This window comes from Anastrepha obliqua, chromosome 2 (assembly GCF_027943255.1).
Source record: "Anastrepha obliqua isolate idAnaObli1 chromosome 2, idAnaObli1_1.0, whole genome shotgun sequence".
Lineage (NCBI taxonomy): Eukaryota > Metazoa > Arthropoda > Insecta > Diptera > Tephritidae > Anastrepha > Anastrepha obliqua.
Genome location: NC_072893.1, coordinates 105,788,952 through 106,077,309, shown reverse-complemented (window position 1 = coordinate 106,077,309; position 288,358 = coordinate 105,788,952). Strand labels below are relative to the sequence as shown.

The following is a 288,358-nucleotide window of genomic DNA, read 5'->3' as shown; positions in this document are numbered from 1 at the left end:
ATGATACAAGCACTAGTGGGAAAAAAACTATCAATGGCGAGTACGGAGGATATCGTTGTGAATCCGCTCCATTGTTATAGGATAGTTGAATTTTTAACAGTGTTTACTGCGATTGCAGATATCGTAATCTGCAGATCTTGCAAACAAAAAATAACATTTTTGGAGAGCGGGCATCGAGGCTTCGGATTTCAAATTGTAGTATCGTGTATGTGCGGTCGAAGAGAAATTAATTCGGGACCGTTAATAAACACCGGTTTTGAAATCAATAGACGGCTTGTGTTTGTCATGAGACTTCTTGGTGTTGCACGAGAAGGGATCAATCTGTTTTGTGGACTTATGGATATGGGTCAAGGTTTATCGAAGTCATCATACGAAAATATAGTGCGGCATGTTCTATCGGCGTCGGAATCAATGTTCGAAACCACCACTAAAAAAGCAGTGGAAGAAGAGAAAGTAAAAAACTTGGAAAATGAAAGAATTGAAACGCATTTGAAAGTTTCCGGCGATGGATCATGGAAAAAACGTGGTTACACTTCGCTGTTCGGTGTAACGACACTCATTGGGTACTACACAGGCAAGATCGTTGATCTTATTGTCAAAAGTGCATACTGTCAGGCATGTGACCAAAAGAAAAAAATACTTGACGACGACGCATTTGAGGAGTGGTACGAAGAACATAAAGATTCTTGCTCCTCGAATCACGAAGGCTCCGCAGGGAAAATGGAGGTGGATTCCATTGTGGAAATGTTTTTGAGTTCCGTTGCCAAGTTTGGTGTAAAATTTTTGAATTACATCGGTGATGGCGATTCAAAAACATTTGCAGGTATTTTAAAGATTAATCCATACGGTGACGAATTTCCTGTTGTGAAAAATGAGTGCGTGGGACACGTCCAAAAACGTATGGGTACCCGACTCCGAAACATCTGCATTCTGTCCAAAACATCTGCATTCTGGGAAAAAAATCGTTGAAATTGCCGCCTACCTGGCTGTAGGAATTTTCAACGAAGGTTATTCTGCGATTTTGACTACCATGCAGTTACTGGAGTTGAGTATCGGCCAACAATGCAAGCTGTTTGTTGATAAGGTGGACGCGCAACGGCTCGACAGAGAAAACAGGCGCACGTCATTATCAAGCAAGGAAGCTCGTACAACAAGAAGACTTGATCAATTACAACAAAATGAATTTTTTGAGGCAGAGGAAGGACTGCTATATGGTCCAGGAATAGCTGACTAGGAGGTTATTGGTGTAAGTAATCACAAATGTATAATTTTTCCTATCGAAAACTTTGAAGCGCGTTTTCTCGGCTTTTCATTTTCCCGATTTTACCTAATTTATGTACACGATTGCAAAAAAACTAAACGAGCTATCCATTTCATTCAAAATGCGTTATCTTCAGTATTGTTTTCTCTTCTATGTGAACTAAAAAAACATCCAAAAACTTTTTTTAAGCGACTTTTTTACCCAGTTGAAAAGTTTTTTTTTTCCTTGAAAACCCACTTTTTTTTCTACCTTCCCCAAAAATTCGAATTTTACGTGTTTCTTCCAATTTTCTTAGTTCACATCGAAGATACATAATTACATCAAAATTAATAATCTTTTTTTTTTTTTGTAACTAACTAACTGTAGATATTAAACGTGCTTGGAACGAGATTTCCTTGAACTACATAGATTCCTTGCATAATTCTATAAAGGACCGGATTTTTTAAGTTATTACTAACAAAGGAGGCAGTACTCATTACTGAAATTATTTTTTTTTTATTTCAAATCAATCAAATAGTAATTTAAGTTAAAATCCAAATACTTTTCTTATAAAAATTAAAAAGCCAAAGTGCGTATATTCTAATGACCAAGAAAAATTCGCCTTATTTTGAGTAGCTTTAAGAAAATGTTTGAAAAACACAATTTTGTTAAATATGTATAATCATTTGAATATTATATTTAAGGGGTAACACCACTGTACACGCGTAAAATAAACCCGATTTTTAAAGAATTTTTTTGTATAGAAGGAAAGGGAAAACCATCACTCTGATTTGGGAAGTTATTACTTATATACTAAAATACAAAACTACAAAGTTTGATCGAAAAATTTTACAAAATGGCGGCATTGGAGACATTTTTGTAATGTGGTTTCTCTTGAAGGAGCTCCGCGGCACGCAGCACAGAGGGTGCAAATTTTAATCTGGAAGAAAGAAACATTTTTTTCTTAATCTAGATAAGAATAGCTAGAGAAACACGTAGGGGATTTAAAAAATATTTATTTTTGTGGAATTAGCAAGCATTTGAAGGAAAAAACTCTATTTTGGACTAAAAAAACGGCACTTAAATAATTATAACAATCGTTTAAATTAATCTATCGAAAATCCCCTACGCTCTTCTCTTAAGAAGGTTATTATACAGACGTAGTGAAAAACCTGATTAAAAATATTTAAAATTGTTTGAGTTATGCTGCGTGCCAATTTCAGAAAACGTGTTTTGAGAAAAACGCGTTTAAAGTTTGGAAATTTGGAGAAGTCGTTAGGTAGCAGTCACTAACGCTTGGTTAAAAGCTTAAAATATTTATGAAATAAACTTCGGTAACGTATAAAACTTTTTGTTCTGTATTTTAAAAGGTTCAAAGAATTTTTTAAGCTTATAAAAAAAAAATCAATTTTTTGAAATTTCTACAGTGGTGTTACCCCTTAAAGTATCATTAAATAAGAAATGTTTTTGCATATCAACTTCTTTTCTATCGTCCTTTAATAAATAAATATGAAGCAAAGTTGTATGCAACTAAACGTGCGTCTAACCAAAGACCAGCAGTGTATATCCAGAGGGCCATACTAGGGCTGAGGCCCCAGGATCTCCCTAGTAATTGTTTGGTTGTCCACAAGCAGTGTTACGTTACGGAAAAATGTTAATTATCACTAAAGAATTTCACTGTCACTAAATATTCAGCGATAATGAAATTCGTGTTTTAACTACCACTGAAAAAGTAGTGGCAGTGAAACGTTTATTGCATTCATTTTTCTGCGCACTATTCCGACCCTGCTTTGGATAAGTAGACACAACAACAACCAAGATAATCAAAATTATTAAAACACATTGCCACGTATTAGGATAAATATTTTAATAGCTCTAATTTATTCAACATAGTCTAAAACTGCTTGTTTGCATACATACATGCATACATACATACATATGGCTCTTTATATGATTAAACAAACGAAATGCGCGTACATACGTATTTAATAGAACACTAAGGCATCATCGTCAACGCTGGCAGACTGAGTTGGATTTTGGGTAACACGCTCCTAGCTGTGGGGTAGATGATGGAGGAAAAAGTAAAACCAAATTACAATAAATAAAACCAAGGAAAAATTTAAAACTTCGGCAAATCGCACGATTAATCTTTAATACAAACATTTAAAATAAATATAAATGTGACATGAAAATGTATTTATAGTTAAAAAATATGTAGTAATTCAAAATTTATGTAAAATATTTATGTATACAAACTAAATTAGGAAATGTTTTTAGGAAGAAAAGAATATTTAAAGTATGATACATTTACGATTTATTTATGCAGGTATGAAGTTAAAAATTAGGTAAATGGCTATAACCACGGATACATACAAACGCAGTTTTGCTTTTATGCTTTTTAAACGTAACCCAATTATACGAAAAATTTATATATATTAAACTTAACTTAGTTAGGATGCTGGTTTATAATAACAATTTACAAAGAATGATATAAGTTTACAATTTAAGTTGTGATTACGCTATGCTACATGCAGGTTCCAATCGAACCCAAGTCATATTTATGTGTACATACATACGTATAGTATAGCACAATCTGCGTGTGTTACGTTAATATGTATGTAAGTAGACAAGTTCATATTTAAGGAGATTATAAATGTTTCGACTCAACGAAATTTGTATTTTACTCTCGTATGATGCATTTGTCTTAAACGAACAATCAAAAATTAATTTTGTTTGTTTTAATTATACAATTATTTTACAATGATTTGCAGCTAAAAGTGTTTGCAGCAGGCAGTTCGTTGCGCGCAAACTAAAACGTTGTCCCAAAGCATACAATCATTCACGCACACTCATACAACGATGAACATTGCAAGGGAATGAATAATTTCTCTGCTGAAGAATTTAGTATTAATGGATAATAAGGATACAGAATCTTTAAAAGAAGAGGTTGTTGGCGGGACGGCCATTGCTTAAAAATAAATCACAATTAACATGTTGCCAAGTGAATGATATGAATGATTGGAGTTTTAAGTTATTGAATGTATGAAAATCGGCAGCCAAAACTTAATGCAACAATAATTTCTTGGGCAGTTGGGTATGCTATGCATTGCATTGGTCTTCGCTGCGCCACCACGTGGGCGCGCCTTGGAGTTTGGCTGTTGAATGCGAATGCGCTCAGCAATGCTAATATTTATGTATATGCTTTCAATTATTCGTCGAACATTCACTTTTAGCTATATAACATTTTCTGGCATTCTTTTGGTATTTTCTTCTTTTTTATTTGCTGGGTTATGTTACACTCCTATTTTGCGGTAGAATGTTTTTGAGCGATCGCCATCAAACAACAGCTCACGCACTGTACAAAAATAAAAAAATCACGCTTTGCATGAGTTATAACTATTCATAGTTGCTCGTTTGATTAATTTACATAATTTAACATACACTTTAATTTTAGCAGACAAGTGAAGTGGCCACTTCTCACATCTGTCCACATATGTGCGGAGTTAGTCATCATTTAACTTTAGATTTGCTATGCATTTTCTTTCAATTTTGCTAAATTCAAATATTTTGATATTTTTAAAGGCTGTCACCCAGGCTTATGTACAACTCTATTTATTTTAATTAATTATTGTATCATTGCAAGCGCTTTCTTTTTACTAATAAAATTCTTCAATTGACATTACGGCCGATTAGTAGTAAAAATATAATTATTATAAACTATTGCAGCTGCTGCGACTCAGTTGGTTGTTTTAGTGCAGTTTTTTTTTATTTTTGATACCTGATATATGTATAACCAGCTAATTTATACAAATTGCGGCATAAGAGCGCTTGAATAAAAGAAGATCTAACCTCTAAGAAGTTGGTTTTCAGCAGTCGAATTGGAACTTATGCAGTTCTTTCATGCATACATATGTGAGGTTACGTACAAACATCCCATACGTCAAATAAGTTTCGGAAGTATTTTCATCAAAATTAACGCTGTTTTTTAGTTAATCAACAGAATTTGCGTATTGAAACAATTATTGATTTGCATAAAAGGTCGCACGCACAGAAATATTTAATTTTGAGCTTTCAAAAACTAGTCATTTTAATCCTTTCAGCTTTATAAATTTCATTCAATTTTTTTTAGTGTTTGTGAGCACTAAAGTTTGGTGTTTTTAAGTGAACAGTTTGAGAATATACACAGCATTGTTTATAACAAAATAAAATAGCTTTGAAATTTTTTATAAAATTACATTTTCATTCAATTTTCTATTTGTAAAGCATTTCAAAAGTGTTTATTACTAATACGGTTGTTGACAAATCTGTACATTACAAAACGTTGGCAACTCAGTTTACGAATTATTATTAATATTATTTGTACATAAACGGAAACTCGTACGCTTTTCTAAGCACACAACTGAGGGCAGTTAAGAACAAAAAAATGAGTTGTAATTTTTTCCATTTGCATTTACAGCTAAGTTTTATTTTTGGCAATCATTTTGAACTAAAACTATGTTTTTGTACAATTTTTTTAATTCAATTATTGCTTGTAATTTAAATCAACTAGTTTTCTTCATACACAAATAGCGGCTAATGTTGGCTTCATTCAATTTAAAAAACGAAAAATAAGTTACTTAATTCTAGACTTTTATACAAAAGATATCATCAATTCATAGCCAATAGTCCCTGTCCTGTCCCGGCAATGGATGCGCTTAAATGACGTAGGCTACTACGAAAAACAAATGTAGAATACAATGCAGTAAGTATGTAAATGAATGTGTCTCGTATCTGCTATAAGTTACTGTAAATGTGGACTTAGTAAAATAAAAACATAGCTTTCCAATTATATAACGCTGATAGTGTGCGGTGACGCGTTCATCAACCCGGTTTCAATAAAACAAAAAGAATTATACGAGCATGAGCACGAGCGATTTTCTCAATTCAATAACAAATTTTATGTATAGTGACTTATGTATATAGGCTGTAGCTGTTATTTAATAGCTTAGAAATAGCAATTTAAAAAAAACCAAAACGTTCCTTGTGATTTATTAGCAAATGCTTTTAAGGCATTCAGTGGAAATGCGTGCTTCGTATTTTAATTCGAAATTAATGAATATTTTCTGGCGAACTTATTATATTAATGCTTCACTTTTCACTTCGCTCATTTCATAACATTCATATTACACAGAGTTTCTGCCCATTTAATTGAAATATTAATACTCCATTTCATAATCGTTGCCTAAGTATGTAGAATTTAAAGAACTATTTCGTTTTCTGCTGTAATCAATACAACAATATATAGTCAATACAACAATTTATATGTAAAAAAACGTATTTAGTTTATGTTCACAAATTTTAATTAAAATACTATTTTTCTGCACTTTCCATTAATTTAAGCTAAGTTTGCCAAAAAAAAAAAACTACATATAATATAATATTCGTTCAATATCTGTACCTGTATCTATATGTTTTACAAACGTCTGAGGAAAGCTGAACAGCCGCACGGAAAATCAATTCATTTGACTTTCTTATCTAATCTAACAAAGTGCATTCACCTTGGTTACACGTTGCAGTAAGCAATGAAATCAGCTTTTTCTTACAGCAAAATTGCAAGGGTAAATGTGTTACCCATATGTAATATGTGTAAGTGTACTTATTTCTTATTATTTCCAATTTATTTTAGGTACCGCCATTCTTAATTATTACATAATTTAATTAATATTCACTCTTTTTCTACATAAATTTTCTTATATTTTTCATCAGTAATTTATTTAGTTTTTCTCTTTTTTTTTGGGATTTGGGATTTCTTTTCATATTTTTGCTTTATGTTTTTATCATATAAACAGTCTCCTTTGTTATATATTTTATCCTTATTACCATAATTCTTAGTTATTATTTATTTAATAATGCATTCCTATTTTTGCAATTACTATCACGACTTTAAATTGTTTTTTTTTTTTTTTGTTTATGTTTAAGTATTTAAGTAGTCCCTTGTGGTGTTGTGTGTAATTTGATTTGCTTTGCTTTCCATTGGTTATTTATTACATTTTTAAGTAAAAAGAGATTTTCATTTGTATTTGCGTATTTTTAATTTAATCTAGTTAGTTGGGGCTGAGTGTCTGTCTGAAGTCTCTGTTGTATACTTGGCTGGGTTGTTGTTTGGACTGCGCTGCGTGTATAACTCTTAGCATACAACAACAGCACTTTTAGCTGCACTTCATATGTATATGTACTATAGACGGCGCGTTTTTGCTGCTGTTTACGACGTCAAAGGCGACATGCCGATTTGACGTGGATCTGTTGGCGCAACAGCACCCAACTCCAAATTCTTAATGAGTAAATGTAGCCAGTGTTTCGTGGATTTGTCATCCTGTAGACATACCGAAAATGTCGCATCACGCAGCTGATCTGGAAGACATTGTCGCAAAGCCTCACGTGCTCTATAAGATACAAGGAAAATATTTCACATCATTTGATTTCATTGTGCAAATATTGTACGGCACAAACCTGGGATTGTCGGAAAGACGCAAGTAACAACGTACGACATGCTTCAGCAAACGTGCAGAGGGCTCCTTGGCAAGTTGTATTACCATTTTGCCCTGAAATTACAAATTAGTTAGTTAGCGTCTGGTGTGCTCTTGCGAAAAAAAACTCATATTAAATAGTACCAAAATAATAGCAACATGCGAAAACCGCTCATACGTTTGACAAATATACGAAAGTCCGCTCTCGTCCAACAATATTTTTTGCAGGATAAATGTGGCTACAGTTTTGCTCAGTTCCGAGCCGGTTTCCATTATTCGCAGACACAGTGGAATGATTTCTGTTGCTAAAAGGAAAGTTATCACTTCTTGCTCATCAGCCTGGTGGATGGGAAGTGTAAAAGAGCAACATTAAGTTTAAAAATTTATACAAATTTGCTTACGCTGCAACTCACCTTAACTAGTGCGCCAATTACGCCTAAACTTGTTAGCCTAAGGTATTCGAATGGCCGTGTTTTAGATGTGGTTTGTAAAAATGGATACAGGAACAATGGTATTTGTGCCTGAAGGAACACTGTACGCGTCTCCGGGTGCGATGCGACGCATTGCAGCAACGATAACGCACTGCAGACACGATTTGATTGATGCGCAGTGAGTGTGGCAGGATTAATCGATGGATAAATGTTAATTATCTCTTGTAGTAGGGCGGCAGTAGTGCCAAAGCTATGCCATAGCATTGGCGCCAGATCTGTCACTGTTTCACGTTTCTTACTCAATTCGAGTAAAGCGGTTTCGCGGCTCTCGGGATGGGCCAATTCGTTGATCCATTGAAATACCTGTATTAGGCGGAGACGCAAATAAAAGAATATGAGATTAGAAAAACTAAATATATACTTAGTTTTTAGAGTTACACATATTTTTATATGATATATATTTATGTATATAAGTATACAAGAAGAAAAACTACAGGGTGGCACAAAATGAGAGATGGGGGAGATTTATACTTTTTGCAAATGGCGTCATACGTCAATCTATTTGACACTTGTGAATTAGACAGCTGCAGTATACAAACAGACAAGCAGTGGTGCCCGTATAGGCCAAAAAAAATATTATTTTAATTTTTATTTATTAAAAGTTATTCAAAAACACAATAGAAACGTATTGAAAGGAAACGGAACTAAGGCATTTGAACTAAGAAGTACTAAGTTAGAGCCAAAGTGGTGGCAAAAAGTCTACAGAAGTCAACGGGATAGCCGTGCACGCACGGTCAGCCAAAGCGAGGTGTTTTTCGTGCAATTCACTTTCATCGTATTCACGTTTTCGTATTTTTATTCTGCACCAGTATTCAAGTGAATGACCAAAGAAAATTGCTCGTTTAAACGTCAAAAACACCCAAGGAACACCACAAAAATGTCATTGTATAAATGCACGAAGATATTCGAAGACTTCTTTAAAAATGCCACAGAGGTAATAAAAACCACTTCTAACTTTTTTCTACAAAATATCGTGACCTGCCGCTTCATGTAACTTTCTGCATAGAAACAAAAGACGTAAAATATTTACATATAAAAAATATTTAATATTATATAATAATTAATATTTCTAAATAAATATAATAAATAAATAATAAACTAGCAGCATTGAAAATATGAAATGATCAGTGATCACACATTTGGAGTGAAGTACTTCTTGTCCACCCTGCAACTGGAGCAATCATAGTAAGGATGACAAAATCAACATATTCGGGTACTTTGAAATAACTGAACAACCGATTGATTTGCTACCGTGCAACCAATGGGAATGGTAGCAGCCCTTCGACCTGTTTACCTGTTACACCAATCTGGTGAGGTCTTTATGAGAGGAGAGACGGTATTTTATATTGTTCCCCTTTCGACAAGAGAATGATATGTTATCCGTCTCCTTTAATTCTGTGCCGTAAACTTACATTTTTTTATTGTGGGCCATTTTAGAAAAATTTTAACTCTACACTTTCAAGATGCCTCAATACACCAACCAGGCAATTGAGTTTTGATATCGGGGGAACGAAGAAGAATGCACTCGACAAATTATTTATTTTGTGCAGAAATCTCGTTAAATGTTTAGTCATCTAAGATGAAGCCAAAAAAGCAAAACAGTCGACAAAATGTTGTTTTTTGCTTCAACTTGCTTTTAGAAAACCTAACAGAATATTAAAAGTAGCTATCAAAATGATAAATATGCGCATATTTTTATATCATACATGGCAGTACATAGGTACATGCATGCATATATAAATATGTATATATGCTTATATGAACATACCAAGCCATTATGTAATAATTGTTTTTCTTCGGAACGCACAACTTCTTACGAGTATTTTGAATTCTTCCAAATATAAATCACGCACAAAATAATTACCTTATGCGTATATACACATATTTCCATACATACATACTCATAATGTTTTTGTGGTACTTGTTTTCTTGCCTGAATACTAACCAAAAACAAAATTAAAGTATACTGTACGTGCATAAATATGTATGTGTGTACATATGTAATTTGTTGTTTGTGAGCCCAAATGTGTGAATCATGTGAAGTCAACAGAACAAGAAGAAAAAAACACAAAAGAAAACTCAAAAATAGCGACTGGTTGGCTGAATATTTGTTAAGTGGGAGCAGATGCAGTGATATCAACTTGCCGATAAGAAGAAGAAAACCAGTTATTTGAGTTGCTCACAAACAAGAGAATTAGAGCAGGAGCATATACATATGTACATACATAGGTATTTACACATATGTAAGTATGGATGTGCATATACTGGTCTCCAAATACTGCACTTATGTATATATACATATATCAATTTGAGAACTGCAATTTCGTGGAGAGACAACTATCAAAGGAAGGATTTATCTTAACTAGCCTAAAAGGATTAATTAGCAAAATAAATCAAATCAGCGGAAAGAAGTTCGAAGCAATGATGAATTCATGTCCTAAAGCGGCAAATGAGTCTATTAGGAAAGCCCAGACATAATTTTGTGAGACTGGTTGACAATATTACTGGGTAATTCGAATTGGTGCAAAGGAAATTGGTTCGATTAATCCTTCAACGCCTTACAGTTTCCGACCAATGCGCAATAATGTTAAGAAAAATATTGTTAAGAATCAATATAAATTGTGAGCGACGTTAAATTTGTACAATATTATAGCAAACCTCCATTCCCAGTTCTTTTCTTAAATTTCATTGTACTTTTCTTAAATTTACGGTTTGATTTTTCATAAAAAAAAAAGTTAGATATATGAAGTGCTATTTATTTGTAAATGCTTAATTAAAAATGCCTAAGGCAAACTGTGCCATTTGCAGAAAACTTTGGACTGATGTTGGTGATTTGCTTCATGTACCAGCGGAGCTGTACACAGGATTGAACATAGTTGGAGGAAGTATCCTACGATGGACTGGGTTGAACTGAAAAAATGCTTCCCTTATTTGAAAGAATATCTCAAGTGTTTAATGGCGAACTAGTTTCTGGCACTTAAAGCTTATCCGAGAAATGATTATGGCACAAACATGAAGTAGGCCTTCTAATATATAAAGTACATACATATATAATATTAATATCTCAAATCAGAGATACGCTAATATCAAACCCCGAAAAAATATAGTTGTTTTGGATCCCTAGCCATATTGGAATACATGGAAACACCCTAGCAGACGCAGCAGCAAAACTTGCCAGCAAATCGCCGTTACACAACTTTAACAAGATCGACCTAAAAAACGCAACCAACAAAACAAATCGACAACAAATGTCACAACGATGGCAAAACATAAACCATTATTATAAATGCATTAACCCAAGCTTCATCCCTCCAATCTTCCCAGCAACAATCACAAGGCGAGACATACTCGTGTCTCCTTCTCCTTCTCCTATCGTCCCCTTAGTATAACAATAGCCTATATGCTCATAGGCTATTATTTTTTTATTGAATTTTTGGATTCTCCATCGTCGATTTTATATGTGGTCAAAATTTTGTCAAATTCTAGTTCCACAAAGTGGGTCAAAACGTCAGTCAAAAAATAATAAATATTTACAGACATAACGAGATTTGAGTGAGAGCTACTTTCGACAAAAAGTTTGAAATTCATTTTCTCAAAACATCAAACAATTTATAGGCTATTTTAATACTAAGGGGACGATATATACCCGTTTTCGGCTTGGACATACACGCCTGACCCAGGGCAGCAACTTCTTTCGAAACAATAATCCACAAAACCATGTTTCTCAATTCTGCAACGAAACATCATTACAAATTGTGAAGCATTGTATTCAATAAGGCAATCAACATCAAGCCACACAATAGAAGAACTCCTGTCCGAAGTAAACGCAGAAAACATTAATAGTTTTATACACTTTATTTGCAAAATTAATTTGTACTTTGAAATATAAATGATACATGAATATGCATGATAGCCGCTAATACTTTAAAATCATTGAGATTGTAATTCATTACTTTTCCAATTTTAAATAAAAAAAAAAAAACAAAAAAAAATCTATTTTCCCTTGCAGGATGTATTGTAGCATAGTCTTTAAATAAGAGATTAAAAAACTATAGTGCACTCAGTAAGTCCCCACAGACTCTTATTTCATTATATGATAGCTGTTTTTTACCAGTGTTTTGAATCCTTAGTTGGATCTCTTATCTAGAATGCGAAGATTAGGCATGCAAAGGGTCATATCGTTATCTGAGATGTCAATGGTTTATCTTTGTGTGATTTAAGAGAGGTGTCCGTTAGGTGAGAGTACACTGTATATAACTCATTCAGTCACAATTTGAAATTTTATTAAATTATTTCAATGTTCTATGTGTTGCAGCATAAGAGGCATAAACCGTTCTATCTCGCTCCAGAAATAATAAATCACGACTCCGCGTGTTTTGTTTTTTGTGAAATGTAAAAACAAATGCGCTCTAAAACTTGAGAATAGTTTTGTTGTGGGTGTAGCAGCATAAACATTCCCCATACAATTACAGGGAATTCTGCTGCACTCCAGTCTTTGTCCGGTTATAAATCGGGGTAACGTAGAACCGACTTCTGTGGGATAATCAATTACACTACTGATGATATCAAAGTTAAAGCAGAGTGAAAGAATACTCCTTCTACATATTTTGTAACATCAAATTTATTAAGGCAGATCAACAAGATTAGGTGATCTGAGAAAAACAAAAAAAATTCTTTGGAATCCGTTCAAGTATATTTATATCGCAATGGTGATGCGGCCTCCATATAAAGGCAGCTTACTCCAACTTAGATCATGCAAGTGAGGTAAAAAATAACTAGCGTATATGGATCAATAAAGTCGAAAGCGAAGCGCCGAATAAAGGCAAATGTAGAATATGACTCAGAAATTATGTATAATTTAAATGACTCCAAGGTAGGAATTTTGAATCATTAATTACACAAAGAACCGAAACTTCATTCATAACGTTGAAACGCGATTCCTTAATTAAATAGGCAGCAAATATTTGTCTAAACATAAAAACCATAACTGAACCATTCATACTTATATTTTCCTATTTGTGTTGCAGCATAAGAGGCATAAACCGTTCTATCTCGCTCCAGAAATAATAAATCACGACTCCGCGTGTTTTGTTTTTTGTGAAATGTAAAAACAAATGCGCTCTAAAACTTGAGAATAGTTTTGTTGTGGGTGTAGCAGCATAAACATTCCCCATACAATTACAGGGAATTCTGCTGCACTCCAGTCTTTGTCCGGTTATAAATCGGGGTAACGTAGAACCGACTTCTGTGGGATAATCAATTACACTACTGATGATATCAAAGTTAAAGCAGAGTGAAAGAATACTCCTTCTACATATTTTGTAACATCAAATTTATTAAGGCAGATCAACAAGATTAGGTGATCTGAGAAAAACAAAAAAAATTCTTTGGAATCCGTTCAAGTATATTTATATCGCAATGGTGATGCGGCCTCCATATAAAGGCAGCTTACTCCAACTTAGATCATGCAAGTGAGGTAAAAAATAACTAGCGTATATGGATCAATAAAGTCGAAAGCGAAGCGCCGAATAAAGGCAAATGTAGAATATGACTCAGAAATTATGTATAATTTAAATGACTCCAAGGTAGGAATTTTGAATCATTAATTACACAAAGAACCGAAACTTCATTCATAACGTTGAAACGCGATTCCTTAATTAAATAGGCAGCAAATATTTGTCTAAACATAAAAACCATAACTGAACCATTCATACTTATATTTTCCTATAGTGCACTCAGTAAGTCCCCACAGACTCTTATTTCATTATATGATAGCTGTTTTTTACCAGTGTTTTGAATCCTTAGTTGGATCTCTTATCTAGAATGCGAAGATTAGGCATGCAAAGGGTCATATCGTTATCTGAGATGTCAATGGTTTATCTTTGTGTGATTTAAGAGAGGTGTCCGTTAGGTGAGAGTACACTGTATATAACTCATTCAGTCACAATTTGAAATTTTATTAAATTATTTCAATGTTCTATGTGTTGCAGCATAAGAGGCATAAACCGTTCTATCTCGCTCCAGAAATAATAAATCACGACTCCGCGTGTTTTGTTTTTTGTGAAATGTAAAAACAAATGCGCTCTAAAACTTGAGAATAGTTTTGTTGTGGGTGTAGCAGCATAAACATTCCCCATACAATTACAGGGAATTCTGCTGCACTCCAGTCTTTGTCCGGTTATAAATCGGGGTAACGTAGAACCGACTTCTGTGGGATAATCAATTACACTACTGATGATATCAAAGTTAAAGCAGAGTGAAAGAATACTCCTTCTACATATTTTGTAACATCAAATTTATTAAGGCAGATCAACAAGATTAGGTGATCTGAGAAAAACAAAAAAAATTCTTTGGAATCCGTTCAAGTATATTTATATCGCAATGGTGATGCGGCCTCCATATAAAGGCAGCTTACTCCAACTTAGATCATGCAAGTGAGGTAAAAAATAACTAGCGTATATGGATCAATAAAGTCGAAAGCGAAGCGCCGAATAAAGGCAAATGTAGAATATGACTCAGAAATTATGTATAATTTAAATGACTCCAAGGTAGGAATTTTGAATCATTAATTACACAAAGAACCGAAACTTCATTCATAACGTTGAAACGCGATTCCTTAATTAAATAGGCAGCAAATATTTGTCTAAACATAAAAACCATAACTGAACCATTCATACTTATATTTTCCTATTTGAAAACGCAATTCATTGTTTATATAGCTGAACTTCTAGCTTCAACATTACTTCTAGCACTATATTATCTTCAGACTTAAACATTGTGATTAAGAATTAACAAATTCATTTGTTATATTTCATTTTCGTAACATAAGCTGTACTAAATTGAATTTACTATAGAACAATTTTAAAGCCGTAAATAACAGTCAAAATAATTTTTTTTATCAAAACTTTATCTTGGAAATAAATATTAAAAAAAAAATAGTTTTGTGAGTCCCAAAACTCGTATTACATCCATATATTGTTTCAATTTTGTCATACACATGTACAATCAATCCTCAACCTCAACCTCAACTATGTATAAAAAACAATAAAAAAAAATTATTTATTAATGCGATAAAAACAGAAGTTTTTGTGTTCGCCCGAATTCATTTAGAACGCAATTTATACCTGAGTCCATGTGTCTGTGCCTGTACCTACATACATACATGACTGCGCGTTCATACATTCATAGATATACATACATACGAGTATATGCATGAATCTAAATAACTACATATGTATGTGCCTACTTAAATTAACATTTTTATACGTTCATTTGTGCACGTTAGGTAAGTTATATAAAACGAAATAATAACAAAAAATGATTGCTGTGTTATTGGTAAACAAAATCTGATTGCTGCTGGCCTTTCATTTTTACTCATTTCAGTACTTACGCTTATGTGTAAATGGATTTTTTCGCAATTTCGGCTTTAATTGTATGCAGAATTCACGATTTTCAATTTGTTTTTAAAAACCGGAGCACATTGGAAAAAAACGTATTTTTAAGAGTTATGAAAACAAGTAGTATTCCAGAAAAGGAAGCAGTAATATTCATTTTAGAATTATTTCGCATCCATCAGTGACATGCATATGTATACACATAGTATGTACGAGGGCGCGTCAATAAGTCCGTGACTTTTTGTATTTCTGACCTCTTTACTGAAAAAGATATACTGTTCCTGTCAATAGGCATCTGTCAGTCGACTCCTGTCAAAATTTGAACGTGCTGCGTCAGTTAGTTTGTGTTTTACAGCTACCTTTATCAGACTACCCAGTAATTTGAGGAGAAAACGGAAAAAACTGAATTTCGTGTGCTTAGTAAGCCAATTCACCCTTAGAAACCCACTGTTTCGACTGTTGTTTGGTCTCTGGTGTGTGGTGATGGATCCATGTTTCGTCCACGGTTACAAAACGGCGCAAAAACTCCTTCATATTGCGATTAAACAACGCCAAACCTTTCTGTGAAGTTGTTACACGATTGCGTTTGTGGTCGACTGTGAATTACTGGGTAGTCTGATAAAGGTACCTGTAAAACACAAACTAACTGACGCAGCACGTTCAAATTTTGACAGGAGTCAACTGACAGATGCTTGTTGACAGGAGCAGCTCTAGGACACGATCATTCTGAATCAATTAATGCCAGATATTGTTAGTGTTGCAACAGTTCATCAAGCCCTGCCAGTGCGATGCAGTCACCGCTCGTGAAAGTACACCGACTTTATCCTTCTCCGTTTTGAGTTTTGGTCTCGAAATATTACTGACGAGTCTCGACCACACAGTCATCTAGTAGCGCGGAATAGCTAACTGTATCGAAAGCTTTTGATAAGTCTAGCGCTACTGGGACAGTCCTCAATTTTAGTAAAGCCCGCGAATTATCGGTGTATTTATGGTGCTATGTTGTTGTTGTTGTAGCAGCATACACATTCCCCATACATATATGGGGAATGAAGGTGGTTCCGGCGCCGGCGCACACCGCCTTCCTCAGCACCTCTGCATTGGTGGCTCATTTGGCTCATTACTTTTCAATCAAACCCTGTATGCCGATGAGTATCCGGTGTCAGGTGTTTCGTAAAGAACAAGGATAGGACGGTCTCGAGCGCCTTCACTACTGGGGAAAGGAGAGTTATCGGGTTAGATAAGTTTCGCCTTAGCGGATGTCCTGATGGCCACCTAGGCTTCATCGCTGGAGAAAACAACCGCATCTCTACACCGAAGAATACAATATAAAGTTTCGTCTAGTTTTCGTGAGCAGTAAAGTCCTCTCTCGACGAACAAAACTAACACTCTACAAGACTCTCATCATGCCCGTCCTAACGTATGGCGCAGAAGCTTGGACGATGACAACATCCGATGAAGCGACGCTTGGAGTGTTCGAGAGAAAGATTTTGCGTAAGATTTTTGGACCTTTGCACGTTGGCAACGGCGAATATCGCAGACGATGGAACGATGAGCTGTATGAGCTTTACGACGACATAGACATAGCGCAGCGAATAAAGATCCAGCGGCTTCGTTGGCTGGGTCATGTCGTCCGAATGGATACAAACGCTCCGGCTTTGAAAGTATTCGATGCGGTACCAGCTGGTGGGAGCAGAGGAAGAGGAAGGCCTCCTCTGCGTTGGAAAGATCAGGTGGAGAAGGACTTGGCTTCACTTGGTGTGTCCAATTGGCGCCGGTTAGCACGAGAAAGAAACGACTGGCGCGCTTTGTTAATCTCGGCCAAAATCGCGTAAGCGGTTATCGCGCCAATTAAGAAGAAGAAGAAAGTTTCGTCTAAAAAAGGTTCACATTACTTCGTTCCGATTAAACACAACCACCAAAAGTGCTTCGGCGAGTTCGAAAGGGGCCTTGGGCGGACCAGCGCCTGCTCACACCAAAGATTAAGTGGCAGGACTTAAGATGATTTATTAATTTAGTCCACTTGTGAGATTCTTAATCAGAGTTTCGCCGGGATCAACCTGGCGTAGGTGGTCACGCTCGTTTGCTAAAATGGCTGTTTCCGCTGGAAAATTAGGACGAATGACCAACGGGAATGACGCGAGTCGTGATAACCTTGTGAAATTTACGTTAGCGGTTGCGCGAGCAGAGCTCTATAATATGGGGGCAATCTAGTCACTTGTCCAACATCTAGTGATGATAGACCATCTCCAAAGACCATGAGGTCCACTCCCTGTGAGTCTTAAGACCTCTGAGCAGGTCATTGGGCCAGCGCACTAGAGAGAAATTTAAACTCGATGTCCAGAAAATTCGATGTCAATTCGTTAAACAATTTTTAATAGTGTATTAAATAAATAATTAAATCATTACGATAAATAATTATTGAAAAAAAACAGAAATAAAATTAATAAAAAAAATGTAAAAAAAATTAAAACAAATATAAAAAAATTAAAAAAAACACGCGCTAAACAAAAGCTGTTGTTCTAATTACTATTACATTTCTTTATTTCCGACGGTATGTGAACATTTAATGCCACTTACGTCACATTCGTGAGCATTTTTATATAAATATGTAAATTCACGTGTGACTTAAGACATTTTAAAAGGTGGGATTACAATAAAAACTCACACTTATTAATCCAATGACAAAAGTTTACGCTTTCTAATACATATAAAAATAGTATTTGTTTTTTTTTTTTTCTTTTTTGGATAAGCTGTTTATAACACAACTGGGTTTGCCCTAGTTAATTAAATACAGTTTCAAGAAAATATTATGGACCTAAGTTTCAAGTCGACTCCGAACGGCAGAAGGTTTTTTATGAGGAGCTTTTTCAGGGCAGAAACACACTCAAATGTTTGCCATTGTCTGCCGAAGAGCGACCGCCATAAAAAAAACTGTTGGGTCACAACCACAAAAACTTGCAATTCTTCAGGATGTTACTCAGGCCGAGTTTCATAAATTTAAAAGCGAAATCCAAAAGAGGTTTCTCATAAAAACTATATACCAGTCGGTGACATTCAATTTTAGGTTGTTGTTGTTATTGCAGCAGCCTAAAAATTCCCCATACATGTACGGACATAAATCCGGATCGTTCCGTTAACGTAGAACTGCCTGTCGTGGGGCTCTACATTTGTTATAAACAGATAAGTTCTCATAACACATCTTGGAGAGAAAAACTCAGCTAAAACCATACATTATATGCTACGCATTATTTTTATTACTAATTAGAATTCATTCGTTACATTTTCATGATGGTTTTCTTTAGAATATTGACTTTGATGTATCACAGTATCACATAGAAAACAGAAGCATGTATGAATATATGTGTGCACTTGCATTCCGTTGTTAATTGTGGTTTGACGATATTTTTCAGTATCTTTATGTGGTCGCGATAGTTTCCATTTCGCATAAACTTATGCATGTGTGTATGTACATATGTACATAATGTCAAGTGATGTGTTGTGGGCCAATGTACGACCTTGTCGTCCGTCATCGCACCACTAAACAGCACCAACCCAACCAAGTACATAACATTGGTCTGTAGTACATAGAGAAAACAAATATTGCTGCTCTCTACCTATTATCGAAGGTTCTTTCATTCATTTTACTACTCGGTAAACCGACCACATACTTCATGTGCTGGTTCCTTCTCAAATTTCGTACGAAGTATTTTTCTATTATTGAAGTCTAGAAGTATAAGAATGTTGCTGACATCTGAACAAATACGTATGTATATATACGTGCATTTATGTATATGTAGGCCAATTCATTTTTTTTAGAAAAGTATTATTTACAAACTTGTTGGATTATATAGAACTGTGCTTCTAAAACTTCGCTTAATTTTATTCAAATTTATAAAGATTTATGGCGTTGGTATTTTTTACAAGACTGTAAAAAGTAACGGCCAAGAACTATCACGTCAGCAGAATTTCCCAAACATTTATGGGGGATGTTTATGTTGTTATAACAGGAACAAATGTATAACGGATTTACTCCAATTAGTTAATCTCCTTCGTATTTGCTTTGAACTTCACTCATCGTTTGGTACCTGCTTATTTTATATTATTGTTATTGATGTTATAGCAGCATAAAAAATCCCCATAAATGATTTGGGAATGCTGTTATATTATTTATACTGTCGTAGAATATTTAGCTCTTTTTTTTAATGAAAGCAAACTATTGATGAAATATAGTTTACATTTATTTCCTTTGCCTATCTTTTAATTTACTTCACATCATAAAGATCCTGTTTTCTAAATATTACTTCTTTTTTCCTTTAACTATGCCTGTGTATTCCTTATACTACAGTGGTGGCCTTATAATTAGAAACGATGTGCTAAGAAAAATAAAATCACTGTGCATATTTTTGGAAGACGTGCACTGTGAATTATGAGCACCGTTATTCTTAGAATAGGCGATGAACATTGTAGTTAGAAAAACACGTTGATATTTGATGGTTGATTCCTGAAAAAATTCACATTGTTTCTCTGATTGTGTTTCTTTTCTATATTTATCTTGGAGTTAGTGTTAAAGTAAGTATACTGAAAAAATCCATAGATTAGCTTTTCTAATTTTAGTTCATCTCAATTGTTAGAATGGGTAAGAAAAAGTCATGCTCCCCGAAATTGAGGGAGCTAATTGTACTGGCGGCCGCCGTAGCCGAATGGGTTGGTGCGTGATTACCATTCGGAATTCACAGAGAGGTTGTTGGTTCGAATCTCGGTGAAAGCATAATTAATAAAAACATTTTTCTAATAGCGGTCGCCCCTTGGCAGGCAATGGCAAACCTCCGAGTGTATTTCTGCCATGAAAAAGCTCCTCATAAAAATATCTGCCGTTCGGAGTCGGCTTGAAACTGTAGGTCCCTCCATTTGTGGAACAACATCAAGACGCACACCACAAGTAGGAGGAGGAGCTCGGCCAAACACCTAACAGAAGTGTAAGCGCCAATTATTTTTTTTTTTTTTTATAATTGTACAGTGTAACAAAAACGAAAAAATTTCAATTTCGGCTATCGCACAAAGGTTTGGCTGCTCCAAAAAAATGGTATTCGGAGCAATTCATTTGTACAAAAAAACGAGGAACTTTGAAACCCCAGCCAGGAAGTCTAGACCTCGAAAAACAACTCCATCGGATGATAGGCATATTTGTAGGACCAGCAAGAACAACCCGTTCATGTCTTCGCATGATATAAAAGCCGAAGTTGCAGAGCAATTAAACGTAGAAGTCTCCGCTCGGACGATAAGAAGACGCTTACAAGAGGCGGGACTACGTGGGTGCATCGCACAAAAAAAACCGCATGTGTCAAAAAAAAAAAATATTATGAAGCGGTTACGATTTGCTAAGGAAATGCTCAAAAAAGATTCAAGATTCTGGAATAGAGTTCTCTGACGAACGAGTGACGAATCGAAATTCAATTTATTCCAATCTGCTGGGAAAACATATGTGAGACGTCCTCCAGGCAAAGCTTTGGACCCCAGGTATACTGTGAAAACAGTGAAACACGGAGGCGGATCTATTATGGTCTGGGGAGCATTTTCTTGGAGTGGCGTGGGCCCAATTGTGCGGAATCATGGCCCAACAACAATATAAAAGCATTCTGGAAAATGTAATGGAATCATATTCCTTTGAGAACATGCCGGTTCACTACATTTTCCAGCATGACAATGATCCAAAGTACTCTACACGGTTAGTAAAGCGTGGCTTTTGGATCAAAATATTGATGTTTTGGACTGGCCACCGCAAAGTCCTGATCTCAACCCAATTGAGAACTTATGGGCAATTGTGAATCGAGATCTCAAGGACAAAAGTCCGAGAAATAATAATGAATTGTTTCAATTGGTGCAGCGAAGCTGGGAGAGCATATCTGTTGAAAGATTCCAAAATTTAATACAAAGCTTGCCGAGAAGACTGCAAAATGTTATAAAAAATAAGGGTTACCCCACAAAATATTAAAATTATGCTAATTTTGTTGAACTTTTTGAAGATATTTTTGAGTTTTCCTTGTCGTTTCTAATTATTTGACCAAGATGAATTTGTGTTTAGAATTAAGTTTATTTTTTTTTTTTTAGGATTGTAGTAATGGTGAACATTTTTTATGTTAAACTGAAAGACTACCTGTTTTTGTATTATTTCCAATAAAAAAAAATGATGTGGCGAAATAAATTTTAAAATTGTATTAGTAAAATCAAATTCTGCTATCTCGTTTCTAATTATAAGGCCACCACTGTATATAGGCGTCTTCCTCCAAGGAGCATCTCCATTTGAAACCTCATTCCTAAATTGAAACCTAAATATTCTTGATCAGAATGTTTGTTGAATTTTTTATATTATATATTCGTTTGTACGTAACTTCAGAAAGTCTGACCAATAGAAAATCGATTGTCATTCTAGTGGTCATTTGTTATTTATACAAGCAAGTTAAGATATTTGGACTAAATTTAATGTATACATAATTTTTTTAATTGAAAAATTTTAAGTTTTGAAGTAAATTCATCTAGTCGTCGAAAATTAGCAAGAACATTTGGCAGACCAAAATAAGAGTCTAATTATGTTTTAGTCTCATAAAAAAATTTTCGACCATAATTTTTAAAATTTTCATACTTTAGCCACGGGGGTGAAAGGGATGCACCGGGATATATCGTATTATACAAATTTCATATTTTAAAATTATATTCGAATCTACCATAAAGCATTGATACGTGTTTATAAAGTTCTAGTACTTCTTTTCTAGCTGAACTGCTGCTCGAATTCCTCGAAATATAAAATTTGTGGACCGTACAAACTTCCTGTTTGTTGACGATTAGCACAATTTGCGAAACAAAGAGAATCTTGTCTACAAACAAATGCAATAACAACTTTATATACGCAAATAAAAGTTGTGAAGAAATGAAATAAAAAAAACGAAAAACGAGGAAACTATTAAAGCGAAATTTAATGATATCGGTGTTTATCTCTACACCGTGCATATTTCCTAGGTAAGCGGGTATGAATAGGAATACATATAAATCATATATATATATATATATATATATAGCTATGTATGTATATAATAGCAATGAAGACATATTCCTTTCGTGTACTTAGGATTTTCATAAAAGAAACATCAAAAGACCTGTGCTATGCTTATAAGAAATGACGAACACTACAGACACATGTATGCAAACGACAAAAATACCTGGCAACCAGGCAGATGTCATTCATTAATGACCAGTTACAAATATACATGCATACATATACATATTGACGTTGGTAAATGTTTACCATTGCCACACACACTTTGCTGGACATTTTATAAGGAAATGGTTTGAAATATGTACAAAATGCATGTATTTACATACATGCGGTCAAGTAATTAAAATTAATAACCCGTCGAACTTACCCTTTCCTGTTCGGTTGATGGAGTCATGCAGGCGGGACTAGGTTGAGCACTCATTATAATTTTTGGATTTTATTTATCGATTCCACGTTAAAGATTATTCACTGGTGAAGTGTGGCTGTAAAAATTTTCAAACGAATAACTGCTTATTATTTGCTTTTCTCTTTTGCGAAATACATATGCTGAGCAGTCGGCTGTGTTCGCTTTGAAAACGCGAAAATGCTCACAAATATGGCGGCGGCACCCGAATTGAAAAGAAATTTTTATTGTATACATATATATATCACGGCAATATTGGTAAATTAATAAAAACGTAAAGCTAAAAAGTAGCAATTTATTTTCGGGAAATCTAATTTTTTATTTAAATTTGCATAGGAACTCGGTATCGCCAAATAAATGAAATTCTTTTTTATTCCATTTCTTTCTTTCTCGACCACTTGCTTTATCGCACTTCGCAATCACGTCAAACACACACACAATACCATTAGTGACTGAGCACAAATTTGCAATTTCCACAAATTTTAAATTTTAACTTACTTGTACTTATTAAATTCTCAATATATAACACTTATTTTATCAAAAGTTAGTTTTTATATTAGTTTTTCGGACCGAACTTTGTGAAAACACAGCAATTTCTGAAAGCGAAAAAATTCAGTTCTCGTTCCCAACTAGACCAACACTTTGTGACAGTATTGACTACCCCTAAAGACGTTATACCCTTTGGGGGAATTTTATATAAGAGTGGCGCATTTTCAGCTGGACTAAAAAACACAGAAATGTTTTTGTACATGATTGAAAGAAATGAGGTTACGATAAATTTGTTGAATGAAAGAAGAAAAATACAAACAGCTAACATATTCGACTCGAGATAGACCTTTGCTTTTGTTTCTGTTCTGTTGAAGAATGGCCAAAAATTCTAAAATATACTTAATTAAGTTTTTGAAATTACTAAAATATGTTCAATATATGCATATACAGAATTCATTACAATAATGTAAAACTTCTTCCGAATAAAAATTAAGTGTCTGCAACCTCTGTGAAGATAGCAATGCATTCAAGCCATTTGCACTTTCAATGTTTCAATGTTTTTGACTTCGTCGAATAGTGATTTACTCTTCCCTTATGTTGGGAACCCGTGGGTACAGCTTATATCAGATGTATCCTGCTAGGTTCCCCAAACAGTAAAATTGAGACCACTATAACAACTTAGTCATTTGGAACAAAAAATTTAATTATTGTTGCATTAATAATGGGCATAAACTAACTAAGTAACGGCTCTTAACTCATTAAATATTTGCTCCGCCCAGGTCACTAACAACAGCGGCAACATTGTAACCGAGTTATGTTATGTTATGTTATGTTATGTTATGTTATGTTATGTTATGTTATGTTATGTTATGTTATGTTATGTTATGTTATGTTATGTTATGTTATGTTATGTTATGTTATGTTATGTTATGTTATGTTATGTTATGAAAATATCTATCAAACAAATAAAATTAAAATTTTCTTTTGAAAAATTCAACCATTCCATCAATATTTTCTTATGACGTTATCACGTTAAACTATCGTCAGTAAACCGACTTTACAGACAACCTCTTTTTATTCCAACCTACTCTTGCAATGATGAAAGTCTTCCATAAATTGGACAGCAAGCATCGCGTATAGGTGAAATAATAATAATAATTATTATTATTAAATATTTTATGTATCTACATGTATTTGATACGTTTTTAATTCAGTGGATTTATAAATCTTATTTTAAATAATCTGTTAATTTGTATTGAATGTGTAAATGCTTTGTATGCATGGGAGTTTTCACAGAGGCTGCGCTCACTTAATTTTTATCCCAAAGTGGTTTTACTTTATTTAAATGAATTATAGAACACCGAATTCCATATATTGAACATTTCTAAGAATCCGAAGCTCTTTGCTTCTTTTTTCTTCTTTTTTCAATCGCGTAATTTGTCTAACTTTAAGCAGCAATGATAAGGTATTTTTATCTGGCCAAGAACTGTCACTCCCACCGGTTTTATGTTGTTGTTGTTGTATCAGCATACACATTCCTCATACTTACATACAGGGAATGCTGCTGGAGTGACAGTCCTTGGTCGGATATAAAGCCGGGTCGTTCCGATAACGTAGAGCCGACTGTCGTGGAAACGCCCACCGGTTTTACGTTACCTACGGTATTGCATTGGTAGGTAACTGAAACATAATTTTAAGCATTGTCAACCTCATCACTGTAATTAATTTTTTTGGCAAACGTTTATTAGAAGAATAACAAAATGAGAGCCTCAAAATTTAATGAATTAAAATAATTTAAGGGGGGAGATACATGTAAAATGTTGAAAAAAAATTTTTTTTTTCCCCATAATATGTTAGTATAGACCTTTCAGAATATGTTACCAAATTTTTAGAACATAATTTTCAGTATTTCTCATATTATAGAGCGTAAACCGTGACAACTCTATTCTTTGCCTTCCAGCTCTGGGACTTTTTAGTCACGTTTTTCTCAAAACTATATTTCTCGGATTGGCGTACACGATAACTCGAAAAGTTATTGACCGATCTTCCTGAAATTTTGCACACATCTTTCTAATGATATTACTTTCTATGTGAACCTACAAGTTTCCAAAAATTTTTTGAGAAAATAATTTTTATAGAGCAAAACAACATGAAAAATTAGGGCCAAAATTCATTTTATTTTTTTTAAGCATTGTATTTCGTGAATTTTTAATTTTTTTTAATTTTTTTAGGTTCACCGACAAATTATGACATTAATAAACACAAAAATATTTGTTTTTTGGTTTTCAGATCACTAGAAACGATGCTAGAATGCCCGCCGATTAAAAAGCCTCGCTCCGACCTTCACAGGAAGAATTTCACGTATACCCGCCATTTTAAATTATTATAATCAAAACATTTTTTTTGTATTATTTTAATATTTAAACAAAATACATGCCAATTTTTAAAAACATATAATGACTCTTTAATAAAAAAAATAAATCACAAACATCAAGTAAAATTTAAGCATATACATGTATCTCCCCCCTTAATACTATTGAACTTCTACTGTGAATGCTGTTCTCTGCGTATAATTATTCGCCGCTGTCTCGTCTCTGATGGGCACAACAACAAAATAACGAAAAATTAAAATGCAGATTGGACGAAAACCATAAGCAAACAAAAAGTGGAAAAGATTGAAAGAAGGGAAGAAGACTGAAAGAAAATATAAAAAAAGAATCAAACCGAGAACCTCCTGTTTTTGGTGACGAATCAAAGAAGTGAAACGCATACTGCATTGTTTTCGAATACATTGATTATAAATGTACAACAAAGAAAATTGTTGCAAATATTAAAAGCAAATTTTACTACGACCAGTTCGTTTAAGCAGAAGGCATACTAACGGTTCTTGTGCTTTGGTTCGGCGCAAGCCATAAATAACAGCAACCAAAACGTACAGTGCAACACAATAATAGAAGCATTTTAGTGCCCCTTGTAATTACTCTAATCCATCGACTGGTGAAGAAAAGTGTATAAAGTTCAATTTAAGAAAAGCTAAAAATATAGAAAAATGAAGATAACTGTGACTACGCTGACAGATAGCGTGTTTTTCTTGGACGTTTCCGAAGAACTGGAACTGGAAAACTTCAAGGCGTTCTGTGAAGTTGAGTCCGGCTTGCCCAGTGCAGAGATCATGATTGTATTCAATGGAGCTCCATTATTGGATGACAAAAAATCGCTCAAATATTTTGGCATTAAAGATGGTGACTGTGTTATAATACAACGTCTACCAATTGCACGTTCCGGAGGCACTCCAGCAGTTGGCGGTCTAGGTAAGTGAATAGGTTCTTATTTCTACATATGAACAATTGCAGTCCAGTTATGGTTGGTAGATCCGGCCAGCGCTGTTGCATGTTTTTCTGTATAAGTGGGTCAATGAGCTCAAGCACCCCATACTTCCCCACGGCACTGTTGTCGTTAATCTGTTTTTTTTTTCACTCCAAGCGTGTGCGACCAAACACAAATGGCGTTGCTGCGTTTACTTTTACTGAAAATACATACAATAAGCTGTCAGACGCATTTGAATTGATCGTAACCTGCGTATGTACATACAGATATACTCGTACATATTTATGAGGCGATACAATTCCACAATGCACAATTCTTGCTGTCATCAGGCAATCATACCTACGTACATATGTGTTAAATGCGACCTCGTAAAGATAAAAATAATTTGGCATAATATGAGTGCAATGGACATTTTTTGCATATAAAAGATCTTGTTGAAAATTATACACGTCAAGGACAAATGCCGAATTGCATTGTCTTTATTATTTAGGCTTAAAATTAGCTTTGGCTAATACTAAATATTTTGGCTAATAGTTTTTGGAAAATTCTACGTATAGGCTCATTATTCCACCAGTGTAGTACTTCCACATTCCCCACCAAAAAAGAAGCTTCAGGTGTATTTTTTCAGTTTTCTATTGAATTCAGATATACTCCAGTGTATTTTTTCAGTTTTCTATTGAATTCAGATATACTCCATTCGAAAAGTTCTGCAGAGACCGAAGCAAATTATAAGCTGAGGGTACAAAGTCTGGACTGTAAGGTGAAAGCATGAAAAGTTTCAGGCAAACTCTTTCAGTGTCTGTCGGGTCACCGAAGTTGATCGGGTAAAGTTCAAAAGCTTCAGAATTGTTCTTAACCGCCTTCTCAGCAAAAAGGAGTCCATAAGACTCATAATGAAATTCCGATATATTTACATTAAATAATTAATAATAATAAAGAAGACCTGCAAATCAGAATATTTTGCTGTTAAAGCAACTTAACAAACATTGCAGCGATTTAAGAAACAATTTTTGCCACAGGGTTGGACTTAATCCACTTTGGTCAAAAGCCTATTTCAAACGTCCCTTTTGAATTAGATGTACGTTTGTCTGTATTTTAAAATTTTAGTAAAAAATGCTTCATAGCAAGCCATTTATTGTTCGAATTTTTTTAAATAAAACATTTCTTTTTCAATTTTTTAAAATCCTCTGCTTCTTCCTTCGGGAAATCAAATGCAGCCTCGTCAATTAGTAGCTTAGATTTCAGCAATATTCGAGTACCCGGTTCAAGTGGTAGTGGTAGTGGTGGAACTGGACTGGCACCGGGTTATCGTCCGGCACCCACCGGTATGGATTACTCCGATTCTGATGAATTTAATGTTAACTACGATGATGATCCGGCTGCAGTGCGTCAAATGTTTCTATCAAATCCGGAATCCTTATCATTGCTCAAACAGAACAATCCAAAATTGGCTGATGCATTACTATCGGGAAATTTGGAAAATTTCGCCAAGGTATTGCGCGATCAAATCGATTTGAGAAAACAACGTCAGCTACAACGCTTACGTATGTTAAACGCGGATCCCTTCGATGAGGAGGCACAACGTCTTATTGCCGAGGAGATTAAACAAAAAAACATTCAGGATAATATGGCCGCAGCTATTGAATACAATCCCGAAATCTTTGGCACTGTCACTATGCTGTAAGCAATAGACCCACCATCATTTACAGCATCTGTTAAAAATTACTATTTTTTTTTATTTCCAGATACATTCATTGCCGAGTCAATGGTGTACCAGTAAAAGCGTTCGTCGATTCAGGTGCGCAAACTACAATTATGAGTGCAGCATGCGCAGAACGCTGCAATGTGAATAGACTTATCGACACTAGGTAGGCATTGGAACTTAATTTTTAGAATACCGAATTTCGATGTTGCGTTTCGTCCGATGTCTCCGTAACTGAATGTTGAAGTTGCGAAAGTTGAAATAAAATTTTCTCCAAAGCTATTGAAGACCAGAAACTCAGCGATAGACATACCAGCAACATCGCAATTCTGCGTACTACTCTCTGAACCTTTAAACGGGTTGAACCAAACGCACTCGTGGCCTATGAGTTCGTATATTTGGCTTATTGTACTTTTCTTGCAGGTGGAATGGTGTCGCCAAAGGAGTTGGTACTCAACGTATCATTGGGCGGATACACATGGTTCAGTTACAGATTGAAAGCGACCATCTAACTTCGAGTTTTTCAGTTTTGGAAAAACAACCTATGGATATGTTGCTCGGACTAGATATGCTGAAGCGTCATCAGGTATCTGGACTTAAATATTCCGATTGCCATTAATTGTTTTTCTAATGCTGGATTTGTAATATCCATTTTTCATTGATACATTTCGTTTTTGGTTTTTCGCAGTGTAACATTGATTTGCAGCGCAATGTGCTGCGTATAGGTACTACCGGTACCGAGACCCCATTCTTGGCCGAAAATGAACTACCAGATTGCGCACGACTCACCGGTAATTCCGAGGAGGAATTAAAACTGTTGGAGCAATCAGCTAGTGAGGCCGAGTCGCGGGCCATACAGCAAGCAATTGAACAAAGCAAAAAGGATGCAGGTACTAATCGCTAATTTAACTAAATCCTAATTTAAATTTACAGCAAACAAATAATACAATAACAACTTTTTTCATAGCATCAACTTCAAAGAGATCTCAAGGTGGTACCGCTAATGATGTTTCAGCGAATGATACCTTCACTGAGAGTGATGTTGCCGATTTGGTGAAGCTTGGTTATAAGCGTGATGATGTGATTGCTGAATTGCGTCGGCATAACGGAAATAAAACGCAAGCAACTGCGGCGCTTATTGCTAAGTCATTGAAATTTTGAGAAGACCTTGGCGTCGTCACCACTGTCGCCGCCCTAAAATTATAGATCACAACGGAAAAATAACACAAAGAAAATACAACGCAATTTTAAGCAAAAAAATTTTAGAATATCCATGCCGCTATTTACATACATTATATGTTTACATATATAAGTAATATACATATATGTATATACGCAAAATTATCATTAGATGTCGACAGAACATTATCAACAAAGAGTATCAACATTTAGAAAAAAGCGGATGCTTGGGAATGGATTAAGCCTACCACAAATACAAACTACCTCAGGCTAGAGCATTTCTTATTTTATACACATGGAATGGATGAAGACTGCTAAGGATTTGTGGGGGAAAAAACCACGAGACTCGCTTGCATTGAGGATAGTACTACAAGAAAGGGGCAATCAATACTAGACATTGAATTAATGAATGCGAACTGTCATCGAGGAAACATTGGTGTATGAAGGACTGTAAATTACTTTTTATAACATCATTTTTGGGTATAGTTTAGTGAAAGAAAAATTTATCGTATATGAGGGGTTAAAAAAGGCAAGAATAGCATGGCAATACGCAAAGTAAAATGGAATTACTAATAAATAAAGAAAATAAAGGTGAAATTTGAATAGACCAAACTTTTATTGAAATGGGTTTTTGGCATGAAGGGTTAATTCGTTAATACCAACATTACAATAGAGATGGGACGTAGTGTTTTTAGAGCAACTGATCAGTGTCTTTCGGCGAGAAGGTTGAATTAGTGAGTTCTCCCATCAGTCGGTTCTACGTTACCGGATTTAAATACGCTTAAGGCCAGGTTACCCTTGATTTGTGTGCTTTTTTAAATAAACTTTATTCATAGTACAAAATATATTTATTAATCAATTTTTTTACATGTGAAAAAACAAATATTAAATTGCTTAAAAAAAATTTTTTTTTTTTTTTTTTCAAATGGTGGCTTTCAAAATGGCTGCTAAATTTTAGCTGATTCGTAGTTGGATGCCATCATATCTCGAAAACGAATTATCTGAAAGTAAAAAATCAAACGGTTTCATCTTCTGTATTGAATTGGTTATGACCGCAAGCAGAATCACAAACATTTATTGTTATTTAAAAAAGTTATAAACAATTAAAAGTGAAAAAATAGTGGCAAAAAATTCAAAAGTCCGCCATTTTGTTTTTTTTTTTATTAAAAATATTTGATTCTGCATCTTCCAAGCGGAGATGTATGCCATCCGTCTATGTGCAGAGATAAACTTAGACAGGAATGTCCGGAATGAGCGATTTCCCATGCTGAGTGACCGTCAGGCGGCACTCATGGTCCTATTGTCCTGTGAGATCAAATCCTCGCTGGTACTTGAGTGTATCGAGAAACTTAATCTACTAAAAATGCACAATTGCATCCGGTAAATTTGGGTCCCAGGACATAGAGGTATAACTGGGAACGAAGTAGCGGACGCATTGGCGAGAGAGGATGCGGCCTCGCCTTTAATAGGACCCGAGCCCTTCCTCACCATGGGACAACACACCATCAAGGAGAAGCTCAGGAGTGAAGAACTAGGGCTAAGGAAGGTTTGCTGGCAGCAAACTGTGGGACTACGCCAGGCGAAATCCTTACTGGGAGTGTGCAACCAAAAGAGGTTAAAAAACTCATAACCCTCCCAAAGGATAATCTGCGAATGCTCACGGGCATCCTCTCCGGCCACTGCAAACTGCGAAGTCATCTGCACATGATCGGGATTGGGTCTACGGACTCTTGCCGTTTCTGCGACCAATCCCAGGAGACTCCAATGCACCTTCTTCTGGAATGCAGCGCTGTAGCGCGGAGAAGGTTGAAATCTCATCCAATTGCAGCCAGAAGGAAGACATATACGTGCCTCAACACAGCTTCACCGTGCTTTCACAGCCATACGTGCCTTAACACAGCTTCGTCATCCCAGCCGCCTCCCAGGCACGTCAGGAGACACCTCTTAGACTACGCTGAAGAAATCCAGGACAAAACTGACCGCAACCTACTGGACCGGACAGTATTTAGACAGTCAATAAACGACATCCACCGGGAGACCGTTACCACCTTCATGAACTCCCGTCCTGTGAATGCCGTAATCGGAGTCCAACCACCACCTATTGCAGATGAAGAGCTCCAGCTTCCCCGTGAGACTCGTGTAACACTGGCACAATTACGTTCTGGATACTGTAGCAGGTTAAACTCCTACTTATCCAGAATCGACCCCGACATATGTCCGGCATGTGAAGGCACCCCGCACAACACTAACCACCTTTTCACATGCCCCCTAAAACCGACTCATCTAACCCCCCTCTCCCTCTGGACCCAACCTGTCGAAACAGCATGTTTCATGGGCCTACCCCTATATGAGCTAGACTAAGACGACCAATAATATGCCTACACAGACAGGGCTACCTATGCTGTTAAAACAACAACAGCTTAACCCTGAGTTTAATAAGAGATCTGGGTCTGGATAAGGTACTGTGATGAGTAGAGGGCACAAAAGACCATGAGGACGAAGCACAAACCTCATTCATATATCTTTCTATCTATGGGAAATGTTTATGCTGTTACAACAACAATCTCTTAACAGCTGCTTTTCCAATTTTAAGCCACTTTACATCTAAAAATTATAATATATCCCCGTGCCTAAATAAATCACTAGCCACATGTAAATTGACCAGCAATTTTTTCATTATGAATTCTTAATAGCTAATAAGAACTTGTAAGATTTAAAGAGCAGAAAGGGACGCAATAATTTTGGGCGAGTAATTGCTCACATAGAGCCGAAAATTTCATTACATATTACTTGATCTCCCAGCCAGCAATGACGAATGCTATATTTACTAATTCATGTTATTACCTCTTTGGATGTGCCCATGTTTTGCCTTCTAAATCTTACAACTTTTTTTATAGCAATAAATTTACTAAATAATATTCACCTCAATCTCTAATTTCATTACTGCTATAATGCTGCACAAAAGCGCAGAATATACTCGTATAACTAGACAATTTTTCCCAAACGTATGTGTATTGCGACTTAACATCTCTAACGCCACCCCATATATCGAATGTCTTCCGACATCTTTTGAATTTCCAGATCCTAAATCTACACATTTTTTGTTTCGTTCATTCGATATTTTTGAAAAGAGACACTACGGTAAGTTATGTTTCCTTCACTAAATTAATCATTACATAATATTAGTTACATATTTTTTATATGGTGATACCATCAATTCTACTCCCACTTTATTAAAAACATATGTACATACACACATAAATATGTATGTGCACATTACACTAGTCCTACTTTTTTGTTGTTTTGTATTTTATTTATAAAATTTTGTTCTATACTCTTGAATCGCTTTAATATGCATAGTTATTGAGTTTCTGCCTGCCAAAATTTCTTTTTATAGATGCTTCCACAATTCGGTCAGTAATAATTGAATAATGGAGTTATAATTTTTTTGTTGTTTATATGCGACTTCAGCATATCTGGAGAATATTTTTAAAAATAAATATACAAGCGATGTTGAATCGAAAGATGGAAAACACAAATTTACACTGCTGTCGCTGACTATTCATCCTCCTCATCTTCTTCCTCGAGGTCATTGTGTGCAAGAGCACGTTCACCTCTATGATTGAACTCTTTTTCGGGATCAAATTGCATGCCTTCTTGATCACCGTCCGCGTCCTCATCATCGTCACCACCAACTTCTTGATTCTCAGCTTCAGCACGCTCCAGGCGACGCGCCAAATCGGCTTCATCAATAGCTGTAACAAGTTTCGGCGGCATTATTACTTTGAATTCTCCTTCAGACTCAATGATCTTATTGCGAATGTTTTCAATAGCATTTTCGAGAGCTTTTAATCCTTCGGCTTTTTTAGTTGTCGATGTTGTCATTACATACCTTCATTGAAGATGTATAAAATTTTTTTTTTTTATTTTGTATTGCCTTAGTTATAATATTTTCATAATACTTACAATGGAGGTGCAATTAAATTGATGCGAATAGGCAGTTCGTCTGAGCTTAGGTCCAAACCAGTCTTTAGCGCAGCCTTAACAGCGTCGATGCCCTCATAACCATAACAAGAGCATTCAATATCGGCGCGAATTTTTACAGTAGGAGAAACCAGTTTGCGCTTGATGTTATTCAGCAGCACTTCCTTTGTGTGTTCATCCAAACCACATTCATCGAAAACTGATGGATCTGTAACAGATTGTTTGAAGATGTCATAGGCCACAGTCTTGCTATTATATTTTTTCTCGAAGTGCCAAGCTGTCTTCAAATATAGCTCTTCCAATTTTTCGCTTGAACCATACTCTAGAATATCGGCCACATGCCGTAGTAAAGAATTGACTGCCTTCGCTTTTGCAAATCGTTCGGAGCATTTCTCAACATCCTCCGCCGAGACGCGACGTTTGGACAAATCAATATAACCCTTCTCTTTGTCTACACGTATCACTACCACCGGTTCTGTTTTGCCAACTCGAATCAATTTATTAATGGAACGAATACGACGCCGAGACAACTCCGACAACAGAATCATTCCTTCTATGTTGTTGTATTCCAACAGATGTACGTAAGCACCCATTTCAGCAATGGATAGTACATTCACCATAACAACATCTTCCACCTCAGGGTATTTGTCACTATAAAAACGTGAAGTCAACGCCATTTTTGCGATATCTATCTGTCTCTGTAGTAATTTTTACTCAAATTTGACTAAAATAAACTTTAAATTTCAATTTTCGTGAAATTCACAGCAAAAACGTGTACACTTTTTGATCAATGAGTGTGTAAAAGGAATGTGTCAAAATGTTGGCGGCGGCATTTGACATTTATCTGTATTTGTTTTGTCATCTTTGTCGTCAGAGCTACCAAATCATTTTAGTTTATTCAATTTTTAATTTTATTTTTACTAGCGAAACAGATCGGTGTTTTTTCTTTATTTGGGGCATATGGAAAAATTTATCAGAATATAATAATAAACTTGACTTCCTCAACCGTAACCTATCCTCGTTATTTAACATGCATGTTCCGCTTCGTTCTGTAAATGTTTTAAATAGTTCATGTCCTTGGTACAACTCGAAAGTTCGAGCTGCCATTAGAAAGCGCAACAAGTATTATGCTAAGTGGAGAAAAAACTTGACGGATACTTCTTGGCGCCGGTACAAGGAAATCCGAAATGAAACCACTGCAATAATACGACAAGCGAAACGTTGGTACAGTTACTCAAAACTTGATCCACCACTTCCAACAAGAGAACTGTGGCGCAACCTAAAAAAAGAGGTTGTCTGTAAAGTCGGTTTACTGACGATAGTTTAACGTGATAACGTCATAAGAAAATACTAATTGAATGGTTGCATTTTTCAAAAGAAAATTTTAATTTTATTTGTTTGATAGATATTTTGTATGGATATAGAGAATGAGTTAACATTAACATAACATAATATCCTTTAACATAACATAACATAACATAACATAACTAACATAACATGACATAATATAACATAACATAACATAACATAACATAACATAACATAACATAACATAACATAACATAACGTAACATAACATAACATAACATAACATAACATAACATAACATAACATAACATAACATAACATAACATAACATAACATAACATAACATAACATAACATAACATAACATAACATAACATAACATAATATAACATAACATAACATAACATAACATAACATAACATAACATAACATAACATAACATAACAGAACAAAACATAACATAACATAACATAACATAACATAACATAACATAATATAACATAAATTAACATAACATAACATAACATAACATAACATAACATAACATAACATAACATAACATAAGATAACATAACATAACATAACATGACATAACATAACATAACATAACATAACATAACATAACATAACATAACATAACATAACATAACATAACATACCATAACATAACATAACATAACATAACATAACATAACATGCTGTTCAAGCAAGGTAACGACGCATGAGCAAGATAACGACGCATTTTTTGGTGCGTGCAGCCGGCTACATAGAATTATAAGACGTTGTCACGTCAAAAAATAATAATAACATTAAAACAACAGGTATTATTAACAAACTTGGTTTTATTTTAAGTTCTTCAAGTAAATCAAATTAATAATAATCAATAAGAAGGCATATGCAAATACAAATACGTGAATTTATATACATATGTACATATGCGCATATACATACACATATACGCTCACTTAAGTAGGAGAGAGCAAGATGTGGAACGTTGCCGTTCGTTTGCTTTGTTTGCTTTGCCGTTCGTTCCGCGCTTTCGCTTCCAGTTCGTTCAAGGTAACGACAATGAACAAGGTAACGGCAATGAGCAAGGTAACACTAATGAGCAAGGTAACGACACATTTTTTCGTGCGTGCAGCCTGTTAAATCGAATTATAAGACGTTATCACGTCAAATAATTAACCAACAATGAATAATAACCAGAAAAAGTTATTTTATAACAATGAAAGCAAAATAAGAAATAATTACAAAAATTCTTATGTGATTATTTCGTGTTATGAAGGAGAAGCATATTTAACCTGGAAGAAAGTAAGTCCTTGTAAAAGTTTATATGAACCTGTGAATGTTTTTATAAAATATCTTAAATATTATAATTATATTATTATTGTCATCGAACACAATCCTGCTAGGCAGACTCCCAGTGCCCTGGTGAAGAGTGTGTTCACCACAATCAACAATTACAGATACTTAGCAGACGAGCTGCTGCAATATTGCAGAAGATATTTCACCACAAATGTGTTGCTTGAAAGTATGAAAACTTGGACCAGAAACTATGTTTCATTTGAACTTATTTTACACTAAATTTAATAAAGCTAATCTTCAAAGTAGTATTTATTAAATGAAAACATACGTTTTCTTTTCCATTTCAGAAAAGCAGTGAACATAGAAGGTTTTGAAGTTCATAGCGCTGTAAAATGCCTAAATACAGTTGAGAGTAAATTAATTTATACCTACAGACTCACATAAGGAAGACAATGCTTCTTAAAGTAAAAATGCAGTAAAATTCGTCCCCTTTGATAGTTAATGACGGCGGGTCTAGTGAAGGTATGACAAAATAGTGGTCATTGGGTGACCAAATACCCACCTCAGGCAGAGAACAAAGCCTTGCAACTAAGCTCATCGTGGTAGAGCGAGTACAATGAGTCATAACCACGTTAAGTTTCTTTTAGAAGAGCGTCAAGTAGGTTCTTAAATCTGGAACTTTTTCTGAATACAATACCGGACATTGTAGTCTTCGTTATTATTTCGGAAACTAGGATTAGTGGATTCAAGCGTTGTTGTTGTTGTTGTTGTAGCAGCATAAACATTCCCCATATTTACATACGGGGACTGCTACTGGAGTGACAGTCCTTGGCCGGATATAAATGCGGGTCGTTTCGGTAACGTAGAACCGACTGTCGTGGAAACGTAAATGAAATGTTGTGAATTCAAGCGTCGTTCGCTTTTGTGAGATGTTCAACGATGTGACAACAAATCACCTCCTCTTTGAATACGCAGCTTTAGCAATACGAAGACTTGCTCACCTCGGAGGTGTGGCACTGCATCCATCAGTAATATGGAACAAAAAGTCCGAGAAATTACTAAATTCATTAGAAGCCTTTAATTATAGACTTACGGTTCAGAACAAAGACCATATCAGAGGTTGCAGTGTACTATGACCCAACGGTACTAAATTATATATCTGCTTTGTGGGGGGAAAACATAAAATCGGAGCCCAAAACGAGATAGAGCATCGTTAATCCGCAGCACTGACTATCCAAATCCAAAGAAATACACCAAATAGTTTACTAGTCAAAATTTTAAAATTTTACATACTTACAATCATCGAATTCATGCTAACAAATGTGAGTTTCCATGCCCCTTAATATTTAATATAAGATATCTGACACAGTGCTTCTCCTCGGCTCATACCTACTTACGCAGATTCCGGCAGTTCTAGAAGATTGTTGTGATTTCTCACATTTAAGAGGTGCATGCGCACAAGGTAATCAGTTTTGCGTTGAACGCGTGAGCGTGTAAACGTACGAGGTGATTAAACACTGAAATTAAATAAAGCATAATGTAATATTCGTATTACGTATATCACAACCGTCGAGGCGATGTCAGAGTTGACGTCATAGATAAATAAATGCACAGCTGGGACAACAGGATACACGTACGTATACCACAGTGAGGCGCAGAGAGGTATCCGGAAAGAGAGACACGTGTAACACTGGCACAATTACGTTCTGGATACTGTAGCAGGTTAAACTCCTACTTATCCAGAATCGACCCCGACATATGTACCAAACATATGTCCGGCATGTGAAGGCACCCCGCACGACACTAACCACCTTTTCACATGCCCCCTAAAACCGACTCATCTAACCCTCCTCTCCCTCTGGACCCATCCTGTCGAAACAGCATGTTTCCTGGGCCTACCTCTAGATGAGCTAGTCGAAGATGACCGGTGATATGCCCGACACTGGCGGGGCTACTATTATTGTTAACAAACAAACAAGGCATATGGAAACAGGCTTAAGTCGATGCAGTGTTAACTCCATCTTTCTATGGCACTGTACCTTTCCCAATATTTAAGCTTCAGTTAGAAACAACAGCATAAAAAAATCACTTTAGTACTGCCGGCAATGGCTGCCAGAAGATAAATGACACTTTTCGAGAATACCAAACAGAAATTGGGAAAAAGCAGATTTTCAGGCATTCACAATGGGTATACGAGATTAGGACACGAACGGACAGCATACTCAACACCGAAGAGAACGTTTGAAACATTTCCTTCGCACCGGCACAAAAAATAGTAGGTCTCTTGAACAAGCCGTACACAAAATCCATCGAGAGTTATATGCGAGTCATTATCTCAATGACACGACTCAGCGCGTATATGGCTTTCTTCTGGCTGCAATTGAACGCTATAGCGCTGCATTCAAAGAGAAGGTATATATGAGTCTCCGGGGATTGTGCAAATAACTACGCAGTCTGTAATGGTCCGTGAGCATTCTCAGTTTATCCTTGTGTAGAGTTATATGTTTTTGACGTGATAACGTCTTATAATTCGATTTAGCCGGCTGCTCGCACGAAAAAATGTGTCGTTACCTTGCTCAATAGTGTTACCTTGCTCATTTGTCGTTACCTTGCTCATTTGTCGTTACGAACGGCAACGTTCGACATCTTGCTCTCTCCTACTTAAGTGAGCGTATATATGTATGTATATGCGCATATGTACATATATAAATTCACGTTTTTGTATTTGCATATGCCTTCTTATTGATTATTATTAATTTGATTTACTTGAAGAATTTAAAATAAAACCAAGTTTGTTAATAATACCTGTTGTTTTAATGTTATTATTATTTTTTGACGTGATAACGTCTTATAATTTTATGTAGCCGGCTGCACGCACCAAAAAATGCGTCGTTATCGTGCTCATGCGTCGTTACCTTGCTTGAACAGCATGTTATGTTATGTTATGTTATGTTATGTTATGTTATGCTATGTTATGTTATGTTATGTTATGTTATGTTATGTTATGTTAAGTTATGTTATGTTATGTTATGTTATGTTATGTTATGTTATGTTATATTATGTTATGTTATGTTATGTTATGTTATGTTATGTTATGTTATGTTATGTTATGTTATGTTATGTTATGTTATGTTATGTTAAAGTATACTATGTTATGTTAATGTTAACTCATTCTCTATATCCATACAAAATATCTATCAAACAAATAAAATTAAAATTTTCTTTTGAAAAATGCAACCATTCAATCAGTATTTTCTTATGACGTTATCACGTTAAACTATCGTCAGTAAACCGACTTTACAGACAACCTCTTTTTTTTTAACCCCTTTTGGTTGTACCCCCCATAGTTTGGTGCTAGCTAACCTCCCTTATCATTAGCACTTCACTATTAAGTTTCTCCTTGATGGTGAGTTGTCCCATAGTAAGGAAGGGCTCGGGACCTATTAATTATGTGTGCAATGTGTCCACTACTACGTTCCCAGTTATGCCCCATGTCCTAGGACTCCTAGAGGATTCAGTTTCTTCATACACTCAAGGACTGGTGAGGGCTTAATCTCCTAGCATGACAGTGCCTTGAGTGCCACCTGACTGTGGCTCAGAATGGCAATCCGCTCATTCCGAAAATTTCTGTAAGTTGATCTCTGCACATAGATAGATGGAAGATGCTTGGAAAACTACCCACTCGCACAGAACGCTTGGTTCTGGAACCATATATTCCAGCGCCTATGCCTTCTGGTGTCTTCAAGTCATCTGTGTACCAGTGCAGGGTGCACTCTTGGGGTTTCCTTTCAAATACTGGTGAACTTCCGTTTTTCCTTGTCGTCCAGTTCAATACTGAAATTCTTTTCGGATTTGATTTGATATCATCTCTGGCCAGCTGGGTAAGTGGGAGCTGCATATTCAGCAATTCCATTTTCTTAGATGACCTCTTTCATCTTTTATCGAAGCCTACTTGTTTATAGCTTTTGGAATAAGGTCGTTGGTAAAAAAATTCACCACAGGCAACCTAGCACTGAAAAACTGGCGCTAAATAGCCTAGACAAAAAAAATTGCTACACCAATTGTGAACTATTGGCAGCTCTGCTGGTATATGGTAAACGTTCTGGCATAATTAGTAGTAGTATTGCCAACTTCAACATGAAGTCTGCTTTACAGTAACAAAAAGTTGAAAGCAAACATTAAACATTAAAATAAAAAAGGCACTTTTCGATTGAAAAATCGGTCAAAATCAAAGCAACGAAAAATAAAATGATTGCGTCACTGATTGTGCATTATTTGAAACGTTTTTAACTCTAAAACAAATTTTTTCTCCCGTTAAAAATCTTGTACTTTTTTCTACAGTAAGCCGGTAAAAGCAACAAAATTTCGCTGAAATAAATTGGAAAATTTGGCGTGCACTTTGCGCGAGTGTAGCGATTCTGATAGGAGGGGGGCAGAGATTGGCAAAACTAAACTGGAAAAGTGAAAAAGTATAGTGCAACAAAGTTGGGTGAAGTGAAGACGAAAGAAAGACGTGGGTAGTCGTAAACAAAAACAGTGCATTCGTTGCAGTTTGATACAGAGAAGCTTGTAATCACGTAGTTTCGATACTCTGCACCACGATTCAGCCAGCGGCCGGTATTCGCGAACGTGTTCCGTTGACAAAAATATTGCCGCCTCTATTGCTCACACGGAAGTCGAAGCGGCGGAAGTGTGTATATCCAAGCGGGAGCACATTAGTGCGCGTCTATTAATTCGTTTTGTTTTGATAGTTTTCGCTTAGCGGTGCGTGCATAGGTAAGAGTGAGACAATACCATAATCGTAGGGTGCACACTTTGACAGCGAAACAGAGTGGAAACGTCGTAAAAGGCAGAAAGAAATTCGCCTTAACTAGGACGGACTTTTTTCGCTTAGACCATTTTGAAAAAATAAAACATGGCTGGTAGAGGCAGCATCGATCATTCAAGGTAAATATTTTATAAAAATCAGATATTTTAAGAAGATTTCGTGTGTTTAAATTGCAAAAAAGTGTGTTAATATGTTTTTGTGATACAATGCATTCAAGATTAAGTTAGAATGTGCTTTAATGTAGGGTGAAATTGTGAAGAAGTCATTAGATATTTTCACACTGGCTACGGACTGGGACCAGTAGAGAAAAGGCGACGTCTTCGTCGACCGCACAAGGCAAGTGATTGTATGATGATTTACTGTCGCCAATTTAGGAAGCATGGATGAGTAAATTGGTTATATAAAAATTAATTAAAATGCGCGGGGAGTTACAAACAACAATTAAAAGTATAGAAAACGTGTATATTTTCATTCATTGAAAAAAAAAGAGTAGTTGTGTGTAGTATTCGATGAGAATACAAATCGGCGGTGGAGCATGTGCAAAACATAGCGGATGCATAAATGTCAAATAACGCGCAACGCAGTCGGCATTTGGCCGACGTCACCCTATCGCTGCTTAGGTTGATATAAAGGTTTGGCGATAGGCTAGGTGACGTCGTCGACAGAGGTTATGGTGACGCCGATTTGGCTATAACACATATCCTGTCAGCAATGTGGAGAGATGATATTAACGTGTATATGTGTTTTGACCTAACATATCGGAGCTAACTTCCATGTTAAAAATAAAACGTGCTTTGAAATGCCTATGATGAAAGGGGTGCGGGGGCTTAATTAAATTAATAGTTCTATATAAGTAAAAACTATACTTTTTAAGAATTTGAGCACAGAGGCTTTATATATAAAATACTCAAATATTTATGTAATAGAGGCGCTGAAATATTCACCTACATATGTACATATGTACATTTAAAAGCGCAAAGAAAAATTAACGTAAATATGATTAATAAGCCAAAAGAACTGCTTATTAAAAATATATTTAATTTGACCTTTAAGAGGTCACATTTTTTCAATGAAGTTCGAGAAGCATTAAACACACCCCCTTAGGATTTTTAAAAAATTCCAAAAACCAAGTATCTTTAATGTTGTATGTACATAGTAATATCTGCTATCCTTCTTTTGAAGGAACTTTGGAGACCGTCCAGGAAAGCAATTACCAACGGAGCCTCCATTCATTGCATATGTAGGAAACTTGCCACAGGGACTAGTACAAGGCGATGTGATTAAAATTTTCCAAGATTTCGAGGTAAAAAATGTACGTTTGGTTAAAGACCGAGAAACGGATCAATTCAAAGGATTCTGTTACGTGGAATTTGAAACGTTGGATAACCTAGAACGCGCTTTGGAATGCGACGGACGCATTAAATTAGATGACTTATCTGCACCGTTAAGAATTGATATAGCCGATCGCAGGAAAAACGAACGGTTTGTGAATTTAACAACGATTAATTGTTTATGTTAATGTATATCTTACGATGATGTGCTTTGCAGGGGTGGAGCTACCGGTGGTGGCGGTTTCAACAAACGAGGCCCGCCCAGACAAGGTGGTGCTACCGGGGGCAGCGGTGGTGGTGGTGGTGGCAATCACCAATTCAATCGTGGTGCCGGTGGTGGTAATCGTGGAGATAATAGAGGTTCGTACAATGATAATTATGGTCACAACGATAGAAATCGCGGCGGAGGCGGCGGCGGCAGCGGTGGTGGTGGTGGCATGAATAGAGGATACAACGGTAAATAAAGTACACAGGCCACAGTGAATGCATTCGTTTTCTCCGATAACTCCTAAATATGTTCTGTCTCCATTATTCCTATAACTATAATCTGCTAATTTTCTATTTTGCTTATTTGTTCCATTTATAACCATGTTACAGCTTTGCCCCACAACCAACACCCATACGTATAACACCCGTAGTTGCCTCTTCCAAATCCATTTCTCGAATACGTCTTTCGTTTTAATTTTTTTCTCGGACACAAAACACAAAGTTTGATATTAATAGTTCTCGAATTTATTTACACATTTTAAGAAGTTTTGAACACAGCTAAAATAGTATCTTGGACTTTTTGTATTAACACATTTCAGATCGTCCAGCGAATCGTGGTCGTTATGGCAATTTCAACAATGATGATCGTTTCGAGCGAAATCATGATCGCAATAATCGCGAAGGAAGCTTTGGCGCTCAAAGTCGAGATGGCGGAAACGATCGCTACAACAATTTCAGTCGTAATAGAGGTGAACGCGAGCGTACACACTTTAATCCCAGTCATAATGAAAGACCCGCACCGGCTCCGGCTCCGTTAGGCAGTATAGGTAAGCCCTAGATTTGCATTGTTTATTTTTCCAATTGCAAAATTAAGCGTTCTGGGGTTGTCTGTTGCTGCAATCTGTGGTTGTCGAGATATTGCTGCAACTGTAGATGGGGCAGTCCTTTAGGATGTGTTCTATACTAAGCGGTGTATTACATTGCATTTGTATTAAATTCCCGTTTATTCGGCGTTAAAAATACTACCTTTTGGTGTTTCTATAAATCTCTTTTAATATTTTTAACAATAATTGAATTTAATGTTTTTGTAATAATTGAAAAGAAATACTTAGAATGGAGTGCACTGTAGAATTAAATTATCTGGTTAATAGTTCTCGGGCAAGAAATTATCTACTCTTTCAGAGATTCTTCTATGAAGGAAGTATGATGCTAATTTTAAAAATATTTTCGGTGTACAATATCGTGTAGCTCCTTTATCGGGATGTTCAGAAACAGTTATGTAATGCTTTAGACGGCTCAAGTTTTCCTTTATTTCGTTCCTAATAGATGACAAGGTGTATTTTATGTACAGGGTGGGGCAAACTCGATTCCCTAATGTAAACTGGCCATAATTTTTGACGTAGACGTAAATGCGGCTTAAAGTATGACATTTTAAAAAGTAGACGTCAGTAGAATTGTAACCATGTCGCAGTATACACCTGTCGAACGTTCTGAAATCGTCGAACTTTACATTAAGAATCAGAACTCAATTATTCTGACTCAACGCGCGTTTCGTGTAAAATTTCCTCGGAAAAAAGCACCTGATCCTAAGACAATTCGTGCATTATATGCTAAATTTAAATCTACTGGTATTCTCAGTAATGTGCCACGTCCAATTATACACCACAGAGCTAGATCAAACATCAATATCACCATTGCACAGGAGCTTTTGCAGGAGCTTTTTTTCCAAGTCGATTAGTGTCAAAAAAAGGTGATTTTGACTGGCCGCCGCGTTCACCTGACTTAACTGCTCCCGACTTTTTTCTGTGGGGATATTTAAAGGGAAAGGTTTACACTAACCAGCCGAAGACACTTACAGTTTTAAAAGAAAATATTCGACAAGAAATTGCAGCCATAGGACCAGACACATTAAAAAAAGTCATGGAAAATGCAAAAAAACGAGCTCAACTTTGCGTTAAAGAAAAAGGCAAACATTTGCGTGACATCATATTTCACACATAGTGTAATCGAATTCTATCGATTAACATTAGTTAACAAAACCGATTAAACTTAAATCTGTTGTATATTTTTCACATAATATGAAAAAAAAAAATAGGGAATGGAGTTTGCCCCTCACTGTACATACACAAGGCAATGAATATTGCAGAGTCTGATTTTGCACGCATCTCCCGAATAGTGAACAGAATTATCTTAAGTGGATCAAAGTGATTTAAGAATTTTAGTGGATTTATTTGTAGAAGCTATTTTTAAGTGGCAAACAACTTCATTGATTGGTGTGCTTATTATGCAGCCTGCTTCAACAGATGGCGTCGACTCAGATACTGCAACCCGTGCTATCTCAGAACCTTTGTTAGGTGTTTGACCAAGCTCATCCTTCAACTTGTGGTATGTGTCTTGATGTTATTCCACAAATGGAGGGACCTAAAGTTTTATGTCACATCGAACGGTAGATTATTTTTTATGAGAATCTTTTTCACAGCAAAAATACCCTGGAAGGGTTGCAATTGCTTACCGAGGTGCGAGAGGTTAGAAAAAAGTTTTCCTAGCATTTGATGTTTCATACTCACTGTTGGTTTCGAAACCGTGCTCTCCCGAATAGTAATCACGCACAACCGTAATCAGCTACGGCGGCCACCACTCCCAAGTGATATCTTTGGTTTTTTCATGTGCTGAAACAGCTCGACCTTTAGAGATCGCTTCCGTAAATCAGAATGGGACATAGCGTTCTTACTGCATAACGTAAAATAGTATAATATCCGTTAATTATACGAAGGACTGATGACAGCAACACCTTTGTAGAATGATACGACACGTACGTTGTATCAAGAGACACTGATCTCACCTGTCTAGCACCCAACTATTGGAGAGTGAGAACTCGTAGTCGTCTAATCTAATGACCAGAAGCTATATTGCTTACCGGGCAAATACGTTCGACCTAAATTCGGCCTTAAATTTTTTATAAAAAAAATATTTTTCGGTGAGAAAAAATCTTCGATTAATTACTAAAAAATATATTTAATTCATGGAAAAAAAGGCACATTTTTATGATTTTTTTTTTTTGATGACACAGTTAAAATTTATTCGTCAAATCTTTTACTACATAAAACTATAGCATTTGAAGTATATTTTGTGAAATTTTCATCCAAAAATATTTAAAAATACGGCAATGGCAGAAATTATTCGGACGCATCTCAAAAAAAGTAGTTTTGCGGTGCCCCTCATAACTCGGTGTTAAATCATCTGAAATCAAAAAACCAAAGTTATTTCGTTAGATAATCGTTTTCTCCGGGTAACGCCGAGAGGGTTTTTTGAAATTAAAAATTTTTCGATTTTTGGGAACACGTTAAAGTCAAAAACACGATTTTCGCGTAAAAAATCGGTGAATTAGTTACCGTAAAAACAAAAGTAGCAACAAATTCGAAAAAAACTCTTCGGCGTTACCTTGTAAAACATCTACAGAAAAAGTGTTCAAAATTTCAAAAGGATCGGTGCAGTAGTTTCAAAGTTATGAGGGGCACCGACTTTGAAAACGTAAGTTGTGGGAAAAACGCTTTACCGCTAACGCTAAACGCGGTTGAGCCAGGTAGGTAGCAACACTTACATGGCTGTATCTTTGTAAGTTTTGCTCCGATTCATCTAAAATTTTCACAGAATATTCTTGAAAGGTTCATCATTTAAAAAATCAAATAAAAAAAATGCAAAAAAAAAATTTTAAAATGTTTTATGAGTTTTAACCTACTGAAATAAAAATATTAAAGCTTACCTCAGGTATGAATGAACCGTGGAACCAATCTTTAAAAATAGCCGCAGTCATTCATGCGGGTTTCGAATGTCGATAATGCACTGGACAGTCAAAACCTTTAAAATAGCGGGGATTTTTAGTCTTTCCGACTACAAGAAGCTTGAGTTGATGAGTTCCTGACGCATTTGAACAACACAAGAAAGTTACTCTTTGCTTTTCCATCTTTGCACCTGGGGCAGTTTTTTTCTAACGATGACACATACGTCTTTTGTGGCAAAAATTTCCAGTATAAATCGGATTCATCGGCGTTGTATAGTTTCTCACGACTTAATCCAAGCTCCTCCATTTTCATCTTTAACGCCTTTTTGAATGGGTCAACTAACTGGGGCTGTGAAGATAGTTTTTCTCCAGAAACTTGGAGCAACCGACCACCATATCTCTTTTTAAAATTTTGAAGCCATCCATCACTGGCATTGAATTCAAGGCAATTTTCTTTAATTTTAAAATGAAGGTCTTTTGCTTTTTCTTTTAACATAAGCCCGCTAACCGGGAGCTTTTTGTCTCTTATATTCAAAAACCATCGATACAGAGATTTTTCCATCTTTGGGTACTCTGAATGACGTAAAGTTTTCCTCTTTCCAGGATCGATAAAAGTATTTTTGACATATTTAGAGATAGCATTTTTATTTTTATTAATTCCGCATATTTTAGACTTTCTCACTCCATATTTACGCGATAAATTACCCTTTAACCCTTTCGCAAATATTCCACAATATCTGATTTTTTCTCTTAAGGTCAAAAACTTATGCTTTTTTGTGTGCATTTTTTAAACTGATTAATATTAAGTTTTTTTGCAAGAAAATGAAGTACCATTTATGCTCGCATGAAATGACCAACTTACGATGTTGAAAATTCGTATTGACGACTGAAAATAGGAGAAGGCAAAGCATGTAAATGTGTATGCGAGTCAACGCAAGCATTTCTCAGCGACGGTTTTGTTCATTTTAAATTTTATTAACTAGGGGATTCCCCGATTTATTAGGCTCATGAAATTCGATAAAAATTTGAAAATCAATAATGTTCATATTTTAGAGTTTTTTCCACAAGTTCATATTTTAGAGTACTCAATGGAAGCGAAAAAGTGTTCATATTTTGGGGTGTTCATATATTAGGGTGTTCATATTATAGCGAGTGCACTGTATTCTTAAATATATGTACATTAAGAAAAAAAAAATTAGAAAAAATCGATTTTTTGAAAATTCTAACTGTATATAACCCCATAAGGCACGTAATTACTACAGTGGTCATCCTACATAGGCTTTACAACTATATAAAACTCTCCCGTAACGAAAAATTCGTCAGACAGAAAGCAAACTGAAACGGTTCTACGGAAAGCATAAACACTAAAATGAATTTTTTTCCACCATCCGAAGTATTATCAATGCAGGAGCCGCTCGTTTGATCCCACTTGATCGAATATTTAAAACTCGCTTTCAACTCCTAGCTGGTGTTATGACACACGCAGTTGATTGTGGTTTTAGATGCGGTTAACCACTTTCGAAAACCTGGATTTATCCTTTCGTTGGTCGGCTGCCATTAAAACCAGCTATTATTTTAGTAGTTTCAATCTTCTCTGTCGAGCAAAAGTCTAGATTATGAATTGCTTATGCCTGAAATGGAGTTAAGGGGGGAGCCTGGTTTATAAGGTCAAAAAAATCATTTTTTTTTTTTTCGTTTTAAGCGATTCCTAATATATTTCCGAATATTCACACAAAGTTACAGAGCTTAATTCTCAATATTTCCGTAGATATAAAGCCAAAGGTAGGCGAGCGTTAGGTAGTTACGCTGTGACCGGACAGCTATAGTACAAACTTTATCTTCTTTTCTCGACTTTTCATTTTTATGATTTCTTTGAATTGGCATACATGAATGAAAAAAAACTAATGAACCTTTTGAAATGAATCATAGCTTGTTCCCTTCAGTATTAAATTCTCTTCTATTTGAACTAACAAAATTAAAAAAAAATTTTTCAAAAATTTTTATACCAAATTGAAGTGAATTTTTTTTTTATAGAAAGGTGTTTTTTTCTTTAAAACCTCCAAAAAGTTGAAATTTTGGAATTTCTCTCAGTTTTCTTAGTTCATCTAGAATAAAAAATCATGATAATTAGAAATCCATTTGAATTTTTTGCTTTAGATAATAATTACGAGCTGTATCTTGTACGCCAGCTGGAAACTCCAGCGTTGCAGCGCTCTACTAATTTCTATGTTAAACATTTTTTTCAACTTATTTTAACCAGTACAAAAATTTTTTATACTTTTTAAATGTTCATTAAAAGATAGAAAAAACTTTGCAGTGCTAAATAAATTTTTTCCTTAAAAAAAAAAAAAAATCGCAAAGTGATGCAATTTTTAATTATATATTGATATCGAGGCAGTTTCTCTTAGGGCGCCACCGTGGTAACCATTCTAACAAAGCTCTACTTCGAATCGAACAGCCACTCCAATAAGTGAGGGACCTTCTCGGACTGTTTACATCCCAAAGATATAAGGTACCTTGGTTGGGTATTTAACAATCCTCTACAACAACAAAAACAACGAGCGCCTGGATAAAATGCAAATGCAGTCAACCGTAGTGCGTGTACGTTAAAAATAAGAAGAGCATACTTTTGTGCGAAGAACTCGTGATTATGGGTTAATATAGAACGAAACTTCAAAAGCGAATGGTATAGTTAAAAGTGGTTGTTGTTGTAGATACTTACTAACGCTATCAGTGCGGTGTAGTCATCGGTCGTCTTCGTCTAACTCATCTAATGGATATCCAGAAAATGTACTGTTTCGACAGGTTGGGTCCAGAGGGAGAGGGGTGTTAGGTCAGTAGGTTTGATAGGGCATGTGAATAGGTGGTTAGTGTCGTGCAATGTGCCTCCAAATGCTGGAAATATATTGGGTATGTCGAAGTCGATTCTGGATAAGAGTTTAACTTATTACAATATCCAGCTCGCAATTCGGCCGAAGTTACGCGGGCCTCGCGAGGCAGCTGAAGCGCTTCGTCTGCAATAGGTGGTGGTTTGATTCAGATAACGGTATTAAGGGCACGTGAGTTTAGGAAGGTGGTAAGGGTGTCCCGATGAATTTCGTTTAATGTTTGTCTGTATATGGTCCGGTCCATTAGTTGTTAATTGTATTTTGCCCTGCATCTCGTCAGTGTAGTTGAAGAGATGCCTCGTGACGTGCCTGAGAGGTGGCTCAGACTCATTACCATGGCAGCGGGTTCTACCTTACCGGAATGACTCGGGCTTTTCCCGACCAAGGTCTGCCGCCCCAGTATACTAAATCTGTCTAGTGCACCGTACCTCAGATGTTCTTCTTCTTCATCGGCGTATCCATGCTGGATGTCCACGATTACATACAAACGTTATAGTGGTCTTAGCCAAATGGCTAAGTTAAATATTAGACCTGCCTAAAATATCTGTGGTGGGGACTATATATGTATTGTATATTTATATGGCGTTACCATTCTCGACAGTTGTTGATGGAACAACATCAAACAGTATTAAACATTTTATTGTGAAAGCTGTTGAAGGAACAGTCCTTGGCCAGTCCCGGAACGTAGCGTAGGCGTCTATATGACTAATACTATTTCCGTTTCGTCAAAACTTACTGAAGTAGCCCGTTTATTAAGTTTTTAGTACATATGTATATACGATTTGTATGATTTGGTAGTACAAAAACTGCAACTGATCTAAAATCATGCCAAAGGAAGTACTGTTGTATTTCTCGTTTGGGAAGATCTATTTTGTTTTTGTTCTCTAAGGTGTATCTCGTTTGTTCCTCCGAAATCATGTCAAAAGGATTACACTTTTATTTCAAGCATTGGGAGATTCCACTTCCACTTTACAGATGCCAATATTCGGCAAGGTAACGAAGCAATTGCCGCCGCTGTAGCCGAATGTGTTGGTGCGTGACTACCATTTGGAGGTGCGTAGATTTGAATGCCTGTGCATGAAAGACTAAATGATAAAAAATTTTTGTCTGTCGCGGCAGGCAATGGGAAACCTCCGAGGGTATTTCTGGTATGAAAAAGCTCGTCATAAAAAAATATCTGCTGTTCGCAGTCGGCTTGAAACTGTAGGTCCCCCCATTTGTGGAACAACATCAAGAAGCACACTACAAATAGGAGGATGAGCTCGGCCAAACATGCAATAAAGGGTGTAAGAGCCTTGGGCTAAAAATTCCCATTCCCACCCTCTTTTTCAGTTAATACTAACCTTAAAAAGTCAGCTGTTAAAATTTCATTACATTCTATTCATTAGCTCGTGAGTTATTGTGCTAAGAGTGACGCTACTTTTATTATTTTCAAAATAATGGAACGAAAAGAATTTTGTGTTTTAATTTCTTCTTCTTGTTGGGGAAAAATACCTTTCAAGCGAAACAATAGTTTGAGAAGTGTTATAGGGACTCCGCTCCATCAGAAACAAGAATGGTTTGCTGAGTTCAAACGTGGTCGTATGATAATGCACAACCCAGTGGGCGTCCAAATGAGGCGGTAACACCAACAAAAATTGTTTTGAATGATCGAAAGTTGCGTTAGTTAACTGGCATCGTAAAGATATCAGAAGAACGATTTGGCTTTATACGAGTATTGCATGAGCATTTGACTATGAGAAAGCTCTGTTGTTGTTGTTGTTGTTGTTGTTTTTGTAGCAGTATCTTTGCCCTGTCAGTGTAGTGTAATCACCGGTCATCTTCGTCTAGCTCATCTAACGGTAGGCCCAGGAAACTGGCTGTTTCGGCGGGTTGGGTCCAGAGGGAGAGAGGTGTTGGATGGGTGGGTTTGATGGGGCATGTGAAAAGGTGGTTAGTGTCGTGCAGGGTGCCTTCACATGCCGGACATACATATGTTTAGTATGTCGGGGTCGATTCTGAATAAGTAGGAGTTTAACCTGCTACAGTATCCAGAACGTAATTGTGCAGAGGTTACGCGGGACTCTCGGGGAAGCTGGAGCTCTTCGTCTGCAATTGGTGGTGGTTGGACTCCGATAACGGCATTCGGGGGTCGGGAGCTTAAGAAGGTGGTAAGGGTCTCCCGATGAATGTCGTTTATGGCCTGTCTGTACACTGTCCGATCCTGGAGTGGTCGGTCTGTTTTGTCCAGGATCTCGTCCACGTAGTTGAGGAAGTGCCTCCTGATGTGCCTGGGAGGTGGCTCAGGCTCAAGCAAGTGTCTGCATGGGTGATACCCTGGCAGAAACTGCTTGCTGAGCAGTTTGTTATGCTCCTTCACAGGGAGCATGTGAGTCTCGTCGTGCAGGTGTTGTATGGGGGACATCAGGAGACATCCTGTCGCGGTCCTAATTGCAGTATTTTGGCAGGTCTGGAGCTTCGTCCACTGCGTATCACTAGTTCCAGGCGACCAAACAGGCGCAGCATAGTTCAGAACCGGTCGGCCTATTGCTTTGAAAGTCGACAGCAACATTTCTTTGTCTTTGCCCCAAGTGCTGCCGTCAAGCGACTTGAGGACCTTGTTGCGATTCTGTACTCTCGTTGCAATAGCGGTTGTATGCGCTGAGAAGGAGAGCAAGCTGTCAAAGGTGACTCCCAATATTCTGGGGTTGTTTACCGTCGGTATTGGGGTATCATCGACGTGTACCTAAGGTTGCAGCTGCAGACCTCCTTTGTCCAGGTGGTAAAAAGGGTCGCCGTGGATTTAGTGGGAGAAAGTTGTAGGTTTCTCGCAGTGAAGAAGCGATAAAGGCGGGCGAGGTAGTCGTTTACTTTTGTGCATAGGCCATCAATGTCATTGGCCGACGCCATTATCGTGCAGTTGTCGGCGTATGAGACCAGTGAGACTCCCTCTTATTCCCATGGCAGCCGGTTCTACGTACCGGAATGACTCGGGTTTTTCCCGACCAAGGGCTGCCGCCCCAGTATACTAGCCCTGTCTAGTGTAACTCATATCATCCCCCGCCTTACGTCACAGGAGCAAACTCCCGCAGCAATCCTGCTCCAAATACTTCTCCTCAGAGCTGGAATCGAATCCAACCCTGGGCCAGAAGTATTCTACTGCTGCGTCTGCCACAAACGGCTTCACCCGAACTCAACCTCGGTTAGGTGCAACAAGTGCAACGGGTGGAGCCACCTTAAGACCTGCTCGGGTCTTAAGTCACATAGGGAGTGGTCCACACGGTATGTGGCCAAGTGTTGCTCCCGCCAGCAGGCGACTAATGCCTCCACGGCTAACACACCCCCTGATAGGCCGGCACCACCAACCGCCACCACCACAAACACCTCCACGGTGAGGAGCCTATCGGAGCAACACAACTCCCCCTCAACCCCTCCCCTTCCTTCCAGCTCCAACCCCAGTGCGGGGACAAACCAGCAGCTCCTGGTCCCCCGCACAGTCTGTTCCGTGTGTCAGGCCGTAATACCTCGGAATCTGGTAACAGTCCAGTGCAATTCCTGCAATGGCTGGTGCCATTTTCGGAGATGTTCCGGCCTGCGCACCACCCGTGAGTGGACAACTGCCTACGTTGCCCCCTGCTGCAGAGCTCTGCACCCACAACCGCCCCCGGAGGCGCGGCCGCCCATCACCATCAGGCCGCAACAGCCACAGTGGATTGCGCAGCAGGCCCAACGCAGACAACACCACGCGTCCCTCACCCCCCGGATTACACTGACCTCGCCGAGAAGCTTCAAGCTTCTCCAACTAAACTGCAACGGACTTATGAGCAAGGTCGACGAGATAGTCGACTTTATGAACCGGCACAGTATCAAGATAGCTGCGGTCCAAGAAACAAAGTTGCACGCTAGGTCATCTCTGATCACCAGGGATGGCTACAACGTGCACAGACGTGATCGCGAGCGAGACAATGGTGGTGGCCTAGCGTTTATAGTCCACCACACTGTGCAGTATCGTCTTATCGATGAAGGAATCGACCCCAGGGACAGCACCTTAGAATGTCAAGGCATAGCTGTCCGGTCAGGCGATTCCGAGCTCGAAATATTTAACATATATATACCCCCTGTCACCTGCTGCCCGGCAGGATATCACCCTGATATAGGTGCGCTCCTCAGAGGTGAAAACCGATTGGTTGTAGGTGACTTTAATGCGCATCACGATCTTTGGCATTCAAGCCTGCCAAATGATCGTAGGGGACAGCAACTGGCAGAGCAGATAGACGACTCGACATTCAGCACAGTGAACGACGACGCCCCCACCAGGGTAGTGAGCAATTGCAGCAGCTCGCCTGACCTAACAATTGCTAGCGCTGGTCTGATAAATAGCATAACGTGGCGACCTATGCTATCGCTTGCATCAGACCACTTGCCCATTATCGTCTCGATCGAGAGACCTGCCGATTTCGTTTCCGCGAATCACCGGTCCTATTTTAACTTTAAAAAAGCTAATTGGGCCGGCTTCACGGAATTTACTGAGGACACCTTCGCCGCTCTTCCCATCCCCACTGATGTGCGCGTAGGCGAACGCGCATTCCGCAAGGTGCTCACAGCTGCTGCGGCTCGCTTCATCCCTGCTGGAAGTTATAAGGACATTCGTCCTCATTTCCCAGCCGAAGCAGCCAGTTTAGCGAACGAGCGTGATCACCTACGCCAGGCCGATCCCGGGGATCCCCGCATAAGGGATCTCAATTTGGAGATCCGGCAACTGGTAAACCAGCATAAGCGGACCAAATGGGTTGAGCACCTGAAGACCTGCAACCTCACCTCTGGGGTGAGTAAGCTCTGGTCCACCGTTAGGTCTCTGTCAAACCCGACGAAGCACAACGACAAGGTGGCCATCACCTTCAACGGTTGCACTTCGTCGGACCCGAAGCGATGCGCGAGCTACTTTAGCCGGCTTTTTATATTGCATCCTCCGGGCGACAGAACCAAGCGTCGTGCTACCAGAAGGCTGCACAAACTGAAGAACAACAGTGCGCCACTTACTTTCTCCAGTGATGAGGTTCAGGTGGCCATCAAGAGTTCGAAATCATCGAAAGCCATTGGCCCTGACGGCTTAAACGCGCTGATGCTGAAGCATCTGGGACCCCTGGGAGTAGGATTTCTCACAAGGGTTTTCAATCTGTCCATGGCCACTCTCATCATCCCTGAAAAGTGGAAAGCAGGGAGAGTGGTCCCACTACTGAAACCTGGGAAACCCGCCAACCAAGGGGAGTCTTATCGGCCGATAACTCTCCTTTCCCCAGTAGTGAAGACACTTGAAGCCCTCCTACTCCCACTCTTTACGAAACACCTGGCCCCAGCCCCACATCAGCACGGTTTCCGACGAGTGCACAGCACCACCACTGCACTCACCGCCATAAACGCCCAGATAAATCGCGGGCTTAACCAAAACCGCCCCTGCGAGAGGACTGTCCTAGTAGCGTTGGACTTGAAAAAGGCTTTCGACACAGTCAGCCACTCCACGCTACTAGATGACATTTATCAGTCGACACTCCCGCCAGGGCTGAAGAGGTGGTCCGCGAACTACCTGAGCGGTCGGCACTCGTCAGTGATTTTTCGAGATCAAATGTCAAAGCAGAGGAAGATTAAGCAAGGCGTACCGCAGGGTGGTGTCCTTTCACCCTTGCTTTTTAACTTCTACATCTCGAAGCTCCCCCAACCACCAGCGGGAGTTTCCCTGATCTCATACGCTGACGATTGCTCGATAATGGCGTCGGGCAATGACATCGATGGCCTGTGTTCCAAAGTGAACGTCTACCTCACCGACCTTTCTCGCTTTTTCACTGCGAGGAATCTACAACTTTCCCCCACCAAGTCCACGGCGACCCTTTTCACCACCTGGACAAAGGAGGTCAAGCTGCCCCTTAAGGTAAAAGTCGACGACACACCAATTCCGACTGTGAATAACCCCAAAATTTTGGGTGTAACCTTTGACAGCTTGCTCTCCTTCTCTGCGCATACAACCGCAATTGCCACTAAAGTCCAAAATCGCAACAAGGTCCTCAAATCGCTGGCCGGCAGCACTTGGGGCAAAGACAAAGAACTGTTGCTTTCGACATTTAAGGCAATTGGCCGGCCGGTTCTCAACTATGCTGCGCCTGTCTGGTCGCCTGGAACTAGTGATTCGCAGTGGACTAAGCTACAGACCTGTCAAAATACCGCCATTCGGACAGCGACCGGGTGCCTCCTGATGTCACCTATACAACATCTTCACAACGAGGCACAAATGCTCCCAGTTGCGGAGCACAATAAATTGCTCAGCAAGCAGTTCCTGCTCGGATGTTACCGCAGGTCTCATCCCTGCAGACACCTGCTTGAGCCCGAGCCGCCTCCCAGGCACGTCAGGAGACACCTCTTTGACTACGCTGGCGATATCCAGGACAAGACCGACCGTAACCTACTGGACCGGACAGTATTTCGACAGTCTATAAACGACATTCACCGGGAGACCGTTACCACCTTCTTAAACTCCCGTCTTGTGAATGCCGTAATTGGAGTCCAACCACCACCCATCGCAGATGAAGAGCTCCAGCTTCCCCGTGAGACCCGTGTAACATTGGCACAACTACGTTCTGGATACTGTAGCAGGTTAAACTCCTACTTATCCAGAATCGACCCCGACATACCAAACACATGTCCGGCATGCGAAGGTACCCCGCACGACACTAACCACCTCTTCACATGCCCCCTCAAACCGACTCATCTAACCCCCCTCTCCCTCTGGACCCAACCCGTCGAAACAGCATGTTTCCTGGGCCTACCCCTAGATGAGCCAGACGACGACGAACGATGATATGACTACACTGACAGGGTTACCTATGCTGTTAACAACAACAACAACAACACTCCCTCTGGTGGCTGGGGGAGTTTCGAAATGTAGAAATTGAAAAACAAGGGTGAAAGGACACCACCCTGCGGTACTCCCTGCTTTATTTTTTTTTTCAAAGTGGGTGCCGCGTTTGCTCATTTTCAAGACAATGCACCGTGTCACACGTCATTCAAAACAATGGCAAAACGACATGAATTGAGCTTCAAATTGCTCCCACCGTATTCGCCAGAATTGTCTCCCAGCGACTACTGGCAGTTCGCAGACCTAAGCAATGCTCGTCGGTAAGACATTTCGCTCAAATGAAGAGGTTATCGCTGAAACCGAGGCCTTTTTTGAGGCAAAAGATAAATCGTTCTATAAAAGTGGTATTGAAATGTTAGAGTGGCGCTGGAATGATTGCGTTGTTCTTAATGGAAATTACGTTGATAAATAAAACTAATTTTGAACAAAAAAAAACATGTCCTCTTTGTTGGGCCCAGGACTTTTCAGTCCAAGTATTGAATGAAAATGAAAAATGAAATGAAATCGTTGACTTTCTTAATTTGTTTATGACAATTAGAGTTGAGCAAGATCTTTTACAATAAATGTTGCATAAAAAAATATGGACACATTTTTTTAGTAAATCTAAGTAATTTTTTGAATTGAATTTTTTTTTTGTAGATGACAGCGAGAGGCCACGGTTAAATTTGAAACCACGAACCATTCAAGCGCCCATCAATGCGCTGGCAGAGACAAAGCAGGCGGCTGCGATCTTTGGCAATGCCAAGCCTCGCGAAGAGAAATTCAAGGAACCAGAGAACGATACTAAGGAGCACGACGATGTAGATGAATAAAGAGAGAGTGAGAAGAGAGTCGTTTTGTCGTATAATTGAAATAAAAAAGAAAACTAAAAGCAGTAAACAGAAAGAAAACCAGACAAAGAATAAAACTTCAATACAAATTGCTATAAACATTAAAAACTTTATATGATAAAACTTAGCAGCAGTAACATCAGCAAATAGCAAATGCAAACATCAAAAATAAAATCATTTTTTTTTCTCAAGTGGCATCTTTTGCGAAAATGGAAGTGAAAATAAAAGGGGAAAAGGATATTTGATTAAAGCGGACAAGGAGAAAAAACGTGCGAATTGAAATAAATAAAGAAAAAACGAGCGAAAAGTAATTGTGCAACACGAGTAAAGACTCTCAAACAAAATAAATAAATAAAAGAAAAGAAAATTACTAAAACTAAATTGACGTTAACGCGAAAATAGAAAGCATCAGCATCGACTGACTGAGAGCAAAAGCAAAGTTAATATTACAGAGCGAAAACACGAAGTTAACGGGCGCGAGTGAATTTAACAAGGGACTTGTTAAACAAGCTAGCTAGCAGGCCTAGTAAAGTCTAGTGGGTTTGGTATTGTGGGAAACGAAGCGACGCGTGGGTGGCGATTGCGGACATAACATTCGTTTGCGGACATTGTAAAACTTGTGACGGCAAAGAGTTTAAGGCAGAGAGGAAAGGTGTATGCAAATGAAAATCGAAATTAATTGGAATTAAACAACTAGATATTTTAAAATAAAGGAGTAATGCAACAAAAAAACTGAATAATTTAAAACTTAATGCAAAGCGGAACGCAAAATATAAAAAAGCCTATGTTAAGAATATATTTAAATAAACTTATTAATACTATACACATATATTATAGAGTTCTAGACTACCACAGATAACTGAAAAGCGGAAAGCGAAAAGAAAAAAGAAAAAGAGTAAAAAGCAATAAGATGGAAAAATTTGAGTAAATTAAAGAAATTAAAGTAAAAACCCGATCCGAGGTAGAAAAAGCAGTCAAAATAAATAATTAATCCCTTCCCTCCTCAAATTAGAAAAAGAAAAAAGGCAATTAACATAAAAGCAAAGCGCTACACACGTTAAGGAAAAAACACACGCATACATAACAACAAATTATATTAATTATATTTAAATTTAATATAAATATATGTAATAAACTACTCTAATATAAATATTTGCATCATACATACAAACAAAAACATATTATATTACATTTTACATGTGACCACAGTAAGAACTGTGACTAAACGACTTGAATGTGAAAACAAATAACAGTAAAGTAATAAAGTAAATAGAAACAGCAGAACATCGTATTGTCCACACAGAACGAATTACAGAGCAGAAAGAAGTTGAAAATTGAAGGAGAGGAGGAAAATATAACTAAATAGAAAAACTAAAAGAAGAGCGAAAAACAGTAAAGTAACTAGAGAGAGGGTCTTTTAGTAGAGCAGTTAAGAAAACAGTGAACAGATAAATATTTGAATAAGAGAAATTCAAGCTTGCTAGCCTTAAGCTCAGCTCTAAACAAAATCAGTAATTTCTGAAACTATATATCATCCCTTCTGATTTTTAAACTACCAAAATACGGTTACATTTGCCAATAAATATAAATAAATAGTTTTTTTACTATATCAAAGCTGCTTGCTAAATCCTTTTTTTACTCAATCGCAATTGTTTCTGTGCGCCTCCGCAGGATTTGAAATTTGTCACTATCTTCCGCCTGGCTTTTGCCAAACACCGGGCAGCAAATAAATACAATACAAGTTATTGCAGCCGACAATTAAAAAACTCCCAGTGCTATTGCCAATAAAACTTCGTCAGCAAACCAGTCACATTTTCGGGAGTACTCTGCTTATATATACTTCGAGTCTTACTCAGCCTGCAATATATCTACACATGCGTTTATATATTTACATAATTACAAAATAAGAGAATACACAAACGTTTTTATTATACAGTTTAACTACAAAATTATTATTTGTATTAAGTATACCGGAACGCTCACCCGAGACCCCGATTAAAGATTTGTTTTCTACTTGCGCACATCCCATTAACCCTCGCGTTTGTTTCCCACTATTTACACCATTAAATCCGATCCACTTTATGCGGCTGTTCCTTTTATTTGTCTAATCATCCACTTTGCACTCTTGCTATCTCTGAGTTGTAGTTTATTATATATATATATTTTTTTTTTAATTTTATATACTTGTTTATGCATGTTTGCAGCGCGTTTTTGTTATAATAAAAATTATGATTTTTTATTTACATTTTTAATTTCACTCGAATTAGAGGCAAAAACGAAGCAAGTAATATTAAATTTGCATAATTCAAAAACAAAGAAAATATTATATAAAAGTAAAAGATAAAGTTAAAGAAAGCAAAGAAAATATTTAAAAATAAAACAAAAGGCAAATATAAACGCATAAAAAAAATTTTGTACACAGACCAAAGGCGAAAACAGCAGACGGTAAATCAGTATAAAATTTAATTACATAAAAATTAATACTTAATTATTATTAATGGTAATAATTAATGGTAATTATTAAAGTAAAGTAAAGAAGAAAGAAAAATACAAAAACACGACAAAAAGTAAAAAACGCAAAAAATTAAGCAAAATAATAAAAATAACAATAAAAGAAACTATATTGAATAATTACTTTTATATAAGTATATTTAAATATACAAAAAGGATGCATACAATTATTAATTTTATGTTTACTAAATTAATAAATACAATAATTCAAAATAAATCAAATATTCTATTCTTTTTAATAACATTGAGGAAGAAAAATTATGAAAATGTGCAGAGTGGGGTGAAGTCCAGGCGAATCTATAAAAATTGGTATCGGTAAATCAACTGATTTGTTTTTTTCATTCGCCGTATCTACAGCGGTGGACAGATAAATAGCACAAATGTTAACCTTATATGTTAAGTTAAGGGGGTGGTAGGGTTTAGCGCTAAAAAAAAACACTTTTTTTGAATTTTTTACAGAAATATGGCTTAAGATACTTTAATAAAATCAGTTGCATGTTATTGTACATCTTTTCAATAACTTTTTAAAAAATATTAATAATAAAATATTGACAAATAAGCCCATGACAGGGTTTTTTTTGATTAAGAAAACGTGTGCCAAATTTAAAAAGAATCGGTTGAATAGTTTCGGAGTTGTGATTGGCACCGACTTTTAAGAAGTCGTTTCGGGAAATTATCGATGCTCCGCATTCGAGGTAGAGTGCCTACAAAGGCTATAACTTTGAGAGTTCTGTTCCGATCCACTTAAAATTTTGACACAACATCCTTGAAATGATTTACTATAAGATGAGTGAAGAAAAAAAATTTCGATTTTGTGACCCTATCATTGGTCCATATTTCTTTAAAAATGAAGCCGGCCATAATGTTACAGTCAATGGAGAGCGCTATAGAGCCATGATTAATGACTTTTTCGTGCCTGAGGTGGACGATGTTGATGTGGACGACCTTTGGTTCCAACAAGACGGCGCTACATGCCATACAGCCAACGCAACAATCGATTTATTGAAGGAAACTTTTGGTGAGCGCATTATCTCGCGCCGTGGACTTGTGGCGTGGCCTCCAAGATCGTGCGATATAACACCGCTGGACTATTTCTTGTGGGGCTATGTGAAGTCGCTTGTCTACGCAGATAAGCCCGAGACGATTGACGTCTTGGAAGAGAATATTCGGCGCGTTATTGCTGACATACGGCCCCAATTGCTGCAAAAAGTGGTCGAAAATTGGGCCTCTCGGCTGGAATTTATTCGAGCCAGCCGCGACGGTCACTTGCCCGAAATCTAAATTCTTGGCCATAACATTAAATTATATACGTTTTATTTCATCTTGAAAACCTAACCTCTAAAAAAACACCCTTTATACCGTATGAGTCAAAACGGAAAAATCTATTCAGAAATAGCTGAAATGATGATGTGCTCTCGGAAAATGGTTTATAATGCCCTTAATTTAGTTAAGAAAGATTCATCCTATATAAGCAAAAAACGGAAAGAAAACCAAAGGCGCGAAAAACTGATGTTAATGTGGATAGAGCAATAATACGCAAGAGCAGAGCAGATCCTTTTAAGTCGGCCCGGCAAATAATGCTTGAAATAAATCAATAATCTCTGGTCTACAGGTGTCCAGAAAGCTTGTAGAAATGCGACTTAACGAAGCCCAGCTGTTGCATAAGCAGAAAACCCCACTCCTCTCAAAAAGACATATCAAACACCGATTTGCCTTTGCAAAAGCCCACAAAGACAAATCTATTCAGTTTTGGAAAAACATACTTTGAATCGACGAAACCAAAATAAATAGGATGGGACCAGATAAGAAAACTATTGTACGTCGTCCAAAAATCAAGCGCTAAATCTTAAGTTCACAAAAAAGACGACTAAACACGGTGGCGGAAGCATCATGGTTTGGGGAGCTTTTTCCTGGCCGATTGTTCGCGTGGTTGGTAAAATGGATAGATTTCAATATCTGGACATACTCCAAAATAAAATGGAGCCATTTGTGTTTGAGTTTATGTCATTAAATTGGACATTTATGCAGGACAATGATCCAAAGCATACTGCAAAGACAGTAAAGCAATGGCTCAGAAGAGAAAAAATTAATGTACTGGATTGGCTGGCGCAGAGCCCTGATCTCAATCCAATAGAAAATTTGTGGAATGACGTCAAGGTCAAAATCGCTAACAAAAATTTTTATGATTTATGGGCCGCAGTTGAGGAGGCTTGGTACTCGATTCCAAAGGAAAGATGCCATAAGCTTGTAGAAAGCATGGAGCGACGGCTTGAAGAAGTAATCAAAAACGGTGGATATAGTACAAAATATATAGTACAAATACTTATAACTTTACCTATCTGATTTGTTTACTATTTTTGCTTTTATTTGGAATTTTTTAGGATGCGCTTTTTATGTGTCGTTATCAACGGTCTCGTAAATTAAATCAGAACTGAAATTCTTTTTGACGATTTTTTTGTTTTAAAGTGGAAGTAAATTGTTTATTTTTTATGTTGCTTTTTCCCCAATAAAAAAAATTATTTAAAAACATATTCAACTCTTTGCTTTCAAAGTCTAAATGTGCTATTTATATGACCATGGCTGTATGTGGCTGTCAGTACGGAATGAAGTAAGATGAATTCATTCTTTGTTTTCTACTTATACTTTTCCAATACTTTGCCGAGACAATGAAACAAGGTGTATTTCAAGGTGAATTGAGTACCTTAGGTGGCGCCTTGGCGCGATTTTGACAATTCTGATCCCAGCTCCCTTCGCAATACAAAACAAATGAAAAAAAGTAGGAGAAATTACATGTTTGTGAAAATCATTGAATGTCTTGGTAATATTCTGATTTGTGAGATTTCAACTGACCAAACTTATGAAAATTAAGTGCCGTGTCTGCAAATTGTGAAAGCACAAATTAATATAATATAAAGGCTCCAAGTGCAGCTTGTTTGCGTATTAATCCGTATATATAATTTATTGTGTTTGGTTGTTTCCCTTGCTTTCGCCTACTCTTCTTCTTCATACACAAATAATTCTCCTTTCCTTTTGTTTGTTAATTCATCGACTCTTACGACACAGCGAGTTCGGAAGGCGCAATATCTTCTATCGTTTTTGGGTGGATTTATTATAGGTGATGGCATCCACCCAGCTGACTTTTTCGCCGCAGTGCAGAATAACGTCTAAGTGGCTTGTTTTACTTACATTCGTGCTTATGTGTTAACTGTGTATATTTTAAATAGCGAAAGAAAATTTCGAGTGACAAAATTTATAAATAATATAAAAAAATATGAAAAAGTGTGCATTGTGTTTAAAACAGGGAAAGAGGGGTAAAGGTCCCTTTTTTTTGGCGTTCCTGCTGAGGGACCAAAACGGCAACTGTGGATCAATGCATGCCGAATGCAGCTTCGACGCAATTACGTGATATGTGTGCACTATTTGCGGTCACATTTATTCGAATGGTGATAAATACATATTATATATCACCTCTAGTTTGCGTCTTCCTTAACACAGGCCGACAGCATCTCAGACCCAGAAACCAGACTATATACTTCCGAAGGTTTATGATGCGCTGAATCCAAATCTGGCCTCAGAATTGCTTTATCAGCTCTGGTTTTCGAGATATCCTAACCTAAAAGTGCAAAAACCACCGTTTTTGTCCTTATTTGAGGTTATGTAACCTTGCAGATGTTTTCTTTCACCAAAATTAAAGGATGGCATCTTCAAACACAAGCCTTCTTTTTTCAAATGGCGTTGAGTTTGCTCAAATATCACTTTTTTTCGCTGAGATATCGCATTTTGAAATTTTCATGTTTCTAAATTTTCCTACACCTGAAAATTGATTGAGATAACATAGACATGATATAGTCGATTATTAATTTTCTTGAATTGAGTCTTATTTTTCTTAAAATTTTGTCTCACACCATAAGTGTGCTAACTCACCAAACCCACACAGCCCTAACCCCTAGAAACCACCCCTACCATACCGTAAGCAGGCTAACCCACTTAACCCTGGAGACAGTGAGTTTAATCACATATCTTTCTTGAAAAAAATCTTATTTTTCTTGATGTCTCACAACACAAGTAGGCTTAACCACTTAACTCCTAATCCACCAACCCCCACGTATCTCCTAATCCCTAGAAACCATCCCTACCAAAACAAATTTCAAAATGCGATATCTCAGCGAAAAAAAATGATATTTGAGCAAACTCAACGCCATTTGAAAAAAGAAGGCTTGTTTTTAAGGATCCCATCCTTTAATTTTGGTGAAAGAAAACATCTGCAAGGTTACATAACCTCAAATATGCGCAAAAACGGTGTTTTTTGCACCAACCACGAAAACCAGAGCTGATAGAGCAATTCTGAGGCCAGATTTGGATTCAGCGCATCATAAACCTTCGGAAATATATAGTCTGGTTTCTGGGTCTGAATGTTGGTTAAATTTTGTCGGCCTGTGTAATAAAGTCGCCTTGCAATGAAACGTACAAATCATTGTTGTTGGTCAAATGCCACTACCTTGAATGAATGCGGTTGAAGTTCATAGAGTTGTATTTCAATTGCTGCTAAAGTTATCAATGACATGTAACTGTCAAAATATTCAGAAGATCTGCCATTTCAACATGCAACATAGTTGATGTTGCATCAGCGGACAGTAGTATCCAACTACAAACAAATGAAGGGTGTCCGCATGGTCTTACCACCCCTCCTGTGGAGCGTAGTAGTTGACGTCTTGTTTCACTTGCTGGTGAACAACGGCATCCTCTGTCAAGGATACGATGTAATGCTCCTTCGATAGGTTAACATACACTGTTTGATCCAACTTCATTCAACAACACAACCGCACGAGAGGTAAGTCCGTACAATAATACATACTTGGTTCACCATAATACATGATTCGCGGATACACTTTCTGAAGTCTGTTCTACCAAACATACTGATTTTGCTCAAAGATGATAGATTATCAGGTTTGGCCTTCAGCTATGGTGAAGAATGACATTGAGCGAGAAACTTCGGCTGCCACATCACCGAGTACGGCAGCCGAATTCTGTCCCCTCATTTCACACGTATTCACACACTCGCCCATTCAGTCGTTGTTCAGACGGCAACGAAGTGTCATTAGTTGATTTTTTTCTTATATCACTAACACCATCTCAGTTTTTTGTAAACACATCTCCTGTTTCGTCAGCCTATCAGCTGATTCTGTAAAATTCGCTGAGAGCCAGATAAAGGTCTGTTATTGGCCACACGCTCTCAATTTTTTTCACCATGACACGTTGCGTAATATTTTAGTGGACCGTTTCTAATACTCTTTTGCGAATTTTATTTTGACATCGACTTGTTTCTTGTCGACTTCCTGTTTTTGTTTTTAATTTTTCAGCTGGTACTCAAGCACTACTATTTTAATTGGAATAAAATGCATTACTAACAAAGGAGGAATGACGCATACTGATAAGACCAGAACACATCGAGCTTCTGAGAATAAACTCCTCTGGTTAAAATGAACAGAAGTCGTTCGCAGTAGCTCCTCATGGAGAGCAGAAGCGAACGGTATAAACTATGAGGCATACAACCTAGCCCGAAATTTGAATATCTCAACGCAGTCACTAATCAGTTTTCTGTGATGATCAGATTTCGATGTACTTGGGCTTAAGAAGGAATATTTTCAAAACCTTTTTGTACAATTTTTTTATTCATCCTTTGTGATACTGTTGCAAGGGAAAAAGGGAGATGAACCAGGAAAAGAAAGGAAAGGTGAAGGAAACTGCTGCAACAACAAAAACAGCTAAATCTTAGCCTCGCGAGAGCAGTACAGATGAGAAGCTGAAATGATTCCTCCTCATTCTCCATACAGCTGCTGCAAAATGACGGCGGGATAATCAAAAAGAACAGAAATAAAATGTGAGAGTTTAAGCTATGTTAGGATAGAAATTCACTTAAGCACCTCAGATCCACTCGTTGCCAGAAGGATCTTGCGACCTAGATGTTCTTCCTTTGTTGACGCGTAAGTGGTAATAACAAAAAATATAAATCGTAAAAATTTCACCCGAAAAGAAAAAGAAACAAAAATATACGAAATTTCCTCGGCGGTTGTTGTAGCAGCATAAACATTCCCCATACATGTAGGGCAATGCTGCTGGAGTGACAGGACTTGACCGGATATAAATTCGGGTTGTTCCGTTAACGTGGAATCTACTATGGTGGGAACGGAAACTCCTCATTTCATAATTTTTAGTTGAATTGAATCAAACAACACCGTAAAAGTTACGGCAATCGCTCAAATTTGTCGAGTCCAAATATAAAGCGTTTTTCAGTAAGAGCGCTTCAACTTTTGAACTTTTTTGAATAAAACACAAACGGTTTGACTTTTTTAACTAATTTTTTTTTTATTATCGAGTTTGAACATATACATTTAAGTATAAAATTCGATTTCTTTTGCATGACCACCGCGTGCACGTTTTACGAAGTCCAATCGTTGAACCCAATTTTCGACCACTCTTTTGCATAAATCGGCCGAAATTCCAGCAATTTCGCGTTCAATATTGGCTCTGAGCTCACAAATCGTCGCCGGCTTGTTACTGTAGACCAATGACTTCACATAACCCCAAAGAAAATAGTCTAGAGGCGTCAAATCACACGAGCGCGGCGGCCATTCGACCGGTCCATTTCTGGAATAAATGCGCTCATCGAACTTACTCTTCAACAAATCAATTATAGCGTGTGCTTTGTGGCTTGTGGCCCCGTCCTGTTGAAACCACATGTCGTCTAAGTCCATATCATTCAATTGCGGCCAAAAATAATCGTTTATCATGTCGCGGTATCGATTTCCATTCACAGTAACGTGGCGATCGTTCTCGTCAACGAAAAAAATATGGGCCAATTACGCCGCCGGCATGTAAACCGCACCAAACAGTGATTTTTTCGGGATGCATTGGTTTTTCGGCAATCACTCTTGGATTATCATTCGCCCAAATGCGGCAATTATGCTTATTGACGAATCCACTGAGGTGAAAATGTGTCTCATCACCGTTTTCATAATAAGGCTGAGTAACTTTAACGCGTTGCTCAAGTGCGTAGCGTTCCATGATGAAATGTATACTAATGAAGTTTACAAATGACAAGCGAAAAATAAAAAATATTGCGTCGTTCGCCCTCCCTATCGGAAAAAAGTTGAAGCGCACCTATTGAAAAACGCGTTAGGTTTGAGTAGGATGAGGAATAAAGAACGAGCAGGTATTAGATGCAGTGCCAGCTGGTGGTAGCAGAGGAAGGTCTCCTCTCCGTTGGAAAGATCAGATCAGATTTGCTATTTAGTTATGGTGAAGAGATTTTTAGAGGTGTACTAACTAACAGACCGTTACTCGGTTCTGAGCGAATTTTACAGGTATGCCGACGTCATTCGTTTTGTGTTTCACAAAATTTAGCTTTAGCTTAGTGTTTTTTTCAGTGTTTCAGTTTCACTTAGAAGGAAAGATATTCGGTTGATGGTCGGCATCATTACAGGACACAACCCATGGGGTCAGCATATGACCACCATTGGAATCATCGAGAACCCGGTATGCCTGTCATGCTTGGAGGAGGCGGATAGCACTGAGCACTTTCTCTGTGAGTGTCCTGCCTTTGCTAGAGCAAGGCTACGAGTATAGGGTTCCGTTGGCATGAGAATGAGTAATAGTTGTTCTCTAAAACTGGAGGATATTTACAGATTTGCCAAAGAATCTGGAAAATTTTCATAGGACTAACTATCTCTATCTCTGTCTCTATTTTCTCCTATCTCTTTCTCTGATACTTTTCTTCTTCCCTCCTTGACTATCTACCCCCATTTCCAGAGCTATAAATACAATGGGCTCTTTAGCCTGAGTGTTTTAGGAGCCACCAAATCTCCTGGTGCTCCTTGGCTCGACCTTTTCAAATTTCAATTTCAATAGTGAAACACAAAAAGAATGACGTAGAGTCCAAAGTTCCCCTCACATTTTTTTACCATACCAAACCTGGTATCTATCATCCTTGGCTATTTAGTTATACATACTGAAAAAAAATTGTGAGAGGAACTTTGGCTGCCACGTCACTTAAGAGGGTTGACAGCCGAGCTATGCACGATTATTTCACACGTATTCACACACTTATCCATTCAGTCGTTGTTCAGACCGCAACGAAGTGTCATTGGATGATGTTTTTCGTATATCAAACCCGACCTCAGTTGTTTTGTATACACCTCCCCTATTTCATCAGCCTATCAGCTGATTCTATCAAACTTGCTTAGAGCCGAATAACGGTCTACTAAGTAAAAATAAAAATAAACTGTTTTCACCAAGTGATTCGCGATCTATCACAATAGGCTCAAACCATTGATTATTGAGATGTCTCCGTTACCTTTATTTATATAATAGTCTAATAGTCTCTAGGTTAAGTATAAAAGTACGTTCACACGCCCAGTGATTAGCAATAAATCCACAAAAATAAATCTACCCGTTCGCATAAGGCAGATTAGCTGCATAATTCACAGTCAGCTTCCAAGACTGTTTTGACAGGCTTTTTTTCATAGAACTTGATTTGGTGTAATATTTTAGGATTTCTGGTTTGTTTAAGGGGTTACATGGGTTTCGTTGGTTCAAAAAATCGATTTTTTTTTTTTTTTGCTTATTGATTTCTATAATTTCTCAGGAATATTATCCAAAATTTTCAAGTCGATCTGAATAATAAATTCGGAGATACAGCCTTTGGAATGTGTGCGCTCCAAGCCACTTTTATTGTTACTCAAAACTTTAAACGCGTTTTTCTCGGAACAGTGTTTTCAAATTCGGTTGTCAAATGTTCTCGAAAACTACTCAACCGATCTTGATGAAATTTTACACAGGTGTTCGAAATACAATTTACTCGTGCTTGAATGAAGGATTTTGTTTTTTTTTTCAATTACAACTATTTAAAAAAAAAAAAATGTCAAGCAAATTTGACCGAAATTTTAATTTTTTTGCAAAAATGTCTGCCAAAATTCCAATTTTTACTTTTTTTTCTTTCCTTCGTTCAAGCACTCCTGTCAGGAGTTATGCCGACAACGCGGACGCACCTTTTTTTCGAGGGGTCACCGAAAATGACGTCACAAAGGAGGAATTTTAATTTTTTTTTTTAATTTCAGAAATTATTCTTTAAATATGTATCTATAAGACAGAAAAAAGTTTGAATTAAATAAAGAATTTGTTATATGGAAAAAAAATTGAAAATAGGGCTTTTTTTACCCGACGAAACCCATGTAACCCCTTAATTATTGTTAATGATATGAGGAAAAGGAAAAGAGAATCAGTAGTTACTTTAATCGCACAATTTGCTGCTAGTAATAGACAGTTGGAGGAAATCCGTAAACGACGCCTACTGAGGTAGAAAAAAATTATGGCAGCGATACGCCAGCGAAATTCGATATTACATTTGATAATAAGTAATAAGTGGACAAAGCGTTTATGGACACACGCTTTTTTCTGTAGTATGAATGCATAATTAATAGTACCTAACAAAAATTTTATTAGAATTATGTTTACCAACCTCCTTTCTTGCCGGCGTCCATTTTATAGGGTGGGCCATGTAAAATTTGCTTTTTGAATCGGCTATAAAAAAAAAACTAATCAATATTTTTTCAAACTTTTTTTTTTTATTTTGAAGATTGAACATTATCATTTATGAACTGCCACGACTGGCTTTACAGTAGGCCATTCGATCAACCCAATTTTTAACCACATTTTCGATTGTTTGGGCTCTAATTTCATGAATGCCCATTTCGATTTCGTGTTTTAAAGCATCAATCGTCTCTGGATGGTTCGCATAGCATTTGCTCCCCACAAAAAATAGTCCAACGGGCTTAAATCACAGCTCCGAGGCGGCCAATTGATATCGGAATTCAAAAACGGTAGCCAAAAGTTCGAGTGTAACTTTGGTAGTGTGACATGTTGCACCGTCCTGTTGAAACCAAATGTCGTCCATGTCATCCTCTTCAATTTTTGGAAACAACTCGGAGCATGCCACGGTAACGCTCGCCATTTACTGCTCGATGATACCGCCAGACCAAAAACCGCACCAAACAGTGACTCGTTGTGGATGCATTTGCTTCTCTACAGTAACGTGTGGATTTTCTGAGCCCCAAATCCGACAATTTTGCTTATTGACGTAGCCACCGATGTGAAAATCAGAAAAGAAGAAGAAGACTCACCAGTTTGGAAATAGGTTTTCAATATTTCCCAATTTTGTTCAAGCGTATAGCGTCCCATTTCGTAAATGTCAAACCTTTAAGTAAATTATGAACATATCTGACATGTCATTTGTGTTACCATTCTCACAAAAGTAGGTGGTTCAAAAAGCAAACGTTATATGGCCCACCCTGTATTTAGTTTTTCCTTTGGCGTTGTTTTTCTCGTCTTCTTAATTGGCGCGATAACCGCTTACGCGATTTTGGCCGAGTTAAACAAAGCGCGCCAGTCGTTTCTTTCAGGTGTTAGCCGGCGCCAGTTAGAAACACTGAGTGAAACCAAATCCTTCTCCACTTGATCTTTCCAAAGCAGAGGAGGACTTCCTCTTCCTCTGCTACCACCAGCTGGTACCGCATCGAATACTTTCAGAGCCGGAGCGTTTGCATCCATTCGGACGACATGACCCAGCCAACGTAGCCACTGGATCTTTATACGCTGCGCTATGTCTATGTCGTCGTAAAGCTCATACAGCTCATCATTCCACCGCTTGCGATATTCGCTGTTGCCAACGTGCAAAGGTCCAAAAATCTTTCGCAGAATCTTTCTCTCGAACACTCCAAGCGCCACTTTATCGGATGTTGTCATCGTTCACAATTCGGCGCCATATGTTAGGACGGGCATAATGAGAGCCTTATAGAGTGTTAGTTTTGTTCGTCTAGAGAGGGCTATACTACTCAGTTAGTAGTCCAAAGTAGCACTTGTTGGCGAGAGAGATTCTACGTTGGATTTCCAAGCTGACATTATTATAGGTGTTAATGCTGGTTCCTATATAAATTAAGACTTTTACAGCTTTGAAATCATAACTGTCAACAGTGACGTGGGTGCCGATACGCGAGTACGCCGACTGTTTGTTTGAAGACAGGAGGTACTTCGTTTTGTCCTCGTTCACCACCAGTCCCATTTGCTTTGCCTTTTTATCCAGTTTGCAAAAGGCAGAACTAACAGCGCGGTTGTTAAGGCCGATGATGCCAATATCAATTGTACGCTTTTATAAAAATCTTTGCCTGAGCTATTAAGCTCTGCGGCTCGCACGATCTTTTCCAACATCAGGTTAAAGAAGTCACTCGACAGCGTGCCACCTTGTCTGAAACCTCGTTTGGTATCAATCCCGTGATAATTGGCACAGATTGCAGGATCATCCTTCTTATGGATTGGGCAGAGCACACTTAAATTCCAATCGGCAGGTATGCTTTCATCCGACCATATTTTGCATAGAAGCTGATGCATGCACTTTACCAGCTCCTCGCCGCCATCTTTGCATAGCTCAGCCGGCAGTCCGTCGGCGCCCGCTGCTTTGTTGCTCTTTAGACGCATTATCGCTATTCTCACCTCATCTTGGTCGGGTAGTGGAACGACAGTTCCGTCGTCAACGATAGGAGTATCGGGATCTTCACATTCTCTGTGACAAGCGCAGCTGTCACTGTTTCACAAGTTCGAGAAGGGTCCCTTCCATAATTTAAGTACGCTCTGTCAGTCACCAAATCGCCGTCTATGTTCTTACAGGAAAACGCCCCGGTCTTAAAACTTTCTGTAAGCCGCCGAACTTTCTGATAGAATTCTCGGGCACTCACGTATTTCGGCCTCTCGTTTCTTCTTTTTAATTATGGAATGGGAGTTAAGCTCGAAAAAGTAGATAATCTACTTATAACAGGTGGCGCAAAAGTAACCTTGCGATGTTTTTTGGCTGTAATTAAAAAAAAAAAAATGAAAAACTTTGATTCTTGTGGATTATTTTTATTTGGTCTTTTAATTTTTTTTACATCAAGTCGAGAATATGATGTCATGTAAATGGCCGCCGCCACAGTTGATTGCCATTTGAGCTCTTTTTATGGCATTTTCCATCACTTGGGCCAAAACTTCCGACGATAGGTCCTCACATTCTTGACGGATATTGTCTTTAAGAGCTGCAAGAGTCTGAAAAAGCCCCACAAAAAGAAGTTTGGAGCGGTCAAATCAGCCGATCTTGCTGGCCAGTGCAAATCGCCAAAACGGGAGATTAGGCGCCCGGGAAATGCATCCTTCAGCATATCGGTTGTGGCACGTGCAGTGTGTGCCGTTGCACTGTCCTGTTGGAACCACATGTTTTCCAATCCCAATTCATCGAGTTGCGGCAAAAAGAACTCGTTGATCATTGCTCTGTAGAAAAAAGGTCCGATGACGCCTCCAGCGAAAACAGCACACCATACAGTGACTTTGAGCGGGTGTAATGGCTCTTCGTGGGTTACACGCGGATTTTCAGTGCCCCAGAAGCGTAAATTTTGCTTATTTACGTACCCGCTAAGATGGAAATGGGCCTCATCACTCATGATTATTTTTGATGAAAAATCATCTTCCTCTTGGTGGTGATTAAAGATGGCTTGAGCGTATGTTAGACGCGATTGGCGGTCAGCAGCTAACAGCTGATGCACCGTCTGGACTTTGTACGTCGTACGGAAACATCTTCAAATCTTGTACCAAAATTCGCTGTAAAGACCGTCGACTGATACTCGTATCCATTTGCCTGGCACGTCGTCTGGTCGATGTCGACGGCGCTTCCATGACATCCTCGGCTACAGCAGCTATATTCTCTGCAGAACGGCTACTCCCGGGTCTGCCACGTCTGGCAGCATCTCGTGTTGTGCCAGTCTCTTCGAGGCGAGCGGCTAAACGTCGCAGTGTTTCACCAGTAGGCGTTGGACGGCGAGGAAATCTGCGACGAAATTCACGTTGTGTCAAAGTCACCGACCGATTATTGGTCAAATAAATAGTCAGCAATATTCCGCGTTCTGGAGCAGTGTAGCGTAACATTGTTTATTAACGTGTATTTCGCATGTGTTTACTACGGCCGATACGGTCTGGCGGCCGCCGAGGCCGAATGGGTTGGTGCGTGATTACCATTCGGAATTCACAGAGAGGTCGTTGGTTCGAATCTCGGTGAAAGCAAAATTAATAAAAACATTTTTCTAATAGCGGTCGCCCCTCGGCAGGCAATGGCAAACCTCCGAGTGTATTTCTGCCATGAAAAATCTCCTCATAAAAATATCTGCCGTTCGGAGTCGGCTTGAAACTGTAGGTCCCTCCATTTGTAGAACAACATCAAGACGCACACCACAAATAGGAGGAGGAGCTCGGCCAAACACCTAACAGAAGTGCACGCGCCAATTATTTTGTTTTTTTTTTATTACACAAATGTCAAAACAGAACTGACATTAGGGGCCAATCGCAAAATTTATAGCATTTTCTGATAGGAGGACTACTTTAGCGCCACCTGTTATGTGAACCTATTATAAAATATATGAAATGCATAGTTTTTGATACACAAAAGTACATTTTATTTAAATCTTCATTTATGGTGTATGGAATTTACAAAATATCATATTACAAACTTCATTGTTTATTTTTGTTTTATTTTGTTGCAACCATTCTTCCTTTACACTTTTACAGAGAGGCTGCTGTGAATTTTCTATACTTGTATATATGTGTATGTATGTATATTGTATATTTTATTTCGGATTGACATTGTACGTTTTCGAACATTTTTAACTTTGCTGAATTACAGTGTTTTAAATGTGCTTTTATGCATAATATTACATATAAACTTGTTTTTTACAAGACTTGCAGGTGTGTATGTATGTGTCCAATGACAGGCTAAATTAAATTTGAAATGGAAACCGGTGCCGTTTTTCATTATTTGCGGGCACAAAAATGTGATTTCCTCAAAGTACGGGTGTTGTCATGATACAAAAAAGAAGGTAGTTACGTGCCCACTGTTTGCCACCATACTCGTATTAGCTGCCTCATAATTAGGCAGATTATGACATTTCGTGCTACCATACCTCACAGCATACAGTAATCCAATGATTAAACTAAATTGAATTTAACCAGATCATGTATTTGAAGGAGAAAGAAAAAAGTGACCGCGACGGTGCGCCTTTGACACGAAGTTTGTTGTTGTGAAATGTTACAAAGAGAAAAAAGAAAAAAAAATTGTGACTGAGTGCGATTATTAATGGCAGAATATGACATACAGTGAGTCAATAAAGTTTAAGTACACCTTGTTATTTCTTACAAACACTAAGAATTATCATAGTTATGTTAAAAAAAACTTTATGCAATATCTTTGTATCATTAAGGGGGGAAGCTGGTCTAGAGCGCAAAAAATGGGCATATTTTATGAATTTATTTTGACTCAACAAAGGAATCAATCGAAAATCTGTGAAATAGGTTTAATAATATAGCTTTCATGGTACAAATACAAAATTTTTCGTCTGAATTAATTTCAAAATGGCCGCTGTCCAGCAGTTCTCCTAAGGCGCCTTTTTTTCTAGTTTTTCTAAACTCCTTAATTTTTGTCCTGGATCAAAAAATAAAATTTTTTTAGTTTCTATATAACAACAGAAAGAGACGTACGTAGGATTTTTTCGATATTTTGTTTTTTCGCGAAATGGTGCACGTTTGAACAAAAAGTTACAATTTTCACTATAAAGAACGACATAAAATTGTTGATTAAAAAAAAAACTATGTAATATAAATAAAAAATCCTACGTACGTCTCCGGAGAAAGGTATTTCGAATTTATTGTCAAAATTTCGTAAGAATCGGTAAAGATTTGTTCGAGTTATGTCTTCGGCCAGTTTAAAAAAAGTGATTTCGAGAAAAACGCGTTTAAAGTTGTAAATAGCGTTCGGGGCATACCTGCGAGGCACTGCCGTCGAATGAAAAATTTGGGCATTTAGACATTTTTGTTGGCATCCCTCATTTGGTATATTATTTCTAAGACCCTAAAGCACCTTTTAAGACAAAAAAAAATTTTTCGATTTTTTCAAAATTCTAGACCAGCTTCCCCCCTTAACACTTACAAATATGTACGTAATAAAGCCACAAAGTGTAGATTTTGCTTTTGATATTGTAAAGTGTTTTTTGCAAGATGTGAAAAAAAATGATGCAAGTCTTGTTATTGACTGTGGATTAGACTGTGTGGAATATAAAGCTTTACTGTCTCTTTAGAAGAAAGAAATAAGGAGAGCCCAAAGAAGCTCCCCGCAGAGTTTCTGTGGCAGTATAGACAAGATCTCAGTCATCGAGATAAAGGATTTGCTCCTATACTTGGCCCTCACTAAATGGATCTGACATGGAAACAAAAAAAACAAAAAAAAAAAAAAATATCATCATCACACGAGATACGAGATAGTGGTAGTAAAACGGTGCTGGTCACTAATTAGGAGCATTTCAGCTTAGAAATGTTCAACCACCTCAACAACAACAACAACAACATAGACAAGACTGCTTACGTAGCCTCAGGAATATTCTTGCTAAATCCCCATTGTTCTCATTTTAATCTGCAAGGATACAGGGGAATGGACACACGATTGTAGGGAAACACTGAAACTACTGACAGATACCCACTTTCCCTGTTGCAGTGATGAATTAGCTATGCACAATACAAGTAGTGATGAGAATTTCGAGAGCCTGGTATCAACAACTATGTTGGATTCTGCACTGAAAATCTTTTGACCGGTTTTGCAGAAAATAGGCTCTGTACTAATACCGAGGCTGAAAGATATATCAATAAACTGTTTGAGGCTAGAAGCTGGAGATTAGCTAAGGCTGTTTTTATACCTAAACCGCTTGAATGCAGTTACAATACTTGCATCCCAAGGACTACAGACAAATTAGTATCATATCATTCGTATTGAAAAGGTTCTGGAGACTGCTTGATAAATAAAAAAAAAAAAAATAAATAAATAAATAAAAAAAAAAATAAATAAATAAATAAATAAATAAAAAAAAAAAAATAAAAAAAAAAAAAAAATAAATAAATAAAAAAAAATGCACTGAAATAGCTCTTCATAGGGTGCTGCTACAGATAGAAAAAGCGCTGCACTATAAAGAATATGCGATGGGAGTTGTCTTTGATATATCTGGAACCTTTAACAATGTGTCTACGGAAGCTTTGATAGCAGTCCTAGAACCAACTGGTGTAGAGCTTGCTATTCGGCACTGGATTGGCAGCCTATTAAACTGTCGGATTGTGATGGCCCAATGAGAGTCAAGTACAATTTCAAAAAAGGCAAACAGAGGGACTACACAGGGAGGACTATCTCTTCTATGGAATCTAGTGATGAATCAGATTCTCATCAAACTTGGGGATAGCGGACCAAAACTGATGTCATATACTCACGACTTGGCTGTCATCATCTCAGGTAGGTGTCCTCAAACGATGAGTGAAATACTCACAAGGACGTTCAGCGAACTATACAAGTGGACGGAATTGGTCAGAGTGAAAGAAAATCCAGATAAGTTGGACTTAGTACTATTCTCAAGAAATAACAAGATATCCCACTGTTCAATACTGGTCACTGTTTATTAAAAATCGCCAAGATATGTATCACGAACTATGTTTAACACGACTCCAACAACACTGGTAAAACAACAGACTATGCGTATCTAATATCAACGCTTTAGAGGGCAAACAACGGGCCTCCATTTTGATGCCAACTGTTTAATATTATTGACGTGCGGAAAGTGAATGCAAGAATAAATTGGCATCGTAAAATATTTAAACGGATAAAATTAAGGTATTTTGAAAAAACTGCGTACTAAACACACTGCAGCCTCGAGTGTTTATATGAGCAATACAAAAACAAATGTATTCGGTATCAAATTTTTCACGACTCAAGTTCCGCCAGTAAAAATTACTCCAACTGTTATGCAGCTCGAATGAAAAAAATTGGTTGAAAGTAAATGGAAAAAACTTGCACAGTCATCACCCGTTCACGCGTTGAGCGTTATAAAGTTTACTGGCTGCAAAACAACAACAAAAAAAGGATTTTTTTTGGATTTACCTCTTGGTTTGTTAGGCTACGGTCCGCTGAAAGATATTCACATTGAAAAATCTAAACCTTTACGTGTATATCTGATATCTGAGCGCGTTCAACCATTCAAAAAATGGAAAACTTCTAATGGCGATGAAAGCAGTGATGATAAATATCAATTGTAAAACATTTAAAAATAATGTGACGCCTTTCAAATTTTAAAATTAACGGTACCCGGTGGTCTAGAGCACGAAAATTTGACCTATTTTAACGATTTTTTTTTGCCATTAAAAATTAAAAAAAACGATGTTTCAACTTTTCGGACTTATTGGTTAAATATCAATTGTAAAACATTCAAAAATAATGTGACGCCTTTCAAATTTTAAAATTAAAGGTACCCGGTGGTCTAGAGCACGAAAATTTCACCTATTTTCACGATTTTTTTTTGTCATTAAAAATTTAAAAAACGATGTTTCAACTTTTCGGGCTTATTGGTTAAATATCAATTGTAAAACATTCAAAAATAATGTGACGCCTTTCAAATTTTAAAATTAAGGGTACCCGGTGGTCTAGAGCACGAAAATTTTACCTATTTTCACGATTTTTTTTTGTCATTAAAAATTTAAAAAACGATGTTTCAACTTTTCGGGCTTATTGGTACGTTTATTGAGCATACAAAAAAATTTTGTTTTTACTTTTGAAACAATATTTATTATTATAAAAATGCCGCTGAAGATGACCCTCTCGAAAAATCGAACCCGGACGGCGTAGATGATTTGGAGACTTCTACTCATCTGAAACACAAAATTCAAGAAGATTCTGAATCAGAAAGAGTGCAGTTATGGTCGGAACTAGAACAAATCGAAAAATTGACAAAATGGCGCACTTTTGATAAAAAAGTTCGTAAAATCGGGGTTTGAAAACTAGTGAATTTTTAGTTTAAAAAATAGGGAATTATTTAAATAAAATTATGATTCAAGTTCCGACGATAGCGATACATATTGTGAACAACATATCCAAATTTCAAGCGATTCGGTTGAATAGTTTTTTTGTTTTCATCCCCGCCGCACAGTGCGGCCGATTCCCAAAAAGCTGGCCAAAAGTCGAAAAAAAAAGTTTCTAGATAGAGTTTTTTTGTCTTTGGGTTGGCTACAGTAATGCCTTGAGTAGTGAAAACCGTTCATAGCAACGTCCTGTACCCTAAGTATCCTCTGTGTTTTCAGTCGCAACGTGGCCTTCGTTTGAGCATCGTATTACTGTCGATGAATAGTGAAAGTTGTACACATTTGAAAGATTTTGTAATGAAGTAAATTGAACAAAACCAAATGGAATCATCTTCGGAAGGTTAGTAAAATACGAGAAATCTTTAGTACATATCAATACCTCGACACAAAATTTTTAGCTGCAGCAATACGTAGATACATTTTTTGCAATTTTTTTTATAAAATTTGAGTTTTCAAACTGTATAGTAATACAACGCGGTCATATGCTGCTTTGAAACCTATTAAAGGTTACTCAAAAAAGTAATGGTTACTGAATAAAACAAGATTCAGCTGCTACCACTTGCTACCTTGCGACCCCGAAAACATATAAATTTACATGCATCTTGATTATGTTCTTGAATATACGCTATTTCACGTGAGGGGGTGGCCAATAGGGGTGGAAGGGGGTGGATTTTCAAAATTTTAAGATAAAATTCGTAATCAGCGACCCCGACAACCCCCGAGTAAGAAATTTTGAATCAATTACTTAATTTTTTGAGTTTTGGCCAGCTTTTCGGGAATCGGCCGCACTGTGCGCCGTGCCGAAAAAAGTCGTTTCGAGATAAATGAGTTTAAAGTTGGAGGTACAGGAGCGCGCGGACCACTCTCTACCTAGTTAATGGGCTGTAGAAGCTATAATACTGCGAGTTTGAGCATGAAAATCTCACAGTATATTCTTAAGATAATATCGAAAAAATAAAAAATCGATTTTTTGAAATTTCTAGACCACCGAGTCCCCTTAAAATAAAATAAAACAAGGTACATTTCTTTGCCTTCTTAATTTAATGGACTAATAGCAAGCAAAATCAGTTTCAATGATAACGCAGAGACTGTAGCTTTGTTTTTGTTATTTCATACTAAATACAAGAAAACAAAAATCTGCTTGAATATTTAATTTTTATGCGAAGTAAGCAAATGAATTTGAGAAAATTTAAAAACGTTTCCACGACAGTCGGTTCTACGTTACCGAAACGACCCGGATTTAAGTATATCCGGCCAAGGACTGTCACTCCAGCCGCATTCCCCGTATGTAAGTATGGGGAATGTTTATGCTGCTACAAAAACAAAAAAAAAAAAAAGAAAATTTCAAAAATAATTTAATTGAAAAACTAAAATGTAAACGACGCGGAGAATACAGACAATTTAACAAACTTCAATGGGGGGTTATAATTTGCTGAGCTGGTAGAACAATTCAATTTTTTTAACTACAATTTATGCTTCTTTACTGATCGCAAGTAAAACTCAACACTTCGCCATAGTATTCCCCAAAATATTGGAGGTTGAATTAGTTTTAAAGGTGACACACAGATGGCGCTATTTATCACTTTATCGCGTTGGCAATACTGAATATATATTCATGCCAAAGCCTCATCCCTAGGCTTTGTTTATCAGTATCTGTCATTTCGCTGAAGTATAAACAACGCAGTGTTTTCGTGCTCCGAGTATGTCAACTTTCGTGCCGTCGAAACGCAATTTGCGGGAAGCTTTGCTTTTCTGCTTCAATTTGAAAAAAAAATACAGCCCAAGCCCGTGAATTGCTGCAAGAGGCCTACCCAGACCATACTCCGTCGATTTCAACATGTGAGTACTGGTTTCGACGATTCAAAAGTGGTGATTTTCACACCGAAGACAAGGAGCGTCTTGGCCAGCCCAAAAAGTTCGAGGACGCGGAATTGGGGGAATTGGTAAACGAGGACTCGTGCCAAACCCAAGAAGAGGTTGCTGAATCATTGGGCGTTGATAAATCAACCGTTTGCAAGCGTCTAAAAGCGATGGGAATGATCCAAAAGCAAGGACATTGGGTCCCGTACGAGTTGAAGCTGCGCGACGTCGAACGGCGATTTTTTACGTGCGAATTGCTAATCGAGCGACAAAATCGGAAGGGTTTTTTGCATCGGGTGGTGACTGGCGACGAAAAATGGATCCACTACGATAACCCAAAACGCAAGAAATCATGGGGTTTGCCCGGCCACGAATCAACGTCGACGGCCAAGCAGAATATTCACGGCAAGAAAATCATGCTCTGCATTTGGTGGGATCAGGTCGGCGTCGTATATTTTGAGCTGCTCCAACCGGGCGAAACAATCACGGGGGATCGTTACCGACTGCAATTGATGCGTTTAAGCCGGGCATTGAAAGAAAAACGGCCGGAAACGGTAAAAAGGCACGACAAGGTTATTTTGCAACATGACAACGCTCGGCAGCATGTTGCTCAACCTGTCAAAAAATACCTTGGAACGCTTGGCTGGGAAGTGTTACCCCACCCGCCGTATAGTCCAGACATAGCTCCCTCCGATTATCATTTGTTCCGGCATATGAGTCTCGATTTGGCGGACCAGCGGTTCTCCTCGTACGAGGCTACCAAAATATGGGTTGAGTCATGGATAGCCAAGCAGCGGCCAGAATTTTGGAGAAACGGCATCCGGAAATTGCCCGAAAGATGGGCGAAAGTTGTAGCTAGCGATAGCCAATACTTCGAATAAAATATTTTGTACCGTTTTTTCACAATAAAGCCCCAAATCTTCGAAAAAAACCTTTAAAACTAATTCAACCTCCCATATTATGTAAAATTCTGCTTTCATCCAAAAATCCGGTAAAGTAACACTCGCTGCCATTTCTTTACATGCCAAAACTCTGCTTTATATATTACAAAAGTAGCCCTCTTTTGAAACTACTTATTTTTTGTATCATGTGGTTTACTGCTTAATTTATAACTTGTATGAAAAAACTTAAATTAATTCCCTAAGAGGAAAGTGTATAAAATACATTTTCTCTTTTCCAGTTTTTGTTTGTCTTTTTCCTTTGTAATTATAATAATATATATTACATAAATAGATTCACAAAAATGTCCAATAATATCAGTAAAATGCAGCTAAGAAATTTGTTTTTATTTCGAATAAAATATTTTGTTTACATGGCGATAAATCATAAAACATACTTATTTATTTATATGTGATGTTAATTGCTAGAATAGTACACTCACAGCAACAAATACGTTCGTGCGTATGTAAGCAAGTAAGAGTGCACTATTTACTCACTCTTTACTCACGAGCGACGACACTGCAATACTCGTATATTTCGCGAACTCACTAAACAGTTCGAATTTAAAAGAATTGTTTTTGCGCGATGTGCCGTGTGCGTGATGTGCCGTAAGTTTGAATAAGTGAAACATTGTGGTCATCGATCGCAGTAAAGAGTTATAAAATGCATTACAAATTTACTTGTAAATAATTACTAATAGTTGTGCAATATACGTATGAATAAGTATAACACATAAACAAATATGAACAACACAAGGTAACAGCAAAACATTTATAACATAACTCCAAAAAAATATATATAAAAATAAATAAAAATCAACATTGGAAGTAAATTCGCACGACTCGATTTGATATGGCAAATGATATTTTGTTATTTACAACTAAATTTACAAAAAGTAACTTTTACCAAAGAAAAAATTTTCGAAAATGTTTTAACTACTTTACGCATAGGATATACACATAAACTCTCACTTAAACGCTTACTTAGTTGGATCTGCTTATAAATGCCAGTTTGAAAGGGAAATTTAGTAGACTTTGCACATAGTTGGTAGGCTTAAAAGTATGATTTCATTGCATGGCTGCTGGTGAAAAAATTTAATTTCAGGACATATGCAAAAGTATCAGGTAGGGACTCAGCCTGATTTGGGCAAAGTTGAATATCAGGAAGGGACTCAGCCTGATTTGGGCAAAGTTGAATATCAGGAAGGGACTCAGCTCGATTTAGTAAAGTTTTTTAATTTTAATTAATTATGACTGATTCCAAAATAACCAAACTTTGATTGCTATTGATAAAAAAATTTCTGAATCGCCACCCAATGAGCCAGACATTTTGACAAGGTACGAGTATCAAACTTCAAAAACACATGCCAGAAAAATGTGTGCAATATGATTTTGATACACTAAAATCAATATTTTTGACTGCAATTCCAGAGGATTTTAAACTTTTGCGCCAGCCCGAATTTCATGTTAGTGGGTGCTATTTTATTGTCCATAAGTGTGGTGTTTCAAAATGTGGCTTTGTGATGACGTGAATCGGAGTGTGAAAGATTAGGAAACTGGATTACACAAATACGCATATAAAATGCTATACTAACCACTTAATGGCACTAAAAGTTTTATATAAATTTTTATATTTGTATATTTGAAATATTTTAACTACAAATTTTTTATTTATTTTTTTTTTTTGAACCTATTTGTTCTGACGTCACTGTCTTATGCCAATAAAAAGTAAGGACAACCTTGGAGGTGTAAATGATATTTTATCTCTTTTCATACAAACACATAACCCTCGTTTGCTAAAAGAACTTGATAACCCAAAAACAATTTTTTTTTCATGCAGTGCAAAAAATTCATGGTGATATCAATTGGCTATAAGTGAGTCTCCTCTTCGGCAATGCATTAACATACGCAAACTGCCTTTGCAACACCAGCGAATGTTCATAAAAGTAAATTTCGTACCGCTACGATTTCTTTTCATATACAGGGTTGCCCATATTCGAAGGACCCATCTGGCAACCCTGTATCTTTTGACAGAGACGTCAGATCGCTTAATGACATACCGCGTTGGAAGCGTCAGTCTAAGCAGATTTTTACCATGGAACAGTACACGCCACGCGAGTGCTCCCAAATTGTTGAAATTTACATTCAACAAAAGAAGTCAATTGTGAAAACTCAACGTGCGTATAAAAAATTAAATAATGTGAAAAGTACGCCTTCTAAGAACACCGTTAAACGTTTGTACGAAAGGTTTTAGACTGGTGATGCTCTTTCTAATCCAAAGAGGCCAAATTAAAACCGACCAAGGCGATCGGATGAGAATATTGCTCTTGTACGCGCCAATTTTGAGACGTCGCCAAGGACATGCCGAATCGCCGTTCTCAGCAGTTGGGCATTGTGCACTTTACAATTGACGCAAAGATTGTTGCCTGCGGACAAGCCTCGTCGATTGGAATGGGCCCAAAGAGTCATCGAAATTCTTTGGGTGCGTCGAATATGGGCAACCCAGTGCACCCCGTTGCAAAATTATAAACACACAACTATTTTTTTTTATAAAACTACAGTTTCTGTTAAAAAAAAAACATAATATAACGTAAAATTTCACACTTTATAGCATTTTTTTATTTAATCAAAATTTTTAACATTTAATCAAAATTTTTAGAGGTTTTCTGTGTATGCAGTTTCAGTGACTACAAAATGACGTTGATTTTTGACAATTTTTTTCGCTTAGATGACACGTCTTGACTCTTCTTTCCTACAAAGGGCATGCTCGGACGTTTTTATATGGAAGAAAAAGCCGAAAACCGTAAAAAACTTTTTTTTTAATTAACAGAAATTTGTAGGGACTGAAGCAGCGTTCACAGAAAATATCTAAAAATTCTGATTTCGTTTAAAAGTTTTGATATTAAAATGATTTTGATACTCAAAGCACTTGGTTATACTAAAATGCAAGCGGCTATAGAACTGCATACCCGAAAAATTCTAAAAATCCTGTTTAAAAATTTGAAAGTTTTGATGAAATTTTGAAATTTAAAAAAATTGTGTCGAACTTCGCAACTTTGTTTATATGGTTTTTGTTGTAGTATGCACAATATCTTTGTAAAACAGCGGTGCATTTGTAATTTTTTGGATACCTATGGTGTACGAATCAGTAGTGGTGGCCGGCCCAGGCGTTCCAAAATTTACATTAAAAGTGAAACGATTCATTCGGAAACGATAATAAAATGTATTAAATGATTTATTTTTAGGAATTTTGTGTTTGGTAAATCTTTGAAAATCAAAAGCTTCCTCCCTTAAAGGTGAACGTATAGGTTTTTTCTTAAAACCAACAAAAAATTCTTAATTCAAAAAAAGAAGAAAAAAAACAAGAAAAAATTCTTGGCTCGTATAAAATAAACACTTTCATTTTATTTAGTGCAGCAAAGGACGTGATCTCAAATGTAACCAAATATAAGCAAAATGTCAAGATTTATACCACAGCTACAACTGTGTTCACAATAATAGCAGCGCTACATATTGCACGGTTTTTACTATTTATTAATTTTTTATAAAAATATAGGACAACAAAAAATGTTTGAATTCATGCTACAACAAAAAATATTTATTTTAAAATTTGTACGAAATTTTAAAAATTCTACAAATTTTTATCAAAATTCACAGAGAAATTCTCGGTATGCAATGTTGTAGCCAATTTAATTGTGGTATAAAAAAGTGTAAGTTGGGAGGGGCTCAAAATTTGCACTGATTTTTGATAATTTTTTTTTTTGAGGATGTAATGCATTTTCTTTCATCTAACGAATGTTGGAAATGTTTTTGTGTGGAGAAAATGCATAAGACCTCCAAAAAAAAAATTTCAAAAATCAACGCGAATTTTGACGCTCCCAACTTCCACTTTTTTATACCACAATTAAATTGGCTACAACATTGCTTACCCAGAATGTTTAAACACTAAAATTCAATGGGCTATAAAATTGCATACATAGAACTTTTCCAAAAATTCTGAGTGAAAAGTTTGAAATTTTCAGGAAAATCTTTTGAATTTTTTTAAATTTTGTACAAAGTTTGAAATAAAAAAAAATTTCAAGAAAATGTGAAACTTTTTACCCAGAAATTTTAGAAAATTTGATATTTTCATGAAGCTTTTTTGCATTTTTTTAAATTATTACAAAGTTTGAAATTTTAAGTTTAGTGATTTTTGTTTTTATCATTTTTCTAGAAATTCTGAGTAAAAACCTTTAAATTTTCGTAAAATTTTTTGTGATGGTTTTTTTTTTAATTTTGTACAAAATTTGAAATTTTAAGTTAAATGATTTTTGTTGTAGCATGAATAATATTATTATAAAAAAATAAAAAAAAAATTATAATATAATAAATATCAAATCAATAAATAGTCTAAACTTTGCAATATGCCCCGCTACTATTGTTGTGAGCACAGGGGTGCATCTTATGTCAAATCTTAATCGTGCTGCATTTCCGAAGAGCCCCACTAACGCATTAGAAAAAATGGGTGTTTTACTTTCCTTTAGTTTTTTTTTAGAGTAAACTTTCAAGTCGTCTTTCGTGAATTTTTGCTTTTTCGACTACTGATGCACTTCCAGCAAACGAGCGATGTGTAGTTTTTATACCTTTGAAATTATTTTTCAAGTCGTCTTTACTTTTTATTGGCTAGTATATTTTTCGAATTTCTGTTTGCTAAAATTGCACTTACCTAAATTACAAAAATTCCACATTAAAACTTTTACTTTACATACTTTAAATCGAAATAAAGAGAAACTACTTGTAGAGTACACACATACTTAGATATCAATTCGCGTTAGACTACACCTACAGATTTTTACAGTTTCAAGAGTATTTGAAGACATTGAGGCATTACACATACACTTTTATACTTACATATATGTAAAACGGAAGAGAGCTAGAGAGGTTTTTGTTTTTTGTTTTATCTTTTTTTAAACAACTGAGTTCTACATATCCGCATGATTTACGGCCTTTTCTTTATGCATGCGAGTATATCAAAAATAATCGTGAATGTCTGGAAAGTGAATATTTCCAACAACTGAGAGTTTTGTGTACATTTGTCACAGTTGCCAGTCAAAGAGATATTTGCGCAGCTTTTTCTTGTGTTTTTGCCTAGAACATTTTTCAATAACTTGAATCCATTTTTACTGCCTTACAATTGTAGAAAAGTTTGTATGTTTGCATAGATACTCGTATACACGTACGGCTTCTTGTATAAGTGTGTGTTGTTGTACATTGATAATAAAGAGGCGAGTATATTTAAAATAGCAATTTTGAAAAATAGGCGCCTAAGCTAGAGTTTTTCGTATTTCGTATTTCGTTTTTTTTTTTATAATAAATATAAATATTTCCGTCCTTCCGTGACATTTTTTTGCTTTTTAATAAATTTGAATATTTTTTTTTAGCTTTCACTGTTTTTTGTTTTTAATATTATACATACATATACCTTATGCTTAATGTTACATTTGTTGCCAATTTTCGTTTTTGTTTACTAGAAATATGCAGCTTTATTTTAATTGTTTCTATTAAATTTCGAAATACAATAATTTTGCTTCAGTTTTTTCTTCTTCTTAATTTGTTGTAATTTTGTTGTTTACGTGATTGTGTTTGATTTCAATTTTATTTATTTATTTTATTATTTCTTTGCATTTATTTATTAACTTTATTTTTCACTTTTCGTCATCGTCATTCCATATACCGTTCATTTTTACGTCATTAACATCATCGATCTGGCATCTTGTGGTGTTTGCATGCTGGAGTGTTGCATTGAATTTCACGCCTTGGCTCCGGGTATCTTCGACAACACTTTCGTCAGATCGACACCGGTGAGTGCATTGATTGACGGTGGTAATTGTGCTACTAAACGTGTCACATCGTTTGTTAAATTGTCATTGCCACCAATGAGTACGATCTCATCGGTCTTGGCGAGTGGTGCAGCTACTTCGGCAGCGATCTGCAAATAAAATGAAATTGAATAAGAATTGGTGTAATACTGAAATGAGCAAAGGGATTATGAGTAAGCTGTCGTAAAATAGAAAAAAAAGAGGTTGTCTGTAAAGTCGGTTTACTGACGATAGTTTAACGTGACAACGTCATAAGAAAATATTGATGGAATGGTTGCAATTTTCAAAACAAAATTTTAATTTTATTTGTTTGATAGATATTTTGTATGGATATAGAGGAGGAGGTAAATGGAATTGCAATGGAATAGGTCAAGTTACATTTACACAAACGTGAAAAATGACGAAACATTTATCAAATTCATGAAAGATATGTTCAATTTCGATTGTGCATCAGACGTTAATAAGTCAACAACACTAAGAGGCACCATCATCGATTTGCCTTTTTCAAGACACTTTACACTCGAAACACTCCCTTTCATTTCCTACTTTTTCTATCATCGTCCTATTCTCAACAGAAAAATGGTTCATTACCATGCACACAGCAAGAAAGCATATGCAAACACAAATATGTGAATTTATATACAAATGCGCATATACATACATATGTATGCTCACTCAAGTAGGACAGAGCCAGATGTCGAACGTTGCCGAACGCGGGGGCCGATTGTGGTCTTTGTCGTTCGTTCCGCGCTCTCGCTTGCAGTTCAAGCACATTAGCTTACATTTGCTTGCGTACGGAATAGATTCGTATATTTGATATGTCCATATGATTTGTATGCATCTTTACATATAGATTTGTTCTTTTTGAAAATTGCGCGAAATTGTATATGTATATGCATGTTTATATACATATATTAGTATACAACATATCTTATAAGGTATATGGTAAATATTACCATACATTTTTTCCTTCATATATATAAAAAAAAATTTATAATAATAACATTAAAACAACAGGTATTATTAACAAACTTGGTTTTATTTTAAATTCTTCAAGTAAATCAAATTAATAATAATCAATAAGAAGGTATATGCAAATACAAATACGTGAATTTATATATGTACATATATACGCTCACTTAAGTAGGAGAGAGCAAGATGTCGAACGTTGCCGTTCGTTTGCTTTGTTCGTTCCGCGCTTTCGCTTGCAGTTCATTAAAGTTAACGGCAATGAGCAAGGTAACGACAAATGAGCAAGGTAACGACAAATGAACAAGGTAACACTAATGAGCAAGGTAACGACACATTGTTCGTGCGTGCTGCCGGCTAAATCGAATAATAAGACGTTATCACGTCAAAAATTTCATATTCGGTACAAAAAAAAAAAAGAAAAAAATAAAAAAGTCCAAAATTTTTCTAACATTCTAACTAAAAAGTATGAAATTTGATGAACATTTTATGATTTTTTTTTTAATTTTGGACAAAATTTGAAACTTTGAGTTACAAAAAATAAAAAATTATTGTTGTGAACGCCACTGATATTAACTGCCTAGGAGGAAATGTGTGTTGAGATTATTTGAAAAAGCGTTATTATGGTCTGATTTCGATCATACGAAGGCGGTTCAATAAGTACCCGTGTTTGATGACAAAGGGCGTTTCAGAGGGAAGTTGGTATTAGCATCGTGTGCTGCCATCTATCAAACGGCGGCAAAACAAATTTCAGACTGATTGATAGATTAGTTTGGATTTGGCAGCTATTCCAGTAAGACGTGTTTCGTAATATTCGCTAAGATGGAAAACGAGCAGTATCGTTCGATAATTCGCTTTTTGTTTTTGGATGGGAAAAAATGCGAGAAGATAAAAGCAAAGTTGGACGCTGTCTATAGAGATGCTTCGCCATCTTTGACCACAGGAAGATATTGATTCAACGAATTTAAACGGGGCGAACATCCGTTGTTGATGAGGAGCGACGTGGTTACCGCGGAAATCATTCAAAAAGTCCACGACATAATTCTCGCTGATCGACGAACGAAAGTGAGCAAAGTAACAGAGCCCATCGGTGTGTCGACCGGAACGGCAATTAATATTTTACATAAGTTGACGATACAAAAATTGTTGGTCCGATGGGTGCCGCGATTGCTCACGGTGGACAACAAGCGGATGCGGCTGCTAACTTCGAAGCAGTGTTTGGAGCAATTTAAGCGAGATCCGCAGGAATTTTTGGATCGAGTTGTCACAGTTGATGAAACCTGGATTTATCATTACACACCAGAGACTAAGCAACAATCAAAACAATGGATTTCTCCCGGTGAACCTTTAAAGAAGGCGAAGACAGTCCCATCGGCCGGAAATGTCATGGCGACGATTTTTTGGAATGTGAACGAAGTTATGCTCATAGATTTTTTAGAACCAGGAAGAACGATCACTTGACAATACTACAGTGAGTTATTTGACCGCTTTGACAAAAATTGAAAGAGACACGACCGCATTTGGCGAAAAAGAAGGTGCTGTTTCACCACGATAACGCACCAGTACATTCATCCGGAGTTGTTGCCGCCGAACTGCAGGAATTACGTTATGAATTGCTGATTGCTTATTCACTCGATCTGGCTCCCTACGATTTTTTCTTGTTCTCTAATATGAAGAAATGGCTCGCGGAAAATAAATTTTGTTCAAATGAGGAAGTCATCGCCGAGACAGAGGCGTATTTTGGTGAGTTCGACAAATCCAATTTTTTGGAGGAGTTAAAAAAAAATGGCCGGAGCAATGGGACACGTGTATCTTATTTAAAAAGGGGGCTATGCTGAAAAAATTGAATTGAATTGAAAAAATGGATTCTTCATGGATCTTCTTCGAAAGATCAGAATTTATGTTTTGTATGTTTCCCATAGGCTTACAGAATACTGCAACACTTTGCCGATGAAGAAGGTTAAGGATATACGAGTACCACGCAGCAGAGTAAAGGAGAGTAATGCCTGGTATACTACGATGTAAAGCTAGATATACACGAGGCAACCGTTGAAGCAACGTGTTGCCTTTGTTTAAGGGGGGGCGGGGGTAAGGGATAAAAATCGATTTTTTTTTTTTGCATGTTATTGTAGTAAAACATTTCAAAAATACCGTGTTAAAATTTTAAGTCAATCCGAGCAAAACTTTTTAAGTTATAGAGCATAAAGCCGAGCCGCCTCAAACATCTGCCGAGACGCAGCAGGTGCGCGCGTAGTCCGTTACAAACTTTAAACGCGGTTTTCTCGAACCTTTTTTTTTAAAGTGCGTAGTCATTGGCATTTGAAAACTACTCAACCGATCCTTTTGAAATTTTGCACACATATTTTACATATAAAAAACCTCCCCCCAACGTTTTTTTTTCGCCATTTTTTTTTTATATTAAGGTGGTTTTACACCTACAAAATGGCGGCATTTTTTCGTCAAAAATCACTTTTTACTTCAAACGACTACCAAATGGCTGAAAATGAAAATAAATCGTCAAAATAAACGTTGGGGGGAAGTTTAACTCATACTTTAACTAAATTATTCGATTTTTTTGATTTCAGATGATTCTACGCTGAGATATGCTGACTACTGCAAAATGTATTTTTGAAAAGACGTCTACGTAAATGTGCTCTCATTCGCTCATTTTGAAATATTTTTACATGAAAATTTTATCAAATATTCTTGAAATGTTACTTTATAATATGCAACAACTTTTAATAAACTGCCTTGAACCGTTTCGCTACAATAAATTCATGAAAAAAGTGTTTTTTTTTAGCGTTTATCCCTTACCCCCCCTTTATTTTACTCCGCACGAACCTTCTTCTTCGCTTGTTTTCAACGAACTGAACGAGTAAAAGCAGTAAACAATGATACACACGAAGCAACGGTTGCAGCAACCTATCCCAAAAATCAAATTTATATGATATTTTAGGCAACGGTTGCAGCAACACGAAAATCAATTGGCAACACAGCTACACACGAGGCAACGGTTGCTTCAACATGGTCGTGTTGCTGCAACGGTTGCCTGGTGTGTATTTAGCTTAAAGCTTCATAGAATTACTTCTGGTATAAACTGAATAATAAGCGTGTGTTCATAATCAATAGAATCCAGTTTTGTGAGTGTAGAATAAAAAATATTCTAGAGGTCTCATAATCTGTTTACCTCCAAAACAAGAGAAACTCAAATGCGAGGCGAAAATTTTTATTCTATTTGGATTCACCTTCAAATCAAATATAATTTTTCTATTTATGAGGAATTTGCATTCTAATTGTGGCACTGATTACACCGTGTGACAATGAAAGCTATCCAAGAAAAATTTCATATGCACATGAAACTATAGATTTTGTATCGTAATGCATACCCATTTTTTATTTCTTCATATATCTAATTTTTTTAAGGACTTTCAAGCTGCAAGGGGCAAAATAAAAACAGAGATATCCATCGAAAAATCTTTACTTCACTTAATCAGACCCTATCACTGGCAATTGTAGATTGCGTAGGATGGGAATATGGCCCACTGAGTGTCAGGAGACTCCAATATAGTTTCTTCTTTAATGCAGCGCTATAGAGCGGTCAAGGTTGAGACATCTCGACTAGTTGCAGCCAGAAGAAAGGCAGATATGCTTAGCCCGACCCAGCTCTATTTTAAGTTTAATAAGGGAGCTGGGTTTGGATGAGGCACAAAAGACCATGAGGTAGAAGTGCAAACCTTAAACCTACCTATTCTTGGCACTCAGATTTGCCTCAGCCTACCGCACTGTCTTTGGCGCTGCAGTCTTTGTGCTCAGACGTGGGTGAATAGAATTGGATGCTTTATGGATGCCGTTCTGGGCTCTCCCGAAGTAATACAAAAAGTATGTAGTCCCGTGAAGGCTGTCTGCCCAGAAGGAGTGACCACACCACTCGATGCAGTAAACGATGGTCGCTGTAAGTGCGAAAGCATTTTGAACTCTACCTCCTCCCACAAAAAAAAAAAAGAAAAACAAATTATGAGGGCGGGTCAATAAGTCCGTATTTGTATTTGTATTTCTGACCTCTTTACTAAAAAAGAAATACTGCTCCTGTCAACAGGCATCTGTCAGTTGACTTCTGTCAAAATTTGAACGTGCTGCGTCAGTTAGTTTGTGTTTTACAGCTACCTTTATCAGACTACCCAGTCATTCACAGTCGACCACAAACGCAATCGTGTAACAACTTCACAGGAAGGTTTGGCGTTGTTTAATCGCAATATGGAGGAGTTTTTGCGCCGTTTTGTAACCGTGGACGAAACATGGATCCATCACCACACACCAGAGACCAAACAACAGTCGAAACAGTGGGTTTTTAAGGGTGAATCGGCTTAATAAGCACACGAAATTCAGTTTTTTCCATTTTCTCCTCAAATTACTGGGTAGTCTGATAAAGGTAGCTGTAAAACACAAACTAACTGACGCAGCACGTTCAAATTTTGACAGGAGTCAACTGACAGATGCCTGTTGACAGGAGCAGTATTTCTCTTTCAATAAAGAGGTAAGAAATACAAATACAAATACGGACTTATTGACTCGCCCTCGTATGTCACTGAATCTAGCGTAGTATGATTTTCGTAGGTTCTACGAAAAAGTCATAAATATGGCCACGGCGAATAGCTAAGTCGAAAATTCGTAATGCGTAGAGTTTCAAAGAATTTGTCTGACGTGTTTTGGTTGTCGGAGAAAAGTTTCAAACTAAAATTCAGTTGATTGAGTACTGTTACTTTGCCAATTTTTTTAAAATGCAGCAAACTAGTAGAATGTGAGTCATCAATATTCACAATACTTGGCAGCACTCTTTCTGGTTCACATTGATTCAGTGATAGCAGATTTCTCGTAGTCGTAGGGTTGTATACGTAACTTTACTACGACGCGCTTAGTGATAAGGTTGCAAACAGTTTGCGCTCGATTCACGGTTGCCTGATTACATACGTACATATATGTGTATATATGCATATTCGGAGCTTTGTTTTGAGATAAGATAAGAGGAGCAACAAAAAACAAATAAAAAACAGACAAACAGCTTTGAGGTAGTCCCACTCACCTTAGGCAGAGATTCAAGTACTATGTTCATAATGGCAGCATCACCGTACTGCCTATACACCTGCGCCTTACACTTCATGCTGAGGGCCTCCGCTTTGCCCACCACTTCAATAGCAAGAGCCTCAGCTGTACCAATTTTGCGTATCTTCTCGGCCTCAGCGCGGGCAGCTTCGATTGTTTGGCATCTTTAAAATAAAGAAAATAAAATCGGTTAGCGATTTTCATTCAAAGCAAAACGTTTCCGTCTACTCACTGTTTGCCCTGTGCTATAGTTTGTACACGATGTGCCTCCGCTTCGGCTGGCAGTTTCACGGTAGCCATCAGTTCGCGTTCCTTGCGTTGCACTTCCTGTGCTTCGATTTCGATTTGTTTACGTCGTTCGACAACTTCGATTTGTATCTCCTCATTACGTATTCTTTGGCGTATCTTCGCTGCTTGCAATTCATAAGCCAATTGCGATTCGGCCTTCGCTGTGTTGATCTCCTGATCAAAGTTTGCTTTCTGCAACTTATACATACGCGAATTGTCCTCGATCTTAGTATCCGTGGAGTATTTTACATCCATGGCGCTTTTTTCACATTCAGCTTCGCGTATGCCGGCGTCACGATTGGCCTCAGCCACGCCCGCATCGGCGTCTCGCTTAACGCTCGCCGTTTGCGCTTTGCCCAGCGAGGCCAAATATTGCACGTCATCGTAGACGTCCTTGATGGTGAATGAGAGTATTTCAATGCCCATGCGGCCGACATCAGGTGCGGCCACCTCTCGCACCAGCGCTGCGAATTGGTCGCGATCTTTGTACACCTCTTCGACTGTAAGAGTTCCTGTAATTGTACAAGAAAATATATGGTAACTACAGATGTTTGGCAAATTTAAAAGTTCTAGATTATATGAACTTATTGCTAGATTATCCAAGCATATCAGCAAAATATTAATCTTATGTTTAGATGGAACTCCAAAGTTTTTTTAATACAGGGAGTTGATAGTTTCATACATTAATTAATTTTCATTTTTTTGTTTTTTCCTTGTTCACTCCTCTCGAGAGCATAGGGCTGCGACAAGACTTGTCTTGCGTTGGTTTCGTTAATCTATTTGATTTCTGACAGGGTAGGTGATTAGCCTGCCGCTACCTATTTTAAATAGTGGGAATGCCCACCTGTCGTTGCTTAGGAATAACACCTTCTTACTGCTTAGAGCGCCATCTGTGTTTCACATTTTTCTGCCAGAAGGATCGCACAGATGGTTGAGCACTTTGAGTTTTTGGGTTCGACGAATGAGTTATTGACGTGATAACGTCTTATAATTCGATTTAACAGGCTGCACGCACGAAAAAATGTGTCGTTACCTTGCTCATTAGTGTTACCTTGATCATTGCCGTTACCTTGCTCATATGTCGTTACCTTGCTCATTGCCATTACCTTGAATGAACTGCAAGCGAAAGCGCGGAACGAACGACAAAGCAAACAAAGCAAACGAACGGCAACGTTCAACATCTTGCTCTCTCCTACTTAAGTGAGCGTATATGTGTATGTATATGCGCATATGTACATATATAAATTCACGTATTTGTATTTGCATATGCCTTCTTATTGATTATTATTAAGTTGATTTACTTGAAGAATTTAAAATAAAACCAAGTTTGTTAATAATACCTGTTGTTTTAATGTTATTATTATTTTTTGACGTGATTATATTATGTTATGATATGTTATGTTATGTTATGTTATGTTATGATATGTTATGTTATGTTATGTTATGTTATGTTATATTATGTTATGTTATGTTATGTTATGTTATGTTATGTTATGTTATGTCATGTTATGTTATGTTATGTTATGTTATGTTATGTTATGCTATGTTATGTTATGTTATGTTATGTTATGTTATGTTATGTTATGTTATGTTATGTTATGTTATGTTATGTTATGTTGTGTTATGTTATGTTATGTTATGTTATGTTATGTTATGTTATGTTATGTTATGTTGTGTTAAAGTATATTATGTTATGTTAATGTTAACTCATTCTCTATATCCATACAAAATATCTATCAAACAAATAAAATTAAAATTTTCTTTTGAAAAATGCAACCATTCAATTAGTATTTTCTTATGACGTTATCACGTTAAACTATCGTCAGAAAACCGACTTTACAGACAACCTCTGTTTTTTATTTAGAAACAGGGAAAGTAGATAAATTTGGAAAAGTGCGAGGACCGTGCTTAAGGGGACAGATACCTGTAAACGGCCATATTTCCCCTGATTTTCATTAAAATTATTTAAAATGAAGAAGTCAATATATTTTTTTCAAAATTGGCATACAGTTTATTTGTACATTAAAATAATATAAAATTTTTATTTTTATTTTAATCATTTAAAATAGCGGATGTAGACTCAATTCTTCCAGGAAGGTCGCAGCGGGGCTTCTCAATCGGCGCGCATTGTAGCATCGGCGTCAGTGACTTAAATGCAAAAAACCAAAAATTTTTTTGTTTATTAATGTCATAATTTCTATATGAAGTAAAACAAAGTGAAAAAAAAATTCGCGGAATAAAATGCTTCAAAACAAAATGAATTTTGGGGCGAATTTTCCTACTATTTTTGCTTCGAAAGAATTATTTTTTCGATAAATTTTCGAAAAATTGTAATTCACATAGAAAGTAAAATCATAAAACAGATGCGTGCAAAATTTCAGGGAGATCGGTCAATAACTTTTCGAGTTATCGTGTACGCCAATTCGAAAAATATAGTTTTGAGAAAAACGCGTCTAAAGTTTGAATACATAACTATACTTGTACCTCTCCCAGCACTCGAACGCAAAGAATAGAGTCGTCACGGTTGACGATCTGTAATATAAGAAATACTTTAAATTACGTTCTCAATTTTTTTTGACATATTCTTAAAGGATTATACAAGGTGGCGCAAAAGTAACCTTGCGATGTTTTTTGGCTGTAATTAAAAAAAAATATTAAAAACTTTGATTCTTCTTCTGGATTATTTTTATTTGGTCTTTTAATTTTTTTTTACATCAAGTCGAGAATATGATGTCATGTAAATGGCCGCCGCCACAGTTGATTGCCATTTGAGCCCTTTTTATGGCATTTTCCATCACTTTGGCCAAAACTTCCGGCGATAGGTCCTCACATTCTTGACGAATATTGTCTTTAAGAGCTGCAAGAGTCTGAGGCTTGTTGACATAAACCCGCGACTTCAAAAAGCCCCACAAAAAGAAGTCTGGAGCAGTCAAATCAGGCGATCTTGCTGGCCAGTGCAAATCGCCAAAACGGAAGCTTAGGCACCCGGGAAATGCATCCTTCAGCATATCGGTTGTGGCACGTGCAGTGTGTGCCGTTGCACCGTCCTGTTGGAGCCACATGTTTTCCAATCCCAATTCATCAAATTGCGGCGAAAAGAACTCGGCGATCATTGCTCTGTAGCGCTCACCATTCACAGTAACCGTTCGGCCCGCGACGACTTCGAAGAAAAAAGGTCCGATGACTCCTCAAGCGAAAACAGCACACCATACAGTGACTTTGAGCGGGTGTAATAGCTCTTCGTGGCTTACACGCGGATTTCCAGTGCCCCAGAAGCCTAAATTTTGCTTATTTACGCACCCGCTAAGATAGAAATGGGCCTCACCACTCATGATTATTTTTGATGAAAAATCATCTTCCTCTTGGTGGTGATTAAGGATGGCTTGAGCGTATGTTAGACGCGATTGGCGGTCAGCAGCTAACAGCTGATGCACCGTCTGGACTTTGTACGGAAACATATTCAAATCTTGTACCAAAATTCGCTGTAAAGACCGTCGACTGATACCCATTTGCGTGGCACGTCGTCTGGTCGATGTCGACGGCGCTTCCATGACAGCAATACAGCAGCAATATTCTCTGCAGAACGGCTACTCCGGGGTCTGCCACGCCTGGCAGCATCTCGTGTTGTGTCAGTCTCTTCGAGGCGAGCGGCTAAACGTCGCAGTGTTTCACCAGTAGGCGTTGGACGGCGAGGAAATCTGCGACGAAATTCACGTTGTGCCAAAGTCACCGACCGATTATTGGTCAAATAAATAGTCAGTAATATTCCGCGTTCTGGAGCAGTGTAGCGTAACATTGTTTATTAACGTGAATTTCGTATGCGTTTACTACACAAATGTTAAAACAGAACTGACATTAGGGGCCAATCGCAAAATGCATAGCATTTTCTGATAGGAGGATTACTTTAGCGCCACCTGTTATTAACATTTTATGAAAAAAAAAAATTTTTTTTTCGAAATTTTACAGGTATCTATCCCCTTAACGTATTAATTTACATGCATACCAAAAAATAAATAAATACCACAAACAATTTTTTTTGTTTAACATAAACTAAAAATGCCCATTAAATTATAATGATACATTTAACGTGGTTGTTCGTCTGGGTTCTAAGTATAACATTTTGATTTGACTTAGGATATGTTAATACATTTCTATGGTTTGCTCAAGGCGCCGACGTGAACTTTTCATTATGCGATGCGTGTTGAAATATTATTTTCAGCAAATAAAATGAGTTATAAAAACATGGTTGGTGGCCCCCTTACGGCTTTGTAGACAATTATTACGACTGTCAATCGGAAGAATGAAATTACTTGTTGGTGAAGAGGAAGAGTAGGCAAAAGCAATAGAAACTACCAAACACAAGACATTATACTCACACATACATGCTTTCTTGCAGCCAACGTGTTAAGTTAGCTGGCTCCAGTGCAAGGTGTACGTGAGCTCAGACACAACAACACTGAATCTTTTTCTTTTGCTAAGTTCGTCGCATTGCCCCTTAAATTTCAATCATTGGTTGTGCTTTATAAAGCCCAATAATTTGAGAATATGAGTACTTGCTGAGTAAAGGTCTGCTAGGCATTCGAAAATATAATTCTGTCGATGCGGGACAGCGGTAGAGGTACTGTATACAACTTTCCCCCTCCTCCTCGCCTCTGCAGCAGCGAGAGTAATAATTGAACGCGAAGCCCAGATACTTCAAGCTGCCTATAACCGCGTTTATCCATCAGATATTGTCTTGTCACTATGCCGACCGTCAAGTTGGAGGGAGAACGATCAAGCTGTATTAGCGGCTAGATCATATTTTCATCGGGTTGGAGCCAAATTTGCCTTTTTATCCGACAAGTAGATGTCATAGCTCACCATAATTTTAACGGAGTTCGCCATAAATAATTTCGACCTTCTCCTTTTCAGAAATTTCATTGTGACCAAGCAGCTATATGGTACAATACTTGTGCTGCATTGCGAAACCTGCTTATGCGCGACTCTTCAACTTTCGATGGCTATCTGATGATACCTGATTGTAGAGATTTAATTGCAGCTTCGCTCGGTCGGTCAGTAGCGGTAGAGGTTATGTCATAAGCGTGCCCTACTTTATTGCTGAATCTTATTCCTTACACGAAATTCAGAAAATCTCGTATATGCTTCCACGCCCACAGTCAAAACGAATAATATTCACGCCGCCGAGTTTATGGTATGTATACTGTATTTAGTGGGATCAACTCGGTCTGATATATGATGAATAATAAGAGCCGAGTCAAACTATCACAGGGGAGGTATCGTAATATTATGCGATACTTCGATTGATTCGCATTGATTTTTCAGTGGCTCGCTGTACTTATTTCAATATAAATCGAAAAGTTAATGGAATCCCGCTATGAAACTTCCATGGATTACTGGGTATAGTCTCATCTATTAATGAATAAGATAAGAAAAAATCTGAGAGAGGGTATTTTTTACAAATGAAACAATATAATTTCTTTCCAAAATTTTTTTACAAGTAATTTTCTTCCTAAAAAATTAAAAAATAAAAATGTTAAAAAGAACCGAAGATATTTGACTTTAAAAACTCGATAGCAAAATTTAAAATTTTTTTTTAATATTTCTTTTTTATTACAATCAAGCCATGCCAAATAAACCAATTTTCAGAAAAATTCCAAACCATGTTCAAAATACTTGGATCACTTTACATTGAATTGGCCATGAGAACTTAATGAATTCTTGCGCCATTACACTTGCGCTGCAAGTAAAATAAAATGTGCGAAATATATCAAATTGATCGTAATTCATCAAACCACAATTTTGGCTTGACGAACTCAAAAATTTAGTACTTATATTATTATATATATTTGCAAAATTAGTGAAAAATAAGTTTCACCCAAACTGCTTTCAGCAATTTTACTCAATAATATGTGAAAATGCCTATGCGACTGTATTTATAAACGCAAGATTTGTTTCCGGACGGCGGAAAATACCACTTAATCTTAAATGACCATCGTATTAAATGGTTCAGCATTCAGACCAGTTCAAACGGCTGAAGAACAGTAGTGAACTTCAACAATCAAATAGAGTCGGAATCAGCACATAAACAGTTCGGCGACGTCCCCTAGAAGCCGGTCTAGTTATCAGTCGTCTCGCCAAACAGCCATTTTAAGAGTTCAAATGCAGCATAAGCGTCTCCAATGGGCTAAATTACAAAAAATAAAATGGACTAAAGAATATTGGAGAAACGTCAACTTTTCGGACAAATCCAAAATTAAAATTTTTTGGCTTAGAAGAGATGTCGTACATTCGCAGAAGATCAGGTGAATGTGTCAGATGTACCGCTAGGTAGGGGCAAGATGGATGATTTGGGCGTGGTTTACCTATCATACAGTAATGTGTAGAAAATCAAGCTTTCTTCAATTGTGGATACTTTTTCTTATATGGGCGGCGTCATTTTACACGATGATTCTGCACCATGCCATCGCACCGAATCGCTCAGAAATATTTTCTTCTATTACACGATGTATTCTAAAAAATATTATTTCACTGCTTTTTTTTTACCTAAAAAAATATTTAGCAGTAAGTATTTTAACAAAGAAAAGACCACTTACTTTATCAGAGCTTGATGAAATAACACTGAAGGGGCACTAAAATTACATCAAGAAATGTTAAGACACGTAAAGCTACTTTTGGGTTGCAGATTATCGATCTGTGTTCCGCTTTCTTGGATGAGGTAATTTTCTCACAATATCGCGCCTTTAAGTTTACACCGTCTCTTAATGCATTATTTTTCAATGGAAAAAGTCACAGTTTGAAAATGTGACGTTTTCTATGGCAATCAATTAATTTTTTCTCAATTTTAGGCACTTTTTGACTCATTTCGACAAAATTTTTGTATGTAATTTTTTTTTTTAGTCATTGCACAATTTCGAATTCATATTTCTATTTTCTTTTTTATCTTACAATTGTATTATATCTTCGAATGTCACTATGGCTTGATGACTGTATACTTCACTTTCTACTATTGTTATTCCCATACTAATATTTTTTAACACGTTGGCTGCCAAAGCCTTTTTAGAATTTTGATCGTTCAGTAGCAGTGTCATTTAACAATTTTGGTCACCTGAGGCCAACAACTTATTTATGTTCTTTTTTGTTTCTTAGTGCCTAAAAATAAGTTTTGACTACTCGCGACTTTATTTTGGTCGCTAATTTTGTAGTTGTAATGGTTTTTTTGTGTCGCACATTTTCGACATGGCCTGGGAGATCATAAAACATGTTGTGGGGCCACGTCGCACGAAAATGTGCGACAGTAATTTTTTGTAGTTTTTGAGTTGTATTTGATATTTTTGGTTTATTTTACTTAGTTTTCCACCAGGAAGCGAAGGCAACGAGCTTTTGAAAAACCTCTTGCTGTTATTGATTACAACAAAGCCAAATGAGGTGTTGATATATCCGATCAAATGACCGCCTACGCCACCACTCTCAGAAGAGGTGTTAAGTGGTACCGCAAAGTGGCTTTTGAACTGTTACTAGGAATGTCTGTCGTAAATGCCTTTATAATATATAAAAAGGCTACAAACAAACAAATTTCAATAACCAAGTTCCGGCAGGAGACTTCAAATGCTTTGTTGGACTTCATGTCTCCAGAACCCATAACAAAAGGAAAACATTTTATAGAAAAAAGAAATGACGACAACGGAAAAACAATAAGGCGTGCTTGTGTATTGTGTTATGCCATGTCAAAAAAATCTGCTGATAGAGTAACAGCCAGAAAGAGCTTGAAAAGGACCACCACCTACTGCCCAATAAACCGCAACTATGTGTAGAATTTTTTCCTAAATATTCCCACCAGAAAAATTAATTTTTGCACTGATCTCCATTAAAAAATTGAATTTTTAATTTTAAGTTTATTGTTTTTCTACTGATTTCCATTTGAATTTACATACATATATATTTTTATATTTGTTTTGTTCATAAATGAATTAATTTTTAAAAGAATTAATAAAAAGACAAATTTTAATTTAGAACTTTTTTATTATCCAAAAAAATACCATTAAAAATACACAACGGCCATGGGAAATACACCAAAATGTTCACCACAGGCCAGAGAATCCAAATTCTTGTAAAATTCCGTATTAAAGTGTGACGTGGCCTAAGGGTAACATTTACGTGTCGCACGCAAATGTGCGACGTGGCCTCAGGGTAACATTTAGGTGTCGCATGAAAACGTGCGACGTGGCAGCCAACGTGTTAATTGGCTGGAATAAACTTTTCTTGTTTTCACTTATTTACTCGTACGAGTGCTCAAAAGAAAAAATATTACTTTCTTTATATTTCAAATTATTCAAATGTAATCGAATTAGTTGCTTTGAGTGTACATTAGGGTGGTCAAAAACAAAAATCTACTAAAAAAAGCATCCTTTCCATGGGACTTCAATGGTAATTTTAAAAGCGTAAAAAACAATAATTACCTACAAAATAATAATAAAATAAATAATAAAAAAAGAGGTTGTCTGTAAAGTCGGTTTACTGACGATAGTTTAACGTGACAACGTCATAAGAAAATACTGATGGAATGGTTGCATTTTTCAAAAGAAAATTTTAATTTTATTTGTTTGATAGATATTTTGTATGGATTTAGAGAAGGAGGTAAATGGAATCGCAATGGAATAGGTCAAGTTACATTTACACAAACGTGAAAAATGACGAAACATTTATCAAATTCATGAAAGATATCTTCAATTTCGATTGTGCATCAGACGTTAATAAGTCAACAACACTAAGAGGCAACATCATCGACTTGCCTTTTTCAAGACACATTACACTCGAAACAGTCCCTTTCATTTCCTACTTTTCCTATCATCGTCCTATTCTCAACAGAGAAATGGTTCATTACCATGCACGCAGGAAGAAGGCGTATGCAAATACTAATATGTGGATTTATATATGTACATATGCGCATATATATACATACATACATGCTCAGTCAAGTAGGAGAGAGCCAGATGTCGAACGTTGCCGAATGCGGGGGCCGACTGTGCCTATTTGTCGTTCGTTCCGCGCTTTCGCTTGCAGTTCAAGCAAGGTAACGGCGATTGAGCAAGGTAATGGCGATTGAGCAAGATAACGACACATTTTTTCCTGCGTGCAGCCGGCTAAATCGAATTATAAGACGTTATCACGTCAATAAATAATAATATAATATATAATAAAACTATATAATTATAAAAATTATAGGTACATACTTTTTTTTAGAGATTAACATCAAGATACAAACGTTTTATCTTGGGCCAACCTAGTATACTGGTACGTGCACACACTTTTACATATGTATGTATACTGGTGCATGCATATTATATTATATAAGCTGGAGTTCTTTAACAAAAGCAAAAGTATTTCCCTTGCCTAAAGAAAGTCTTCCAGAATATTCATTGGCTCTAAATAACTAACTTAATGAAATAATACCTTTTACTAGTACATATGTACGCATATATGTATATGCATATGAGTGCACACACATGGCAACAAAGTACTGACAGTTCGACTTGTTCTCTAATTGACGACCACTGGATCGGCGTTCTTGCATTCGTGATGCGCTCACCACACCTTTGCATTCAGATCAAATGCTCGTATTTGAATAAATTGACGATTAAGTTGTTTTTGTTCGCTTTGAAAAGGTTTTGTCACTACATTAAATTACATGTATGTAGCTGCAGTTTGGTTCGCAGCATCGTTCGTTGTGTAATGGTGCGTGTGAGCATGGGAGATGGTTTAAGAACATAGCGGCTCGGAGACGTTAAATGTAACGGCTTGCACTTTGAATGGCGAGTGAACCTTTTTGTGAATGAGAATCTCGGGTTATGGCTGCTAGAATTTGTGAATGATTGTTTATAAAATTATATTGCACTTTCATGGCTCATAAATAGTTTTGCTTAAATCTAACGGACATGCAGGTCCGTTATTCGAGAAAAACACATTTTCTTTTTAAAGCTGCATTTGTATATAAATACTGCTAGGCACAAGTTAGGCCCGCATACTCAATTGGATATTTAACGTGTCAACATTATTTCGAAATTTCAACAGAGAAAATATATTTTGTGTTAGCAATGAAATGGATCAGCCTGTTGGCAGCAATTTCTAGTAAGTATTTTTGGTGTGCAGTAAAGATTTGTGTTAACCGTCATATATTTTGCAGCAACTGTGTGGTCAGGTGCCAGAGCATCATTGATGAAATGTACGTGTGAGCCTGGTGCGCCAGGTCCTATGGGGCCACCAGGACCAAGAGGAGATCCCGGTTATGGTCCATCGCCGTACTATCCTCCAGCACGCGGTCCACCTGGTCCTCCAGGACCTCCTGGTATCTGCGGCTGTCCTTGGTATCCGCCGTACTTTGGTGGAGGTGGCGGTGGTGGTGGCGGCGGAGGAGGAGGAGGAGGCGGCGGCGGAGGTGGTGGAGGAGGATTTTTTAATGGGACCAATGGAGGTGGCGGCGGAGGAGGCGGTGGAGGTTAATATAATAATATTATATAATTTCATAATCTTGCGAGAGGTGCTGGTGTAAAAAAACGACCTCTGAAATGTTTTTTTACCAGGTGGCGGCGGTGGAGCTTTCCGTATTTTGCGTGGAGATTTACCAGGTGTGCAGGGTTTATCGGCAGAAAATCTGATCGTACTGACCTCACCGAACAGCGGCCAGTTTAATCCGAACACACTTGCGAGTATCTTGTCGACCACTGCCAGACCGGTTTCCACGAGCTTGAATAGCGTTCAATATCCACCAAACACTTTGATTGTGGTTGGTGCAAATGGTGAACTTATTCCGGTCAATAGCGTACGTGGCGGTATAAATGTATCACCAACGCCCAGTAGAGTGCCATTTGGCAGTTTTAATACTGCTCTCCAACATACAACTACAGAGTCGTTGCCATTGAGTGGGCTATTTGCACGTCCTATTAATCTAGGAACCACCGATTTTGACCAATATCGCCGTCAAGTGCTACTCGGCGAGGCTAAGCGTAATGAATCTGCCCAAACGTCTACAATAAGTGCGGACACCGAATTGAATGCTACTGGTGAAGCGATCAATGCAAACGACGAGAGATTTCAGTATCAAGAAAATTCCCAACTTTATACGAACCAAGCTGAAGACAGCGTGGAAGAGTTCCAGCGAGCGGTGGAAGAACTTCGTCAAAGGTTCGCGCATTTGAATAAGGCCGCGAACGGACAAGGTCAAGACCAGAAAATTGCAATAATATTGTAATTAGTAAAAAAGATATTCTTTGAATTTTGTACAGTTTGTGAATATATAAATTAATTATGGCAGTGAAAAGGTCTACATTATTTATGAATAATAAACATTTAGGTTTGAGTTCGATTTGAAAGTGAGTGACGACGATCCCTTTCCTTGAGAACCTGCGGCCTGCTCCTGAAAAGATGTGCTTCGCCTCAACTCAGCGAGCACTGGGCTAGTGCGCAAACGTGCGCACGAATTCCTTCTGGCCACGGGTAGATCGGGGTAGGTCAAGGGAACTTCTGAGGCTAACAAAGCCGCAGCTCTCAAATTTGTTATGTATAGGGTTTTTTTATAGGTGCGCTTCAACTTTTTTCCGATAGGGAGGTCGAACGACGCAATATTTTTTATTTTTCGCTTGTCATTTGTAAACTTCATTAGTATACATTTCATCATGGAACGCTACACACTTGAGCAACGATTACAAATCGTGCAAATTTTTTCTGAAAATAATCGTTCTGTTGCTGCTACTTTAAGAGCATTACGGCCATTTTACGGTCCATTTAACAAGCCGTCCCGTTTTGGGGTTATGTGAGGTCATTGGTCTACAGTAACAAGCCGGCGACGATTTGTGAGCTCAGAGCCAATATTGAACGCGAAATTGCTGGAATTTCGGCCGATTTATGCAAAAGAGTGGTCGAAAATTGGGTTCAACGATTGGACTTCGTAAAAAGTGCACGCGGTGGTCATGCAAAAGAAATCGAATTTCATACTTAAATGTATATGTTCAAACTCGATAATAAAAAAAAATTAGTTAAAAAAGTCAAACCGTTTGTGTTTTATTCAAGAAAGTTCAAAAGTTGAAGCGCTCTTACTGAAAAACCCTATATACCAAAAGAAAACAGGCTGATTCCAAAATTAAAAAAGCTTGAAAATTTCAGTTTTACAAATGTTTGAATCAAATTGAAGTTTGTTAGATATCAAACTGAGATTTATAAATTTCCGAAAGTTTGCAGAAACTTTGTTTTGCCTCTTTGAACATTTGTTTGCTGTTGTAACAGTATCTCCCCATACATTTTTGGGAGTGCTGCCGAAGTGTCTGTTCTTGCCTGAGTTTAACGCTTTCGTCCCGAGTACCACCGCACACGGAAAACTGTCAATGACCCTAGCATGGTATAAAATTACAGGGGAGGATAGCCCTGAACTAAAATAAATAAATGTAGCTGAAGTGAAAGTTTAACAACTGAGCTTTTCCCTTTTTCGAAGACTTGGTTCAGACTCGTATCATGCATCCTACATCTTGCATTTGATTTGGAAATGTAACCTTTAATATAACAGCTCAGTAACTGGTTTAGCATTTAGAAACAAATACCAATCAAAATTTGCGTAAAGCGCGGTTCATTTACGACCCACACTGTGATTGAAGACATAATCGACGCAAGCAAAACCCGCTTCTATGAGCATTTGGAATGTAGTTATGAGCGCTGGAAAAGGGATACATAGAAAGTCGAATATAAAGGGTTTTCCAATAACAGGTTTTATTTTGCACAGCCCGCTATATCGGTTAGTGTTACTTTTGAAGCTGTCATTTTTTGATATTTGACAAGTAGAAACTACGCCATTAATAAAAATGGAACGATACACGCTTAAACAACGCATCGAACTTATTAAAATTCACTATATAAATGGTGAAAATTTGCCAGAGACGGCTCGTAAAACTCGAACATTTTTGGGTCATCGTAAAGCACCTTGTCGGACCGCAATACAGAAATTGGTGAAAAAATCCGGCTGTTGGGACAAGTTAGTCATATGGAGTCATAAAACCCGTGAACGTCGCTCAAGAGCAGCCGAAAATATTGCTGTTGTAGCCGAAAGTGTTGAAGAAAACCCAGGTTTGTCCATTCCTCGTCGTTCTTTGGAATTAGGCATTCCGCAAACGTCATTACTCCGTATTTTACATAAAGATTTGTGTCTTAAGGCTTATAAAGTCCAGTTAACACAAGAACTCAAGCCCGCCGATCATCAACAACGTCGTGTCTTTGCTGATTGGGTCGTTGAAATGCATGAAAATTATCCGGAATTCCATCGAAAAATCATTTTGAGTGATGAGGGCCATTTCCACGTCGGTGGCTTCGTCAACAAGCAAAATTGTGGGATATGGGGCTCAGAAAATCCAAGAGTTATTGTTGAAAAACCTCTCTATTCTCAACGTGTGACTGTTTGGTGCGGTTTATGGTGAGACGGAGTCATTGCTTCATTACTTTTTCGAAAATGAAGCTGGAGCAACAGTTACGGTGAATGGATTTGCGTTATCGAGAGATGATTAATGATTTTTTATAGCCGGAATTGGATGGTATTGATCTAGACAACGTTTATTTTCAACAAAACGGCGCTACGTGCCACACAAGCAACGAAACCATTGATCTTTTACGGGAATAACACCTCTTATTGGAAAATCCTTATAAGCCTACACGTCGAAACCATCGCAAATAGAAAGCGGATAATCGATGCTGAGGTTCGACATGCTGGCGTACAGGAAAAGTAACCCCGAGAATTACATTCAAAAAGTGCCGGTCTGGCATTCCTCAAGTAGCACTAAAGCACCGTTTTGATACCATTATGAGACCTCCAACAGGAAAATATCTACAGCCAGCCAGAGCTGTTGATATAATGGAAGAGATTGATTGGATTTAGGTTTGTGCACTGCCCCAGGCTGTCGAAGAAAGGAGCGCCCAGTGACCTTAGTCGTCTAGCTGCCAAACCCGAACGTTTACAGAGAAAATGCTCTACAGTCTCTTTTTCTGAAAGGTCCCCACAGCTTCTTCAATTGGGGTTAAATGGTAGCACTAGCTTTTTCGCGTGTGTACTGATCGTCCAGTGACCGGTAAACACAGCTACGAGTTTGGAAATTGAATGGCGAGGAGTTCAAAGGACTTTCTGAGCCTTTCGTAATCGTATTGGGGCCAAAGGGTTTTCGAAATAACACATGAAGAAATGGAGGTGCAGTCAAGTATACAATTTCCCTAAATACCTCCGAATCGCGGATTGTAGATGGGGAGACCAGACGAAATGCAAAATTAGCAGAAGGTTATAGCCCACCTACAACCTCAAGCAATCGTCGACATTGATAAACATGAAACGACGGTCTATCGGAGAACAAGCAGCCAAAATGGACATCCCTCACAACACATACTGTCACAGTTGCAAACAACAGGATAAAAAGGAAACAATCTTCCATTTCCTCTGTGAACACCCTGTCCTATGGGAGGACAGAGGTTCCTGAACCGCACAGACCGCACTTTAACAGGAAATTAAAATTAAATATATTAAAATTATTTCCAAATATTCATAAGCAAAATACAGAATAAATTAATGCAGAATACAGAGCAATTGCAGATTTTTCGGACATTAAAACTTACCAATAACTAAAAAGTGAATTAGGTGAGTATCTTTTTCCCAACATATCTCGAATAGTCTTTATCTATACGAGGGACGTTTGAAAAGTCCCTACAAAAATACAAATTACTTAATTGTTTGGGGAAACCTTTTCTTATTTTTCGAAATAGTCTCCTTTGGGGCTTATAGAATTTGTCCGAGACTGTTCTTGTCAATTGATCCCTTCCGAATAATAGGATGTGTCCAAGTCTGAAAAATAGCCATTCGTTTCTGCAATCAACTTCTCGTTTGAATAAAATCTTTTTTTTCTGTCAGCCATTTTTTCAACCTGGGGAACAAATAGTAGTCCGACGTATCCGAGGGATCCAAGTTCAAGCCAGTTACAACCCTATTTCCATTTATTTTGCGACCATGACGGCGGCCGCCGTAGGCGAATGGGTTGGTGCGCGATTACCATTCGGAATGCACAGAGAGAACGTCGGTTCGAATCTCGGTGAAACCCAAATTAATAAAAACATTTTTCTAATAGCGGTCGCCCCTCGGCAGGCAAAGGCAAACCTCCAAGTGTATTTCTGCCATGAAAAAGCTCCTCACAAAATTATCTGCCGTTCGGAGTCGGCTTGAAACTGTAGGTCCCTCCATTTGTGGAACAACATCAAGACGCACACCACAAATAGGAGGAGGAGCTCGGCCAAACACCTAACTGAAGTGTACGCGCCAATTATTTATTTTTTTTTTTTTAACTGCTGAGGCGTGAGCTGATGCGTTGCGGTGATGAAAAAGGAAATTTACTCGACGTTCTCGATTCAAACGAATGCCAAACACAAAGAAATACACCGATTTGGTTGGAGCTTGGACGGTGTTCTTCCAAACGAAGCTAAACTAACTAAACATAACCTCGATACGTGCCAGTACTGCCATCTCTGTGACTTTGCACAGACTTTTCAAACGATCCTCGTACTTCATTTATCGGCATGTGTGGAATTTCGCGTTATTGTCTGCCTTATTTTGTTGCAAATAGTATAAATCGACGACATAGTAAGATTTTCAAATGTCAAATATCATCTTTGCTGAATAAAAGTATTTTGAGTAATACCACCAGACAAAACGGAATTGATGCTATTCACCAGAAAATACAAGCCTCCACCTTTTAAGCTTCCTAGACTTAACAACCAGTGTCTTACTTTTTCATCGGAAGTCAAGTATCTTGGTGTAATACTTGACGTCTAGCTCCACTGGAAGCTGCACATAGAAAATCGAGTTAAGAAGGCCAATATAGTCTTCTACGCCTGTAAATCTATGTTCGGCAAAAAATGGGGTCTCGAGCCACGTGTCGTACTTTGGATGTACAACTTAGTGGTTCTGCCAATTTTGACATACGGTTACCTAGTTTGGTGGGTAGCTCTTCAGAAGGGCTACAATACCACTAAATTAGAGAGAGTGCAGAGAACTGCGTGTGTGGGCATCACTGGTGCCTGTAGAACGTGTCCCACCGCTGCGCTCAACGTTATTATCCACTTCATTCCTGTGGATCTGCAGGTTAAATCCATTGCTGCTCAGAGTGCTATTAGGCTGAAGGAGATTGGCCTTTGGAGACAACTTCCTGTAGGACATAGTAGCATCTTGAAGCAGATCTCTCCTTCCTTCTCTGATATTCGCACCGACCTCTCCATCCGCAAACTGCGCTTTGAGGGTTGTGCTAGGGCTATCTTTTCGAGCAGGCAAGACTGGAAAGAGGGGAGAGTCGGTGCGGATATAGATGCCTCTGTTTTCACTGACGGATCCAAAATGGAGTCTGGAGTGGGAGCGGGGGTCTACTCTAAATCAATCAGCATTTCGGTTTCCTTTAAACTGCCGGGGACAAACAGCGTCTTTCAAGCAGAGGTCTTCGCGATCCTGCAGGCATGCAAAATGCTTCGGGGTCGCTGTTGGGAGGGAGACATTAATATTTTTTCCGATAGCCAAGCTGCAATCAAGGCACTGTCGTCGCCGTATTGCAGCTCACTTCTCGTGAACTCCTGTAAGGAGGAACTCAAACGTCTCGAACATGCAAGAAACATTTCTCTCATCTGGGTTCCTGGGCACCAGAACATAGAGGGAAATGAAATTGCCAGAACCGGTTCCAGCTACCCTCTTCTCAGACATCGGTATCCCCTTGGCCGTCGTTAAAGGGGAACTACACAATTTCTTTCTAGAAAAAGCGGAAGACAGATGGAGGTCTGTCTCATCGTGTGCTATTTCAAAAGCACTATGGCCTCAATACGATAGAAACAGAACGCTTAAGGTGATGGGAATCGCCCGCCATTCAATTTCCAAACTCATTGCGGTGATCACTGGTCACTGGGTGATCGGCACTCATGCGGAGAAGCTTGGAATTCCGTATAACCCTTATTGCAGAAGCTGTGGGGATCCTGCAGAGAAAGAGACTGTGGAACACTTTCTCTGCAAATGTCCGGCTCTGGCGGCTAGGCGCTTGAGATTCCTTAGCGTGCCCTTTGGGGTTGACTTGATGAACTTCTCCAGCCTAGATCCCTTTTCTCTCCTCCGCTACATCAACAGCACTGGATGGCTGTAGACGGTTTTCTCTCCTCCCTAAATCCTTTCACAGGTAGTGGTCCACATTATGGTATCAAAAAGGCACGTAAGTGCTACTTGTAGTGTACCTGGGGTACTCTTGCCATCCTACCTACCTAAGCACCGCACTGAGTTATTTGATACCAAAGCAGGTTTCCGACAGCGTGACTCTCTCTTGTGTCAAGTCTTCAATTTGATTTTGGAAAATATAGTTTGGGATGCAGAACTAAGTCGCTCAGTCGACACATTTTATAATATATTATATAATATATTATATAAGATAGTATTCTGGGTCTGTTGCTGTTTATTCTGTTTATAAATGACATTGGTTCTTGCCTTTCGTTCGCCAACTTTCTATTATACGCTGAAGATCTGAGGATTTATAAAGTCGTTACGAGTACCGCAGCTATGATGAAACTCCAACCCGAACTAGATAAATTATATTCTTCGTGCTAAGATCGCATTTTTCTTTAAATATTAAAAAGTGCGTCCATGTTTCAATTTCAAAATCATGCAGTTTATTAAAAACCCAGCGCAACTTCTATGTAGGAATCTTGCAACCCCTTCAAGAATTTTGAGCATCTTGGCATTAGTTTTCGTATCATACTAATTTTTTCGGATGGATTATTTTTTAAAAATAATTAATTAAGGTTCATGGATTATTTCATTAAAGTTATTGTTTTAAATAAAGTTTTAAATAAAACTCATAGTTATTTATTGAACTAAGTCATTTATAGGACATTCAATTAATTTTGAAAATGGTCTAAGTCCAGTAGAGTTTTAAAAACAACATTTGCGTATGAAATTCATACAAAATTTCATATTGACAATAAACTACCATTAACCAAGTCTAAGAAAATTGTAAATTAAAATGTCGCATAATATATAAATATTTTTTAACTCGTTCAAACGCAATTTATTGAATATCTCGATACAAGAAATATGTGACTTAGACCATTTTCATAATTATGGGCACATAGGTACATATATGCAAATAAATAAATAATATCATCGGCCTTAACGACCGCGACGTTAGTGCCGCCTTTTCTAAAACAGATAAAGAAACGAACCAAACGGATCTGAAAGTGAACGAGGATAGGGGGTTGGGGTAGTCAGTATTAAAAAAAATTGGGATTTTTTTTACATTTAATTAAAGTATAGTATCTTAAAATTATTGTGTGAAAATGTGAAGTGAATCCGACAAATACTTTTTGAGTTATTCAACAATTAACAAACGGCGCTCAGGCGCTGGTGATCACTGTAACTTTAAAACCGAAAAACATAAAAAATTTGATCGAAGGATTTTTTTTCCAACAGTGTACAGCAAAATAAAACACCACCTCAATACGAAACCGATGAAGAAGAGCTAGATCGAGAGACCGACTGGATCTTAAAAAAGCGTCCATCTAAAAAACGAAAAGCTGTCAATTCACCTGAACAAATAGGCTCAAATTCAAATTTGAATACAGTAATAGCCAACAATAAAACACCACAAGATGATAAAAAAGCCCCACATCCGCCACCAATTATGGTAACAGCTGAATGTGAGTACCAAAAACTGTTCAACATTGTAAAAAACGGGTCTAGCAATGCGTTCTCTATTAAACTTCTCAACAATAAGATCTATAAAATAAATACATTTGATCCAGATGATTATAGAAAGACTACAAAGTCGCTATCAACAAAAACAACAATAAAAGTTATAGCAAAAAATCTTCATCATTCGTGCGATCCTACTGATATCATACAAGATCTTAAAAACAAGGCCTAAAAATCACTAATGCAGTTAACAAGCTAAAATGGAAAACAAAGGAGCCACTAGATATGTTTCTACTCACATTCGAATCAATTGAAGATATTAAAAAGATATTTGAAATAAAAACAATCTTACATGCGGTTGTCAAAATTGAAGCGATTAAACAAACAACATTAATTCCTCAATGTAAGTCATGTCAGTCCTACGGACACACTCAAAATTATTGCGGCAAGCAGCCCCGCTGTGTCAAATGTGCGCAGAAGCACAAAACAATCGACTGCACAAAATCAAAGGAGCAGCTGCCAAAATGCTGCAACTGTGGAGAAGCACACCCTGCTAGCTACAGAGGCTGCGTAGTAGCCAAAGAACTACAAAAAATTCGCGACAAAAAAATCGGACAGCGGAAAAATAACACTGAGGCTGAAAGCCAAACTAAAGGAAGAGAGAAAAATAAAAATGAAGCTAGTACAAAATCAATATCGCATAAACCAATACCAATTCCAGCCCCAAGCAATCTACCAACCTATTCACAAGTGGCAAAAACTAACGAAAATCTCACTACACATGAAGAAAATATACTTTCAAAAATATTGCAAAAACTAACAGAACAACAAGAATTTAACAAATCACTGGAGCAAAGGTTGCAAAATCTTGAATTTAAAATTTATCGGTCAATTACACATGCCTAATTTTTTAAAAATAATGTTATGGAACGCGAACGGTCTCCCAAAGCACCAGCATGAATTGGAAATGATTCTCAATTCAGAAAAAATCGACATTTGCTTAATTGCTGAGACGCATTTCACTAATCAAACAAGATCAAAAACTTTGAAACTTACCACACTATTCACCCAAGCAACAGTGCACGAGGCGGAAGTGCCGTAATTATTAGAAGCAATATTAAACACTACGAACAAGAAAAAGTCAGCACCAATGAATTCCAAGCCACCACCATCACAATTAATGCTGGAGGTGATCTAGCATTGACAGCTGTTTATAGTCCTCCAAGGCACCAAACCAAATACGATCAATATGTCCATCTTATTGAGCGTCATAAAACAAAATTCATTATGGGCGGTGATTTTAATACTAAACATATCCATTGGGGATCTAGGCTAACAACCACTAAAGGAAGGGAGCTCTTCAAAGCGCTTCAACAAACAAACTGCATGGATGCCAACGTATTGGCCATCTGATCCACAAAAAAATCAGGACCTTATCGATTTCTTCATCACCAGAAAAGTCTCCAGTGCATATCTTAATATTGAAAATGGGCTAGACATGAGTTCAGATCACTCGCCAATCTATTTAACTCTCAGCGAAACGGTAGTGTTGCGTGATCCAGTTCTCAAATTAACTAGTCAATTTACCGACTGGGATTATTTCCGCAAAATGTTAGAAGAATCTGAAGACAATACGTTTCCAGTGGAATCAACAACAAAGATAGATGACGAAGTTTTAAAACTGACGAGAGAAATACAACACTCTGCTTGGTCGAGCACACCTCCTTTAATGAAAATTTCCGCTGGCCACAAATACACAAAAGATATAAAAGAAATGGTGCTAAAGAAGCGAAAAATGCGGCGTAGGTGGCATCAAACAAGATCACCTGTTGATAAAGTAGCTTTGAACAAAGCAGCGAAAGATCTCAGTCATAAAGTTAAAGAATATAAAAATCAATCATTTACAAACTACGCACAGCAATTAAATAATAAAAGAGACACAAACTACTCACTATGGAAATGCACCAAAAAGCTTAAACAGCCAGCTAACCATAATCCACCAATCAAAGTAGACAATAATGGATGGGCGAAAACCAACATAGAAAAAGCAAACATATTTTCAGATTATCTAGCAAAAATCTTTACACCCAATAGCGACACATCACCAATACTAAATAATGATGGCATAGCCAATGATAATTATGGCGATATACCCATAACTGAAGATAAGATGTGCGCCGAGATACAAAAGTTGAAGTCGAAGAAATCTCCAGGTTTTGATTTAATAACTGCCGAAGTCCTCAAACAAGTTCCACGAAACATCATTACTAAGCTAACAAACATAATGAATGCTTGCTTTAAGCTGCAATACTTTCCAATCTATTGGAAAATAGCTGATGTCATCATGATTCTAAAACCAGGAAAGCCCCCAAACGATGTAGCATCATATCGACCAATTTCACTGTTGCCCATCTTGTCAAAACTGTTGGAAAAATGTTTGATAAAGCGCCTGAGCAATATCATAGAAAATAAACAAATAATACCAACACACCAATTTCGATTTCGCGCGCGCCACTCAACTATTGACCAAATTCACAGAATTATTCGTATCATCGAAAACACATTTGAAGAAAAAAAATGTGTGTTCGGCTGTATTTCTCGATGTCTCTAAAGCTTTCGATAAAGTATGTCATGCTGGCCTGCTGTGGAAAATAAAGAATTTACTGCCAACAAAATGTTTTAATATCTTAAAAACCTACTTGTCTGAGCGCTATTTTCGCGTCAGATACGAAGATGAGTTCTCTGAACTGAAAGAGATTAAAGCTGGTGTGCCGCAAGGAAGTGTGCTTGGTCCCCTTCTCTACCTACTTTTTACTCACGACCTGCCAAACAGCAGAAATTGCTTTACAGCAACATTTGCTGATGACACTGCAATACTAACCGTCGGAAAGACAGAAATAGAGTCTACAACACAACTGCAGCTTGCTATCAATAAAATATACAATTGGACAGATAAATGACACATTAAACTGAACGAAACAAAGTCTGTACACATCAACTTTACAAACAAAAAGATCAACTACCTGCCAATATACATAAACAGCATTAAAGTACCATACTCTATTACAGCAAAGTATCTAGGTATGACGCTCGATACGAAACTTAGGTGGAGTGCGCACGTGAAAAAGAAAAGGGAAGAACTGGACCTAAAATTCCAAAATATGCATTGGCTAATGGGTAAGCAATCAGCGTTATCCGCACACAATAAAATACTGCTTTACAAACAAATTCTCAAACCTATCTGGACCCATGGGATTCAGCTATGGGGATGCACCAGCTATAGCAATACAGCGCATATACAAAGATTTCAGACTAAGGCACTCAAGCATGCAGTTTGCGCTCCATGGTATATTAGGACGCAAGATCTAGAACGTCACCTCAATATTGATTCGGTTACGGCAACCATAAAGAAATTTGCAAAGTCGCACGCAGAGCGACTAAGCAAGCATGTGAACAATGAAGCCTTGATTCTTAACGATAATACAAAATGTAAACGAACGCTCAAACGTAAAAAACCTCTAGATTTAAACTAATAAATAAATAAAAATCAGTTAAAGTATGATAACAATTGTCGAAATCTGTCGAAAATCTGAAAAATATTTCCAGAGGCCGCCATATTGTTAATTTTGAAAAAAAGCTTCGATCAGGCACAAGATTTTCTATTAATAAAACTAATTTCTCTTCTCCGATTGATTTTAGATGAATCTCCAAGGGCTTGTGATGATCACCGCAAGGGACTTCTGGAGAAATGGGCTCCACACTAACAGCGATAACTTTTACAATTATTACTTTTTAATGCTATGTTTTTATTTTTGTAAAATAAAGCAATTGACTAGCAAAAAAAAAAAATATTTGAAAATCATAATTTTTTCGCACCTCTGATTACCCTTAACCCCATAAGACGGAGCATTGCCTATCATCAACGGGGCAGCTAGCGAATTCGAGTCGCATTTTTATAAAACTATCATTTCAATTCATATTTTGATAAAAATATATTACATATAAGTATGAAAACAAAAATAGATATGGTATTTAATTACCTGGATACTACAAAGTATGTGCCACCAAGGATCATAGACAATTTCAGCATTCCCATGGACAAAAATGTCATTTTGCACTAAAATACTTTCAGTTATTCTCGTGTGGAAATTCACTTTTTCTTGGTTTAGTGTTTTACTATTGCGATTTAAAACTTGCTATTAACAAATAATTTCCTTTTTATTTAGCTTGAATTTTTTTAAATTAAATTTTAATTAAAAAAAATGCATTTTGTAATTAATTTTTTAACATACACTGGCATTCAATTAAACACTTGCTAAAAAGTCTTTGCAACAAATTTTCCTGCTAATTGTATTGTCTAATTCACTTTTAATGTTGATTTGTTCCCAATCTGTTCATTCACTCTTTCACTTTTGTTAGTAATTTTTTCAATCACTGCGTTTGGTACTCTGCCAAAAAATAGAATCTCTGAAGTGAAACTTAAATTTCGTTCTAGGCATTTATATAAAGTTAAATACCGCCACAGACCGTTGTGTGTATAGACATACATACATACATACGATTACTATGCACATATACATGGATTCATTCACAAACAATAGGGTGGTCCATAATAACAATTTCTTCAGGAATTTTATTTATTTATATGTATTTATTTATTTACCATAAATACAATTAGGAGCATTTGTACTAGATTACATTACGAAATGCACTAGAAGCTTAGACTATCGCCCTGATCCTCAGAAATTAATGCCACTTGCGCAAATAATTGGAATATTAAAAACAAAATTATTTTTGAAATTCAGAAGCAAATAATTTATTGAATTGAGGTTGATTGAAAAGTAAAAAAGCAAAAATAAATGAATGTGAATTTTTAAATGTTAATATTTTGTATGCAATATAAGACGCTTTCGATTCGCCACTTCTCTACTCGCTCTCTCTGGACTTTGCTCACTTGACGAAAAATGTACACGTGAAAGCAGTCACAAACAAAGTTATCGCCCAAGCGAAGTATGATGAAACCTTATAAAACTGGTAAAACTTACTATTTTCAATCTTCTCTTCTGATATTAGTTCCATTACATCGCGTTCATACAGAGCAAACAAAAGAAATTTGGTTGTTTCAACTTAGCCAATTATCTTTCGGTGTTGCTCGTCGTATTCATATACCTGGCAACAACCACATTGAGAAGTACGAGAACACCAAGGGTGTTTTGACAAAACATATTTAAAATTTGTTCATAATAAAAAAAAAAAAAAATACATATTTGTTCATCGCAGCTGTCAGTGGTATTAGAAATTTCACGCTTAGTCAACTTTGAACCTTCCCATGAGAGTTTAAATCATATTTTTTAATTCATAGTCATTCTAGAGTAACAAAAAATGTCGGCAATACCTTTTATGTTGCTTTGTCTAAGATTTATTTCTCCAAAGAAAAATATCATTTTTTTTCATTTTTATTTTAACAGTTAAATTTAAATCCAAAAATTTAGTGTTTTTCGTTTTGAAATTTAAAAAATAGTCCTTACAGTAAAAAAAATTACGAAATAAAAGCTATTTTTTAACAAAATATTCTAAAAAATAAGACAAAAAATGTTTTTAAACTTTAAAATCCATCAATGCTCATACTCATATTTGGCAAAAACAGAAATGAGCTGTGTTTATGAAACAAGAGAAAATATGATAATTCGAAAAACAGGGCTGAGAATTATCATGGAGAAAACGAAGTACATGGTTCGATCCAGCTCCAGTTCAAGGCATAACGCTAACCTGTTTGAGATTGTACAAGAATTTACCTGCCTTGGTATAAAAAAACAGCGAATAAAGACGCATTAATGACAGAGTCTTAGCTGTTGACGAATCCTATCACTCCACGATGAAGCTGCTTTAGTTAAAACTGCTACCCAGTGAGCAAAAGATTTAGCATATAAAGCCTTAGTCCGCTTTGTGCACACCAACGAATGTGAGCTTTGGACACTGAAAGTTGCTGACATTAAGCAACTAATGCAATTCGAAAGAAAAGTACTAAGATAAATTCTTTGACCTGTAAGGCAGCAAGATGGTTGAATTAGATATAATCATGACTTGGAGCTATTAATCAAAAAGGAAACTGTGATGTAATATGGGTGGGGCCCGTTATGAGAATGCCAAAGAGTGAGCAACACAAAAAGCGCTTGAATTGTGCCCGGTTGGAGGTAGAAGAAGAGGTCGCCCAAGAAAAAATGGCTCGAAGATGTGGAAGCTAAAACGGAGTCGTTGGAAGGATGTGGGTTTGAATAGTGAGAGGTGGCACATGGTTGCGAATGAAGCAATGGTTCATCAATAACTGGGATGCTAGGGTTAGGTTAGGTTATGGTGGTAGTCGGTCTGCACGACCAACTCACTTAGACCTTACAGGTCCGTTGTGATACCACTGTGCTACACGGGAACCTCGTTTATCTTCCTTCGTGGAACCATTTCGTGGTTCTTATGAAGCGTAGTATTGATGCCAACCCCACGCCAGACAGTTCTGTAAGTGAATTAAAAAAGTATTTACCTAGACAACCTGCTCTGATTTTAGCTAGGGCTGGACAATTGCAGAGGAAGTGCTCAACTGTTTCTTCCTCTTCCTCATCTCTGCAACTTCTGCAAAATTCATGGGAGAAAACTCCTAGTCTCGAGGAATGCCTGCCAAATAGCCAGTGACCGGTTAAACAAGCCACGACCTTCGAGATATTGTCTCTTGAGGGACTAAGCATCTCCTTTGTTCTTTTCTTGTTTATTTGCGGCCATAGTAGCCTAGCTGTTAGACACGTATCTTCATTTCTCCATGACCTATTGGCCTCTTGGATAAAGTGGTTTTTTATTATTAGTTTACTCGTGGCCATGGGTATTCCAATGGTACTTTTATCACTTAGCAGTTGGAGAGCGGTACCCTTTCTGGCTAGCTCATCTGCTTTACAGTTTCCCTCAATATCTTTATGTCCCGGAACCCAAATAAGGCTGACCTTGAATACATCACTAATATCATTTAGAGCTGCCCGGCATTCCTGTGCAACCTTCGATCTTAGTAAAGCCGCATTCATTGATTTGATGGCCGCCTGGCTATCCGAGAATATATTGTATTTATAATCGTTTTTGTTACGGCGTGCGTATTTAGGTATGTAGCCGCTTCTTTTATAGCTAGTACCTCTGCCTGATAGACGCTGCAGAAGTCTGGTAGTCGAACGGATAGTTCCAGTCCTAATTCCTTCGAGAAAACTCCGCAGCCAACCTTATCGTAACTGGGATGCTAAGAAGAAGAAAAAAATCCATCGATGCAGAGTTGGAAATAAAGGAGCAGGTTCTTTTTTTAAATTCACCCTTTTTTTTAAAAAAGTTCTACAAACTTTCAAAAACAAAGCGTTTTATCACCGCATGACATTCAGTTCTTTCTATTGTAACTGACACACCATCTTCAAATGGCACCAGAAATAATAGAATAGAATAAAATATTATATAATAATTCTAGTAACAGGTGGCGCTAAAGTAATCCTCCTATCAGAAAATGCTATAAATTTTGCGATTGGCCCCTAATGTCAGTTCTGTTTTGACATTTGTGTAGTAAACACATGCGAAATACACGTTAATAAACAATGTTACGCTACACTGCTCCAGAACGCGGAATATTGCTGACTATTTATTTGACCAATAATCGGTCGGTGACTTTGGCACAACGTGAATTTCGTCGCAGATTTCCTCGCCGTCCAACGCCTACTGGTGAAACACTGCGACGTTTAGCCGCTCGCCTCGAAGAGACGGGCACAACATGAGATGCTGCCAGGCGTGGCAGACCCCGGAGTAGCCGTTCTCCAGAGAATATTGCTGCTGTAGCCGAGGATGTCATGGAAGCGCCGTCGACATCGACAAGACGACGTGCCACGCAAATGGGTATCAGTCGACGGTCTTTACAGCGAATTTTGGTACAAGATTTGGAGATGTTTCCGTACAAAGTCCAGACGGTGCATCAGCGTTTAGCTGCTGACCGCCAATCGCGTCTAACATACGCTCAAGCCATCCTTAATCACCACCAAGAGCAAGATGATTTTTCATCAAAAATAATCATGAGTGGTGAGGCCCATTTCCATCTTAGCGGGTACGTAAATAAGCAAAATTTACGCTTCTGGGGCACTGAAAATCCGCGTGTAACCCACGAAGAGCCATTACACCCGCTCAAAGTCACTGTACAGTGTGCTGTTTTCGCTGGAGGCGTCATCGGACCTTTTTTCTTCGAAGTCGTCGCGGGCCGAACGGTTACTGTGAATGGTGAGCGCTACAGAGCAACGAGTTCTTTTTGCCGCAACTTGATGAAAACATGTGGTTTCAACAGAACGGTGCAACGGCACACACTGCACTTGCCACAACCGATATGCTGAAGGATGCATTTCCCGGGCGCCTAATCTCCCGTTTTGGCGATTTGCACTGGCCAGCAAGATCGCCTGATTTGACCGCTCCAGACTTATTTTTGTGGGGCTTTTTGAAGTCGCGGGTTTATGTCAACAAGCATCAGACTCTTGCAGCTCTTAAAGACAATATCCGTCAAGAATGTGAGGACCTATCGCCAGAAGTTTTGGTCAAAGTGATGGAAAATGCCATAAAAAGGGCTCAAATGGCAATCAACTGTGGCGGCGGCCATTTACATGACATCATATTCTCGACTTGATGTAAAAAAAATTAATACACCAAATAAAAATAATCCACAAGAAGAATCAAAGTTTTTCATTTTTTTTTTTAAATTACAGCCAAAAAACATCGCAAGGTTACTTTTGCGCCACCTTGTAGAATGAATAAAATAGAATAAATTGAAATAAAATTACAAAAGATTAAATATTAAAATGGCATCTAAATTTTGATTACTCCGCTGGTTAATAGAAGTCGCTTTTAATATTCAACCAACCTGTATTACATTATTAGTTCTCTCATAAAAAAAGTTTTTCATAAAAATCATTTGCCGTTTGCAGACATTTGTAGAAAATATTCACAGCACGCATCTCAAAATGCAGGAAAATGAAGGAAACGCTCGACCAAAATTTCTGAGAATTTAATGAGCCATTTAAATTTGCTCATCTGAGTGGAGAACTTTATAAAATGCATATAATTTTTTTTAAGTGGAAAAAATGATGAAAACATGGGTTAGTGATTTTGATTCCAATACGAATAAGCTAAAAAATTGTCATGATTCTTAACATGTAGCGCTGCATTTCTTCATCTCTATTTATCTACCACTCACAATTCAACTCATTTCCTGTGCTATATGATTCAAATGTATTAACTTCACAAATGTGGGCTACCCTAATACAAAGTATAACACACACATGAATACACTGGTTGCGGTGTACTTGCAGAAATTCTACGCTAATTGCGGTTCGCTGAAATTCATTGATTAGACAGTAACGTCACAATGCGGCTCAAAAACGATGATTAAAAATATTGATAAAAATATCCAATTTACTATTTAAAATATGTAGTACATAAATGATTATTACACAGCGTGACATCAAAGAGGGTCCAAGGGAAAACAAGATAACGGAGTTGGAGTTATCTTCGTGACGTTTTTTTGCTGCTAAGATATTTCAAATATAAGTATTTATAACTGAAGGTTAGGGAGATACGCAGGTAAGGCCTTTTCTAGTCTCTTCAAATAAACATGCACAGCAAGAAATGTACAAAAAAACAAGTCTTTGTCCCGACTGAAGGAACTTACTTGTATATTTCAGAGGCGTAAGCGTGAAGATAGCACAACCCGTGCATGAAGATTTCATTTTGGAGGCCAAAAATTAAGAAAATCATTTATAGTAATTAAATTCAATGTACTTAGACTTCAATGGTTTTGATTCTGTTGGCGAGAATTGCTTTCCATATGCAGATGCATCAACTCACATATCGCCATTTCCACAGAAATGTCAACCGAAGCCAAAAAATTCAAAGTCTATAAAATTATGTTGTTTTAACATATTTTTATAGGGAATCTATCATATGTAACTAATGTAAACAAATTTTACATTTGTAAAGCGTTTTTCAATAGGTGCGCTTCAACTTTTTTCCGATAGGGAGGGCGAACGACGCAATATTTTTTATTTTTCGCTTGTCATTTGTAAACTTCATTAGTATACATTTCATCATGGAACGCTACACACTTGAGCAACGATTGCAAATCGTGCAAATTTTTTATGAAAATAATCGTTCTGTTGCTGCTACTTTAAGACTACTTTTTTCCAAAAAATCATCTTCAGTGATAAAGCTCACTTTTGGCTCAATGGCTTTGTCAACAAGCAAAATATGCGTTACTGGGCAGAAAGCAATCCACACGTGATTCATGAGGCACCGTTGCATCCCGAAAAAATCACTGTTTGGTGCGGTTTACATGCCGGCGGCGTAATTGGCCCATATTTTTTCGTTGACGAGAACAATTGCCACGTTACTGTGAATGGAAATCGATACCGCGACATGATAAACGATTATTTTTGGCCGGAATTGAATGGTATGGACTTAGACGACATGTGGTTTCAACAGGACGGGGCCACAAGCCACACAGCACACGCTACAATTGATTTGTTGAAGAGTAAGTTCGATGAGCGCATTATTTCCAGAAATGGACCGGTCGAATGGCCGCCGCGCTCGTGTGATTTGACGCCTCTAGACTATTTTCTTTGGGGTTATGTGAAGTCATTGGTCTACAGTAACAAGCCGGCGACGATTTGTGAGCTCAGAGCCAATATTGAACGCGAAATTGCTGGAATTTCGGCCGATTTATGCAAAAGAGTGGTCGAAAATTGGGTTCAACGATTGGACTTCGTAAAACGTGCACGCGGTGGTCATGCAAAAGAAATCTAAATTCATACTTAAATGTATATGTTCAAACTCGATAATAAAAAAAAAAATTAGTTAAAAGAGTAAAACCGTTTGTGTTTTATTCAAAAAAGTTCAAAAGTTGAAGCGCTCTTACTGAAAAACCCTATACATGGTTTGCCAATATTCGACGGACCCATCTGGCAACCCTGTATGTTTTGACAGAGACGTCAGATCGCTTAATGACATACCGCGTTGGAAGCGGCAGACGAAGCAGATTTTTACCATGGAACAGTACACGCCACGCGAGCGCTCCCAAATTGTTGAAATTTACATTCAACAAAAGAAGTCAATTGTGAAAACTCAACGTGCGTATAAAAAATTAAATTATGTGAAAAGTGCGGTTTTCGACTTTTGATGCTCTTTCTAATCCAAAGAGGCCAAATCAAAACCGACCAAGGCGTCGCCAAGGACATCCCAAAATCGCCGTTCTCAGCAGTTGGGCATTGCTCGGACCACTTTACAACGAATTATCCGCATTGATTTGCATTTATTCCCGTAAAAGATTCAATTGAGGCAAAGATTGTTGCCTGCGGACAAGCCTCGTCGATTGGAATGGGCCCAAAGAGTCATCGAAATCCGTCGGGTCCGTCGAATATGGGCACCCTGTACATATTACATGGGATGCAAAACTGCATTTTACAAGAGCTTTGCAAGTCTAAGAGAACCCCCTATTGGACATGAAGTAAGTTTTAGTACAATTGCCAAAAATGGGATATTTGTGTAAGTATGAAGAAAACTTACTTACTTAGAAAACTTTTACTTAGTAAAAGCATTGATATCACAATGCCCAAGACATCGCAATGCGCTGGGTATAAAAGAAAATTTCTAACCATCCCAACTTTAAATATGCACAAATTTCGTTTAGATTTTGAAATAACTCAACTTAGCTCAGTTCATTGCGGGCCCGACACAACAAAAAGGTTTACTAACATATTGGCCAAGTCTTACATATCTATCGGCTACAACTTATCTCTATACATCATTTTATTTTTAGAACACTTCGCTTTCTACTATTCGCCATCAAACTTTCTTTTGTTTTGTGAAAATGAACTGCAATTTATCACAGTAATATCCAATATAAATAAGTTTGCATAGGACGCAAAAACTCACAACTAACGCACAAAGATGTGAGAAATCCCTGCAGCCAAAACTACCAATTCCGAATTAGTTTAGTACCAGCTTACTTTGCAGTTAAAGTATAGGGTGATTCAAGGGTGATGCAGATCTTTGCCAGCAATTATTTGTACTATAGTAATTTTTTTCACACTATTGAAATTAAAATTTCAAAAAGGTCAGCCAAGAAATAACGCGAGAATGGTAACTCCTCAAACAAATAGCTAGCTAGTCCTGCGAGAATTTTCCAGATTCTTTGGCAAAGCTGAAAATATCCTCTAGTTTGAGAGAACGAATATTACTCATTCCCATGACATCAGAGCCCAAAAATCATAGGTTTGTTCTAGCACGGACACTCACAGGTAGGACACACACAGAGAAAATGCTTAGTGCTATCCGCCTTCTCTAAGCAAGATAGGCAAATCGGACCCTCAATGATTTCAATGGTGGTCATATGCTATGTCTTTTCTACTAAGTTTTAGAAGAAAGTTCGACAGTTTTCTGTTCGGGCTTGTCACAAAACAGTTAACAGTTCTACGGCATTCTAGACGGGACACCATCGCTTTTTGTGTAAATTGCATAGATAGTCGCTGATCCAATTCATGATTCCTGTAGAACTGATACCGATTATTGGCTTTGATCCCTGTGGGGTAACCGCTGATCCGCAGTTGGCCAATTCATCGGCAATTTGTGACATCACAATTGGGATCTACAACAGATTTTAGCAAACTTAGTCAAGGAGCGATGCTCTGTTGAACAACTTGCAAAAGTGGCTCAACATTTTATGAAATCGGTTGTTCGGCGATTCCGATTTTCCGTATTGCGTGATTTTTTTATCACAAGCGATGAGGCACATTTTCAACTCAACAGATACATTAACAAGCAAAACTGAAGAATTTTAGGTACTGAAAATCCACATGCCCATCAAGAAAAAACTATGCACCCACAACGAGTCATGTTTGGTGTGGTTTTTCGGCTGGCGAAGGCATTGGATCGTAGAAGTCATTGTTTTCTGTCGGGAAGGCTCTTACGGCAAACGGTGCATGTTACCGTGGCATGATAACAAACTTTTATTGGCCTGAATCAGATGTCCATGTCCATGTCATGGATAATATGTGTTTCCAACAGGACCATGCCACATAGCACATGAAACCATGTCCCTATTGAAGTTCCCGGATCACATTATCTCACGAAACAACGAGATCTTGCGATTCGACACCACTGGGCAACTTTCTCTGGAGCTACAATATGTAAAAAGTATGGACTATGTCGACAAGCTCAATGCCAGAGCTGAAGAACGAAAGCATATGGGTTTTAATTGATATACTGCCCGACCTATGTCAAAAAGTCATGGACAATTTTTATATGCGCATTCTGTGTTGCCAGAGGAGTCGTGGTGGGTATTTAACGGATATTGTGTTTCATACATAAATAACATAACTAAAAAAACATTTGTTTTACTTATAAGCCTTCGTCTTCTATCGTTTTTCATGGCTACAAGGTGGCGCAAAATTAATCATCCTATCGGAAGATTTATAGCTATATAGTATACAGGGTGATTACAACTTTAACATATATTCACTTTAGCTCGATATAACCACCTTTTGCCTTGACTATAGCCTTAAAACGGTCAAAAAATGAGTTGCATGCTGCACGAATTTGATCTTGAGGTATTTTGGCCCATTCTCGTATAATCGCTTTTTTCAGCGCATCCATACTGGCATATTTTTTAGTCCTCACCTTGCTCTCCAAAATGGACCAGATGGAATAGTCCATCGGGTTTGCTTCTGGCGGATTCGAAAGCCATTGTGTGGATGAAATGAAGTGTGGAACATGATTTTTTAACCATTCTTGGTTCACACGAGCTTTATGAGACGGTACCGGGTCCTGTTGGAACGTCCCACTTGCGATGGGAAATTGTTTTGAGTGGCCATACGTAGGCTCAAATTCTCGTATGAGCGTTCGGTCAAGTAAACACGATTGTTTTGAGTGTTTATGAACTGCCCAATTGGGAAATTTTTTTCATCAGAAAATACAATGTTAGGAAACTCGCCACGTTCGTGCAAGCGCAACCACTCCTTTGCTCTTTCGCACCGAACTTTTTTTTGCTGGGGTGAAAGATCGTGTGCTTTTTGGAACTTGTAAGCCTTAATCATGAGCTTATTTTTCAATATGCGTCGAATGCTGTCTTGCGATATTTTCAGTTCTTTGGCCATTTTTCTTTCACTTCGACGTGGATTTCGTTCAAATCGAGCCTTCACTTTCCGAACCATTTCTGGCGTTGTTGCGGTTTTTTTTTGGTCTACCTCCATAGCGTTTTGCAATGCTACCAGTATCATTGTAACGTTTTATAGTGCGATACACAAACATTTTATTCACTTTGAGGTGACTGAGCTCACGAACAATGGCTGGTTGTGATTTTCCAGCCAAATATAACGCAATCACACTATTACGTTTGAATTCCATCACAGAAAAAAAAAATTCAACAAAACTGAGACAAAAATGCTTTTGATGGCTTATAAGCAATATATTGAACTGTCATTAGAACAATTTTGACGTTGATGTTATGAGCTGTTTTACAGATACAAGGAGTGTGAAGTTGGTAACACTTCATATCGTTCACCCTGTATATAATGGCGTCTTACGTCAATCATAGTCGACACTTGTGAACTAGACAGCTGCAGTATACAGACAGGCAAGCAATGGAGCGCGTAAAAGATTTTCATCACTCAAAATAATTTTTTTTTTAGTAAAAATGTCATTAAAAACCTAGATTGATGATTAATTTGTGCCATCTTGTAGTCACTAGTATTTTGAGCATGGCGCTGTCCTATGACACGTCAATTGTCCGCCTATGCATCAGCTTTTTACCAGTTAAGGAACTAGTTTCAAGTAGGCACCAAAACACCTGATTCAATTTGTGTTCAAAATCACCAGGTTTGAACGAGTTGGCAAAGTAGATAAAAATTCATACTTCGAACAAGACGAAAAAAGGCCAGACTCGGGTGTCCAACCGAAGATTGATTAATTGTGTTGTTTGGCTTAATTGGACAAGAATTGAAATTAATTTCCAAGTGAATTTCAATGCAATTGCCAGAAAATTTCAATGAAACTCGCTCATATTCTTAAATTTAATTTTTTCTGTAACTTTTAAATCCGCTTCAAATAAAGATTTAATTATTAAATATTGCTATTATAAAACAAAATAACAAACAATTCTTATAGAAGAATACTTTTTTTGTACAAAGCTCTCATTGGTGATTTTGCAACTAGTACAATTCTAATTACTCTTGAACTAGTACGAATTCTTCCATCAAATACCAGTACGTGAACTAGTCCATGTCTGCTAAGTAATTCGGCTTTTCACTGCAGGCGTTGGGCAACGATAATAAAGTGACTTATTATCCACGTAGTATAAAATAAGCAAACAGATACAAAAAGTTCTTTATATGAAATGCAGATTTCCAAACTAAATAAAAGAAGACGTGCTTGAAACAGACGATGGGTGGTTGTTGGTTGGATGGTCAGGGTTGGCTTTTGTATCTTCTTGGATGAACACTCCGTCATTTATCAACTTCAAATATATTGATTTTCCGTAGTACGTAAATAAATTTGTACTTTGATTTTATGATTTTTGCAACAATATGCTTATTTGTTAGTGTATACGCTAGGAAATATTAAATATGTATTGACTAAGAGAAAAGTGTACGCGTACAAGAAAAATGTCTTCTAAATCTGTCAATCAATACTGTTTCTTGATAAATTGACAGCAGATGGACATTGGCTTGATGCATAAATAAAAATGAAAAAAAGTAGAGCCAAATGTTGTAATTTTGACAATCGACATCCTTATTTCAGAATGTGGCCAACTTGAATTATTTTCTTCTTCTATTCGAAAGCGTTAGATCACTGAAATGAAAAAAAAATTTGTTTACTTAAAAATGACGTACTCAAAGGAAAAATATGTGAAAAACGTGTAACTACGTATATTTTAAATTTTGTGGCAGCTCCTCTAAGTTTGATGCGTACCGTACCGTACGAAAAATTTAAAATTGGTCCGACTCATAGGTCAAAAATCTCGTGAATTAATAATTGCAGCTGCAATCACGCGCCTTTCCAAAAGAAGTCATGGTAAAAGAAAAGTTATGTATTAGCTGTTAGGTTAGGTTGCAGTGGTTGTGTGGCACGTAGCGCCGTCCTGCTAGAACCACATGGAAAATTGGAAGGGCCACCACGTCTACCGAAAAATAGGCGCAATGCGCGCAACGTTTGCGTTAATGAACACTCATTTTGATTATAAAGTTTTATCATTTGAACGTGCTGTTCAATCGTGTAACTTGCCATGATGATTTGGCATAAACAACTGAATAATAAACAAAAGATTTGACAGATGTCACCAAAACAAAATGGCTGCCACAGGGCGCCAAAATCGACCGGCGCCAATTGAAAAACCCTTTAATAAAATGGTAGCATGAGTTATCAAAAGTAAAACAGAGGCTTTTGCCAAACATCTCTATCAAATTTTTCAGCCAAATCTTCCAATTGCCGCCAATGACGGTGCGGAGTTCACAAATTTTCTTGAATCCTCATGTCAAATGGATTTTCCGATCAGCCGGATATCAAATAGTGAAGTATCTGAAGAAATACTTAGACTAAATAACTGCAAGGCTCCTGGATATGACTGCATTGATAGTAAAGTAGTTAAAGCTCTACCTGAGAAAGCTATTGAATTCCTTACAATAATCTACAATGTCATTCTCAATGTAAATCACTACCCAACACAATGGAAATGTGCTGTTGTTGTTATGGTGCCAAAACCAAATAAACCCGAAAACTTTCTTAAGTCTTACCACCCCATTAGTTTACTTGTAACGTTCTCGAAAATATTCGAACGAATATTTTTGAAGAGAATGTTACCAGTAGTTGGGGACCACAACATCATTCCCGAACATCAGTTTGGGTTCAGGGCAAGACATGGCACACCAGAACAATGCCACAGGGTTGTAAATGTAATTAGGGATGCACTAGAAAGGAAGCAATACTGTTCTGCAGCTTTTTTAGATGTTCAACAGGCATTCGACAGAGTATGGCGTGTGGGACTTCTATACAAAATTAAAAAACTCCTGCCAGCACATTTCTATTTGATCCTTAAATCCTATCTGAGTGAAAGGCACTTTTATGTTAGACACCGAGATGCGTCTTCAGAAATATACAATATTAGCGCTGGTGTGCCCCAGGGTAGTGTGTTGGGCCCCGTCCTATTCACAATATTTACTTCCGACATGCCAATAACAGAAGAAGTGGAAGTGGCTACTTACGCTGACGATACAGCCTTCATAGCTTTTAGCGATTCACCTGCAACAGCATCCTCTTTGCTGCAAAACCAATTAAATATTTTAGAAATTTGGCTTCATAAATGGAGGATCAAAGTTAACTCCGACAAGTCTACCCATGTCCCCTTTACGTTAAGAAAAGATAACTGCCTAGAATATTTTTAAATAATGCTGTAATACCAACGAATACCAAGGTGACATATTTAGGAATGCATTTAGATCGACGCCTTACTTGGAAATCCCATATTAAGGCCAAACAAGAGCAGCTTAAAAATAAAACCAAGCGAATGCACTGGCTGCTCGGTCGCAAATCTCAGTCTAGTTTTGAAAACAAAATTAGACTATATAAAGCTATTTTAAAGCCTGTATGGACCTACGGTATACAGCTTTGGGGAACTGCCAGCAAATCGAATATAGAAATCCTGCAACGCTACCAATCAAAAACTTTGCTTGCTCTTGTTAACGCCCCTTGGTTTGTCGCAAATGAAGCAATACACAAGGACTTAGATATCCCATTTGTAAAGAGTGAAATTCCAAACTTTTCTAACAGATATCTTGCACGGCTGTCAAACCATGTAAATACGAATGCTATATGCTTATTAGACTCAAGTAATGAACCAATACGACTGAAGCGTAATCATATCTTAGACTTGCCATTTCTCTAATTTTACTGAATTAAATTATTTATTCAACACTAAATAAAAACCAAAATACATAAGTCCTATATGAAGATAAGCAACTCATTAGTACAAATGAAATTTAATACATTTAAGATCAAATCTTAGAACAAATATCGTAATTTTATATGTAGTTTTGCATTTGTGCAAATACTATCGCTGCTATTAGATTATAAGACCTAATTTGCTGAATATCATTATATTAAGATAGATTGCAAATAAAATATTTACACAAAAAAAAGTGTCAGCGTTACCCACAGTGTTTCCCTTTTTGCGAAAAAGCTTTTAAAGCACTTTAATTTTTCGCATAAGTCGAAGCTTTAGATTAAACTAAAAAGGAGGAATCAGAAAAAATTCTGCTCACTTAATTATCATGGAGAAGAGAACCAGTCGTGGTTCTCAAATTCATCGGTAGGGCGCCAGTTTGAATTTAGAGGATTTTCTAGTAGGAAAAACATACTGAGGGTTGACTGGCCTCGAATGTATACACTCTGCTATGGGAAATAACAAATACATACGTATAATATACATATGCATGCATGTGTGTAAGAACGTACATACATATATCAGTTAAAATCTTGTAAAAGCATACGTCTATCGGTTCATTTGCCTTTTTGTCAAATTTGACGTAGAAGTGCTCCATCAATGACAATCACTGTCAACTTGACTCACATTGGGCTCACATTGGGCCAAGCGGCTATTGTGCTGTAAATACCTATGTATATGTATATATGTATGTGTGTTTATATAATATATAAATATTTTGTTTGTATTTACTTATATCTATAACCACACATGCTTATGCGCATACTTTCGAGCTTCTGTGGTGACACGATAAGACCGAAAATGATGCAAAAAGACGACAATCGAAAACAAATCTGTTTGTTATTTCCATTTCTACAGCTTTTTTCACTCTGCTGCTACTTTATCTCGAAATGGCTACTGTACATTGGTTTGAATATTTGTGTGATTGTGGTTTTTACTATTGAACAATTTGTAATAGAGATGGAAAAGTTGAAAAGAATGGACTTTTGAGTGTCATACATTTTTGAATGTATTAAAAGTTGTATACATTTGAAGGAGCAAATGAAAATGGCTTATTCAAAAAAGCAATATTCCTAACCAAATGCTTTTACTTTCGATGGACGCGGGGGCATAATGTGACAATTTAATTAAAGGGCGACCGCCATAGTTGGGTGCGTTTGTGAGTGAGTGACTACCACAGAGCTGACCTTTGGCCCAATGCCCGTTATGGTTATGAAATATTTATATTTAATGATAGGAAAAGTTGCTTATAATAGCATTCGCCCTTCGGCCATGTGGCTGCTGTCCAACAGAAAAATTTTTCCACAAAGCGAACAATAATTATTGAATTTAGATTCTTGGTGCTTTATCCAATCCGAGGAAGTATGCATTTCAATGAGAGTGCATCACCAATGAGCAAATTAATATTACCATATTTCCTATAAGCCCAGTTTTGAAAGTAGGAATTCAACCACTCATTCAATTTCGCTCAATTCCATTTCTTAAAATTGCCTAATACTGCTAGTGTTTTTCAGGCAGAAGTCTTGGGAGCAAGGGGGATATTAACATCTATTCCGACAGTCAAGCCGCGCTTAAACCATTGACGACGCCAGGGTGCAGATCCAAGCTAGTCAACTCCGGTAAGGAGGAGGTTAAACCCCTTGGGTGTGCAAGTAATATTTCTCTGATCTAGATTATAGGACATAGGGACATAGGAACATAGAGGAAAATGAAGTTTCTGATGAGCTTGCTTGAAAGCGGACTGAATTGATTTCAGAGATCTCCTACCCGTTGATCGGCATCCCGCTGACTGTTGTTAAAGGAGAATTGTATAACTTATTTCTTAAGAAAGCGCAGAAAATATGGAGCTCCATTTCTTCATGTGCTATTTCGAAAACCCTTTGGTCCGAGCACAATAGACGTATGACTCGGAGAGTCCTGGGAACTCCACGCAATTCAATTTTCAAACTCGTAACTATAATAACCGGTCACTGGACGATCGGCACACACGCGGAAAAGCTAAGGTTACCATTTAACGTCCATTGCAGAAGCTGTGGGGACCTTTCAGAAAAGGAGACTATTCAGCATTTTCGCTGAAAATTTCCGGGTTCGGCAGCAAGACGATTAAGGTCATTGGGCGTCTGTTATCCAAATCTCCTTCTTTCTCAAGATCCAAGATGCCTAGAGCTTTGTCTTGTGCAAGCGAGATAGCTGATGAAGACAACTGAAGATGTTGAGATGATTTCATCTCATTTATCAGACAGCTGCCGAGAAAGGAACCCGACGTAATATCATATCAAATCTCACCGCATGGATGTCTAGCGCACAAGGTCTGGATTAGGACACGCACAATAATCCAAAGCTGAGGTTTTGTTAGCTTTAAAAGTTCACTCGAGCGTCTTAGATCTAAGATAGGTTCGAGGAAATGCGCTACTTTACGAGTTGGTGTACTTTTCTAGCGCCCACTGAGTTAATGTAAAGTCTACCTTTCCATAAGCAGACATAGGTGACTGGCGCGCACATACTTTCCTGAGTTTTGGGCTCAGTTCTCCTCCAATTTGTGGTGTGTGTTTTGATTTTGTTCCATGAATGAAGGTACATACAGTTTTATGCCACCTCCGTACGGCAGATGGTTTATTATGAGGAGGCAAATATGTTAAAAAAAAAGCTCGTCGAATAGCGCCAGATAACACAGAACGAGAAGAAATTCGACAAGACACCAGATCCGCGAACTAAAATTTTTTTCAATTTATAAATTTCTCAATATACAAAAATCTACTAAAAACTACGCCGACATCAAATACAATACTTGATTATTGTTTTATCAGGAAATACTAACAATTTCTTAAATTCAATAGCATCTTAATAATTTTCTTGCTTAAAAGACTTGTTCTTTTATAATAAAAATTTTCGTTTTAAATTGTATGGTTGCGACTTTCTACGAACTTACGCAGATTGCAAGCTTGATATGATGCTCACGCTTTAACTCTCAACGCTGGCAAATGCCTTTCGGTAGACCTAAAGTGACAATTGTCTATTATTACAGATTAGGAACTCTTTCTGGGATGTGTTTTTTTGTAAGAAAAATCGCGATGTTGCATAACCTCAAATATGAGACAAAATCCGATTTTTCGCACTTTTAGGTTAAAAATATCGAAAATTTAGGGCGGGTCGATTTAAAAATCGCCCATTGCTCTGTGAAAATCATATTCTAGGGATCAAAATAAGAAACTTTGCCGGAGGAATCATACCTCTAAAACGAATTCTGATGTCCCCCAATTTGGGTCGAACGAAAAACCCCACTTTGACCCATTTAAAGTGCTCCAATCGAGTCCAAATGTATGACCGACCCCCACTAACTTTGGACAGCCGATCCACCCATGCCAGTGGCACGCCTCCTGGAACTCCCCTGGGGGGTTCCCCATACAATCATTTCAAAATATCACCATTTTTGGCCTTTACATGAAAAAATCAGCTAAATGGCTATGTTTTTTTCTTTATTTTTATTTATTTATTGTATAATAATATTTATTATTTACAGTAGGTTCTGTTTTTATGCGGCTTTTTTTTATGCGGTTTTGAAATAGTGCGGTTTTTTTTAAATTACAAAATGCATGTCGACCTATCGGGAATTGTACATATAAACAAGATTCTAAACCAGGTAAGCAAAAACTCATCACAGATTACATCAGAAATGCTAACCCTACAAGTATGGAACCGCCTGCATAACTATCTAGATCAGACGTGTACATTTTCTCAAGTGACGAAAGTGATTTTACGCCAAATCCTAAACGAACGCGCAACATGTGGGTATTGTCTGATTCTATTTCTGACTTAAATTTATTTTTCGATTCTGACGTTTCTTAAATAAAGATATAATTTTCAAAAATACAATATTTTGTTTATGCGATTTTATTTAATTATTTCAGATTCATGCGGTCTATGGAACGTATCTATAGTTATAATATGGGACTAGTGCCCTTTTTTATGCGATTTTATTACATTATTTCAGATTTATGCGGTTTTAGCATTTGAAACGTATCTATAGTTTTACTATAGAACTAGTAGCTTTTTTTATGCTGTTTCTTGCGGAACGTATCTACCGCATAAAAACAGAACCTACTGTATTTATAATAATATCTATTTTTTCTCTTAAGAATAAATAAATTTCAGAACATATGTAAATGAAAAAATTAATTTAAGTGAGTTATAGAAAAGAAACTAAAAAGTTCGCCCCAAATTGCAGAACATCAGAATTCGTTTTAGAGGTATAGTTCCTTCGGCAAAGTTTCTTATTTTGACCCCTAGAATATGATTTTCACAGAGCAATGGGCGATTTTTTACCTCCCCACAAATCGACCCGGCCTAAAGTACATATATTATATATGAATGTACAAAAGGCGAGTTTGACCTGGAAATGGAGTTTGGTGTGATAATATCATACCACTATTATATGACGGTATTCGCAATATAAGCAAACAACTGTCCCAAACTCCCTCGGCACACTCAGAGACACCTTCCATCAAACGCTTACGATACAATAGCATACCCCTCAATTTTCTTTTCGCATTGACTTTTCCATTCATCATCAAATTAAATTTCAAATTGTTTATTTGCATATTAAAAGCAAGCATTTAATTAATAGTTGACTTCATACAACTTTGTTTCAACCACAACAGCCAGCACGCTCTAACTTTTATTGCTCATACGCCATGGGTGTTCATTGCTGATATATTCAAGGATGATGATAGCGCTGCAGTCGGTCATAACTTTTAACTCTTAATGGTAAGTGGAGTGGTGTCTTCTGAGTACAGGATTTCATAAAAGACGTATTAAATTTCTGCATCTACACGCATACTAAGGATGACAATCCCGGGATACCGAAAAATTTCAAGTATCGAATTGAATGAAGTAATTCAAAGTAAGCAAAAGCTTGTTTGTGGCAAAATTTAATTGCAATGAAAACTATATTTTAAAGCAACTAGTCTTAATTTACTTAAACAATATGGTATAAATTGATTTGAATAATATATCGTAATATCTATTCACTCAGTCAAACTGCGTACGCTTTTGTCGTTTCACATTTTTTACATATCAAGCTAAAACTAATGAAAAGTGCTTGAACTAGTGAACAGCTTTGCTAGTGAATACATATCATATTTTTTCAATTAGCTCAAAAGCATTGAGCATAATATTTCCTAACCTTTCTATCCTGCTAAAAAAAACTCGTTTACCATAATGCACCTTCTTCTTCTTAATTGGCGCGATAACCGCTTAAGCGATTTTGGCCGAGTTTAACAAAGCGCGCTAGTCGTTTCCTTCTCGTGCTAACCGGCGTCAGTTGGACACAGAAAGTGAAGCCAAGTCCTTCTCCAACTGATTTTTCCAACGCAAAGGAGGAGGCCTCCTCTGCTACCACCACCAGCTGGCATCGCATCGAATACTTTCAGAGCCGTGGCGTTTGTATCCATTCGGACGACATGACTCAGCCAGCGGAGCCGCTGGATCTTTATTCGCTGCGCTATGTCTATGTCATCGTTCCATCGCTTGCGGTATTCGCCGTTGCCAACGTGCAAAGGTCAAAAAATCTTCCGCAGAATCTTTCTCTCAAACACTCCAAGCGTCGCTTCATCGGTTGTTGCCATCGCCCACACTTCTGCGCCATACATTAGGACGGGCATGATGACGTTTTCGCTATTCTCACCTCTTCATGATCGGGTAGCGGAACGACAATTCCGTTGTCGACGATTGGGGTATCGGGATCTTCACATTCTCCGTAACATGCGCAGCTATCACTGAGAAGAGTTCCCTCCATAATTTAAGATTGCTCTAGATGTCAGTCACCAGATCGCCGTCTTTGTCCTTACAGGAAAACGCCCCGGTCTTAAAACCTTCTGTTCTTTCGAATAATATGTTCCTCTTTCTTTTTTAGCTCTCTGTAGCCATCCCACGTGGCTCGCGTTGCCCCCGATCGCAGCGTGGCTCTATAGACGGCATTCTTTCTTTCTGCGGCAGCATGCCATTCCTCGCCGTACCAAAAGTTTTTTCGGGCTCGCCGGAATCGGATTTCTTCTTTGGCGTCGGTACGTAAAGAACGAGAAATGTTGCTCCATTCTTCGTGGATGCCGGTTTGTGTGGGAGTACTCTCTGAGAGAAGGAGTGAGAGTCGAGTGGCGAGTCTTCTGGCTGTCTGTTGTGATTGCAACTTTTCCATGTTGAACATTCTTTGCGTAGGTAGATGTACGTTTTTTTTGAGGCGTGTGCGCAGTTTGGCTGCAACAAGGTAGTGATCCGAGTCGATGTTGGGTCCTCGGATTGCACGTACATCTAATACACTAGAAGCGTGTCTTCCATCTATCACAACATCATCGATCTGGTTTCGTGTTTTTCGATCAGGAGACAGCCAGGTAGCTTGGTGTATCTTTTTATGCTGGAATCTAGTGCTGCAGACTACCATGTTTCGGGCCCCGGCGAAGTCGATCAGCCTCTGTCCGTTACCGGATGTTTCATTGTGCAGGCTGAATTTTCCGACTGTGGGACCAAAAATTCTCTCCTTGTCCAACCTGGCATTGAAGTCGCCAAACACGACTTTTATGTCGTGGCGGAGGCAACGCTCATAGGAACGTTCCAAGCGGTCATAGAAGGAATTTTTGGTCGCATCGTCCTTCTCTTCGGGGCGTGGGCGCAAATTCAGCGAGATGTTAAAAAAACGGTATTTGATGCGGATTATTGTGAGACGCTCGTCCACCGGAGTGTACGACAGTACTTGGCGACAAAGTCTTTCTCCCACAACAAATCCGACACCGACTTTGCGCTCCTTCACATGGCAGCTGTAGTAGACGTCACAAGATCCTACGCTTGCCTTGTCCCGTCCATCGCACCCACTACTAGCTTTAAAAATCAACGAAATTCTGTATCTATTCAAATCGTCGCTAAGGTAATTATGTGTTATATTATGATCTAAATGTTTATATATCCTGTCAGTACTGTTCCTTGCAAGTTCCCACATTTTTTCTTTGTTGGCTGTTTTAATGCTATTCATCATTATTTCGCATTTCTCATTTCAATAGCTTGTCTCATTTTCCATGTCATCCCATCTTAGGTCATAAGCATTTCCTATTTTGTTGAGTTCTCTAACCCAGAAAATGTTTAGTTTTAAAACCGCTTTTGACAGAATATGAGGCATTCATTCATTCTTGCATTCGAATAATGTCTTCTTGTGCATATATTTCGAGTGTATCGATAGAGTTAAATGTATCCTTGTTCTAATCGTGTATCAAGATAGATAGTGTAAGTGGGTGCGCAGTCAGGTAATTTGAGAATCTTCTTTATCAAATACTAATGTAATTGATCAACATCTTCAAATAATCCATGCCCCCACAGCTGAGCAGCATAACTTAGTACTTAGAGCTATTTTCTTTTTCCCAAAACAACTATTCCATAAGCTATTCATACTTGCTATTGCCGCTTTGTTTTTATTTCCAAATGTTTTTAAAGGACATTTTTGGTGTAAATAACACCCCTAAGTAGCAAAACTCATTTATGATCTTTTCCCATGTACTGCCATTTTTCTTCTTTTTCTAACTTCCCCCTTGTCTGAAAACCATTACCGCCGATTTTGCAAGATTCCCCTCCATATTCCATTTTTTGCAATACCTTTCTAAATTTGTTGTAATATATATATACGATATCGTCCAAAAGAAGCACTATATAATACGCCATTATTGTTCATTTTATATCTAAACGATTTGCACGACTATTTAGAAGGTGGACTATTGGTTGAGGGCATGAATATACGTCTTCTCCTTTATGCCGATGATATTGTTCTCCTAGCGGATAACCCTAAAGTCATGCAATCCATGATTAATAACCTGGAGAAATACTGCGCTGAATGGAATATGGAAGTAAACCCAAATAAATCAGAGATGATGGTCTTTAGAAGAGGTGGACGACTTTCCCAGGCTGAAAAATGGTGGTACCAAGGTAAAGAAATTAAATTGGTGGCCGAATATAAATATCTTGGTGTCATTCTCACACCCAAAATGGCATTCGGCAAGCACTTAGAAGCCAGAAATACTTCAGCAAAAGCTAGTATTAATTGCACATGGAACGATTTTTTAGCGAAGCCATTCATTTCATTAAAATCAAAATGGAAGCTATTCCAAGCGGTATGCAGAGCGATCCAAACCTACGCAGCGCAAGTTTGGTGATATGCCTTATTCGATGAGGTAAATAAACTTCAACGTTACTTTATTAAAAGAATCCTCAAACTACCCGAGCTCACTCCAAATTATGCAATAACATTAGAAACTAATATAGAAGATAGCCACATGTATTCTTTAGAATTACACATGAAGTATATCTGGAAAACTAGCACAAGGCATCTTAAATAAAAATGTGTTTTGGCTTAAACATCTGAACGACATGGGAATGGAGTTCGGTCTGAAGTTTGAAGAAAGCATCACTTCTATAGACTGGCAAGATCGCTGTGTGCAACTTCTTACCGAAATGAGAGTAAAAGATATCAACATGGCAAGGCAAAAAGCACAGTCCAGCGCGAAGCGAATTTATAAACATTTAGACTACTCAAAAGGGGAATCATATATTAAAGAAGATATGCGGCTAGCTGATATTACGACAATTTTCAAAGCAAGATGTGGTTTACTGAAGCTAAATGCAACTACGTATGGAAATGCTCAGAAAATATGCACCCTCTGCAATTTAAACGAGAAAGAAAATATGCAGCACTTCTTAGGAAGATGCCCGGTACTGAAGGAGATCAGAATAAAATACCTAAACGCAGCGAAGCTAAATGAAGCAGAAGTAATAGATATACTTAATGGCCACAATTGGAAAATACTAACTTGCTTTATATACTCAGCCTTACGCTATAGAAATTTTCTAATTGCAGAGTTCAATTTTTGATTAATTTTTGAGTTGTGACAGACAACATTGTTATTGCCACAAATTTATTATTTCTTTCTTTATGTATTTATATGTATATTTAAACGAATTATTGTAAAAATTATTGTAATGTAAGATGAAATATTTATAAATAAATAAAGAATTACTACTACTACTACCACATGGAAAGCATACCAAAATGTTTGTGTGGTAGGATGAGTACAATTTTTTTTGAGAGAGTAATCCGCATAAAGTAAAAGTCTTATATTGTAATTATCAATTAACAAATCATCTCCTAATTCTTCATGTAGGCCCCAGAAGTTGTTTCAAATAGTTCAAATATATTATTGTGTGACCAAATGATTGAGAAAGATTTCTGATATATTGGGTAGTCGAAAAAGTCTTTTCCTATTTCTTATTTATAATGAACTTTATTAAACCAAATATGTACCATTTTGGTCGACCACCTTTTGCCATTTTTCTTCTAGAGACATTATTCCAACAGTGTAAAACTTTTGTGGTTTCTCGGCGAAAAACTGCGACAAGTAATTTTCACAGGCTTCTCTTGAAGCCAACTTTACTACATTAAGAGAGTTCTGCATTGACGGAAACAAATGGTAGTCCGATGGTGCAAGGTCAGGGCTATATGGTGGATGCATAAAAACTTCCCAGCCAAGCTCTCCCAGTTTTTGCCGAGTCATCAAAGATGTGTGTGGCCTAGCGTTGTCCTGACGGAAGACGACGCCCTTTTTGCTGATCAGTTCTAGCCGTTTTTTTTCGATTGTTTGCTTCAATTCCATCAGTTGTTGACAGTAAAGTGTAGAATCAATCGTTCGAGCAGACTGGAGCAGCTCATAGTGAATGATTCCTTGCCAATCCCACCAAACACACAGCATAACCTTTCGAGGCGTCAATCCTGGCTTTGCGACCATTTGTTGAGCTTCATCACCCCTGCACCATGATCTTTTTCGCACATTATTGTCGTATTTGATCCATTTCTCGTCTCCTGTTACCATTCGCTTCAGAAATGGTTCGATTTCATTTCGTTTCAGCAAAGAATCGCAGATGTTAATTCGGTCCATTCAATTTTTCACAGACAATTCATGTGGTGCCCAAACATCGAGTTTATTTTTGTAACCAGCCTTTTTTAAATGGTTCAAAACCGTTTGATGATGAATGTTTAATGCCTTGGCGATGTCATGGCAGCTTATGTGACGGTCCTGGTCAATCTTTTCCCGTAATTTCATCGACTTTTTCAACGATAGGTCGACCGGAGCGAGGTGCATCTTTCACATCGAAATTTCCAGAACGGAAGCGAGCGAACCATTGTTGTGATACACGAACTGATACAGCATCGTCTCCGTAAACTTCACAAATTTCATTGCTGGCTTGCGTGGCATTCTTCCCTTTTTTATAGAAAAATTTCAAAATATAGCGAATTTCTTCATTATTTTCACTAATTTTTGAACAGCTATAACTTTTTTTCAACTTCTCCAAATTTAGTTTTCTTTTGATTAAATGAAGCTTAAAATATCACCTTTCTAACACCATATGATATGACACCATGTGATTGGTAACACTGGAGATAGATGACTCCAACGACATCTATTGACAAAATACGAAAAGACTTTTTCGACTACCTAATATTTTCTCAATAAAGTTAACAAGTTAAATTCTCATTTCGTGTAATTTGTAAATTAGCAGTTTCCCAGGTGCCTTGTCAAAGGGGGGTTTAAAATCCGCATACACATTTTTTTCTCTCATTAAACTTTAGCTATGCAGGTCCCTCCATTTGTGGAACAACATCAACACGCACACCACAAATAGGAGGAGGAGCTCGGCCATGCACCTAACAGAAGTGTACGCGCCAATTATTTATTTATTTTTTTTTTTAACTTTAGCTATTTGCTATTGATGCCAGATTATAAATATTATCAACCGTCGAGTAAAAATTTGCTAATATAAATAAAAAAATTACTTTTAGAGCTGCAAAGCTTTATTTTGACTTTTACACACGGCATTGATTGTATGTTTCACACTGCAGCAAACAAGTGTCAAGTGCAAACATTATAATTCCTTCGGAAGGATGATTAATTTTGTGCCACCTTGAATTAGGTATATGAGTATTTTGCATAGGATGAAAGTATTTTTTTTTTTTATTTTATATAACAATTTTTACGGTTTAATTTCATCCACTGCATCAACATGTGGTGATATTTTGAAATGATTGTATAGGGAACCCCCCAGGGGAGTTCCAGGGGGTGTGCCACTGGCATGGGTGGATCGGCCGTCCAAAGTTAGTGGGGGTCGGTCATACATTTGGACTCGATTGGATCACTCTAAATGGGTCAAAGTGGGATTTTTCGTTCGACCCAAATTGGAGGACATCAGAATACGTTTTAGAGGTATGGTTCCTTCGGCAAAGTTTCTTATTTTGATCCCTAGAATACGATTTTCACAGAACAATGAGCGATTTTTAAATCGACCCGCCCTAATGTACATATATTATAAATCGACCAGGCACAGCCATACGTTCCTGAAGATGACTTCTAATTGTGGTCGAAATATCGACATATAAATAAGACAAACAAATAAAACGAATGATTTAAATTGTTTTTTTTACTGCTAAACTTACATAAAATAAATATACGAAAACTAAATATAAATAATAAATTAATAGATAGCAATGAACCCAAGAGGCGATGCGCTGCGATTACTACCTTCGACAAAAATATCTGCGCAAATTTGTTATTGCATAAGTAAGCACAGACACTAGGTTATTTAATCAACATCAACAAACACTTTCAGATTAAAATGCACAATATGCGCTATTGCCTACATGCTTTATAAAATTCATACTAAAACAATTAAAAATAAAAGTAAATAAAGGAAAAAAAACGAACTTTACCATAGCAGGCTATTTTCTACCCTATCACTTTTGGTCACCCGCAAGTTGTCGGAATATTTAATTATTTAATTGTGATTATTGATGATATCATGTACTTGTATGCATGTCTAATACATACTCACACACGTACATGCCATATGTGAAATTCACAACAGAATTGATGTACGAGAATAGATGTTACACCTATGTACATACAGGGTGGGCCATATGGCGTTTGCTTTTTGAACCACCTATTTTTTTGCGAATGGTAACACAAATGACATGTCAAATGTGTTCATAATTTAATTAAAGGTTTGACATTTACGAAATGGGACGCTATACGCTTGAACAAAATTGGGAAATATTGAAAACCTATTTCCAAAGTGGTGAGTCTTCTTCTTCTTTTCTGATTTTCACATCGGTGGCTACGTCAATAAGCAAAATTGTCAGATTTGGGGCTCAGAAAATCCACACGTTACTGTAGAGAAGCAAATGCATCCACAACGAGTCACTGTTTGGTGCGGTTTTTGGTCTGGCGGCATCATCGGGCCATTTTTTTTCGAAAATGAGCGAGGAGCCGCGGTTACAGTAAATGGCGAGCGTTGCCGTGACATGCTCAACGAGTTGTTTCCGAAAATTGAAGAGGATGACATGGACGACATTTGGTTTCAACAGGACACACTGCCAAAGTTACACTCGAACTTTTGGCTACCGTTTTTGAATTCCGATATCAATTAGCCGCCTCGGAGCTGTGATTTAAGCCCGTTGGACTATTTTTTGTGGGGAGCCGTTAAGAACAAATGCTATGCGAACCATCCAGAGACGATTGATGCTTTAAAACACGAAATCGAAGTTGCCATTCATGAAATTGGAGCCCAAGCAATCGAAAATGTGCTTAAAAATTGGGTTGATCGAATGGCCTACTGTAAAGCCAGTCGTGGCTGTCATTTGAACGATATTATTTTTCATTCATAAAGGAAAATGTTCAATCTTCAAAATAAAAAAAAGTTTGAAAAAATATTGATTAGTTTTTTTTTTATAGCCGATTCAAAAAGCAAATTTTACATGGCCCACCCTGTATATGCGAATGTATGTAAATCGTTTAGAATACTCTAAAATGGTTGTTTGAATATAAAACGCAAAATTCAACTGAAAATAGATTCAATTAGCAAAACGGAATTGATACGTGACAGCAATAGTATAAACAATTATTTTTGGAAAATATGTATAAAAATATCTTTTACATCCATATGCGAGTGCGGTATGCAAATGCATATTTCGCGATATTTTTTGTAGAATGAACGAAAAAATATCAGTATGTGAAGGCATTTGTTAAGTAATCGCAATGCGTATTCCTCTAATCATGAAATATGAATGTTTATGAAGGGCGCGAGCAGTGCGACCTCAGCATGACTTAAAATAAAAACTGCACCATAAGATACTACAAATTTCAATTTCACTGAACCTTTTCGTGTTTAGACAATTTGATATATGTATTGGGTTGGCAACTAAGTAATTGCGGATTTTGTTTAGAGAATCAAAGACAATTTTTTCATGGAACTAAATAAGTTTATTCTGTAATGTATTGCCCATTTTGATCAATGACCTTTTCCCATCTTTCAGGCAGCCTCATAACCCCACGTTCATAAAACTTGTGGTTTTAATTAGCAAACAACTGAATCAGGTATGATTTGACATCATCAATAGTATTTGTGAATATCGATTAAAGATGTGGTTACCCCTCCGCTTGTAAAACATACTACTGTGGGCAAAATCTTTATTTATTCTTGTAAATCAATTTCATCCCCTTCAAAATAATCTTCTTCCGATGAAATACACCTATGCCAACGAACGATTTTTCCAATCCCCGAAGCATGCCGAATAGTCCATTTCCGGTATAGCCATCAGCACCTTCTTCGATTCAGCTTTTATCTCCTCAATCGACTCGAAACGCGTTCCCCGGAGTGGTCTCTTGAGTTTTGGGAATAGCTAGAAGTCACACGGAGCCAAATCAGGCGAATACGGTGGTTGCGGAACGATATGCGTGGAATTTTTGGCGAAATGGTCACGAAGAACGAGTGCAGTGTGAGACGGTGCATTATCGTGATGCAAAAACCAAGAGTTGTTGGCCCATAATTCTGGTTTTTTTAGACGAATTGCTTCACGTAAACGACGCATAACGCTCAAATAATATTTCTTATTAACAGTTTGGCCAGGTGGAAGGAATTCATAGTGCACCACACCACGAAAATCGAAAAAAACTGTCATCATGACCTTTATTTTTGAACGACTTTGACGTGTTCTTTTCGGTCTGGCCTCGCCTTTAGCACGATATTCGCTTGATTGGTCGGTTGTTTCAGGGTCGTAAGCATAAATCCAAGTCTCATCTCCCGTAATGATGCATTTGAGCTTGTCCTGATAGTCTGAAAGCATTGTTTCACACACATCAACGCGACGACTTTTTTTCCAAGAAATTGAGAGTTTTCGGTACCAAACGAGATTTGACTTTTCGTAGGCCCAAATGGTCTTTCAAAATGGTTTTCACAGATCCTTCTGATATTCCGATCATATCAGTAAGGTCTTTAACAGTCAACCGACGATTTTTGAGCACTAACTCCTTCACCTTATTGACGTGTTGGTCATCTGTTGACGTCGATGGTCGTCCGGAGCGCTCCAAGTCATCAACACGTTCTCGACCCTCTTTGAAGTCTTTGTACCACTTATAAACATTTTTCTGCGACATGGTCGAATCACCAAATGCCTTCTGCAACATGCTAAACGTTTCCGCAGCCGAAATTTCATTCCGTAAACAAAATTTGATGGCACTTCTCTGCTCAATCAAATCAGACATTGTAAAAATCGAAAAATGCACTCTTGGTCGTTTGGTAAACACAAGCGTACATATATTACTGATAATGACATTCACATGAAAGTTGGCCCAGATGTTATTAACAGTGCTGCCAACTCATGAAAAAAATAACTAGAGCTAAATTTTAATCCCGCGAAGTTTGTCAAATAAATTCACCTTACTTTTTGCCCACAGTTTGCCCATAGAGGCTATCCGCAGAATTATAAATTTAAGGCACTTTCTGGTCTAGAATTTCGAAAAAATCGATTTTATTTCATGTTATGATAGTTTATATGATACTTTCAAAAACGTACTTGCAAATTTTTATATTATAATTCGTTGTAGTTTAGACGTTACAGTCCTTTAAAACGAGACCGGTTTGGAGTACGACGCCCAGGCAATTGAAATTTGAACCGCGTTTTTCTCGAAACTATTTTTTCCGAGTTGGCGTTAGTAATTTCTAAAAAAAGTACTGAATCGATTGATTAGAATTTTTAATATGTTATTGAGTAGACTTCAATCAATTTTTCTATTTGTTTTTTAGAGCGAGAACGTGAAAAGATCACTTTTTTGTTTTTTCAATAAACAGATAAAATATCTAGAAAAATGTTTTTTTTTTTCGTAAATCTGCTACCCACCATAGCGACATATCGTCCCCTTAGTATAACAATAGCCAATGTGCTCATAGGCTATTATTTTTTTTGCATTTTTGGATTCTCCATCGTCGATTTTATATGTGGTCAAAATTTTGTCAAATTCTAGTTCCACAAAGTGGGTCAAAACGTCAGTCAAAAAATAATAAATATTTACAGACATAACGAGATTTTCTCAAATTTCAAAAATTTATAGGCTATTTTAATACTAAGGGGACGATATCTAATGATAAATAATCGACCGACTTTTTTTCTCAGACGTACCTGAGCAGCCCAATCAGTTACGCCAGTGGCATGTGCTACGTCAGGGGAAGCAATTTTATTTATTATTGTCATTGAAAAAAAAAATTTTTTTTTTGTAAATAAAGAATTGATGTAATGAATAAAAATGATTTTCAATTGATACCGATTGTTTTTCTTCAATTTTCAACGCCTTCAATTTTCACGCCTCTAGACCTGAAATTATTCCAATAGCTATTACAAGGGACATGAGAATGGACCTTATTTTTAAAACTTTATTTGCTCTAAATGCTTACAATATTTATGGATATTCACATTTGAAATCTAATCTCCGTGCTCCCTATCGGAGAAGTGATGCCATTAACCTCGCGGACGATATTTCTTTTAGTGCTTAGAGGTAAAATCGGAAAACATGCCTGACCAGGATATGTCACCGAAATGACTTATCAGTTTGTTAGCGAAGAAATCAAGCAGTATCGCCATGCGCTCTCTGGCCGTGTGGGGCGTGGCACTGTCTTGCTGAAACCATGTGTGTGTCCAGAAACTTAGTGGCCCATATTACTCTGACGACAACAAATACATCTCCTCTTGAACTTACTACCAGCGAAAAAACCATCATTATCGAAGATATAGATGAGTTCGTGGCGTGAGATGGTGGCGCAATTGCAAATGTAGCAGCTCGTATTTGTGAAGCACGAACTGCGTTTCATATGCTAAGCGGAATGTAGCGATGTCGCATCTTGCCACTAAAAACCAAACTTAAAACCTTCAATACCAGCGTAAAATCGATTCTCCTATAGGATTCTGAGACCTGCCTTGTGTCTGACCACATAAGTCGACGTGTACAAAAGTTTGTGGACAAATGCATTAAAATTATATGCCGTATCTTTTGGTCGAGAACAATCTCCCATATGGAGCTTACTAAAAGCTGCTTAATTAATTCCGAAATAAAAAGACGGATTGGACCTACTCTCCATAGAGAAACCGATAATATCACCAAAACGGCTCTTCAATGGAGTCAGCAAGAAAGTCGACGCAGAGGTCGTTCACGTCAAACTTGGATGAGCCCAATCGTGGCCCTCGTGAGAGCCCTTCCAACGCCATCTGGAGCTATATCAGACACATAGTGGCTGACAGAATTCGTTGGAGAACATTTGCTTCCGCTCTATGTTCCGATTACTTTTGTTTTTTAATTGAGAATGCCATCTATATGTATAATTTATGAAGATAAGAGACACTGCCCCCAGAAAGCTTAAGTGTTTAACGGGTTAAGTATAAGATCCAAGTATTCCGTTCTATTTACCCACCAGATCTCAGGTTTTACCACCCTTACGTACCACCTTAAAACCAATTAGTTATAGCTCGTCAAAAATTATTAAACTTTTACTAAGGAAGTACTTCAGCTATTCTAGCAGAATATTAAAAAAAGAAATTACGAGTATTGCCCCCGTTTTACATTTTTCGTCCCATGAAACCAAAAACACCTGCTATGGAACAAGTAACCGGCACTGAGCTTAGATAACAGAATGCTCATATGCGTGTACAAAACCCATCTGACATTCAGTTCTAAGAAACGTTTGCGAATCACTGCCTTCAAATGACTTGATTGCTTAAGAATGCAACTCGCCCTGCATTTATTCATTTTATGTAAAAGTCATAAAATAATGGGTGTAACTGATCCACCCTCCATCCACTGCTTGATTTTTCCAAATGGCCACAACAAACGAAGGCTACATTTTTTGAATGCCGAAGTGAAGCAGCAAAAGGTTACGCGACATATTTACAGCCACGAACATGGGTTTATGCGACTACTCTTTTACTTACTCTCTTACATTTATGCATATGTATGTATGTGCGTAGTTTGTACATGACTTGGTTAAAGTTGCACTCAATTACGTTTCAGGTGTCAAAACGCGTCAGACAGATAAATGACGATAACGCCAGTTATCTAATTATAATTATTTTGTATTGAAAATTAATGGAATACTGCAAATGTAGGCAATTAGCTTTTTTCATGCATACATATTTACACTTGTGTTCAGAATAATAGGAGCGCTGCGTATTACCAAATTTTAACTATTTTTTTGTTTTCGTATTTAAGTTTTTTTAAAACAACAAACACCAAAAACAAAAATCCTATAACTCAAAGTTGCAAATTTTGTCCAAAACTCGAAAAAATTAAAAAAAAATTGCCACCAACATTTTCAACTTTTAAATTAGAATCTTTGCAGTTTTCTAGCAAATTTAATTTTAATATAATAAAATAAATAAATTTTAATTTAATAGGTTTGGAGTTGCTTAAAATCGCATTGATTTTGTAAATTAATTTTTTCCAGGGTAGGGAATTTCTGCTAGCAAACAAGAAATTGTCAAAAATTAATTAGAAGTTTAAGCCACTTTCACTTTGAATTTCCATTAATATTGAATGAGCTATAAAACTGTTTATCCAAAATTTTGATGAACATTTTTGTAAATTCTTAAAATTTTTGTGAATTTTATACAAAAAAAAAGATTTTGGTAGCGTAAAGAGGGATACCATCTGGGCTGCACTGCGTGGAAGCGGTATCCCTGAAAAGCTTGTGTTACTTGGAAAGGAAAGCTACAGTGACGCTAGTTGCTATGCGCTTCACATATACAAACTGTAGGATTCTTTCAAAGTGCGCAGTGGTGTGCGGCAAGTTTGCATTCTGTCTTCAATCGCGTTTCTGAGTGCGGCTTTCAGCAACGAAAATCAACAGAGAGGTATTCAGTGGCAGATAAGTAATATCTTTCTCGAGTACCTAGCATACGCTGATGACATATGCTTGCTTGCATACAAGCTGTGCAACTCGGAATTACTAAATCAAGCTATGCAGGATAAGTTAAAAACAATCGACCTCAAAATAAATGCTGAGAAAACAAAGCAGCCGTTGGTAGTGAGTGTGCAGCAATCTGAAAAACTTGACGGATTTTGGTACCTTTACTGCTTGGTCTCTGCAGACGGTGATTCTGAAGGATGTTAAATGCAGAATTCGCAAAGCAAAGTCGACTTTCGGCATCTTCGCTCCAGTGTGGCAAAACAATAACATCGGTCGGTCTTTGTACAAAGCTACGTACATTAAACTCTAGAGTTAAGTCAGTGCTTCAGCACCAGGAGAGTAGCTGTGACGATCACGAAACGACTGCAAACATTCATCATCCGCAGCTTTCGGCACATCATGCGAATTTTCTGGCCGCGAACAATGAGGATTTGAGGAAAGCCTCGCATGTACCTTCACCTGCAACTGAAATACGGCAAAGGAAATGGCAGTGGATCGGTTACAGGCTGAGAAAGGACGACAATCGGAACGAATAGGCCCTGCGTTGGAATTCATTTCAGCAAGCCGGTTGAGAAATTGGCAGACTGCGTACCACCTGGCGACGCTCTACATATGCAGAAATAAAATCTCTCAGCCTAACATGGAACGAATTGAAATCGCTAGCACATAACCGTGTTTGTTGGCGAATAGGAGTAGTTGACGCCATATCGATGATTTTCGGGAAAAGTGACATAATTCAAAAATACAAAATACTGAGTTGGGTCAGTTTTCTAGATAAGTGACGCGCCAATTCGATCACCTGACCAAACGACACTAACGTCATCTCTCAGAATTGCTTCAAGATTCGCTTATGACGCTTTTCCAGATAAAAATATATAAACTCTGTAGTCGATTTTTGCTTTTAACGGCAAAACTCCGAATTTTGAGTTAATTTTGAGTTGTGTCACTTTTCTCGAAAACCATCGATATGTTCCAGATAGGAGTTGAAGGTACCTATAACTCAAAGTTTGGAGCTTTGAGTCAAATGGTTTTTGTTGTAGAATACACTATGCTTTTATAAAAAAAGTGAAATACATAAAAAAAATAATAATTAAAACACGCTTCTGTTATTTTGAACACAGGTGTATGCATGTGCGTATAATTTTTACTTCATCACCTACAGCAATTGGCTAAATTGCTGTGTTGGTCAAAATTTTTTTGTATATATTTTAACTTTACTTATGGACTAAGGAAGGTTTTTTATGACCTTAACATTGCCTTTTCTCGATAGTTATTTGCCGCCTGATGGCTTGGTTGATAAGTTTGTATGCACGAAGATTTGATTAGTTGACATCGGCTTAGCTGACTTAATGTGGAGATTTGAATTGTAAGCAAAATTGTTTTGATATATTTTAACGGTGAATACATAAAAACTGCGTATCAGCTGATTTCTATTTTAAATAGTCATGGCGTAGGTGATTTCATCCATTTGGCTTGAAGGGTCAAAGGTAAAGGTAGTTTTCACGTGTTTAGAAAAACAAAAAACAAAACAAAATAAAACAAAATATACATATATATATATTAGGGCGGGTCGATTTAAAAATCGCTCATTGCTCTGTGAAAATCGTATTCTAGGGATCAAAATAAGAAACTTTGCCGAAGGAACCATACCTCTAAAACGAATTCTGATGTCCCCCAATTTGGGTCGAACGAAAAATTCCACTTTGACCCATTTAGAGTGCTCCAATCGAGTCCAAATGTATGACCGATCCCCACTAACTTTGGACGGCCGATTCACCCATGCCAGTGGCACACCCCCTGGAACTCCCCTGGGGGGTTCCCCATACAATCATTTCAAAATATCACCATTTTTGGCCTTTGCATGAGAAAAGAAATTAAAAAGTTCGACCCAAATTGGGGGACATCAGAATTCGTTTTAGAGGTATGGTTTTTATTTTGATCCCTAGAATACGATTTTCACAGAGCAATGGGCGGTATTTTGCCTCCCCACAAATCGACCCGGCCTAATATATATATACAGGGTTGGCCATATTAAACTGACCCATGTGATTATTAAAAAAATATGGAAAAAGAAACATTTTTTTGTGTTTCATTGTGAAAAACATTTAATTTAGTTCAAGGAAATTCGTTTACATCACTTTTTGAATATGATATCGCGCAAGTGGTCGCCCTTAGCTCGTATAGCGTAATGTGCCCGTTTTTCGGCGTTTTCCATAGTTTTGGCCAGCCTCTCGGCCGATATGGCGGCTATTTCCCGTCGGATATTGGCCTTAAGTGCGCCTAGTGTCTTTGGCTTGTTGACGTAAACCTTAGATTTCAAATTACAGTAAAAAGTTATAGGGTTACTCAATGGGTCAGTTTAATATGGCCAACCCTGTATATATATATATATATATATATATTGTACATTTGTAACTCAAATAATGCTTGTCAAACAACTCCAATCAACATTTGTCAGCTGCCAGTTTTGGTGCATTTATCGTTTAATTAACCCAAAGCTATCAGACAGATGTGCGCCTTACGGTCATTGAGAGACCACATGTTTTTTAGACATTTATTGATTAAGTTTCGATTAAATGATAATTAGATATTGAACAAATCTACATAAAATACCCTAATACAGTTGACCAGATTTAAATTTTATGTTGATGAATTAAATATGACGCCAGCAGAAAACCATGTAGTTGTAAATATTTTTGTTTTTCCAAACAATGATTATATCATAGTTTTGGTGATATCAGTCGCATGCTGTAAATCAGACTGCGGGTATTAACAATGCTCTGTTTGTTATTTATTATTATTATTATTGCTTATAGATGATTACAATGCGCCACAGTCCCAAAACGAACCGAGTTTCATGACTATTTTCAGAAAGTAGACGTCAGCTGAGTTTGTAAAATTTTCGCTTTACTTTTTTATCTTTAGGCTATTTTTGTAGACCTAAATTTGCTTTCTTTCTGGATTTATGAAAAAATTTTCTAAGCTTGCGCTTATGATCACAAGCTTGCCATTATATGTACGAATTTTATCGAGCAAAAAATATTTTTTGATGTGAAATTATTAAAAAAAAAACAACAATTCTTTCATTTTTTTTGCACTAAAACATCAATGAGTGATGTACTGCCTTTGCTTGGTTTGGAAAAAAAGGTAAAGTGACCATACAGAAAATTCGATCTAACTTGTACAAACCCAGCTGGGGTCTTTTTCTAAGGTAAGTGTACTTTATTCTTCGAATTAATGCTTTCAAACACAAGTATTTTTATGCTATTAATATCTTATAAATTCCGAATATGACCCAAGGTGGCCAATGAAAGCGATTTTTCGCAATATTTAACACACAACTTCTCCTAGCGGATACAATTTTTCAAAATATGTTTTTAAATAGTTAAGATACATCTCGTGTTTACACCAAGTCGGCCCATAAAGCCGATTTTTCGCAAAAACTTGTCCGTATCCGATGGCGCAAAATTAATCACCCTATCGGCAGGTTTATAGTTGCTGTTATTGTATTAACTGAAATATTAGTTATTTTTTTGAAATTTTTGAAAAATTGTTGCAAACAACTTTTAGCACATACTTATACGAGTATACATACATATGTATGTATGTGCACACACTTCAATCAAAACACAAAGCGTTCGTTTATTACAATTGACGTTGAATATACGAGTATAATTTAATATATTCGCACATATAGAAATGTAAAATAACGTTTGAATATCTCTTTAATTCAACGAATTTATTTTTATACTCAGTTCCCGTATACACCCTTTTAATTTGATCGAAAAATATTCAATAGTTCAATATTAATCTAATTTAAGAATTAGAAACACGTCGGTATCGAATTCTAAATAAATAAGGAGCCCGCACAAATTGCGCGCCTTTTATTATCGAATGTTTACAGCAGACTGAAAACGGCGCGAAAATGTTGGCAACATTTACTGGCATGGTTGCAGACAGTCGATAGCGGTGGGTAGCTTTGTTATTGTTGCTAACAAAGTGTATTTGGTTTATATACACACTCGAATAATGTGTCTTGTGTACAGGGATGCCATTAAAGAAAATTAAACATGTGAAATTAGAAATAAATAAATATGAAAAGAAATCTAAAGTTGAAATACATACATACATATATGTATATACATACATACATACATATATATGTGTATATATACATGGTGAGAAAATATGATACTTTATAATAGAAACAGTGCACTGCAATTTTTTTAGTGATAGCAACAAATTTCAAACGTAATAAATTCCAATAAGTTTACCTTAAATGTAAAACTAGTTAATTACTTTTAAGTATTTTTAAACATTTAAATAGTATTTTTAAGTATAGAAAAATGTAAGAAACAAGGAGAAGCGATATATGAAATGGCAGAACTAATGACATGTTCAAACAAAAACGTTTCAATGCTATTTTCTTAAAGCACCAAAAGCGAAAACTCCAGGAAGAAAATGCAAAATTCTGGGAAGAGCAAAAAAAAAAATTAACCGTTATAGCAAAATGAAACCTGGTTTGTCATCAAACGAGCTGAAAACTTAGCTAAGTTTGCAAGTTACAAGTTGGACAGTTCGATACCAGTTGGTAGAAGCCGGTTTAGTAGCAACCCAGAAAAACACCGTGGTGGAGTCTACAGAACAAAATAAAAAGGCTTCAATTTGCAACAAAACGTCTCTTCCGTCGAAACTGGAAAAATGTGCTATGGACGGACTAGACATGTGCTTTGACGGAAAATAATATGTTCGACGGTTCACAAGTACAGCATTTGATCCCAGATATATGTACGAAAAAAAAAAAAAAAATAGTGAAGCTCTGTGGCAAATCAATAAAGGTGTGGGGATGCTATTCGGAGGAAAGAATAGGTCCAATATTTTGGATAAAAGATTAAATACCTGCGGTGGAGTATGTGAGAATATTTGATACGCTTCGCTCTGCGAGGGAAGAAATGCTAATAAGATGGGAGTTTATGCAGGACAACGATCCCCAGCATTCATCAAAATTAGCAAAGTGAATATTTTAAATTGCCCGACGCGGTCTCCTGACTTAAGCCCAATTGAGCATCTGTGGGCAGAACTGAAAAACATAATCGGGATTTTCAAAGCCACAAATAGAGAAGAAATGTGATTGATATTTTGCAAAACTGGGAAAACTAAGGACAAGAAAAATAGTTATTAGTGTTGATTGGGCTATAGTGCACAAGAGCAAAGTCAACTGGGCAAATAGTGCTCGAAATAAATCAAGAATAATCTGTGGATGCTTCCTGAAGACAACTCAGCTCTTTGGGCAGTATTAGCAGAAAAAAACACTCTCTTTCAAAAAGACGCATTAAATCACCAAGACAAACCTTTTGAGTTTTGGTTAACGTTTTTTGCACCGCCCAAACCAAGATAAGTCGGATGGGTCTAAATGGAAAAACTTTTTTTAGTCACTTAAGCGAAGAGGACTAAAAAAAAGTGGCAAAATCATCATGGTCTGGAGGCGAATTCCTTGAAACGGCGCGGAACCAATTGTACGCGTAAATGGTACAATAAAATGGGCCAATTTCTGTATTTCCATATATTCCAGAACAATATTCGAAAATGTTTGGTTTAAGAAAATACGACATCAACAACAAATCTGACCTTAAAAAGACGATACTTGAAGAGATACTTGTTTTTTTTTTTAATTTTCGTAAAATAATATGAAATATAGAACACTTTATACAAATATCGTATCTGTATCAAATAAGGTGCGAGTGACTGTATATTTACATAAATATGTATATAATTGGCGCTTACACCCCTTTTAGGCGTTTGGCTGAGCACCTCCTCCTATTTGTGGCGTGCGTTTTTGTATTTTTCCACCAATGGAGGGACCTACGACCTTTTAAGACGACTCCGACACTCGGAGGTTTGCCATTGCCCGCTCGGGGCGACCGCTTTAGAGAAAAATCTTTCTATCATTTGGTGTTTCATGTTTTTTAATGCCTAAGTTTGTTGAATTTATTGTAAAAATATTATGGATATCTTAGATTTCATAATAAAACTTTTTAATGAATTTAATAAAAATTCACTTCGTAACTTGTTCGGGATTTAAAAAAAATTGTCCTGCATCACACTTCTTTACATGACTACGTACGTCCGGTTAGCATTTAAATAATCTAATTTGCATCTTCTTCCGCAATGTGAAAATTAATTCTTCAATACCATCTCAGCGATTTACGTATCTAGCAATCATTGTAGAAACCCTCCGAAATGGTAAGCCTGCTTGCATATCTAATAAAACTGCTTTATGTTGCGTTTAGCTGTTTTGCAACATGTATGCATATGCAAAAGCATCAAATGTTGCGCAACATGTACACCTTCCTAGCCACATGCATATCGAACTGTTTCGCAACATCGAATGATAGTGGAGCGTATCAACATGTTGCTGTTCGCAAAGAAAAAAATGCTGATTGAGAAAAATATTTGGTTCCACTTGCCGTAAACTGCATGTTGATGCCAAGGGTCTGCCAGCCGTTAAAACGGATATTCTACTGACTCAGCTGAGCTTATTATTCAAGTGAATTGCTTTATGAACTACTTTTATGAGAATACTTTGTATGCAAATATTTTTTGTTCTGCAGCTGTCTTTGTATACGGCTGAAAAAAATTTCGATAATACATACTTATTGCAAACCATGGAGGTATGCGCTCGTATGACGTGTGCTGCTGAAAAGGATGCGCTTTTGTCTAATAACAAACATTTACATATGTACGTACATATAAGTGTATGCGCACATACAAACATACATACATTTGAATGTATGGCAGGTGTGTGGGTGAGAATTTCTTGTTCGTAATAAATATCGTCACAATTTCGCTTCCGCATTTTCCTTGCACAGCTGCGGGCAAATTTGCGGCAACAATGAAGATTGTTTTTGGATTTTTCTACCCGAAGTCAGCAGTTTGTGAGCGGTTGGGGATGGTAATAGCCTCGTTTGCGGTGTCGTTCGCCAGTAGTTAATGATGTGCAATAAAATTGTGGTTTAGTCCAACCCACATTTCCGCTTTTCATGCTCATCATTCTTTGTTGGCACTATTCTTTTTATATTTTAGAATGTTATATTTCTTAAAAAATAAGTTCATCTGTACAAATAAATTAAAGCAAAATGTGTGCAAGGTCGCTCATACATCTTACGCAACGACCGACCGAGTGGAGTAGAGGAGTAGTTAATCTCCCCTAAAGGGAGCAAACTTAGAGAACCCTTAAAGCTGATATGTTGTTTGCTAACATATTCTACATATCTCGATGCATAAAATCTAAATCCGTAAGCTAGATTATGTCGTATGAATAGCTTCTAGTGCATAGCTGCTGAAATCAAAAAAACGACTAGGACCGAAGCTTCCAAGGGCCAACTGGTGCAATCGGAACAATATTCCATATAAATTTGGTACGTAGGTAGGTAGGCAGGTAGGATGGCAAGAGTATCCCAGGTACACTACAAGTAGCACTTGCGTGCCGTTTTGATACCATAATGTGGACCACTACCTGTGAAAGGATTTAGGGAGGAGAGAACCGTCTACAGCTATCCAGTGCTGTTGATGTAGCGGAGGAGAGAAAAGGGATCTAGGCTGGAGAATTTCATCAAGTCATCCCCAAAGGGCACGCTAAGGAATCTCAAGCGCCTAGCCGCCAGAACCGGACATTTGCAGAGAAAGTGTTCCACAGTCTCTTTCTCTGGAGGATCCCCACAGCTTCTGCAATGGGGGTTGTACGGAATTCCAAGCTTCTCCGCATGAGTACCGATCACCCAGTGACCAGTGATCACCGCAATGAGTTTGGAAATTAAATGGCGGGGGATTCCCATCACCTTAAGCGTTCTGTTTCTATCGTATTGAGGCCATAGTGCTTTTGAAATAGCACACGATGAGACAGACCTCCATCTGTCTTGCGCTTTTTTTAGAAAGAAGTTGTGTAGTTTCCCTTTAACCACGGCCAAGGGGATACCGATGTCTGAGAAGGGGGCAGCTGGAACCGGTTCTGGCGCCCCCTTCCTGGCAAGCTAATCGGAAATTTCATTTCCCTCTATGTTCCGGTGCCCAGGAACCCAGATGAGAGAAATGTTTCCTGCACGTTCGTTTCCTTACAGGAGTTCACGAGAAGAGAGCTGCAATACGGCGACGACAGTGCCTTGATTGCAGCTTGGCTATCGGTAAAAATATTAATGTCTCCCTCCCAACAGCGATCCCGAAGCATTTTGCATGCCTGCAGGATCGCGAAGACCTGTGCTTGAAAGACGCTGTTTGTCTCCGGCAGTTTAAAGGAGACCGAAATGCTGGCTGATTTAGAGTAGACCCCCGCTCCCACTCCAGACTCCATTTTGGATCCGTCAGTGAAAACAGAGGCATCTATATCCGCACCGACTCTCCCCTCTTCCCAATCTTGCCTGCTCGGAAAGATAGCCCTAGCATAACCCTCAAAGCACAGCTTGCGGATGGAGAGGTCGGTGTGAATATCAGAAAAGGAAGGGGAGATCTGCTTCAAGATGCTACTATGTCCTACAGGAAGTTGTCTCCAAAGGCCAATCTCCTTCAGCCTATTAGCACTCTGAGCAGCAATGGATTTAATCTGCAGATCCACAGGAATTAAGTGAAGAATAACGTTGAGCGCAGCGGTGGGACATGTTCTACAGGCACCAGTGATGCCCACACATGCAGTTCTCTGCACTCTCTCTAATTTAGTGGTGCTGCTCATTTACATGGTCTCAGGGCATTTTTAGCTTATTTAACTTCCTTTAAAGACGATGTATTTACAAAAAAATACCTCAAGCTTAACATTACTAATTTGGCCTAGATTTAATAATCCTTTTTGATAAATTCTAAAATTTACATAATAGAAAAGACTAGAAAAAATGAAGGTTTGCACTCATTACGAAGCCTCATCCAAACCTAGTCCACTCAACAAAACTGGGAGGGAGATGTGTTGGGCTGAGCGTATGCACCTCCTTATGCTCGCTATGACATTGTTTTCGAGAGGATATGTAATGTTCTTTTTCACCTGTGGCTTTCTGTTAGTTGTCATTTTAAAGTTTACTCTCATCAAATATGCGAAGAATTGACATATTTTTTTTTTTATCATAAAGTTTGCGCAAATGTTGTCATACGTATATAATTATCATGTTTTCAAGGGTTCCAATTACCATATTTCCGACATTAAAATTAATTTTTTTTTTTGGTGAAGGTCAAAAATCGAATAAGTTAATTGAAAAATTCTGGTCAATAAAATCAAGGAAGAATAAACTTTTTAGTGTTTTAGTTTCTCGCACCAGATCGGAAGTAATTGAAAGCATTTGTGGTAGAATGGCCAAGGGTATGATAAGGCAGAAAGGGACGCATTCTAGCTACAATACAATCATATTTTTTCCAACCATCACGAACCCACTTAAGGTTGATCATGCACAAGTCTACTCGTCTATAGTGTCCTTGAGAGCATATCACTTTATATTGGACTAGTTGCAATTATGCACAGGTCGTTTTCGCTTGCCAGAAATAATGTGCTAGTATAACTAGATGCAGAAATACTTGGACCTTGCATTGTTGAACGACCGGGTTAGTTAATATAAAACCACCATTTGTATATTATAAACATTTGAAAATTTTCTAAGATCGAATTATTCGCCAAACGGTGATATCAATTGGCTGCGTGGAAGTTGCGATTTAACTCCATTAGACTATTTTTTGTGAGCGCTGTTAAGGATAAATCTTACGCAAACCATCCAGAGGCAATTCGAAAATTGAAACATTAAATCGATAAGACAAGTGCCGAAATTCAAGAAAATGTACTGAAAATTGGATTGACAAACTGCACTGGAGCCGTGGAAGCCACTTGAACGAAATTATGCTCCATGCTTAAAGACAAGTTTTACTTTTTCCAATAAAAAATCAGCTGCAACATATTCAAATGGACTACCCTGTATATTGTAAATATAGTATGATACAAGCCAACAAGTGCTACTTTGGACTAAGTAGGCAATTGAGTAATAAAGTCCTCTCTCGACGAACAAAACTAACACTCTACAAGACTCTCATCATGCCCGTCCTAACGTAGGGCGCAGAAGCTTGGACGATGACAACATACGATGAAGTGACGCTTGGAGTGTTTGAGAGAAAGATTCTGTGCAAGATTTTTGGACCTTTGCACGTTGGCAACGGCGAATATCGCAGACGATGGAACGATGAGCTGTATGAGCCTTACGACGACATAGACATAGCGCAGCGAATAAAGATCCAGCGGCTACGTTGGCTGTCGTCCGAATGGATACAAACGCTCCGGCTTTGAAAGTATTCGATGCGGTACCAGCTGGTGGTAGCAGAGGAAGAGGAAGGCCTCCTCTGCGTTGGAAAGATCAGGTGGAGAAGGACTTGGCTTCACTTGGTGTGTCCAATTGGCGCCGGTTAGCACGAGAAAGAAACGACTGGCGCACTTTGTTAAACTCGGCCAAAATCGCGTAAGTGGTTATCGCGCCAATTAAGAAGAAGAAGTATGATACAAGCCATATACCACCCTGCATATTGGCATACATATCTACTACTTAGCTCGGTACTTTGGCATGACTCTAAATTTGCAACATTTCCAAATAAAATACTTAGCTTTTATCTTCTTTTCCCCTCTTTTAAATATTTATTCAACAAACTTCTTATTGCTCTTCCCTAAAAAAATACTTTAAGGACATTCGCGCTGTTGCATTTGGAAATGTGAAGGTTTTTACGTCAACGCACTTTTTTAGGAGGGCAACAAGAAACTGGTGAGGGTGTGGTTAAAATGCAACTGAAAAGGCTCTTGGATAAGCACACAAGTACACTAATTTTAAAAGATGCATAAATTGAATTTTTCATATACAGGGTGGCTGATGAAAGCCGCTACCAAAAAAAAAATGAATAAGTTTTGAATAAGTAGTTTTGGTACAGAGAGAGTACAGGCGGATGTTTGGCGGCGATCCCCCGAGCAGATGGACCATAATGAGACTGGTGAATAATTTTGCTGAGCAAGGAACAGTCGCAAGAAGGCCTTATCATCGAAACCCACCAGTTCGGACGGAGGAAACGATCGCTGCTGTAGCTGCAGCTATGCAAAGCAATCCAAGGGTTTCAACAAGAAGCTTATCTGCTCAACTTGGTGTCAGCCGACAGTCTTTGCAAACAATAATGCACAAAGATTTAGACTTATTTCCCTACAAAATTCAAATGGTTAACAAACTGAATGCAGCAGACTTGCCGATTCGCTTGGAATTTTGCCAGAAGATCCTGCAAATGGTGGAAGAAGACCAAAACATGTTAAACTGCCTTTTCATGTCTGATGAGGCCCATTTCGATTTAAACGGCAATGTGAAAAAACAAAATTGTCGAATATGGAGTACTTCTAACCCACAGATACTCCACGAGACGGAATTGCATCCTCTTCGCGTGACAGTGTGGTGTGCGATTTCTTCACGCTGTATTGTCGGGCCTTATTTTTTTGAAGAAAATGGTCACACCGTTACGGTTACTGGAGACCGTTATTTGAAAATGCTGAAAGAATTTTTCTATCCAGAACTACGCCGAAAGAGAATTCCTTTCAACTCTGTGTGGTTTCAACAAGATGGGGCAACGTCTCACATAGCCCAGACTGTTATGACAGAGTTGCGACGAAAATTTCCCAATAAACTGATTTCAAGAAACTCCGAATTTTGTTGGCTCCCCAGGTCGCCTGACCTTACTGCACCTGACTTTTTCTTGTGGGGCTTATGTAAACAAGAAGTTTATAAAACAAAGCCAACAAATTTAGATCAACTAAAACAATCCATTCGGGCAACAATTGCGGCTATTCCTGTCGCAAATCTCAAAGCAGCAATGAACAACTTTTTACTAAGATGCCGCACTTGTGTCAACGAGCATGGGGGGCATTTAAATTCAATTATTTTTAAAACTAGTTAAGCTACATTTAATAAAATTTAATGACCTTCAACTTGAAAAAAAAAAAAAAATGAATTCCATACACTAAAAAAAAGGTTATTTGAGTTTCTTAATGTAGCAAAATTTATCAGCCACCCTGTATTTAAGGCAAACGTGAAACATGAAAAAGTACATATTAATAATAATGGAATGAGCAAATGAGTTTTTCTTTAATTAAATTGAACAGAAATTTTGAAAACACAAGAGTGCAAACAACAATGAAGTGCAAAAAACAATTTTCTGACTGTATATATATTAGGCCGGGTCGATTTGTGGGGAGGCAAAAAAATCGCCCATTGCTCTGTGAAAATCATATTCTAGGGATCAAAATAAGAAACTTTGCCGAAGGAATCATACCTCTGAAACGAATTCTGATGTCCCCCAATTTGGGTCGAACTTTTTAGTTCCTTTTCTCATGTAAAGGCCGAAAATGGTGATATTTTGAAATGATTGCATGGGGAACCCCCTAGGGGAGTTCCAGGGGGTGTGCCACTGGCATGGGTGGATCGGCCGTCCAAAGTTAGTGGGGGTCGGTCATACATTTGGACTAGATTGGAGCACTCTAAATGGGTCAAAGTGGGATTTTTCGTTCGATCCAAATTGGAGGACATCAGAATTCGTTTTAGAGGTATGATTCCTTCGGCAAAGTTTCTTATTTTGATCCCTAGAATACGATTTTCACAGAGCAATGAGCGATTTTTAAATCGACCCGCCCTAATATATAGTATATACTTTATATATAACTCTATATGATACACCGGAAAACTGTATTTGATTTTAACTGATTTTGCTTTAGGTTCAATGAATTCTCGCCGTTCAAAAAAATACTCAATATTTTTCTTAAAATTGAATCTTAAGCTACAGCTATAAAGGATTCATAGCACAAGCCGATACAAATTATGAAACAATAACCAGACTACGCTTGTCCGAAGGGGTTTGACGTACTGACTTTTTCCATTATTATTAACGATTAATTGCGAAATTATCCTAAAACCATTTTCAAAAACGGAGAGCGACGTTCAGTGTCCGACCACCGAGGAAGAGGTGCTTATCGAAGTAATTGTGCTGAAGGCAACACCGTAGAAGCTGTACGGCAGTGTTACAGATGTTCCATCTGTCTCAAATCGCCAACGCTCCGGTCAATTGAGCATTTCCAGAACAACATTGCGGATAATTCGGAAGTTGGCTGTTAAGTTGCAGCCATACTAATTTTAAATTGTGCAACTACTGGCACCCCAAGCCCACGAACAACTAACGTGTTGGTCCACCCTATACCTATGTAGTAACGTATGAAAATCGGGTTTAAAGGAGAAAAGTTGTATTTGAGTTGCTGTTGCGAACTTAAAAAAAAAAATGCCTTGCCTCAAATATAGTCAAAAATCGTTAAGCAGTCATATCTCGAAAATTGAGCTACACTGACGCTAGGTTAGAACTAAACACGTCAGAAAACCGCAGAAAATTGTAGGTCAGTTCTTGCTTTTGGAAATGAATCAAATTTTGTCAGCCTGAATAGTTCAAATATTGCATTAAAGCAGCAGTTTGGAAGGGAAAAAAGTTATATAAAGTGGCGCAAAATTAAGCATCCGCTTTCGTTTTTGAATAATATTTTACTAAAATAAAAAGAAAATGATTTTGAGTGATGGACATTTTTGTTTTTTGACAAGTGTTAAATATGATTGACTTACGATGCCATTTGCAAATATTATAAAAATTATCATAGGGTGATTAATTTTACGCCACCTTGTCCACAAATATTGTTAAAATACTTCATCTATCCAGGAGTCAACCGAGACAAAACACAACTCATATTGTTCACTAGGAAACACAAAATCCCTCAACTAAGTCCAATTATGCTCAAGGGGGAAGCTCTTGTGATTTCGGAAGAAACCAAGTACTTGGGACTAATCATAGATAGGAAACTGACTTGGAAGTCAAACATCTTAGAAAGAGTCAGGAAAGCGAACCTAGCTTTGTATGCCTGTAAGAGAGCTTTAGGTAAGACCTGGGGAATTAAACCTAAGGTTGCTCATTGGCTTTACACTGCTGTCGTCAGACCCATTCTTCTATATGGAAATGTTGTCTGGTGGTGTGCCATGCAGAAAAAAACCTATTCTAATTTATTGAATAAGGTGCAGAGATCAGCGGAATTAGCAATATTTGGCGTCATGAAAACCACACCATCCATGGCTTTGGATATCATACTACATATGCCACCCCTAGATCTCATCTGCAAATAATTAGCGGCCTGCTCCGCTGTAAGGCTCAAAGCGAGCTCACAATGGAAGACTGTCACACATGGACATTCAACCATCTTAGAGTCCTACACGGATATACCCAGTGACTGTGATTATCACTCTCCCATTCTCTGCTTCGAAAGGAATTTCCTAATGAAAATCCCTTCTAGACTGGAATGGTTTGAAGAAGATCCAACACCCAACACACCCGTTAAGATCTACACGGACGGGTCTAAAATGGACACCGGTGTAGGATCAGGGTTATTTTGCGAAGAGCTTTCTATTAGTGAATCCTTTAAACTACCGGATCACTCTAGTCTTTTTCAAGCGGAAATAAACGCTATTCATGAAGCCTTAACCGGTTAAAGATAAACAGAATATCATCAACGGATATCTGCATTCTATCAGACAGCCAAGTTGCCTACGAGCCCTGGATGCATTCCAAACAACATCAAGGAGTGTCTTACGTTGTCGCCAATCTCTAAATGAGATGGCCAAACAATATCGTATAATCTTGTGCTGGGTTCCAGGCCACAGAGATATACCAGGGAACTGAAGGGCCGACCAACTTGCAAGAGAAGGTACCTGTATGCCAGACATAAGTAATTTTATGGAGATACCTCTCGCAACTTGTAAGCTTCTCATTAAGGACGCACTAATCAATTCTGCAAATCAAAGATGGATTAGCGCTAACACCTGTGAAATTGCTAGGCAAACATGGCCAAGGCTAAATTTACGTCTGTCCAAGAGCATTATAAAACTGAATAGACTTCAAATCAGGACCTTAGTAGGGGCCCTCACAGGACATTGTCTCATAGGAAATCATGCAAAGAGATTAGGCGTTTACACGCATGATTTCTGTCGTAGCTGCAGAAAAGATTATTTTATGAGGAGGAGTTGGAAACAATTCAACACCTTTTTTGCATATGCCCAGCTCTAGCCAGAAGCAGGAACCGAATTTTAAAAACCTACTTCTTAACGAATATAGATAATCTAGTATACACTTTAGGTATTAACAACCTTTTACGCTTTGTCAAAAGCTCAGGATGGTTTAATTTGGAGAGGGAAATGTAGCTCAGCCCCCGCGGTTCACAACGGACCCATTTCGTGGTCTAAGTGGCATCGTTGTCTCTATGTGCGATGCGGCTGCCAAACCTAACCTAACCTAACCTACTTCATCTATCCAACCCATTAAACGATTTCGTCGTAAAATGTGGACATTCAGAAAATCTAAAATTGTTGTTTTAGTTAGTATAAACTTTTTTATTGTTACCCTAAAATTGCAGTAAAAGTTAAAATTGTGAAAAATTTAAGGAAATGAAATTTAAATGTATTTTTTGAACTAATTTCCTCATTCAACACAAACAAAACATGCCTTCCATTCAATCAACACTAATAATGAGAACGTCAAACAGTGTGGCGGTCACGGTCAAGTACAAAATTATTCAATTACAGCCTCGCAAGCTGGGTAACCATCGTGTGACAACACAATTGTCTTCGCATGTTTGTGCTTTATCGTAAAAACTACTTCTAGTACTACTTAGTAACAGGTGTTTTTATAGCGGCATGGAAATTCCGATTGTGTTATTTGTGCAATCAGCTGTTCAAATAAACGCATGGTTCGACATTTCAGCCAATAAGTTCAAGTTATGCTCACAATAAAGCGATATTTTAGTTTGAGGGAAAGCTGAAAATTGTTTTTTTGTTGCTTTCTTGTTTTGCTATAATTTGACATGAAAAAATCCGCTGACTAGGCACATCAACTTACTCAAATAAGAAAATGATAAACCTTTGAGAACATGAGAATAAGGAGAATAAAAGACAAAACATATCTAATTAAATATACGAGTATAAGAAGTAAGTAAAACTCTCTGTCAAGTTTCCTGATAGTGATAGTGATTAGCATAGGAAGGGTAGAGAAACCAACGAAAGCGGCAGTGTTACCTGAGCTCCAGGGTGATATTGATAACAAAACAATCCGCTGCCCCTGAACTTGGTATTTTTTTCAATTTTTTTTTTGTGTTCGCTTACTATTTGTTTTGTTTATTTATTTGTTGAAGTTTATGAATACAGGAACCTTGCAGACTTGATACATATATTTACTCATATTTATTTCAAGCCTTGAAGTACTAGCATTAGCACTGTTAATAACATCTGGGCCAACTTTCATGTGAATGTCATTATCAGTAATATATTTACGCTTGTGTTTACCAAACGACCAAGAGTGCATTTTTCGATTTTTACAATGTTTGATTTGATTGAGCAGAGAAGTGCCATCAAATTTTGTTTGCGGAATGAAATTTCGGCTGCGAAAACGTGCAGAAGGCATTTGGTGATTCGACCATGTCGCAGAAAAATGTTTATAAGTGGTACAAAGACTTCAAAGAGGGTCGAGAACGTGTTGATGACTTGGAGCGCTCCGGACGACCATCGACGTCAACAGATGACCAACACGTAATAAAGTGAAGGAGTTAGTGCTCAAAAATCGTCGGTTGATTGTTAAAGAAGGGTCTGTGAAAACCATTTTGAAAGACCATTTGGGCCTACGAAAAGTCAAATTTCCTTTGGTACCGAAAACTCTCAATTTCTTGGAAAAAGTCGTCGCGTTGATGTGTGTGAAACAATGCTTTCAGACTATCAGGACAAGCTCAAATGCATCATTACGGGAGATGAGACTTGGATTTATGCTTACGACCCTGAAACAACCGACCAATCAAGCGAATATCGTGCTAAAGGCGAGGCCAGACCGAAAAGAGCACGTCAAAGTCGTTCACAAATAAAGGTCCTGATGACAGTTTTTTTCGATTTTCGTGGTGTGGTGCACTATGAATTCCTTCCACCTGACCAAATTGTTAATAAGGAATATTATTTGAGCGTTATGCGTCGTTTACGTGAAGCAATTCGTCTAAAAAGACCAGAATTATTGGCCAACAACTCTTGGTTTTTGCATCACGATAATGCACCGTCTCACACTGCATTCGTTCTTCGTAACCATTTCGCAACCACCGTATTCGCCTGATTTGGCTCCGTGTGACTTCTGGCTATTCCCAAAACTCAAGAGATCACTCCGGGGAACGCGTTTCGAGTCGATTGAGGAGATAAAAGCTGAATCAAAGAAGGTGCTGATGGCTATACCGGAAATGGACTATTTGGCATGTTTCGGGGATTGGAAAAATCGTTGGCATAAGTGTATTTCATCGAGAGGGGATTATTTGGAAGGGGATGAAATTGATTTACAAGAATAAATAAAGATTTTTCATTTTACAACCAAATTCAACTTACTTTTTGCCCGATAAACCAAAAGACAATAATGAGAATTAATCTTGGCATAAAAATCGGAGTTATTCATTATGACCACATTTTGATTTACATGAATCTTAAGAAAGGGGTCTAAAGTGCCTTCATACTAGAGAGGAAATATTAAGGCCAACTTCTGTTAGAAGAAATGAGCACGACCCTGTGAATATTAAATATTAAAATATTATTCCCATCATTTTTTACGATTAACAAGAAGGAGAAGATTGCTAAGCTTTAGACGAATTTTGTAAAGATTTACAAGGTGGCGCAAAATTATAATAATTTTATAATGTCGTCGTACGTCAATAATATTTGACACTTGTAGCACTAGACCCTCCGCAGTATACAAACAGAAAAGCAATGGAGTGTGTAAAGGTCAGAATAAAGATTTTCATCAGTAAAAATAATTTTTGTTTATTTAGTAAAAAAGTTTTGCAAAAACAAATACAAAAAAACAAAATGATTAATTTTGCGCCACCTTTTACTACCCACTTATTAGATAAAAAATCGTTTTTTTATTGCATCATTTCTATAAATTTCTTTTAAAACCTTTTTCATATACTTTACCAAAGGTATAAAAATTCTGATTTCAGGTCTTAGACTTGACGAGGGATTTCAAAAATTGGCATTTAGCTAACTAAATCATCAATATAATGTATTTTTTCAGGCCCCTAGAGTAGTGTTACACCTCAGGAAAGGGAATGCGCTAATGTTACATTAATGCTGTCAAATGGTTCTAGCAGAATGATTCAACATTCTATACAAAGCGACAGACCAACAGTTTATTAATATGACGTTTTGCTGACATGAAACGGACGTGTCAATTGGCCTTCTAATCCATGGGATTTAATGCCTTTCAACTCATTTTTGTGGAGTATGTAAAGCCACTAACATATGTTACCGAAATGAGGTCGGTTATGATAGAAAATGTGTTGGAAAGTTAGACCAACAAAATGATATTCATAAAGGCGACTAAATTAACGTTCCCCAAAGACCTTTAGTGTTCAATTTGATGACCTAAGCCCAACTTTTTGATTTTGCTCCGCCATCTTGGATCTACAATTATGAATTTTGGAAAACTGACGTCTGATCTATCTCTTCCTTTTCTTTTGATTGGCGCAACAACAGTAAAAATTGGAATTTTGGCAGACATTTTTCCAAAAAAATGAAAATTTCGGTCAAATTTGCTTGACATTTTGTTTTTTTAAATAATTGAAAAAAAAAACAAAATCCTGCGTTCAAGCACGAGTAAATTGTATTTCGAACACCTGTGTAAAATTTCATCAAGATCGGTTGAGTAGTTTTCGAGAACATTTGACAACCGACTTTGAAAACACAGTTCCGAGAAAAACGCGTTTAAAGTTTTGAGTAACAATAAAAATGGCTTGTAGCGCACACCTTCCAAAGGCTGTATCTCCGAATTTATTATTTGGATCGACTTGAAAATTTTGGATAATATTCCTGAGAAGTTGTAGAAATTAATAAGCAAATAAGCCAATAAGCCAAAAATAAAAAAATCCAAAGGCTGTATCTCCGAATTTATTATTCGGATCGACTTGAAAAATTAGTAATTAAAAAATAAATAAAGAAATTAGTAATTAATAAGCCAAAAAACAAAAAATCGATTTTTTGAACCAACGAAACCCATGTAACCCCTTAAGTGATTTTGGCCGAGTTTAACAAAGTGCGCCAGTCGCTTCTTCCTCGTGTTAACCGGCACCACTTGGATACACCAAGTGAAGCCAGGTCCTTCCTCACATGATCTTTCCAACGCAAAGGAATCCCTCCTCTTCTACTGCTGCCAGCACGAAAACCATCGACATGTAATTTTTATGAGATTAGCTTAATGTAATTTAATGGATCGCAATTAGTTCATAATCACTAGGCCTTAAAGAGTTAACCCCATTCATTCAAAGCTGTTTATTGTATTGGAATTGTAATTCATTTTATATGATTCAAGCTCAAATTTGAGTACAGATTGAAGCCGGTCAGATTTTTAAGAAAAGTAGTGGTAAAAAATACTCAAAAATATGTATTTATCGGTTTTTACTCATAATTTGTAAAAACCACTATGTGCCCAACCGAAACCAGCGTAACATAAAAAATTGAAAATTGTATTAGTCGTTTTTGTGTTCTTTATTTGAAAACAGTATATGAAAAAATTCTATGCTTCAACAAAATTACCCAATATAAAAGTACAGGGTCTTTCAAGTAAGATTTTTGTTTTCAAACCCAAAGTAAACACATATTTTGAATCCAAACTCGTTCTATGCATTTTATTATATTATGAACTGGGAGGTCTCTACAAGTTCCAATTATTCCCGGCGAGCATGCTTACAGATGTCGATAATTTTTTTACACGTTTTGCTGATATGCTCCCGAGATAAATGTAGCTCTACTCCGGCAGTAGTGTGGGCGCCGAGTGTGATCTTTCAAAATTTCAATTGTTACTGGCTTATTTACATAAACCCTATCATTGAGATAGCCCACCAGAAAATACTCCAAAGGCCTTAAGTCGGGCGGGACCTTTTTTTTTTTTTTTTTTTGGCGGTGAGGTTGGGTTAGAAATGCGTTCGCACCATATAGTAACCGTCGCTACTACGTGTGTGGTGAATCCACTAAAAATATCCCCCCTCTTCTCTTGGCGACCAAATTGCTGCAGAAGGTCGTAAAATTATTCTAACCGAGGTCTCGCTTGCAACAAATTCGTTGTTTTGTTGCCTGCGTGACATGTCGTACCGTCTTGTTGAAACCACATGCCGTCAATATCCACATCATTAACATTAAGTCAAAAAAAAAAAAAAAAAAATTATTATAAAGTGTACTCTCTATCTCTCGACCGCTAAGGAACTGAAAAATTTGTCGGCTTATGGGGCGTGTTCGCTGATAAGAAAAGTGTAAAAAAAGTTAATAATATGTTATGGGAGGGTTAAGGTGTCAAGGGAGGATTGTCCATTCAAGAGAAAAAAATTTAAAAAAAAAAATTTTTAATTTGTGGTATGTATTGAAAAAATTGTCCGCTTAAGAGAGATGTCCGTTAGGAGAGAGTACACTGTACATCTCGATTTTGCGATCTGTAGGCGTTATTCGCATTCCAGCTGTACGTGCATTTTCGAAGAAAACTGGCCCAATAACATTACCAGGCCTCAATGGGAGGGGATCTAAAGGCTTCTTAAAATATTGCAATGAACTTTTTCAAATGGCCAAATATGGAAATTTTTGTTTATTTACGTACTCGATCAAATAGAAATGAGCTTCTGCTGAGAAAATAATTTTCCTCTATTTTTGATCATTAATTTTTGTACTGGATTTTAATTATTTTTCTACAATTTTAGCGCGAAGTTTAAATCATTTTAATAAATTGTAAGTTTTTTAGTTAACAGCTGACAAAAGAGATGCCATCAAGCTATCATAGCTAACAAAGCAAAATACTAAATCCAAATTTAAGTCGAACTTCAAAGACCCTATACTTATGAACGTGCAAGTATTTCTTATGTTCACGAGTTTAGTTAAGTTTAATTTGTTTAAATTGGACTGCAAGGTTGAAAATAATAAAGAAAAAAATAAGCTTTGACTATTCCGAAGACAACAAGCAAGCAAGTGTGCCTGCACTGAGCCAACTGAATCAGAGCGCTTATGATGAGTGATTGTAGAAGAGACATTTTTTGAATCTCTAAGCGTACAAATGTAGCTGATTGATAATTTGATGTACAAATGAAAATGTAGATTTCTTTAACGAATACTTTAGAGAATTTTAGAATCGCTTGCGCACAAACACTGCGTTAAATAACTATAGAACTATGACCTATTAACAAATTTTGACAATTTACTCGTATTTGATTTTTATTTAATTTAATACATTTTTAATGAATATATAGATCATTCTCTTATAAAAATCATATTAATTAAAGCTTTAAATTTTGTGAAAATTAAAAAAATATATTTAAATGATTTCACAAAATTTCACATTTTTTAATCAGAATTTCTAGAAGAATTTCGGTTATGCAGAGTTATAGCTCATTGAATTTTCGTATAATAATGCACAAGTTTCAATTAGCTCAAAAATCACGTTGTTTTTGGCAATTTTGCGGTCTTATGCATTTTCTTCACACCGCGAATGCTCGATATTTTTTTTATAAGGAATACAAAAAAACATGCAGCTGTAAGTGTACGAAACGCATAAAACCAAATAAAAATTTACCTTCTATAATTAAAATATTTGTGGCATGAATGTGACTAAAATGCTACTTAATATTCATATTGCAAAAAGGCACTGTAGGCAAAATCTGAACGATGCAGGTTTATGAGCACCTTTTGCAATTTATGGTACGAAATTTGTTTTTTGTCTAGTACACTAAGTGAAATAGCTACATGAGACAAACCAATTTCATTCTAGCTTATAGTGAATCGGGTTTCAGTTCGCAAATAGCGCAAAATAGCGCTAAAAGTAAATCGAAAAATACCGCCCACAACTTTTTGAAAAATCTTGATGGATGTAGTACGAAGTCTAAGATTGACGACAAGTGCAACAGAGAGATAGGACAGTTGGCTGTCAATGAAAACATCAGACCTAACCAAATTTGATGTGAAATATCTCCCAATGCTACGAAGAGACGAATACAGCAAATTTTGAGAGAAGATTCGAATTGAAAATATCAAAATAGACTAGCTGAATTGAAGTTTACACCACGCCTCAAAGAGCTAGATTCGAATTCGCCTATAATCCTAAGTTCTGGAATGATGAATTGCAATCCATCATTTCTAGCGATGAAAAAAATTTAATCTCGATGAGGCTGATGGTTGTCGCAAGTATTGCTGAGATAATCACGTCACTCCTGAAACTTTCACGATGGCTCTCTTATGACCTGGGCGGGCTGTTTTAGCTACCGTGGCAATACCCCAATTTGTTTGATTTCGCATAAGATGAACGCAGAATATTACGTAGAGGTATTGGATAATGTTTTATTGAATTTTGCCGAAGAATTTTTCAATGAGTCTTGGACGTATCAACAGGACAATGCTTTAGCCCACAGCGCTAAGCGTACAAAAGTCGCGTCGAAAAATATTCCTGCACTGAAGTGGCCCGCTGTCCAAACCTAAATCCAATGCAAAACCTCTGGAATATTTTTAGCAGCGATTTTATAAAGACAGAAGGAAGTTTATTAGCCTATTGCACCTAAAAAAGCTGTTAAAAAGGAATGGGCAAAAATCGTTCTTAGTGTATTTCAGTCACTCGTAAATTCGATGCCACGACGACTAGTATCAGTTACAATAAATATCGGAGGACATACCCGCTATTAACTATTTTTTTATGTTTTTTTCTTAAGATTAATTATTTTCTTAGGTTTATTACTAGTTTTTCCCATAAACCTATTTCCTTTTACGCCCTTGAAAATGATTAAATTTTTACAATAAAATGCTGAAATAAATCCTTTAATTATTAGTGTTATTTTATATCAATCTAATTATTATTATCCTTTAATTAATTATCCTTACTTTTGCTTTCTTCCCTTATGCCGAAAAGTAAAAAGATTTAAACTCTGATTATTTTATAAAAAAAAATGTTTGCTCCGTGCTCCATATAGCCATTTCGCTTAGTGTACCGTTTCCTGGTATGCAAGCGCGGATCGCACAAACAGCCTACATAAATTTAATAGGAAAGACATAATAATATTAGTGGGAGTCCTATCTGGGCACTGTCTGATAGGAAGCTTGGCAGTAGGATTGGGGCAGTATATTCTGACTTTTGCAGAGGCTATCGGGATGTTGAAGAGGAAGAGACAGTTGAACACCTTCTAGGCGGGTGCATGGCTCTGTGTAGAAGAAGGTTAGATTTGCTCAGAATCGCGGATGTTGCAATATAAAATTAGTTCAATTAAGTAAACTAAAGAGAACTAAGTGAGGTAAGAATGGGATAGTTCCGGTGGCATCACAAAGGGCCTCTATTTGTCCAAGATGCGTCGCAAGGCAGCCACTTTACCTCATACGAAGTTTTATTCCTTTGAAAAGTTGTTCAATAATTTATATGTATCCCAATGAATTTATGCAAAGAGCGCACCTGGGCAAGTTGCCATAATACAAAATATTCAGCATTCTTCTTCTTGCTGTCATATTGGATTTAATGTCACCTTAGCGCAATAGCGTTTTACCCCCACCTTTAGTATTTCAGAATGTTTCCTTCACTAATTTATTTAGTGTATTATTTCTAGTGCGCCAAGTAAAGTGTGTCACCTTGACGTGTTCACATACTTTTAGTACAAACTTTCGATTTTTTGCTTTGAGAGGGCATTCTCAATGCATTTGGGCAAGTATAAGGTTGTCAAAAAAGTCTTGCGGTATTTTTATTGAATTTTCAATTGTTCATAAAATTGGTTATAATAATGCGGTTTAAGTCAAATATGCGCCGTTTTGTTCGATGACGAGTTCCCAACGAGATGCCAACTTCATAATGCCCTTCTTATAGAAGCTCGCTTCCCTATTGTCAAAAAACTCGGAGAGCCAATTTTCACAGGACTTTCTTGAGGACAACTTCCGACTACCAAGCTCGTTCGCCATGGACAGAAATAGGTGGTAATCACTTCGTGCGAGATCCGGACTATACGGTGGATGCAAAAGAACCTCCCATCCGAGCTCCCGGAGCTTCTGGCGCGTCACCAAAGATGTGTGTGGCCTGGCGTTGTCCTGATGGAAGACAATTCGGCCTCTTTGATCAAAGATGGCCTCTTCTGCATGAGTGCTGCATTCAAGCGGTCCAGTTGTTGGCAGTACAGGTCCGAATTGAGCGTTTGGCCATAGGAGAGCAGCTCATAGTGGATGATTCCCTGCCAATCTTACCAAACACACAGAAGAACCTTCTTGGCCGTCAATCCAGGCTGGGCCACCGTCTGGGCAACTTCACCGCTTTTCTACCACGACCGTTTGCGCTTCACGTTGTCGTAAGTGACCCACTTTTCATCGCCAGTCACCATCCGCTTCAAAAACGGGTCGATTTTGTTGCGATTCAGAAGCGATTCGTATGCATCCATACGGGCAAAAATGTTTTTTTGCGTCAAGTCGATACATCGAGCTTCTTTTTGAATCCAAGCTTCTTCAAATGGTTTATAACGGTTTGATGACTCATGCCCAGCTCTTCGCCGATGCTACGGCTGCTACTTTGCCGGTCTCTTTCGATCAGTTCAGCGATTTTATCGCAATTTTCGACGACAGGCCTTCCGGATCGTGGCGCATCTTCGATCACCTCTGCACTAGAACGAAAACGTTGAAACCATCGTTGTGCGGTGGAAATGGAAACTGTATCGGGTCCATAAACTGCACAAATTTTATTGGCAGCATGAGATGCATATTTTCTCTTTATTTTGCTCCATGTTTGCGACGCTATAACTCACGAACGACTAAAAGCAAACAACAATTAATCAAACACTTGTTAGCACGTGAAAAGAGCTTTCCAAAAAGCTCTAGCGTGAACCGATGCGACGAATACAACTAGAACTACGCGCTTGCAAAGACTGGCTTGCGGAAATACCGCAAGACTTTTTGTACGAGTACGAATCGCATTTTCTTCGTTCTCTCGTCCATCTGTTTGATTGTGATCAACTGCCAAACCGGCGAAGTACTTATCAAGCACTCATTTTCATGAATTTCCCGAGTTTATAATAAAAATGGGAATGTTGCACGACACTGATTTTAGTATATTAAAGTTATAAATTAATAATTAATAATAAAAGGAATTTCAGATACACTTTCTGTTTTGTACTACGGGGGATAATCTTTTAAGAAATAAGATTATATTATCATACCTTGGAGATATTCGGGAGTAAACTTATCGGGCGGTATGATTTGGGATTATTTGAGTTTTTCCCTGGTTTTAAAATCATTATTATTTAAGCAACTTTCCAGTGAGGTGGGGCAAATACTGAAAGAATTGCATTGAAGAGCTGGGTGAAAAATAGTATAGCTTCTTCTTTTGGTGATTCTCTTAAAAAGCTTTGCTGTTATTAAATCGAAACTAGTTTTAAGTGGAGTATATCAGCTTTTATTTCTTTTTTTTTTTTGTACACTTCCTTATTGGCAAATCCATTTGGTGAGCTTCATCTAAGAGTGAAGAAACTTGGAGTTGGATTGGGGGGTGTTTTGTCTGGTTTGAGAACAAAAAGTAGAAATGTTTAGCGAAACAGTCCGCTTTCTCAGCCTTCATTTTCGCCCATCTTCCATCTGGCTTGATAATGTGAAGATTTTGTTGAATTGGCCCTTTTACGCTTTTGGTCACCTTCTACAGTTAGTAGTCTGTTGCTGGAGTAGTATCGGCTACTTCTTTCTTCTTACTTTTGTGTTTCTCGGTTTCTCTTAGTGATTAGTACTTCTTCCACTTCTTTTATAAGCGAGTTTGCAATCGAGGCATTTTTTGTACTGTGGGCATCGAGGGGTCTTGCTATTTTTTGAGCTTGCTTTCGATAAAGGTGGATAGTATCTTTTTTGCAGATTTGTGTATTTGCATTGTGGTAGAAGTCCAGGCAGAATATTGTACGCAATTAATGAAGAGTTCCGTTGCCTCAGTGATATCATCATTATCCGTATTAGTAGGAGTTTTGTGTTTAGAGAATTGGCGACTTATTTTTAAACGAACTTGTTTAAGTTGAACCAATCAGTTCTGTTGTTGTAGAGAGTACATTTTTGATTCATATTGTGTAAGCATTTATGGAGAGTGAGGATTATGGGTGTGAGGTCCGATGACAAGTCAAAGCAAGACTTACATAGTACTGTACACCTTTTGTAATGAACAAAAGGGGTGCCTTTTATATTTCGGGATTTGGCAACCCTGGTGTTGCAATCTGGCAACTGACAGCTGTATCGCAAAGTTTTTCATGTTTTGGCTTTTACGTACTCAGAACGTTTTAAAATAACAGCGCTATTTGTGTTGTTTACAGTAACTTAAAAGATTCATCTCGGTCCAAAAATGGAATTAAATCGTGAACATTTTTGTGCGATTATTTTTTACAACTTTCGACGTGGATTAACTCGGCAACATTGCATGGATGAACTTAATTCATTTTTTGGCGATGAAGCTCCATCAAGGACCAGTGTTTATCGATGGTATGGTGAATTCAATCGTGGTCGTAATTCACTCCAAGACGAATTTCGTGAAGGTCGTCCAAAATCAGTTGTTGTTCCGAAAACCATTGATGCTGTGCGCGAACTGCCGAACTGATATTGCAAGATCGTCATGTGACCTATCGTGAGATTGAGACAATCTTAGGCATTAGTGGGACCAGCATACATTCAATATGGCATAAACATTTGACTGTGAAAAAAATTTGTTCGCGTTGGATCCCACACAATTTGTCAATCGCTCAAAAAAAGGCTCGTGTCGATTGCTCAAAAAATACGATCGCGGGGCTTCGAAACACGTCTATGACATCGGACATCGTGACAGGTGATGAATCATGGATTTACGCATATGAGCCCGAAAGTAAACAGCAGTCGACTGTATGAGTGTTTCAAGATGAGCCAAATCTAACAAAAGTTGTTCGCGCACGAAGCACTTCCAAGCAAATGGTCGCCTGTTTTTTCGGAAAAACTGGACATGTCGCAACCGTACCACTAGAACAACGCTGAACAGTAAATTCTGAGTGGTACACAACCATTTGTTTGCCAGTTGTCTTCCAAGAAATTAGGAAAACCAATCGCCAAAGACAGATCACTCTTCACCAGGACAATGCGAGCTCTCACACATCGGCTCAAACAACTGCATTTTTGAGCACCCAAAACATCGAATTAATGGGTCATCCGCCGTATAGTCCTGACTTGACACCGAATGACTTCTTTTTATTCCCGTACGTAAAAAACAAACTGAGAGGTCAACGTTTTTCGACACCTGAAGAAGCGGTTGCGGCATTTAGAATGCATGTTTTGGAGGTACCTCATTCAGAGTGGCAAAAGTGTTCCGACAATTGGTTCAAACGCATGCAAAAGTGTATAGATCTTCATGGAGAATATTTTGAAAAACAATACAGTGATTTTCGATGATTAAAATTTGTTTTTGTTTTCTAATCCCGATATATAAAAGGCACCCCTCGTACCATCCTTAATCAACGTTGCTCCCAAGCAATTTGCTCTATCGCCCATACGGAGCGGAATGGTTGAAATTTGGAGCAGAATGAAAGGTGGTCGCCCTAACCGAATGGGTTGGAAGTGCACAGGTTCGAATCGCCGTGCATGAATAATCAAATGATAGAAAGTTATTTCTAATAGCGGTCGCCCCTCGGTTGGCAAAGGTAAACGTCCAAGTGTATTTCCTCATGAAAAACCATCAATCGTTCGGAGCCAGGCTAAAAGATATACGCTAAAGGATTTTGCCTCAAATCCATGAATGTATATAACATGAAAAAAACAAAAATTATGACACGGGAAAAAATTAGGGTTAAAGTAAATTTCTCATTCAGTATACGATAAATCTGTGCATATATTTATTTTTTTATTTCGAAAATACATACATACAATTATTTAAGGAAAAAATTTTACCGTTCTTGGTGAAGCCGCGAACCACCGACTTCCTTAGATCAATAATAATTATAACTGAAAGTACTTGTAAATGCATACATACATACAAACGTAATAAGCCTTACACTTTTACGTTACATGCAACCTTTTAACTGACTTGTGGCATGCCATTTGGAGGCACATTTAGTTTTCAATCGATACTATTTCTGACTGAGTCTACTGACTTTAATGTTTGATGGCGCATTGTGAAGGAGGAAGCGGACGTAGATAAATACAAATTTCATAACTATTCTAGCTGTTTATTTACGAATTTAGTTCAATGACTTGACATTGAAACCAAAGTTACTTATTTACTTAAAGGTTGTTAAGGGTCAACGTTAGTGGTGGGGCTTCCATGAAAAGTTTGCTCCTGAAGGTTGAAGAAAGAGTTTACTTCCGTGCATGACAAAAAGACTTAATTAGTACAATTTCAGTTATTAAAACGACAACTTTTGCTTTTGTATCGCATTGACATTTATTGCTGCTGTATTGCACGGAACTGTTTTATTAATATGACCAACATCGCACGCAACATAAAGTTGAAATCGAATGATTCGTCAAATTCATATTAATTTTGGAAGAAAATAAAATAACCTTCGGAATAATTAGAAGTTGGGCTGTATATACAATAGACAAGAAAATGTGATGAATACCGAAACACTATAATATCGTTTCACTCTCACAATGCTTCATTTGGCTGATCCGATTCCTTCGTATGATGTGTGTATTATGAATGTGTCTTAACAAACTTGAATCCTTTACAAAATAAAATTAGTATTCTTCCGCTCTGCTTTATCTTTGACATCATCATTGGAGCAATCGATTTTTCAATTCTTTTACATCCCTGTTTTTTTCCATAAAAAAAAAAAAATAAAGCTGCGGAGTAATGGTACCATCACCATATATGTTAACATATTTTCAGCCATACCGAAACCCAGTAACTTAGCTTAAGCTGTTTCAGAGAAAAACGAAGAGAAAGTTTTGATCCGTATCGAAGGTGAATCCTTTTTCCGATACCTACGCCTCCGATATATCGGTATTAATATTCGTGCAATAATGAAAGAGACCTTTAGATCGATATCGAATATGATAAACGGAACTTCAAAAAAAGAGGTGCTAAAGTTGTTGATGTGGCGTAATTTTATATATAGTGAAATCTCCGTTGGGTTTACACTCACCGTCAGTCAGCTTTTGTCTGTCTAAGAGATGTGCCTACTCAAGAAAAGATAACTTCTGCCGATACAGAAGACTTGGTATAGAAAAAATGTCCGCCCAAGGGAAGTGTTAATAGAGGTGTCCGTTAAAGAGGTTACACTGTACATACCATCTTGATCAAAAAGTTAGCGAAACAACTACCAGGTCACACACTAAGTTAACTGACTTGAGTTCTGATTTTTTGTTAGGTTGCAACATCTGTGATTAACATTCCTACCAAAATTTTATAGGCATTACCTGAAATTTGTAAAAGTTCCACCGTCTTTAGTAAATCTACCTCTACGTGTTTTCGATTTTTTACAGTTTTAAAAATGGATTTGAACTTGCAGCCACCAGTTTGTATTAAAGTTTGCGTTAAAAATGGATTCAATGTTGCGAAAGCCTTTGAGATGTTGAGAAACTGCTTCGGTAATGATAAACTAAAGAAAACAGCCGACAACCGCTTACGAGTGGCATGAGCGTATCAGAAGTGATCGTGAGTCGATCGAAGAAGCCGAACTTAGTGGCAGGCCACTATCAGCGAATCTTATTTGATAACTTTGTTGTTGCTTTTACATGGAAATGTGTTGTCAAGTGAGCAGGGCCCAGCAATAGCGAACAGAGCAATGGCGAATCAAATGCGCTTATTGAAAAGAACGAGAATTCGAAGGGTGTGACAGAACACGAGCAGCGCGAGCAGCACAAGTAACGAGTTGAAGCAACAAATGTTTTGCTGTATAAACGCAGTCTCACTAACACTCATTAAGAGCTTCTAGAAAAATACAGTTTTTACAAGTTCCTTTCCAGTGCTGCAAACTTATAATACCATACACTTATTTATATTAGTTGCTTCATCTATTCTCCACTTGCTAACGCATACAGTGGACTGGATTAGTATATACAGGGTTGACCATATTAAACTGACCCATTGAGTAACCCTATAACTTTTTACTGTAATTTGAAATCTAAGGTTTACGTCAACAAGCCAAAGACACTAGGCGCACTTAAGGCCAATCTTCTTCTTAATTGGCGCTATAACCGCTTACGCGATTTTGGCCGAGTTTAACAAAGCGCGCCAGTCGTTTCTTTCTAGTGCTAACCGGCGCCAGTTGGACACACCAAGTGAAGCCAAGTCCTTCTCCACCTGATCTTTCCAACGCAGTGGAGGCCGCCCTCTTCCTCTGCTACCACCAGCTGGTACCGCATCGAATACTTTCAAAGCCGGAGCGTTTGTATCCATTCGGACGACATGACCCAGCCAACGTAGCCGCTGGATCTTTATTCGCTGCGCTATGTCTATGTCGTCGTAAAGCTCATACAGCTCATCGTTCCATCGTCTGCGATATTCGCCGTTGCCAACGTGCAAAGGTCCAAAAATCTTACGCAGAATCTTTCTCTCGAACACTCCAAGCGTCGCTTCATCGGATGTTGTCATCGTCCAAGCTTCTGCGCCATACGTTAGGACGGGCATGATGAGAGTCTTGTAGAGTGTTAGTTTTGTTCGTCGAGAGAGGACTTTACTACTCAGTTGCCTACTTAGTCCAAAGTAGCACTTGTTGGCAAGAGAGATTCTACGTTGGATTTCAAGGCTGACATTGTTATCGGTGTTAATGCTGGTTCCTAAATAGACGAAGTCTTTTACAACCTCGAAATTATAACTGTCTACAGTGACGTGGGTGCCGATACGCGAGTGCGCCGACTGTTTGTTTGAAGACAGGAGGTACTTCGTTTTGTCCTCGTTCACCACCAAACCCATTCGCTTTGCCTCTTTATCCAGTTTGGAGAAGGCAGAACTAACAGCGCGGTTGTTAAGGCCGATGATGTCAATATCATCGGCATACGCCAACAATTGTACGCTCTTATAAAAAATTGTGCCTGAGCGATTAAGTTCTGCGGCTCGTACGATGCTCTCCAGCATCAGATTAAAGAAGTCACACGACAGCGAGTCACCCTGTCTGAAACCTCGTTTGGTATCAAACGGCTCGGAGAGGTCCTTCCCAATTCTGACGGCGCTACTGGTGTTGAGCAACGTCATCTTACATAGCCGTATTAGTTTTGCGGGGATACCAAATTCAGACATCGCGGCATACAGGTAACTCCTTTCCGTACTGTCGAATGCAGCTTTGAAATCGACGAAAAGGTGGTGTGTGTCGATTCTCCTTTCATGGGTCTTTTCCAAGATTTGGCGTATTGAGAATATTTGGTCGATGGTAGACTTTCCAGGTCTGAAGCCACACTGATAAGGTCCAATCACTTGGTTGACGGTGGGCTTCAGCCTTTCACACAATACGCTCGCTAGAACCTTATAGGCGATATTTAGAAGACTAATCCCGCGGTAATTGGCACAAATTGGAGGATCGCCCTTCTTATGGATTGGGCAGAGCACACTTAAATTCCAATCGGCAGGCATGTTTTCATCCGACCATATTTTGCATAGAAGCTGATGCATGCACCTTACCAGCTCCTCGCCGCCATGTTTGAATAGCTCACCCGGTAGTCCGTCGGCGCCCGCGGCTTTGTTGTTTTTTAGCCGCATTATCGCTATTCTCACCTCGTCATGATCGGGTAGCGGAACGACAATTCCGTCGTCAACGATTGGGGTATCGGGATCTTCACTTTCTCGGTGACATGCGCAGCTGTCACTGTTCAGTAGGTTCGAGAAGTGTTCCCTCCATAATTTAAGATTGCTCTGTACGTCAGTCACTAGTTCGCCGTCTTTGTTCTTACAGGAAAACGCCCCGGTCTTGAAACCTTCTGTAAGCCGCCGAACTTTCTGGTAGAATTTTCGGGCGTTGTTCCTGTTGGCCAGCATCTCAAGCTCTTCGCACTCACGTATTTCGGCCTCTCGTTTCTTCTTTCGGATAATACGTCTCTCTTCCTTTTTCAGCTCTCTGTAGCGATCCCACATGGCTCGCGTTGCGCCCGATCGCAGCGTGGCTCTATAGGCGGCATCCTTTCTTTCTGCGGCAGCATGACATTCCTCGTCGTACCAATTGTTTTTTCGGGCTCGCCGGAATCCGATTTCTTCTTCGGCGGCGGTACGTAGAGAACGAGAAATGTTGCTCCATTGTTCGTGGATGCCGGTTTGTTGGGCAGTGCTCTCCGAGAGCAGGAGTGAGAGTCGAGTGGCGAATCTTCTGGCTGTCTGTTGTGATTGCAGCTTTTCGATGTCGAACATTCTTTGCGTAGGTAGATGCACGTTTTTTGCTGCACTTAAGGCCAATATCCGACGGGAAATAGCCGCCATATCGGCCGAGACGCTGGCCAAAACTATGGAAAACGCCGAAAAACGGGCACATTACGCTATACGAGCTAAGGGCGACCACTTGCGCGATATCATATTCAAAAAGTGATGTAAAAGAATCTCCTTGAACTAAATTAAATGTTTTTCACAATGAAACACAAAAAAATGTTTCTTTTTCCATATTTTTTTAATAATCACATGGGTCAGTTTAAGATGGCCAACCCTGTACATATCCAAATACGTGCTAAGGGCGACCACTTGCGCGATATCATATTCAAAAAGTGATGTAAACGAATCTCCTTGAACTAAATTAAATGTTTTTCACAATGAAACACAAAAAAATGTTTCTTTTTCCATATTTTTTTAATAATCACATGGGTCAGTTTAATATGGCCAACCCTGTATGTACATATGTAGTGGAACAAACAATTTGAGGCGTTACCCGATCAAGGGGAAATTTAACATGGGCCGCTTTTGCATTGAGATTAAGAGGATAAAAAGAACTGTGACAAAGCTAAAAGCGTAAACCAGACGGAAGACGTTTCAGTCCTTAAATTCGAATGGATCTTCTGTATGATAATAGAGCTATACTCCGAAAATGGGCGTGGTGGGGCGTGGTGGGGCGTGGTGGGGCTAAGGAATGACCCACTTACCTAAAGAGTGTAATTTTTAACGATTATTTGCAATATTTATAGGCAAATAATTTTAACAAAAGAAACAAGAAAATGTTGTAAGTGGATGTGGGATATTATAATTCAAAAAACTACAATTCTGTACAGTATTTTTCATTTTATTCGATTTATCATACAAGGTGGCACAAAATGAATCACCCTATCGGAAGATTTAAAATTTTTGCATATGGTGTCGTATGTCAATCAAATTTGACACTTGTGAACCAGACAGCTGCAGTATACCAATAGACAGAAAATCGAGCGCGTAGAGGTCAGAATAAAGATTTCCAGCACTCAAAATTATATTTTTTATTTGTAAAAAATAATTGTGTAAATCACTAATGTTAAAAATACTGACTGGGTCAGAAAATATCAAGATCATGTGCATTGCATCTTCATTCCTATAATACCAATAATCGTTGCGCGCTTCTTCATATAGCGACGAAAAATTGCTAGTTTTTCTTTAGCTCAATTGTTAAATATCGCTGAAATCTGGAAGTTTCGGGAACTATTCTTTATAGGGGGTTAGAATATACCCGCAGCAAGGAATGTTTGTCGAAAAAGGCGACTGAAACCAAAGCATCCACTTGCTTTACAAGAAGAGCAAGGGCCAGCCTGGTTGTGGAATTCTGCTACAGCCTTTGTCATATTATTGCGTGGAAGTCAGTGGAGACAATACGTACCTACTCAACGGTGTATACCCTGGCGTTCTGTGGATGCAAAATCCCGTCAAACACTTAAAAAAAAAAGTTTCCTGAATTATTTTTAATAATATTTTAATAATATATTATTAATTCTTAGTTTTCTTTTCTCTTTTCTAGTTTCTTTTATTAATTTTCTTAACAAAGGTGTTTCCGTAAATTTTCAAATATCGGCTGACATAAAAAAGATATCTTTTCAAAACTGAACAAATTTAGACTCCAAATCGTAAATCGAAATTTTAACTAAGTTTGACAGAAATCTCACCACTGTAAAAAATTTAAATTTCCGGCTTATTACTCATTTTTTAGTTTCTATTAACACCGCGTTACACACATTCTGTCCTATGAACCAAATATACTTTTTTCGGAAAGGGGATAAAATATAAAAATACACGTGTATCGGCGATTTTCATGTACACGTCACAATTTTTTTTTTTTTTTTGTATTTTATAACTTTAAACGAGCAATTCTTGTATGCATATCTGTATAGCCACGCGATCTCAGGATTAGCTTAACGGATTTTAATGAAATTGGGCACACAGATAGTGTATCACATTTCTAGACTTTTCACCTAGGTGTTGCCACTGACAATGTTTCACAGGGTTGCCACCTGTTCGAAATTAAAAAAAAAATGCATGAGATATGCCGATGTGGGTATCAAAAGGAAGGTATTTCACTCAGCATTACAATAGAGATATAAAACCCTGAATTTTTTTATTAATTTTATTACATTAAAATTAAAAATTGTTACATTAAAAATTTTCCTTCAAGTTATGCCGAAAATTTAGAAAAAAAAAATTCTGACGTGTACATGAAAATCGCCGATACACGTGTATTTTTATTTTTTCTCCCCTTTCCGAAAAAGTATATTTGGTTCATAGGACAGAAAAAAAGTTCGTTTTTGTAACGCAGTGAAATGGATCTAAAGTCGTCAAAAACCTTTAGATTCTATAAATCTACATATTCTACTAAAATTTGAGTTCAAAATTCCAACTTTCGGAAAAATATTTTTTGCCATCGTCTGCCCACTGTGCGGCATATCTGCTTCTTTCAAATTGCGATGATATTTTATGGGCCCAGTTATTTTAACTTCGATTACCAAACACAGGTGAAAGATATTGCGCTCGCGGATTAAAGAAATATATACAAACTTTGAAACTTTTCTTTGTGGCGTCAGAAAAAGGAATGTAAGTCAGTAAAACACTGTTTTGTGCAGTTTCGTTTCGACTTCCACTTTGACCAAAATCGGCTATAAATAAAGCTTAATCGGATTGCTTCCAGCTATTACCCTTTTAATTGCAACATTATAAATGCCCTTCTTCTATTTCCCCTAATGCAATTAAATCGGAGCTGCTCAAATCAAATCTTTGCCATGTAATTAAATTCCATTGTATTTTACGAGTATTCTCTCATGCTGAAGCATTGTGTCAAACCACTTTAACTTTTTTGTGCGGAACAACAACAATCACGACTACATGGAAAAGGGGAAAACAAAGAAAATAATAATAATAAAAGTATATCCTGGCGTACCATTAATCCAGAAAAATAATAACAGCCCGCAGCCATTTCTCGCCTTTGCACGCGCTTAGCCTCCTTTCAATGTCTGTTTGCAAATCGCTTTTTTTCTACATTTTTTTCATCGTCTTGTTCCACATATCCTCTAAGTATGCCTCACTAAGTATGTATTGGTATGGTACACTCTTTTATTGTTTGCCTCTTTTTGTTCTTGATGCTTTTAATGTAGCTCATTTACTTGTGTGGCTCTCCACTCAAGTGTCCATATTCCCAAGCGTAGATTACATTTCTCTTCTCTCTTGTTCCACATTTGCCCCCTACAAGTGTATCTATCTATTAGAAATATTTCTTCCTCTTTTTTGCTTCCTTTTTCTAATAAGCGTTAATGCAATTTTACTAGATTTTCGCAAGCTCTTTGTTGTATTTAATTTCAATGCCTTGTAAAGTTTTAATGGAACTTGGAAACGCAAACATGGAAGATTAGAAAATATAGTAATGTATATACTTTTTTCTTTAGTACAAACAGTATATTAATACCCGGCATGTGCATCTTACGAATTAATGGTAAAAGTTGTTCAGATTCTTTAACTTTTAAAGCCAACGAACGAAAAATGGTTTTGTCAGTTTGCTGACAGTCGGTATTTACCCAGATTTTAATGGGAACTGTTGCTTATTTATAGATATTAAACTTTACTGAAATATAGTACATGTGCAGTCGTGTCCTTTGTTTAAATTAAAGAAGTGCTTTCAATCTTAAATCTGCCCAAAATCGTGTTCATGCATTATGCATCCTCTGTGCACATTCAGTTTTCCTTTATAAAACCTCAATTTTTTGTTTTAATTAAATTTAATACGAGCTTCAGCAGCCGCTCAACCGAATCGATCGGCGCTGCAGACAGCCTTTCTCTATAAACGGAAATTGTCTTGGTGTTGTAACGGGTGATCAATCATGAGGTGCTTTTTTCAATAGTTAAAAAAAAACAAAAATGTAAATTATGTTCAAAACCTTTATTTATCATTTGAAAGGACATTCTTTGACATTTACTTTTTGAATATGACTTCATTCAAATGTTGGCCGCAACTACGCTTAAGGTGGTCCATTCTGAAGGTCCAATTTTCAATCACTCGTTCGAGCATTTCGACTGGTATGTCGTGAATAACACGCGTAATGTTGGCTTCCAGAGCTTCAATCGTAGCTGGTTTATCAGCATAGACCTTGGACTTCACGAATCCCCAAAGAAAAAAGTCCAAAGGTGTGATATCACAAGATCTTGGTGGCCAACTCACAGGTCCTAAACGTGAAATCAGCTGCTCTCCGAAATGACTTCACAATAAAGTCATTGTTTCACGAGCTGTATGGCAAGTGGCTCCGTCTTGTTGAAACCAAATGTCGTAGAGATCATTAGATTCAATTTCAGGTAGCAAAAAGTCCGATATCATGGTACGGTAGCGAGCACCATTCACAGTTACGTTGCGGCCATCATCATTTTTGAAAAAATATGGACCGATGATTCCACCAGCCCATAAACCACACCAGACCGTTGTTTTCTCTGGGTGTAAAGGTAGCTCTTGAACCTGTTCTGGTTGCTCTTCATCCCAAATACGGCAATTTTGCTTATTGACGTAACCATTGAGCCAGAAATGCGCCTCAACGCTGAACAAAATTTTGCTCGAAAACAGCGGATCTTCTTCAATCTTTTCAAGAGCCCAATCAGCAAAACGGTGACGTGCAGGAAGGTCATTTGGCTTTAGTTCTTGTACGAGCTGTATTTTGTATGCTTTTAAATGAAGATCCTTCCGTAAAATTGACCAAGTTGTTCCATACGACAGTCCAAGTTGCTGAGAACGGTGCCGAATCGATTCATCGCGGTTTTCACGTACACTCTCTGCTACTGCCGCTATATTCTCAATGCTTCTTGCTGGACGTGGTCTATTCGGTCGAGAATTATCCACCAATGAATATTCGGATTCAAATTTGTTGATGGTATGTCGAATAGTGTCGATTATGTTGACCATAATGCGGTCTAAGCGCACGAAAAACATTTGTCACAGAACGCTGATTTTCATAATACAGTTGAACAATTTGTAGACCGCAACGTGAGTCTTTCCATGATGAAATGCCAAACGCTGTTCAACAAATCCACGATGACAGTTTGCCACAACTCGCGCGCGATCTGTAAAAAAAACGCAAATGAAAAAAACTCCTCTTAATTGATCACCCGTTATTATCAAAATAAACAAATTTTTCCATCGGCTTTTTAATGAACAGCTGCATTTTTTTCCGTATGACCTCCGCAACGAATTTTCATTGGATAGACTAGAAGCTATTGTTTTCAGAAGGAGTGAAGTCGAAACTAACTATTCAATTATTTTTTATAAATGCTCAATTCCACTAAGAAATGAAAAAAAGCCAAATTTATTGAATCAATGAAACAGATACATCCCAGGGCACCTGATAATGTTTCACTAGGAGAGCACGAGAAGAGAAGTAGTAGATTTATCTCAACGTGTAAATCAGTCTGACTGATACGCGATCCCTTATTTTTGTTCTGGCCCACTTGCGTTATTTTTGAGCCATAAAATCAACCTTACGAGTAGCTTTGGCAGTATTGCCGCATCTGATGTAAAAGCAGCATTAAGTGTTCTTTTTTTAATAAGGAAGTAACGAAAATCGATACAGTACTTTGAGAATTTAACACTTCCATGAACAACACTTCCCTGCGTAGGGAATCTGTGTAGACACCTCTGGAAACATTTTGCTTCGAATATTTTTGTGTTTGCGTAAATTTTGTAAAAACTACTCAAGACTGACATCCAAAAGGAATTATTGAAAGGACAAATGTTATACATACATACATACACGAGTTTTTATAAAAATCGATCAATCGATAATGTATGGTGAGTTACAATTAACAATTTTTTCATAAAATTTTATTTGATTTTCTCATATTGCCAACGTTTTGGGAAAAATCAATATCTTACAATAAAGCTGTGTGCCGCTTTAGTAAAACACATGTTCTGCCGTATTTTATATGGAAGAAAATTGTCAACATTGCACGCGAAATTGTCGCGTTTTAAAAGCGACTTCAAACTTGCCTTTTATTATATAATTATATAATAATATTATATTAAAGTTGAATGCGCTCGATGCGGTTCGATGCGGTTAAAGCTGCACGCCCAGAAGTTTTCTTGAGATTCTGATTAAAAAGTTGAAAATTTCTATACTAGTTTTTTAAAATTTATGAACCAATTTTTTAAAATCTGTTACATTTTTGTGAATTTTATACAAATTTTAGAACTTTGATTTATAAAAGATTTTTTTACAGTGAACTTTTATAAAAAATTAAGGAAAAAATGTAGCATGTAAAATATTAAAAGTATTATAAATAGATAAAATGACTTAATTATTTGAGCGCAAGTGTACCTACTAAAGCTCTAAAATAAATTGCTGATCACTTTTTTAGTAGAAAAAAAACAAAATCCTCAAAGAATGTCTTAAGTTTAAGCACTCCGGAGAGGAAAAATCCTTAATTTATAATAAAATATTTTTAAAAGTTTCATTCATTTTTTTTGCTTTTTAAACTAGTCCAAAACTCATTTTCGCCCGAAATATGACTAAATTTTTTTGTGTCCATTATAAACAAGTCCATTATGTGATTTATAAGTGGACTAGTTCCATTAAATAATTCATAAGGGACTAGTTCGTTAACTATATGCGTCCGGCAATTCAATGCGCTTTTCGCCTAGTTATTATACAATTTTATTTTGTTTATTATGATAACTGCTCCAAAATTGGTGATTTTCGCTACCAATTGGATTAGTTACAATTTTTTTGTTTATTATGAAATAGTTTATTAACTGGTATAATACTGATGTAAAGACTGACCAGTTCGTTAACTAGTCCATCAACTGGTCCAATACTGTTTTTTTTTCGGTAGACTAGTTTTAGACTAGTTTATTTTAAATCTAGTATGACTATTTCATTAAGTGGATAATGCCGCAGCCGAGACTGAATAGTTTGTTAGCTAGTACGTCAACTAGTCCAAAACTAGTGGTTTTCCCCACATATGGAATCAAGCCATTTTGTAAATCTATTATGAGCAATTTTATTAGCAGATAACAATTTTATTAGCAGGGGCTGATTAGTTTGTTAAATAGTCTGCTTGATTTGCACACATTCTGAAAAATTCATTAAATAATATTACGCTAATGTAGCGGCTTCGGTAGTCTAGCGTAAGTGGGTTCGAATCCCACGATAAGCACGGTCCACGCACTTTTCCAAACTTACCTACTCTCCTAGTTTCTATAAAAAAAAAATAATAATAATAATAATTTTATTCCTCAACCCCAACAACCTTATCCTTCCAATCCTTAGTCCTGCATAAAAAGTCAGCGCATTACTTGCATTGTCGCTGCTAAAACAAGCAAAAAACAAAGACAAAGACACAGTTACACATTGCAACAGTGACGCCAGCAAGAGGAAGCGGGCAATCGCGATAATAGCGCAGACACACCAAATTTAGCGAAGTCCTCAACCATCTGTCTGATCCTTCTGCCAGAAAAATGTGACACGCAGATGGCGCTTCCAGCAGTAAGAAGGCGTTGTTCCTAAGCAACGACAGGTGGCCATTCCCACTACTTAGGACTGATAGCGGGAGGCTAATCACGCAAGACTGAGTCTTGTCGAGACCATATGCTCCCGAGAGGAGTGAACAAGGAAAAAAATGTAGAGGCTGACAATTGATATTTCTTGGGATTTCGCTAAGCTAAAAACACCATTTGCCAGATAGCAGACGAGCTATTTCAGCTGAGCAGCACCTATTTCAGCAAAGCAAACTGGTAGTAAAGTAGTAAAGAATTATTACTGTCCTAAGGCGGCCGCCGTAGCCGAATGGGTTGGTGCGTGATTACCATTCGGAATTCACAGAGAGAACGTTGGTTCGAATCTCGGTGAAACCCAAAATTAAAAGAAAAAGCAAAACATTTTTGTAATAGCGGTCGCTCCTCGGCAGGCAAAGGCAAACCTCCGAGTGTATCTCTGCCATGAAAAAGCTCCTCATAAAAATATCTGCCGTTCGGAGTCGGCTTGAAACTGTAGGTCCCTCCATTTGTGGAACAACATCAAGACGCACACCACAAATAGGAGGAGGAGCTCGGCCAAACACACAATAAGGTGTACGCGCCAATTATATATACAGTCCTGTGCAAAAAACCGGACAGCTAATTTACACTATTTAAATTTCTACAGCTTGAGTATAAAGCTTCTTGGCGGTAAGTAGCGTTTTTTTGTATAAATAGAACAGTTTTGAATTAATTTGTATCATAATTCAATCAATAAGTGAAATAGTTGATACGTGGCAAGTGTTAATATCAAAAATATGCCAAGATCGAAGCAAAGAGGGGCAAATTATTGCACTATCACAGCAAAAATTGTCCGTACGTCAAATTGCTGCTAAAGTAGGCTTCAGCAAATCATCTGTTGCCGATTTTTTAAAGAAATTTGCAGAAACGGCTTCAACGGAGGGAAAGAAAGGATCTGGACGACGAAAAAAGCCGTCGCCTGCTGAAGACCGGATGATTAAGCGGATGTGTATTCAGGACCGTTTCAAATCTTCGGCAGATGCAACTGGCGTCGAAATAGATTCATCTACTGTGCGTAGGAGATTGATAAATGCCGGTTTTGTAGGAAGACATCCCGCAAAAAAGCTGTTTTTGAACGAAAAAATGCGTCAAAAACGATACCGATGGGCCAAAACTCATGAAAACTGGACTGTCGAGCACTGGAAGAATGTGATTTTTTCGGATGAATCCAAGTTTAACCTCTTTGGATCGGATGGTATCCACCATGTGAGACGCAGATCTGGCGAAAGATATAAAACTGGATGCATACTGCCTACTGTAAGACAGTCAGTTGGTAGAATGGTATGGGGCTGCTTCAGCTATGACGGAACGAAAGCACTGACTCTTATTGATGGTCGGGTGAACGGAGATGCTTACATTTCAATTTTAAATAGGCATTTAATACCTGTCATTGAGGAGCAGTATTCTCTAAGAACGGACGTTATATTTCAGGATGATTCTGCGCCATGCCACCGATCTCACAAAGTAAGTTATGATTTTTGTTAAATCTCCCGAGTGTTTTGTTTAAATGTCGAATCAAAAAACCAATGATTTATTTATTCCTTATTTGTTGCAGGTTAAAGAATTTATGGAAAAAAACGGAATTGTCCAATTCGAATGGCCGGCTAACAGTCCCGACCTAAGCCCAATTGAGAACCTCTGGGCCATTGTAAAGAAGCAGGCACCTGAAAAAAAGCCGAAGAACAAAACTGACCTGGATAACATTATAATGGACACTTGGCATAACGATATTTCGGAGGAATTGTTGCAAACCGTGGTTACATCAATGCCGAGACGTATTAAAGCGGTAATTAAGGCGAAAGGCGATGCGACCAAGTATTAAAACTTCAAATTATAACATTTATAATGAAATAATTAATTTTGTTTTGAATTAATTAGCAGTAAGATTATATAATAAGGATAAACTAATAATAAAACATTCGTTATTGACTATGCTAAAACAAATAAAGTATGAAAATATTAAAAACACGTATGAAATTTATTGATTTTATTTCATAATTTTGTATTAAAAACACAATGGAATATAACCACATTCAAATATATTTGATAAAATCCATACTACTTCAAAAAATTGAGGTTTCCGACTGTCCGTTTTTTTTTGTATAGGACTGTATATATTATACAGGGTTGGCCATATTAAAGTGACCCATTGAGTAACCCTATCACTTTTTACTGTAATTTGAAATCTAAGGTTTACGTCAACAAGCCAAAGACACTAGGCGCACTTAAGGCCAATATCCGACGGGAAATAGCCGCCATATCGGCCGAGACGCTGGCCAAAACTATGGAAAACGCCGAAAAACGGGCACATTACGCTATACGAGCTAAGGGCGACCACTTGCGCGATATCATATTCAAAAAGTGATGTAAACGAATCTTCTTGAACTAAATTAAATGTTTTTCACAATGAAACACAAAAAAATGTTTCTTTTTCCATATTTTTTTAATAATCACATGGGTCAGTTAAAGATGGCCAACCCTGTACATATCCAAATACGTGCTAAGGGCGACCACTTGCGCGATATCATATTCAAAAAGTGATGTAAACGAATCTCCTTGAACTAAATTAAATGTTTTTCACAATGAAACACAAAAAAATTTTTCTTTTTCCATATTTTTTTAATAATCACATGGGTCAGTTTAATATGGCCAACCCTGTATATAAGTTTGATTTCGGGGATAGTACAGATATGTAGATAATGCCTGCTTTAAGAAAATATATTATATAACTTACCGAGTATGGCACGCAAATGTCCCTCCAATGTCTGCAATATCGTTTGCTTTATCTCCTTAACGTTCTTGCCCAGAAACTGTTCGCTGGCGGTACCCAACAATTCGTCAGCCTGATGGTGAAAATAATACACGTTCATCATCTGCACGCAGGCAGAATGTTGTTGTTGTTGAAGTTGAAGGGGAAATGGATGAATGAGGGTGTTGATTGGTTGATTGGTATTTTGTTGGTTGGTAGTTTGGTTTATTGATTGATTGATTGATTGATTTGTAATTGTTGTTTTTTTGTGGTGGTTGATGATGAAGTTTGTAAGATGGTTTATTGTATATTTTAGTATTTTTTATAATTTTGTTGGTAACAGCAAAAGAGAGAGAAGAAAAAAAGAAAGAAATATTTAAAAGCTGAACAACGGCAATAGTAAAAGTAAAATAACAAATCACTATACATACAACCATTTACATACAATACGGTTACTTGATTCAAAATTAATACACATAAAAATATAATGGCTTAATTAGAAACATTTTTGAGTAGTACGAAAGAGTTGTAGGATCAATGAGCGGATGATATTTTTAATATTTTTTTTGTTTTTGTTTTGAAAATGGAAAACACCAATTTAGCAGTTGTAATGAGACTTTCATAAATGACACTCAAATGTATGAACAATTAAAAGATAGTTGCTTAATAACTGACAACAATTTGAACTCATGAATATTCACACATACAGATATAACAGCAAACAAACATATATACATACACCAAATACCAAATTTATGAGATGGATTTAATACAGATGTAAATATGTATGCCAATTGGTTTTGATGTAGTCCTTATGCAAGCAGCAACATTGGCAATACAAATGTCAATATGTGTGTATGTATGTATAAGCATATTATGATATGATTTCCAATGGCAATTAACGAAATCGGGATGGAAAGCGAATGTTCCTAAAATTTCACTATTTTTCTTATGCATCTTTAATTTTCATTATTTTTCTACAAAAACATAGTTTATTCTATAACAAATACCATACCACAACAAAGCTGCGAACATTGCACAAAATATGTAAAAATTCGACAAATTTTCATCAAATTTTTTAAACAGAATTAAAAAAAAAAATTAGTGCGCAGTTTTATAGCCCATTCAGTCAATTTTAATAACATAGAACTTTGAAGTGGCTCGAAACTCTCGTTGATTACACTAGTTTACGAATTTTCACTTTCAAAAATGGTCCTCGACCAAAAAGCGTTTTTTAGACTAATTTGAGGTCACTGAAACCAAAAATGAATTTTATTTTTTTTTTTTTCAAAGAACGGTTTCCGAGATATTCCCAAAAAACCTGTTTTTTGGGCAATAGTGCAGTTATTACCTGCAATCTCGAAAATAGTGCGCGCCATTCCTTTGAAGTGCATAAATTTCGAAAGGCACACATGTGACCTACATGGCAATATATAATTCGTGTCAATGGAAGTCGTAGTTTTCGCAAAACAGCTGTTGAAAGTTAAAAAAAGGCATTTTTGACGTTTTTTACTAAATTATCAAAGTTTATTAACTTTTTTCTGGAACAAAAATTTTTTTTATATCGACATAAGATAGGTTTTCTGAAAGACAATTTTGTCACCTACATTTTAAGCCTAAGTTTGTCTGAATCGACGAAAAATTGTAGAAGTTATGACCCATAAAGTCAACACGTGTGATTTTGCAGCTTTTGACTTGGGTATGTTGGAGGCCGAAAATACGCTTTTACTCTCAAACTTCTTCTTTTATGTTGCACGGAATCTTCACGAAGTTGCATCCAGCAGTAGTCGCTCATCATTCCTTGATCCCAAAAGGATCGGAAACCGTTCTTTGAAAAAAAAAATAAAATTCATTTTTGGTTTCAGCGACCTCAAATTAGTTTAAAAAACGCTCTTTGGTCGAGATCCATTTTTGGTGTAAACTAGTGTTATTGGTACCTAATTCGATATATAAATTAGTTTTTCATGAATTTTAAAAAACTTTTCCGCCATATTGGAGTCGCCATTTTGAATTTTGAAAAATTTCCTTAAAATTCGTATTCAGTTAGCACAAAAGATAATCCGATTAACAAGTTTTGAGATAATCCGGATAATAAAATAGTCCGCCATATTGAATCCGTCATTCTGAATTTTGAAACCCAAAAGCCTACGCTTAACAAATTTTAAGTCAATTCCAATTAAAAAATCCGTCCGCCATATTAGATTCGCCAAACTGAATTTTAAAAAATTTCCTTCAAAGCCGAATTCAGCTAATCTCAAAAACTTACGCTTCACACGTTTTAACATAATCCGAAGAATTACAAAAAAAAGGTCCGCCATATTGGATCCGCCATTTTTAGTTTAGACAAGAGCATCCGTATTTAATGAGCGCAAACACTTCCGATTAGCAAGTTTTAAGTGAATTCGATAAAAAAATTTAAAAATTCTTCCGCCATATTGGATTTGTCATTTTGAATTTTGAAAAATTTCTTCAAAGCCGACTTCAGCTAATCTCAAAAACTTCCGCTTCGCACGTTTTAACATAATCCGAAGAATTAAAAAAAAATGTCCGCCATTTTCAGGTTAGACAAGAACATCCGTATTTAATGAGCGCAAACACTTCCGATTAGCAACTTTTAAGTGAATTCGATAAAAAAAATTAAAAATTCTTCCGCCATATTGGATTTGTCATTTTGAATTTTGAAAAATTTACTTCAAATTCGTATTCAGATACCCCAAAAGCTTACGATTAACAGATAATCCAATGAATTTAAAAAAATAACTCGTAATATTGGATCCGCCACTTTGTCAAATTTCCTTCAAATCTATGTGTAGCGAACCCAAAGGCTTTCGACTAACAAGTATTAAGATAATTCAAAGAATTAAAAAAAAATCGTCCACCATACTGGATCCGCCATTTGGAATCTTGAAAAATTTATGTACTTAAAATTCGTATTCAGTGAATCCAAAAACTTCCGATTAATAAGTTTTAAGATAATTCGAGGAATTTAAAAAAGTTCATCCGCATTATTGGATTCGCCATTCTGAATTTTCACTTCCGAACACACGGCATTGGAAAGGCATTTTTTTAACTACAACTTTCTATCATAGAAATTTGTTTTAACACTAACCTTTTCTGGGTAGAGAAGCTTCTCTTTAACAGAAATACACTCGAAGGTTCAGAGGATGTCCGATATTTAATTACACTTTCTCTATAATTCCTTGCCCGCAGCGCCTATCGATCAGGGACTAATTGGCGGGTGGCAGTCACGCACAAATCCACTTAGACAGGAAAGACCCAAAATGTTACTTCATTTGAAGAGAGTGATAACTCGGTAAGAAGTTTGAAGTAGTGGCATTATTGGCTAATTTTTTTGACAACTCTGCTCCGAACGCCATTTCGCTCAGTGGTGAGTGGCACAAAGTCATCACTGGCTAATTGAAACTGAGAGTACGAGTATGAGCTTGAACAGTCTCTAAATTTAGCCGGATGGTGCGCCAGACCCTTAACTAACCGACCTATTCGGTACTATGTGCGTTAATTGGGTTATTAGATCGTCTTGGCAAAGTCAATTAAGAGCGTAATGCTGCTTTGTGTGGTACATTGCAAAATTGATATCGAGCTGACTATATAGAGATGAAGTTAGTAGCCGCCAACAAGGTCTGGGAATATGGCGTCGCCAAGAAGCGCAAATGCAAAGACAGCCGTGGTCGATACAAAAATGAAATTGTTTTTCATAAATAATGGGAATGTTTGCTGTTTTTAAAGAAGTCATTATAGATATTTAATAAATTTTATTTTATTAAAAAAAAAAAAATCGTTGTGTTTGAACCGCACTTTGTTTTAAATAATAATTTTTATGATAGTGAATATGAAAAATGGACTATAGAGCAAAGTCTGTCAAGTAACCAGCATATATATTATATGTATGCTACGCAAAGGAACACTTCCAGTGCAATTTTCAGTTTTTTGAAACTTTGATTAAGGACCGGTTGAATTCGTAAAAGGTAACGCCTTAAAATGTGTATTCTACTCGTTTAAAAGTAATGCCTTAGACGATCACAGCGGCGAGAATTCAGAATTTATGTTACTTCATTGCCGTTTGAACAACGACTGATTGGACGCGTGTGTGAAATGAGAGCGCAGAATTCTGCTGCCGAGCACTCTGTGACGTAATAGTCGAAGTTGCTTGCACAATTTCATTTCTCACCACAGCTGAAGGGTAATAAGAGTATATCATCCTTGGCACAAGATTAATTTATACGCTTCACAGAAAAATTGTTAACGTCTGATAGATGCAAAAAGTAAGAAGACAACGGTCGATCTTTTGGTCGTTTTTTATGCAGAAGCCCGGTAAGCAATGGGCAAATTTCTAAGAAAGACCCCACGCTAACTTCTGGTTTTTACAGCTATCTGTAATACCAAATGCGTACATAATAAGATTCACCAGGCTAAACGAAAATCTCTGCCTCGAAAAAGTGGCAAACAAACCTATAACGCTTCAATTAATAAACTGGGCGCTTATGTTTTTTCAGCTTGGGAAAATAAACTTATATTGGGTAGTCGAAAAAGTCTTTTCCTATTTTGTCAATAGATGTCGTTGGAGTCATCTATCTCCAGTGCTACCAATCACATTGTGTCATATCATATGGTGTTAGAAAGGTGACATTTTAAGCTTCATTTAACCAAAAGAAAACTAAATTCGGAGAAGTTGAAAAAAAGTTATAGCTGTTCAGAAATGAGTGAAAATAATGAAGAAATTCGCTATATTTTGAAATTTTTTTATAAAAAAGGGAGGAATGTCACGCAAGCCACCAATGAAATTTGTGAAGTTTACGGAGACGATGCTGTATCAGTTCGTGTAGCACAACAATGGTTCGCTCGCTTCCGTTCTGGAAATTTCGATGTGAAAGATGCACCTCGCTCCGGTCGACCTATCGTTGAAAAAGTCGATGAAATTATGGAAAAGATTGACCAGGACCGTCACATAAGCTGCCATGACATCGCCAAGGCACTAAACATTCATCATCAAACGGTTTTGAACCATTTAAAAAAGGCTGGTTACAAAAAGAAGCTCGATGTTTGGGTACCACATGAATTGTCTGTGAAAAATTTAATGCACCGAATTTACATCTGCGATTCTTTGCTGAAACGAAATGAAATCGAACCATTTCTGAAGCGAATGGAAACAGGAGACAGAAAGTGGATCAAATACGACAATAATGTGCGAAAAAGATCATGGTGAAAGGGTGGTGAAGCTCAACAAATGGTCGCAAAACCAGGAAAGGTTATGCTGTGTGTTTGGTGGGATTGGCAAGGAATCATCCACCATGAGCTGCTCTAGCCTGCTCGAACGATTTATTTTACACTTTACTGTCAACAACTGATGAGATTGAAGCAAGCAATCGAAAAAAAACGGGCAGAACTGATCAGCAGAAAGGGCGTCGTCTTCCATCAGGACAACGCTAGGCCACACACATCTTTGATGACTCGGCAAAAACTTGGAGAGCTTGGCTGGGAAGTTTTGATGCATCCACCATATAGCCCTGACCTTGCACCATCGGACTACCATTTGTGTTCGGTCAATGCAGAACTCCCTTAATGGAGTAAAGTTGGCTTCAAGAGAAGCCTGTGAAAATTACTTGTCGCAGTGTTTAGCCGAGAAACCACAGAAGTTTACACTGATGGAATGTCTCTAGAAGAAAAATGGCAAAAGGTGGTCGACCAAAGTGGTACATATTTGGTTTATTAAAGTTCATTATAAATATAAAAAAAAAATGAGTTGAAGTTTGATTAGAAATACGAAAAGACTTTTTCGACTACCCAATGTATATATAATTGGCGCGTACACCCTTTTTGGGTGTTTGGCCGAGCTCCTCCTCCTATTTGTGGTGTGCGTCTTGATGTTGTTCCACAAATGAAGGGGCCTACAGTTTCAAGCCGACTCCGAACGGCAGATATTTTTATGAGGACCTTTTTCATGGCAGAAATACACTCGGAGGTTCGCTATTGACTGTCGAGTGGCGACCGCTATTAGAAAAATGTTTTTATTAATTTTCGTGTTTCACCGAGATTTGAACCTACATTCTCTCTGTGAATTCCGAATGGTAGTCACGCACCAATCCATTCGGCTACGGCGGCCGCCAATAAACGGCCGGAAAATAAACTTACGACTTACAATTATAAGGGGAGGCGACATCAACTCGCAACTTGAAATACTATGCGATGGCAATGTGACCCCAGAAAACCATTTAGAAAGGTATCAAAAACGAAAAACAATTAAATAATGGAAAAAATAATGAATTAGCGACTTGTTCAGAATGTATCGTTTCCTGGTAAAAGCAATGGATACAATAAAAAATCCCCATTACCAGTTAACAACCTTAGTGGCCAACGCGAAAAAGACAAAGAAATAATTCATGTTTTGGCTGTGGATATAATTTTCGGCCTGGTTCATTTAGAAGTCAACTTACAACGTCGCAAACAATGTCAGCTTTGTAAACCGAAGGTGTATAATAACATATTTTATGTGACGGTGAAGGTCGTCCAGAATATTAAAGTTCAAATGACGAGTTTAATTAGCTTACGATAATATATGAACAGTTCATACAATTAAGTTGCAGCGGTTTTACTGGATAGGAGCCCTTATGTCCTGGGACCCAATTTAGTGCGTTCTGTTTCGGAATATATTCAAGGACCACTGAGTACTTAATCTCACAGGATGACACAGCCTTGAGTGCCGTCTGGCTATGGCACAAAATGACAGACAATTCGCTAATTCCGGGAATTTCTCTCTAATTTATCTCAGCACGCACACAGATGGATACATCTCCGCTTGGAAGATGCTTGGAAAACTAGCCACCGGCCTCTAGGTTAGTCACATAAATTCTATAAAGGGTCTTTAAAAAAACGCGCCCAGATATTATCTCTACAAGTAAAATCCGCCAAATAGTCAATTCATGAATGCCTAATTGGTGAGCACATCGAGATATCGATGTGGAAGTTTGTTCAGCACTACTTTGCGCTCTATCAGCAATATACTCAACGGAACGTCCAGTTTTTGGTCTGCGAGTCCTTTTCTATCCTGGACAGAATCAGTTTCTTGAAATTGTTTTTACCAATCTTTGAATTGTCGACTCATTTGGACGAATATTTTCACCAAAAAAAAAATCACGAATTTGAAAAGATTTCACCAAAAATAGTTCAAAGGTGTTAAATCGGGCGATCTTGATGATCAAATTTCTGCAGATCTCCGTGAGAAAAGTAACAGGAATTTTGTTTGCAAAAAATGTATTCTTACGATAGCTGGCGACGTTAGGGGTGGTCGTATGGTCTATATTCTTACACAAACTGATTATGGTAAAGCTTAAGGGTCAAATGCTTACGAAAAATGTGCCAAGTGGTAGTTGCGGATGGGCGTCGTTTAATTGACAAATTTTGGTCTTCTTAATTGCTTTCCCTTCGGTTCTTTCGCTTCCAGCTACGATATTTGCAAATGAACGGCAGAGACGAATGAACATTGGTTTGTTGTTGTTGTTATGTCTTGCATTAATGTCTATAATGTCAGACAATAATATCGACTGAAAATTTTCAAAATTTTGCGGCATTCGCTTTTTCTGAAAGGACTTGAATTATTCTTATACGGTTTTCGAGCGAAGTTCGACTTAGTTTAGATTCACAGATTTTATACTGTACTTGCCAACTGTAAAAGCAGCCGCCGACGAACTGTGACAGTTGTAGACGGAGAGCTGGCGGCCGCGGAGGTACTACGATAACACCTCCGGCTAGAATTTTGAGAAGTGGTTGGGAGAACCATGAAGCAGTGCCATGTGCAAGGATTTTGCTCAAAACCCCTGCAAAAAAGACGTCAGACAACTTAAAGTTGCAAAAAAAAGTTGCTAAAAAAATGTTCGTACCTCCGGCTGAAAATTTGTAGGCTTACTGTTTGAAGGTCACAAATGCTGTATATAAATCGTCAGACGTCTAGATCGCTGCAAAAGTAGTGTCAGACGACCCCAAATTTGTAAATTTTTTTCGAAAATTTTTTTTTGTTTACCTCCGTCTGACGTTCTCACATATTATAGTGGGCACTATTTTAAGTGTATATTTAAATCGTCAGACGGAAATACCGCTGCTAAGTCATCCTACAATATCCGTGAAGTTCCGGTCTGCCTGAATTTTTTTTTTTTCGGAATTTATTTTTGTTACCTCCGTCTGACATTTTTACATACTTTTGCAAAAAGCATTTAAAGTACACATTTAAATTGTCAGACGAAAATACCGTTGCAAAATACCTCTGCGATATCGCGAACTTCCACTCCAGATTGCTGAATACAGTTTCATCATTTATTTAACTTATTGAAATACTTTGTTGAGTTACTATACGCAATAAAAGAATATCAATTGAAGGGAAAATTTTACGCATGTGTCGTACATATAAAAAGTAAAAGATTCTTCGTCTGATAGTGATAGCATTGATGACATCATAGCTGATAGATTGGATTTTTCGTTGACAATCTTCATTTTGTCGCCGACGTGAACGAGTTCCTCCAATCATTGTCAAAAAAAAATTATTCAAATCTGGGGGGATAGGACATTCGCCAGAGATTATATGCTTCACATTCAATTCCGTTGGTAATGTTCTTTTTTCGATGTTCAATACTTTACTTCTTAAGATAACTGCAGCTTTCTGCAAAATATCTTCCTCTCTCAAAAATTCTATATCTTCTTCTGTTAATACGAAATCGCGTACTGGTGTTATCATATTTTTCTTAAATGCTGTTGTAATTTGTATTTCCTCGTTATATTTTTCAATTATTTTTTTTTCAACAGTATATACAGTTGCTGGATTCCAGAACTCCTTCCTCTTTTCTTTACATAATCGTCCCAATGTTTCGTTGTACAATCGTATGACGAATGAGAAAAACACACATTGTTTGTTTTTGATCACGTGATCTTCAATAAAATAGCAAACTTCCTGAAAGGCTTCTCGATGACTGTCGCGTATGTCCTGCCAAGCGGAAGGTGGACGTGGATTTAATATTGATTGGACTTTTAAGTCATAATCTCGATGACAGTCTCTGTGGTACTGAAATTGATTGCTATTGTAACTTTTATCATTTAGAATTTGTAGCAGCCTTACATCGTTTAAGGTATGTGCTCTAGGTATAATAACATTTTCAATTGTCTCTCGACTATAGGTACGTAATGTTACGCAACGACCCTTGACTGTCTTCCTTATCTTTTCACAATAAATGCAGCCTGAGTGGATTTTCTCTACACTTTCGTTATTACTCTCTTCTACAGGTTGTTTTTCAACGTTATCAGTATTTTCGATATTATCATTCGTTACCTCTTGTTGCGTGGATGTTGATGCATTGGCTTGTTCTTCCCCACCACTGGTTTCCACTGCAACAGAATCCGTTGATGTGGACGGTATGTCTGTGAGTGTACGAGATCCCATCAATTCCATATATTTAGTAATATATTTTTTTGGTACAGCCGTGAAATTCTTATAGCATTGAAAGTGGCATGTGTTTCATTTATTTCCGCAGGCAAAAAAACCTCACTATACTTCAATTTCAATTTTTCACGAACTTGAAGCACTTCTAGACACTTCTGCAGTTTATTCGAATTTAGTAACGGTATTGAATCACTTTCGTCACTAAGTTGACAAATCACACACTTTTTATTAGACGCCATTTTCACACAAACGTTCTCTTTTCCCGACATTTCTACACTAAGCGTGCCCAAACCTATTTTCCTATTTTGCAACGGTATTTTCGTCTGATAATTTAAATGTGTACTTTAAATGCTTTTTGCAATAGTATGTAAAAATGTCAGACGGAGGTAACAAAAATAAATTCCGAAAAAAAAAAAAAAAAATCAGGTAGACCGGAACTTCACGGATATTGTAGGATGACTTAGCAGCGGTATTTCCGTCTGACGATTTAAATATACACTTAAAATAGTGCCCACTATAATATGTGAGAACGTCAGACGGAGGTAAAAAAAAAAATTTTTCGAAAAAAATTTACAAATTTGGGGTCGTCTGACACTACTTTTGCAGCGATCTAGACGTCTGACGATTTATATACAGCATTTGTGACCTTCAAACAGTAAGCCCACAAATTTTCAGCCGGAGGTACGAACATTTTTTTAGCAACTTTTTTTTGCAACTTTAAGTTGTCTGACGTCTTTTTTGCAGGGGTTTTGAGCAAAATCCTTGCAAATGGCACTGCTTCATGGTTCTCCCAACCACTTCTCAAAATTCTAGCCGGAGGTGTTATCGTAGTACCTCCGCGGCCGCCAGCTCTTAGTCTATTGTCAAAGTAAAACAGCAATAAAAACAAGCTCGAACTTGAAAGACCCTGTAATTGTACAGTACCCCCATAAAAACAACTCTAAACGCTGACATATGAATATGCAAATATTTATGAGATGATGAGAGCAATATTTTATATAAAAATGAGTACAAATACATACATACAGTACACGCAAGGATAACAAAATCAAAAAATGTATCCTTCCAATTTCACATTTAAGATTTAAAGCTGCATGAGTTGGAAAACACTTAAGGTTAAATAAAATAGAAAAATAATTAAAAATAAAAAAGAAATGAAACGTACCTTAATATGATTAGTATTTTCAATTAGGTCTCTTTTGATTTTACTTTGAAATCAAAACTCTCCAACGGTCATTTACCGATATGAAAATTTAATAAAAAAATAAATATAATTAAAGTTTTTATAAAAAGTGATAAATATTTGTACAAGAGATTGTAGGGCACAGCCTTACAAAGAAAGTGGAAAAATAATGAATAAATAAAAAAAATTATAATTAAAATATATAACACATAAATATATAAAATTATTTAAAATTAAACAAATATGGAATAAATATAAAAGTAAATAAATATGGAAAAATAAAATAAGTACGATTATTTAAACTATGAAATCAACTGCATATGTAAATATGTATATACGAGACTCACAGATTCGACCTATTTTAGGAGAGGAACCTGGACGCAGGGACCTTCTGTGTCAGCAGGCATAAACTTGGCTCCACTCTGATGAAATATCGTTAGGTCCCGGAATGGAGGATTTTTATAGCATTAGGGGGAGCATGTCCCACATATCACTGGTGCGACGGAGCCTTTGATGATATTTCTGACATTTTGATTTAAACCTCCCCTAAACAAAAAATCTACATATTTTAGCTTTCCAAATATTATACATTACAGATTTATTTTACGATTGCTGATGTGCCGAATGGCAAAGAGAGGGCTCACATGAGGACCAAACACCCAAACTTACACAGAGATCTACAGTTTTAAACCGACTCCGAACGACGGATGGTTTTTTATGAAGAACTTTTTCATGGCAGAAATACACTCGAAAGTTTGCATTATCTGTCGAGAGGGCCATCGCTATTAGAAAAAACGTTTCCTATCATTTGGTGTTTCATGCTCGGAGATTCGCACACCGGCACTACCATCGAATGATAGTCACGTATTAACCCATTCGGCTACGGCAGGTTTCTTTACTTAAAACAACAATACTGTACGGCCATCAGAAAAAGGGTATAGAAAATACAAAGAAATAAAAATTGGATGAGAAGAAGTCCTTGTGAATCTCATCTAACGGTAGCCACAGGTAACCTGCACTGTTTCGGCAGGTTGGGACCAAAGGGCGCGAGATGCTGGATAGGAAGACTTAAGTGAGCTTGTAAGGAGGTGGTTTTAGTATCCCGTGGCGTACCTTTATATACTGAACAAATGTTGACTATGAGTTTAACCTACTACAGTGTCCTGAACGTAAGTATAATAGGGTGACGCGAATTTCCCGAGGCAGCTGAAACTCTTCGGTGGTTGAACTCTAATTATGACTTTTAGAGAAGCTTAGATACAATTTCCGATTTGTAACTGTTGTCAAAAAAGAAATTGTTTCGTTATTTTAAAAATAGTCACAACATAAGTCATTTTATTATAAAACTTTTTTGAAAAAAAATTTTCTTAAACAAATTTCTTTAAAAAATTGTTAGTTTTTGTTTTGAGCTTAGTTTACAAAAAGTTGTTTAAATTTTTTATTTGTTTAATTTTTTCTCTAAAGGTATGTTTAGGTGGCGCAAAAATTAAGCATCCAAATTTGTCTTTGAATAACTTTTTTACGAAATATATTAAAAAAAATGATTTTGAGCGACGAAAATCTTTATTATGACCTTTACGCGCTCCATTGTTTCTCTGTTTGTATGTATACTAGAGCTGTCTCGTTCAAAAGTGTCAATTATTATTGATGCACGACGCAGTTAACAAAAATTATAAATGTTTCCGATTCAGTTTGGCTTGGGAATTGAAGAGTTAATACGAGGGGTGCCTTTTATATTTCGGGATTTGTCAACCCTAGTGTTGCAATCTGGCAACTGACAGCTGTATCGCAAAGTTTGACATTTTTTGGCTTTTACGTACTCAGAACGTTTTGAAATACCAGCGCTATTTGTGTTGTTTACAGTAACTTAAAAGATTCATCTCGGTCAAAAAATGGAATTAAATCGTGAACATTTTCGTGCGATTACTTTTTACAACTTTCGACGTGGATTAACTCAGCAACATTGCATGGATGAACTTAATTCATTTTTTGGCGATGAAGCTCCATCAAGGACCAGTGTTTATCGATGGTATGGTGAATTCAATCGTGGTCGTAGTTCACTCCAAGACGAATTTCGTGAAGGTCGTCCAAAATCAGTTGTTGTTCCGAAAACCATTGATGCTGTGCGCGAACTGATATTGCAAGATCGTCATGTGGCCTATCGTGAGATTGAGACAATCTTAGGCATTAGTGGGACCAGCATACATTCAATATGGCATAAACATTTGACTGTAAAAAAAATTTGTTCGCGTTGGATCCCACATAATTTGTCAATCGCTCAAAAAAAGGCTCGTGTCGATTGGTCGAAGGAAATGCTCAAAAAATACGATCGCGGGGCTTCGAAACACGTCTATGACATCGGACATCGTGACAGGTGATGAATCATGGATTTACGCGTATGAGCCCGAAAGTAAACAGCAGTCGACTGTATGGGTGTTTCAAGATGAGCCAAATCCAACAAAAGTTGTTCGCGCACGAAGCACTTCCAAGCAAATGGTCGCCTGTTTTTTCGGAAAAACTAGACATGTCGCAACCGTACCACTAGAACAACGCAGAACAGTAAATTCTGAGTGGTACACAACCATTTGTTTGCCAGTTGTCTTCCAAGAAATTAGGAAAACCAATCGCCAAAGACGAATCACTCTTCACCAGGACAACGCGAGCTCTCACACATCGGCTCAAACAACTGCATTTTTGAGCACCCAAAACATCGAATTAATGGGTCATCCGCCGTATAGTCCTGACTTGGCACCGAATGACTTCTTTTTATTCCCGTACGTAAAACACAAACTGAGAGGTCAACGTTTTTCGACACCTGAAGAAGCGGTTGGGGCATTCAGAATGCATGTTTTGGAGGTATTTCATTCAGAGTGGCAAAAGTGCTTCGACAATTGATTCAAACACATGCAAAAGAGTATAGATCTTCATGGAGAATATTTTGAAAAACAATAAAGTGATTTTCGAAGATTAAAATTTGTTTTCGTTCTCTAATCCCGACATATAAAAGGTACCCCTCGTATATTTACTCTGGGCTTCCAAATCCATCAACTAATAATCATCATCTTGCATGAATTAAACACAAATTTTTTTGAAAGAATGGACACGAAAATTATTGGTCGGGCGAAAATCGTTATAATACAAAATTTGTGTTAGTTAACGAAACCATTTTCATTTTAATTTCTTCTTTATTAAGCGTACTAAACAAAAGAACGCACATCAATTCCCTTTGTTATAAACAAAATGGCGCCATTTAGATTTGAGTTCTCTCACTAGCCGATGGGCCGATTTTTAAGGTATCTGCAGCTCTTTACCAATTCATTTTAAACTGATGGAATTCAAAGAATTTGTTTGAAATTTTGTTATTCCAACAAAATTTCGGTGTCAGACGCCTTAAAAATGTTGCAGACAACCTATGGGGACTTTGCTCTATCGCGTGCACGTGTTTTTTAGTGGTACAAATCGTTTAAAGAGGGCCGTACATCGGTTGAAAACTTGCCTCATGAACGTCGTCCAGCAACATCAGTAAACGACGAAAACATCGGAAAAGTAAAGGAAATTGTGCTTGAAAATCGCCGTGTGACCGAAAGAGAGATAGCTAGTGAGCTGAGCTTATCAAATGGATCCGTTCTACTATGGATAAGTTCGTGCGGTTTTACAACAGATGGCGTAACTTGATTATTATTCCATCGATCCACATTTCCAAACATTCATTGGAGAGCTACTGTCGTAAGGCACAAACGTCAGTATAAGTTTTTTATTTGAAGCGTAAACAACAATATTTTTACCACACTTGAAAATGTCGAATTTCGTGCCAAATAATGTGTTTTTGCGGGGAATTCTTTAATATGAAGAAAAAAGCAGCCGAAAGTCATCGTATCTTGGTGGAAGTTTATGGTGAGCATGCTCTAGCTGAGCGAACGTGCCAGAAGTGGTTTGCACGCTTTAAAAGTGGTGATTTTGGCCGCGCCGCCAAAGTTCATGGATACCGAATTGGAGGAATTGCTCGATCAAGATCCGGCTCAAACGCAAGAAGAGGTTGCAAAAACTTTGGGAGTTGATCAATCAACCATTTCCAGCCATGGGAATGATCCGAAATTCAAATTTCGAAAAAAAAACCGCACGAACTTATTCATAGACCTATTATTATTCCTGATGTCTTGGGCATGAGACGAGTGTCCGCGCGTCTTGTTCCAAAATTGTTGAATTTTCTTCAAAAAGAACAACGCAGAACTGTCGCTAAGGAAATGCTCGCCATGACTGATACGGACATCCGGCACATCATTCGCCTGATATGGCTCCATGTGACTTTTTCCTGTTTCCCATTTCTCATTTCTTCGAAAATGAGAATGAAACGCCGGAATCGATTTCAGGAGCTTCTTACAGAGCATTGATTGAAAACTTTTTGCGGCCATTGGCGGAGCAGTATCCTAATTTGTGGTTTCAACAAGATGGAGCAACTGCGCATACTGCTATGCAAACTATGGACCTGCTGCGTGAAATTTTTGGCGAACGTCTGATTTCCAAAAATTCAGATTTCTCTTGGCCACCTCGTCCGCCAGATTCGACTGCGCCCGACTTCTTTTTATGGGGATATTTAAAAGATAAAGTGTATCTTAATAAACCAGTGTCTATTAGACAGCTGAAGCAAAATATTCGAGACGAAATACTGAGCCTTCAACCAGAAACATTTTGTGGTGCAATGGAAAACGCGTTAAAAAGAGCCAATCTTTGTATTTGAGAAAAATGGTGGAGATTTATCTGATGTAATATTTCATACATAATTTCCACAAAATATATGCAATGTACCTTCTGCTCAAATATGAACGAGACGTTATCAATAAAACGGTCCGCGGATGACATATGGCAAAAATAAATTTTTTGTTTTTTGGTAGGACTGTTATAAGCTTACATGGCAAATTTCAGCGTGATATGTCACATAGTTTGTTTTCTGTGCTACTGTAAACAAGTCAAGCTCGAGTGTGTTCTTCGAATTTAACGATGGAAATTCAAGTTGAACAAAGAATTTGTTTGAAATTTTGTTATTCCAACAAAATTTCGGCTTCAGACGCCTTAAAAATGTTGCAGACAACCTATGGGGACTCTGCTCTATCGCGTGCACGTGTTTTCCAGTGGTACAAATCGTTCAAAGAGGGCCGTACATCGGTTGAAAACTTGCCTCATGAACGTCGTCCAGCAACATCAGTAAACGACGAAAACATCGGAAAAGTAAAGGAAATTGTGCTTGAAAATCTCCGATCGGTTAACGCTGAATATTATTTAGACGTTTTAAAGCGTTTGCGCGAGAACATTCGTCTTAAAAGGAAGGAATTGTGGGACAACAAGTCATGGTTCTTGCATCACGATAATGCACCAGCTCACACATCACGTCTTGTTCGCGATTATTTGAACAAAAATAATGTTAATATCGTTCCGCAAGCACCGTATTCGCCTGATATGGCTCCATGTGACTTTTTCCTGTTTCCCAAGCTCAAGTTGCCGCTCCGTGGAAAACATTTTGAGACAATTGAAGTCATAAAAGAGAATTCGAAGAACACACTCGAGCTTGACTTGTTTACAGTAGCACAGAAAACAAACTATGTGACTTATCACGCTGAAATTTGCCATGTAAGCTTATAACAGTCCTACCAAAAACCAAAAAATTATTTTTGCCATATGTCATCCGCGGACCGTTTTATTGATAACGTCTCGTTCATATTTGAGCAGAAAGTATAAAAACAATTAACCAAAATAAATGATTATTGCAAAAGCTATTTGTGTATAACATTAGTACGTCTTATTTGGCCCACCCTGTTTGATCATAAGCCTTCACTTTTGCGCACTTAACATTTCGACTTATGGATCTCTTTCATAGCGTCTCGAAGTGAAAGGCAGGGTTTTTTTTTTACACCTCTTCTTTGACTGGTGACTGCGTCACAAATCCATTTTTTTCCCCACTTTAAGTCTTTGTTCAGCCGACAAGGTTTCATAAAACTATTTAACACATAAATGACCATACTTTTCGGACTACATATTTAAAGTTTTTGCTATGGCATTGTGGGTAAAACGAGTTTTTTTCGTGTCCATTCTTTACTTATATTTTTGAATAGAGCATTTCGCTCATTTGCCCAGAAAAATGGTCTCAAAGCTATCCATTTACTCTAGCCCGCTAAATAAAAGTAAAGCCATTTTTACATTTAATCATTTGTTGTCTGTTGTTAACTGAAGTCACCATGACTTTTTCACACCACATGAAAGAGCTGTTGTTCATTTCTGCCTTATTTATCTAAAATCTTTTTTTTTTAACTACGACGCTCTTGGTCAAATCTGTGAGTCAAATGTTACCTTGTTTGAGTTTTACCAATTCATCTGGTCACCTCATTTAAGAATAATAAGTCACTGTTTTGCATGTCGGACTAAATATTTCTAAATAAAATAGTTCATCCCAAATATATCTAAGCAAAAAAATATTTTAAAAATTATCTAAAAAATAAAATTAAAATTACAAAAAAAGAGAAATTAAGTAACATTAAGAAATTCATCAACTTTTTGACACAAGCATATTTGGCAACTTCTTATGCCTACAGTGGATAATGATGGGACAAATTACGAATTATGCTCAAATTTTGACTTGCGTGTGTGGCTAAATGGTTTCGTAAATTTGCTTAAACATTTAATTAATTATTAAAGTAAAATAAAATAATGAATTTGAACTTACTTTGTATCTTCTATTTTTTTTAGGCTTTTTACGCTACATAGATTTCAATTTGTTTCATTATTTTTTTATTGTTGTACAAATAATATCGAAGAAAAATCGATTAATAAAGTACAGCAGAAATTGCAAAAATTTCAAAAATAAATCTTTCAAACGATTGGCAATTTTTAAATTAATTTCTAAATAAAAAATAAATAATCAGTAAACGCTCTTTTGTAAATAGATACGAATGTATGTTAATAGTTAATCTAGCATGCCATTTTCTGTATTCCAAGCCTGTTACTAAATACAACAATACCCAGCAGACGACTAAATATATGTAAATAAATAATATATAGTTATGTTAATTAACTGTAAATACATTATTATCGCTGTTAAATAGTAAGTCAAAGAAACTATTTAATTTATTGTAATTTTTCGAATTGGAAATTTATAGCCAAAAAGCGCTACATAATTTTAATTAAACAACTAAATAATTGAAATTAATATTGAATAAAAAAAAACGAAATATATTGTTTTTAATTTCTTTGAAGCAAAATCGAATTGTTGTTGGCAAATTAGAGCGAGCGATGAATGATTTTTACCCAACATACCTTCATGATTTTGCATTGCGCCACACCAGTAACGGTCAATGGCACACCCTGTGCCGTTTCGACATTCTCACACATTGGATTGAGGGTCATCACTTCCAAGGAGAGGCGCTGCACATCGGTCACCAGCCACCAGGCCCATGCCCAACCGCCAACAATGGTGCGCTTCTTGGTAGAACCAAAGCAACCACCTGTAAAAAAACAAAACAAGAGATCTATTAGGACCAAGTAAATATGGAAGTTTCGGCGTAGGCAAATTTTTTGACAGCGATGGAAGTAGCTCGATAACCAAATAAAGTTACGGATTTTTTACAAAATATACAAAAAATCCATTTTTGACTACTATGAGCGTGAGAAGTTTACTACAACAATAATAATTTTGCTGCAAAAGTGAAAATGTCTGAAATTTACACACAGTTCAACTTTAACTTCGATTAACTTTTAAAGGAGTCAATTTGTCGAAAAATTATAAGAGATCTTTTTTGTAGAGAGTTAAAATTGCCATCAGAATATGTTTTTTTCATAACTGTAAATTAGCATATTAGAGAAAAAAAAGTTTATACCAAAAAGTAGCAAAATCCCATGTTATGTAAATGGAAAATATATCGTGTTTGGGGCAAGGTTTATTCTGAATATTAAAAGCTGATTTTGATCTGATAATTTTTCTTAGACGGAAAACTAAAAGTTGAGGGGGCGTCGCACGAAAAATAATCAAATTGGAAAATAACGGACACCCTAATATATAAACAAATATAATATGCAACAAAATTTTATTTCTGATTTCATTGTTTTGAGACAATCAGGAACCGCAAATAATGCACTAGGGTGCTGCTATAGTTTTGCACAATACTGTACATATAAGTCTAGTATTTAGCTCAGAATGAGTGCGAGCAGAGCTTAGAGATGTGAGAAGCGAGTTTTGTGAGATGGGTAGAAGAGGTTTGATACAAGGTTTGGTCATCCGAAGCAAGATACTCGTAAAACCAATCATTATTCAGACCGCAACGAAGTAACACGAGTGATAGCTGCGTTGATTGTTTTCATATATGTATTACCCATAAGATATCAGTTTTTTTATAAACAAACCGCTGTCATAACCCCTGATACGTTAGCAAATCAGCTGATTCCTTCCTCCGATGTTGGACACAGTTCTGCATTCTTTACATTGTGATTGTAAACTCGCTTCTCGACATATCTGAGTAAGTAACATGCTGAATGAGCTCGAAATAGTAGCTGCCAAAAAATCAAATCTACAATGGGAGTATTTTTGGCCAAGATAAAATAGCTGGTAGATAAATACGCTTTAAAATTGGTTGACAGTGCAGTAGCCTTGCCACAGCAGAGAGAGTTTCCCTTTCTCTATAACTTTTAAAGCTCGACCGCTTTGTGCGCATTACAGTTCTTTTTTTCTTGTACGCTCCGCTCGGAAGTACAGGGCCACGACAGGACTCTTCCATCGTACACGGTACTGGGCTATTGTTTTTGCGCCGTCCCATGTGCATCTGCTAGCTCGCGCAACATCGACCTTCTCCAAGTATTTTTTTGACCGATCGCGACCTCTACTCTCTTGCGGGTTCCACTCCTGTGCTATTCTCGTGATGCTATCTGGTGTGTGACCTATCCATCGGCACTTTCTGCGTTTGATTTGCCGTAGTTTGGGTTTCTTATTCGTTGAGCTCCACAGCACGTCTTTGCTGATGGGGTTCGACCAGAATATTCTACAGATGATGCGGAGGCATTTGTTGACGAAAGATTGTAGCCTCTGTGTGATGGTGTTAGAGGCGCATTATAGTATCAACTTAATAACCTTAATGGATACTCTTATCATCGAACCCAACACGTGGGCTCAAAACTCCCATTCCAAAGGAACAATTTTGATATTGTTGTATAAGAATTTTATTTATTCAAACTATGAACTTCTTAATACACTCAGCTGTAAAAGTCTGCATTCAAAGAACGTACTATATTTCAACAAATAAAAAAAAATTCCTTTTATCATTTCATTAGTAAACTTTGATGTATCATATTTCGAATGCAAGTTAATGGCAAACTGACTTTATTTATTCTTGATTTAAATGCTCTATCCGAATGGAGTATCAGAAACCAATTGTCATTTTATATCAGTAAATGATTTCACATGACCTTCGCTAAAGTTCTAAATCCGATAACCATTACTTATAACATTTCCAATGCTCGTCTTTTTGCTGTAAATGATTTTTGACTCAGGGTTTTTCCAGGGTACCATTATTTCTAAGCTCTATTCCAACTTGGACTTTCTGTGACATTATGCGCGAGACTTTAAGGATCCTTATACTAGGAAAACGCTTTAGAAATATCAAGTGAGTTCAAAGTTGGTGTACGCCTAAGTAGTTTGGAGTCAAATTTACACTCTTTATTCCTACCATAAATAATCGAAAGAATTCAACGCAGCTTTCTCGGCTTGCTCTGCAATGGCTTCAGTTTAATGAGTCACGCCTGTCTAATGCGGCCCGCTGTATGTTAATAAATTTAAAATATATTTCCCCAAGGCGTATAATAGACTCACCGATGTAAGTCTATGATATTGTCCGATGTATCATTAATTGGCCAACCTTAGCAGCGCTGTAGAGCCCCTAATCGGCGACTACAAGATGCAAATATAAGTTATTTTTCTCATCTGAAACGAATAGCTGATTTCAGGTCAAGACATTTGAATCAAGACATACCAAAATCCTCGGTAGATTCAAAACACTTACAGTAAGTAAAATTTCAATTTAATACAAAAAAATACTGGTTATAGTTATAATATAAATTATACAGTGTTAATTTCGAAGTATTTTTCGTTAAAAACTATTATTCTTATTTTCTTATTCTTAGCCTTAAAATGTCATACAGCTGGCAATCGCTATCCTTGTTAGATTAGTGATGTTACGCGCTAGCTTCCTCTCACTCAACCTTCAATTTTTCCCATCTTTAACTGCTAGCAACCCTAACTTGCGGCCAGATTTAATTAGGTTGCCGTATATCATAATAATGAGAAAAAAATTAGCTATATTTTGATCTATAACAGATCAATATACGTTATGGATGTATAAATATATCGAAATCATACCTGTTTATACCTGGCTGCGGAGAGGTGCGGCCAAGCGCGCAACGGCAACTACGGTTTTTTTAAGTCTTTACACCTATTGCAGTAAACCGAACGATATTTTATCTCAAAACTTGGTTAATTAAATTTTTCCCGCAAAATCAATTAACAATAATTTAATTAAAAATACTTTCGGCCACATTTCTACTGGCCCCGTGGTGAATTTTTATTCTCCTAATCATAAATGTGGGTAAAAATGTGGCTTTCAGGATGTACTCGAAGACTACACCAAATCTGCAGCCGGATCTTAGACTATATAGGAATTGATGCATTTAATAGACCTTTCAAAATTTCTGGTCTTAATTTCGCCCTCCCTAGGTCACTTATCTCTCCTAGGTCCCTTTTTATTTAAGCTGGAATCGAGTTACTTTTAGGTCGCCTTGTATCTCTAATCCGTACTGTTGTAACTATACCTAGACTCGATAAATGTAATGAATTAAAGAAAGGAAATTAATGACTAAACTAAACATTCGATAACAGAATCTCAGACGGGTTTTGAATTTTTTCCAAATTTTTCTTTTTTCATTTTTTTAGTGCATACAAATCAAATTACAATAATCTGAAGATCTTGTGTTGATTACGAAAAAACAGTATGAAAACCATCAAATTTGATGGCGGAAAATAAGTAGGGACCCATAATAGGTAACCATTAGATATTCAAGTAAAGTTAATGATGCCGCCGAAAACCCAATACTTAAATAAGTAATCATTTCACAACATCATTTTCAGCTCTTCTTACTATTCCAAAGAGAGAAATATTCGATAGTTCACTGTTCAAGAGAAAGTGATATTCATACTCTCTGCGTACCTAACTGAAATACTCATAAACGAACCCAATTGTTGGCACTTGCCAAATGTCATGACCAAGCAGACGATGGCAGTAATGAGCATTGCAAATGAAAATAAATATGAGGGAACGTGAGTATGATTAATGGAGAAAGCAATGAAAAGCGGAAAGTCAAATTAGTTGCATTTCGCAAACGGCCCACTATCATACGTGAAAACAACCACGTCGGGTGGCGCTCTTTACAAACGCACGCAGAGCACTTATGAAAGGTTAGATGTGATGGCACTGCCGCTGACATTTAAAGTGGAGGAAGTGATGGTAAGTGGGTAACATTTGAAAATACATACATACATACATTCATATGTATGTGCATTCATATAATGGTTGGAAGTGACTAGGCAATTGTTTTGTGACGAGCAAATTCAAATCTTGGTCATCATATCAGTCAGTCACTAAAATAAATTGGGCAAAGTAAAATTTGTTTGTAAGCACAATTTTCCATTTGAAATGCAGACAAACTTTTTTGAATCGACAACAGAAAAATGCCAGTTAAAGTTGTGTAAAAGAGAGCTCTGACCGCGCCAACTTCTTTGCTACTCATTTCACCTCAATCCTCTTGCTGTATTTGGCCAATAGGTACATTGATTGGTAAGAAAGAATGTGTGGAGAGAAATTTGAGAAGAAAGGTAGTTTTTGTGGTATTGAAGGTACCAACTCACTTGGCAATCAAACAGTCGTCGCGCATGCGTCAAGCGGCCTAGAAAGACCTGTAGTTAAATTGTTAGCGTACGAAGCGAAAAGCGAAGATAAGCGAATGCGTGGTAAAAAAGAAAGTGCATAAAATATTGAAAGAAATATTCATGTGGAATTTTCTTATGTGTAAAACAATACAAATAATAAATACAAAAAAGTTTTTGTAATAAAAAAGTGAAGTGAAGTGAAAAGCAAAGCAACAATTCAGTGCGAAAAGGTTCAAAAAAGTATAAATAAATTGCAAGTAGTGTAACGAATCTAGCAGCAACGAACAAAGCCTGCGCATATCTAGAATTGCTGCGACTAAAGAAGAATAACGAAAATTCACGCAGAATTAAGAGAGGAGATCAACGAACGAATATTGAAGCAGTAAGTACTGTTGTTGCAACGGATTTTAAAAAAAATAAAAAATAAAATAAAAGTATGTAAAAAATAAAATGAATTAAAATAAAAACAAATAAAATGAAATGAAAATAAAACAAACGGGAAATAAAAGTGAATTAAAATAAAACAAATTAAAATAAAATAAAGTTAAAAAATGACTTAAAATATAACGAATTGAAATAAAATAACTTACAATAAAATAAAATAGAATGAAATACTACAAATAAAGAATAAAACATAATTAAATGAAAGAAATGAAATAATGTAAAATCACTTGAAATTAAAAATATTAAAATAAGCATAAAATAAAATTAGAATAGTGAGCCGTAAGCCCTGGCAGCTAGTGCTCCTTTTTTTTTTTATTGTAAAATAATAATTCATTGTTATTTTCCATTTATTAAATAAATAAAATAAAATAAATCACAATGATATGAAATAGTATAAAATAAAAAATAAATGAAATAAATAAAATATGAAATAATATAAAATAAATGTGAATAAAGACAAACTAGCGTATAAAATACAATATAAAAAATAAACTAAAATAAAAACAAATCAAATGAAAGATAAATAAAATGAAATAAGTTGCAATAAAATTAATTTAAATAAAATAAAGTTAAAAAAAAGACTTAAAATATAACGAATTGAAATAAAAAAACTTACAATAAAATAAAATAGAATGAAATACTAAAAATAAAGAATAAAAAAAAATTAAATGAAAGAAATGAAATAATATGAAATAACTTGAAACTAAAAAAATTAAAATAAGCATAAAATAATATTAAATATAATAAAATAAATTTACACGATATAATAAAATAAATTAAATAAAAAAGTAATGTATAAAAAGATAATTGGCGCGTACACCCTTTTTGGGTGTTTCGCCGAGCTCCTCCTCATATTTGTGGCGCGTGTCTTGATGTTGTTCCACAAATGGAGGGACCTTCAGTTTCAAGCCGACTTTGAACGGCAGATATGTTTTTATGAGGAGATTTTCATGGTAGAAATACACTCAGAGGTTTGCCATTGCCTGCCGAGGGGCGACCGCTATTAGAAAAATGTTTTTCTTAATTTTCGTGTTTCACCGAGATTTCAACCTATGTTCTCTCTGAATTCCGAATGGTAATCACGCACTAACCCACTCGGCTATGGGGCCGCCAAAAAATAAATACAACAGATTGTAATAATATAAATTTAAAAAATGAAACAAAATAAATTCAAATGGAATCAAATAAAATGAAATAACCAATCAAAAAAAAAAAAATAAAATAAAATAAAATACAATAAAATAATATATTAATAAAAAATAAATCAAAATAAATCTTATTTAATTGAAATAAAAATGAATAAAAAAAGAGAAATAACTTGAAAAAATATAATAAAATTAAAATGAATAAAAAGAGTTAATTTAAAAAAAAAAATGAAATAAGATCAAAATACTAAAAATATTACATATTAAAATAAATTAAAAACGAATAAAATAAATGGATATAATATGCGAGCAAATATAATAAAATAAATAAAGTGGAATACCATAAAATAAAGTAAAAATAAAACACGAAAACAAACAAAAAACAAAAAAAAATTCAATAACATAATAATAAAAAAGATAAAATAAATTGAAATAGAAAAAACATAAAATGAAATGAATTAAAATAAATATAAATAAAACAAAATATGAAAAATAATAAATTAAAATATAAAATAAATTAAATATTAAAATAACGAAATTAAAAATAAAATAAATTAAGGTAAATTAGAATAAAACAAACCAAAATAATAAAATAAAATAAAATGAAAAAATATTAAAACAAAAATGAAAAAACCATTAAATTAGACTGAAATTAAAATAAAATAAAACGAAAAACATCGAATGGATTTTTTCATATTTTTGTAGCGGAAACAAAGAGTTTGTCCGAATTTTTAAAATATTTCTCCCAATTTAATTAAGCACTTTGCGCATTTCCTTCATGGAACCATTGGAAATAATAATAATAACTAATAATTGAGCACTTCGGTCTATTTCTACACCTAGTTTTAATCCTCCGGTCTGGCTAGATTTTTTCGGCTTTGGACGTGAATTTAACATATTTCTACGGATATAACCTTTTAAAAAGGATCCTCGGATAGGACGAAAAAAGCCAGACCCGGAGGGTAAAAAATAACAGAATGAGTCTTTGGTTGAAAAATAGTGGGATGACTTTGCGTTGCATCAAATTTTTTGAAGTTTAACTCAAATACACTCAATACAAAACTGGGGCTATTCTCATCTCAATACACCAGACTTCCGAACTCGATGTGCCACCTGGCTTTTCATCTTTTCTTGAGATTTTAAGTTTGAAAATAGTTCGATTACACCTTTTCAATGCAAAGATACCTTTGAATATCACTAAAATCTCCACATGGCATTTTTTTCGATTTTAAAATAGAAATACATAGTTTTCTTCAAATCGATTTACTAAATTCCCTGTGATGGACTTTAGTGTAAACGAATTCGCAAGCGTGTTCAGCCTGGCAATGTTTGTCTTTAAAACAGCTATTACTTTAGAGAACATAGGCTCTAGTCTGCCAAAAAGCGTAGCAATTCTCGAAAGATGGCAACCAGCTAACCTAACCCAATGACCGTCGAAGCTCGATCAGCTGTTGTTACGATCAATAAAACATACTTGTCTGCCCCCATTGGTAATTCTTACATCACCCACCCTATAGGCCAGGTATTACTCATTACGACTTCCATATATAATTTTTTATTTAAAATATTAATTCATTAAAAATATAATTATGAATATTTATGTTACATTACGAAAGGCATTAGTAGCTAAGACTATCGATCTGTCCATTTTATAATATTGGGTTGGGGAAAAAGAAATTTGACGCTTTATTTAACGGACTTAGAATTATCCGATTCAAGTCAAATATGCCGCGTTTTGTTCACAAACTTGTTGCCATTTAGATGGCAACTTCATTATCCACCCGTTATAAAACCTCTTCCTCCTTATTTGCAAAAAACTCAGACAACCAGTTTTCGCAAGCCTCTTTTGAGGCCAACTTGGTATCACCAAACCCGAAGAGATGATAGTCACTTGGTGCCAGGTCCGGACTATATGGTGGATGCGATAGGACATCCCATCCGGGCTCCCGTAGCTTCTGGTGGGTCATCAAAGATGTGTGAGGACGAGCGTTATCCTGGTGGAACACAACACCATTCCTATTGACCAATTCTGGCCGCTTCTGGTCAATCGCCTGCTTCAAACGGTCAAGTTGCTTACAGTAGAGGACCGAATTAAGGGTCTGGTCATAGTTGAGCAGCTCATAGTGTATAATTCCCTTCCAATCCCACCAAACCCACAGCAAAACCTTCCTGGCGGTCAATCCAGGCTTGGCGATGGTTTGGGCCGGCTCGCCGCTTCTCGACCACGATCTTTTTCGCTTGGCGTTGTCGTACGTGATCCACTTTTCATTGCCAGTCACCTTCCGCTTCAAAAATGGGTCAAGTTCATTCCGTTTTAGCAGAGAATCGCAAGCGTTGATTCGGTCCAAGAGATTTTTTTGCGTCCACACGTGTGGCACCCAAACATCCAGCTTTTTTTGGAATCCAATCTTCTGCAAATGGTTCCAAACGGTTTTGTGGTCTACACCTAGTTCCTGACTAGTCGAGCGAATGCTCACATGCCGGGGTCTTTGGATAATTTCAATGATTTTATCAGTCTCTACGACTATTGGCCTATCAGTACGGGGTGCATCTTCGACATCTACTACACCAGAACGAAATCGATCGAACCAAAGATGTGCAGTGCGAATCGTTGCAGTAACAGGCCCGTAGACTTCACAAATTTTTGCCACCGCCTTCGTTGCCTTTTTACCTCTAAGGTAGTAAAAACGTAAAATATGACGAATTTCTTGCTTGGTGGACTCCATCTTTGACGGCTATAACTTAAGACTGAAACGTACGATCACAACATTGTCTAAGAGACACTTGTAGTACAGATTGTCGTCTTCAAATCGCCGTTTAGTGTGACCCGATGCAATAAGTACAACGCAAGATATGTTTAAATGTCGCGCTCAATTGACAAAATATGACATTACTTTTTCCCCAACCCAATATTAGTACTCCCATTGAAATGTGTATTTCAAAAATTGAGTCGAAGGACGAGCAATTTTTTGAGGCTCAATTTCTTATACTACCAAAAAGGTGGATATGAGTTCTGGCCAGCAATGCACAATATTTTCAAGAATATAAAAAACAATAAAAAAAGAAAAATAGTGTACACTCAATATCGGTATGTCAAACTGCTTGGGTTATGGAAGTGTGGGTGCCGCTCGATATCTAAAAGCCGCTGCAGTAACCTACTTTGCATACGCAGCTTTTTCTCTTCAATTGCATATGCTATTAAACAAAACTATTCAGATTTAAAAAAATATTTTTTTTAAGGTTTAATTTAGCACGTAACGGTGCTTATACAGAGGCAAAATAATTGATATGACAAATTTTATTAGTTGAGCACTGAAAAACGTACGTTAACCAACAAATTAGGGGGAAGGAGCCTTGAACTTGACTCGCAAATCCAACTGTTATGGTTGCACTGCAGTAGCGCTGCATTTTGCACGGCAGCAGGTTTTCTTGGGTAATCGAGCTAATCCAACAAGCTATTGCACACGCACACACACACACGAAAACATATAGCAAAACAGAAGAAATGATAAAAACAAAACCGCTTAAAGAAATGATAGTCGACTGTTAAAGTGTACGAGTTTTGGAAGAAAACCAGTTCTTTTGTTGCAAGTGGCAATCTGGTTTGTAAAACGTCAAAAGTGAAGCAAATGGAAGTGGGAGTAGAGTAAGAAAAATTATAGATAAGCAAAAACTGCAACGCAAAGTCAATCAACAAAGTGATTGCAACATTTTTCATTTATAGGTACATACACACATACATCTATACATACATCTATACATACATAGGTGCATCTAAATATATAGGTGTATGTGTATGTACATAACATGCGCTCCAGCGCATAGGTCAGCGAGTATATTTTTTAATTTTGTTGATTATTTTTATTTTTGTTTGATAATTTTTATTTTCGTTGATAATTTTTATTTACTTGTCATTATTACATTTGTCCGCCGTTACGGCGCTTTTGTTGTTGTTTAGTGAGCAAGCGTTAAATTTCACTTTCAAATATTTAATCTGCCAATATGTGCACCTACGTACACGTAAATGTACATTAGGGGTAGGACTCTAATGTCATAGTTACACTTGAGTTCGTAGTGAAAATCAATAAGAAAAAAGAGAAATGGCTGAAAGCAAGGAGCATTCAACCAACAACAGCGTTTGCACGTCACGACAAAGTAGAAAACAAAGAATGAATTCGTCTTGTGCCATTCTGAGCTGACAGCCGCATGGGCACAGCGAAAGAAAAGAAGCAAAACAGCTGATTTACCGGTACCACCTTTGATAAATTCGCCTTGGGTGAAATGATTGGGATTTAAGTTTTTTTTTTTTTTGTTAACAAAAGCTAATATACATATGTATGGAAAATAAATAAATTAATTAAAGGTCGACACATTTGCTTCGCAAATTAATTAGTGAAACCCAATAAAAATAAAGAGGAATGCCTGACACTTTATAGGGAAATGTTTAAGATATAAGTACTCGTATTTATTTGTTGTGTGTGAAGCGAGCTGTATGTACTCGTATGTACGGAATTTGAAACGAAAAGATTTACAATTATTTCCGGAGTAGTCACCTCGAGCCAATTCTTTTCTTGCTTCGTATAATTTACACTGTGCGACGCCGTTTTAAGGGGGGAGAAATTTAATTGCACAACGATGGCGTCAACACCCCCAAAGGACTAGATTTATGCGAAAAGATTATAACATAAGTATGTACAGTGGAACCTCCCTTAAGGGGTAACACCACTGTAGAAATTTCAAAAAATTGATTTTTTTTTATAAGCTTAAAAAATTCTTTGAACCTTTTAAAATACAGAACAAAAAGTTTTATACGTTACCGAAGTTTATTTTATAAATATTTTTAGCTTTTAACCAAGCGTTAGTGACTGCTACCTAACGACTTCTCCAAATTTCCAAACTTTAAACGCGTTTTTCTCAAAACACGTTTTCTGAAATTGGCACGCAGCATAACTCAAACAATTTTAAATATTTTTAATCAGGTTTTTCACTACGTCTATATAATAACCTTCTTAAGAGAAGAGCGTAGGGGATTTTCGATAGATTAATTTAAACGATTGTTATAATTATTTAAGTGCCGTTTTTTTAGTCCAAAATAGAGTTTTTTCCTTCAAATGCTTGCTAATTCCACAAAAATAAATTGCTAATTCCATAAAAAAATGTTTCTTTGTTCCAGATTAAAATTTGCACCCTCTGTGCTGCGTGCCGCGGAGCTCCTTCAAGAGAAACCACATTACAAAAATGTCTCCAATGCGGCCATTTTGTAAAATTTTTTGATCAAACTTTGTAGTTTTGTATTTTAGTATATAAGTAATAACTTCCCAAATCAGAATGATTGTTTTCCCTTTCCTTCTATACAAAAAAATTCTTTAAAAATTGTGTTTATTTTACGCGTGTACAGTGGTGTTACCCCTTAACGGACACCTCTATTAACAGGATACCTTCCTTCAGTGAACATTTTTTTCTATACTAAATCTTGTGTGTCGGAAGAAGTTTTTGAGGGGACATCTCTTTTGGACCGGCCAAAGTTGACTGACTTAGGGCGTTCGCTCAAGTGAGGTTTCTCTGTATTCATTTGTTTATTTTTTTTTTGGATTTTTATTATTCACATAAAGTTTTTGTGAGAAATTTTACGTACTTGTATTTTTTTAATTTTTTTCGAATTTTTATTAACCACAAAGTTTTTGTGAAAGAAGACCCATAACGAAATTTTCCAGAGAATATACTTCTTAAACATTTTAACCCTCTAACTCTTTTTTTAAGCAGGACCATTTTTAGGTACTTGCAAGTCAAATATAATGAGCAGACACAATAATTGGTTAAAATGTCTGAAAAAAAATTTTTCCCAGAAATTTAATTTCATATGCCTGGAAATTAGAAAGGGGTTTCCAATAACAGATGTTATTTAAATATATAAAAGGCGACCTAGAGATGATTAACGATTTTTTATGGCCGGAATTAGATTGTATTGATCTGGACAACGTGTATTTTCAACAAGGCGGCGCTACATGCCACTCAAGCAACGAAACCATTGATCTTTTACGGGAAAATTTTCCGAACCGTTTTATCTCTCGAAGAGGTGATCACAATTGGCTACCGAGATCTTATGATTTAACCCCTTGTGACTTTTTTCTTTGAGGCCACGTGAAAGAGAAGGTCTACGCCAACAGCCCAGGGTCGATTCAAGACCTCAACGATGGAATTCGAGAGGCTATCGAAGACATAGGGCAGCCACTTTGCAATTCGGGTGTGGAAAATTTCATTAGCATTTTTCTTTGAATATAAAAATAACACCTTTGATTGGAAAATCCTATATCATATTTAGCTCAGATTGACTCAGATTGATACTTTAAAGGTTATTTATTTATAATTCTTTAAAACAATATTGGTCGCAAATATGAAAACTTAATTTGACCACTACAAATCGAACCCTTTGCAATCGTTCTGGCATAGAAATTACAAACCCCTACACTTTGACTTGCAATATATCGAGCAATGTTACCTAGCGAGACCCGTATTCTTCTTCTTGATTGGCGCGATAGCCGCGTTCGCGATTTTGGACAAGTTTAACAAAGCGCGCCAGTTGTTTCTTTTTCGTGCTAACTGGCGCCAGTTGGACACACCAAGTAAAGTCAAGTCCTTCTCCATCTAATTTTTGCAACGCAGAGGAGGCCTTGCTTTTCCTCTGCTACCATTAGCTGGCACTACATCGAATACTTTCGGGGCCGGAGTGTTTGTTCCCATTCGGATGACATGACCCAGCCAACGAAGCTGCTAGATCTTTATTCGCTTCACTGTGCCTATGTCGTCGTAAAGCTTATCCAGCTGATTATTCCATCGCCTGCGATACTCGCCCTTACCAACGTGAAAAGTCCAAAAATATTCCGCAGAATTTTTCTCTCAAACACTCTCCAAGGGACGCCTCATGGGATATTGTCATCGTTCAAGCTCCTACACCATACGTTAAGACGGGCATGATGAGATACTTAGTTGTCTTCATCGAGAGAGGACTTTACTGTTCAAATACCTACTTAGTCGAAAGTAGAACTAGTTGGCAAGAGAGATTCTACGTTGAATTTCAAGGCTAACATTGTTATCGGTGTTAATGCTGGTTCCTAAATATATGAAGTCTTTTACAACCTGAAATTATAACTGTCAACAGTGACGTGGGTGCCGATACGCGAGTGCGCCGACTGTTTGTTTGATAACAGGAGGTACTCCGTTTTGTCCTCGTTCACCACCAGACCCATTCGCTTTGCCTCCTTATCCAGTTTGGAGAAGGCAGAACTAACAGCGCGGTTGTTAAGGCCGATAATGTCATCGGCATACGCCAGCAATTATACGCTCTTATAAAATATTGTGCCTGAGCGATTAAGTTCTGCGGCTCTTACGATGCTCTCCAACATCAGGTTAAAGAAGTCACACGACAGCGAGTCACCTTGTCTGAAACCTCGTTTAGTATCAAACGGCTCGGAGAGTTCCTTCCCAATTTTGACGGCACTACTGGCATTGAGCAACGTCATCTTGCATAGCCGTATTAGTTTTGCTGAGTTACCAAATTCCGACATCGCGGCATATATGCAACTCCTTTTTGTGCTGTCGAGCGCAGCTTTAAAATTGACAAAGAGATGGTGTGTGTCGATTCTCCTTTCATGGGTCTTACCGAACGTATTACAATATTAAAAAAAAACTCTAATTTACGCTGATGTTGTAAAACTACATATTTAAAATCATACAACTTTTAATATCCCAAACAGTTTAAGCTGAGCAGAACATCGACTGAAGACGTGCCTCCAATTACGTATCATACCTAACAATGTCGAATAAATTGCGCCAGCTGGCTGACGAGTGACTATCAATCATTTGGTTGATATCTCAAGGATCTCATTTGTTAGCATACAAAGTATTCTCACCTTTGAACAAGAAAAGGTTTTTCACGAGATACATATGTATATACTGGGTGTCGAAGAATACAAGAACAAGCGACAAATTTGAACATGATTCGTGGACTTGTTGTAGCCGACTTATAACCATAGATGAAGACTAGCTACTTCATCATTCTGAGATGAAACAACAGCCCATGAACTGGAAGATACCTTCATCACTAACACTAACCACAAAAAAATGATAAAGTACCTAGGCACAAAACTGGGCCTAAGACCAACTTTGAGGGCCCAAATAAAACGCGCAGCAGAGAAAGCCACTAAGATGGCATTCCTACTCAGTAGACTGATGGCAAAAAAAGGGGGACCAACCCAAAGGAAATGAGAAATAATGTAGGCATCAACGCTCTCCGTTCTCTTATATGGAGCTGAACTGAAAGGCAAATCACTAGTGCAAGCTTCTAGCATGGGTACAACCAACTGTTCAAAATAGGGATATGCGAGCATCCCACATGCATATACGGTGACCCAGCCAAAGATAACGCTCAATGCATGCGTTTGGCACAAGAACGTCGGAGACTGAAGGATGCAGCCGGTCACATAACCACTGAAAATCTTTACGACAAAATGCCAAGCAGCGACGAAACGTGAAAAGTCATCAGTGGTTTCGCGGAAAAAATTCTCGGGCTGAAAAAGCGAGACCTGGACGTAGGCATACAAGCATAGATGTTGTAATGAGGAAGATGGTACGAAACTCTGAATTAATACGAAAGCGGTTCCGGGGGGCATTAGGCATTTTACACCTCCTCATCCGCATGCGGCGACTAGACAACTTCGGTGATGCTCGAACAGGAAAATTTAATTGGGTTTAATTGGGATTCGGCTAAGAAAATAACGAACTTTGGCCAACAATTTCTTAATTTTTTTTTTTTTTTTTTTTTGTTAAAAAGTTGTACAAACTTTGAGGTTTTGTAACATTTTTTTAATAATAGTATTTCCTTGCAACACCTATCTGTTCGTCCATCGAGTGTGGCTAGGGATCAATTTTTCAGCGCTGTAGGTAAGCCTTACTTGTATAACGATACAGGGTGCAAAATGCCTACAACCTATTAAAATTAACAACAACCTACAACATATTTTTTGTCAGTTCTGTTCGGTTTCGGTTCAGTTTGGCCTTAAACATCGATATTCGTCCGTTTTCAAAAGACAATGCAACCGTACTTAAAATTGAAGTTGCCATTGGTTGCTGGAAGTGGACTTCGAATTGCTGGAAAACCTTACTTATCTATTCAAGGCTCTATCTCTTTCCTTGCCGCAAGAAACAGCTCAGAAGCAGGGAATTTTCCGACGAGAGTGAACTGACAGCTGCCGTAGAAGTGTTTTTGGAAGTGTTTCGATAACGATGGTGGACCTTTCAAATATTAAAAGTATTCAAAAAAGCGAGTTTTAAAATGAATAAATTTGTTTTTTCAAGCTAATTGAACAGTATTTAGACTTTTGTCATACCGCTTTTTTCTTGTTTTGTTAATTTTTTTGTTATAAAGCAAGTGAAATAACTTAATTTTTGTAAATTTATTAATAAAAAAAAAAATCCATTAGCAGTTTTTTCAGTTATTGTATATCTTCTGGGGATTAAAAAATACGCTGCTGTATGTAGACTTAAGTTCTTCACTGCTTATTTACATACTAGGAGATTATGTAGAAAATTAAAAACAAACATTTATAGCATTCATTATTTATATGTCTTAAATTATTTACATGTCTTAAAAAATTTAAGTAAAATCTACCTTATTTCATCATTCTATAGGCTTTTAACAAAAATTGCATAAAAAGGAATACCCCTAATGAACATACATACATATACAGATACACATATGCACATGCTCATGTGAGTTATTGTAAAATAACGTAACAGTATCATTAACACCAAAAAGTAAAGTGAAGTCGAACGTATTCAAGAAAATAGTAGTAAAAGCATCATTTGTTTGGGTGCATTGCCCGACAGATATTCGGAAGCATTTGCAGTAATTACAAGGCAATTACATACATACATGGGTAGTGTTGTTGGAGCCATTAAAATGATTAATTCATATTTTAGCGAGATATAAGATTAATTTTATTATCAACTTTGAATTTAATTTTTATTGCAGTTAATGTCGCATTTTTTATTTATTTATTCGCAGCGAAATGCAGGCAAGATTCAAATTTATTTGAACCTGGTGTAATTAATGAAAATTTAGGTTGATTCATAAAATTGGTGTCAACAAAAAACACTCGAAAGTATTTTATCATTCGCATTTGTTATTGTATAAAAATGTAGTGGCAAAAGTGTTAGATATTTTTTTCTCATGCTGGGGACCTGATAATCAGGATTGGGCATTTTGCACTATCGCTAAATTGCACTTCCACTCATTTTTTAGTGGTAGTTAAAATAATAAAGTCATTATCATTAAATTTTCAGTTTTTCAGTGTTTTAACTGTCCGCTTATGGCATTAATTATTTTTTACACGATGACCAACCCTGCTGATCACAGCCATGTTCAATATACATAATAAGAGTGCGACAAGTTACCAAGTTGTGGTTAGTTTTTTTTTTTGTTAAAATTTGTTTAATCTTTATTTTTTATTAAAATACTGTGCATTCTACAACAAACCCATATAACTCTCCAAATTCCTTACAAAATCCACAAAAATTTAACAAATTTAAAAAGTGTTCATCAAGATTTTTACTCTTTTTTCCAAATTTTTAGAAAAAGTTCTGGGTGTGCAGTTTTATATCCGATATATTCGATATTATTGCAAGGCAGCGACAAATTAATTTAATTTAAATTTAAAATAATTCAATTAAAGAATTAATTTAATAAGCTTTATAATTTTAATTTAATTTAATAAGCTTTATAATTTTAATTTAATTTAATAAGTTTTATAATAATATTTGACACTTGTGGCACTAGATAGCTGCTGTATATAAACAAACAAGCAACAGAGCGCATAAAGGTCAAAATAAAGATTTCCAGTACTCAAAATCATTTTTTTAATAGGTCTATCGATAAGTTCGTGCGGTTTTACAACAGATGGCGTAACTTGATTATTATTCCATCGATCCACATTTCCAAACATTCATTGGAGAGCTACTGTCGTAAGGCACAAACGTCAGTATAAGTTTTTTATTTGAAGCGTAAACAACAATATTTTTACCACACTTGAAAATGTCGAATTTCGTGCCAAATAATGTGTTTTTGCGGGGAATTCTTCTTCATTATTTTAATATGAAGAAAAAAGCAGCCGAAAGTCATCGTATCTTGGTGGAAGTTTATGGTGAGCATGCTCTAGCTGAGCGAACGTGCCAGAAGTGGTTTGCACGCTTTAAAAGTGGTGATTTTGGCTTGGAAGACGAAGAACGCGAGGGTGCGCCGCCAAAGTTCATGGATACCGAATTGGAGGAATTGCTCGATCAAGATCCGGCTCAAACGCAAGAAGAGGTTGCAAAAACTTTGGGAGTTGATCAATCAACCATTTCCAAACGTTTAAAAGCCATGGGAATGATCCGAAAGGTAGGCCATTGGGTGCCGTATGAATTGAAGCCAAGAGACGTTGAACGCCGTTTTATGGCATGCGAACAACTGCTTCAACGGCACAAAAGAAAGGGTTTTTTGCATCGAATTGTGACTGGCGATGAAAAGTGGGTCCATTACGACAATCCAAAACGTCGGGCAACGTATGGATACCCTGGCCATGCTTCAACATCGACGTCGGCGCAGAATATTCATGGCCTGAAGGTTATGCTGTGTATCTGGTGGGACCAGCTGGGTGTTGTGTATTATGAGCTACTGAAACCGAATGAAACGATTACGGGGGATGTCTACCGACGACAATTGATGCGTTTGAGCCGAGCACTGCGAGAAAAACGGCCGCAATACGCCGATAGACACGACAAAGTTATTTTGCAACATGACAATGCTCGGCCACATGTTGCACAAGTGGTCAAAACATACTTAGAAACGCTCAAATGGGATGTCCTACCCCACCCGCCGTATAGTCCAGACCTTGCGCCATCCGATTACTATCTCTTCCGATCGATGCAACATGGCCTGGCTGACCAGCACTTCCGTAATTACGATGAAGTCAAAAAATGGATCGATTCGTGGATTGCGGCAAAACCGACCGAATTTTTCACAAAGGGAATCCGTGAATTGCCAGAAAGATGGGAAAAAGTAGTAGCAAGCGATGGACAATACTTTGAATATTAAATTTGTAACCATTTTACGTCAATAAAGTTTCAAATTTCGAAAAAAAACCGCACGAACTTAACCATAGTCCTATTATTTGGTAAAAAAATTATTCAAGTAAAAATTGGAGGTTTAATTTTGCGCCACCTTGTATAATAAATTGCTAATTTCAAGTGGCTCAAAATAAAGATTTCCATCACTCAAAATCATTTTTTTTATTTGGTAAAAAAGTTATTCAAGTACAAAATTGGAGATTTAATTTTGCGCCACCTTGTATAATAAATTGCTAATATCAAGTGGCTCAAAATAAAGATTTCCATCACTCAAAATCATTTTATTTATTTGGTAAAAAAATTATTCAAGTACAAAATGGTATAAATAATTTGGCGCCACCTTGTAAAAAAATTCCTAATTTCAAGTGGCTCAAGATAAAGATTTCCACCACTCAAAATCATTTTATTTATTTGGTAAAAAAATTATTCAAGTAAAAAATTAGATGGTTAATTTTACGTCACCTTGCATAACCAAGTGCAAATTTCAAGTGGCTCAGAATAAAGATTTTCACCACTCAAAATTATTATTTTTATTTGGTAAAAAAATTATTCAAGTACACAATTGGATGGTTATTTTGCGTCACCTTGTATAACCAAGTGCAAATTTCAAGTGGCTCAAAATAAAGATTTCCCCCCTCACAAACTAATTTTTGTACCAAATGTTCATTTAATTTTTTTTATTTGGTAAAAAAAAATTATTCCAGTACAAAATTTGATGATTAATTTTGAGCCACCTTGTATAACAAAGTGCGAGTTTCAAGTGGGTCAAAATAAAGATTTCCACCACTCAAAATCATTTTTTTATTTAGAAAAAAGGTTATTCCCGTACAAAATTTTATGATTAATTTTGCGCCACCTAAAGTGCGAATTTCAAGTGGCTCAAACCTTTCGTTGACTTCTGACAATTTTTTGCGCGGAAGTGTTGAGCCATTTTCATATACATATGTATCATATAATACATACAGGGTTGGCCATATTAAACTGACCCATTGAGTAACCCTATAACTTTTTACTGTAATTTCAGATCAGCTAATGACATACCGCGTTGGAAGCGTCAGTCGAAGGAGATTTATACCATGAAACAGTACACCCCAATAGAACGCGCTGAAATTGTTCAGCTGTACATTCAAAATTCCTTCTCGATTGTAAAAACGCAACGTGCGTGGAGAAAAAAAAATAAAGTGAAAAGTGCGCCGTCAAAGAACGCAATCAAGCAAATGCACAAAAGATTTTTGTCTTCCGGCACTGTGGCTAATACCCGACGTCCAAATAAAAAGCGGCCAAGACGATCTAACGAAAATATCGCGGCCGTATGAGCCAGTATCGAGTCATCGCCGCGAACGTCAGGTAATCGTCGTTCTGCTCAGTTGGACATCCCTCGGACCACTCTACGACGTATCATTCGTTAGGATTTGGGGATATTCCCGTACAAAATACAACTAAATCAACAACTGTTGCCGGTCGATAAGCCTCGTCGCTTGGAATATGCCAATTTTGTCGTCCGAATGGCCCAAACTGATGAGGATTTTTGGCATCAAATCATTATGAGTGATGAGGCCCATTTCTCCTTGAACGGAACCGTAAATAAGCAAAATTGCCGTTTCTACGCCACTGAAAACCCTCAAATTATTGAAGAGGTACCTCTCCACGACCAAAAAGTTACAGTCTGGTGTGGCATTTGCGCTGATATGGTCATTGGGCCGTTCTTCTTTGAAAATGGTCAACACCAACCATTGACCGTCAATCAAGAGCGTTATCGGGCCATGATAACCGATTTTGTGATGCCGATTGTTCGTGAAAATGGTATGGAGCACTTCTGGTTTCAGCAAGATGGCGCACCACCACACACAGCACGAGCCACCGTCAACTTATTGAAGACTTTGTTCCCTGGCCGTTTGATATCAAAAAGCGGCGATTTTGACTGGCCGCCACGATCACCGGATCTTGGGGCTATTTGAAATCTAAGGTTTACGTCAACAAGCCAAAGACACAAGGCGCACTTAAGGCCAATATCCGACGGGAAATAGCCGCCATATCGGCCGAGACGCTGGCCAAAACTATGGAAAACGCCGAAAAACGGGCACATTACGCTATACGAGCTAAGGGCGACCACTTGCGCGATATCATATTCAAAAAGTGATGTAAACGAATCTCCTTGAACTAAATTAAATGTTTTTCACAATGAAACACAAAAAAATGTTTCTTTTTCCATATTTTTTTAATAATCACATGGGTCAGTTTAATATGGCCAACCCTGTATATAGACTTCCGAACATGTGCTTTATATGGAAGAAAATTGTCAACATTGTACCCAAAAAAAAAGAACTAAAATTTCACAAATCAACGCGATTAGTAACTTCAAAGCTCTAGACCATTAGATTACGAGCGGTGCGTTTTATATGTCGGGATTTGGCAACCCTGGTGTTGCAATCTGGCAACTGACAGCTGTATCGCAAAGTTTGACATTTTTTGGCTTTTACGTACTCAGAACGTTTTGAAATACCAGCGCTATTTGTGTTGTTTACAGTACGAGTAACTTAAAATATTCATCTCGGTCCAAAAATGGAATTAAATCGTGAACATTTTCGTGCGATTATTTTTTACAACTTTCGACGTGGATTAGCTCAGCAACATTGCATGGATGAACTTAATTCATTTTTTGGCGATGAAGCTCCATCAAGGACCAGTGTTTATCGATGGTATGGTGAATTCAATCGTGGCCGTAGTTCACTTCAAGACGAATTTCGTGAAGGTCGTCCAAAATCAGTTGTTGTTCCGAAAACCATTGATGCTGCGCGCGAACTGATATTGCAAGATCGTCATGTGACCTATCGTGAGATTGAGACAATCTTAGGCATTAGTGGGACCAGCATACATTCAATATTGCATAAACATTTGACTTAAAAAAATTTGTTCGCGTTGGATCCCACACAATTTGTCAATCGCTCAAAAAAAGGCTCGTGTCGATTGGTCGAAGGAAATGCTCACAAAATACGATCGCGGGGCTTCGGAACACGTCTATGACATCGGACATCATGACAGGTGATGAATCATGGATTTACGCATATGAGCCCGAAAGTAAACAGCAGTCGACTGTATGGGTGTTTCAAGATGAGCCAAATCCAACAAAAGTTGTTCGCGAACGAAGCACTTCCAAGCAAATGGTCGCCTGGTTTTTCGGAAAAACTGGACATGTCGCAACCGTACCACTAGAACAACGCAGAACAGTAAATTCTGAGTAGTACACAACCAATTGTTTGCCAGTTGTCTTAGAAGAAATTAGGAAAACCAATCGCCAAAGACGGATCACTCTTCACCAGGACAATGCGAGCTCTCACACATCGGCTCAAACAACTGCATTTTTGAGCACCCAAAACATCGAATTAATGGGTCATCCGCCGTATAGTCTTGACTTGGCACCGAATGACTTCTTTTTATTCCCGTACGTAAAAAACAAACTGAGAGGTCAACGTTTTTCGACACCTGAAGAAGCGGTTGCGGCATTCAGAATGCATGTTTAGGAGGTACCTCATTCAGAGTGGCAAAAGTGCTTCGACAGTTGGTTCGAACGCATGCAAAAGTGTACAGATCTTCATGGAGAATATTTTGAAAAACAATAAAGTGATTTTCGATGATTAAAATTTGTTTTTGTTCTCTAATCCCGACATATAAAAGGTACCTCTCGTAAAATTTAATAAGCAGTTGAAGTGTTTTTGCTGTAAAATGCACTATAATTTTATAAAAAAATAAAATTAAAAAAATACAAGAAAATAGTCAAAACTTGGCAATCATTGCCCTCTGATTATTGTGAACTGAAGTGTACGTAGGTTTGAGGCAATGAACTTTTATAGTTTTACTGTTATTTAAAAACCAAAAATCTTATTTCACAGTTTTTCGGCTGTTTTTATCGCAATGTTTTTAACAAAAAGCTTCTTTCATGTAATTTCCATGAAGAACAACGCAATCCTTCCAGCGCTGCTCCAACATTTCAAAACCACTTTTGTAGAACGATTTATCTTTTGCCTCAAAATAGTCCTCGGTTTTAGCGATAACTTCTTCATTCGAGCCAAATCTGGCGAATCCGGTGGATGCGAAAGCAATTTGAAGTTCAATTCATGTAGTTTTGCCATTGTTCAGATACATCAAAACGTTCTTGTTTTTGGTAAAGCTTTCTCATAGTCAAACCATCATCGTCATGAATTCCACAATGAATTTTCTCCATTCGAAGAATCCAATCTCTTAACTTCATTCCAGCTAAACTGCATGGCGCGCGTTTCTGACATCAGCAGTCCTCTCCAGGTATTCGCTGGTCTTCCACGTCTGTGGCTTCCTTGGGGGTTCCAGTCAATGGCGGCCCTTGCTAAGTTACCATTTCCTCTGCATAGAACATAGCTAATCTAGCCCCATTTTATCTTTCAGGCCTCTAATAGTATGTATTGGCTTGTACTGGGTTCTGGCCCAAAAGTCAGCATTGAAGATAATGTTTGGCCAGAATATTTTGAGAATTTTTGAAGGCATTTGTTTACAAAAGCTTGCAATGAGCTTGTGTCAGCTGCGTCGCATTCCATACTTCACAACCATAAAGTAAATCGACTTTACGGTGGAGTTAAAAAATCGCAGTTTTCTGCGTCGTGAAATGTGTGATGCGTTCCAAATTGCTTGCAGAGAGCCAAATGCCGCCCCATCTTTCTTTATACGCTTTCTGATATCATCGCTCGAACCTCCAGAGACTGATATAACGCTGCCTAAATACCAGAAAGATTGTACATCTTCGAAATCGATACATAAATTGAGAAATTTCGCGTCTTTCCTGTGTTTATACTTATGTTTTGGTTTTCTGGATATTGATCTTCAGGGCGGCTTTCTGAGCTGCTTCTGGCACAACTTGACTCGCTGCCATGTCAAGATAGTTGTGGGACAGAAGACAGATGTCATCTACATAGTCAAGATCCGCTAGGCGCCCTTACAGTCCCCAGGTAATACTGCCTCCAGATGACGAGGCGTTTTACATGACAACGCCCAAAACGATGTTAAAGAGAAATGGGGACTGTTAATAGTCAAATGTTCATGCAATACGACATGTCAGCTAACTCACGCAACTTCACTTTTCGATCATTCAAAACGATTCTGAGGTTTTTTGATGTTTTCTGGTGTATCAATAAAACTAGTGTCATGTGTTAGCACCGAGCTTTTCAGCCCATAAGATATTATTTGATGACTAAACAATCTTCACCCTAGTTAATGCTACCTTAATGTTACGATTTTGGCCTGAACAAGCATTGTGAAAGATATCGTAAAAATTACATTGAATAAATTTAGTTTAAAATAAAGTGGTGTGAAATAATTAATAATAATAAACTAATTTATTTTAAATTTTCATTATTATGGGCACATACGTATGCATGGCTTGTAGAATAACAAAGACCGATAACTTAACCACTGATTAAACACTTATCATAAAGAAAGTGTGAAAAAAGTGTACCTATGCATATACATACATACAAATACAAGTACAATTTACGCATGAATTTTGGCGAATTTCACTTTCGATAGTTTCTCCGAAGCAAGCTGCCAAAAACAACTCTAGAACAAAGTAAATATTGATCGCAGAAGACGTAAAAAGAGGAGAAATGAGCAAAATAAAAATCACAACAAATCGACGCATACAGAGAAAAGCACAATAAATGGGTTAATTAAATGCAAATAAATTCCATGGCAAGAATACTTTGCCTCATAAAAGTTAAATATTATATATTTAAAGCAGAAGTACTCAGCAACAGCAGGGACTTTTTTAATTGAGCATGAATTTGTGCCTAATAAAATAAAAAAAACTTCGCAAATTTAAGGTGAAAATGACAACATGTTTTATTGAGCCTTCATCTGGCGACGCTGAGTAAAACATTGGGATGTACTTAAATTTTGGTTGCATGTTAATTTTTACTTAAGTTTCCTAGCAACATAGACAAATCACATTGAGGAAGAATAAAGCTGAAATTGCGCCGTTTTTGGATTTCAAAAAGATTATAAAGTAGTGCTGTACAGTCCAGGATGTGGCAACAAAATGGTGCGGAAGCACTAGTTGGATTCTGGACGAATCACCACTTAACACCACTGTAGAAATTTCAAAAAATTGATTTTTTTTTATAAGCTTAAAAAATTCTTTGTACCTTTTAAAATACAGAACAAAAAGTTTTATACGTTACCGAAGTTTATTTCATAAATATTTTAAGCTTTTAACCAAGCGTTAGTGACTGCTACCTAACGACTTCTCCAAATTTCCAAACTTTAAACGCGTTTTTCTCAAAACACGTTTTCTGAAATTGGCACGCAGCATAACTCAAACAATTTTAAATATTTTTAATCAGGTTTTTCACTACGTCTGTATAATAACCTTCTTAAGAGAAGAGCGTAGGGGATTTTCGATAGATTAATTTAAACGATTGTTATAATTATTTAAGTGCCGTTTTTTTAGTCCAAAATAGAGTTTTTTCCTTCAAATGCTTGCCAATTCCACAAAAATAAATATTTTTTAAATCCCCTACGTGTTTCTCTAGCTATTCTTATCTAGATTAAGAAAAAAAATGTTTCTTTGTTCCAGATTAAAATTTGCACCCTCTGTGCTGCGTGCCGCGGAGCTCCTTCAAGAGAAACCACATTACAAAAATGTCTCCAATGCCGCCATTTTGTAAAATTTTTCGATCAAACTTTATAGTTTTGTATTTTAGTATATAAGTAATAACTTTCCAAATCAGAGTGATTGTTTCCCCTTTCCTTCTATACAAAAAAATTCTTTAAAAATCGTGTTTATTTTACGCGTGTACAGTGGTGTTACCCCTTAAACCAACCAACCAAACCAGTGCCATACAGTCCGCTTCACTTGAATAGAGGCAATAATTTTGACGGAATAAATATCAACAAAAATGGTCATTAGTCTTATCGATTTTGCTGCTTTACCTACAGCGTAGATCTCAGCTTGGAAGACGTTATACCAGTCTGGGAGGTAGAGAGTAGGTAAGGAGTGGGCAAATTTTAGATCCAAAATCAGTGCAAACCTATCAACGTTTCACACATTTAGTCCCCCTTGATATTTTATACAAATCATATCGAAGACGAATAATTTGTGGTATGCATTAACATCTTGTGGAAATACAAAAGCCATGTCTAGATCATGTAGCACAAGAAACCGCCAACTTTCTGCTAATACTTTCAAGTACAGATTGTAGACTGGTGAATAGTTGGGATACTCAAGCATGATAGATTACCAAGTTTGACCTTTAGCCATGGTGATAAACGAAATTGAGGGAGTTACTTCGGCTGCTATGTCACCGTGGACTCTGCAGCTGTCCGGATACTGTCCGCTCATTTCACACACTCGTTCAAACAGTCCTGGTTCAGCGGGCAACGAAGCAACATGAGTGCAGACTGTGTTGGTTCTTTCGTATATCACCAATACAATCTCAGTTTTTTCGTAAACAAACTCCTGTCATAGACTCGGTTACGTCAGTAAATCGGCTTATTCTTTAAAATTCGCTGAGAACCTTTAAGGTAGTAGTCTGGTAACTTACACGTTTTTTGAGGCCATGTTTGGGACATTTTTTGGAAGGGAAAATAAAATTCAATCGGTTTGATTTTCTGATATGTTATTAAAGGTATCAGAAGGTGTACAAAAAAAATTTTTATTTTTTTTTTAATGTTTTGATACTATTTTTGTACACTGCAGCAAGCGGCAAAAAAAAAGAGGTACAGTGGCTGGCCGGCGTGATTTCGTCACTTGTGGTCATCTGAAACAGAAAAAACAAATTGCTTATTGATCAGTGTGCTTGTCGTTCTGGCGGGTAGTAAGATCAAATGATTTTGACAAAAAATAACAAAATGGCGGACTTCGTAAGAAAATTGCCTTTTTTGAAAGTGGAAATCGCACTAAAAAATGGAAAGTTAGGGACGAAATAAATTAAATCTACTACCCGCCCGAACTATTGATGTGTAGAAAAACATATCTAAATCTCAGCTCAATCCGTTAGATAGAAAATTTTTTTTCACGACGGCCATTCGGAAAAACGTTGTTTTGAGAAAAACGCGTTTAAAGTTTTAGCGGCTTAGCGCGCGCAAGTACGAGCCGCTCTCATGTATGTGCTATAATTTCGTCAATATTTCGAATTTCGCTCTAAAATTTGTACAGTATATTACCAATATATCGCACTTTCGAAATATGTAAAAAACCGAAATTCGAAATTTTCAAAATAAGTTACCAGACTACTACCTTAACGGTATGATATTGGCCACACTCTATTTTTTGTACTATGTGGGCGCCTTCTGGTTAAATACTTTGCAGATCGCAGACCTATATACCCGATTCTTAATTTTTTTATTCTCTCTCATTGAAACTCTCGAAATAGTACATTGTTAGTAGGATCTAAGGCCTCCACACACAATCTTTTGATAGTACTAGGGACCAGTTTCATTCTCTGTGAGTTCAGTGTTAATAAGACAAGTTGACTAATCTGCTTATAATCTAACCTGTTCTCCACCTTCGTAACTGGTTTGTCTTGTATAAAATTAGGTTTCTCTTATTACCCACAGGCCTTTTAGAACTCCCAAGAGGCATGAATTGCTGACATTGGACACATCAGAAGAGGAATGCCAGCACGTTATTTGGTAGCATGAAAATTTTCCTTTTAAAATATGCCATTATGCGCCATCGCTTAAAATCAAAATTGTGTCAAAGGCACATACTTAGGCCCAATACCCTAAATCTGCATATTTCGCTCTTCTTCCTGACCAAATATATGTCAGTAGATATTCATATCCATACATACATACATACATACATACATACAAATATACATTCACAAACTCTTCGCACTCTTCGCGGAAACGTTTGGTTAGCACGCAGTCATTGATGACATTAAATACATACCAATTAGCTGGTGCGATTGAGGCTAGATGACGGTCTACAGGCCACGTAATTTTCGACTTCAGTGCAATTTTCTCAAGTCTACTTTTCAAAACTGTATAAATGTATACATGTATGTGTGCATAATAATAAATAACTGTGATTTCGGTCTTTTCGAATTTGCCATAAACCATTGTTCAGTGAGTAGACGAAAATTCGAAAAGACGCAAATGGCGCATAAACTTGGCGGAAGTTACAGCTGCGCTTGGCACCTGAGTCACGAATTGATATGTACGAGTACTCCTATAAATTATTAGCATTTCGATTACGAAATTTGGTAATACAACGCATATTTGAAATTCATACAAGCAAATTAGGGCTAAAGCAAATACAGTTTGGGAATGTCCACCTCTATTAGGTTGTCTAGAAAAAGATATCTATCTAATGTGTGTTTGTTTATTACTTTTGATATGAACGAATTTACTTTCTTTTCAAAACTGTTCAATATTCTTATACGAGTATTTACTTTCCATTCTATTTCCCTTTTGACTCATTCCACGATAGCAGGCGTGACATTAAACTTACATTTTAAGGCTTAATTTTCAAATTTATAATAGGAAATATGCCATGTAAGGAAATGCTTACTACTGTGGGCAAAAAGTAAGGTGAACTTATTTGTCAAACTTTGCGGGAATAAAATTTCGCTCTAGTTATTTTTTTCATGAGTTGGCAGCACTGTTAATAACATCTGGGCCAACTTTCATGTGAATGTCATTATCAGTAATATATTTACGCTTGTGTTTACCAAACGACCAAGAGTGCATTTTTCGATTTTTACAATGTCTGATTTCATTGAGCAGAGAAGTGCCATCAAATTTTGTTTGCGGAGTGAAATTTCGGCTGCGGAAACGTTTAGCATGTTGCAGAAGGCATTTGGTGATTCGACCATGTCGCAGAAAAATGTTTATAAGTGGTGCAAAGAGAACGTGTTGATGACTTGGAGCGCTCCGGACGACCATCGACGTCAGCAGATGACCAACACGTCAATAAAGTGAAGGAGTTAGTGCTCAAAAATCGTCGGTGGATTGTTAAAGACCTTACTGATATGATCGGAATATCAGAAGAAACTGTGAAAACCATTTTGAAAGACCATTTGGGCCTACGAAAAGTCAAATCTCGTTTGGTACCGAAAACTCTCAATTTCTTGGAAAAAAGTCGTCGCGTTGATGTGTGTGAAACAATGCTTTCAGACTATCAGGACAAGCTCAAATGCATCATTACGGGAGATGAGACTTGGATTTATGCTTATGAGTACGACCCTGAAACAACCGACCAATCAAGCGAATATCGTGCTAAAGGCGAGGCCAGACCGAAAAGAGCACGTCAAAGTCGTTCAAAAATAAAGGTCATGATGATAGTTTTTTTCGATTTTCGTGGTGTGGTGCACTATGAATTCCTTCCACATGGCCAAACTGTTAATAAGGAATATTATTTGAGCGTTATGCGTCGTTTACGTGAAGCAATTCGTCTAAAAAGACCAGAATTATGGGCCAACAACTCTTGGTTTTTGCATCACGATAATGCACCGTCTCACACTGCACTCGTTCTTCGTGACCATTTCGCCAAAAATTCCACGCATATCGTTCCGCAACCACCGAATTCGCCTGATTTGGCTAGGTGTGACTTCTGGCTATTCCCAAAACTCAAGAGACCACTCCGGGAAACGCGTTTCGAGTCGATTGAGGAGATAAAAGCTGAAACGAAGAAGGTGCTGATGGTTATGCCGGAAATGGACTATTTGGCATGTTTCGGGGATTGGAAAAATCGTTGGCATAAGTGTATTTCATCGAGAGGGGATTATTTTGAAGGGGATAAAATTGATTTACAAGAATAAATAAAGAGTTTTCATTTTACAACCAAATTCACCTTACTTTTTGCCCACAGTAGTATACTAAGTTGAGATATGCACCTGAATTGAAACCTATAACTTCAATAAATTATCGAACTATATACCATATCCTTCGACAATAAAGACAGGATTATATTTATAATGGCAGTAAAGATAAGTTAGTTACCTTTTCATTCTGATAAAGCTTTCTGTGACTTTTAACTTAATTTTTTAATATAAATGAATAACCGATACCGAAAAAAAGTTAAAAGAAAGACGATTGCATTAAAAAACTAAAACTAGCTGTTGCTGAAGGAGACCCTCAACACATGGCAAGGGATATGACTGGCTGTTGCAATCAAACGATCATCGCAAAAGCTTCTCATCGACTATGGTTGGAAGGTTTTTTCTCACTATTTCTTAACGCTTCTATACATTTTGTTTTCAGTGTTTGGCCGAGCTCCTCTGCCTATTTGTGGTGTGCGTTCTGGTGTTGTAGATAAGGAAAGAAAAATAAGGTTGACTGAATAGGTTAAAGTATTCACTAAGTTATGCATTAAAGTATAGAGAAGAACCGATTCTAAAGAGAAGAACCGGCCAAATATAGCATCTTACAAATCCTATTTTGGTTTTAAGGGGCTACATGGGTTTCGGCGGGTAAATAAAGGCCTATTTTCAATATTTTTTTTCTATGTAAAAAATTATTTATTTAATTCAAACTTTTTTCTGTCTTATAGATACATATTTAAAGAATAATTTCTGAAATTTTCAAAAAAAAAAAATTAAAACTCCTCCATTGTGACGTCATTTTCCGTGACCCCATACCAGGACGTTCAATAATGTGTGTGACTGACACATAGATGGCGGCACTAGTACTAAATCAATATTTTTTTCGAAAGTTGGCAACCTTTTTAGGCTTACTGTCAAAATCATATGTTAATCCGACCATTTGTTTACAAGTTACAGTGCTTTAAAAGACGCTACTTTTGAGTTAAAAAAAAAAAATGAATTCAAAGCAATTCCGTGTGCTGATTTATCATTGTTTTTTAATGAAAAAAAAAATACTGTTGAATGCCAGGAATGGCTTGAAAAACATTATTCGGACTCTGCTCCATCAAAAAGAACCATTTGTTATTGGTATGCCGAATTCAAACGTGGTCGTACAGACACCGATGACATTCCATCTACTGGAAGGCCAAATGACGCTGTTATTCCGGAAAACACTGAAAATCATTATGTCCGACCGTAAAGTGAAAGTGAGGGAGATTGCTGACATTCTAAAGATATCAGCAGGCAGCGTACAAACCATAATACACGAACATTTGGGTATGAAAAAGGTGTTTTCCAAATGGGTGCCGCGTTTGCTCACACCGGAGCAAAAACAACAACGAATCGATGATTCAAAGAGCTGTTTGGACATGTTTACGCACAATAAGTCGGATGTTTTGCATCGGTACATCACAATGGATGAAACATGGATCCACCATTTCACTCCAGTCTTCTGAGTGGCATGCAGCCGGTGAAAGCCGCCCAAAGCGAACAAAGACGCAGCAGTCGGCTGGCAAGATTATGGCGTCTGTATTTTGGGATGCGCATGGAATAATATTCATCGACTATCTCCAGAAGGGGCAGACCATCAACAGCGACTATTATATAGCGTTATTGGAGCGTTTGAAAGACGAAATCGCAAAGAAACGGCCTCATATGGCGAAGAAAAAAGTGTTGTTCCACCAAGACAATGCACCGTGTCACAAATCAATGAAAACGATGGCAAAATTGAACGAATTGTGCTTCGCATTGCTTCCCCATCCACCGTATTTTCGAGATTTGGCCCCCAGCGACTACTGCCTCTTCGCAGACCTCAAAAAGATGCTCCGTGCTCAAAAATGAAAAAACAAAAATAAGTGCTTTAGTTAAGAACATAAACTCGTGCTTGAACGAAGGAAAGAAAAAAAAGTAAAAATTGGAATTTTGGCAGACATTTTTGCAAAACAATGAAAATTTCGATCAAATTTGCTTGACATTTTGTTTTTTTTAAATAGTTGCAATTGAAGAAAAAACAAAATCCTTCGTTCAAGCACGAGTAAATTGTATTTCGAACACCTGTGTAAAATTTCATCAAAATCGGTTGAGTAGTTTTCGAGAACATTTGACAACCGACTTTGAAAATAGGGTTCCGAGAAAAACGCGTTTAAAGTTTTGAGTAACAATAAAAGTGGCTTGGAGCGCACACCTTCCAAAGGCTGTATCTCCGAATTTATTATTCGGATCGACTTGAAAATTTAGGATAATATTCCTGAGAAGTTGTAGAAATTAATAAGCAAAAAATAAAATAAATCGATTTTTTGAACCAACGAAACCCATGTAACCCCTTAAGGCAGAGGTTCTGGCTGCTTAGTACCTGTGCTACAATTCTTAATATAGTTAAACAAATATTTACCGATTATATAGAGTCTAGTTCTTCATAGAGCCAAAAAATCCAATTTTATAGAAAGATTGCTTATTTATATTTTGAAACCGTAAACTAAGTCTTATGTGAAAATTTCTAACTAGTGACTGATATTTGTGACAGATGTAATAAGTTGAGTATGCATTAGGGCGGGTCGATTTAAAAATCGCTCAGTGCTCTGTGAAAATCGTACCATACCTCTAAAACGAATTCTGATGTCCCCCAATTTGGGTCGAACTTTTAGTGCCTTTTATGGGGAGGCAAAACAATCGCCCATTGCTCTGTGAAAATCGTATTCTAGGGATCAAAATAAGAAACTTTGCCTAAGGAACCATACCTCTAAAACGAATTCAGACGTCCCCCAATTTGGGTCGAACGAAAAATCCCACTTTGACCCATTTAGAGTGCTCCAATCGAGTCCAAATGTATGACCGACCCCCACTTACTTTGGACGGCCGATCCACCCATGCCAGTGGCACACCCCCTGGAACTCCCCTGGGGGGTACCCCATACAATCATTTCAAAATATCACCATTTTTGGCCTTTACATGAGAAAAGAAACTAAAAAGTTCGACCCAAATTGGGGGACATCAGAATTCGTTTTAGAGGTATGGTTCCTTCGGCAAAGTTTCTTATCTTGATCCCTAGAATACGATTTTCACAGAGCAATGAGCGATTTTTTTGCCTCCCCACAAATCGACTCGGCCTGATATTTGTGACAGATGTAATAAGTTGAGTATGCATTCATACATGAAAGATCATCATTATTATTTTAACCTTACTTTTTTCTCAATTAAATTGGGATATTAAAAAAACATTGTTTATAAAAACTAAGAAGGGTCTAGAGAACTTTTGCACGATGTGGTCTTATGAAGCATTAAAGAAAAAATATTTCATAACTTCATAACGTATGAAAACTATTTCCCACTTATCTCAAATCCGATTTGTTCTTTTTTTTGCCAAATCAATTTTTTTTTTTTTCATTCCAACTTTGCTCTATTAAGTCCCATCACGAGTATTAAACATTTGAAGATGATTAATTACAGCGTTACTCTGCCAACTTTACCTGAATCCTTTTCAAGTGTGAAACATTATCGCTTTAAAAATTTTTCTTCGTTATTGAAATCATGATTATTGAAAATCGATCAAATGCATCGTAAAGGAATTCGGAAAAGTATGGAGAATAATTATAAAATTAAAATTAGTTGGGAAACATTGACAGAGTTTTGATTGGAAACCTCAAACTTGAATAATAAGCAGAGCTAAAGATAAATAGTCGTTCACTTCTACAGAGTTTTTATTTGAATTTAGTAGTTCTAACCACAGGCGGTTCTACGTAATCGGAACAACCTGGATTTATATCTGGACAAGAGATGTGGCTTCAGCAGCATTCCTGTAAATTTCAATCTCAATGCGTGCATCTTCTTTTACAAATTTATTTTTATTTCATCTGTTACCCACGTATTCAGGTAAAGTGGGATTAGCTGTTGTCCACTAAAATGCCATCTCCTGTCTTACAAAATTTCATCTCCCAGAAATCGGTATTTTATTATCACACTTACTCAAGGTAGCGCTCTCCAGGTAAAACCAGGAACGAGGTCCCTTGTCGCTCTGCATAGAAAACACAATTGGAATACCATTAATTGAGGGTAGATGGGCACAATCTAGCCACTTAAGAACCAAATTTAAGTAACCCTGCAACAGAATTACACGATGCCTAATGACCTGCGCTGATAATATTGGCTTGGGCAATTTCTTCTTCGTTTGCGTTCTTTCTATAGGTTTAGTTCGTTCACAACAAAGTTTTATCATTTTCAAAGATTTTCCCAGATTTCTTTAGCTGGTACGTTTTTGCCAGCCTCTTCAATAAGAAAGAAGATATCCACTCCGCGAGGCTCTTCTATACGATTCTATTTTTCTATTCAACGATGTGTGTCAGACAAAAGGAGGTGCCGAATCTCGAATCTTTAGAGATGGAAGTAGTTTTCTAAAAAAAAGACAGCTTTACCTGAATTCTTTGAAGGACGAAATAGAAAATTTATAAGACTATTTACTTTTTTGTGCATTTATTATACTACGTAATCCCGGGGACCTGAATGGTAAGCTACTTAAGTTGACGGTATTGGCCAACCAGTTTCCAGGATTTTATTTTCTAGGAACACTCTTATTTACAGAGCTGTTTTCTGTGCTCGTTACTTGACACTCAGCATAAACTAAGTCATTAAAGATATGTAACGGCAACACTTTCTTGGTAACTACTTCAGAAATAAAGTTTTGTCTGGACAAACTGGACTCTGTAAACTACGGGGTAGAGGCCTAGGTGATGAAATAATACGACGTGATGGAAGTGTTTAACATTGAGTATCTGCGTAAGATTTGTGGACCCATTCACGGGTAGTGTTGAGCTTATGAAGTCATCGATGATAAATATTGCGAAGTAAGATTTAATAACATTTAAAAACATTTTTTCTGCTGGAACAAATACAATATAAGTTCAGTTTTAACGTTGCCTTTGATGAATTTTCGCTTGTATGGTTGCATCTTCTCTAAAAACTTTACTAATGTCAGCAGTAGCTTCAAATCGGCCATGTTTTATGATACGCTTCAGATGGTATTTCTTCTTCAACTGGTCGTCTGGTAAAACAGAAACGACTTCAGTATGCTTTGCCTCTAAATCTTATATGCACATCCTAATACTCGTATTGTTCGTCACTCAACAATATTCGAAATATTTTAATATTTTTCTTTATTTTTTATTGCAGTTGATTTCTCCAATGCGCTTGCAAACAAGAAGTAGAAACTGGTAAAACACCTTTCCCGTAATTCTTAAAAATGAGCGCAATTGTAGGCGCGGCAACGGCGATAGGTGGCGCTGTGACGGCCGCCACCAGCAACAGCTGGTTTATACCGATGCTTGTTGCGGCCATAGCTTATTTCCAGTACGAGGAGATTATGGATCCCGAGTCGAGAGCGGAGGATCTGCCCACTGATGAGATACTTGAGCGCTATGATTTCATAGTGATAGGCGCCGGTTCAGCGGGCGCAGTGGTGGCTAACCGGCTAACGGAGGTGGAAAATTGGAATGTCCTCCTATTGGAGGCCGGCGGCGATGAAACTGAAATTTCGGATGTGCCACTGATGGCTGGATACCTACAATTGAGCAAAATGGATTGGAAATATAAAACGGAACCTTCCGGCAAATTTTGTTTAGGTAAGCTCGATAACTTTACTTTACAAGATAACAATAAACATTTCCTCTTCCCACAGCTATGAATAATGGACGCTGTAATTGGCCACGCGGTAAAGTGCTCGGTGGTTCCAGTGTGCTGAACTATATGTTGTATTTACGTGGCAGCAAAATCGACTATGACAACTGGGAGGCACTAGGCAACCCTGGCTGGGGTTATCGTGATGCTTTATACTACTTCAAAAAGTCGGAGGATAATACAAATCCCTACTTAGCCAGCACTCCTTACCATTCAACCGGTGGCTATTTGACAGTGGGTGAGGCTCCCTATCACACACCGCTGGCGGCTAGTTTCGTTGAAGCTGGTGTCGAAATGGGTTACGAGAATCGCGACTTGAATGGCGAGAAACAGGCAGGCTTTATGATAGCACAGGGCACAACTCGCCGCGGTAGTCGTTGCAGCAGCGCCAAGGCCTTTCTACGGCCAGCTCGATTACGTTCTAATCTACACATATCTATGCACTCACACGTTACACGCATCATGATCGATCCGGTGACAAAATTAGCATTCGGTGTTGAATTTGTCAAGAATCAGCGCATTTACCGCATACGCGCCACGAAAGAGGTCATCTTATCGGGTGGCTCCGTCAACTCTCCACAACTGCTGATGTTATCAGGTATTGGACCACGTAAAGAGTTGGCCAAACATCGCATACCTGTCATTAAAGACCTCAATGTAGGTGAGAACATGCAGGATCACATTGGACTTGGTGGACTCACATTTCTCGTCAATCAACCAGTTTCCATTGTGGAGAGCCGCTTTCACTCCATGTCGACAGTGCTGCAGTACGCTGTCTTCGGACAAGGACCACTCACCATACTTGGCGGCGTTGAGGGTCTTGCTTTTGTGAATACGAAATATGCCAACGCTTCGCTTGATTGGCCTGACATTGAATTTCACTTCGTGTCTGGCTCGACAAACTCGGATGGCGGTTCTCAGTTGCGCAAAGCACATGGTCTCACAGACGCTTTCTATCGCGCAGTATTCGAGAAGATAAACAATCGCGATGCCTGGAGCATCATACCAATGTTGTTGCGTCCGCGTAGTATTGGCTCGATCAAATTGCGTAGCAACAATCCCTTCGACTACCCATACATTTTTCCGAATTACTTAAGCGACGAACTCGATACAAAGTCTCTAGTAGAGGGTGCGAAGATCGCAGTGGCGCTCTCGCGCACAAAAGCCATGCAGCGCTTTGGTTCGCGCATCTCATCGATCAAATGGCCCGGCTGTCAGCATTTGCAGATGTTCACCGATCCCTATTGGGAGTGTATGATACGCCACTACACAGTAACTATTTATCATCCAGTGGGCACTTGTAAAATGGGCCCTTATTGGGATCCCGAAGCTGTGGTGGATCCACAATTGCGTGTGTATGGCATACGCGGCTTGCGGGTGATCGATGCGAGTATTATGCCGAAGTTGGTGAGTGCCAACACAAATGCGCCGGTAATAATGATTGCAGAAAAGGGATCGGACATGATCAAAGAGTTTTGGATTAAAAACACGATAATTTAGTTTGTAGCTTAGGGTGATCGGGTTAGGGTCTGCGTTTTCATGGGGCGGAATATTTCTTCTTCGGATTTATGCGGGTAATTCTGAGACATTTTGTAATCTATTTATTTATTTTGTGTATGTATGTAATCGAAAAAAATTTTATTTGTATGTAAATAGAATTGAAGAAGAAGATGAAATGCTTAGATATTAAGGATAGATGGCTCATTCAGTAATAAACTGTGTGTAATCGATCGAAACTGCAAAAAATCAAAATAATCATAAAAGGTTTCGAGTGGAATGAAGGTTGAGTTTTTCCTTTTCTAAGTTTCAGAGCAGGTAAGAATTTGATTTTTTGGCGCATTCTGGAAAATTTACGAAAATAGCTGAACTTATATTATTTCTTTTAAATTTTTGGAAAAATTGGTAAAATTTAATAACATAATCCGTTATAATTTTGGAGTAGGCTAGCCCAATTTGTAGAACCAATTTATAAGTCCGCGCATCTCCCTTTTAAACGGTTGATCACCATACCAATCGTTATGTGATGTGTGTTACACGTCGATTTCTGTCACATAATTATCAATATCTATATATATAAAAATAAGTTACATTTCCTTGGTAATCTTATAACTCAAGAACCGCCGAACCGATTGACACAAAAATTTTAGAGTTCTTTTCTATCTTTGAGGAGGTGGTTTGTGTGATGTTTGATTGAAATCGGTGCAGCCGTTCCTGAGTTATGACATTTTATGTGAGTAATGGTTTCCTCTCATACGAAATGCCTGTATGGGAAAAACAACAACAAATACACAGCCGCTTATGAGCGTTTCTGTTGTACTGTTGTGGTTGTAAGTGTATTATGTTAATATTAATTTTGGACGAAAATATAATAAAAACTGGAGCATTCAAGGAACTGGAAAAACATTTTTAACTTTATTTATTTTAGCATAATTTATTTAGCGCAAAAAATTGAAATGGAAATTAAAGAATCAAAGTTTAATTACAAGTTTTTATCGGCTCTTTCACCTTACCTGTATATAGGTGACCACCGCAATCAAATTTTAAAAAAGTACAGAAAAGGCTATTGTGACATCTTTAGAAAGTATTTTGAATGAAAAAAATCAACTAATTCAACTGATTAAACATTTTACGAGTTCTATAAAGAAAACTTAATATGAAAAATTTCTTGCGATATAAAAAAAACATTTTATGTATGGTGGTGCGAAGCCCACTGGGAAATGCTAGTTCTGTAATAAAATATAAATTCATAATTGCCAGTATTCTATTCAATTTGAGCGCTTGCTTAAGAAAAAAATAAAACTCCATCTTAAATGGGACGTTTGAGAATGAAAATTTATCACGAAAATATTTGTCAAAATTTCCTTTCGTATATAGTAGTACACGTCCCGAAGTCTTTTACATGGAAAAAAATGCGCCACATTGTATGCGAAGAAAATTTTCAAAACAACGCGATTTTTGAGCGCCTTCGAATTTTTACTTTATTATACTCTAATTGAATTGGCTATGAAACTGCATACCCAGAAGTCTTCGAAAGATTCTGATTTTGATGAAATTTGTTAAATTTTTGTGAATTTGGTACAAAGTTTGGAAATTTAATTGCTAAGGTTTTTGTTATATAATTAACTATATTTGAAAAATATTTATAATGAAAAATATATCGAATATTGTAACAAATAAAGGAATACTCGTACATATTATATATGGAAAGAAAAAGCAGTAATAGTTCCATTTAGATTTGTTTATCTGTCTAATATGCGTAATATTGCATTGAAATAAATAAATATCTGCATACTTAAATCTATTGATGGCTAGACAAGTATTTCTGTTCATTATGAGTAAACTCCTGACAGAAAAGGACTATATAAGTATTTGCTTTTCTATTGCAATCACAAAATCTGAATTTCTTGTACTTTGTAACAAGATTCAGAGAGAAAATTAATGAACAGCCTGTCCGGCAGAACGAATTAAATATTTTTTAAGCAAAAAGGTATTGCATAATTTGCAACTATTGCATTATTTGATTTTACTTTACTTAATTTAATTAATTTTATTTTATTTTATTTGCTTTATTTGATTAAGTTTATTTTATTTCATTTTTTTTATTTAATTTAATTTAATTGTATTTATTTTACTTTAATTTCATTCAGTATTTTATTTTATTTCTACATAGTTTTTAATTCTATTTTATAATTTGTTTTAATGTAAGTTTGCTTTATTTTATTTTACTTTTTTTATTTTAGTTTACTTCATTTTATTTTTATATTCTTTTTTTTTAATTTTCGTTCTGATTTTCTTGCCTTACTTCTTTCTTTATTTGTTTCATTTTAATTTATTTTGCTTTTTATTTATTTTATTCTATCCATGTGATTCTGTGTTAGGTAATTCAACTTAATCAAAATTTGTTTTAATGTAATATGTAGTTTATTTTATTTTATTTTATTTCATTTTTATTTATACTTTGTGTTTATTTATTCTATTCTATTTATTTTATTTTATTTAATTTAATTTAATTCAATTCAAATAACGTATGCACTTATATATAATGAATATATGTATGCATATTTTTTTATAAGGGGAAATTAAGTTTTGAGCCATCGAAAAAGAGACTTGGGATTACAGCATTCCCACATCTATTTTATTATTTATTGTTTCATAAATAAAGGAACTGTAACTTTTATTTTAATTTAAGTGTACATCGTTTATTTTGTTTGTTTATTTTTTTTTAATTTCATTTAATTTAATTTTGTTTCGTATTACGATATATACATATATACAGCTGTTGACAGCTAATTAGAAACGACACTTATTTCAAAATAAATTTTCCATTTTCCTTTTAAACACGTATTTTCATAACTTTTTGCCAATTTTATTTAAACATATGATAAACTTAAAAACTAGTGGAAAACAATTTAATCGCAATTCTTTATTAAATATATATATATATTTTTTAAAGCATGTGAAATGCTGGATAGGGCAACTAATTAGAAACAGTAATGTATTATCAGATCTACATAAACATTATGTTAGTATATGGTTCCATAACCCTTTTGCTTCAACACTGCCTCACATCGATTGCGCATTGATGTAATGAGATTCTGACAGCGCGCCACAGGTATTGCTTGCCATGCCGTTTTTACTTCGGCAAAAAGGACATCCATATTTGGGATATTTTTGGCACTCACGGCTTTTTTAACGTCACCCCAGAGATGCTCTATTGGGTTTAAGTCCGCACTGGATGATGGCCATTCCAAAACATTGATGAAATTTTCGTCGAAAAACTGTTTCGTCAACTTTGCCGTGTACTTTGGATCATTATCCTGTTGAAACTTCCATATAACAGGCAAATTTTCCTCAGCCCACGGCAACATTACATTTTTTATTATATCGACGTATTTCTCCTTATTTAAAATTCCATCAATCCTATGGATTGGGCCAACACCATTCCACCAGAAACATCCCCACACCATGATTGATCCTCCACAATGCTTCACTACCCACGAAACGTAGCGAGGATTGAATTCTTGGTTGATTGGCCATCGAACATACCTTTTACCATCTGGGCCTATGCGATTTATCTTGGTTTCATCGCTCCAAACGATATATTTCTATTGATTTGGAGTCCATGACCAATGGGATCTCGCAAAGACTATTCGCCGTCTCCTTTGTATCTTGGTTAGAAGGGGCTTCTTGCGTGCTGCTCTGCCATGCAGTCCAGATTCGACCAGACGCCGAGCAATTGTCCTCTTGGATATTTTGAAATTATATTGATCCTGAATTTCCCGTTGGATGTCAGTGGAAGTCTTTTTTGGGTCTCTTTTGGAGATGATTGCTATCTTGCGGTCAATTTCTGCTGAAATTTTCCGGGGCCTTTTCTTACGTGGAACATTGGCAACAGTCTTAAAAGATTGGATATGCTTTAAGGCGTTAAAAACCATTTTTTTTGAGCATTTGACTTGCTTAGAAATTTCACTGTACGACTTTCCAGCCTTACGAAGGTCAAAAATGGAGCTGGGCAGGGCAGGTGTACAGCTGCTGCTTTTTCCCATTACACATCTTGAAGACGATTATTTTAGTTGCTTTTAAACAACCAATTTAATATATATATTTGGTCTATGGATAAGTTCGTGCGGTTTTACAACAGATGGCGTAACTTGATTATTATTCCATCGATCCACATTTCCAAACATTCATTGGAGAGCTACTGTCGTAAGGCACAAACGTCAGTATAAGTTTTTTATTTGAAGCGTAAACAACAATATTTTTACCACACTTGAAAATGTCGAATTTCGTGCCAAATAATGTGTTTTTGCGGGGAATTCTTTAATATGAAGAAAAAAGCAGCCGAAAGTCATCGTATCTTGGTGGAAGTTTATGGTGAGCATGCTCTAGCTGAGCGAACGTGCCAGAAGTGGTTTGCACGCTTTAAAAGTGGTGATTTTGGCCGCGCCGCCAAAGTTCATGGATACCGAATTGGAGGAATTGCTCGATCAAGATCCGGCTCAAACGCAAGAAGAGGTTGCAAAAACTTTGGGAGTTGATCAATCATACATACCAAAAAGTCGATTATATTATTATTAAAATAACACAACTTGCCGAATATGCTTCCATTGAACAACTGTTTCTAATTACTCGTCTCAGTTTATTTACCTTGAACTAAGTAACCCATGCACTGCGTTGGATAATATTAACGGTACTTCAATTACACAACTACAAAACTAGGCGCGTTGGGTAGTAAATAGAGTAACAAAAGCAATGCAAATGATTTTAAGAGAAAAAATAACGGTAAATTTAAGGGGGGGGGGGGGGGGGGGGGGTAGGGTCACAAAATCGAAATTTTTTTTCTTCACTCATCTTATAGTAAATCATTTCAAGAATTTTGTGTCAAAATTTTAAGTGGATCGGAGCAGAACTCTCAAAGTTATAGCCTTTGTAGGCACTCTACCTCGAATGCGGAGCATCGATAATTTCTCAGAGTCATTTTTTCAAATGCGTTTTTCCCGAAACGACTTCTTAAAAGTCGGTGCCAATCACAACTCCGAAACTATTCAACCGATTCTTTTCAAATTTGGCACACGTTTTCTAAATCAAAAATACCTCCCCCCTACACTGTTTTTTTTTTATTTTTTGTTTTTTAAGGTTGTTTTTCACTTACAAATATGGCGAAATTTTTCGCCAAAAATGCTCGTTTTACGTTTTTTTGCCACCAAAACTACAAAAATTAAAAAAAAAAAATTTTATTAATGTAGGGGGGAGCATTACGTCATACTTTAACTGAAAAATTCGACTTTTTTAGTTTCAGATGATTCTACGACGAATGCCGATTGGCACCGCAGAGCACCTCTCGAAAAACATATCTCCAAAAAAACTCTGTCATGGGCTTATTTGTCAATATTTTATTATTAATTATTTTTTAAAAACTTATTGAAAAGATGTACAATAACATGTAACTGATTTTATTAAAGTATCTTAAGCCATATTTCTGTAAAAAATTCACAAAAAAAGTGGTTTTTTTTTAGCGCTAAACCCTACCTCCCCCTTAAACAGTTTAATATTATGCTCATCAAGCGTTTATCAAAAGAGAGCGTTTCTAATTAGCTGACAACAGCTGTATGTACTTTATTTTATTTTATTTGTATTTCATTTTATATTATATTTTTATTATTTTATGTTAAAGGAGTTAATTCAGTTTAATTTGATTTATTTTCTTTAATTCAATTTAATTTTGATTCCTTTTTTAATAAATAAATTAATAATAATAAATAAACTGTAGCGCTAAATCTGTTTTACTTTTATTTAATTTAATTTATTTTATTCTATTAGAGATAATTCAATTTAATTGGATTTATTTTCTTTAACTTAAATTAATTTTGCTTTATTTTTTAATGAAATATATTTTGTTTCAAAAATAAAATGAAATCTAGCTTTTAATTTGTTTCATTTTTATTTTATTTTTGTTTCATTTGTTCATTTATTCTACTCTAATTATTTATCCTATTATATTTACTTCAATTCAATTTAATAATTTTTTTTTTATGAAAGTTTGCATTTATTTTCTTTTCTAATTATTTTCATTATTTGGGTTAATACATAAATAAATAAAAGTTAACTTTTAAATTATTTTTATCTTATTTTAGTTTATCTCATTTTTTATTATATTCTACTAGACTTAATTACATTTATTTATTTTACTATTTTAATTAATTCTATCTCATTTTGCTTCATTTTATTATATTTTATTTTGTTTTACAAATAAATCAATAAACCAGTCTTTTGACCAGAGAGGTAATCCTGTTCCGTTATACAGGTACTTTAGATTTGCTTGGATTAAAAAAAGGTTGTCTGTAAAGTCGGTTTACTGACGATAGTTTAACATGATAACGTCATAAGAAAATACTGATTGAATGGTTGCATTTTTCAAAAGAAAATTTTAATTTTATTTGTTTGATAGATATTTTGTATGGATATAGAGAAGGAGTTAACATTAACATAACATAATATACTTTAACATAACATAACATAATATAACATAACATAACATAACATAACATAACATAACATATCAACTATCTTGTATGGATATAGAGAATGAGTTAACATTAACATAACATAATATAATTACTTTAACATAACATAACATAACATAACATAACTTAACATAACTTAACATAACATAACATAACATAACATAACATAACATAACATAACATAACATAACATAACATAACATAACATAACATAACATAACATAACATAACATAACATAACATAACATAACATAACATAACATAACATAACATAACATAACATAACATAACATAACATAACATAACATAACATAACATAACATAACATAACATAACATAACATAACATAACATAACATAACATAACATAACATAACATAACATAACATAACATAACATAACATAACATAACATAACATAACATAACATAACATAACATAACATAACATAACATAACATAACATAACATAACATAACATAACATAACATAACATAACATAACATAACATGCTGTTCAAGCAAGGTAACGACGCATGAGCAAGATAACGACGCATTTTTTGGTGCGTGCAGCCGGCTACATAGAATTATAAGACGTTATCACGTCAAAAAATAATAATAACATTAAAACAACAGGTATTTTTAACAAACTTGGTTTTATTTTAAATTCTTCAAGTAAATCAAATTAATAAAAATCAATAAGAAGGCATATGCAAATACAAATACGTGGATTTATATATGTACATATGCGCATATACATACATATATACGCTCACTTAAGTAGGAGAGAGCAAGATGTCGAACGTTGCCGTTCGTTTGCTTTGTTTGCTTTGTCGTTCGTTCCGCGCTTTCGCTTGCAGTTCAGTCAAGGTAACGGCAATGAGCAAGGTAACGACATATGAGCAAGGTAGCGGCAATGAGCAAGGTAACACTAATGAGCAAGGTAACGGCAATGAGCAAGGTAACACTAATGAGCAAGGTAACGACACATTTTTTCGTGCGTGCAGCCTGTTAAATCGAATTATAAGACGTTATCACGTCAAAAAGGTCGTATGAGTAATTTTAATTAAGAATAATTTTGTACGTACTAACATTGATCTATACAAACGGCCAGATACAAGCGTCTTTTTTCAGCCCTTTTTTCAGAGTATACTCGTACGTACATACATATGTAGGAAGATCTTGCTCATGTGTGCACGCAAAAGTTGAATTTTTTCGGCGGGATGTGCATGCGCAAAATGTATTTCCTCTTCGTCAATACTCTATGTAGGCATTAATTACTTAACATTTAAAATATTTTACTTATACAGAGAAGTATAGACATACCTATATATGTATTTGTATAGATATCTTTAATTCTCTAGAAGTTCTAATTTCTTTTTACTCCGAATTGAAATTAGTTTGGAGCAGCATTGGGTTAATGTGCACATCTAGAATTTATAGCCAACGCTTTGACTATTCACTAAAAAAGCTAGAACAATTTGAAAAGCACTGGTCACTTCAAACAATGAGGTTATACATATTTATCACTTTCATAGCCTAAACTCAACTAGAGCGAACGACGACGACTGCATGCCAGCGAATTTCACGCAGTGAAGTGGTGAGCACTTATCAGTAGGGCAAATAACATTGAGCACAATGATGGCGGAAGGCGAAATGCACTCGGCGACAGAGTTATTTCTGTTGCTGCCGTTAAGAAGCGAAATTTATTTCTGTTGCTCTGTCGGCGACAGAGTTATTTCTGTTGCTACCGTTTGGAGGCGAAATAAATCAAGGTGGCTATAAGTTTTTATTTTCGATGAAAGATCGAAACTTACACATTTTTTTGTTTATTTAACATATGGCTTTTTTTGAAGCTTTAAAAAATTACTAAACAAAAGTGTATTTACCAGCCTTGCCATGCTGGATAGTGTATTGCCTCAGTTTCTTTCGTTGTTCTGTGTGTCGTTATAGTTTCATCTCCCATGATACTTCTTGTCTGTCATGCCGAAATGATCAATTTTAATATCGCTAAATTTCACGATATGTTCTAGCAAACTCGCATATACTATTATATATATCCAAAATAATTGTATAACCTTCCTCCGAAAATTTATTTAAGGGGATAATCTCGTATGACAGTCGTTTTTTATTGATTAATTGGTTTATTATTTGAAAACTCATAAGATCATTTTTTTTACTAAAGAATATTATTATTATATTGAAAGTCTTATCTTATACCTACTTAGCGCTGCAATAAATTTTGTTACAAGTTAAGTCCGTTATAGGTATGAAATTATAATACTTTTTTGACGTGATAACTTCTTATAATTCGATGTAGCCGGCTGCACGCAACAAAAGGTGCGTCGTTATCTTGCTCATGTGTCGTTACCTTGCCTGAACTGCAAGCGAGAACGCGGAACGAACGACAAAGAGGTAGAATCGGCCGCCGCGTTCGGCAACGTTCGACATCTGGCTCTCTTCTACTTGAGTGAGCATATGTATGTATATGCGCATATGTATATAAATCCACATATTTGTATTTCCATATGCCTTCTTCCTGTGTGCATGGTAATGAACCATTTCTCTGTTGAGAATAGGAGATGATAGGAAAAGTAGGAAATGAAAGGGGGTGTTTCGAGTGTAATGTGTCCTGAAAAAGTCAAATCGATGATGTTGCCTCTTAGTGTTGTTGACTTATTAACGTCTGATGCACAATCGAAATTGAACATATCTTTCATGAATTTGATAAATGTTTCGTCATTTTTCACGTTTGTGTAAATGAAACTTGATCAATTCCATTGCGATTCCATTTACCTCCTTCTCTATATCCATACCAAATATCTATCAAACAAATAAAATTAAAATTTTCTTTTGAAAAACGCAACCATTCCATCGGCATTTTCTTATGACGTTGCCACGTTAAACTATCGTCAGTAAACCGACTTTACAGACAACCTCTTTTTTTAAGGAAGTTAGTCTTATTTAATCGTATAAATATTAAAAAAAAAAATGTAAATTTTCATTCGAAATACTCATCCTTTCCTTTCACGCAGTGCCTTCAGACGATTAGGCCATTCAGCTATTGTAGCACGCACGGTTTTCATGGATATTGGCTTCGTTGCTCGAACCAAAGATTGTTTGAGACTCTCCAAATTTCTGTGAGGTCTTCGATAGGTCATGTTCCCCAATTCTGACCATAAACTGTAGTCCAATGGTTTCAGATCTTGACTTCCAGATGGCCAATATTCTGCGACTATGAACCCAGGAACATTTTTTTTGAGCCACTACCTTTAGTAGGTTTTGCCCTTAATAGGCGGAATCTTGCTGGAAAATCGAATGCTCTCCATTGAAGAGAACACTGCTCCTCAACTGCTTCACCACGCCTTCTAAGACATCCTCTTGGTACACTTTTGCCTCGGTCTTAATATCTTTTTCGCAGAAATGAAGAGATGTAACGCCTTTACAAGACACCCCACCAAACCATTACGGAGGCTGGATGGTGGTCACGCGTATTTAGAATTGATAGCGTAGACTTTGTCGTTTTGCTAATTAAAAATTTCTTCCACAGTCAAAAATTTTCTCATCTGTGAAAATAATATTTTCATGGCCGTTAACCGCGTGCTACCGAAGAAGCTGCTTGCATCTATTGAGTCTAATTTTCTTCAAGTGCGAAAGGTTTTCATGTGGAGTTTATCACTAATTAGTCTTGACATGGATGTGGTCGATACATTCATTTCCCAGGATATGATTTTCTGCTTTCTAAGTGGATTTCTGCGAATTCTTCCTCGAACGGCTTTTATGGCTGCACTAGTTCGAACCCATGACTTCATTTATGACTGTCTGTCACTTGAGACGTTTGGAAAAAATGATTGATCGTGCGGTAAAAAAACATTCTCGAAATATTAAGTTTTTTCAGCGGTTTGTAAATCTCACCTGCATTTTTACCACACTTTTGTAATACAATCACTGCAATGCGATTTTCCTTAGCTCCCGACTCCATTATTAACAAGAGAAATATGCCACGAAACTGAGTATAATTTATGAGTAGACAATGCATACGAACAAAAGCAAAAATAATGGAATTTGTTCTCGCAGTATGCATTACAATATTGGTCACAGAATTTATGGCAAGACTAAGTATAACTTAATTTACATAGACTTCTGGATAAAGTATATGTACATATATATAATATAACTAAGTCGCTTATTTTTGTACTTATTTTATTGAATTAAGGCATTAAGCAAATGTAACTGAAGAGCTTCGAATAGAAACTGTTATGACTGAAAAAAGACCAATACTGAGCCGAATAATGCAAAGGCTACTGCGAATCATGGAGGTAATTCTGAGATAAAGTGGAGGTATGTTTCAAGCACAGGCTTGGGAAATAGTTATTTTATAGTTAGAAAGTGATATAATAATAATTTTATAATTTCAATAAATTAATTTTTTTTTTTATTTAAATTTTAATATCTGCAAATCCTAAAGCTAATGCTAGGCAATGCGGCTCATATACAGCTGCCCTAAACCATTCCAAACCCCCGCCAATCACCTGACCTCAATATAATTCAGCGATCAATGGATAGCGAGACTAATACTCGACCTAAAAAAGTGGGTAGAAAGAAAGCACGGTGAGGTTAACTATTACCTCACACAGTTTTTGTCCGGACATGGGTCCTTTCGCAAGTATTTGTGGCGAATGGGAAAAGTGAGCCAAGCAAACTGCATATATGGAGATACTGAGTATGATGATGCGGAGCACACCTTCTTTAAATGCGAGAGGTAGAACGTAGAGAGAACAGGTCTGCAACGAGCTATTGGTGTATTTACACCTGAAGAAATTATCGACAAAATGATGATAGACGAAGAAAAATGGAATGCCGTCAAAAATTTTATGGAGGATATTATCCGAAAAAAGAAGCGCGAAATGGAAAGTTATGCTGAAGAGCATTGAGCATAGGTTTCTCAAAACAGGCGACCCTAGACGCAGAGTGAGTGAGTAAGTGTCCTTCTTAGGACGCCGTCTTGCCCCTTTACCTCGAAGCAATGCGGAAGCAGTCCCGGGGGGCGGGGAAAAATCCAAGAGAAGAGGAGGGATATTTTTAGTGGAATCACCACACACGTAGTAGCGACGGTTACTATGTGGTGCGAAGGCATTTTTAACCCAACCACATCTCCCAAAAAAAAAAAAAAAAATATAATCGAGCATGCTTGCGAAAATTTCTCCAAAAAACTAAAAAAAATAGAAACAAATTAACGAAAAAAATTAAAAACAAACTAATTTTTTTAGCTTTTGGAACACAAGCAAACTACTGAAGGAATATCTGGAAACAGAATGGTATAATATTTCACCAGACATATGTAAAAACTTTATAGAATCTATGCCAGAACGTTTAAAAAACAGTAATAAAGGCCAGATAATTAGGCACTAAATACTGATCAGGGAGTTTTATATAATATTTCAAGGGCATACAATTTTGTGTAATTATTCGTTTGGACTTGAATTTTGTGATTTTCATTATTTGTATTACATTATTTTATTTAGTTAAGGGAATTAATGGAGTGGATTCTAAACAATTGACAAATATGCTTTTTCCAAAATTAATTAATTAACAGTTCCGAAATGCTGTTTTAAATTTGAACAGCGAGTTTTAGTCGCTGTATGTAAATAGCAGCAGATAGTTCAGAAAACGAAAATGTATTTAAATGGAAGAAAAATTTTAATGGAAAGTCGAGTAAATAGCTCTAGTAACATTGGTTTTTAACCCTTTCGCTACATCTTTTTATTGTGCCATCCAAAAAATCCAAATTTTTGTCTGAGTATTTATTTTAAGACCAATAACAATACAAATAAATTTTTTTATATTTTTTTTGTGCTTTTTTTTAATGTTGCCATATGGCAACAAATGTTTTGTATTGGTTTCAATCGCAAATAAACTTCTTCTGCAATCTAATGCAAGTTAACACCTTACGAGAAATTTCTTGCCATATGGCAACAAGCTTAGTTTTAAAAATTAGCACAGCTTTTAAAGCTGCGAACGAAAAAATATTTATATGCCAAATGACAGATTGAACATTTTTCTATATACTTTATTCAAAAATTGTTGAAAACATTTGCCCAAAATGCTTCAAAAATCTAAAAATGCAAAATACAAATTCCAGAGTGAGTGCTATATGCCAGAAGGCTTTCTTTAAAAATGTTGTATTACCAATATATAATGGGCAGTTATTTTTTATTTTATTTCTGTTTAACGATTAAACTTCAATTTTTGAAAATATGTAACAAAAAAGTTGATATTTTTTACAAGAGAGTGTTGACGGTCTTTTAAAGTTTACTGTTGCCATATGGCAAAAATAGCGCGAAAGGGTTAACAAAAATCATTCCTATCTTTTTTATCAATTCAATCTCAGTGCAATAAGAACACAAATTTTCATCATACACAGTGAAAGTATGAAATTTATAAAAACAAAAAAAAAAACATACAAGTTGCTATTTTGCAATCGGCGTCCTTGTATTCACCAAAGTACAAATTTTAATTTAAATCCCACTAAAATATGTCGCACTGTGCAACGTCGCGCTACTCAGCAATTTTCGCCGCTGGCTGGCATCGTGCTTCCGCTCTCATGCTCTCGCACTCGCACGCTCTTACACTACATTCACAGCGCTAAATGGTGAATCGTATTTAATTCATGTAAAAAGTTCGTTAACAGCTAAATCTGATTATCGAAATTTAAATGCTTAAAATGCTCGAAAAGATAATACAAGTTGAATTATGAAAGCATTGCTAAATAATTAAAGTTCAAGCGAATAACTTTAGTTCAACACAAATAACAAAAAAGAAGAACAATCTGCAGTTTTTATTTATTTTTCAGCTATAGCAAGTGCTTCTGCCAATAAGTAAACAAGCTAGAAACGTACACCCAGCCACAAAACGAAAGCTCATCAAAATATAAAAAACATATTCTGCATTTGTTACATGGAAAAAATGCGTAACAGCGGCAGAGAAAAAATTTTCTAGCAACTTCAAACTTGCACTTTATTATACTAGAATTCAGTGGGTTATAAAACTGCCCACTCGAAAGTTTTCTAAAAATTCTAATTAAAACCGTGGAATTGTAAGGAAAGTTTGTGGATTTTTTCTAATTTTTCTGTGAACTTTGAGATTTGGATTTATATGTATTTTGTTAGACAATGAATTCCACTTTTATAAAAAAGTATGAACATTAAATAAAGTCAAAACTGTTCAAAATACTGATGTGCTATCGTTCGTCGCGCGCTGTACGCAAACAGAAAAAAGTTGTACCTGTCATTTAGCGCAAAAACAAAAAAACAAACGTAGTAACAAGATAATAAAGGGGCCGGGGCGCTTAAGCGGATTACTGCAGCGCAAGTATGACGAGTTGATATGATAATCTGTTTATAAAACAAAGTTAAGAAAAACACGCTAACAATGTATTTAAAAAAAAAAAAAAAATGTGGGCCTTTGTAAGCTTTCTCACACAAGACAGAGATTACAAAAAGCCATATAATATAAAATAATTACAATTTCATATCAACACATTTCACTGCTTTCCAATTTAATTGTGTGAAAAAGTAAGATCTTCAGTTAAGCCTCAACGCCCTGATTGCGCGTTTCGATATGATATTCAGTGCTACCTTTTCGCAATGCCGTCTTTGCATTTTAGGTAATTAGTAAAAGTGTTTATTTTAACGGTAAACAAAATTTAATTTTCAAGCATCTTCTCTTCGACAGCAGTGGCATTGCTGGTGATTGTGGTGATCGCGGTGGTCGCCAGCACAACGCTTGGCAGCGTAATCAGCGGCGATTCACCCCCGACAGTGACAAATCACACACTGCCAAGCAGCAGCTGTGCCAGCTCAGCAGTGGGTAGCGTTGAAGCGCTTGTTGGCAGTCTCTTCACAGCGATAAATGCAGCCAAGTGTGAAATGACACGCGCCGATCAGTGGCCAGCCGACTTTGCGGAGGAAGCGCTCAATAACGGTCTGCAAGAGTACGACTTTGTTATTGTGGGTGCTGGCACAGCTGGGTCGGTAGTCGCCAGTCGGTTAACCGAAAACCCGCGCATAAGAGTGTTATTGCTAGAGGCGGGCGATGATCCGCCAATTGAATCGGAGGTGAGTGATTTGATTCTATGCGACCGACATACTATATACAATGTAGTGCTGAAGCTGCGCTCTTTCGCTTTAGTTGGCACCAGTAGCTTTATTTCTCCCTCTTCATTCGCAGATCTTCACATTGAGTTCATCGCTACATCGCAGCTCATATGCCTGGACTGACTACGCCGAACCCAATCCCAATTGTTGCCAAGGCATGCGTATGGGTCGCTGCTATTGGCCGCGCGGCAAAATGCTTGGTGGTTCTGGTTCAATGAGTGGAAATATTTTCTTGTTGGGTAATCAACAAGATTTTGACCGTTGGCGCCAGTTAGGTTGCGACAAGTGGTCATGGGAGGAGATGCAGTTGCTGTATGAAAAAGCGACCACAGCGTCAATGCATGCTGCCTCCGTTAAGCCCGTAGGTGAATTAGTATTAAACTATTTTGAACATCTAGCGGAACACAACAATCTAACGCGTCTGGTACTCAGCGCCAGCAGCGAGCTGGGATTGCGCTATATTCCCGATTTGACAGAGGGTACACGTGTTGGCTACACGGATGCTATTCCAGCGAATATTAAAAGCGGCAGGCGCATGAGTGTAGCAAAATCTTATTTAGGCGAAGTAGCGCGTACCCGACCTAATCTCCAAGTCATCAAAAATGCTTTAGCTACAAAGATACTCTTCTCATCAGATAATAGCCGTGCAGTGGGGGTAGAATTTTTGTTGCGTGGTCGCCACCACTTAAAAGCGCTTGTGCGTAGTGAGGTACTTGTTGCAGCTGGCGCAATTAACTCACCAAAGCTTTTGCTACAGTCCGGTATTGGGCCACGTGAAAACCTAAATGAGCTGGGTATACCTCAGCTCGCAGATTTGCCCGTTGGGCACAACCTACACGATCATGGCATGTTACCATTGTTACTCAGTTTTGAACGTGAAATTCCAGTTTCACAAAGTGTCGGCGATCCGCAAAGCGTTGCTGACTATTTTCTACGCCAATCGGGTCCACTTGCCGCCAGTATTAGTATCATGGGTTTCATTAATACCAATGCCAGCAGTAGCAGTAAATTTCCTGATTTACATTTAGTTTCGCACACAATCGTACCTGCGGGTAACGCCAACACCTTTCAATTTCTACAACTGCGGGATGAAATAATCGATGGAATTTCGCGCGCCGCCAATAACCGCAGCCTCTTACAAATATACGGTTCACTGCTGCGTCCACAATCGCGCGGCAGGATGCGTCTACGCTCAGCGGATCCTCAGGCACACCCACTCATATACAACAACTATGCTAGCGAGCGTGCTGATCAGTTGACTTTGTTACGCTACGTACGCTTCGTGCAGCGCATGTGTGCCACAAAGGCATTCAGGAACTACGGCTTGCAAATGTTACATGTGCCTATTGAGGAGTGCGATAAGTTGGCTTACAATTCAGATGCTTATTGGCTATGCTACGTGAAATATTTGTATATTGGAGCTTGGCATCCGGTGGGTACATGTCGAATGGGCGCCGATACAGATTCGAATGCTGTAGTGGATCAGCGCTTGCGTGTGCGGGGCGTGAACGGATTGCGCGTGGTGGACGCAAGTATAATGCCAGAAATAACGAGTGGTAACACTAATGGACCAACGACGATCATTGCCGAAAAGGCGGCCATTGTGATCGAAGAGGATTGGAACGAGAAAGTAGCGTGATGGTCGGTGAAAGTGAGTTTTAAAGAATTTGTATAAATTTTAAGTGTTATAAATTATGTTAGAAAATATATACACATGCACCATAAAGTCTGCGTTCACCCGAATAGCCTTCTTAAATTTATTAAAATCAAAATAGAATATTATGATTAAATTTAAATCTTTACAATTTGTTTATTCACTACATTCCCAGCTTTTAAGGGGGGAAACAAGATTCCTCACTTCACTTTTTAGATAACGGGAAAATAATTTCAGCAGCATGTAAATGTGGCACCAAAAAGTCTGCGTTCAGCCTGTTTATTTTAATGATACCGTTTATTTTAACATTTAAAAAAAGTATTTGCTCTGAAACTGCCAGAAAAGTTCTACGTCAAGCTGGATACCATGGTAGAGTCGCCCGAAGAAAGCCTTTCATTTCTCTTGTGAACAGACGTAAACGCATTCAGTTTGCTAATGAGTACATAAATAAGCCTCCCGAGTTCTGGAAAAAAGTAATATTTTCAGACGAAAGTAAATTTTGTATATTCGGAATAAAAAACCGTCAAATTGTTTGGCGAAAACCTGGAACTGCTCTTGAAAAGCAAAATCTTGTTGGCACGGTTAAGCACGGAAGTGGCGGGGTTATGGTTTGGAGTTGCATGGCGGCAAATGGGGTGGGTAAGTTAGAATTTATTAACTCGACGATGGATAAATAGGGATACTTGAACATACTAAAACGGAATTTAAAGCAAAGTGTAGAAAATCTGGGCTTATCAAGAACATTTTGGTTTCAACAAGATAACGACCCGAAGCACACAGCCGAGATCGTTAAGCTTTGGCTCTTGTACAACGCCCCAAAACAGCTTAAAACACCGCCATAGTCCCCAGATCTTAGCCCTATCAAGCATCTGTGAGATCTATTGGAAAAAAGAATTCGTCAGCAAGTAATTACTAGTAAAGAGGTTTTGCGGAGTGTCATGCAGGCAGAATGGAGAAAGATAACAGCAGAGGAAACAGAGAAACTAGTAAGTTCACTGCCAAATAGGCTGAGTGAAGTCCTGAAGCAACGTGGATATCCAACTAAATATTAGATTTAATTTTTGCATATAGCATATCATGTTTTTGTATTCGACTTTAAGACTGAACGCAGACTTTATGGTCGCTTTATTTACTTGTTACAGCCATTATTCACCGTTATCTAAAAACTTATGTGAGGAATCTTGAAATTTATTATGGCTTTTGAAACTTAAACATATAATAAACATATAAATATATAAAAATTTATAAAAATTATAAAATCAGGTTGTGTGTTTCATTCACTAAAAAGTTATTGTAGGGTGAACGCAGACTTTGTGGGGCATGTGTATACTTAATTTAATACATAAGAGAAAAATTTAAAGTATTCACAGAGTGCATACAGGTATGTTTATAAACGTGTCCAGGGCTATTCCCTTAGTCTCCTTAACTTAACCTAGCAAAGGCCATTTGAATTATTGAGCCCGTTAAGCGGAAAGCGTATCGCAAAGAAAGTGCATCCTAAGCCCAAGTTTACAGGTAACAAGAGACGCTCGCAATAGTTTCGAAATTTATTTTAAGGAGCAGTTTTGTCCTAAGTAATATTTTGGGAAGTTTTCTCATTTGGAAGTATTCTCTCAGTAGCTTTCAGGCCACACATACTATACATATATCGAGAGAACTTATACTATAGTCGATTGGGTATCTGAGTAAATGGTTATGACTTTTACATTGTAAGAAAATCTTCTGAGTCATAGAGCAACCTCTCTCATTACGATAAGAGGAGGTTGGAAAATGAAAGCTAGAGTTAAACACCCATATTAAAGTTTTGGATCATCAGTATCTTTGTTACTACCTAACTGTACAACAACTTGACAGTTTAGTAGTAAACAGAACGAAAGTTAAATCAGTTTTAAACCTAGATATGACTATACAGCACACGCTCGATAACGTGAACTTATTCAAACCAAGGCAGTTCACGTTGACAAAAGTGTTCACGTTTTGGAATGCCCAAAAAGACTAAGTTAATATATTTTTTCACATTTAAATTCACATTTTATTCTTGTTTTCGTTACATATTATTTGAAAATTAAGTCATACGATGGTTTTATTTAAAAAAAATCAGTCATCTTTTTTTGTTTCTCATGTTTTTCTAAAACTTAAAGCGCAACTTTCTCCCTTAATCGTCTTAGCACACTCATATCATTTTGATCGACGTCTTCATGACCAGCCCATATTAACGCCTTGTTGAAAATTTCAACTGCTTCAGTCGGCTTAATTTTCTCCAGTTGCTTTGATACGCTGTCATCAGCGGATTCGTCCTCTTGTTCATGATCGTCATCTGCATTGCCCTCCTCGATATCTTCGTTCCATTCATGAACGGTTGGTAACGTGAATTCAATCTGAACGAACGTTGCTCAGGATTTAAACTACTAAGGAGATCGACGGTGTTGCTCATCAAGGTGCGAAGTTCAGCTTTCCATTTTTCTTTTAAAACCGCCAACGGAACATTATCTTCGGGATCATCATTGTTTACCGCGAAATTTAAAATACTGTGCCAGCATTTAGCTAATGTAGCTCCACCAACACGAAACCAAACCGCATCCAAAATACTTATAGCTGTTTTTAAATTAATTTCTTTCAACGACTCGAGCAAATCAGACTTTGTCGCTGGAAGGCTGTTTCTGTAATGCAACTTAGTGATTTTTATTGCAATCTAATCCATCGGTTGAATGAGGGGAGTAACGTTTGGTGGCATAAACATTGCCGAAATTTGCCCATTCTCCGTTGTCAGTTCAGCTTCATTTGGGTGAGAAAGAGCGTCGTTCTCCTTTAAAAACGATGTATCCATAAAAACAACCAGGTACCCTTAAAAATCGAACAAAACTTAAAAGGAATATTTACCTGTGGAAGAAATTACTCATGAAACCATTGCTTGAAAATAGCCGACGTCATCCAGGCGAATTCCGAGCTCTTATAGTCGGTGGGACACTAAAAGTTTTTAAAGCAGCGTGGATTCTTCGCCTTTCCAATTACCAAAGGCTTAAGCTTGTGAGAGCTTATGGAACAATATCAAGATGCACCCCACAAATAGGAGGAGGAGCTCGGCCAAACACCAAAAAGGGTTCCCGCGCCATCTATACCTACTTATATATAGCCACCCTATAAAACGTTTTAAAAATACTTTCTCGATAATTTAGTGGTTATTATTAGCTTGTTTTTATCACACAACCTCATTTAGGCACTTTTTGGTTTAAACTATATTTTTTCGAAATCCGACTTTGTACCTCAAGCAAACTGTTTACTTTAGGCACCTAGTCGTACGGTTTTGGCACTTCTTCACAGACTATATTTTTATTTTATAACCTTCATGTGTGCCTAGCCAAAATATTACGTATACGCCTTCCTTATTTTGAATGAAAGCTACCTCTATTCCACTTAGGTTAGGTTAGGTTGGTATGGTTGCCCAGGGAGTGAGCGCACTTGGACGAAGAGAGACTCGTCCTTTGTGATACCATTGTGAGGTGAGGTGAAAGGGAAAGACCGATAGGATGCAGGGAGAGGGCGGGGAGAGATGGGATGGTTAGGAGCGTGCGGATTACGAACGATGACTATGTTTGCGTCAACCGCTTTGTGCTGCTGATGAAATTCATCAGATTTTTAAAGTCAGAGCCAGCTATAACAGCAGGCGTGGCAAAAAAGGAAGAGCCAAGCTGCCTGGATCTTAGCCCCGTCAGAGCAGAGCAGCTAAGGAGAAGGTGCTGAGATGATTCCACCTCATCCTCCATACATCCAGCGCAAAAAAAAGGACTCGAAGTGATTCCAAGTCTCACAGCATGCATTCTTTTCCACTTAGTTCATTTGGGTTTATATTCTCAAATGTGAGTGATGAGTAAACGAAAATTAATGTCCAGTGATTCCTACTCACCTACATATGTATATTATTAGCCCAGTTGAACTCACCTGAAAAATAGAAAAAAAAACAAAATGTTAGCAAGACAGATAATTAAAATTTGTTTTGGTAATTTACATTAACTGCTGCTTAGAATTATCGACTGAGATATGTAGATAAATTTCTTATATTTAGCCAGATTGGGAAAAGCTTAGCTTATTAGCAGTATTTACTTATTATTTTGTTTTCATCCTATATTAATGATTCAGAATGTCTGACGCTAGAATTTCATGCTACGAGTTCTGTGTGTTGTCGCTTTCAGCTCCACACTCAGCTAACAAAGCTCATAGTCTGGCATGAAGTTCACAGTTCACAGCAAAACTGTGCGTACAAGCCAAAGCTAACTTTTCAACGACTGAGAAGATAATCCATTCTAAATGTCCCAAACTTAAATTATTATTTCTCTCATTCATATATTTCTCTCATAAGATATTTACCAAAAACAGAAACATTGTAGGAAAACAACAAAAAATTAAAAAAACTTAAAGGATCTTGAACGCAAAAGTCTGCTTGCAAATCAAGGCAGGCACAATACCAAGCACTTAGAACTGCCATTAGCAAGACGTTGGATAACCTTTCCTTTTGATAACTTCTAGTAAACGTCTTGGCATAGATTCCACTAACTCCAACGCTTCTGCGAATGTGATTTTGTTCCACTCATTTAGCATTACATGTATTCATGAGCATTTCTTAGCATGTAATGGTATACTGGAGAATCCTATATTCCAATAAATACATGCTCTATAGGATTTCAATCAGTTGACTCTGGTGGAAAAGTTTTAAGCTGATTAGGGACGTTGTACTACGTAATAGCCAAAGCTTTGTAAGAGCAGTGTGCTAGCGGTCATTGTGTTGCTGAAACAAATAGTCGGACCCCAATCCTCATTTATCCACACATCGCTTAAAATTATCTTTCAAAATGCCCAAATACAATTTGTGATCCATAGTTGCCAGTATAAACTCTAAGTGGGAAACTTTTTCAACCTTTTTCAATCACGAACCATTACTCCGCCTCCCCCATGTTTCACAGTCGCTTTCAAATTGTGAACATCAAGGACGATTGTTGGTTTTCTTCACATAAGTTGTGTATATTTAATGCCAATGCAGAACTCACTCTCGTCCGTGACAGGCACCTTATTTCAGAACTCCTTGGGCTTGTTTACTTAATCTTTGGCAAAGGCGAGTCGCTTCTGTCGATTTGCTAGGGATACCAATGCCTTTCTTCGTGCAACGCGGCTATAAAATTCAGCTTTTTTCACAGTTCTTCGTACAGTATCTTTGCTCACAGATTTGGAAAACTGATTGATGTTTTTTGCAATTTTTCTTGGGTAACTCCAGGGTTATTTTGTACTTGCCGCACGATATATAGTTATTAGTGAATGTCGATCAGTTCGTGGACGTGATACGTAATCTCCATTTTCTTTAAAGTTTCTAATGACTCTCTGAGCTGGGGAATGCGTTCTTCTCACGGTTGTTCCTAATTCGCGAAAAGCGTTTCCCTCCCTCCCCAAATTTGTGATAATTTTTCTTTCTAGGCACTCCGGAAATTTCGCCCAAGTGGGTTCTTAAGGTTCAAGGAGAGAATTTAAAGTATAGGGAAAGGGTAGGTACTATGGGAATTCATTGCCCCTCTGCAAACTTCCCAGCCTTTTTTATGAATCTCAGCAGTTTAGCGAATGTAAGAGAATGCAGATCGTCTGTTCTCAGTATATCCGTCCAAAAAATTTACCAAATATTATATGTAAATCTGACGAAGACCGGATAGCGGCAGAAAACAATTTCTGTACTATCTTTATCTCCCAAGATGTACACAATGGATCGTCGTTGATGTCTACCGTGACCATATGTCGTTCTTACGGATTATGCCCCGTAGCTAGTTCCATGCTCGTAGCTCGCTCCTTCTGTATTTGAGAAGGAATCTTGTTCTGATTCTGTTAAGCCATTTCATAAAACACTTGGTTGTTTTGCAGGTATCAGTACTGCACTAACGGTTCTTATGAGATTTATTACTGAGAGGCGCGATGTACCCAACTGTCCACTACGATTTGCTTAGCCCTAAAATTGACTTTGGTCTAATTGGACGCTCCAAAGAATCTTCATCTTCTTCTTAATTGGCGCGATAACCGCGTATGCGATTTTGGCACAGCTTAACAAAGCGCGACAGTCGTTTCTTTCTCGTGCTAACCGGCGCCAATAGGACACACCAAGTGAAGCCAAGTCCTTCTCCACCTGATCTTTCCAACGCAGAGGAGGCCTTCCTCTTCCTCTGCTACCACTAGCTGGTACCGCATCGAATACTTTCAAAGCCGGAGCGTTTGTATCCATTCGGACGACATGACCCAGCCAACGTAGCCGCTGGATCTTTATTCGCTGCGCTATGTCTATGTCGTCGTAAAGCTCATACAGCTCATCGTTCCATCGTCTGCGATATTCGCCGTTGCCAACGTGCAAAGGTCCAAAAATCTTACGCAGAATCTTTCTCTCGAGCATTCTAAGCGTCGTATGTTGTCATCGTCCAAGCTTCTGCGCCATACGTTAGGACGGGCATGATGAGAGCCTTCTAGAGTGTTAGTTTTGTTCGTCGAGAGAGGACTTTACTGCTCAGTTGCCTACTTAGTCCAAAGTAGCACTTGTTGGCAAGAGAGATTCTACGTTGGATTTCAAGGCTAACATTGTTATCGGTGTTAATGCTGGCTCCTAAATAAACGAAGTTTTTTAAAACCTCGAAATTATAACTGTCTACAGTGACGTGGGTGCTGATACGCGAGTGCGCCGACTGTTTGTTTGAAGACAGGAGGTACTTCGTTTTGTCTTCGTTCACCACCAAACCCATTCGCTTTGCCTCTTTATCCAGTTTGGAGAAGGCAGAACTAACAGCGCGGTTGTTAAGGCCGATGATATCGATATCATCGGCATACGCCAACAATTGTACGCTCTTATAAAAGAATCCAAAGAATTACAGTTTAAAAAAATTAAAATAAAAAGAGTTCATTTACGGATATTTCAAATCAAACCTTAAATTTACTGTTTGATAAATTTAGGTATTTAGTATATTTTATTTCTTTAAAAAATCAGACCAAAACACGTTTATTTATGGAGCTAAAAACGGGCTATAAACCAGGTGGCGCATTGAAAATGGGTTTACTTGCGATTACAAAGAATTTCTTTAGCTGAAAAGAGGCAATTGAGCTATGCACATTTCGAAATATCAGCTTTGCCATTAAAATAAATAAAATATTCAATAAAAAGCTTGCATTTTTTCGACTATGCAATAAAGTGTTGATGTAGATAAGAACCAAGTACTGGAAATATTATCATAAAAGTAATTTTTAAATGCATTTGAATCTACCTGCTGCCTGCAAACTTGTGACTTTAATAATACGACAGAGTGACCCTCTTAAACTGTGATTCTTGACAATTCTCAGTTTTCTTAGTGAACAGCTAACATTCATAGTAGAATCAGCGAAGACGTGGGATTAACTAGTGAACATTTTCGTACGATGATTTATAGTGATTTTCGGTGTTGTATATCAAGACGAGAATCCGTAAATGAACTGGAGTCGGAGTCCATTCTTTGCTATTATTAAACACTGGTACAGCGAAGCTAGTCGAGAACGTTCTTCCATCAATGACGAATTTTGTGAAAGTTATTAAGAATCCGTTCTTGTGCTTGAAAACATTAAACAAAAAAATTGAAAATCTTATGATATGAGATTGCTATGTGACGTACCGCCGCCGAACTGCGTTAAGCCACCATAGGCGTAGGCAGTTAGGTAGAAGTGGTAATCGGTCTTTAAACCAACTCACTCAGACTGTTGTAGTACCATAAGCGACTGTTGTAGTACTTCTGCGGATTTTTAATATTTCTACACGTTTCTCGAACGAAATCGATCTAATTTTAGTAAGTCGTTGATTTTGCACTTAAAGCCCTCGCCTCATTTGAAATGGTGTTTTTTGATTGTTTTTTTAACACGTTGGCTGCCAAAGCCTTTTTAGAATTTTGATCGTTCAGTAGCAGTGTCATTTAACAATTTTGGTCACCTGAGGCCAACAACTTATTTATGTTCTTTTTTGTTTTTTAGTGCCTAAAAATAAGTTTTGACTACTCGCGACTTTATTTTGGTCGCTAATTTTGCAGTTATAATGGTTTTTTTGTGTCGCACATTTTCGTGCGATATGGCCTGGGAGATCATGAAACAAGAAAACATGTTGTGGGGCCACGTCGCACGAAAATGTGCGACAGTAATTTTTTGTAGTTTTTGAGTTGTATTTGATATTTTTGGTTTATTTTACTTAGTTTTCCACCAGGAAGCGAAGGCAACGAGCTTTTGAAAAACCTCTTGCTGTTATTGATTACAACAAAGCCAAATGAGGTGTTGATATATCCGATCAAATGACCGCCTACGCCACCACTCTCAGAAGAGGTGTTAAGTGGTACCGCAAAGTGGCTTTTGAACTGATACTAGGAATGTCTGTCGTAAATGCTTTTATAATATATAAAAAGGCTACAAACAAACAAATTTCAATAACCAAGTTCCGGCAGGAGACTTCAAACGCTTGGACTTCATGTCTCCAGTACCCATAATAAAGGAAAACATTTTATAGAAAAAAGAAAGGACGACAACGGAAAAACAATAAGGCGTGCTTGTGTATTGTGTTATGCCATGTCAAAAAAATCTGCTGATAGAGTAACAGCCAGAAAGAGCTTGAAAAGGACCTCCACCTACTGCCCAATAAACCGCAACTATGTGTAGAATTTTTTCCTAAATATTCCCACCAGAAAAATTAATTTTTGCACTGATCTCCATTAAAAAATTAAATTTTTAATTTTAAGTTTATTGTTTTTCTACTAATTTCCATTTGAATTTACATACATATATATTTTTTTATATTTGTTTTGTTCATAAATGAATTAATTTTTAAAAGAATTAATAAAAAGACAAATTTTATTTTACAACTTTTTTATTATCCAAAAAAATACCATTAAAAATACACAACGGCCATGGGAAATACACCAAAATGTTCACCACAGGCCAGAGAATCCAAATTCTAGGTAAAATTCCATATTAAAATGTACAAAAATGTGTGACGTGGCCTCGGGGTAACATTTACGTGTCACATGAAATTGTGCGACGTGGCCTCAGGGTAACATTTAGGTGTCGCACGAAAATATGCGACGTGGCCTCAGGGTAACATTTAGGTGTCGCATGAAAACGTGCGACGTGGCAGCCAACGTGTTAAAAGCGTATTAAACGGAAACGAAAAAAAGATTTTTTATTTTTGTTTTGAGTATTTTATTTCATGATCCATTGTTAAAAAATACAATTTTTTTCCCCCATATTATATTCGTCCAAAAGGATGTCAGCCTTTAAAATAATGGTTTTCACAAGAAAAATGGACACAGATATGGCCGGTTCTACTGAACTGATTTTGATGAAATAAAATTAAAATGACGTAGAATTAATGTCGTTATCGTGTGAACTATGAGCATTCGAAAAAAAAAATGTAGTATTTTTGCGGACGTCTAAATAAAAAAGGTCAAAAAACGGTTTTTCATCTTTGAACATACGCCATTTTGTCAATTTTGTTTTTAAAGATCGTAGTTCACAGGATAACGGCATTCATACTGAACAAGAACCTTTTCGTCTTTTTGACTTCAGACACCTGTGAGTCTCGGAATCCATGTCGACCATTTTTTGAAGGCTGACAACTTTTTGTACACACCTCGTATGGCCAAAAAGCGTTTTTATTTTTTAACAATGGATCAGAAAATAAAATACTAGAAACAAAAATTAAAAATCCCTTTTTCGTTGCCGTTTTACATTCTTTTCAAGAAACACCTAAAACACAACATTTCAAATGAGGCGAGGGCCTGAACCCTCCATTGGGCACCAAGGTCGGCCCAGACTGGCTTTTTCAACCTTGAGTGTGAGTTTAACATATTTCTATTACAGCTAGCGCCTTCTGCCTCCAGGTAGCTTCCTAAAATTTAATTGTCTATCGATTTATGGATATAAACCTTTTTAAAAATGAAAAAAGGACAGACCCGGATAAAGGTTTTAAAAAAGGTATCCAACGGAGGTTTAAATATGTCAAAATACAGCGATCGAATGCTAAATCGAACTAAAAAGACCTTGCTACTTGCCATTAATACATCAGACCTTATGCACTTAAAACTTTAATTGAGGTGAATGCAACATATTCTGATTTTTCCTGATGGCTAAAAATCGTGGAAATGTCCGAAAAAAAGTTTGATAGGGAAAATAAATAAAAACACCAACAATTAAAATAATGCTTTTACAAAAATAATTGCACCATACGATTTTACCCACACAGGCACATTTTTAGTACGAGTAATAACTAAATGCAACGTTAACAGGGTCAATGAGCGCTACATTTTATATAACCTCTTTATTTATTTGTTGCATTTGTTTTAAGTTTTTGTCTCTTCGCTTCAATAAATCGCGCTAACCGGACCATACGGGAATTTTCGGGTCAGCAAAACTTTAACCAAAGCGCCTGCAGCTAAAAACGCGTTACCACAGTACCATTTCAACTGAGGGCCGAAACGGTTTCGAACGCGCATAACTTAATAAAGGAAACAATTAAACATTGACTTGTCTTTTTTTACGCGTATCCGCGCTTTCGGTTTGCTAGTGAAATGTTGGGCCTAGATGGTATGGGCACTCTGTGGCGCTTCCTGCTCACCGCCCTCCCAAGCGCTCCAATTATCATGTTACTATTCGAGGGTATGAGAATCTATCGGCCCGATATCGTTGACGAAGCGAACCGGCCGCGTGCTATCAATATTTTGAATCTACGTGACAGCTATGATTTTGTGATTGTTGGCGGCGGTTCAGCAGGTTGTGTGCTCGCAGCGCGTCTCTCAGAGGTGCACAATTGGAGTGTGTTGCTGCTGGAAGCCGGTGGTGATAAGCCCATGCTAGCCGAACTTCCGGTATTATTTCCTATGTTTCAACGCAGCGAATTTGATTGGCAATACCGCACGGAACCATCTGATCGTTACTGCCTGGCAATGGTAGACAACAGTTGTTTCTGGCCGCGTGGCAAAATGTTAGGGGGCAGTGGCGGAATAAATGCAATGCTGTATATACGCGGTAATCGGCGCGATTACGATCACTGGGCGGAATTGGGTAACATCGGTTGGAATTATGAAAATATTTTACATTATTTCAGAAAATTGGAGGATATGCGCGTACCAGGCTTTGAAAACCAACGCTTCTACCATGGTTACGGCGGACCGGTTACAATCGAGCACTTTAGGTCTCCCTCGCCGTTGTTAGATGTTTTCATGCAATCGGCGGCTGAACTGCACGCTGTATGTTGTAAATTGCTTTGAATTTGTTAAAGAAAAAAACAAAGAAAAAATTGTGATATTTTTATTTCTAAATCCATTCATTAGCTAAATCCATATAACGACTTCAATGGCCGCAGACAAACCGGCTTCGCTGTACCACATGGCACAATTCGCGATGGTTTGCGTTGCAGTCAGGAAAAAGCCTACCTACGCCCCGTGTGGAAACGCCCCAATCTCGATATTGTGCTGCAAGCCTTTGTAAGTCACATTGCTATCGATGAGCAAACGCAAGTGGCGCACGGCGTGCATTTCGAACACCTGGGTTTCACGTATAAGGTTGAGGCTAGACGGGAAGTCATACTCTCCGCCGGCGCCATTGCTAGCCCACAATTGTTGATGGTTTCGGGCATAGGACCGCCGCATCAACTAACAGAACATGGCATACCACTGATACACCACCTGCCGGGTGTGGGTATCAATCTGCAGGATCACATTTCGAGCGTTGGTTCACAATACCGCATCGACAATACTGTAACTGGTCAACGGCTTTCGGTCGCCGTGACGGAGATGTTGAATGTGGAATCAGTAGATGCGTTTCTTCATGAGGCGGATGGATTCTTCTACGCCAATCCGTTGTGTGAGGTCATGGGCTTCTTGAACACCAAATACCAGGATCCCAAACTCGATTGGCCTGACATTCAAATATTTATGGGCAGTTCTGCCTATGGTGCAGATGGCGGATTGATGGGCAGACGCGGTAGTGGAGTTACATTTGCTAATTATGAAAATGTTTTCGAACCAATGATTTACTCCGATTCCTTCCTCCTGACCACATTGGTGATGCGTCCAAGAAGTCGCGGTCGTCTCGAATTAAAATCAAGTGATCCGCGAGTACACCCGCGCATATACGCCAACTATTTCGATGATCCTTTGGATATGGCAGTACTGGTAAGTGTAAGTGAATATTCACAAAGTACCCGAGAAATAGCTTCTGATAATTGTCACAGGTTGAGGGCCTTAAGCTGGCGCACCGTTTAACCCAAACGCCCATCATGAGACGACTTAATGCCACATTGAACATTTTCGAGTGGCGCAATTGCCCTGAAGTGGAATACTTGAGCGATGCCTTCTGGGAGTGCTTAGCACGCTTCTACTCACAGACGATCTACCATCCGGTGGGTACTTGTAAAATGGGTGTCCATAGCGATCCGTATGCGGTGGTGGATCCACGTCTACGTGTTTATGGTGTGAAGGGTTTGCGAGTGATCGATGCCAGCATTATGCCAACAATAGTAACGGGCAATACGAATGCGCCGGTCGTTATGATTGCCGAGAAGGGGGCAGATATGATTAAGGAAGATTGGTTGCGTTATGGAGGCGGACGATAATAAGAGAATTTTTTCATTTTAATTTTAATTTTAATTTAGATTTAGCTAGTAACTTTTTGTACTTGTAGTTGTAAAGTGATTTAATTGAGAAGAAGATTCATTTTTTTTTTCGAATGGTAAAATGTAGATAATTTTTTTCGAATGAATCTTTTAGTTTGGCAAATTAATAAGTAAAATAAGAGGAAAGGATTTTGGTGATGATGATGACTTTTGTCATCGCGGTATTTAAAAGGGGTATTGAAAGCCATTTATAAAAATTCATAGTCAAAATAAGAAAGATAATTTTGACCAGACCAAGAAACCCGTCGGAGGATGCTTTTTTTTAATTTTAATAAATTTTTCATACAAATTTAGTGCATTCCACAACAAGTATCAAATAAATTGAAGTTTAAAACTTTGTATAATATTAATAAAAATTCGACAAATTTTCATAAAAATTCCAAATTTTTTAATAAGAATTTGGTAAAAAAATAAAGTCCATTTTAATGCGACCCTTTAACTTTTATTTGGAGCATAGGGCGTCAACCACTCCTCTTCGTCAACGGACACGGTTTTGTGCTACGGATCTTAGTTCGTTTCACGATAATCCAAGATACTTCATTTCAGCTTTTGTTGGCTTTAGCAAAGGGCGATGCCAGTTTTGTAGAGCTCAGCGGGTATACCAACTATGCCGGCAGTCTTGCCATTCGGTATTTGTTTTATTACAGAAGAGATTTCAGCCAGATTTGCTAGTGATGTTTTTACTCTTGAATTTATTTCGATATTATCGTTGCAAACTGCGGACTTGGCGATAGAGAGTTCAAGTACGTTGTACGTTTTAAAGTGACTCAAAATTTTCGTCGATTTTTTAGAATTTTTACCCCTGACCGCATTTTCTTCATACAAAATCGTGCATTCGATAGAGTTAAACTTGGGATTTTAGAAGTATGGAATTCGTTTAAATAGTAGTTCAATTACGCAAAATAAAATTAAACCTTTTAAGTTTATAAACAAACAAAAACAAAAACAGAAAAACGCATTTATTGCAAATTGCTTCATTGTCATTTAATATTCCATAGCAATAACCTACTTTATCATTATGATTATAATCGAAAAATTCGCAAAATTGCTTTTTTTTCTTTCAATAAATGAAAACAAAGCAGAAATGCCCTTGAAGTATAAGAAGATAACAGAGCTTATTAGTGAAATGCTGAGCAAGGGGAACTGAAACTTGGCACTTAAAATGAAACAACGCATTGCCGGGTATTTTTTTTAGCCTTTATTATTCCACTTGGGAATATAAAGCTTCAACAAAACATTTATGCCTTATTCTATTCTATTCTATTCTATTCTATTCTATTCTATTCTATTCTATTCTATTCTATTCTATTCTATTCTATTCTATTCTATTCTATTCTATTCTATTCTATTCTATTCTATTCTATTCTATTCTATTCTATTCTATTCTATTCTATTCTATTCTATTCTATTCTATACTATTTTATTTTATTTTATTATTTTTTTTTTTATTTTATTTTATTTTATTTTATTTTATTTTATTTTATTTTATTTTATTTTATTTTATTTTATTTTATTTTATTTTATTTTATTTTATTTTATTTTATTCTATTATATTATATTATATTATATTCTATACTATTCTATTTTATTCTATTATATTATATTATATTATATTCTATACTATTCTATTCTATTCTATTCTATTCTATTCTATTCTATTCTATTCTATTCTATTCTATTCTATTTTATTCTATTCTATTCTATTCTATTCTATTTTATTCTATTCTATTCTATTCTATTCTATTCTATTCTATTCTATTCTATTCTATTCTATTCTATTCTATTCTATTCTATTCTATTCTATTCTATTCTATTCTATTCTATTCTATTCTATTCTATTCTATTCTATTCTATTCTATTCTATTCTATTCTATTCTATTCTATTCTATTCTATTCTATTCTATTCTATTCTATTCTATTCTATTCTATTCTATTCTATTCTATTCTATTCTATTCTATTCTATTCTATTCTATTCTATTCTATTCTATTCTATTCTATTCTATTCTATTCTATTCTATTCTATTCTATTCTATTCTATTCTATTCTATTCTATTCTATTCTATTCTATTCTATTCTATTCTATTCTATTCTATTCTATTCTATTCTATTCTATTCTATTCTATTCTATTCTATTCTATTCTATTCTATTCTATTCTATTCTATTCTATTCTATTCTATTCTATTCTATTCTATTCTATTCTATTCTATTCTATTCTATTCTATTCTATTCTATTCTATTCTAATCCTTACTGCTTCTAAATTACGAAGATTAGAACGTTTCCGGGTATTACGTGGACGACCGGGTTGTCTGTATCCCTGAGGGTTGCATCCTTATACCATCTTTTGGATTGGTTTGTGCTCGGTGATCTGCCACAAGCCCGCATTTCGGATGGTTTTAGGCCGAAAAACTTTACATATAATCCGATGGCATTTGTTCGTAAAATTGTACAACGCATTGCCACATATAATCCATTTGCATACATAGAATCACCTATGAAGAAGGACTTCCACTTCTATGTCTTTTAACGCAGCTGCAGAGGCGAAGGGGTCCAACATTACTTCGGACATTTCCCCACTCTGGTTAGGATAAGACACCGCCACCTCCAAAATATTTCTTCATAAACACAATCAGCTGTTCAACTTTATGGAAAGGTAAAGAAGAGTCGAGATAAGGGCTCCTTTAAGTTATGCTACCTGTTTTTATGCCAAGTTTTCGTCCTTTTCGGCAAGTTTATGCTTTTAGCTTCCATTCGAAGAATGTCTGCGACTGAAGCGCATCAAATGATCTTAAATACTTGTGGTGAAACGCTTATTAGTGAAAGAACGTGTCGTGAGTGGTACGAGTCTGAATGTTTCAAGAGGGATGATTTTAACGTCGAAGACTGGCATAGCGGTGGACGGCGCAAAGTCTTTAAAGATTTAAAATTGGAGGCACCACTTGATAAAGACACAGATCAAACCAAAAAAAATGGGCAGAAATCATTAGGAGTGACTCAGCAATCTATTTCGAAATGATTCAAAGCTATGTGTCGAATTCAAAAAAAGATTTTCTGCTTGTGGGCCAACTTATTGTGATATTTTATAAACTATTAACACCGAGTGGCCGAATTATAGCCGACCTGTATTGAATGCGTTTAATGCATTTGAGCCAGGTTAGGTTAGGTTAGGTTAGCCTGCTTGGCAATAAGCCACGCATAGACCTTTTGGTCCCTAGCGATACCAGATGGAGACCGACCTCTATGAATACCTCAAGTGGACATCATGTAGGATGTCAGCGCTTTTGGCGAATCTAAGTAGGGCTGGGAGCTCCGCTTTTGAGACGTCTTCCAGACCCTCAAACAGTGGGGCTCCCAGGCATTTTAGTCGCGTTTTTAATAATGCCGGACAAACGCACAGAAGGTGTTCTAAAGTTTCCTCAAAATCCTCTCTGCATTTTCTGCATTTGTCCGTGTTAGCAATCCCTATCTTGTACGCATGTGCAGCCAATAGATTATGACCTGTTAGCATACCTATGATAGTTCTGCAGTCCTTTCGCGAGAGCGTAAGTACGAATTGAGTCAGTTTTTTGTCATTAGTTCTACACATGACTTTTGCTGTTTTGCATGTGGTTAAGTTAGTCCACCTAGCTTCCACTTGTCTTTTTATGTGGTCGTCCATTTCGTTGTATATTGTGTTTAGCGGTTTTGGTATGTCATTCTCTTGCTCAAAAGGTAGTCTAACAGCACTTTTTGCTATCTCATCTATTATTTCGTTCCTCACAATGCATACTGGGCCAGAAGACCCGAGTGAGTGGCCAAAACTCTTTTTTCTTAGGAAAAGGCCATAAAACCGATTAAAACCACGTTTATTATAGTTTTTTAACTCTATGAATGCGAATCTGAAGTCAAAATTTAAAAATTCAAAATGGCGGATCCAAAATGGCGGACATGAATTTTAAAAAATCCGTATTTTTGCTTCAAACTCAGAATCTAGGGGTTTAGAACGATGCACATTACGAATATAATGTCAACTTTGAGAAATTCAAAATGGCGGATCCAAAATGGCGGACATAAAATTTAAAAAATCAGTATTTTTGTTTCAAACTCAGAATCTAGGGGTTTAGAACAAAGAAAATACGTCTAGAATTAGCTGTACTCATACACCCAGGATACACCGCGAGGAGGATTCTAGTACGATTTAGTAACCCAATTTTTTTTTGTATAAGTTCGTGCGGTTTTACAACAGATGGCGTAACTTGATTATTATTCCATCGATCCACATTTCCAAACATTCATTGGAGAGCTACTGTCGTAAGGCACAAACGTCAGTATAAGTTTTTTATTTGAAGTGTAAACAACAATATTTTTACCACACTTGAAAATGTCGAATTTCGTGCCAAATAATGTGTTTTTGCGGGGAATTCTTTAATATGAAGAAAAAAGCAGCCGAAAGTCATCGTATCTTGGTGGAAGTTTATGGTGAGCATGCTCTAGCTGAGCGAACGTGCCAGAAGTGGTTTGCACGCTTTAAAAGTGGTGATTTTGGCTTGGAAGACGAAGAACGCGAGGGTGCGCCGCCAAAGTTCATGGATACCGAATTGGAGGAATTGCTCGATCAAGATCCGGCTCAAACGCAAGAAGAGGTTGCAAAAACTTTGGGAGTTGATCAATCAACCATTTCCAAACGTTTAAAAGCCATGGGAATGATCCGAAATTCAAATTTCGAAAAAAAACCGCACGAACTTATTCATAGACCTAATAATTTTTGTAATTTTTAATTTTTTTTTGTAATTTTTGTAATTTTTAATTTTTTTTGTTCTAATTTTTGTAATTTTTAATTTTTTTTAATTTGACTTAATTTTTGAATCTGCATTTAAGCTCAATTTATTCAGAATCAGAAGTTTCTTCTTCTGATAGTTCAAGTCCATCTAGAAGTTTGTGAACGTCATTAGACGCAATCATTTCATGATCGCGTTCGGCCTCTGTTTCATCTTCCGATTCATATTCGTCTTCATTTGCACTGGCACTGCTATGATCATTTTCCATATTTTGAGTATCTAACAAAAGTAACTGTTTAACTTCTGCTGAAAGTGGTAAACGTCTTCTGTTATTAGCTCTAGACAACCTGTTAATACTAGACTCCATTACTGTCTAGTATTAACAGGTTAGAAGTATCTAGTAATCGATTAAAGAGATCCTCTAAGTTCGTTTTCCTATCACATTGTCTACTGTGCCTGAGTCTGAAGTTTCTGTAATCTTTGTTTCTCGATTCAGATGCCTCTTCTCCATATACACCAACTGGTAAAGTACAATGTCTTATTATTTCTCCAGCATGAATCAAGATTTTATGAAGAGTTGCTGGCATTGGATACCAAGGACACAAGGTAACATACAAGCTTGTAGTGGTTAAGCAGAATTCTTCAAATTTTTCTGTGTTGATTCGTAGCTGACAAGAAAGGCAAATTAAAATAATTTTCAAATTATTTACGAACTCGCAATCAATCTTTAAGCATTCAGCAAAAATCTCTGACTGTTGCGCAGTTAGAGTCATAGCTTGGAGTCCTAGTTTGACTTGTGCGCTATCAGCTCTACTCTGTAGCTGACAATGTTTAACTACATAGTTAGAGCAGAGCATTATTTGGGGTACTACTGCTGCTCTGAAGTAGTAAATGCAAACACTGAATTAAACTCGATTTTCCCTCGGTAGTTTTGGCTCAAACATTAATGGGTCAGAATTATTTGAGATTTCTCTCACACTAATATCGATATTTCAGACATGTTTATGAAAAGGCGCAAAAAGGCGCATATATACCTTATTTAATACTTCTTTACGAACAATTTGGCATAAAATTTAACTCATTTGATAGGGGAACTTCGGGGAACTTTGTTTTCAAAGTAAGTCATGTATGAATAAAAAACAGATTTTGTTGATTAAATGTTAAAAAAAAAAAACTTATTCAACATAAATACACATGGTTTCAATTATAAATTATTTTTTGATATCCATAAAGAAAAGTTATGGACGATAATAACATCTTGAGTAGTATTTTTCACAACAACTTATTGATAAACATTGTTTGAAAGTGTTAAAAATCGAACTAAAACTTTGACTTTGAACTGTTACATAAAAAAAACTAATTGATAAAAACTAATGAAACTTCATAATTTGGTGTAAAAAATTACTCAAAATAAGATGATGTTATAAATTTCCTGTTTAAATTAAGTCGAAATTTTTTATTTTTGGCCACTCACTCGGGTCTTCTGGCCCAGTGTGCAATGCCTTTGTGACCAGGTACCCAGTAGCCTACTGTTTGCGGCTAGCCTTTCTATGGCCTCCCTGCTCCGTCGAACATTTTTGGAGTTAATACAATATGAGCTTATTGCTCTTATTGCTACTTGACTATCCACGTATACATATATTAATTGTTGAGTTCTTTCTTTTTCTAGTGTAGGCTAGCTCCGCAGCTTTCCCCACAGCAAAAACTTCCGCGTGGAAGATACTGCTGTGGTCTGGCAGCTTGATAGGCTGCCTTATTCTTAGTTTTGAGCAGTAAATACCCGCTCCCACTCCGTCTAGAGTTTTAGAGCCGTCTGTATAGATGTGAAAAGTTCTATGGCCAGGCTTGATGCCTTTGTGCCATCCCTCCTCTTCAATTGTAGTGCGAAACCTTCTTTCCCAATTAAAGTACGGAGTCATGTAGTCCGTGCCACCTGAGCTCCACTTTCCTATTGAGCTGTGACCGAAGGTTCTACAGGTGAATACCCCCGCAGCCATTAGTCTCCTCGCGGATTTCGCTACCAGGTTTTTCGCCATGAGGTCAATAGGTGGCATGCTGAGTATCATTTCCAGCGCCACCGTTGGAGTGGTTTTCATCGCTCCTGTTATGCACAGAGCAGCGAGTCGTTGAATCCTTTCCAGTGGCATTAAGTATGTCAATTTTCTTATCGCAGTCCACCATACTAAGGCTCCATACAGCAATATCGGTCTAACTACTGCCGTGTAGCACCAATGCATCAGAGAGGGTGATAGACCCCAAGTAACGCCCAACATTCTTTTACATGCGTACAACGCATTACTGACCTTTTTGATCCTCTCCTCAACGTTGTGCTTCCACAGCAGTTTGCTCTCCAGTATTACTCGGAGGTACCTCGCATAGTCTTTGAGAAGTAGTTCGTTATTGAATAGCTTCGGGAGGTTCCACGCCGCATGCATTTGAGCCAAGTACTGAAAAAAACTGGCACCATATTCATGTTATTGCTTGAACAAAGACTCATTGGACGAGCGTGTGAATACGTGTGAAATGGGCGGACAGTTGTCTGCTGTCGAATCCCCGATGGCTTGTCAGCCGAAGTTACTCTCACAATTTTGTTTCAGATGGCAAAGCGTTTTAATCATCATAATTAGGGTAGAAACACTGTACTGGGAAGTCTTACCTCACACACCCTTATCTCGCTTGACGTTGGACTCTTCAACTATCATCTATCTGTTCTGCACAGCTTTTTCACTATTTTCAAGAAGTTAAAAATTGCTGCGCTTCGTGGACCGCCACTCTTTTTTGGAATCGTTTTTTTTGCATTAAAGTGAGCCACTATGCAGTTTTCTTTTTGGAAAATATGTCGAAGCTGATTTATTCGCTTTGGTGGAATATGTATATACATAATCGATACCCCTAAGAGGTGTACACCAAAGAGCTGCAATATTTTGACTGACGAATTTGGGCTACTAAATTGATCATGAGAATGCATGAAGGAATCAAACGATGTAGGTTGCACTGAACCATATAAAACAATGGCCGACAAATTCACACCATTCAATCATAAATGTGACGAGAGTGTGTGCGTTGAGAGAGCTGCTCAGCTGCTGCTGTATGGTAAATAATAGTAATAATTATTTGCTAATGTACATAAAATGAACCTTTATTTTACCATAGAAATTGTTTTGATCAATAAAAATGCTAATTTTTTATGTCTCTTTTTTCTTAGAATTGATAGTAAGTTACACTGAGCAGCATTAATTTTCACTACGAACTGCGCAAATTTTTTTTTACGTAGTTTGATCTTCAAATCATGGAAATGAGTCAAGCAAGTTTTTTGAATGGCAACAGTTTTTCTCCAGAATTTTTTTTCGATTATTGAAGTAGGCCGCCAAATGTACTGTATACCAATGCCTCGCTTTTAAAAGTGGCTTAGTTGATTATGATGACCAATACGTCAGTCGACAGAAATAATAACACTACATAGCATACGAGTAATAACTCCCTACATCAATACTTTGACTCCAATAGGCAGAAGTTAACGAATTTTGTATTTTTTGGTCTTGGCTCTTCTGGACTCTTCCATTGGGACGATTGGGCTTTGGTTTCGGTGTCATAACCAAATACCCATGATTCGCCACCAGTTATGACCCTTTTAAGCAAATCTGGATCATCGTTGATGTCATTCAACAATTTCTGAGCGATGCTCATGCGACGTTGTTTTTGGTCAAAATTCAGCAATTTTGGAACCAACTTCGCTGCCCCACGCTTCATGCCCAAAGTTTCTGCAAAGATTGCCTGGCATGAGCCAACCGATATGCCGACATCCTCAGCAAATTCTCTAATGGTGATTCGAAGATTCTCCATAACAATTTTCTTCACTTTCTCAACATTTTCATCGGTTGTATTGCGGAAGTTTTTTATGTAGATAACGCAAGTACGAGACTAGCCCGAAATCGTCAATAGTCGTCACTATCTTGTATCTCAACTGGTAACATTTTCTCGATTACGGCCACCACAGAATAGCAGAGAGGAAGAAAGTTCAATAGAAGTAACCAACAAATTTTTTTCTCCAAGTTGTGATAGAACACTGCTGAATTGCCATCGATCAAATATTAAATATGCTTCGGGATCGCTTCGGGAATGCCAAACTGTGTTCATTTTTCTGTTCAGTAAGGTTTGGTAAGTCATTATGAATCGTTTAACGCCAAAATTACGCTTCCAAATTGTAGAAATTTACTTTGAAAAAAATTATACAATATATAAAATTTCTTAGAGCACTTTTGTCTATTTTACGTGCGGTGTACACGTTGGCACTATCATCGGTCCTTATTTCTTTCTATATAAGGAAGAGTTGCTTAAGGAAGGAGTTTGTGACTAAATTTTTGTTTCCAAAAATGAATCAGTTAAACACTGACGACATTTGCTTCCAACAAGATGGTGCAATTTGCCATACAGCGCGTTTAACATCCGACTTATTGGACTGATCGGATGTACATAGCTCGTAGCTGCAGCGGATGCCGGATATTATATTCAATAAATAAATTCCATGAAATTATCTACCCGTTCATAATAAAACAAACTTCATTGCAATTCATGTGTACCAATTCAATTATTATAAAAGAAGACACTACAGTCAAAGTAGTGCTCTTAATCAATAACTGCAAAAGTCCAATGAACATACGAGTATCAACAGCTCTAAAGTTCTTCTCCTATTCAGCAGGCACTGGCAGCATTACTATCCTGATTGAGACAAAGCAGCAATCAACAAATGGCTTGAACGCGTTCAGCTGGTTTTTTTTTGTTGTTTTCTTTGTTTGCTGTATACCGTAACTGGACGTCTGAATGCGTCAACCGCTGAAAATGCGAAAGCCGTGCAAAAAGTTTCCATGATAAGTAGAGTTACCACTTATTAATACTCGTATTGTGAAGTGAAAATATTTTGCTTGCGTCGAATTATTTGAACTGGGGGAAAATCGCATTCAGTAAATAGATCAACAGCTCCCGTTTACCTCTTCTTTTTAGCGATAACACAATTTTACAATTTTACGAGTAATTGACGCATGCAACGTCTGCACTTGCAATTTTTTTATCGTGCCATCATTTATTTTCCATTTCATAGGTGAGGTTAGGTTACCCAGGTTGCTTGTCTAAGACAAGACACTCGGTGGCCCTAAGGCTCATTGTGATACCTGCATTTGATTTCCATCTCCTAACTAAGTTACTTACACCACTTAGATCTTTTACAGAAGATTTAGGTCGCTTCAATTTTGATGAGAATTTGAGATAGAAGAGTTTTAAACGATAGTTTTTACGATACTTGGGATCGGAGACATAAATCAGTTTCTCATAACCGAAAGAACAAGTAGAAATTATTTTCAGTTGTGGATTTGTATAAGTTTGCAGCAGAAGTAACCGTTTTCGGGCTGTGCTTTGGATAGATTTAGATGAGATTGAATTGCTCAATAGTTCCTTTATATCTCTGAGCATTTTATGGCAATTACAGGTAAGCTGGAATCACAAGCCTGAGTTAGAAATATACGAATTTTTCGAAAGAAGTGTAGAGAGGGGGCAAATATCAAACTGCTCAGAATTTGATACTGTTCAGCTCTGCCAGTAACTTGGACATCCAACAGAAGTTTCCACGGTGTGCTGAAATGACAAGCATATGTATAAGAGCCAGTGTGGACTAAATGTAGTAGACTAAAATTTGTTGAAGTTTTTTACAGAGCTGAATCCGAATCTGATTTCAATATTATTATCATTAATATTATTGGGCCGTAGCGCATTGCGACCTCTAATGTGGTCTATTGTGCTAGATCAAGAACCTATAATTGGTGGCTTCTAATGAATTCAAACTGCTTGAAGTTTTTTGGTCCATCAGCACCAATGGATTTAGAGCTACTCACTTAGGTGTGTTAGTCTTCGTCTAGCGGGAGCTGCACATTCGCAGTGGATGCAATATTCCTACTACAATGTTCCATATAATATTCAGTAACACTTCACAAGCCTTTTCTATTTATGTTTAGGAGCCTATTTGATGCCCTTGAAGAAGGAAATACAAACTGTTTACACTGCCTCTCATCTGGACTTTGCATGCAGTGTTATCCAGTTCCTTGTTTTCCCAGTCGTTGAAATTATTCTAACTTCGCTGGGCAGTACGCCTGTTAATTGCCGTCATGACTTTCATGTTTCGGTAGAAAGCTTAGCAAGATTTTTTTATTTGCTCCCAGGGTATTAAGACCAGTGAAGCATTCTCAACGAGTTGAAATATTATTATGTGATTATGTGAGACTGCACTGCACCGTCTGTTTGACAAAATGCAGATGCGCTTCGTAGTTGTGCCTTTTCGAAGGCATTACCTGCCACAGATTTCTATGGCATAGATTTCCGGTTGAAAAGCAATGGGATAACCACCCATTGCTATCGATTTTTTAAAGTTTGGTCCAAAGACTGCCGTTCTGGTTCTACCATCCGGCAGTTTCTATTCACCTGTGTATCAGATTGTCGAGTAAGGATCAATATATGGGTTACCCATCGCTTAGTGCGCCTAATCTAAAACAGATTTCTTTAACACATTACTAGAGACCTTTAGCGCAGGAGTTATTGCATCATGCAATTGCATTAAAAGATTGTTTATGAATTTCGATGTAGCTTCCATAGATCCTGTGAAATTTTCGATCCTTTGGTTAAAATAGTTGCAGCACTTCAGGTTTTTGACACATTAAGAGTGCAAAACACAATATTTTTGTCTATATTTTAGATTACGTACCATAATGGGATTTTTTTTATGTAATTCCGTCGTGTTTTTATTATGACCAAATTCTTGTAAGATTCAAAGTACCACTTTTTCCTTTTTGACCCTTTTAGACGCATTTTCATGCGTAAAAAATATTTATTTGCTTTAGAGATCTCCGCCGTTGAATTCGAATTTGAATCTGATGTTAGAAAGAAATCGCTTTGATGCTGAATACTGACGAGAAATATAGCCAGAAAAATAGAGAAAATGGGTCCCGCATATTTTTGTTCAAAACCTTCATTCTAAGCCCTCAAACAAAGAATCGGCACATGCCGTTTTTTTCATAAATCTCTGCCAATACTTGGCTTTCGATTTAGTTAGGTCATATACGTAAGAACTGGCACCAATGGAGCGATTTAATTTTCAAAATTAGTCATTCCATCTTTCAATATTGGGCCAAAAAAGTTCAGTCAATAATCGATTGACCAATCACGAGCGATGACAACCTTTATGGTAGGATGCTACAGAGCCTAGTGAGAGAACTGAAGAGAATAGCAAAAGAGTTAACTCAAGGGCATTTTTTTATGGAGGCTGAGGAGTTTAGGAGCCAAGGTTGCTGAGGAATTGCTGAATTGAGAATAAGAAGTTTGATCAGATTGGGTATATTTTTTTCCAATAGGATAAATACATAATTTCTTTCAGTCTCCATTGAAGCTTCATCTTGGAAAGATTTACGCATCAACAATGTCTACAAATCGTACAATTGTGTTACAAAAATCGACGCACTGTGAAAAATGTAACTGCGCGCTCAGGCCAACTTATGGCATGTGCATAGCCTAACCGTCCTACCGAACGCACTATTCGGCAAACCATGAGTAAAATTGCGAATAATTTTACATTATTGGATGATACTCGACTGATTAAGCTACGTACAGCACGAAGTGAAGAAAATTTTGCGGTTGCAAATGAGAGTTTTACCGTAGACCCGGAAGAATCCATTCGGTGCCGATCTCAACAACTTAGCCTATCTTATGGCACTACTTGGGCGATTTTACGCAAATATCTTGGTTCAAAAGTATATGAAAAACTCACCGGAGATCCGCATTTTGGGACCGGAATTTTGTGAAACGATGAGACGCAGTTTTGGTTTAATGGTTACGTCAATGAGCAATGGACCGAAGATCAACCCGAAGCCATTCAAGAACATCCATTGAAAACAACCGTTTGGTGCGGCCTATGGGTTGAAGACCATATTTCTTCAAAGACGGGGCTAACGCCAATGTAACGGTGAATGGCGAACGCTATTGCGCCATGATTAACAACTTTTTGATACCGGAAATTAAAGCCCGTGATCTCCCCAACATTTGGTTGCAACAAGATTACCTTCGCGCTACTTGCCATACAGGCCGTGAAACAATGGATTTACTGCGTCCTCGTTTCGGTGTGCTATTCATTTCTCGTCCCAGACCAGTGGATTAGCCACCGATCGTGGTCATGATCGTGTGATATCATACCTTTGGACTTTTATTTGTGGAGGTATGTAAAGTCTAAATGCTTTGTGAATAAACTAGCTTCGATTGAGGCCAACAACGATTGAAAGTTATTCACGAGATACCGACCGAAGTTCTGCAGCGAGCCATTCAAAATTGGTGTTCACGCATGGCCGAATTACCGCGCAGTTGCGGCCAACATTAGAATGGAATTATCTTTAAAAAGAAATGTCGTGAATGTTTCTACACAAAAATAATAAAGATTGCCCAATCAATTTCAATTTTTGTTGTTTAATTTTTTAAAATACCTCTAAATTGCTCACCCTTTATAATAAAATATTCATATTCATATAATATTCATCTAAGTTCGTTATTTTATTTTGTTTTGAAAAACAAAGTTTAGGCGAAGAAACCCCAGTATCAAGATAAAAGTTACTAAAAATTCGTGTTACAGAAATTTATTCATCTTTAAAAGCCAGAGTGAATTTGTACGCAAATAATATATTAGGAAAACTTATTTTCCACATATTCTCGGCATTTCTGCCCAAGGAAGTAGGATTTTGTTGCATCTGAACTATTTTCCCAGATTCAATCACTTGGCAACATTGAAAGCGAAAATAGTATTCCGTCCTGACACAAATTACACCGATTGAGAGCAAAGTCAATGAATCGGCGCGCATGCGCTAAATTGTATACGCAGCAAGTCACCAATAAATAAGTGACAGGTTGCAGGTGCAACTTTTGAGCGCGCCAGTCTTATGCACTTGCCTCGCATGTAAAGCGTAAGCGTAAGCGTGAACGTGTGTGTGACATAATGACGTTAAATACACACAAAGCAACAAGCATTACAAACAAATGTAAAAAGCATAATAAATATAAAGAATAATAAATATATTTGAGCGATCAGTAGCCAATTGAATTTGTAGTGAGAATGTTGCCGTTCACGCGCAGTTCGAATTTAAATCGCGCACTTTGCCGCTTAACGCTTGGTTTGGCGCTGCTGATGGTGACCGTGAGTGCGCAGGGCCGACGTGATCAGTTCATCATACGCGTCGCAGAGCTACCTAGTGACCTGGGCGATGCACGTGCGGGTGGTGTCTCTAGTTTAAATTTTGGAGATCTCTCAACAACGGGTTTGGGTGGAGGCGCTACACAAACGGAGCTGCAGCAAGCACCTGATGTGGTAGTCGAGGGTGAGCACAAATGCTGTGCTAAGTGGCGCACACGATGATTATGTGAGTTGAATTAATTTTAACTATTCCGTTTGTGTTTTTTAGGTTTAAACCTGTTGCAACGTAATGATCTGGTGGCAGCTGCCGGGAATGCAGAGCCGCCTCGACCACAGCAACGCCTGCGTTTGAATCTGAATAGCGGCCTGCGACGGCGTTAATTTAATGGAGAAGACAATAGAAAATATATGAATGCAAAAAGAGCAGATATACACGCCGAACTACTGTGTTAAATTCGCAGATTTTTTTTCGTAATTAAAATACAGTCACTATAAGCTTAAAATGTATTTCAACACTGGCGATTCTATCGCAATTAATTTTTTTTTATGAATGCGCTTAA

The 288,358-nt window shown here is 37.0% G+C and overlaps 9 protein-coding genes across 12 annotated transcripts in view; 6 read left to right on the top strand and 3 right to left on the bottom strand.

Moving 5' to 3' along the window:
* Nucleotides 1-3,090: 3,090 nt before the first annotated feature.
* On the bottom strand, nucleotides 3,091-23,744 carry LOC129237205 (CCR4-NOT transcription complex subunit 9). Its single transcript, XM_054871728.1, has 6 exons — nucleotides 23,584-23,744; nucleotides 23,050-23,164; nucleotides 8,160-8,540; nucleotides 7,891-8,085; nucleotides 7,730-7,821; nucleotides 3,091-7,662 (listed from the first exon to the last, which is right to left on the bottom strand). The coding sequence occupies exons 2-6, from the start codon at nucleotides 23,101-23,103 to the stop codon at nucleotides 7,482-7,484; spliced, it is 903 nt and encodes a 300-aa protein (XP_054727703.1). The 5' UTR covers nucleotides 23,104-23,164; nucleotides 23,584-23,744; the 3' UTR covers nucleotides 3,091-7,481.
* Nucleotides 23,745-26,201: 2,457 nt separating this feature from the next.
* Nucleotides 26,202-30,385, top strand: LOC129238018 (protein DDI1 homolog 2). The gene is made up of 6 exons (XM_054873046.1): nucleotides 26,202-26,885; nucleotides 28,119-28,581; nucleotides 28,647-28,769; nucleotides 29,027-29,189; nucleotides 29,292-29,493; nucleotides 29,571-30,385. Exons 1-6 carry the CDS (start codon nucleotides 26,624-26,626, stop codon nucleotides 29,762-29,764), a joined length of 1,407 nt encoding a protein of 468 aa, XP_054729021.1. The 5' UTR covers nucleotides 26,202-26,623; the 3' UTR covers nucleotides 29,765-30,385.
* A 2,579-nt stretch (nucleotides 30,386-32,964) lies between these two features.
* LOC129238869 (eukaryotic translation initiation factor 2 subunit 1) lies at nucleotides 32,965-34,582 on the bottom strand. The gene is made up of 2 exons (XM_054874093.1): nucleotides 33,749-34,582; nucleotides 32,965-33,674 (listed from the first exon to the last, which is right to left on the bottom strand). Exons 1-2 carry the CDS (start codon nucleotides 34,441-34,443, stop codon nucleotides 33,341-33,343), a joined length of 1,029 nt encoding a protein of 342 aa, XP_054730068.1. The 5' UTR covers nucleotides 34,444-34,582; the 3' UTR covers nucleotides 32,965-33,340.
* Nucleotides 34,583-40,518: 5,936 nt separating this feature from the next.
* LOC129236837 (eukaryotic translation initiation factor 4H) lies at nucleotides 40,519-59,862 on the top strand. 2 transcript variants are annotated; one of them, XM_054871090.1, is made up of 5 exons: nucleotides 40,519-41,325; nucleotides 42,389-42,688; nucleotides 42,755-42,993; nucleotides 43,344-43,571; nucleotides 56,939-59,862. In XM_054871090.1, exons 1-5 carry the CDS (start codon nucleotides 41,294-41,296, stop codon nucleotides 57,109-57,111), a joined length of 972 nt encoding a protein of 323 aa, XP_054727065.1. In that variant the 5' UTR covers nucleotides 40,519-41,293; the 3' UTR covers nucleotides 57,112-59,862. The 2 variants fall into 2 exon arrangements, with proteins under 2 accessions (XP_054727065.1, XP_054727066.1); XM_054871091.1 differs by having other exon boundaries at nucleotides 40,520-41,325; nucleotides 42,755-42,897.
* Nucleotides 59,863-85,898: 26,036 nt separating this feature from the next.
* Nucleotides 85,899-208,596, bottom strand: LOC129239077 (flotillin-2). Of its 3 annotated transcripts, XM_054874361.1 has the most exons (6): nucleotides 208,406-208,543; nucleotides 197,840-198,009; nucleotides 190,461-190,599; nucleotides 92,610-93,177; nucleotides 92,358-92,541; nucleotides 85,899-86,418 (listed from the first exon to the last, which is right to left on the bottom strand). In XM_054874361.1, exons 1-6 carry the CDS (start codon nucleotides 208,419-208,421, stop codon nucleotides 86,239-86,241), a joined length of 1,257 nt encoding a protein of 418 aa, XP_054730336.1. In that variant the 5' UTR covers nucleotides 208,422-208,543; the 3' UTR covers nucleotides 85,899-86,238. The 3 variants fall into 3 exon arrangements, with proteins under 3 accessions (XP_054730336.1, XP_054730337.1, XP_054730338.1); XM_054874362.1 differs by lacking the exon at nucleotides 197,840-198,009 and having other exon boundaries at nucleotides 208,406-208,596; XM_054874363.1 differs by lacking the exons at nucleotides 190,461-190,599; nucleotides 197,840-198,009; nucleotides 208,406-208,543 and adding an exon at nucleotides 115,430-115,584.
* Nucleotides 208,597-242,805: 34,209 nt separating this feature from the next.
* On the top strand, nucleotides 242,806-244,934 carry LOC129239076 (glucose dehydrogenase [FAD, quinone]). The gene is made up of 2 exons (XM_054874360.1): nucleotides 242,806-243,248; nucleotides 243,305-244,934. The coding sequence occupies exons 1-2, from the start codon at nucleotides 242,870-242,872 to the stop codon at nucleotides 244,801-244,803; spliced, it is 1,878 nt and encodes a 625-aa protein (XP_054730335.1). The 5' UTR covers nucleotides 242,806-242,869; the 3' UTR covers nucleotides 244,804-244,934.
* Nucleotides 244,935-258,930: 13,996 nt separating this feature from the next.
* LOC129239075 (glucose dehydrogenase [FAD, quinone]) lies at nucleotides 258,931-261,246 on the top strand. Its single transcript, XM_054874358.1, has 3 exons — nucleotides 258,931-258,989; nucleotides 259,058-259,440; nucleotides 259,553-261,246. The coding sequence occupies exons 1-3, from the start codon at nucleotides 258,944-258,946 to the stop codon at nucleotides 261,116-261,118; spliced, it is 1,995 nt and encodes a 664-aa protein (XP_054730333.1). The 5' UTR covers nucleotides 258,931-258,943; the 3' UTR covers nucleotides 261,119-261,246.
* A 10,351-nt stretch (nucleotides 261,247-271,597) lies between these two features.
* On the top strand, nucleotides 271,598-274,258 carry LOC129239074 (glucose dehydrogenase [FAD, quinone]). The gene is made up of 3 exons (XM_054874357.1): nucleotides 271,598-272,400; nucleotides 272,485-273,327; nucleotides 273,387-274,258. The coding sequence occupies exons 1-3, from the start codon at nucleotides 271,723-271,725 to the stop codon at nucleotides 273,765-273,767; spliced, it is 1,902 nt and encodes a 633-aa protein (XP_054730332.1). The 5' UTR covers nucleotides 271,598-271,722; the 3' UTR covers nucleotides 273,768-274,258.
* Nucleotides 274,259-287,704: 13,446 nt separating this feature from the next.
* LOC129239073 (uncharacterized) overlaps nucleotides 287,705-288,358 on the top strand; it is an 826-nt gene continuing 172 nt past the window's right edge. Inside the window, exons 1-2 of the mRNA XM_054874356.1 lie at nucleotides 287,705-287,982; nucleotides 288,067-288,358. The exon at nucleotides 288,067-288,358 is cut by the window's right edge and continues 172 nt beyond it. Of these exons, the coding sequence (XP_054730331.1) occupies nucleotides 287,721-287,982; nucleotides 288,067-288,179 (375 nt within the window). The 5' untranslated portion in view covers nucleotides 287,705-287,720 and the 3' untranslated portion in view covers nucleotides 288,180-288,358. The remainder of the gene's footprint in view (nucleotides 287,983-288,066) is intronic.

Excerpts from the sequence above, each read along its gene's own strand:
- LOC129236837 (XM_054871090.1), top strand. The coding sequence starts at position 41,294 with ATGGCTGGTAGAGGCAGCATCGATCATTCAAG. Across the intron at positions 41,326-42,388 it reads GGCAGCATCGATCATTCAAG|GAACTTTGGAGACCGTCCAG; the intron begins GTAAATATTTTA and ends CTTCTTTTGAAG. Across the intron at positions 42,994-43,343 it reads CATGAATAGAGGATACAACG|ATCGTCCAGCGAATCGTGGT; the intron begins GTAAATAAAGTA and ends AACACATTTCAG.
- LOC129237205 (XM_054871728.1), bottom strand. The coding sequence starts at position 23,103 with ATGAGTGCTCAACCTAGTCCCGCCTGCATGACTCCATCAACCGAACAG. Across the intron at positions 8,541-23,049 it reads CATCAACCGAACAGGAAAGG|GTATTTCAATGGATCAACGA; the intron begins GTAAGTTCGACG and ends CGCCTAATACAG. Across the intron at positions 7,822-7,890 it reads CGCATGTTGCTATTATTTTG|GGCAAAATGGTAATACAACT; the intron begins GTACTATTTAAT and ends TTGTAATTTCAG.
- LOC129239077 (XM_054874361.1), bottom strand. Across the intron at positions 190,600-197,839 it reads TACCACTTGGCACATTTTTC|ATGATGAACGTGTATTATTT; the intron begins GTAAGCATTTGA and ends GCCTGCGTGCAG. Across the intron at positions 86,419-92,357 it reads TACTTGAATCTCTGCCTAAG|ATCGCTGCCGAAGTAGCTGC; the intron begins GTGAGTGGGACT and ends TTTTATTTGCAG.
- LOC129238018 (XM_054873046.1), top strand. The coding sequence starts at position 26,624 with ATGAAGATAACTGTGACTACGCTGACAGATAGCGTGTTTTTCTTGGAC. Across the intron at positions 26,886-28,118 it reads TCCAGCAGTTGGCGGTCTAG|CCTCGTCAATTAGTAGCTTA; the intron begins GTAAGTGAATAG and ends AATCAAATGCAG. Across the intron at positions 29,190-29,291 it reads ATATGCTGAAGCGTCATCAG|TGTAACATTGATTTGCAGCG; the intron begins GTATCTGGACTT and ends GGTTTTTCGCAG.
- LOC129239076 (XM_054874360.1), top strand. The coding sequence starts at position 242,870 with ATGAGCGCAATTGTAGGCGCGGCAACGGCGATAGGTGGCGCTGTGACG. Across the intron at positions 243,249-243,304 it reads TTCCGGCAAATTTTGTTTAG|CTATGAATAATGGACGCTGT; the intron begins GTAAGCTCGATA and ends CTCTTCCCACAG.
- LOC129239075 (XM_054874358.1), top strand. The coding sequence starts at position 258,944 with ATGATATTCAGTGCTACCTTTTCGCAATGCCGTCTTTGCATTTTAG. Across the intron at positions 258,990-259,057 it reads ATGCCGTCTTTGCATTTTAG|CAGTGGCATTGCTGGTGATT; the intron begins GTAATTAGTAAA and ends TCTCTTCGACAG. Across the intron at positions 259,441-259,552 it reads ATCCGCCAATTGAATCGGAG|ATCTTCACATTGAGTTCATC; the intron begins GTGAGTGATTTG and ends CTTCATTCGCAG.
- LOC129239074 (XM_054874357.1), top strand. The coding sequence starts at position 271,723 with ATGTTGGGCCTAGATGGTATGGGCACTCTGTGGCGCTTCCTGCTCACC. Across the intron at positions 272,401-272,484 it reads CGGCGGCTGAACTGCACGCT|CTAAATCCATATAACGACTT; the intron begins GTATGTTGTAAA and ends TCCATTCATTAG. Across the intron at positions 273,328-273,386 it reads CTTTGGATATGGCAGTACTG|GTTGAGGGCCTTAAGCTGGC; the intron begins GTAAGTGTAAGT and ends TAATTGTCACAG.
- LOC129238869 (XM_054874093.1), bottom strand. The coding sequence starts at position 34,443 with ATGGCGTTGACTTCACGTTTTTATAGTGACAAATACCCTGAGGTGGAA. Across the intron at positions 33,675-33,748 it reads AATTTAATTGCACCTCCATT|GTATGTAATGACAACATCGA; the intron begins GTAAGTATTATG and ends TCTTCAATGAAG.